This window comes from Martes martes (assembly GCF_963455335.1).
Source record: "Martes martes genome assembly, chromosome: 3".
Taxonomy (NCBI): domain Eukaryota; kingdom Metazoa; phylum Chordata; class Mammalia; order Carnivora; family Mustelidae; genus Martes; species Martes martes.
In genome coordinates, this window is record NC_137890.1 from 61,048,265 (window position 1) to 61,289,484 (window position 241,220).

At 39.6% G+C, this 241,220-nt stretch overlaps 2 protein-coding genes across 3 annotated transcripts; one reads left to right on the forward strand and one right to left on the reverse strand.

The window, feature by feature from the left end:
- Positions 1 to 81,832: 81,832 nt before the first annotated feature.
- On the forward strand, positions 81,833 to 112,557 carry SERPINE3 (serpin family E member 3; the record flags this gene model as incomplete). Its single annotated transcript, XM_080797932.1, has 8 exons — positions 81,833 to 82,088; positions 87,534 to 87,767; positions 89,412 to 89,612; positions 91,132 to 91,330; positions 98,652 to 98,752; positions 109,412 to 109,498; positions 110,040 to 110,123; positions 112,514 to 112,557. 8 exons carry the CDS (start codon positions 81,833 to 81,835, stop codon positions 112,555 to 112,557), a joined length of 1,206 nt encoding a protein of 401 aa, XP_080654058.1.
- Positions 109,194 to 201,622, reverse strand: INTS6 (integrator complex subunit 6). Of its 2 annotated transcripts, XM_080797927.1 has the most exons (18): positions 201,296 to 201,622; positions 200,828 to 200,905; positions 199,860 to 200,009; positions 180,542 to 180,631; positions 145,344 to 145,527; positions 139,366 to 139,491; positions 137,614 to 137,768; positions 132,170 to 132,322; positions 131,910 to 132,042; positions 130,466 to 130,560; positions 127,876 to 127,986; positions 126,635 to 126,850; positions 124,384 to 124,510; positions 123,417 to 123,559; positions 122,991 to 123,222; positions 116,940 to 117,311; positions 115,808 to 115,901; positions 109,194 to 114,160 (listed from the first exon to the last, which is right to left on the reverse strand). In XM_080797927.1, the coding sequence occupies exons 1-18, from the start codon at positions 201,404 to 201,406 to the stop codon at positions 114,067 to 114,069; spliced, it is 2,664 nt and encodes an 887-aa protein (XP_080654053.1). In that variant the 5' UTR covers positions 201,407 to 201,622; the 3' UTR covers positions 109,194 to 114,066. The 2 variants fall into 2 exon arrangements, with proteins under 2 accessions (XP_080654053.1, XP_080654054.1); XM_080797928.1 differs by lacking the exons at positions 180,542 to 180,631; positions 199,860 to 200,009; positions 200,828 to 200,905; positions 201,296 to 201,622 and adding an exon at positions 171,057 to 171,201.
- Positions 201,623 to 241,220: the final 39,598 nt, after the last annotated feature.

Consider the following 241,220-nt stretch of genomic DNA (forward strand, 5'->3'; position numbering starts at 1 on the left):
TGTCCTGGACAGATCCTGTTTCATCATCGGCCTTCCGCAAGTGCGTAGAAGCCTTAATTAAAGCTGGCGCTCTAGCCCAACCTTGACCTTTTCTGCCTGTTTTCTGCTTCTGTCGAAGCACGAATGATATTTAAATAGCACCTCTCTCCCGCTCAGTGAGGGCATGTTTACAACCCCAACCTCAGCAGTGCCGAGCACGGGGCACGGTGACGCCGAGCTGTGCCTGCCTGCTACCTCCCTTTGGGAAACGGGAGCATGGACTTCCTGGCCTTGCTCACTTCCTAGTCTGGTGCTCCTTGCCTCCGTGACTCCTCGCCCAGCTTTCCCCTCTTGGAAAGCACCCACATCAGTCTGCACACAGCCTCAGGATCCGTTTCAACACTGCTCTCCAGTCAGCCGTGAAGCCTTTGCCATTCTTGCAATGAGAACCTTAGATCCTGTCCCCAGCACCCAAAGGATAAGATTCTCCATGTTAAGTAAATGAAAGCATGGTCTCTTCTACTTTTAGGCCAGGAGCAAACATTCTAGAAAGGGCTAGATAACAAACGTGGTAGGTTTTGCCAGCCGTTTGGTTTCTGTTGCAACTACCCCGCTCTGTCGTCTGAGCGTGGAAACAGCCAGGGGAGATGTGTGAGTGAGTGGGAGTGGCTGGGTTCCAATCAAATCTTATTTATGAGAACAGACCAAACCTTGTGCTAGAGAGAGTCTGATCTAGGACCTCGGGCACAGTCAGCAATAAGGGATCTGCGTCCGCAGCACTCTGCTGCCACGGGGTCCTCCTGTCATTCCGGTGACCCCAGAAGCACAGGGCTCAGGGCCCTGAGGGGCTTCTTTGTGCAGAGGTGGTTCTTAGTAAGCCACTAGCCATCCACCTCCCATCCGGAAATGTGACTCAAGGCAGCAGCGGGATGAAAAACAACAGGTTAATGTTAGGAAGGAAAAAAATAACTCCGAGGTGTTCACACCAGCTCGTGAACAGCAAAGGTCAGTGAGGCATAAACAAATGGACCACCGTCAAGTGATGGCTCCTCCTGGCTTGCCCCATCTGTGCCCTTAGTTTAGTTTAATATACTTGCATGCACCCCTAGGATTACTTCGGAATCCAAACCCTGATGCTCTCCGGTCCCACCCCTTCTTAGTAACCCACCCTCAGCACAGTCCAGTCTACCAGCTGAGGGACCCCAGAGGATGTCAGCGACACCATTCAAAAGCAGGAAATGCAAGATGCCCCCAGAACGCAAGGGGAGAATGGAGGAACCCAGCACAGACCACACTCAGGCATTCCCCCGCCTCCCTCCCAGGCTGTGCTCGGGAGTGGCAGTACCCTCTGTGCAGAAGAATGTCACAGAGACATACTGACAAAGGCCTGGCTTCCACTTCTGGCCACTGGCATTTTCCTCATCCAGGAAGGCTCCTGACACCCACTGGGGGATCCTGACTCTTGGACTGCTGTTGTTGTGATGGAGGCTGGCCTACTGTAAATGCTCAATAAATGTGTTCAATTAAAAAACATGAAGCTGTCTCAAATTATTTCTCTCCTGGACTGGACTCTGAGGTGTAGGAAATCTAGATTTTAGCCCTAGGTTTTTGGGGGGTTTTTTGTTGTGGTTTTTGGGTTTTTTTGTTTTTTGTCATTTAATAGAACCCAGTCTCTTGTCTTCTTGACCTTACAACTCCCCCCAGCATGGCCCGGGGCGGGGAGGGGGCTACTAAGTGTCCCAGTCTAGTTCACAACCCATCCCTTGTCTCTTCTCCAAAAAAGACTCCCCAAGTTACTGCTCACATTCCCATCATGGCGCCTAAGCACCACCAAGGAGCCACTATAAAGATGAGATGTTTCTTAGTTCCTAACTGACCTGCCAAGCCCTGCAGAAATCATCTCGGGTCACCCATGGGGGTGGAGTGGTGAGCTACCAAAGATACTTGTATTCTGGGAGCCCGGACATGTGGTTGTACAAAATGGGCTATAGTGCTGGGTGTCCCTTGAGCCCTGTGACCCAACACAAGGGAATAGTCACATGGAAGCCAGTTGGACTACACTGTCTAGTGTGTTCCAGGTGAGACCAAATGTTTACTTTTACCGGGAAGACCTCTGAACCCACGGCTGATATTGTCAGGAGACATGCAGGAGAAATCTATCCTCCTCCTGGGCTCTCTGTAGATGAATGAATTCTCCTATTCATCAGGTAAGAAACACCTAAGTAGACTCAGAATTCCTGGAAGAGATTATTGAGGGTAAATAAAACTAACTGTGAAGAGCTTCTCCCTCCCAAACCCCCAGATGGACATGACCCAGTTATGGTCAATGATCTCATGTCTGCATTTCAAGAGAGCAGTGGGAACAGCCCAATGGTCTTCCTCCCCCTTCCTGCCCACTATATTGCTCCGTGTTCCTGGTCTGAACATAGAGGTCTCCTAGGATTTATAGGATTCTGTTTCTCTTCAATTCTCTGGAAATACAATTGATCAGATCCAGCAGACGTTTGAGAAAATAACATGAGAAATTGACATCACATTATAAAAATGGGTTCATGAAGGGTAAAGAAGCTGAATTTATATATTTTTATATAATCACACTCTTCCAACTTTCACTGAAGGCTTTTCTCTAATCTTTGGGAACAGAAGTCCAAACACAAAATGTCTTTAAATCCCATCATATGAATAACAGAAGCAAACTTTAATGGTAATGTCGGCACACTTGAGTCTTTTTAACAACTTCTGTTTTAGAGAGGTGATAACTATTATCCAGTTATGTGCTCAGAATTAGGATCAATATATCCATACAAACCAAAAGTCACCAGAGTATTTGGTGAAGCTGAAAAGGCCCCTTCTCTGTGCCTTTACGACATGCTCCCTAATCTCTCCATCTGTGATGAGGGTCCCACCTCCTGTTGCCTAGATGGCATAGAAAAAATGTTTCCACATATGGGGCACAGCCCCTAACTGGAGTGGTCTGGGTGAGAATCACCGCAACCACCCCATCTGACACATTTGTAAGTCGAACATCTGAAAGAAGCCATCCAGGCTTCCTTAGGTCAGCCCTGCCCAATTTCCAGAACGAAACCCAGAGCTTTTGGACAGGAACAGCTCTACATGTTCATGGCACTGTCCAAAAAAGGGCCTGATGAATAGAATACTTTGAGGCCAAATCACCGCGCTGGCTGGCAGTAGGGAAGCTTTGGTGCCACCTGGTGGCCGCCCTAGCCAGGAGGGTCAAGCAGCCCCCCTTTTCCCGAAGACGGCTTCACCCAGATGAACAAAAAGGAACCATTTCTCTTTCATTTATTACTCTGCATTTAATTATTTCTACAAGGTACTGAGGCAACTGAAATCACAAGGACTTAAGACAATGCAGATAGAAGTAGAAAATCAGGGCTAGGGAGAAAAGAGTCCATAAATACACCAACGATAAAGAAAAATGTAACTGCTGGGGAAGACGTTCCCAAGAGCCAAAGCAAAAAGGGAAACATGAAAAACGCAGTTTTCCGGTGGGATTTGAAGATCTAGCGACATTGTCTTATCCTCATTGTTAACTTAACGTTGTCTCCAGGTTATTCCTCAATGGGAACCACGTTTTTCTTAGCACGGTTGCTAAAATTACTTTCTCAGAAGGGGATTTCCATGAGGGATTTTGTCTCAAAGGTTACTGGGTTTGGTCCAAGAGGATAGCTTTCTTGATTGAAGGCTGGAATTTATAAGACCTAGAGGAGCGGACACGGCTCAGGCTTCAGGTGAACCTCCCTAGACCTCTCCAGCCACATTGTGGGGAGACGGAAATTTGGACCTCGGTGGAAAGTCTAAAGGCTGGCTTCCTCCAGTCTCTTGAGACCCAATCTGTGGTTTGGCAAGTGGAGGTCGGGGGGGAGGCCGACATCCTCCTGAGAGACCAGAGGCCCCCACCCCCAGTTTCAGCCTGCAAGCCTAGAGTCTCCCCATCTCCTGAACCCCTCTGCAACCTCACCCTTGCCCTGTGGTCCCAAAATCCACTCCATTCCCTAACCTCCCCCTGTTAAGAGAGGCTTCCGGCACAGAGAAGCCCTTCCACATAACTTATAAATCCCCTCAGCACCCCTCCCTGAGCTTCTGGAGAACCCATAGGGATTCAGGTCCCCGCACCTCCTTTGTTGCTCTGCGTGGATTGGCTTATCATGCAGCAAGCACTTACTGAGTTCCTCTGCATGTCAGGCTGGTGCTGGGGACCCAGGACTGAACAGGTTCACTCGCTCTGTGAACCAAGGGCAAGTTATTTCACTTCCCTGAGCCCCCATTAGATCATCTGTAAGACACAGACAAGAATATCTACCTTGGAGAATAATGAGACTTAAATTGTGTCATTTGCATGAAAGCCTCCCAGGCTACCTATGACACAGCCGTTGTGGAACTAAAGCTGAGGTTCTCTCCCTCCCCTCGGGCTGCAAAGGGGCACCTGCTCTGCCCGCCAGGCTCCAGGCTCCCCACAATCCTTGGTGGCAGGGAACACGGACAAGGGCCGCCTTCCAGGTGCTTCTCACAACACAGGTTCTCCTTGTGCTTCTGGACACCGTGTCTCTGGACAGAATTCCACCCGATGGGAAACCATCTTTCTATCATCACATGCTCAGCCTCCTGGCTCTTCTCTTTCCTCCATTTCAAGCCACTGCCACAAAGCCAGACCTTGTGCCTTTGCCGCCCAACTCCTTTCCCTAACCCCCCCATCCCTCAAGCCTGTGAAACCCATTCTGCCTTCCCGCCTCCTCTCTGCTTGGGGTTCCAGACTGGCTGGTCCACAGCTGACCACTGCACCGTGGGCCTGTGTGGCATCTACACGCTCCACGTCCCCTTGCCACAGTCCTGGCCACCCCGTGGTTGCTGCCCACCCCTCCATGGAGGCTCACCCCTTCCACTCCACCATCTTTGCCACTTGGCCAACCTCCGTGCAACTTACGCACCTGCTCTGATTTCCCAAATGCCCTTACCCTGGTGAGTTTGCACTGCTTTCAGCAGCGAGCTCACCAGCCCCCCACCATCCATCTGGGACCAGAGCCACCTGCCACCCCCTCAGCCTCCCTCCCTATCCCATAAGATGTGCCCAACTCCAAGGAGAGAAGACACAAGACGACGCTAACAGGTAGAATGGATTAACGGTCAGGTCCTCTGCCCTTGGAAGTTGTCTGAGGACTTGAAACGCAGCCCAGCACAACGGAGGAAGTTGATCTGTACAGCGGGGACCGTCCTCATCTTATTTCCACTCCAAGAGTTATGTTCCACTTCCTGCAGAATGAGCCTCCTGTGCCCAATACAAGTAAATCACCCCACGCCGGCGGTTCTGGAATCCTCCTTGGCCATAAAGCTTAGCAGCAGTCTGGGCCCTAGGATTATCACCTGAGCTGGCTAGGCAGACCTGCAGGGACCCCTCTGCTCCTTGGGTCCATGTCCGAGCTCACAGCCCTGCCGCAGACCGCCCAGGAATGATTCCCTGTCTAGCTTTGCCTTCGTGCCTCTGCTGGACACAGTGAACTGGCTGTAGCTACGGAGGGGGGCACTCGGGGCACCTGGCAGCAAGCTCAAGAGTGTGACCCAAACACATGCGGTCATCCCCGGGAACCCTGCCTGGTCCCAGTCCTGCTCTGCCAAACCTTGCCTCTCTCGATCATTCAGTCACACACTTCCCTACCGGCCGGACCTAACCTTCAGCTACCTGCATACCCCACACGCACGCATCTGGTTCCCAAATCAGCTTGACCCACGCCAAACTAGCACAACCAATGGACACACCAGGCAAGACCATCTCCCTCCGCCCTGCGGTTCCTCAGTTCTGTGAATGGTTTCTCTCCTCATCATTCACGTTCAAAAACCCAGATGTGAATGTCATCCCTGAGCCTTACTGGCTGTGTGACCCTGATCAAAATACTTCATTTCTCACCCTTGGTTTCTTTATTGGCAAAGTGGAGCAGATCAGAGCTGGCTGCAGGGTGCTCGCCTCAGAGGCAAAATGAAGAGGATATGGAAATAGTCAGCAAGGTTAATAATATTTTAAGAAAGGGGACCTTGTTCATAGGGCCATCCATAAGGAATAAATGACTTCAAGAGGCAAAGTCTGGCACGGCAAGAGGTCATTTCTGCCTTTCACATTAGCAAAGGTCTTAAAATAATACTCGGTTTAAGTTATATGTGGCTCTTAGCAGTCATTGGCACAACCTTTTTAAAGAGAACTGTGGCAATAGATCTATCAAATACTTATACCCTGTCATTCAACTTCCAGGCTCTATCCCTGGAGAGATGAGGAAATTATCCAAAACAGAGGTAAAGCCTTATGCATCTGTTTGTCACAGTACACTTTAGAATAGTAAACCACTAGGAAGCAGCTGGAATACCTGTACATACTGCCCTTGACCACACAAAACAGTGCAGAGAAAAACAGACTGTAAAGGAGTAGGTCAAAATATTACAGCTTTTGCCTCCAGGTAGTGCAATCATGGGTGATATTTTTTTCTACTTCATTTTCCTTTTGGTACTTGACATATTTTCTTTGATAAGCATTTATTAATTATATAATTAAAAAACAAGGACAATAAAACTAGGAAAACCCAGCCATCATTGAATGTTCTCAATGTTCACATCAAATCTGTCCCCATTCCTGCTTACTCATCCTCTCCAGGTCGGACAGACTTCTGTTCCTTTCCCTGCAGCCCCAGCTGCACAGGTGGAGGTAGTCTAGTGACTAGATTAGGGTCTTCTAATGCTGGCCCCTTCCTCACGAGCTGTGAAATCTTGGACAAGTTCTATGATCTTCTGTGACTCCATTTCCTCATCTGTAAAGCGAGGGCATTCAAATACTTCACCTCTCAGGAAATTTGTCTGTGTGATACAGAAATTGGCCAGGGGGTCAGCAAGGATGGCAAGGTTCCTAGTAGGACCACAAGAGACAAGAAGCCCTTCCCCCATTTCACCTACCATGTAACCCTCTTGGACTCTGATATGTCCCCATTTGGGGGGAGGGGAGCCCTCAATTATAACTATAACGGAATTTCCCTAGGACATACAGTATGATGGCTTTAAGTCAGAATAAATTTGGTTTAAGGAAAAAGTAGTATTTCTGCATCCCTGATTTTGTTGTCTGAGAGCCACGCCCACTATCCAGTGTCTTTATAACCATGTTATCCCCTTCCTAGGCTAAGGCCATAGACTCCCAACTTGTTTCTGTGGTTCGAACATCTGCCCGCTCTTACCAATTTTTTTTTTTAAATGCTTTGCACACACTCCTGCTCAAGACCCTGCCATGGCTCCCTTTGCCCACCAAGCAAAATACTATCTCCCCAGATACCCGCTTAAGACTTTCAGCACTCAGCTCCCATCACCTTCTCCATACTAGCACTTGCTATTCTAAGCTCCAGCCAAACAGGCTCTTGAGTCTCCGCCAAATATTTCCTGTGCTTTCCCATCCACATGCCAAAGCTCAGGTTATTCCTCCAACTCCGCCCCTCCAAATCCTACCATCCACCAAAGCCCAGTGCAAAGGGCGCCTCCTTCAGGAAGCCTATCTGGATCTCACTGCCAGAGCACACTGCCAGAGCACACTGCCTGGTGTCAGGATGGGCAAGTGCTCGGTTGTCCCTAACTCGGGACAAATCACAGGGTGTTCTGTCTTGCGGTTGTTGAGCCACAAAGCTGATTACCCAGGCAAATGATATACTAGTCCTTGATCCAAAGCAGTACCTCAGTAAATAAGATTCAACCGAGTGAGCTTGCGAGTGAGGTCTTCACGTTGGGCACAGTTCTGCAGCAGGCCCGGCTGGTGTTCCTTTCATGATAAACCCCCATGCTCACATTCCCAAGTCAAGGCCCCTGACCCTGATCATGATTAGTCAATCCAAATGCCCTACGGGGTCGAGAGGGAGAAACTGTATGCAGCTAGCAAACTCGGGAGGCCATGCTGAGTGGGTCCAGATTTACCCAAACCTCGGCCATTTACTCTGGCTTTTGTTTTTAATCCCATCAGCCTTTATGCCTCCAGACTAAAAACTCCTAAATTGTCTATCTGTTGTACGGAATTCTCTCCGTTTCCCCCTCACCTCTTTTTCTATTTTAATTATTTTTTTCTGGGCCCTTCAATCTCCCCATTACGTATTTCTGAGTCACTCTATGCACACCCACGTTTGGATCCAGACACACCCTGATTTGGACCAAGAGTAAGAGTTGTTACTCTGACCTCTAAAATGTTTCTTGTCTTTACAAACATTGAGGGCTAAACACTGAGGGCACTTGCTCAGAGAACCTTTTTCCAACCTAGAATTTACCCACCATTTCCCTACAGACATCCTATGTGTACATAGTTATTTTTAAACTTTACGCCCACTAAACTCTTGGCAAAAACACAAACTGAACGGATTTCAAACCCAACTGGCTTAAACCCACATGTTTGAAGAAGAACATTGAAATGGCACGAACGCACTTTCTTGCTCTCTTTAATGTTTGTCAGGTTAGAATTAGAGCCTTTCAAGGGAAGGCCGGGGGTTTATGTATTTGACCTGTTTCTTTGCCTCAGACTGAAAATCATTTCCATTGTCACCTTCCAAGATTTCCCTCAGGGTAGACCAACCAAGGCCCCTGGAGGCTTTGCACCTTCAAAGCCACATATATAACATAAAACAGCTCATGGGATACCCTTGGATGGGACAGTGCATCGAGAACCTCATTCAGAGCCACAGCCACTCCCTGGAGCTGCGGGTCCCATTTGCTTTGCATTGTCACCACGCCATCTACTTACTGTGCAATGATTCACTTATTTCTGAAATCCAGCGGACAGCTAGCAGACTCTCCAACCCTAGGTTACTGGGCACTGTGGTACCATAACCCAGCAGTGGGAGACAAACAATGATCGTAGAGAAGGGAGCCACTAATCTCTTTCAAGGGGTGTGGCTCAGAGTGTTGGTCTTCCACACAGTGCGTGAGCAGCTCGGAAGCCACTTCCTCAGAGATGGCTCAGACCTCAGAAGGACTGCCATGTCCCAAACTGTCCTGGGAGAAAAGGCAGCAGAGAACACCTGAGAGCCTGCAGTCAAGAACCTCTCTGCATAAGCCCCTGCAGGAGCTGGTGGTGCATTCGCAGCCCAGGAGGAGAAGAGAGGAGAACGGGATGGAATCTGCGTGCTGGACCACGTCGCTGTCCTATTTCAAGTCCTTCAGTGGCTTTTCCTTGCCTTCGGACTAAAAATCCAAGTGCCTTTCCCCGGGCCACAAAGGCCTACCTGATCTGGCCCCTCATCTCTCTCTCAGTCTTCCCTTCCATCCCCCTTCCTGCCCAGCTCCCACTCTGCCGACCGGACATGCTTCCTACAGTTCATCCAACACTCATATGACCTGCACATGCGGTCTCCTCTGCCCGGGACGCCCCGCCCACTCCACGTTGCTCCCAGATTGCCTTACTCTTTCAGGCTCAGTTTAAATGCCCTCTCTTCTACATGAACAGACATTTCTGCAAAGACCTCCAAATGGCCAACAGACACATGAAAAAGTGCCCATGTCACTCGGCATCAAAGAAATACAAATCAAAACCACAATGAGATACCATCTCATACCAATCAGAATGACTAAATTTAACAAGTCAGGAAACGATAGATATTGATGAGGATGTGGAGAAAGGGGAACCCTCCTGCACTATTGGTGGGAATGCAAGCTGGTGCAACCACTCTGGAAAACAGCATGGAGGTTCCTCAAAAAGTTGAAAATAGAGCTACTCAAGACCCAGCAATCACACTACTGGGTATTTACCCCAAAGATACAAATGTAGTGACCTGAAGGGGCATGTGTACCCTAATGTTTATAGCAGCAATGTCCACAATAGCCAAACTATGGAAAGAATCTAGATGTCCATCAATAGAATGGATAAAGAAGATGTGGTATATATATATACAATGGAATACTATGCAGCCATCCAAAAAAACTTGCCATTTGCAACAACGTGGATGGAACTAGAGGGTATTATGCTAAGCAAAAGAAGTTAATCAGAGAAACAATTATCATATGATCTCTCTGACAGGAGGAATTTGAGAATCAAGGTGAGGGGTTGTGACGGGAAGGGAGGGAAAAAAATGAAACAAGAGGGGACTGGGGAGGGGGACAAACCATAAGAGACTCTTAATCTCAGGAAACAAAGTGAGGGTTGCTGAGGGGTGGGGGAGGAGAGATAGGGTGGTTTGGTTATGGACATTGGGGAGGGTATATGCTATGGTGAGTGCTGTGAAGTGTGTAAGCCTGATGATTCAACAGACCTGTACCCCTGAAGCAAATAATACATTTTATGTTAATAAAAATTAAAAATTAAATAAATAAAATAAAAATAAAAATAATGCCCTCTCCTCTAAAAGGACTTCTTTGACCATTTGTCTCTGTCTCCCTGTCACCTCATTATCAACACATACACAGATTCCCTTCCCTCGGTTCCTTTTCTTCTCCAATCAGCCTCTGGTCTTTTTTTCTGATAAGGATCACAATGTTTAAGTGTCTTTTTCTGTATATGGTATTATTTTTCATTTGGCACCCTGACTAGAATACCGTCCATGACGGCAAAGACGACCCCTAACTTCTATATCATTGTCCTTCGAGGTCTAGCATCGGGCAGGCGCTCAATAAATATTTGTCAAAAGGATAAATGAGTGACTTCCTACGTGAAGGATGAGCATTGCCATGTATTTGCATGATTTTAGTCCACAAGCCTAAAGTACGCGATCTATCAGTTTCCCTTGTTTGTATACATCAAATGTTATCTCCTGAAGCCCTGACCTACTGTCCCCATGTCACCACAGGAAATTTGATCATTGCCTTCACTGGGACTCCCACCCCCTGTCCAGGAATGATGTAATAACGTGGGTTTATCCAGTGCTGGGAAGTCAGGGGAGGGGCTGGGGCTTGTCCATGGCAGTGGCCATCGTGACCACTAGAGTAGCACTCTGGTCTCAAGTATGACAGGAACTTTGCACCAGGCAGGCTATCTCACTGTCTATCTCACTGTCCCCAAACCATCCTGTTATAATGTAGAGATAGAAACAAAACAAACCCATACTTTTTAGGGGTTCATAGTCTACCAGTAGAAGCAAACCTTTAAACACACACTGGCCCTACAATGAGATCATAGCAATGACACAAGAAAGAACCACTGTGCTGCCCAGAGGCAGGATGAATAACTCTTCCTGGGGAACAAGGAATGCTTCCCGGAGGAGGTAAATGTTTGCATTCGGTCTGGGAAGATGAGTGAAAGCCCATGATGCCAGAGAAAAGGCGTGCAGAGTAGCTGTGCTGTAATTGGCAAAGTTGGAGAACATGAAGGAAACGAATGCTGAAAAACAGAACCTTGAAAAACAGAACCGTGTGAAAAACTGCCTCAACCTCATCGTCCAGGGATATTGGCCAAACCTAGCCTGGCTGTTGAGCTGATGGACACAGACTGCAAAGGCCTCTGCTTGCCATAGAAAAATGAATGCAGAGAGAAATAAAGCATTCATTTAACCTTCCTTGGAGAGTCCTGTTAAAAGGGCAGGGGACTCAAAATACCACCAAAGGTGTATGGCATCACAGGAAGACCAGCATTATATGCGCTCACCTGATAATGGACGTGATGCTCTTGGCTGTAGATCAAATTTATGATGAGGTTGAGTTGTATTTTTATGTGCTCAATGTATGCTTGAGGGTACATTGGGCCCTTCTGGAAACCTGCCCATTATTGTATAGAGAACTTGGAGCATCATCTTACCGGTTGAAATTACTCGAGTCTATTACTGTTGCGTTGCTTTTATGAGCTACTGTTGATCATATCTAGCCTTCATTTAGCACTATGCCCTTGGTCAGCAAAGAAACCACCTTATCTCAAGGTGCCCACTGAAGAATACATTCTATGCTAATGTTGCTAAAACAAACAGCTGACACGTATTGAGAATTCAGTGCCTTGTGCTAAGTCCTTTCTACACACGATCTCATTCACTCTTAGATAGATGAGGTCATAGTTTGACCATTTTCCTCATGAGGAAACAAGCACAGAGATGACAGGAAATTGCCTTTGATCACACAACGAGCAAGTAATACATTCTCACCATTCACTCATTCACTCATTCTGCTAAAGAGAGACTCTGAGTGTTGTTAAGTTACACCAGCACACGTAAAGCTGAATGTAATGTGAACTCTCCCCTGGGGAGCGTACTGTACAGCAGGTAAAGGCAAACAACACAGACAACCTAGAAGGAAGAGGGAGGTGCCTGGAAAGTGACAGGAGCATTCTGTTCTCGTAAAGAAGGGAGGAATCACTCCTGCGGAAGTAAGTAGCAACTCCGCTGGGGTTTAAAGAAGGGTAAAATTTTCGGGATAAGATGTGAGAACGTCCTTCAAAGCAGAAGCATTTAAGCTAAGATTCCCCAAAACGAGAGTAATTAAGCCAGAAACATCTAAGATAGCATACGTTATCATTACTTTGTAAACAAAATATCAATGCATTCCATCTGCTTATTCGGGTATTTAATTGTAAGCAGAATTCACAGTGTGGTTCTTAGACACGACACCTGATGGTGAAAACCTGGCAGGAGTAGCACATGGTTGTCCAAGGCTAAATTCAAGGATTCAAAAGTTCTAAGCAGATTCTATTAAAATTCTATCCCCAAGACTTAATGATGATCATTAACAGATTAACTCTAGAGAAAACCATCTCCTTTTAAATGGGAAGGCCATGCTTGTACTGGATAAAAGTAGAGTGTGCCTGGCTTCGAGTCTGACCCTGCCTTTGGAAAGGTCCTCAGGACTATGCAGGTATAATACATGAAAGATCTGGTTCAATGAACGTCGAATATACAAAATTTCAGGCCCATCTACAGTCAGTGCATGGAGGACCACACAGTCACATGTTGAACTGTCTGCAACATTTGTGATTTGACAAGAAGGCCAGCTTTCCCCCTCTGAAATCGGGGGTGGGGGTGCGGCGGGGTGGCCTTCCCTCCACCAAGCAAAGCCAAATCCTTCCCACGACTTTGATGCTTGGTGCAGAAGAGAAGAGAGGGAAGTAACTAGAGAGTAAGAAGAACAAGAAGGATGGAAGAAATGAAAGCTCCCACAGAGCTCCTTACTGCTATGGTCTTGGGGGTCAGGGAGGTGGGGAGGCCTTAGAAGGTGCCCGGGTGTTCCTAGGAGGCCCTGACTTAACACTGTCCACCAGCATCATTAAAGCTGTTGGCACCCTCTTCCCTTCAAAGGGTGGGGAGCAAGAATTTGCATCTCTCCGGTGCCCTGTGGCGGCCATGGAGGAGAGGTGTTTTAAGAGGTTATCCCAAATAAGGACAATCAGGCACAGAAAGGCATAATAATGTATGCAAGATCACATAGTTTATAAAACTCAGATCTGTGACATTTTCAATTAGGTCAATAGAGGCCACAAAATTTTCAAAACAAACTTCATGTTAATTCACTCTACTTTGGGACATTGTGATAATACCTCTAGAATTAGGAGGGGAGTAGAGGGCTGGGAGGGCGCCTTTGGGCCCAGGGGTCATCAGAACAAATGAAGCCACAAGGTGGCGGTGTCTGGAGCAGGTAAATGCATCACAGGATCCCACACCCAGATTTCATTCTTGAATGAGGGCCATTTGCACAGTCAAAGCCTGTCACAGGGTTCCCTCAGATCAGAGTTCATCCTGCTTTTCGCCAGCGAAGGACAATCAATTAGGGATGTATTTGATGTTCATATAACAAATAGAGGGTCTTCAAAGCAACCATCCCGCCTGTCTCGATTTTTGTCTGTTCATTTAATTACACTGTCTAAAATTCCTGCAGCAGAAAGATGGCACCGTAGTTAAGACCATTCTGCTGAATTGCAAATGTCTTCCATTGCATTTGGCAGCTTCCTCCCCTACCACGTATCTTTAGCAAGGCACCATAAATCAGCATGCTCTAAACAGCTGAACCAGAAATAACCGAAGAGGATGTTTGGACCAAATGGAGAGGGAGGCCAGGATGAAAGATTTAAACACTAAGGGGAAAAATGCACGATGAAGGAACAAAGAGATAGGAATTAAGCAGAAGCTGTTTGTACAGTACACGAATAAAATGACATCTTTATAAAAAGCTTGATGAAGTCATGACTGATACTAATTTGCTTGTTCTCCCCCCTCTGACTCACCCAAATTACTATCCTCAGGGTCACTGTAGCATTAGCCTAATTAGAGCCAGTGACAAAACCGGTGTCTAGCGTAGAAAGGCCAGACCACATTCTAGAGACATAGTGCCTGATTCCATTGCTGGCTTCCAGAGAACTCTAAATGTCCCACGGAACAGAACAGGGGGGAAATTGCCTCTGCAGGGGACAAAAGGAAGAGCTCTTACTTCCAGCCATTTCCAACCTTTTGCTTTTCATTGTTATGACTAAAAAAAAATTCTAAAATCATCTAATAGGTTTAAAGAGAAAATATATGCATAGCTCACTGCAACAGCTACCCTTTCATTCACTGAGCATCAACTACCTGCCAGACCCTGGGCTAAAAGCTTTGTAACCATTCTGTTCTTAATCCTCAGAACAACCTGGTGTGGTGGGTTTTATTTTATCTGTGTGAGGACAGGGATTCAGTGGGATCCGGTCAGCTGTCCAATGGCCTACAGCTAGTTAACCGCTGGGTCAAGTCTCAGACCCAGGTCAGTCTGATCCCAAAGACCAGGCTTTTCATCACCACCCTGTGCTTCCTCCTCACCGCGTGGTTAGAGGTAGTTCTTAGCTGTAAACAACAGAATCCAGTCACCTAGTTGAATCTGGAAAGAAATGTCTTGAAGGATGCCCAGCAGACCTGAGAGTCTCTGGAAGGGGCAGAGCCCCAGGTTTGACTGCCACACAGTCAGGAATAATGCAGCCGGGATGGATGCCACACTGCTCTGTGGAATTCTTCCAGCGGAAACACCACTGCTGCTCTGACCCATGACTGACACAGATCATACCTGGGACTGGACACCAGATTCCCAACTAAAACTGACCCAGAAGAGCCAGAGGCCTCTGCCACCAAGCTTGCCAAGAGATCAGTCTCCCTGTGTTGCCTGCCATCACTCACTTTCCATTCATGTCTTCTGTGAGCACTTCTAACTAAGGGACTTTGAATCATGTGGCCACACCAGGGTGGAAAAAGGGAGTCTGAAAGATGTAGTCTCGGGGTGTTTTTCTTGGGAAGGAGAGACTCACAATATGGAAACTAGGAAAATAAGAGGGTAAACAAAAAGATGTAGGCCCACTAAAAATAGTCTTAAATAAACAGTTACTGAGGGCCTACTATGTGTAGAACAGGACACTAGACTCAAGGCTTTCAAGGATAAAGAAATCTGGTCCAAAATCTGGTCCTTGGAGGAACGGAATCTGTTTGGTAAACGTAAGTGACCAACCACCCAAGGCCACCCATGGAAGAGCCATATAGGCAGAAGTTGTGTGCAATTTCTGTGAGCTGCGGCATTAAGATGTAATGGATGAAAAGAAATCTCCAGAGGATTTTCATTTGAAAGGACAGATGTCATCCACAAAGAGAAGGAATGTGTAAAGATATTGGTCCTCTTCTCCATGCTAGGCTCAAGGTGTATGGGGCAGGGAAGAATGACCACATCCCCTGTAAGGATAGGGGGATCTAAGGTCTCAATTTGGTTAGACAGTGGTGGATCCAAGAGTGCAGGAACTCATTTATCATGGCGTAATGTTTCTTTAGGGATCACTGAGCTGGATGATGAAGGGCGAAGGAGGCCACCAATGGGGAGAGAAAACACAGGACACTGTGATCATGCAAGCATGGAAGAGGATAGAGGTCCAAAGGGTCCTGCATTTTGGACAGTCACTTAAGGATGGTAGATTGTAAGTCTACACCAGGCAGGATTATGAATGACAAACAATAGTGCCCACTCCGGCTTGTTTAAATGGCCAGGATTTATGCAAGAAATTAGTTTGCTCACCAAATATCTGGGAGTACGGAAAGGTCAGATTGAAGCTTATGTAGCCAGGAGCCAAGCCCAGACTCCAAACCTGAGACAATTTCAGCAAAGACTCTCTGTTGCTGTTGCTGAGAGACAACCTCACAGCCCCTCAATGTTTACGGTGCTGTCTCCACAGCCAGACCACCTTTCTTTCCAGAAAATGGATTCCACAAGTACCATCTTCCTCACATGCTCTGATATAGGCACATCTCTCTGTGGGTGCCTTTTTCACATTCCTATGCCCTCATTTCCAGGCGGGGGAAAGGAGTTCACCCTTTTCCCTTGGAGAAGAATATTATTCAAGGATATGGGAGGCCACATTCATAACAAATGTTTGTGGCAGAGGCATAGCGTGAGCTGACCTCTTGTGTCAGCTGAGGGCACAGCCTCACTAGACTTGGCTTTGCATCTCCTGACCAGAAGGGAGTATCTCCTGCAGCCACAGAGAGAGTTCAAGGGTCTTGGGCTCTACATGGGGTACTTCTGGGCAAACAGACATTGAGGGAAACTAAAAATCTATGATAAGTTTACTCACCCTGAAATATAAGTGTCCAAGAACGCTTATATGCTACCTTCCCAAGGATTCTGGTTTTGTTTTGTTTTTTAACAGAAAGTAATAATTTAAGTAAAAAGGACAATATAATAATTGGGCCAATTTTTGAGAGCAGGCAGACAGTGGAGCAAATATTTTCTAGTTGGCAAGAGAGGAGGCTATGGCGAACACTTGCATTAGGCGATAGACATTGGATTGTCTATCTAATATCCAATCTCTCATTTTTTTCTTATTAACAGCATTGCAGTTTTGGGAGAAGGAGCTCTTTAAAATTAGTCACCACCACCAACAAATCATCTAACAAGGAAATCAATAAAACAATCCCATGTACAATAGCATCAAAAATAATAAAATGCTTAGGGACAAATTTGACCAAAGAGTTAAAAGATCTCTATACTGAAAACTATTAGATACTGATGAAAAAAATTGAAGACACAAATAAATGGAAAGATATTCCATGTTCATGAATTAAAAGAAATAGTATTGTTAAATGTCCATATGTTCCAAAGCCATCTATAGATTCAATGCAATCCCCAGCAAGATTCCAATGTCATTTTTACAGAAGTAGTATAAACAATCCAAAAAAAGGGGGGGGGGCACAAAAGACCTTGAATAGCCAAAGAAATCCTGAAAAAGAAAAAAAATGGAGGCATCACACATCTGACTTCAAATGTTAAATCCACTGTTACCAAAATAGTATGTCCCTGGCATAAAAACAAACATGCCAACTGAACAGACTCAAGAGCTCAGAAATAAATCCGTGCATATATGGTCAACTAATATTTGACAAGGGAGCCATGCATACACAATGGAGAAAAGATAGTCTCTTCAATAAATGATGCTGGGGAAAAAATGATTATTTAAATGTAAAAAAATAAAGCTAGACCCAGACCCCTATTTTAAACCACTCACAAAAATTAACTTGAAATGGATTAAAGACTTAAATATAAGACCTAAAACCACTAAAACTCCTAGAAGAAAACATAGGGGAAAAGCTTCTTGACATGAGTTTTGGCAGTGACTTTTTTTGGCTAGAACACCTAAATCATGAGCAACAAAATAAAAAATAAGCAAGTGAGACCACATCAAACTAAAGAACTTCTACACAGCAAAAGAAATGATAACAAAATGAAAAGACAACCTTGAATGAAAGAAAATATTTGCAAATCATATATCCAGTAAAGGGTTAATATCTAAAATATATAAGGAAGTTCTACAACTCAATAGCAAACAAAAAATGAAACAAATAACTCAATTTAAAAATGGGCAAAAGATCTGAAAATACACTTTTCCAAAGAAGACATTAAAATGTCCAACAGGTACATGAAAAGGAGCTCAACATTGCTAATCAAGGAAATGCAAATCAAAAATCACAATGAGATCACCTCATACGTGTTAGAGTGACTATTATCAGAAAGACAAGAAATAACAAATACCAGTAAGGATGTAGAAAAGGAACTCTTGTACCCTACTGATGGGAATGTAAATCAGTCCAACCACTATGGAAAACAGAATGGAGGTTCCACAAGAATAAAAAATGAAACTACCATATGATCTAGAAATTCCACTTCTGGGTATATATCCAAAGGAAATGAAATCACTATGCCAAAGAGATATCTGAATCCCCAGGTTTATATAGCCAAGACATGGAAACAACCAAAGTATCCATTACCTTGTGAATGGATAAAGAGATTTTATATATATATACATATATATGTGTATATATATATACATATATATGTATATATATGTTTATATATATACACATATATATGGATAAAGAGATTTTATATATATACATATATATGTTTATATATATACATATATATACATATATGTATATATACACACACACACATACATATATATACATTTATATATATTATATAAAAATCTACAGTGGAATATTAGTCAGCCATTAAAAGGAAGGAAATTCTGCTATTAGCCACAACACTGATAGACCTCAAGGATATTATGATAAGTGAAATAAGTGAGAGAAAGAAATACTGTAGGATCTCACTTATATGTGAAACCTTTTTAAAATTTTTATTTATTTTTGAATCATTTTTAATTTTTTTAATTTTTTTAATTTTTTTTAAATTTTTATTATTAACATTACCATTCATTTCAGGGGTACAGGTCTGTGATTCATCAGCCTTACACAACTCCACACTCACCACAACACATACCCTTCCCAATGTCCATCACCCTGCCTCCCCATCCCCCCACTCACTCCCTTCCCTTCTAGCAACCTTCAGTTTGGTTCCTGAGATTAAGTGAAATCTTAAAAACAAAAACAAAAGGAACTCAGAAAAAGAGGTCAGATTTGTGGTTACCAGAGGTGGTGGGGGAAAGGGTGGGGGTGGAAAGTTGGAAGAAGGTGATCCAAAGGTACAAACTTCTAGTAAATATATACTGGGAATATAATATACAACACGAGGACTATAATTAACACTGCTATATGGCATGTGTGAAAGTTATTAAGAGTGTAAATACCAAAGGTTCTCATCACTAGGAAAAAAAATTACCCCATGAGGAGATGAGTGTTAACTGAACATAATGTAATCATTTATAACATATATATTAAGTCATTATGCAGTATACCTTGAACTCATACAGAATTGTAGGTCAATTACATCTCAATAAAACTGGAAAGAGAAAAAAGTACATTAATCAATTAACTAATCCTAAAATAGTCACTCCCTGGCAACCTGGGATAGTCATGTGACCCAGTCTGGGCCAATGAGAGACAAATAGAAATCTACTAGGTGGGGTTTCTAAAGAAGTTATTACTTTGCTGATGAGAAGGGACAGACTCAACTGGACTTTTTTTTTAAGCAGATTTTTAGAGCAATTTTGGGTTCACAGCAAATTGAGCAGAAAGTACAGAGTTGCCACACCTCCCCGGCCCTTGCTCATGAACGTGTGCCAGGATATGGTACATTTCTTACAACTGATGAAGGTACATGGATACATCATTAGCATCTGAAGTCTGTAGTTTAAATTAGGGTTCATTCTTAGTGATGCACACCCTGTAGATTTTGGCAAATATACAATGACATGTATTCACCATTATCAGATCACACGGCACAGTTTCACTGCCCTAAAAATCCTATCCTCTGCATATTCAGCCTTCTCGCCCCTCTGTCCTCTGGAAACCTCTGACCTTCTTACTGTCTCCATAGTCTTGCCTCTTCCAGAATATCATATAGCAGAATCATACAGTATATGCAGCCTTCTCAGATCGACATCTTTCACTTGGCAATATGCATTTAAAGTTCCTCCATGCCTTTTCATGGCTTGATAGTTCACTTCTTCTTAACACCAAATGGTATTTCATCATCTGGGTGTACCACCGTCTGTTTACCCAATCACCTGCTAAAGGGCATCTTGGTTGCTTCCAGTGGCAACTACGAATAAAGCTGTCACAAAAATCTGGGTGCGGGTTTTTGTGTGAATGTAAATTTGTAACTCATCTGAGTAAATAGCAAGAAACATAAAACCTGGATCATGACCCGTCACTTTTGGACTTTGCCTGTTGCCTTTCTTGTCTGCAACTCGAGGGCAATGCCCAGAGGAAGGGCAGACATTTGGCTACACACGCTCCAAGTAGAGGCAGGCCATGCTAAAGAAGGAGCTGGAAACTAGACAGGATCTGGGTCCACGGTAGCTTTGTTGAGTAGCTACATCAGCCCTGGAATGTCTACACCATAAATTTCTTTACTTGAGGAAAAATAGATCCCATTTGGTTACGCTACTGTGTCAGCCAAACTCAGTCCTCACCAGTACAGAAGGCTTCCCGGTGTTCCTGAAATCACCTGGAATTGGCAGCTTACGGACAACAGGATTGGTTCTTAAAATATTGTCAGCTGGGAAACAAATATGCAGCTTCCTTCCCAGCCAGCCCCCGCCCGATCTAAATTCCATCTAAATCTTGAATCTTTTACCTTTGTTTAAAATAGAGTTTTCTCCTTCCAGTGAATCTCCAAGAACAGAGGAAGTGCATGGCCAGTGTCAGTGGCAGGGAGAGGGGAGGAAAGCTAGACCCCTTTCCTTCTTCATTAAATACCCAGTTGGGAACGTAAAATACCATCTGCAATTCAGTCCCTGCTGGGCAGAAGATGTGCATTCTGAGCAGAGAATCCATTTGCTTTTATGAGAGAGGTTTCTTCTTCTCCTGTGAAAGTCCTATTATAAAAACAATTAGTCTCGTTAAAGGATTCTGTTCTGCAAAAGAACTAATTCTCTGCACAGCTGCTCATCCTTAGAAACGGCCAAGCCTAAGTACTAGAGGGAGGGGGAATCCTGACACTGCGGTAGAATCTGCTTCTGGGGCCAGAACCAGCTTAGTCAAGCAGGAGTCTGCCCCCGGCCCGAGTCCAGCCAAGGCCTCTAAGCCCATCAGCGCTGCTGCGTGGTCGAGAGGCCACAGCAGCTAAATCTAAGGGGGAGAAAAGGACTTGAGGTCAACTAGATCATGCTGGGGAACAATTCTCGAAGACCTTAACACTTTATCATGTTCAACAGCTCTTGATTTAAATGGGTCCTTTTTAAAACCTATCGTTGTGCCGAGATCTACAACTTGATGATGGGGCTTCAATTTATGAAATGCAGACATGACACAGATTGTTCTTCTAATATACCATTATTCTTTGCCAAAATCTACTCTTCAGCTGGGTAGTTGTCTCTCTGAGGACCTTTCAGACCCATTCACAGCTGTTCAATCACTTTCTGTTATTAACATAGTCTCACTTGGGTCAATCAGCCTTAGCCTGGTCCATTTTTAAATCAGAATTTCATTTTTGCCTTACCTGCTTCCCTGCCACCCCATGTGAGGTTCCTGGTCCCAGAGACTTGGAGTTGGTAAGGTGCTGCTTGGTATTAGATACCCTAACACCCATCTCAACTTGGAAGAAAGGGGAGAAGCACCGATTTGTTGCTTTTGCTGTTCTGGTGGGGTAAACAGTTCCACCAGGTAGGCAGATGTGAAACTACCAAGGTGAGATCACTGAACACACAGTCATTACAAGATAAGCAGCCCTGTGTAGAGTTAACAGAGGGATCTGTGCGGCCCCCATGCCATTCTCCTTTGCTGGGCCTGCTTTCTTGATGCTGGAGTAGGAAGGAGGGTAAGAGGGCCTAAGGACATTTCCAACCTTAGCAATTGCTGGTGGTAGGACTGAGGTCACTCTCCACCTTTTATTGGTCATTATCACCCATCTAACTTGTGGTCGCCAAACCTTGCTGGTGGGGACACATCCCCGGGCAGCTCCCCACAACTATACAGAGTGACATGACCTGGGAGACTGGTTGCCCCCAGTTGGTGACTTTACACCATCAGGTGAGCCTCTTTGCCCCATGCTGCAGCCTGGCAAACCTACAGACCCCAGTTTTGTCTGGCTTCCTAGGTCAGAACACCTGGGTAGGTGACATCTTCTATATGTCCAAGAATGGGGACATCAAGAGGGTACCAGTGGCTCCCTCCAAGCCTCCTCCCTCTGTCACATAGACCAGACCTCGTCAGCAGGTGACATGGAAGAGCAGATATCCAGCCAGGGAACAAGGGGATACCTTCTCCCATGCACCTTCCTCACCTCCCCCACCTGCTCCAACCACACTCAGCACCCCCAGAAAAGGTGATCTCTCACTTCCTTCTTCCAGGCTTCTTCTATCCTGGGGTTGTTCTGGGTGGTTCTTAGCAATCCCAGTGGGGGAGCTGGCTTGCCTGATGGTGGGCGGCTTTTGAGACTTAGAACATAAGGTACTCAGAGCCTTTTTTCCTTTGTGGGCTGTAGCCACAATTCTGGAATAACAAAGCATGCAAGAGGGAATATCTTATTATTAATGTCACCTGTAACACTCTTTATAGCACATAAAAGGCTTTCATGTGCATTATCTCACTTGATCTTCCCTATCGGTGGTCTTTAGAGTACATGTATCACTAGGGGATCTCCAAAGACTTTCCAAGAGGAACACTGAGCACAGATGATTTTAAGAGACTCAATTTTTAGCTCTCAACCTTCTCTGCCCTCTTCCAATAACTGATCTGCTGATCACTGATCTCCCTTTTGTGGAGGTGTTAGGAGGAACCCCTTTCCACCTATCTTTCTCCTGCGTGCCTCGCACCCATCTGGAACCTTGTACTTAATTTTTATTATAGATCTCCAGGTGGATTTTTAGCACAGAACTCAGAAAGGTCCAAAGAACCACTTGGGCTTGCAGTTATAAAATGCTTTCCATTTCCATCAACTTATTTAATGAGCGAGGTTACTCAACACCTAAATCCACAAAAACACGAAAATTAGAAAGCAGTTGGATCTAAACTCAATCCCATTCTAGAAATAAAAGACACTCTTCTGCTGTGTGTGTTTTAATAGCATTAAGAAATACATTGCCGATAAAACCAAATCTATTTATCTCACTATTTACCAAACTTTGTACTATATGTTGTTTTGGTCAGTTGTGTTCTGGCCAATAAATCTTAAGATTCAAAAGAAATGTTTGTAACCAAACTTATGCCACAAGAAATAAATTTTTTATATTTCAACTTACAGTCATATTTTTGCTTCAGGAGAGTAAATGAGGCTTTTGGATCAAACATTCAACTGCCTGCCTCCAGTCATGCCTGCTCCCCCCTTAGGTAGCATAAATAGAGTTTCTCTTCCACAACAGAGTCTCATGTTCCCAGGCAACTTACAGCTAAGGCATAGGCATGTAATTCAGTCAGGCCAAAGAGACATGAGGAAGGTCTGCCAAGAGGTTCTAGGAAAGATTTTCCTCCTTGGTTTAAAAAAAAAAAAAAAAAAAAAAAAAAAAAAAAAAAAAAGATCCCCCTTCCCTTCTCTTCCCTTCTCACATTTGGGTAGATGAGAGGGTATGAAGACTATAACTATAGGGGACAAGCCAAGAGAATTAAAGCAAAGGCAAGCCAGAGTCTTGACATTGTTGAACTGCTAAACTAACCTGGAAACACCTTCCTCCAGATTTCCTGTTAGGAGAGAAGACCAAAGGCCTAAATTTACTTTTTTTAATTTTTAAATTCTTTTAAATTATTTTTAGTCAGGAATTCTATTTTCAGCCAAAACAAATACTGATATAGCTTCTACCCTATGCTAAGGGTTTGGGATTTTAGGTGTCTAGGAGCTAGCAGATTTTAAGATTTGAAGCAGCAGAGTGGCCTTTCAATGACAGCCATTTGAAGAATGGATTGGTAAAAAGAATGAAGACAAGGGGCCATTTACAATCACTTGTCACTATAATTTCTACCTTCACACAGAGTACTTTCATGGCAATTTAGCATATTCTGTAATACGGGTGCTCATTTTTAACATTTTTATTAAAGAACAGCCCAAGCTGCCATACCAAACAAACACTACAGTCCACTGGTGAGTGGTCTGGGGGAAATGGGAAGGGGCATATGGGGTAGTTCACAGCCCTTGGTATATGGCTTACAAGGTTACTCCTGTCTTTGCCCTTTCTCGGGTGGTAGGAAGAGGAAAGAGAAGCCAGAGCAGACATTTTTAAATAGAAACCCTGAAGCTGTATACATTATTCCCAGTCATATGCATTCACCCTATGGCCTATCACTGCAAAGAAGCTGACAATTACAGTTTAGAGCTGGAGGGTAGTGTAGGACCTGCGCCAAAATTCACCTAGCTCCATTAGTAAAAGAAGGCAGCAAAATGGATATCAAAGGACATTTTATTTTAAGACTATCCACAAGTATAATTTAAGGTGTTTCTTGAGATTGGGCATCAGATTTCCTTAAAGTTAATCAATCTTTTAAGAACAGATGACATAAGCCTTTAAGTACTTATTTGAAGTAATTCTCAATTCATTGAATAATTACTATTATCACTAATTCAACAACATATAGCTTGAATTGGCCTCTGAATGTAAGGCCAGGAGTCAAGAATAGAAACAAAGTGTGGTTCAGGGTCAGGACCCAAAATAAGGGGCAAGAAACATGAGCAGACCCAGCAACTGATGGTGCTTTCAACCTCTACTAAACCATGAGGACATTTAAAAAAAAAAAAAAAAAAGCCAGAGAAAGATGTAACTTAACAGTAAGGAAAACAGAGTTCCCCAAATGCAATGGAATTCAGAAATGGTGGCTGTGGAAGTCAGATATCCTATGGCAGGCACGTCCCTCCACCAGGCGTCTGACATACTATGTTCTCATGTGTATCTGAAGTGAAAAGCCATTTACCTGAGGCTTCAAAATGAAAAAAGAATAAGAAATTGAGGCAGGAAATCCCAAAGACAGAGAAAGGACAGCTTGTGAAATAGCTATCGCTTTAAGCTCTGCTCTTCTAGCTGCAAGAAATCATGAGCATATCAAGGGAAAACTCTGAAAGAGCCCATGAGTTGTCTTCTATTAGCAAAATAATGCTGTGCTTCCCAGCACGAATCAGTGGTCCTCCTTGAAGCCAAAAGTCTGCTGGTGTCCAGGTTTTAAGTAAAGGATCCAATTTAACAGAGGAAGCAATCCTGGTGCTATTAAACCCAATTTAATATTTATTTATACCCCCCAGGGAGCAGAAGAACTAAGTAGTTTCCTCTCCTTGAGAGGATATATTTGTAAGAGTGTTTTGTAAATTATAAATCATTCAAATGTTATAGAGAAGTATGCATACATACCACATACATATTAATGTGTATTAATACTCCCCAGGAGCACTGAGTAGTTTCCTCTACTTAAAGGGTCTCTTGGAGATATTATATATAATGGTGCTTTGTAAATACTAAAACCCAACACACATGTAACCAACTGGTAGTCTTCTATTTGATTTTTTTTTTTTTAATCAAGAAAGGCAGTATATCCTACATTTGGCCTCTGCACCCAGACCTGCCCATCAGAGGCACCATGCAAGAAAGAGACAAACCAATGGAAACCAATGTCCACATACCAAGGACTCTGAGATCCTGATGAAAACCAGGATCTTTAACTATTTGATAAATAAGACTCTCATATATCCTAAGAAGCTATGATTTGCTCCTTTTTGTGCTCTGATAGGCACAAGGGTAGTAAGGCTTTCTTCTCTGTTTAATGAGGTATTGCATTTACCTCCAAATTTCAGTGAACAATTAAAGCATTTAGCATCTTAGACTCCTGGAGATCAATGGCGAATTAAATAATCCAAGATAATCACACTTGATTAAACTGACTTACTGTTTCTAAGTCCAGGGGCGCCCTACCCTACTACCAAAGCTGTGAAATATAAGAGAAGGAAAAAAGCTAGGAGACACATAATGAAGCACTTAAAGCACACTGTCACTAGACTGTCTCAGAAGTGACAGATACTCCGATGAAAAAAGGAGTATAGGTTCAAAGCATCCTTGTAAACAGTCTTTCCCATAAAAATAATTACAGTGAAAATTTATGAATAGCCAAAAATGTCAACACCAGCCAGCAGTCCACTCATATCAATCAATATTAAATGTAATCTGGTTCAGGTGTAACCAAAAGTACAAACCACCCATTGGAATTTGCTGGGGTAGCCCTTGACCCTGAACTCTATCACACTTCACAGTGGCAGGCCTTATTTGTAAGGGCTGCACAAGGACAGCTCCCCTGGGCGGCTCACTGAAGCCAGCTGACCCTTAGGGTTATCAGACTACATGTGGCCAAGTCACCAAATAAAGTGTCTGACTCCTCAGCCTTCCCTCCGGGATCACTGAGACCCTGCCAGGCCCTCAACTTCTATATGTTTGACTCTTATCCAAGTCAAACTTTTTCACACTCTAACCTGAGACTCCTAAACCCAATTCCTAGGCCTGATTTGGCCTTTGAGTCACTCTTGGAGCTTGTACCAGGAGTTCTAAGCCACAACCATTCAATCCAGCCAAACATCACCTTGGAACTCAAAAGATTGCATAATTATTGGATGTGTTATTGCATTCTGCCTTTATCTTATATAAGTTACTGGAACGTAAGAATTTAAATGTTGATATTGGTGCCATAGGAATGACCTTCACCAATATTGATGTTGGGGACTTTTCCTTCAACACTGCTGCCTCTGCTCCCCCTCCCCATGTCATTTCTTTTGTTGAGGGGTCCTGACAGTATCCTGGGTCATTAGAAAAGCTGTGGCCACATATGGAAGTCAAAATAGAATATGGCTTTCAGGGCCAGAGCAGATGTAACTTAACAGTAAAGGAATCACATCTACCTCATCCCTAATGGGAAGAACAATCAGTACCTCTCCCTCAGCGCAGGAGACATGTAAGTCTCCCTCAAAAGTTGGTGGAGGGCGCCTGGGTGGCTCAGTGGGTTGGGATGCTGCCTTCGGCTCAGGTCATGATCTCAGGGTCCTGGGATCAAGTCCCACATTGGACTCTCTGCTCAGCGGGGAGCCTGCTTCCCTTTCCCTCTCTCTGCCTACCTCTCTGCCTGCTTGTGATCTCTGTCAAATAAATAAATAAAATCTTTTTGGGGATAAATGTGAATTCTCTGTACTTTCTGTCCAGAGTTTTGCTATAAATCTAAGATGCTTCAAGGAAATAAAGTTGGTTAATTTTTTAAAATGTCACCAAAGGGTCTATAGGCATTGGCTTGGCTCATATGGCTTCCCAGGGTGCACAGTGTGCCAAACTGGGATCATCCCCCAATGCTAGCCACATTCTCTACTCCTCACATGACTCCCTCAGTTTTGGTTCTCTCCGTTTAGACTCCATAGACCCCTAAAATTATGCCACTGATGGTAGGCTGAAAAATGATCCCCAAAGATGTCCTAATCTCTGGACCCACTGAATATGCTGGGTTACATGCGAAAGGGAATTAAGGTTGCAGCTGAAGGTAAGGTTGGAAACCAAATGAATTTAATACTGGGATGGGCCCAATGTAGTCATGATGGGCCTTAAAAGTGGAAGAAGGAGGCAGAGAACCAGAGGAAAAGTTGATGGAAGAAGCAAGGTCCGAGATATGCTATGTTACTGGCTTTGAAGATGAAGGAAGGAGACCCATGAGTCAAAAAGGGGACAAAGGGACAGCTGGAAAGAACACAGATTCTCTCCTAGAGCCTCCAGAGAGGAATACAGTCCTGACAACACCTTGACTTTAGCCCAGTGAGATCTATGTCAGACTCCTGAATTACAAAACTGTAAGAAAATAAGTTTATTGTTTCAAGCTGCTAAGTCTGTGGTGTTACAGCAGCAATAGGACACTAATATGCCATCATTCAATCATTCCTTTGCTTTTTTGCAACCATCACTTTCCCTTTGATAATAATCCTTCTGAGTAATATGCATGCTTCTGACCAACTGGTTGGGAGAGGCAGGTGGGTCACAGTGAGTAATACATAAAGGGATTCTCTTGGTTCTCTAGTGATATAAAGTAGAGGCATCATAAGTTTAATACACCTGGAAGGTTTGCCATGCGAAAACTGGTAAATGAAGAATTGATTCAAATCAGACGTCTCAGTCAAATGCTTAGTCACTCTAATACATAGCCAGGCTGTATATTTCATCAGTGCTTACTATTGATATAAAATCTTCATTACTTAAAGAAATAGATATATACTCATTTAAGGTAATAAAAGAAGCCCTTCTTCTCTTTCCCTCTCCGCTTTCTCCCTCCCTCCCTGGGTCTAAAAGCCAGCTTAATTAGGAAATACTAGAAGAATGCTCATAAAGATCAGAAACAAAACAACAAGATTATCCACTATAACCTTAATTATTTATCTAACATTGTTCTGGGGCACTAGCTAATACAGTCAACTAGTAGAAGAAAAATTGGAGGTATAAAAATTGAAATGGAGAAAATAACTATTGGCAGATTATAAGATTGTTCACATGAGAAAAACTAAAAGAACTAAAACTGTTATAAACAAAAAGAATTCAGAGGTTCCAGTCCAAGATGGCAACATAGAAAGCTCCTGAACTCACCTCTTCCCATGGACACATCAAATCTACAGCTACACATTGAACAATCCCATCTGTAAGAAATCCAGAAACTAGCTGAGTGACTCCTACATATTCAGTGAACAAGAAAAACCCAGACTGACAGGAGTAGGGAACACGGAGACACACTCTCACCATAAACCCCACCCCTGGCACAACAACATATAATTAGGAGGGAACCCACAACTCCAAGCTTCTTCCTGAGCAAAGGATTTGGACTCACATTTAGTCCCTTAGTCTTAAAAAGACTTCTATCTGAGGGATGGGGTCCCAAAAACTCTAGTTCTGAAAACCAACACAATTTGCATCCATAGACTGCAGCAAACAAACAGTTAATAAGCTTGAAAGAACTTGTCATGCTTACCCCACACCCCAGGGCTCAGGGCAGTGACAGTAGACAGAAATGCCCCTCTCTCAGTCTTGCCCAGAAATAAGACTACTTTTTTACTTTAAAAGTTGCTGACTGAGGGTCAGGCATATATCCAGTGACAGTCTGCAATTCTCTCTGGAAACTGAGGAGGCTGGCAGAAACCATCTCCATATACTCTCTCTGCCCAGTTCTAGATTGCTAGTGTCATCCTGAAAGGAACTTGTAAACACACTTGCTGCCATTTTGCGGCCACTGCCCAGAAAGTGCATCTCTTTATAGCTTGGCTCTGATGGTCAGTGGGACCGGAGTTCCAGATCCAACAAAATAGGAACACGCAAACAAAGAAATACTTTTTAATCAGCTACACAATGCTCAGTACAGAGGGAACAGACAGATATACCCAAACTGCCTTTCCCTAAAAGAGGTCTATTTGCACACTTTAAAAGTTGCTGCCTGGAGGTCTGGCTTCCAATCAAACTGCCTCTAACTGTTAAATGAGATCCTCCTCTTGGAATACCAGCAAACCTTGGAATAACCTCAACTACTGGGAGCCACTATGAACAAAGATGCAGCTTGGATAATCACAAAATTTTGAGGGGGAAAAAAAAAAAGACAAGACATAAATCCAGTTCATCTCCCACACAAGACACAGTTCATCTTGGTCTTCCCCCTTGGAGGAAGGGAATGAAACTTTTAAGACATCAAGACACCATCAGTTGAAAGCATCCCTAATGTCTTATTTTTCCACTTCCCTTTCTTCCTCATATAACCCAAAGAGCATTGTGTTAATCTGATTTTTAAAGATCTTTTTATGTGTTATGTGTTAAGGGTTTGTTTGGTATCTCACTGAAATGTACAATGCAGACAAAACTCTGCTTATGTCAAGGGGGATGGGACCATTGCATCCTTAGCCATTGTCAAAAAATACGTGGAGTGGTAATTTAAAATGTAAAGTTGTAACATATGTATGTTTAAAACAAATGCAAAGCGAAAAGCTGTGAAATGTCTTGTGTCTTTCGTTCTCTGTATTTATGCAGTTGTTTTATCAATCTGTTACTGAAGTGTGGGTTCAAGGACTCATCTCCAGCCTGTTGGCATCTGTAATCCACCAAGATTCTGGTATCTGCCACCTCCCTCTTCTCTGTATTATCAGTTTGGTTTCAATAAACTATCCAGTAACAATGAAGACCAAAAAAAAAAAAAAAAAAAAAGTCTCAAGACTGAGAAAAGTGACTGTTTTATGTATGCACAGAAACCAAGAGTGAGAGTTAAGAAAAATGAAGAAACAGAAGAATAAGTTACAAACAAACAAAGAAACAAACGAAAAAAAACTCAAGAAACAGACCTTAATGAAATGGAGACAAGTGATTTACCTGATGAAGAATTCAAAATAATGATAAGAGATGAGGTCAAGAGAACAATGAGCAAAGTGAAAATTTCAACAAAGAAATAGAAAAGGTAAGTAATATCAATATCAGTGGAAAATAAGGAGCTGAAGAGTATAATAACTGAACTGAAAAATTCAGTGGAGAGGTTCAACAGCAGATTAGATCAAGTAGAAAAAATCAGTGAACTTGAAGATAGGACAACGTAATCTATCCAATCAGAGGAGCAAAAAGAAAAAAGAATGAAAAAGAATGAAGATATGTTAAAAGACTAGAGACAAGTCAAGCAGACCAATATTCTCATTACAGGGATCCCAAAAGGAGGGAGAGAGGAATGAGCAAAAACATTATCTTAAGAAATAATGGCTACATCATTCCTGACCTGGGCAAAGAAAGAGACACCCAGATATGAGAAAGCTCTAAATAAGAGGAAGCTTAAAACATCCACAAGAAACGTTATAATTCAATTGTCAAAAGTTAAAGACAAAGAATCTTAAAAGGTGTGAGAGAAAAACAATTTATTACCTACAATGGAGCCCCCATAAGATTATCAGCAGCAGATTTTTCAACAGAAACTTTGCATGCCAAAAGAGAGCGGTACAATGTGTTCAAAATGTTGAAAGAAAAACCCTGCCAATCAGCAGCAATACTCCACCCAGCCAAACTGTTCACCAGAATTGAAGGAGAGTTTCAAGACAAGCAAAAGTTGAAGGAGTTTGTCACCACTATACCAGCCTTGCTAGAAATGTTAAGGGGACTTCAAGAAAATACAAAAGAATGCTGATTAGTAACCAAAAAAAAAAAAAAAAATATATGAAAGTATAAATCTCATCAGCAAAGGTAAATGTATAGTTAAATTCATAATACCCTAAGGTTGTAATGGTGGTGGGTAAGTCACTTATAAATCTAGTCTGAAGGATAAATGACAAGAGTAGTTAAAGAAGTATAATTACAATATTTAAAGGATACACAAGGTAACACAATGTAAATTGTGACAACAATAACATAAGACATGAGGGGAGAGTAAATATATACGCTTTAGTGTGCATTTGAACTTAAGTTGTTAATCACCTTAACATACACCATTATAAATATGCTTAATGTAAGCTTTATGACAACCACAAAGCAAAATCCTATGATAGATACACAAAAGAGAAAGAGAAAAGAAGTTAAGCACACCACTACAGAAAATAATAAAATCACAAAAGAAGATACAAAAGAATAGAGGAGAAATGAAGAAATTATAAAATGGCCAGAAAGCAATTAACAAAATGGCAAGAGTAAGTCCATACCTACCAATAATTACTTTAATTGTAAAATAGGCTAAATTCTCCAGCCAAAAGATGCAGATTGGCTGACCTGATTTTTAAGAAAACAAAAACAAAAACAAAAAAAAATCACACAAACAAACAAACAAAAACAAAATAAAACAACAACAACAAAAACCAAACAGGTAACCATACATTGCCTATAAGAGACTCACTTCAGTTTTAAGGCCACATATAGACTGAAAGTGAAGGGATGGAAAAAGATATTCCATGCATATAGAGACCAAAAGAAAGCAGGGTTGGGCATACTTATATCAGACAAAATATACTTTAAGACAGAGTATAATAAGAGACAAAGGTCATTATACAATGATAAAGAGGTCAAAACAATGGGAGGATAACATTAGTAAATATTTAACACTCAAAAGAAGAACACCTAAGTACAAAAAGCCAGTAGTAACAGACCAGAAGGGAGAAATAAACAGCTGTACAATAATAGAGGACTTTGATACCTCATTTTCAACAATAGATAAATCATCCAGACAAAGAAATTAATAAGGAAACATTGGAATTAAACTATACTTTAGACCAGGTGGACCGAACAGATGTTTATGAAACATTCCATCCAATAGGAACAGAATAATTCATTCTTCTCAAGCGCACATGAAATGTTCTCCAGGAGAGATCATATGTTAGGCCACAAAACAAGTCCCAAAAAATTTAGGAAGACTGAAATCTTATCAAGCATTTTTCTCCAACCACAATGGGTATGAAACTAGAAATCAATTACAAGAAGATTGAAAAATTCACAAATTAGTGGAGATTAAAAAGCATGCTATGAACAACCAATAAATCAAAGAATTATTCAAACAGATAATTTTAAAAAAATACCTTGAGACAAATGAAAATGGAAATATAACATATCAAAACTATGGAAGACTGCAAAAGCAGTTCTAAGAGGAAAGTTCATAGCAATAAATACCTACCTTAAGTTAAAAAGAAAAAGCTCAGGACACCTGGGTAGCTCAATCAGTTAAGCATCTGCCTTGGGCTCAGGTCATGATCCCAGAGTTCTGGGATCAAGTCTCCCATCGGGCTCCCTGCTGGGCAGGTAGGCTGCTTCTCCCTCTGCCTGCTACTACTCCTCCTTCTGCACTCTCTCTCTCTGGCAAATAAATAAATAAATAAAATCTTGAAAGAAAAGAAAAGGAAAGAGAAAGAGCAAGCTCAAATAAAAAACTGAATTTTACAACTTTACACCTAACTTTACACCCAGTCACACCTTTACAAGGACAAACTAACAACAAAATTAGAAGGAAGGAAATAACAAAAATCAGAGCACAAATAAATGAGATATAGACTGAAAGACAAAAAAAAAAAATCACTGAAACTAAGAGCTTGTTTTTTAAAAGATAAGAAAAGGGATAAATCTTTAAATTTAAAAAATGAAAAGACTAAAACTCAAATTAGAGAAGAAACATTACAACTGATACACAGATACAAAGGATACAAAGCTACATGAGAGACAAGGAAAAATTATATGCCAACAATTAGTACAACCTAGAAGAAATGGATAAATTCCAAGAAATGTAAAGTCTACCAAGACTGTACCAGAAAGAAACAGAAAATATAAACAGACTGATTACTAGTAAAGTGATTGAATCAGTCATCAAAAACCTCCCAACAAATAAAAGTCCAGGACAAGGTCGTTTTTGTTAAAATGTCAATACTACCAAAAGTCGTCTACAGATTTAATGAAATCTCCCAACAAATAAAAGTCCAGGACAAGGTCATTTTTGTTAAAATGTCAATACTACCAAAAGTCATCTACAGATTTAATGAAATCTCTATTAGGTTTCCAAAGGCATTTTTAATAGAAGTAGAAAAAAAATCATAAAATTTGCTTGGAACCACAAAATAACCCAAACAGCCAAAACAATCCTGAGAAACAAGAACAAACCCAGAGGCACCACACTTCATTTCAAGCTAAACTATAAAGCTACAGTAATCAAAACAGTACCCTCTTGGCATAAAACATATACACACACATACACGTAGACCAGTAGAAGGGAACAGAGAGCCCAGAAATCAGCCCAAGCATATATAGTTAACTAGTATTTGCCAAGGAAGCCAAGAATACTTCATGAAGAAAGGACAGTCTCTTCAATAAATGATGCTGGAAAAAATTGGATATCCCCATATAAAAGAATGATACTAGACTCCTACCTTACACCATTCAAAAAAAAAAAAAAGACTCAAATTGGATTAAATTAAATAACTTAAATGGTAAGACCTAAAATCATGAAACTCCTAAAAGAAAACATAAGGGAAAAAAGTTACTTGACATGGCTGTTTGCACTGATTTTTTTTTTCCAGATATCAAAATTAAACTACAAGCAACTGAAGCAAGAATAAAGGAGTAGGGGGCGCCTGGGTGGCTCAGTTGGTTAAAGGTCTGCCTTTAGCTCAGGTCATGATCACAGGGTTCATGGATTGAGCCCTGCATTGGGAATCCCTGCTCATCAGGGAGTCTGTTTCTCCCTCTGCCTCTCTCCCTGGCTCGTGTTCTCTCCCTCTCTGTCAAATAAATAAATAAAATTTTAAAAAAATAAACAAGTGGGGCCACATCACACTAAAAAGCTTCTGCACAACAAAAGAAATGGCCAATAAAAATGAAAAGACAACCTATAGAATGGGAAAAAAAAATACTTGGAAGCCATTTATCTGATAAGGGGTTAGTATCCAAAGTATACAGAAAACTCCTACAATTCAATGACAAAAAAAAAAAAAAAAAAAAGGACAAAAAACTCAAATAATGCAATTTTAAAATGGGCAAAGGGCCTAAATAGACATCTGTCCAAAGAGGATATATGAATAGCTAACAGGTACATGAAAAGATGCTCAAGATGACCGTTCACACAAATGCAAGTCAAAACCACAATAAGACACCATCTCACACCTGTCAGTATGGCCGTCATCAAAAAAACAAGAGATAACAAATCCTGGTGTGGATGTGGAGGTTGGATTTTAAATTTGTACAGCCACTATGGAAAACCATATTGAGATTACTCAAAAAATTAAAGAAAACTACCATATGATCCAACAATCCCACTTAGAATATATTCAAAGGAAATGAAAGCACTCTATCAGAGATAACTGTATCTCCATGTTCACAGCAGCATTATTTACAATAGCCAAGGCATGTAAGCAAACTAAGGGCTCATCAATGGATGAATGGACCACAAAGTTGTGGTATATATTAATACATACACACAATGGACTATTATTTCGCCATTTCAAAAAAAGGAAATTCTGCCTTTGCGACAACATAGATGGATCCTAAAGGTATTATGCTTAATGAAATAAGTCATACAGAGAAGCCAAAAACTATATAATCCCATTTATACATGGAATATCAATTAAAAATATAACAAAACAAAATCCATAGAGATGAGACTTTTGGTTACCAGAGGCAGAGGGTGTAGGGAGGGAAAAGTGAGTGAAGGTGGTCAAAATTTACGGACTTACAGTTATAAGTACTTGGGATGTAATTATACAACGTGATGGCTATATTAATGCTGTTTGTAGTGTATATGAAAGTTAAGAGAGCGGATCCTAAGAGTTCTCATCATCAGGTATTTTTTTTCTTTTTCTTTAATTCATATCTGAATAAGATAGAGGTTAATTAAACTTACTGTGATAATCATTTCATGATATATGTAAATCAAATCAGTATGCAGTATTCCTGTATTCCTTAAACTTCTGCTATATGTCAATTATATCTCATTAAAACTGGGGCGGGGGAGGGAACCACAGTGAGATATCACCTTATACCTGTTAGAATAACTATCTTCAAAAAGACAATAGATAACAAGTGCCAGCAAGGACATGGAGAAATGGGAACCATTGTGCATTATCAGTGGGAATATAAATTGATGCAGCTACTATGAGAACTATTTGATGGTTGCTCAAAAAATTAAAAATAGGTTCTGGGTTGAGATGGTGAGGTAGGAAGACTGTAAATGCACTAGCTCCACAGACACACCATATCTACAACTATTCATAGAGTAATTCCTTCCGAAGAACTGAAGGCTGACTGAACAGCTTCTATACACCAATAGACTACATAGAGAGCAGTAAGAGAGTCAGAGACACAGTAATGTAAGGAACCTCTGCCCCAAGGCTGGATACTGAGGGACCATAAACAGATTATCTGCTTTGGGGCACAGAATCTGCCATGGGGCACAGAATAAAAGCTACAGTTTAAAAGAGCAAATATAGGGGCACCTGGGTGGCTCAGTGGGTTAAGCCACTGCCTTTGGCTCAGGTCATGACCTCAGGGTCCTGGGATCGAGCCCCATGTCGGGCTCTCTGCCAAGCAGAGAGCCTGCTTCCCCCTCTGTCTCTACCTGCCTCTCTGCCTACTTGTGATCTCTCTCTGTCAAATAAATAAATAAAATCTTTAAAAGAGCAAATATAGGGCACCTGGGTGGCTAAGACAGTTAAGCGTCCAACTCTTGATTTTGGCTCAGGTCATGATCTCAGTGTTGTGAGATCAAGCTCTGGGCTGGGCCCCGCACTCAGCAGGGAATCTGCTTGAGATTCTCTCTCCCCCTCTGCCCCTCCTTTCTCTCATGCACTCATGCACTCTCTCTCTCTCTAATAAATTATATATTATATATATAATATTATTTATTTTATATATATATAGACAATTATATACATATATCATATATATATATATATAATATATATGTATATAGACAATTAGACTATAAAAGATCCAGCCTAAGAACCCAATGCTCTCTCCAGATGTGAGGAGCTAGTAAGTGCCATAATTTATGTCTTCCCTCCACCTTGATAACATTCACAGAAGCAGGGTCTGGGTGCCCTAGAGGGCCGACCACCTCAGTGAGCCCCAGACCCATAGCCCACACCAATTCCAGACATCCTACCAGGGTGGCCCCAGTATAGTGCACACCAGGACACCCTTGGTCAGCACTAACTACAGCTCCAGCCATCTTGCCAACATGATACAGGTGCAAAGCAGCTTGCAACACTCCAAGCCCATACCACTTCAGCTTCAGATGACTTGTCAGGGCACCCCCAGTAGAGAATGCCCAAGACCTCATGGCTCCCATCTTGGCTCCAGTTGCCCCACCAAGGTACCCTCTGCATGGAGTACCCTGGGACCTCCTAGCTTGCACCCACTCCAGCTTCAACTGTCCAGCCAGGGTGTCCTCTGTATGGAGAGTCCTAGGACCTCCTCAGTCTATACCTACTTCATCTTCAGCAGTCCTGCTAGGCCACCCTCTGCATAGAGAGCCTGAGGATTCCCTGGCTTGCAGCTACTTCAGCTTCAGCTGTCCTGCCAGGGTGCCCTCTGTGCAGAGAGCTCTGAGACCACCCTGGCCCACACTCACTTCCCCTCCAGCCATCCCACCAGGGCAGCCCCAGCACACAATGCCCCAAGGCCCCCAGTCCACATCACCCACAGCTCCAACTCCCCAATCAAAGCAACCAGATACACATAGTTTACTCAGGGGATGATTATAGACAAGACTACTCCTTCCAGTTTAGGAGAAGTAGTTGTTCTGCTTAATTCATAGGAACAAACACAAAATCAAGCAAAATGAGACAAAGGAATATAGTCCAAATGAAGGAATAAGAAAAGAACCTCACAAAAAGAACTAAATGAAGCAGATAAGCAATATGTCTGATAAAGAACTCAACATAATGGTCATAAAGATGCTTACCAGACTGTAGAAAACAGTGGATGAATCCCATGAGAATTTTAATAATGAGATAGAATATATAAAAAGGAACAAAATGAAGTTGAAGAATATAATAATTGAAAAGAAAAATACACTAGAAGGAATCATAGTAGATTAGAAGCCACAGAACAGATTAGCAATTTTTAAGATAGGAAAATGGAAAGCACTCGGTCTGAACAACAAAAATAAAAGACTTTCAAAAATTAGGAGGGGAGCCTGGGTGGCTCAGTGGGTTAAGCCTCTCCCTCCGGCTCAGGTCATGATCTCAGGGTCCTGGGACCAACCCCCACATCCGGCTTTCTGCTCAGCAGGGCGCCTGCTTCCCTCACCCCCTCTCTGCCTGCCTCTCTGCCTACTTGTGATTGATCTCTCTCTCTCTCTCTCTCTGTGTCAAATAAATAAATAAAATCTTTTTTAAAAATTAGGAATAAGGGTAAGTTAAGGGATCTTTTGAACAACATCAAGCAGACATTCACATTATAGGGGTCCCCAAAAGGAGAAAAGAGAAAGAAGGGGGCAGAAAACTTATATGAGGAAATAATACCTGGAAACATTCCTAACCTGGGAAAGGAATCAGACATCTAGGTTCAAAACACCGAGTTCCAAACAAGATAAACCCAAGGAGGTCCACACCACAACACACAATAAGTAAAATATCAAAAACTTAAAGATAGAGAATTTTGAAAGCAACAGGAGAGAAGCAATTAGTTACATACAAGGGAAACCCATAAGGCTCTCAGGCACTTTCAGCAGAAAATTTGTAAGCCAGAAGACAGTGGTATGCTACACTCAAAGTGCTGAAAGGAAAAAGCCTACAACCAAGAACACTTTACCCAGCAAGAGCATCATTCAGAATTGAAGATAGAGAATCTCTCAAACAGAAGTTAGTTCATCACCACTAAACAGGCCTTATGAGAAAACTTAAAAGGACTCCTTTAAGTACAAAAGAAACAGCCATACTTAGAAGAAAATTATGAAAAGAAAAAATTACATGAGTAAAAGCAAATAGATAAAAAAACAAAAAGGTAGTAGAGAAATCACTTATTAAGCTAGTATGAAAGTTAAAGACCAAAGTAGTAAAATCAATTATATATAAAAAATGAATTAAGCAACTCACAAAATAAAAGATGTAAAATATGATGGCATACACACCAAATGTAGAGTGGGGACTAAAATGAAGTGGTTTAAAAATGTATTAGAACCTAAGTGACCATCAACTTATTTTAGACAGCTATATACTTAGGATGTTATATATGAATCTCATAGCCATACACATACTACACAAAAAAATGTATAGCAGATACACAAAAATAAAGAGAAAGGCAAGCATAACACTACAGAAATGCAAGCATAAGGAAAGAGACCAAGAAGAAAAAACAAACAAACAAAAAAACAGAGAACCATATAAACAATTAGCAAATTAGCAATAAGTACATACCTTCAATAATCACTTCATATGTAAATGGTCTAAAGGCTCCAATTAAAAAACACAAGGTGGCAGAATGGATTAAAAAAAAACAAGACCCATATATATATTGTCTATATATTGCCTACAACAGACCCACTTCAGACTTAAAGACATACATAGACTGAAAGTGAGAGGATGGAAAAAAATATTCCATGCATATGGAAGTGGGGGGAAAAAAGCCAATACTTATATCAGACAAAAAAAGAGTTTAAAACAAAAACTATAATAAGAGACAAAGTAGGACATTATATAATGATAAAGGAATCAATCCAACAAGAGGATATAACAATTGTAAATATCTATGCACCCAAAGTGGAAACACTTAAATAAATAATGCAAATATTAACAGACATAAATGGAGAAATTTATAGTAGCAGATTAATAGTAAGGGACTTTAACACCCCACTTATATCAATGAATAGATCATCCAGACAGAAAATCCATAACAAAACAACGTGTTTGAATGACACATCAGACCAGATGCACTTAACAGATACACACAGAACATTCCATCCCAAAACAACAAAATATACATTCTTCTCAAGGGCACATGGAACATTCTCTAGGGTCTATCACATGTTAGGCCACAAAATAAGTCTCAATAAATTTAAGAAGACTGAAATTATATAAAACATCTTTTTCAACCACATCAGTATGAAACTAGAAATCAATTACAAGAAATAAAACTGGAAAACACACAAACACGTGGAGGCCAAACAGCACACAATTAAACAACCAGTAGGGTCAACAAAGAAATCAAAGGGAATTTTTTCAAAAATACAAGGAGACAAATGAAAATGAAAACCCAAGGGTACAAAATATTTGGGACACAGCAAAAGCCATTCTAAGAGGGAAGCTTATAGCAATACAGACTTATCTCAAGAAACAAAGAACCCAATCTAAGTTTATACCTAAATGAACTAGAAAAAGAACAAAACCCAAAGTTAGAAAGAAATAAAATCAGAGCACAAATTTTAAAAAGAGACTTAAAAAAGAATAGAAAAGATCAATAAATGTAAGAGCTGGTTCTTTGAAAAGATAAATAAAATTGTTAAACTTTTAACAGACTCTCCAAGAAAAAGAAAGAAAGGACTCAAATATCAGAAATGAAAGACGAGAGGCAACAACAAATACCACAGAAATACAAAGCATATGAACAAATGATATGCCAACAAGTTGGACAACCTAGGAGAAATGAATAAATTCCTAGAAACATATAACCTTCCAAAACTGAATCAGGAAGAAATAGAAAACCTGAACAGACCAATTAGTAACAAAAGGGAACTTGTAATCAAGACTCACCACAAGCAAAAATCCGGGACAGGGTCTATCAAACATTAAAGGAAAAGTAAATACCCATCTTCTCAAACTATTCCAAAAAAATAGAAGAGGAAGAAAAACTTCCAAATACATTCTACAAGGCAGCATTACCCTGATACCAACAGCAAAAACTACAAAAAAGAAAACAAAAGACCAATATCCCTGATGAACAGAATATAAAAATCCTCAACAAAGTATTAGCAAACTGCATTCAGCAATATATTAAAAGGATTATTTGCCATGATCAAGTGGGATTTACTCCAGGGATGCAAGAACAGCTCAATATCCACAAACTCAATTGGCATGATTTACTACATTAACAAAACCAAGGCTAAAAATCATGATTATCTCAACAGATGCAGAAAAAACATTTGACAAAGAACATCCATTCATGACAAAAACTCTCAACACAATAGCTTAGAAAGAATAAACCACAACATAATAAAGGCCATATATGACAAACCCACAGCTAACATCATACTTAATGGTGAAAAACTGTGGGCTTTACCCTGGAGATCAGGAACAAGATAAGGATGTCCACTCTCATCACTTTTATTCAACATAATACTGGAAGTCCTAGCCATAGCAATCAGATTTAAAAAAAAAAAAAATGTATCCACATTGGTAAGGAAGCAGTAAAACTGTCACTATTTATAGATGACCTGATACTATCCATAGAAAACCCTAAAGGTTTCACCAAAAAAAAAAAAAAAGAAAAAAAAAGAAATAACAAATGGGGGTGCCTGTGTGGCTCAATCAGCTAACTGTCTGACTTCAGCTCAGGTCATGGTCTCTGCGTCCTGGGATCAAGCCAGTAGAGGCTCCAGGTCAGCAGGGAGTCTGCTTCTCTCTCTCCCTCTGCCCCTTCCCCCATTCGTGCACACTCTCTCACTCTTGCTCTCTCAAATAAAATCTTCAAAAAAAAAAAAAAAAGAATAAATGTATTCAGTAAAGTTGCAGAATACAAAATTAATATACAGAAGTTGGTTGTGATTCTATACACTAATAACAAAACAGCAGAAAGAGAAATTAAGATGAAACCTGTACCAAAAGGAATAAACTACCTAGGAATAAACTTAACCAAGGAGGTAAAAAAACATTACTCTGAAAACTATAAAATACTGATGAAAGAAATTGAAGAGGACACAAAACAAATAGAAAGTCATTCCATGTTCATGGAATAGAAAGTTAAAATTTCAAAAATGTCCAACTGGGGCACCTGGGTGGCTCAGTCAGTTAAGCTTCTGCCTTCAGCTAGGTCATGATCCCAGGGTCCTGGGATCCCCACATCAGGCTCCCTGCTCAGCCAGGGAGCCTGCTTCTCCCTCTCCCTCTGTTGCTCCCCCTGCTTGTGCTCTCTCATGCTGTCAAATAAATAAATAAAATCTTTTTTTTTATTTATTTAAGAGAGAGAGAATGAGAGAAAGTGAGCATGAGAGGAGGAAGGTCAGAAGGAGAAGCAGACCCCCTGCTGAGCAGGGAACCGGATACGGGACTCAATTCTGGGACTCCAGGACCATGACCTGAGTCAAAGGCAGTCGCTCAACCAACTGAGCTACCCAGGACCCTAAAATCTTTAAAAATAAATAAATAAAATGTCCATACTACCCACTGCAATCTACAGATTCAATGCAATCCTTATCAAAATAACAACAGCATTATTCACAGAACTAGAATCCTAAAATTTGTATGGAATCACAAAAGACCCTGAGTAGCAAAAGCAATCTTGAGAAAGAGCAACAAAGCTAGAGGTATCACACAGATTTCAAGATATATGAGAAAGCTGTGGTAATCAAAACAGTTTGGTTCTGGTGCAAAAACAGACACACAGATCAGTGGAATTGAATAGCCAGCCCAGAAATAAACCCATGCCTATCTGGTCAATTAATCTATGACAAAGAAAAAAAGATTCTATAATGGGGTAAAGACCATCTTTTCAACAAATGATGCTTGGACAGCTACAGGCAAAAGAATGAAACAGAACCACTTCTTACATCATACGCAAAAATAAACTCAAAATGGGTTAAGAACCTAAATGTGAGACCTGAAACCATAAAACTCCTAGAAGAAAATTTAGACAGTAATCTCTTGGACCTGGGCCTTAGCAACATTTTTCTAGAAATGTCTTTTCAGGCAAGGGAAACAAAAGCAAAACAAAACAAAACACACAAACAAACAAAAACTATTGGGACTATACCAAAATACCAAATACAAAACCTTTGCACAAGGAAATCATCAACAAAATGAAGGGGCAACACACCAAATGGGAGAAGACATCTGCAAATGATACATCCAATAAGGGGTTAGTAACCACAATATATAAAAAGAACTGAATACACACACACACACACACACACACACACACACCAAATTATCTGTTTAAAATAGGGGCAGAGGACTTGAATAGACATTTTATCAAAGAAGACATCCAGATGGCCAACAGACACAGGAAAAAATGTTCAACATGACTAGTCGTCAGGGACATGCAAATCAAAGCTACAGGAGATACCACCTCACACCTGACACACAGAATGGCCACTATCAAAAAGGTCAGAAATAACAAGTGTTAGCAAGAATGTGGAGGAAAATGAACCCTTGTGCACTGTTGATAAATGTAAACTTGTGTCGCCACAGTGGAAAACAGTATTGAAGTGCCTCAAAAAATTAAAAATGGAAATAGCACATGATCTAGAATTTGCACTACTGGGTATTTCTCTAAGGAAAACAAAAACACTAATTCGAAAAGATATATGCACCCCTATGTTTATTGTACCACTATTTAGCCAAGGTATGAAAGCAACCTGAATGTTCATCAAAAGATAAATGGATAATAAAGAGGTCTTTCACATGCTCATTCTCCATCCTCTCTTCCTCCCCTCCTCTCTCTCTCTCTCTTTCTTTCTCTCTCTCTCTCTCTCTCACACACACACACACACACACACAAATATTACTCAGCCATAAAAATGAAAGAGATCTTGTCATTTACAACAATAGGGATGGACCTAGCATAAGAAAATTATGCTAAAAATATAGCATAAAAATATTATGCTAAATGAAATAAGACAGAGAAAGACAAATACCATATAATTTCACTTACCTATGGAATCTACAACACAAATGAACACACAGGCCAAAATAAATAAATAAATAAATAAATAAATAAATAGGCAGAAACAGACCCATAACTACAGAGAACAAACTTGCAGTTGTGGGGGTGAGGTGGGGTGATGGGCAAAAGAGGTGAAAGGAAGTGGGAGATACAGGCCTCCAGTTATGGAATGAATAAGTCACGGAGATCAAAGGTAGAACATAGGGAATGTAGTCAATGGTCCTGTAATAGCCTTGTATGATGATAGGAGGTACACCTGTGGTGAGCATAATGTACAGAGATGTCAGATCACTACACTGTACACCTGAAACTAACGTAACACTGTATGTCAACTATACTGCAATAAAATTAAAATTTGAACTACCGTATGATCCAGCCATACCATTTCTAGAGATCCATGTATATATATGGAAGTTAAATTACTATCTCAAAGAGTTATCTATACCCCCAAGTTCAGTAGAGCATTATTTAAAATAGCCAAGACACTAAAAAATCCTCAGCTTCCAAACTCAGAAATTAAGACTAGTTTAGTGGCTGCCAAAGTGGAAGGGCAGGCAGGGGGTTGGGGGGCAACGGGTAGAGGGATATGTGAAGGTGGTCAAAAGGTACAAACTTGGGGCACCTGGGTGGCTCAATTGGTTAAGCATCTGCTGCCTTCAGCCCAGGTCATAATCCCAGAGTCCTGGGATTGAGCTCCATGTGGATCTCCCCACCCAGCAGGTAGCCTGCTTCTCCCTCCCCCTCTGACCCACCCCCTACCTACACCCCCCACCCCCCCACCCCGGCTCTTGCTGTCTCAAATGAATAAATACAAAAAAAAAAAAAAAAACTTTTTAAAAAATAATTAAAAAGGTACAAACTTCTAGTTATTAGAGAAATAATTTCCAGGGACGTTATGTAAAGCATGGTAATAATAGTTAACAATACTATAATGTATATTGAAAGTTGCTAAGAAGAGAAGATCTTAAAAGTTAATACATGAAAAAATTTTAACTATGTGAGACAGATGTGTTAATTAATCTTATTCTGGTGATCATTTCACAATATATACATATATCAAATCATAATGTTGCATACCTTAATGCAATGTTTTATGTCAATCATAGCTCAATAAAACCAGAAAAAAAGAATTCAGTAAAGTGACTGGCTATAATATTTATATGTAGGAATTTCTATCTATAATGTAGATATAGTAATCAGCAATATTTATAGGTAGCCTTCATGTATACAACCAACAATGAGAAGGTAAAAATGGAAGAAAAATCCTATTTCCAACAGCAACAAAAATTCCTAGAAATAAGTTTAACAGAATTGTAAGATATAAAAAAACTTTAAATCACAGAAAAGACTTGAACAGATGGAAAAGCCTAATATGTTCTTGGAGAGGAAATCTCTATATCATAAGGATATCATAAATTCTCCTGGTGTTAGTCCATAAATTTAACATGATTTCAGTTAAATAGCAGTAGTATTTTTTAAGTGAACAGCCAATTCTAAAATTTATATGGAAAAGCAAACAAGAATGACCAGGAAAATAATGAGAGAAGTCACCCCTATTAGATATTTGAACATAAGGCTACTAAGTAGTGTGATATTAGTGCATAAACAACCAACAGATCAAGACACTAAACTGAAATTAACCCAAATACATAGAATTATTATATAACAACAAAAATGAATCTCAAATCAATGTGGAGAAGATAATGGTAAATTGACTGCATGGTCATCTGGGGGAAAAAAGTTGGAGCCATTTATTCATTTTACACCAAAACAAATTCTAGGTGGTTAAAGTACTTAAATGTAAAAATAAAATAAAATAAACTATCATAAAAGCAGAAGAAATCACAGGAGAATTCTTTTGTAACCTCAGAACAAGGACGGACGGACTATGGACAAAAAACAACAACAACAAACCCAGAGCCAAAAAGAAAAAACAAATAAATTCTATCATTTATATTTAAGAGTTTTCAAGACAAGAGTAAGTGAAGTCAAATGACAAGCTATGGGAAGGGCAAGAACCATCAGCAATTCATACCTCAAACAAAGGGCTAATTTTCCTAATACACAAAGAACTCCTACATGTCAATAACAAAAAATCACCAGAGCAAATGTAACAATGTAACATATGAGAAGGAGCCCAAATTACAACAGAATTGAAGTTGCTTATCAGCTGACCTTAAAATTTGGGTGGGCCGGGACACCTGGGTGGCTCAGTGGGTTAAAGCCTCTGCCTTCAGCTCAGGTCATGATCTCAGGGTCTTGGGATCGAGCCCCGCATCAGGCTCTCTGCTCAGCAGGGAGCCTGCTTCCTCCCTCTCTCTCTGCCTGCCTCTCTGCCTACTTGTGATCTCTGTCTGTCAAATAAACAAATACAATCTTAAAAAAAAAAAAAAATTGGGTGGGCCCAACCAATCACAAGGATCTTTAAAGGTGGAAGGAGGAGGCAGAAGACAAAGTGACAATAAAAAACAGGGTCAAAGGATACATTCATAATAAAATAGCTACAGTCATAACAAAAGAAATGCACATGAAAAACCACACTCCAAAACTATTTTTATCAGATTGGTAAAGATCAAAAAGTTTTAAGACAGATTTTTGCTGGCAAGGAAGGGAGCAAAGAGGCATCACCGTATCCAGAAGGCAAGGGGACTAGTACAACTTCTGGGAATGACAGCTTGGGGATGACATTTCATAAAGTCTTTCTGTATTTAATGTTATTAAATAGCAATTCTGATTCAAAGAATTTACCCTATAGGCATTTTTGCACATAGGAGAAATAATGTATGCATTGAAACATTGTTTATAACAGAAAAAAAATGAATCAAGCGTCCATTAATAGGGTAGGAGTTAAATGAATTCTGACAGTGTAATATTCTGCAGCTGTAAGAAGGAATAAGGAAGATTTTACTGATATGGAACAATTTGTGAGATACAGTCTTAAATGAAAAAGCATGGGACAAAATAGGGCCAATGGTAGGTTTGCACTTATTTTTTAAAAGGGGGAAAGGGCACCTGGGTGGCTCAGTCTGTTACACAACTGCCTTTAGCCCAGGTTAAGATCCCGGGGTCCTGGGATCCCTCACCGTGGGCTCCCTGCTCAGTGGGGAATCTGCTTCTCCCTCTTCCTCTGCCCTTCCCCCCACTCATGCTCTTCCAGAAAATAAAATCTTTTTTAAAAGGGGGGGATGACTATAACATACATACATGTAAAGTAAAAAATTGAAAAATATGAGTATGATTACATATACATATAATTGTTGGCTAACTAGAACTAAAACACTAGAGACCAGTACTATCTTGCCTCGGGAAAAATCTACCTCAGGAAAGCAGATCTGGGTGTTGGGGACACAGAAATGGGACTATATTTTGCATATATTAACTTTTGTGATTTTGCAACCTTATAATACCTTTTCTAAAAATACAATATAAAATTAAATACTGTGCCTAAAAAGAGAATATATCACTTGAGATTTTATTATTCTTGAGTCTAAAATCAGAATACCTCCTCTGCCTTTAGATCTCCTAGGACTGCTGTTAATTTTCTCATATTCAATATTTTAGCAAGATTAACAAAGGAACATCTTCTATGAATGGGGCACAGCCCGCGCATTAGTGTCTCAGATTTGAGTCTCATTTCAAAAACACAGGCATCTCCCCTTTGACAGAGAAATTTCCCTAAGCCCTCCCCATAGACAGGTTGATGGAAAAGCACTCCTCATTTATATGGGCCCTTTGCCAACAACATGGGCACCAGTCAAAAACTTGGATATATTTGTCAAAGTAAGATATTTTAACCACAAGTTGTTAATTCATATGAATGTCTCCTTCAACAGCAATTTCCCCTCATTCATTCCCCTCACTGGGCAACTGAAAAGGCTACAAGCATTTCTGGGGATAACTCTACTGGGGAGTTAAACAGAGGGCACATTTCATTGGGGATTCATAGGATGGACCCGGGTGGTATTTCTCTATCCTTTCTGTGTCTAGTTAAGTCCTGGTTGCTGGTACAGTGGGGAGAATGGCTTCTAGGAAGGCCCCTACCAACCCACAGGGTCAGGGGTCATATCGACATTGGAACAGGTTTTCTTTGGCACCCAACACCACAAACATTTGTGGGGGAGGGAGGAAACAAGATTTGAAAGGTTTCCTGGCCAGAAGCTTGTCTGGGGGGAAATTCTTCCAATCCCCAAACATGGAAATTCTCTGGAAGCAGAGAATTCCGTTTGCAGATGCTTCATCAATAGAGAAGTTCTCTCATAAGGCTTATACTCAATAATACTATATATGTGTGTGTGTATGTATATGTATATATATATACATATATATATATATATAATTATGACTATACCACACTCTTCTTACCTACGGGAATTATAGGAAAGAGAATTCATTAGAATGTCTCTGTCTGTAACACACACACACTTATAGAAATAACACAAATACTTCATATTTAATATATGAGGCCACATTTTATACATCCCAACCATCAATTAAAATTGAATTTTATAGGTTGACATCAATAAAACTGGGGGAAAAATGTTTTGATCAAGCATGCTAGAGGAAAGTCTAAATTATCTTTCTTATGTATAAAGGATAATATGATTTAGCAAGATCTTACAAAATCACTGTTACAAGAGGTAGACAAAAGTATGCAACCAAAAAACATGGGATAAATTATTACAGAAAAAAATGTAGAATAAAGTCTTCTAGAGGGTGCGTCAAGTACTTAGCTCATTAAAACATTACTTTTCTGGATTTTGTGATTTGTCCAATATTTCCATTTTAGAACTTGTTGTCATTCCTTTATCCTAAGTATTCATTTGCTCACCTCATTTGTTTCCAATATTTTCTACCCTTTTTCTAAAAGGGGTCCCTACAGATTATGTAAGCTTCGGGCCCCAGAAAACCTGGACTCACACCTGGTATTCACAGTAATTTAAAATTTTAATTTGCCCATCTGCCGCAGGATGGTTAGAATTGCGGGACAGCTCCCGTTTTTATCCCAGAGACTCTCACATGCAGATCAGAAAATTCTGGAAAAAAAGCCCAGGTCTTTAAATCCCCCATTAACTCCTTTCTCCGCCTTTGTCTCTTTGGGGCATAGGAAACAAAATAGGTTTCCCCCCAAATCGGCATCCGCCTCCCTCTGTTAATCCTCGAGTGCGATCACTCTCCCAACATGCCCGAGGCCTCCCTGCACTCCTCACTGCATATCTTAAAAGTGGAGAATTAATTATAAGACTTAATTCTCTCAGTGATAGAACTTCCGCAAAGTGACACACTTTGCAGTCTCAACTGTAGGACTTGACATTAACCCAGCTTCTGCCAGGCAGCCTCCTATTCCCAGGCCACTGTGCTGCCTTAAATGTTCTCACATGAGAGGCTTTTTCTACCTACTGGCTATTATGCAAAATCTAATCTTTCCTAGCAGGACTTCCCACCGGTTTGTACTATTCAGCTACTGAAGGTTTGGTTCTAGCTATAACCTGAAATCTGTGAGAGGCCCTCAACAAATTTGTTTTTTGTTGTTGTTGTTGTTGTTGTTGTTGTTTTTCCTGTGCATTTGGAGGGGATGGGGATTCTCTATATGGCTGACAATGATGGGAATGCACCATTCAGTTCCCCCTTCCAGAGAGCTGCTGCCACAGCAGGCAACATAGTTGGCTGTCAGCTGCTGGTTCAGGATACAAAGCAGTTCACAGGAAGCTAGGCTGCTCTCAGACAAAGCCCAGGCCCCCCTCCCCATCACACGATCTTCTATTGGGCAATCACTGCTCTGGGGCTCCCTGTTGACTGGCAAAGACTTTCTTAGAGCTGCTACAAACTGTAAAGCTCTCATCTCCTCTCTTCTTCTCCCAGGTGTCAGACCAGCATCCCAGTCCCAGGAGAGCTCTCCAAACTCCACTCCCTCTCCCCTTTATCCTTCATGGGTACTTCCCCCAATGAGTCTTCTACAAATCCAACTCATCTTAGCATCTGCTTCTCAAGGATTGACACACTACCCTAGAACACTCACATCTTGTGAGTAAAAAGGAAAGAAATTAATGCCATTTTGCTTTTGCAAACAAAGAAGGAAAATAATATTTATGGGGCATCAACTAAGTATTAGATACTGTGAGGCATTTTAAAATACATTGCCTCATTGGTTTATAAACTAAGTATCATAATTCTCAGGTCTTAAAAAAAATCTAAGTGAAATTCTGGTTGGTAAAGTGCCTGCTGATACGCTCAGTATTTACTGCCAGCTTAGGTTTCTAGAAGAATTCTAGATTTGGAGGATAGATACAGGTCACGTACAGTTTTCATTAGCCTAGGGCAAGGGGTAATAAATGCCTCATGTCCTAGGTTGAATGGGATGAGCACTATTACCTGCAATGGTCTCCCATGCTTCTATCATCTCTGCCCCATCTTCTCCCCCAGTTGGCCTTTTCCTCATTGATACATCCACACTCTTATTCTAAGACCTCTCTGCCAAGGTTCAGACCACATCTGAATCCACATGAGGGAGTTTCAGTCTTCGTATCAGGCAGCAAAAGTCCTATCAAATGGTAACTATAGAATATCATGAATGTCTCTTAAAAATTGTTAAAGCTCCCTAGACTTTTCATTTTAAAAGAATATACAGAAAAAATCTAAAACTCTGAACAAAATCAATTAGAAGGAACATACCTCGACATAAAAAAGACCGTATACAACAAGCCCACAGCTGACATCACTCTCAGTGGTGAAAAGTTGAAAGCTTTTCCTCTAAGATCCAAAACGAGACAACAATTCCCACTATAGCCACTTTATTTTATTAATTAATTTATTTATTTATTTTGAACGGGGGGTGGGGGGGGTGGAGAAGGTGGGAGGAACAGAGAGAGAATCTTAAGCAGGATTCATGCCCAGTGTGGAGCCCAACTTGGGGCTTGATCTCACAACCCTAAGATTATTACCTAAGTGGAAATCAAAAGTCAGATGCTCAAATGACAGCTGCCCAAGCAACCCACGATTCCCACTATTGTCACTTTAATTCAACACAGTACTGGAAGTCCCAGCTAGAGCAATTAAGCAAGAAAAAGATAAAAGTCACCAAATTTGAAAGGGAGAAGTAAAACTGTCACTGTTTACAGAGGACATATTACATGTAGAAAACCTTATTAGGACTTATAAATTCAGTAAATTTGCAGGATACAAAATATGCAAAAAAAATCTGTTGCATTTTTATACACCAATAATGAACTATCAGAAAGAGAAATTAATAGTCTCATTTTGTGATTGCATCAAAAAGAATGAAATACCTAGGAATAAATTTAACCAAGAAGGTGAAAGGCTTGTATATTGGAATCTATAAAACATTAATGAAAGAAATTGAAGACGACACAAATAAATGGAAGATATTCTGTGCTCATGGATTAGAATAATTGTTCAAATGTCCATATCACTCAAAGCAATCTACAGATTCAATATAATCTATGAAAATCCCAGTGGCACTTTTAACAGAAATATAACTCACAATCTTAAAATTTGTAGGGAACCATAAAAGACCCTGAATAGCCAAAGCAATCTTGAAAGAAGAACAAAGCTGATGACAACATGCTCCCTGATTTCAAACCATATTACAAATCTAGAGAAATTAAAACAGTATGGTATTGACATAAAAACAAACACACCAATGGCACAGAACAGAGAGCCCAGAAATAAACCCATGGATATATGATCAATTAATTATCAACAGTGGAGCCAAGAATATACAATGGGGAAAAGACAGTCTCTTTAATAAATTGTGCTGGGAGAGACACAAACCAAGAAACAGACTCTTAACAGAGAGAACTGATGGTTGCCAGAGGGGAGGTTGGTGGAGGGATGGGTGAAACAGGTGAAGGGGATTAAGAGTACACTTGCCATAATGCGCACTGAGAAATATACTGAATTGTTGAATCATCATATTGCACAACTGAAACTAATATAACACTAGGGAATTTAAATAAAATTTAAATAAATACTGAAATTTAAATTAAAACTTAAGAATAATACATTGTATTGGGAGAATTAGACAGCCACACGTAAATGAACGAAACTGGACAACTATCTTTCACCATACACAAAGATAAGCTCAAAATGGATTAAAGACATGCACGTAAGACCTGAAGCCATAAAACCCCTAGAAGAAAGCACAGACTGTAAGCTTCTTGACATAGGTCTAGGCAACGATTTTTTTGAATCTGACACTGAAAGCAATAAGAGCAAAAATAAGTAAATGGGACTACATCAAACCAAAAAACTTCTGCACAGTGAAGGAAACCATCAACAAAATGAAAAGACAACCTACTAAATGAGAGAAAATATTTGCAAATCACCTATCTGATAAGGGTCAAATATCCAAAGTAAATGTAGAACTCATAAAACTCAATAGAAAAAAAAAATCTGATTAAAAAATGGACAGAAGATTTAAAGAGACATTTTTCCAAAGAAGACATCCAAAAGGCCAATAAGCACATGAAAAGATGCTCAACATTAATCATCAGGAAAATGCAAATCAAAACCACCATGAGATATCGCCTCACACCTGTCAGAATGACTATTATCAAAAAGACTAGAAATAACAAGTATTGATGAGGACGTGGAAGAAAGGGAACTCTCACGCAGTGTTGGTAGGATGAAAATTGATGCAGCTACTATGGAAAACAGTATGGAGTTTCCTCAAAAAATTAAAAAATAGAACTACCATATGATCCAGCATTTTCACTTCTAGGTATTTATCCAAAAAAAAACCCCTATGAAACTCAGAAAGGTATATAGAACCCCATGTTTACTGAAGTATTATTTATAGTGGCCAAGATACAGAAACAACCTAAGTGTTCATCAATGAGTGAATGGATAAAGTGTGGTATTAATACATCCAATGGGGGGTGCCTGGGTGGCTCAGTAGTTAAGTGGCTGCCTTTGGCAGGGTCCTGGGATCGAGCCCCACATTGGGTTCCCTGCTTCTCCCTCTCCCACTCCCCCTGCTTGTGTTCCCTCTCTGTGTCTCTATCAAATAAAGATTTTATTTAAAATCTTTAAAAAAAAATACATCCAATGGAATATTATTAAGCCATAAAAGAATGAAATCTTGCCCTTCGTAACAACATGTATGGACCTCAAGGGAATTACACTAACTGAAATAAGTCAAACAGGGAAAGATAAATACTATAAGATCTCACTAATACGTGGAATTGAAATAAATAGCCAAGCTCACTGATAGAGATAACAAGTTGGAGATTGCCAGAGGCAGGAGGTGGGGCATGGGAGAATGGGCAAACTATTTTTTTTTAGTGGGGGAGGGGGTTAAAGTCCTTTATAAAATGAATACATAAGTAAAATGGCTATATATATATATATATATATAACCTTAAAATGTGGGATGAATATATAAATTATGATAGCACCAATGCTGGAACCATGAAACCTCACTGGCTTAACCCAATAGAAGCTTGGGTCCTGCTTATAAAAAGCCCCCCCGCAGGGGTGGCAAAGTGGGTGTGAGGGGTGTTAGCCACATGTAGTCGATCACTAACCCAGGTCCAGTGGCTGTGCCATCTTCAATACATGGCATCTCCAAGGTTGCCTTGGGTATCATCATCCAGGTAATATAAGAAAAGAAGGTAGAGAAGCCCTTGCTTCAGCATCAGTCCTGCTCACATTACAGCCATTGATGAACAGGAATCCTGGGGCTGACCCTGAACGCAAGATGGCTGGGGATGCGTCCCCGGCTGGGCAATAATGTGATACTATGGAAGGAATGTGTGGGAGCAAGCTGGCCATCTCTGCCCCAGCGAGTGTCACTAGCTAGGGTGACTACCATCCATTTGTCTGGGACTCCCAGTTTTAGCACGAAGAGTCCCATGTCCCGGAAAAACTCTCACTCCCACACAACCTGGGACAGCTATCACCCTATTAAAAATTCATTAACCATTTAAAATAGTATCAACTTAGGAAATGGTAAACAATTGTTTTTATATCCAGTCAAGAATTTTATGGATGGAACAGAAACCTGAGCAGGTGATCAGAAGCAGTTTTTAGCTAGTTTTAGCTGTTAGAATTCACTAACAGCAAAAACACAGAATTGTATGAATTCATGACTAGTAATTAAGAGTCATAATTGCCTGAAAAGTTCACTGGAAATAAAATATTACAAAAGCAAAATCCAAAGCAATTAAAAAATCTTTAACATTCTATGAGTGGAATGCTTAATAACACATAAAATATTGCCCCTTTGGTGAAATAAAATTATCAAGGTCTAGGGAGAAAAAAGGGGGGGGGGCAATATTTATTTTTATTAATTCACCATTTTCGCCAATGCGTTGTTCTAAACAAGTTTCAGCCACCGTTGCCACTTGTAGGTCTCACACCACATCAGGAATCTCTGCAGAGAAGCCTTCTCAAACCAACCTGCCACAGGTGATCTGTGCCTTAGCTCGTCCCCAGCTCCTTTTTAACATCTGACCAGGTTTGTTCTGGCCTGCATCACCATTTCCCTCAAGTTCAGAGGCAAGGGGTTTTCCTTCTGCCACACTCAGCTCTCCTGTCCTCCCTAATCTCTCCATCCAAAGGGCAACTCAAAGCAATGAAAGACAACGTCTGCGAAGACCCACTTCCCCATCCTCCCCAGAAGGAAATGCTGCTTCATTTATCACCCCCACGGAGGTATCCCCAGAAGGAAATGATGGGGGATATTACCCCCACGGACGTATCAGTGCATCACTCCCTCCCACACACTTGGGTCCCACTTCATTCAGCTGCTCCTGGGAGAGCCTTTCACGGCCACTCTGACTCCCTTAAAGAACTCCTTAGGAAGTCCACATTGCATCTTACTCTTCTTTAGGAGCACAAAATGTATATAGCGCCAATGTTTGATGTGAAATACTACAGGAAGAGGGGGGCCTGGCTGGCTCAGGTGGTAGAGCGTGCAACTCTTGATCTCGGGGTCATGAGTTGGAGCCCCACGTTGGGTGTAGAGAGTACTTAAAGTTTTTGAAAAAATATTGCAGGAAGAATAGATCTACAAAGTTAGTCTCTTGATAAAGGTGGAATTCTCTAATGAGACTGGAACACAATAGCATTCGCATTTAAACAATTTTGAATAGCCATTTCTGTGAGCAATTTGAGCCCTGGAGGGCTAGACAGACAAAAATCAAGAGATTCTGGCTTCCGGCTTTAGCTTTTGGGAACCATCAACTTTTCAATTTTGTCCGATGCCTGTCAGTTTTCAGAGCACTGACTCCAGCTAAATTTCCTGGGCGTTTGGGGTTAGTTTGTTGAGGTCATTGCTGATTTAAAGAAAGTGAATGGGGCTGAAGCAGCTTTTCACAGCTGTGAATTCCAGCTGTGCATCCCCAGGGGCCTGAGAGAATAGTACTTCGAGCTAATCCAATCTGCGATTTCCCCAGGGTCTGTCATTACTGCAAAATGAGGTGAACTTGGTGGATGAAAGGCACCAAGGCGACTCCAAGGCGGTGGAGTGAGCAGTGATGCAAAAATCACATCCTGGGCATAATGAGGGGTTGTGATCTGACAAGAGGGTGACCACAGGGGCCTGACGGCCATACTAGGTCTACAAACATCCCTCATTCCTGCTCATCTTAGGGCCCCAGCTCAAATGTGACTTCCTTGGAGAAGGCTGACCTCTCAAATTAGGTCAAGTCCCCATCCTAAGCTATACTCTCCCTGCACAGCAGACTTCACTGTTTATTCTGTACTGGGTTATTATTTTGAAATCACATAGGTCCTCCCCAATAGACTGAATTCCGTAAGGAAAGGGACCTTGTCTGATTTGCTCACCTTTGCATCTCTGAAGCCTATCTATGACTAGGTAGGTGAACATACCTAGCCGTACCGAGCCATAGTAAAGGCCCGATTAAGATTGGTTGCATGGTTGCATCTGGGTTTCATAATAAACCCAGGAAGACACGGTGTTGGTGGAGGAAAGGAGCGGACACCTGCAGTGCAGAATTCTTCCAGGTGCCATGGATGGACCTCTTGTCCTCAAGCCTGCAGGAGAGTCCCCTGCAGAACTTGTGACAATGCAAATTGCTGGGTGCCAGCCCCAGAGCTTCTACTTCCATCAGTCTGGACTGGAAATTTCCATTTCCAACAGGTTTCCAGGTGATGCTGAGACTCCTGGTCGTGAGACTGCATTTTAAGAACCACTGTTCTAAGACACTGGGCAGTTATCATATACACAGCCTGCTAGAAGCAACCTGACCACTGCCACGCTCTTCTAGAAGGTGCTCCTGGAGTAACCAGCACACCAGCTCTTGGCAATCTCACTCTTGTTAGATCAGTGGTTCTCAACCTTTAGTGGGCTGCAGAATTACCTGCGGAGATCCCCAAGCTCAAAACTCAAAGATTAAGTGTCCATTGATTTGTGTGGGAGCCCTAGAGTTACACATCTTCCTCAGGTGGTTTTTAAGTCTAGCCAGGACTGAGAACCACTGATTGAGATCATGGCTGGTAAATTCAACCGAAAATTATAATTTTTACAGATGTCTAATAACCACTGAGGCTTTCCCAAGAACTAGATTGTGCCCCCTCACTAGACTAGAGCCTACCACCAGTCAGCATTACTATGAGTAAAAGAGAAGCCTATCTCTTACTCCAAAAACAGTGAAGGAAACTGACGGGAAAGGGTAGGAGATCATTCATTCCTTCAATTCTATACCAGGGGATGACTATGCCAAGTAACATATTAGGTGCTGGGAACATAACGATGGATGGAACTTTTAGTATCAGGTTGAGTTGCTGGAAAATTTCCAGGGAAGGATCCAGAAGACAGAGGCTGAGGACTGTGAACATCAGAAGGACACGGAGATGAATGAGAACAGGAGCCCATTTGGTTCAGAGAGGCAGTCAGAATGGAGAGCATCTGCCTGGTGGTCTCCAGGGCTTGGGGTATCCACTATGGTCCCAGGAAAGCCTAGATGCTGACTACAGGAACAGACACATCGGAGGCCTGAACACAAACCTGGGAACAAAAAACACTCGATTGAGTGTGCCTGAGTGACGGGGCTTGGAAGTCTGAGATACTGCGTTTCTAGGGTTAGAAGTGAAGTTTTGATCTATTACCACTGGACTGCATCTTGGTGGAGAATCACCTACGCCCTGGGATCTGCCCTCAACTAGGGGATTTCATCCATTAGAGAAAATGCACATACGTGAACATCATGCTAGCAAAACTGGAACAAAAATGTCACTAGTGTGTGGACAAGTCGCCATACCTCTAACGTGCAGGGCCCTCCAGAAGGATCTGGTTGATGGACTTCAGGCCAAATTGGAGCCTCCTGCTCCCCTATGAAGTTCTACCTTCGGGCAGCTCTAGATCCTGGACACTTGGAGGTCTGAGAGCAGGCCAGCATTCCCTGGGGAGCTCAGTCCAGCGCTGCTGAGTGGGAATCTGGTGGCCAAGAACAGCCCAGGGGATTTGCAAGCTGCTGAAGTGTGAGGAGCCTGATCTCTCCCACCGCTCCTCAGCCTCACCCCGAGAATTACCCAAGGACTGGGGAAGCCCAGGCCCCACCTGAGACCCCTTTACCCAAAGCTGTCAGGGTGGGGCCATACGTGGGTTTTCTGAGCCTGCAGAATTTTCCCAGGCTGGTGCCTCACCCCTTGGGAGAGGGGGTGCAGGAGAGCCAGCCTTTCCTATTGTCCCGGGAGGCAGGCACGTGTATATCTTGGCTCTTAAAGTCAACTTACTCATTCCTACTCCTGCCGAGTGGAGAAAGACAGGAATGTTGGATCCCCCACCTTGCCTTAGGACGGGCAAAGCCCCTCCCCTCCTCTCCGGTAAATGCTGCCCTTCATATATTCATCCAGCAAACATTTGCGGGAGAACAACGCTAACATTTACTGAGCACTTACCTGGGTCAGGCTGAGATTTGGGGCTGAGACAGCAAGGAACAAGTGGGTGTACCCATAGAAAACGTATTCTAGAGCTGAGAAACAGACACAAATGTATAAACGAATAAATGCACATTTCGGAGGAATGCCCCAGGGAGGCGGGGTGTTACTGTAGTGACTGGAGTCATTTGAAGGGAAGGGTTTCTGCGGGTTGAGTGGTCAGTAAAGGCCTTTTTCCTCACAACATGACATTTGAAGAGAAACCAGAATTGTAAGACACTGGCCACCCTGAAGCCGAGAGTCCCAGGCAGGGGGAATAACAAGACACAGGAAGACGCCAAGGTGGAAATAGCTTGTGTCCATGGAGCACAAAGAGGGCAAGGTCAAGAAGGTAGGGGTCTGATCATCCACCGGTAGTAGGAAACCACAAGGGAATGGACGGCATAGGATTTGTACCTTTTAATGGTCACCCTGGCTGCTGTGCCAAGGACGGAATGCAAAGGACCAAGGGAGGAAGCAAAGGGACCTGCACAACTGCTGATATCCACGTGTGTGGTATCAGCAGCCTGCTGCTGTGTGCACCCACGGAGGCCTTCATCGGACACCATGCAGAGATCTGCGGCCTTATTCCTGGCTCCATACCCAGCCTGGTTCTCTGGCCCTCCTGGGGATTTTGCGAGCTACCAATATCCTTTATATAAATTCTATCTCTGCTCAAAGGAGCCAGGATTCGTTTCCATTGCTTGCAACGAAGGACTCCAATATGGCTAAACATATATTTTTTTCTTTTTTTATCAACATATGATGTATTATTTGCTTCAGAGGTGCAAGTCTGTGAATCAACAGTCTTAGCAATTCACAGCACTCACCACAGCATAGACCCTCCCCAATGTCCATCACCTAGACACCCTATCTGGCTTAGCATATCTTGAGGTCAGTAAAAAATCAGAAGTTCTTGTGTGTAAATGCCAAGCGATATGCAGACATAACTCAGTGCAGAATTTTGGAGAGCAGAAATGTGTGGTAACAGGATTTTTTAATAAGTTTGCGGGACAATACTGGTCTATGCTTGTTGATACCATAAGATTATTAAGCTCTCTCTTTCGAGTCTCAAAGCGGTCTGATTTGGAAGACAAGAATCCTCTTATTTATTAAGTCCTGGGGCATAACTTTGGTTCTACGCCCCCAAGTCAAAGTTTATTGAGAGGCCTCTATCTTAGATCCCACCCATGAGAAACAAGCTCCTTTTACAAGCAAATGTCATGGCGACTGTTGCGGGGGGTTACATCTGTGATAAGCCCTTTTTGGTGACCATTCCAAAGATTTCACTGTTGTGGGGCTGAATTACGTCCCTCCAAAATTCATATGCCAAAGTCCTAACCCCAGGACCTTAGAACATGTTGGAGGTAATGAAGTTAAAATGAAGTCATTAGGGTACTGGTCAAATAAATAAATAAATCTTTAAAAAAAAAATTAAATAAAATAAAATGAGGTCATTAGGGTAGACCCTAATCCAGCCTGACTGGTGCCCTCATTAGAAGAGGAGATCAGGGCACCTGGGTGGCTCAGGCGTTGGGCGTCTGCCTTCGGCTCGGGTCATGGTCTCGGGGTCCTGGGATCGAGTCCCGCATCGGGCTCCCTGCTCGGCGGGGAGCCTGCTTCTCCCACTCCTACTCCCCCTGCTTGTGTTCCCTCTCTCTCTCTCTGTCAAATAAATAAAATCTTAAAAAAAAAAAAAAAAAAAAAAGAAGAGGAGATCAGACACAGAGATACACACAGAGGAGAGACCGTTTGAAGACGCAGGAAGACAACCATCTGCAAGCCAAAGAGAAAGGCCTCAGGAGAAATCAGCCAACACCTTGATCTCAGATCTCAGATCTCAGGCCTCCACAACTGGGGGAAAAGTAAATTGTTGTTGTTCATGCAGTACTTTCATTATGGCTGTCGGGACAGATGAATACGCTCATGTAACGCAACACAGAGCAGAATCCTCTACAGACCTCGACCTTGCACAAGACTTTCCACTGCCCTGACCTACAGTTAGCTCCACTCAGCTGAGGGACCCTCAGCTGCCCCAACTTGGGTCAGCTAATCTGCCCAGGCAGATAATCCAGACCAGTTAATCTTCAGTACCTGGCAGCCCACTTCTGTGCAATGACCAAGTAGGAAGAGTGAGGGGTTAATTGGGCTCCATTAATCCACGCTGACTGCCTGTCTGTGTGTACAGGGCATAGGAAGGTTAAAAAGTATTAAGAACCTTAGCCATGAACTTGACTCATGCTCACTGTTACTGGAAAAGCAGGTTTCCAGGGCTACAGACTTGATGCCCAATCCTGTCCTCAAACATAATACTTGCTTTCATCTCCGTGTCCTGGAGCCAACTCGTGGATATGAAGTTTCTCAAAGAGAAAGGCTGGTCATGAGACCGGTCAGCTGTCTGATATCAATCAACAGTCATTTATCAGTGACTCCTGGCACTGTGGGAATTTCAAAGAAAATTGAATATTACATTTGGTTCCTGCCCTCAAAACAGTGACTGTATCGTTGGGATGGATGTGGCTTAAGAACTTCAAAAGTTAAGTAAACAATAAAAAACCGAGGAAGTAGAGACCAGAACATATTCCTGAGTCTGTCCCCAGCTAGCTGCCGGCCTGAGGCAAACTCTTCAACCAGAATCTCAAGGGTCTTCTTTGCCAAATGGGAAGAAGAGCCCCTTCTTCACAGGGTTCTTGGAGAACTGAACAGGATATGTGGAAAGCTTCCAAGCAAGTACCCAGCACCCAGTAGGAATTCCTTTTTAAAGGGGAAATTGACAAGTGTTGGCCACACTTGCTAGGACAACAAGGAGATGCTCACAGGGAGCTAACATGATAAGACCTATGTTCTTACATTTGCACAGTATTTATTTACTGAGCACTACTAGGTGCCGGAAACCCCACTGTATGTTGGGAACACAAGACCAGGTCACAGGATGCCCCCAGCCGGCTGAACAAGCTATAACCAGACACATGTGAGAAAGGGTATGGGAGGGTAAGCTCACCTGAGCTCCTAGGATGCCGACTGGTCAGACTGTGCACTGAGGAGACCCATCAGGCCACAGGTCCTTTCAACACACACACACACACCCTGCAAAGATCTTTTTGAAGTTCTTGCTTCATTTTGAAATTCACCGTGTTGCCTGTAATGGCACCAAGAGACCCACGTAGATTTATATCCACTTTTCAGTTTCTGTAATGAGATGGGTTTTTTCTATCTCCTCCTCTACCAAAAATGAAAGGAGGGAGGTCAAGGAGGAGTCAACACGTGAAACTGTTACAGATGGGTCGTCTGTCGTTTCCTGAATACCTACCTCCCGAAGCAGCGAGTAAGGGGTCATGCGTCTGTCGAGGTCCCAGTGGCTGGCCAGGGTGGGGGGCGAGGAGGACAGTAGGTCTCAACCAGATCCAGCTGGAGTCTGAGCGGATATCTGCCTGTACTAACCAAAGCAGGGAGAGAATTCAGTTCCATCACCACAGTCCTGCTTCTGAGCCATCCAGTCTGGACAGGTGAAATACCTCAAGTCACATGGGGGTGACACAGTAGCTCTCTGGGGCCTCCCCAAGCTCAGGAAGGGCCCCAGGCAGGTAGGAGGTGAAGGGTCATCACTCAGCCCAGGCAGAGGCAAGATCCAGACTTAGCACTGGTTTCCGGCGGGGGCGGGGGGGGGGGGGGGGGAGGCTGGACCAGAAGTTGTTAGCACAGGGGGGCACATCGCAGGAAGGGGGGGATGTTAAAGGTGACAGTGGCCCTCATTAGTCCGGGCCTTATTTTGTGCCAAGCGCTTGCTGCAAAGCATCTCATGTGAGCCTCGCAGCGACCTCGAGGGGTAGCTCTTCCTTAACCTTTGTTTTGTAGGCGAGACGCTGGAGCCTTGCAGGTCAAGAAGCAGCCCAAGATCTCAGTCAAGGGGTAGAAAACAGCAACCCAGACCAGGACTGACTCCAAGGGTTCACAGTCCACCCCCTAGAAGCCAAGCCCCTGGGCTTTCAGAAAACGAGGGGTCACAGCGGCAACAGCGTCAAGCTCCAGGGAGTAAGCTGAACTCCAGGCCACACCCACTTGGGGGGAGGGGGCGGGAATGAGAGAGAGGGATTCTTCCTATTTATTGGCCCCGCCAACATCCGCTTAACAACCAGGTGGGGCCACTCCACCCGTGCCTCACCTCAATGACTCACTCCAGCTGATGAGGGTTGGGGGAGGCAGGGGGGAGGCGCTAAGAGCAAAATCAGGTAAGAAGTGAAAAATTCAGGGCCTTTACATTTCTTCTACCCCAAATATATAAAATAAACATTAGGATGGCAAGCCAAGTTTTCTACTGTCTCCCTGGGTGTTCCGGCAAACAGATTACAGACGATCTCATTTTTGTGAGGACGGTGTCTGTGAGGGGTGCCGCCTGGTTCAGGCGCGTCCAGAGGTGATTCCAAAGCACCTCCAGCAGTGGGCACCCCCAGACCTAGGGTGCTGCTGCCGTGTCTTAGAGTCCCGGACCGCCGTAACAAAGCAGAAGTGGGTGGATCAGGACAGCGGAAATGCGTGGTCTCACGGTCGTGGAGGCCAGGAGGCCCAGCGTGGGTTCCTCCAGAGAGCCGAGAGGGAGTTGGTCTGCCTCTGTCGGTTTCCCCGAATCCCTGGCATTCTGTGGCTTGTGAAGCATCTCTGCTTCATCTTCATGTGGCATTCTCCCTGGGTGTGCTGTCCCTAAATGCCCCCCCTTTTATAGGGATACCAGTCAGATTAGATTAGGGAGCACCATAATGACCTCGTTTTTGCTTCACGACATCTGACAAGACCTTCACATTCGAGTTCACATTATGAGACAACAGGGGTTAGGACTTCATTGTACGTACCTCTTGGGAGGGACACAGTTCAACCTCTGACACCACTTTTTCCCAGAATTTTGAGAAGTCCATGCTCCTTGGACTCAGCTGCCCATTAGGTATTAAAGAATATCAACTATATCCCTTGGCTAATTGAATTTCAATTTAAAAAATTGAAAAAACAAAACAAAACCAGCATCTGGGGGTGCCTGGGTAGCTCAGTCAGTTGAGCATCCAACTCTTGGTTTCAGCTCAGGTCGTGATCTCAGGATCCCGGGATCCAGCCCCATGTGGGGCTCCCTGCTCAGCGGAGAGTCTGCTTGAGATTCTCTCTCCCTCCCCCTCTGCCCCTCCCCCTGCTCATGTGCTCACCCCTGCTCTCTCTCTCTAAAATAAATAAATAAAATCTTTAAAAAAAAAAAAAATACCCACCCCCTGGACTCTACCCCCAGAGAGTCTGATTCACGCTGGCTGACATGGAGCCCAGGCCTCTACTTTCCACGAGCACTTCCAGGTGGTCTGAAAGCACGACCAGGTTAGAGCACTTCTCTCCTGGGGGTAAAACCAGGCAAGGAACCCAAGACACGAGGGCTCCCCTGAGCCTGGGTGAGGCCTGCAGCTGTCTCTCTGGCGGGAGCACCGTGCCCACGATGGTCGTGCTGGGGAGCGGCTGAGCAGCCCGAGGAGAGCCCTGCGTTGAAAACATCAGCATGCTTTCCAACGACCAGAGAGAAAAGGCATAACTTAATCTTTCTTCTAGTGAGGGCGTATTTGCCTCGGCCTCCCCGAAGGACAGTCCACCACTGGGTATTTACCCAAAGGATGCAAAAATAATGATGATTTTTAGAGCAAGAAGATTGCCTGGCTGGCCAAAAAGCTGGGGGGGTTCAGTGAAACGGAATATGATAGAGAACATTAAGGCTGACTCACCTTTGCTGCAGGGCAAAACGGGAGATCACAGCCACATTTCCGGGACGGAGAAAAGCAATGAAATCTAGATTACCGTGACAAGCTGCTTAAACACCTACAGGCCTGATTGTATGCTAGTCAAAATAATTTTGCTCTATTTTTAAACACTGGTGACATCAAAACTAAATTAATATGGACTCAAATTTGAAGGGGGAAAAGGCACCAACATCCATAATGAACTGACAAGCTAATTAATGTATCCGAATAGAGTAAGGAAACCATAGAAACAGATTGGAAATCATGAGGATTTCATTCATATGAGGGAGAAGGCAGTGAAATATTCTCAGGCAAATTAATTAAATTTATAATGCGTCCAGCATACACGTTGTTCCGGCTTCCTGCTGAGTTCTATGGTAGAGGCTTGCATTGCCTTCTGACCAATACAATTTTCTAAAATGCAGTAAGAATTTCTAAAATGCTGCAAATGTATTTTAGAAGCAAGGCAAGAAGACAAGCGCACAACTGGATCTTTGTTACCTGGCCTGAGTATATACAAGATCTTCAAATTCAGGTCCTGGCAGGGTCTAGGTCACACTCACTGAGAGTTGGTCACCCTGATGAGGAGCAGACCCACCCTGGCTGCTGCTTTCTCCTGTATGCCCGCCACCAACCACTGGCCGTGCAGGCTCACACCGGACCCTGGGAGTAACCAGGCCCCACCGATGCTGAGGCCAGGACACCCGGCCCCTGGCAGAGGAGGGGCCCCCCATCCACTCTGAAAGCTCCCCCATGTCCCAGCTGAGGTTAGCAGGTGATCTTGGAAGAATGGCAGATTTTGTAAGACCAGGGAGTTAGACAGAATTTGGCTAACCCAACTTTTAGACAAAGGTGTCTAAAACTGACTTTTGAAAGTCTATTATTTTTGCTTTGCAAATTCACCTTGGTCGGTGAGTACTAGTTAATGTTATTTTGGTTATAAATAACAAAAACCTGCTTTAGGGGGGAAAAAGGAATTTCTTGGAAGAATAATCTCAGAGAATTCTAAGGGGAGTTGAATAACAGGGATTCAAAAAAGAGAGCCATGACCGCTCCAGGCCCAGAGCAGGACATTGGGGATCTTCACTTCGAAGTTCTGCCCCACATGGGGCTCAGCTCCCACCCCCAGCCTTTGAGTCTCTGGGTCCACATCACAGAGAGACAAATGGACAGGCCAGTGTGGGTCAGATGTGCGCCCTTGGCTCTCACATGGTTCAAACCTGGCTCCCTGGGGCTTGTCCCCGTGAAGCTGGTCAGGCTGTGGAAGGGGCTCCCCGACTATCCCAGCTACTGTCTGCTGGTGGGCAGGGCTGCAGGAAGTCAAAGCAGAGTGCACCATAGGTGTTCACGCGGGGGGGTCATAGGTGACTGCCCCCTGTCTGGTGCGTGCGTGCCCACGCCCCCAAAGCCCAGCCTTCCCAGCAGCTCCGGGTGGGGAGGGGAGCCTGGACCCAATCCTCCAAGGCAGAACCAAGTGCTCCTCCCGCTGGCTCCCCCCAGGGCCTCGCTTCTGTCCCAGTTATCACTGTGTTCAGCCCCCAGCAGGCCTCCTAGGGAGTCACCCTCCACCCAGCTTCACAGCAGCCGGCTCCAGGGCAGGTCTGATCAAGCTGCTCCACCACTCAGAGGCTCTGGGGAAGCTGGAAGGAAACAGGACCTCTGCCCAAAATGTGCCGGGCCTTGTCTACCACCACTTCCCTGCCCAGTGCCCTGGCCACAGCCTGGAAATGGGGCACGGGCACTGCCTCCCTCCCCCTCCAGCTCCCCCAGACGTACCAGATTTGCATTCCTCTCCAACACCTAACCTGGTGCCTTAGCCTCAAACTGATGCTCAAAAGATCGTATCCGGAGAATAGGTAAGTGAGTGGAAGCTTTGTTACAGTCAACTGATTCCAGGTCTTTCTTTTGCACAAAATGCTAGGCTTTTGTGATAGGAGAGGGTGTCCTGGTCAACTCATTTTCAGCGTACGGGCGCAGAGGAGTGTGGTGTGGAGGCCTGGGGCTCTCAGGACACACTGAGAGAAAGGACACACTCGCCACCTGCCAGACCCCAACAGGCCTGGTGCGGGGATCACACGGGGAAGGGAACAGCCTATGTCCCAGGGAGGCACATGGGTTAAGGGGAGACAGACGTGCAAATAAATACGCATGGTTAAGTTCTAGAATAGGACTGTGTACAAAAACCACTGGAAGACAAAGGAGAGAACAAAGTTACTGATCCCTGCAACAAGGTTGGGAGATAGGAATTGTTGGCCCATTTTTACAGATGAGGAGACAGAAGTTAGAGAAATTTCCTTCCTCTCTACCTTCCTCCCTTCTAACCTGCTTTCTGTCTCTGTCTCTCCCCTCCCCCCACCCCATGGGCCTTTCTTTCTTTCCTTCCTCTTTTTAGTTCTCACAGTAAACAAATATTTACTGAGCACCAAGCCAGGCACCCTACTGGGTGCTGGCAGTTAGCAGTCAGCCCTTGTCACAGAGGGATTTACAGCCCAGTCAGGGGACACTCAGAACACAAACAGCATCAAAACTAATATAATTACTAATTATGGTAGATAAAGTAAAGGGTACAATGAGAGCATTAACTGGGGGGGGCTCTCGCCCAGGATGGGGTATTGACCAAGGTCACCCAGCTGGAGAGGATCAAGGCCCTTGTTGCCTGAATCTTGAGTCTTGGGGTCTTGCCTGCTAGGCAGGGAGAAAGGAGACAGTAACTACCCCTCCCACCCCGTCCCCAGTTGTAACCAGGTACTTGCGGAGATACTTGATCCCCTCACAGACATGGGTTAAGATCTGGACGTTTCAGAAATTGAGATTTGTTGCCTGTGCCATTTCCTGCAGGGGTGTTGATTTTGTGTATCAACGTGACTGGGCTGTGGGATACCCAGGTATTTGGTCAAACTTTCCAGGTGTCTGTTTTGGATGAGATTAGCATGTGAATGGGTAGACTGAGTAAGGCCATTTGCCCTCCCCAACGTGGGTGGGCCTCGTCCAAACAGTTGAAGGGCTGAATAGAAGAAAAAGGCTGAGGAAGCAGCATCTCCTCCTGCCTGGCTGCTTGAGGTGGTCTTTCCTAGCCTTTGGACTAACCCTGAAGCATCAGGAGTTTTGGGGTCTAGGGCCTGCCAGCCTTCAGACAGGAATCTACCTTATCAACTCTCCTTGTTCTCAGGCCTCCAGACTCAGACTAGAACCACACATTGGCCCTCCTGGGCCTCCCGCTTGCCAATTGCAGATCTGGGGACTTGCCAGCCCCCATAAGTGTGTGAGCCAATTTCTTAGAATGATTTTACACACACAGACACACATCCTGTCGGTTCTGTTTCTCTGGGAACCCAGGCTAGTGCACCTGCCTAGGACAACAGAGTGGAGACTGTAGACAGCAGACTCAAGCCCTCCATCCTGCCTTTCTGCAGGACAGTCTCCCCTCCTCACCCAACCTGCTCTCTGGAAACAGCCTCATACGCTCTAATTTTGCAGATTTCCTCCTGCCTCTTCTCACTCCAGATGTGCACATTTTACCATCCTCTGCCATGCCGGGCACCATGCCAGGAATGCCCTTCTCTGTCCCTCTGAGCCTTGCAGAAGCGGCCTTTTTCAGGCCACCCTTCATTCCCCCAGCAGGGTATTCCTCCCATGGGGACCTTTGGCCTCTCTGGTCTCCCAGCTCCCTGCACAGGCCATGCGGTATCACAGTATTTAAAATCTGATTTTTCAGGGGCGCCGGGGGGGCTCGATCAATTAAGCATCTGCCTTCGGCTCGGGTCATGATCTCAGGGTCCTGAGATCGAGTTCTACATCTGGCTCCCTGCTCAGCGGGGGTCTGCTTCTCCCTCTCCCTCTGTGCTCGCTCTCCTCTCTCTCTCTCTCAAATAAATTAACAAAATATTTTAAAAAATAAAGTCTAGGTCTTCACCTGGCTCTCTGCCACCAGGCCCAGCTGTGAGGCAAGGATGGGCCTTATTTAACTCTGTATCCCATGTCCCACCATGGTGTCTTGCACAGAGTAGACTTCAATGTCTACACAGTCATTGAATCAATGACTGAACTCTTTAACAATGAAGTGAGAACCACGGATAAGACAGCACACCCCTTCTACCTGGAACATTTCTATCTTGACTGAAGATAAAGCAGTATAGCCAAAGAAATTAACTCACCTGAGCTTTTGGGGGATTCTGTAACCAACTCTTAGAAAATAATGGCAAAAAAGAATGAACTGAAAAATGCAGGTTCTCCAGCATAAGTGAGGTACATGGATATTGTGTGTTGAACTGCAGGCCCCCAAGAGATATGTTGGAGCTCTAATCCCCAGTGCCTGTTGAGTGTGACCTTGCTTGGAAGTAGGGTCATTGCAGATGTAATCAAGGTCAAATGAGATTATACTTGATCAGGGTGGGCCCTAAATCCAATATGACTGGTGTCTTTATAAGAAGACCATGTGATGACAGAGGCAGAAATTGGAGTGATGTGTCTGTAAGCATAGGGATGACAAGGGAGGCCGCCAACCACCAGAACTGAGGAGAGAGGGTGTGGGGCAGATTCTCCCCCAGAGACTTTACAAGGAACCAAGCTTGCCAAATGCTTGATTTCTGACTTCCAGCCTCCAAAACTGTGAGACAATAAATTTCTGTTATTCTAAGCCACAGGATGTGTGGCATTTTCTTACACCAGACCTAGGAAGTGAATACTGTGTGGGTGGTAATTTTTTGAGTGTGTACATGGAGGGAAGGTGGGTCAATGATTTGTCCACATCTCAAAATAATAGTAATTATTATTACAACTAACCCTTATTGAGCACATTCTGTGTATTAAGCACTAGATGTACCTGACCTCATATAATGCTTCTATTAATTCTTCCCACCCGTCTGGGAGGTGGACACCATCATTAGCTCCATCTTCCAGACTGGGGAAACTAAGGCCTAGCAAGGTGAGTAATTCACCCGAGCCTGGAGATCAGGTTTGCTGACTCCAGCACCTATTTCCCCCACCCCCTCTTCCCAATTTTCCAAAATATCCACGCAGTTGGCGACTGCCTTCCCCAGCAGCCAGCCCCGGAAGGCATCCTGTGGGACTGTTATGTTTTGGCTGGAAAGAAATGGAAGGAAGACAGAGCAGTTGCTGGCTGCCACCGGCCACATCGCCCAGGGCCCTGGAGGTCCATCCATTCAGCACTCAAAGGAGCTGACTTCTAAAATGTACCCTCTTTGGACAAAAGTATTGGAGACCGCACAACCCAACATAAGGCCCTGCTGGCAAGTAGCAAATGTATATGATTTCTCATTTCTGTGTACAGGGGCCTCTGGCTGCCCAGGAAACAGTGATCTACCAGTGGTGTTAGACACACCTTTTCCTTTTGGCTGCGGACAATCCCCTCCAGGCAGAGACCCCTCGTGAAGAGAGAGATCCCAGTAGACTGGTGGCAAAAGCAGATTTTAATGAGACACTCTTCTTGGGAGACAGAAAGGTTGTCAGAGCCAGGATGCTAGTCTGGTGAGGTTTAAACCTGGGTACTGATACTTCACAGAAGGCTCTGAGGGCAAATAACCTCTCTACGCCTCCATCTCTGGTCTGCAAAGTGGGCATCAGAGCTGACATCTGCCTTCTAGGTATTGTGAGGATTCATGAGATACAGGCAAGGCTCTCCCCCAGAGCCTGGAACATGGTAGGAGCTAATTCTTGCTTGACCTTTTTCCTGTTTTGATTGCCAGAGTCTGGCAAACCTCAGGGTAGAGGGCATGATAGCTCCTTGCCCTTGCCACCCCCCCTCAATTGCCACTAGAGTCCGTGGCCAGTGTGCAGAACTGGGCACGCCCCTTGCGCACACAGGCCTTTCCCAAGCCCTTCTTCCTGACCTCCCCAGCACCAGCATTCCAGAGGAAGAAAGGAAAATTGAAACATCACTGGGTCAGGGGAATCACAGGTACTTTTAGTTCCCTTCTTGACATTTTTCTGTTTTATTAAAATATTCCACCATGACCAAGCAGCTGACAAGATGATCATAAAGATTAGATGAGATGATGCTTGTAAAAGGCTCAGCACAGCACCTGTCTATAAAAGTTGGTTCTCATTTTTTAAAAGTCTTAACTAAAAGCAATAGTATATTTGTATAGAACTTCATGATTTGCAGTCTCCTTTGATAAACTTTATTTCACTTAGATAATCACACCTCACTTGATTTATTACTTCTGCCTTACAGATTGGGAAACTGAGGCTCAACCACATTAGAAAGCCGGGCCCCAAGTGACCTACTGAGTAGCAGCATGGCAGAGTCATGGCATGCTGCCATGCTGTGGGACCACGGCAGTTATCCTGCTCATGGACTCAGTATGGTGGGCCATAGTGCAAAACTCCTGCTCATGGGGTCGTGGCTCCTGTCCCTTTGGCTCACAGATAGCTCCCTGGGTCTCTCGGAGAAAGAAGTCCGGCATTGCCTGGCCCTGATTCCTGATGCTGGGCTCCCTGTTTGTTCCCGAGTCTATAAACCAGACGTCAGTTCCTGATCCCAGCAAGCCCCTCTCCACCTGCAGAATCAGGACGAGCCACAGGCCTGAGGAGAACAGGAGGACCTGGTTTCCCCTACGTGGTTGGCAGAACGCTGAACCCTAGAGCTGGCGTGGTGGGAGAAACTGCCTCTGGCAGGCAGGCTACAGCTCACAGCTTCCCTCCCTGGCTGTGTGGGCCAGAGCCGTGGAGCCTGGGAGGAGAAGCCAGGAGATCCCACATGACCCCTGATCCACCTGGGAAACCAAAGGCAAATTTTTAAAATATTTCTTTCTTCTTATTTGTATAATGCCTAAAGCACTTGTTCTTCCTATCTCATGAAAAAGAAGTTTTTGAGTAAAAGGTGAGATTTATGTAGTATTTGGAACTCCTGAACAGTGGGGGGTGGGAGTGGACAAGGTGTCTGTTCAAAGAGTCGTTCTCCCAGCCAGCCAGCCAGCCAGCCATCCATTCATTCACTCATTCAACAAATATGTACTGAGCACTTTCAAGATGCCGGAGGCTATTCTCCGAATCAGGAATATAGTCATGGGAAAAAAAAAAAAGAACTTCTCCCATCCCCATGGAGCACAGAAAACCCACACCCAAACCACTAGTACCCAAAACAATCAGGTCACCATTATTCTCTTAAGTATTTTTGGTACCATGTCCCATGACATGTTCCCAAATGAAAGTGGCATCGTGTCTCTTCTAGGATGAGAAGGTAGGTGTACTGGAAAATGCAAATGAATACATATAAAGGCAAATAATAGGCGGTGAGGATAATCCACTGCCTGGTCTGGGAAATGGGAAAGGATGTCTCATCCTATATTTTAGCAGGCCTAGACAAAAACCTGTTTGCTGTGTTTAATACTGATAAACAAGCTTTTCTACCAAAACATGATTCCTTTGCTTATAAACATATTTATCTCAAAAGCAGTTAGAGTTGTAAACATCCCTACTCCATTACAAATAAGCATATGGCTGGCTACCTCCTTCCAGGGAGATAAACATCTGTTGTACCCCAAAGTCATAAATGTGGGTCAGATAGTACAGAAAAGTTATGGAATACACTAGGAAGTTGAATCAACTTGGAAAGAACGTATAGAGCCAACGATGTCCTGGCTTATGTCATTTGGGGTACGACCAATACAGCCGACGTAACTGCAAACTAACAGACCACGAAGGGAGCCCAGTGTCCCCAGTCTCCCCAGCTGGCATACAGTCCCAGCCACCAAACCATATGAGTGCCGACAACCCCCTGCCTCTCCTTGGTGTGATCTGAGATGGTGGACCGTAGGGGACCATGAAGGACTTCTGCTTCAGGGGAAGATGGAGACCAAAACCTCTGACGGAGACCACCAGCTGTGCTGGCTGAGATTCAATGGTGGCCAAAGCAGAGAGTAAGACGGGCCAATACAGGACGTGCCCTCTACCCCAACCTCTCTTGCCGGTCCACAGGGGCCGCTGAGCTTATGGAAGAAAATCAATGCAGGAGCCCTGTTGAGGCTAGGTGGTGTATGTTTAGGATGGCTCCTTGTCCTTGACCTCCAGAATTTAAGTTCTTGTTTCGACTTGAGGTGTAACTCCTCAGAATAAATCACCAGCCACATTACTGTATATATCGTCAAACCCAACAAAGAAGTTGTAGGGAGCCTACTGTGTGTGAAATTCCCCCCTTCCTCATCAACAACCAGCTTTGAGTGCTGATGAGGTAAGGGCATTCCCAGGGACGATGCACTGGGCCTTTAAGGAGTTTTATTGTACCCAAGGTGTGTGACCTTCTGATCCACTTGACTTGGCCACTGACACCCCGACGCCTCACACCCTCAGCTAAGGGACCATCTTCCAAAAGACTAGTCCATCAGTCCCCCACAAGGCCACCGCCGGGTCTGCCTTGTGTCCAAAGCCCACCACTGCTGCCAGCCCCGTGTGCTGACCATAAGGCTTCCCTGCCAGTTGGCTGGCTGGCATCAGAGCACTGGGGGCTGAATCTGCGCTTTTTTGGTCATCGCTATTCATACAAACATTACGTCTCTGGCTTGTGTGTCCAGAAACATTCCAGAACTGTGCCAGCATTTGAAGTTTCTTCGTTCTGCCTCCCCACCTCGCCCCCGCAGCACTCACAGGCTCTCCCGTCCTCTGCTCTGCTGCCAACCAAACCACCACCGCTACCGCCGTGATCACTGTTGTGTTGGAAATAGAAATAATGCTTTCAAATCTCACTCCCACATCCCCACCTCTTCTCACCTCCTGATCCCCTGAAGGGGCGCATTAACTGAATGTGTGTGCTGGGAATTCTGCCTCTGCTTTTAAAATCCCCTCCTCACACTGCCCCTTCAGGGCCTCCGCAGCATCTCGGCAGCAGGCTGGAAGAAGGAGGGTGGCCTCCTGGGTACCCACAGTGGGGGCGGTTCTGAGAGCTGAACCCCACATGCCACCGTTGCCAAGGGCTGCTTTTGATGGTAGAGTTTTCACAAAATGCTTGAAAACTGGTTTCATAGTTGTTCTCTCCACCCTTCACTCCTACCTCTTCTTTCTCTCCCCACCCCCCCAGCTGATAATTTGCTTTAATGTGCAATTTGAACATAAAATGATAATTGATTATATTGATGTATCCCTGTGGCATCCTGATCCCAGGCTCTTCCCTGGAATCCTCAGGGTCTGCCCAGGAACCCCACCGCCCTTTCCTTCAGCCCCAACCCCTGGCCCCCACTTCAGGCAGAATTTGTCTAAAGGCACAACTTAGAAGATTTACACAACTCTCCCAGCCTGGCCATTCTCACTCTTCACACAACGTCTCAGTGGCTCCTGATTTTTTTTCTCTGATGGCAGCTTCCGTGTGAGCAGCAGGGGACATTTCTGCTGTGCTTGGCTCGGGCCTCGAGGTCAATGTGCAGGGAACAAAGAGATCACGACTGCGCAGCCTCCCCAGGAATCCCAGCCCCTGCAGCGACTGGCCAGGGCCAGGGCTCCCTCTCCGGAGCTCCCTCTCCTGGTCACGGGTTTCAGGGCCACCCGAGGGTGCCTGCGACCCATCGGAGTGTCTCAGGTGTATAGTGATTGTGCGTAGGCAGCTTGCCCACACGCCTGTCTGGCCACGTCATCCAGTGGCCAGCAGAGTCCCTGAGCTGCGTGGGCAGGTTGACAGGAGGTCATCGGGTTCTCAGAGCCAAGCCAAAGGGTCCTTTTGAGACCCTTCAGAAGTGACCAATACATTTTTCCTCGTCCTCTACCATGGACTGAATGTTTATCCCGCTCAAACACATACGCCGCAGCCTCGATTCCCACTCTGATGATACTGGAGGTGGCGCTCTGGGGAGGTAATTAGGTCACAAGGGGGGTGCCTTCGAGAATGGGCTGTAAGAAAAGAAACTACAGAGATGATCTCTCTCCACCGTGTGAGAGTCCAAAAAGAAGGTGGCCACCTGCAAACTAGAATATAACCTCTCACCAGACACCGGATCTGCTGGTACCTTGATCTGGAACTTCACAGCCTCCAGAACTATGAGAAATAGACGTCTGCTGTTTGTTTAAGCCACTCGGTGTGTGGTATTCTGTCACAGCGGCCCACGCTGACTAAGACATGGACCAACTACAATAAATTAGAAGTGGCTCCATCAAGTCCTACTCTGAGAAGCCTTGTAGGTCAAGGCCAAGTGCATGGAAGACTGCTGTAATAAGTCAGTGACGCCCACGGCTCCCTGGGTGAAGGAGGAGAGGTTAATTTTTCCTACTCACTACACCTACCAATTCCCGAGCAGTCAATCAAGCTGACTCCATGAGAAACAGCTTCACCTGTCTAGTGATCCTAGCCTGAGTGCTAGAAAGGAAAACATGCACGGATCCCAGCTCTCCCTTCTTTCCCCTATTTTCTAAATCCAACCATACAAAAATTGCCAAAATTTTAATTATACTGAAATGTATGAGAAAGTAACACTGAAAGCAAGATATAAAGAACCAGAACAGCCACAGTTTGATGTTTTTTTTTTTCTATTCTCAACCTTAGTTACTCTCTGCTTAATTTACTCTGTTTCTAGGGTTTTTCTCCAAGCTAAGTAATAATTGCTCTTAGCTCATCCTAAAATCTTATTTGGAACCAGTTTTTGAAGCAGAATTACTATTCACTCTGGTTCTGCTATCAAACTGAACTACACAGCAGCTGGGCTGGGCATTCGTGCTCGTCGGTATGCACAAATCCACAACAGGCTCTGAACATATAGCCCCAGCATCCCTTATGTCCCCAAACCCCTGCCACACCCTTGTCCTATCACTTAGTCCCTTACTTCCAGTATACAGCCCATGGCTTCCTGCACGATATCTACACTTTGAACTTCTTATACCCACAAATGTCATTCTTTCCAATCAGAACCAAAGTTCTGGTTCTGGTAAGAAAAAACATCCACCAGGAATCCCTCCAACACATGCCCGGCCCAGTGCTGCCTCTCATTCAGTGACATCCTTCCTCCATTACAATGGGCAAGACCGTGCCAACCACGCATTGATCACATCATCTGCTTCTTTTTGACCCTTGAACACATTTACCATTTGCATTCTATAGATTTTTTCAAGGAGAAAAAGTTGGAAAACAAACCACAAATGGGGAGAAAATATTTGAAGAATATAGCCAAGTAAAGGACTTGTACACAAAAGATACAAAGAAAGCTTAACACTCAACAGTAAGAAAACAAACAGACACACCGACAACACCAAATGCTGGGAAGGTTGTGGAGCAACCAGAACGCTCATGCATTGCTGGGAGGGAGACTGGGGGTTCAAATGGTACAGTCACTTTGGAAGACAGTTTGGTGGTTTATTACAAAACCAAATAGGCTCTTTCCATATAGTCCAGTGTTCATGCTCTCAAGCATTTACTCAGCTGAGTTGAAAAATTATGTCCACACCAATACCCACACATGAATGTTTATAGTAAATTTGACACAACTGTCAAAAATTGGGAGCAATGAATACATAAGTGAATGGATACATAACTGTGGTACAACCATACAGTGGGAGATTATTCATCAATAAAAAGAAAAGAGCTATGAAGCCTCAAAAAGACATGGAGGAATCTTAAATGCATACTGCTAAGTGAAAGAAGTAGTCTGAAAAGGATATGAACTATCTGATTCTACCTCCATGACCTTCTGGAAAAGGCAAAACAATAGAGATGGTGAAAAGATCAGTTGCTATCAGGGGTTGGAGGTGGGAGATGCAGAGGAAAGGACACATAGGCAGAGTGCAGGGGGGGTTTAGGGCAATGAAACCATTCTGGGGGCAGGTGGCTGGCTAGTCAGTACAGCATGCCACTCTTGATCTCCAGGTTGTGAACTGGAGACCTAGCATAAAGTTTAGTTTAAAAAAAAAAAAAAAAAAAGGAAAATTATTCTGCATGTTACTATAATAGCAGACACACAACATTATACATTTGACAAAAGTCCTAGAATTATACAACACAAAGAGGAAATCTTGACATAAACCATGGACTTTAGTTAATATATCACACCTATGTAGTATATTAGTAAGTAAAGAAGCTGGGACAGGGGGCAGGAAGTCAGTAGTGGTGGGGAAGCGAGAGGGGAAGAGTGGTGTGTGTAGGGGGAAGGCTGTGGAGGCGGGGAGCTGTTTGGTAAAGGACTTTATGAGAACTCTTTTGTACTTTCCACTCAATTTTTCTGGAAACCTAAACCTGATTTAAAAATAGCCTTTTATTTTTTTTTTAATGGCAGTAAAGTATAACCTGGGAATTTAATCAAGAATATATACAAGATCTTTATTTTTGAAACTTTAAGGTTTTGTTAAAACAGGCTATTATAGAAGATAATTTTAATAAATGGAAAGACCACAGTCTTGGATGGGATGATTTAATATTGTTAAGACACTTATTCTTTCCAGATTAATCTATAGATTCAGTGCCATCATGATCAAATTTTAGTTGGGTTTTTTGAGGTAGTTAATAAACATACTTTAATATTGATTTGGAGGAATAAATATGGAAAGTTGGCTCAACCCTTAAAAAGAATAATGAGAAGAAGGACCTTTCCCTATCACATAATAAGATGCATTTTAAAGCCATAGCATTGAAAACAGTTTGATAAAGGCAAATATACCAAAAAGAAAGGAATAGGGAGCTCAGAGATACACCCATGTATATATGGGGATCTAATATACAAGAAAAGGGGCACAAAAAGCCAGTGGGGGAAATGATTTGAACACATCAAAATTAAGGATTTTGTTTCAACAAAAGACATCCAGGAGATAGTTAATAGATGCTCAGCAGAAAGGGAGAAGGTATTTATAATACTAATATTAACAAGGGATTTATACTATCTATGTAAACTGCAAATCAACAAGAAAAAAAAACCACAATATAGAAAAAAAAATGGATAAAGGTTACAAGTAGATAATTCTGGAAGAGAAAACAGATAAAAGTAACAAGCATACAGCGAGCTCGAATCATCGGTGATCACCCTAATGCAAATTAACAAAATGAGATACAATTTTGCACCTATTACCCTAGGAAATAAGGAGAGCTGGGAAGTATCAAGGTATTGGCAGGGATGTAGGGTGGTGGGGTATGCAGGGGTGTTACCTCCCAGAGCTTGGCTGGGAACTGTGTAGCCAAAGGAGAGGCATGCGCATCTTAAGGCGCGGAAATTCGCTTCCCGTGCAGTCCACAAGAGCGCCTGCGCAAGCCGTCTAGGGCTGTCGGTGCGGAGGAGGGCTGGAGATGGCCTGAACCTCATCTCCAAGAGATGGGTAAAGCAAATGCAGTAGTTGCACATGGGGTGCTACCAGCAGCTGGAAGCAAGGGTCAGATCTATGCATAGAACCACGTAGATCTTAAAAAGATAGTGTCTGTTGAAATACATTAGGGAACATGAAATATGGAAAGTATAACCATGTGTGTAAATCTAAAATGCATGTACACAAAACAACAATACATAATTTTCAAGAGCACATTTCTAAAAGGAAACAAAATAACAAAGGGAGGCCTTACATGGACAGGCGTGATGATATGGCAGGAAGGAAGGACTAGCTCAGCCTTCCCCCTCTGAGGTCACGACCCCGAACGACTTCGTTTTTATAAGTTAGATAAAAATGAGCTTGGAATTTAAGTTCATTGTCCCTTGTTAAAGTCTCCAAGCTTTTTCTTACAAGACATCAAAAAAGATATTTTGGGATTAAACAGCGTAGATTCACCCCTAGCCAATTACATGGTGATTCTCAAAGCCCCTTCCTGTGTGAGCATGAATGTCACTTCAATGATCCTTTCTTTAGATAAGGGGGGGGGGGTTGGGCACATAATCCAACGAACCTGGTTTTTTCTGCTTATCAGGGACCATGCTGGGTGCTTTATAGACTCTCTCATTTAATGTTCACAGCGAGAGGTTGGTATTATAATGCCATTTTGCAGAATCAGTAACTAAAGTTCAGGGCAGTTCAGTAACATGCTGAATGTCTATAGTTAGTAAGAAGCAATTCTTTTTTTTTTTTTTTTTTAAGTAGGCTCCACACCCAGTGTGGGGTTTGAACTCACAACCCCAAGATCAAGAGTCACAGGCTCTGCTGGCTGAGCCAGCCAGGTGCGTCAGGGAGCAATTACTTGCAGTCAGGCCTTTGTGCTGTCCACACCACTCCCATACTGAAAGGTGCTGGAAGGTGGGAAGGTCCAGTGGCTCATTTTGAATCCATGCACTGGGTACCTGTGAAGAACTTGAGGGCTGGGTGTCCGCTGTCACCTGTGATTGGGGGAGCCCACGCAGCCCCCTGCACCGTCTCCTTCCTGGAGGGGACAGGCAGGGCCACCTGCCCGGTTTCCCAGGAAAGACTTGCCGGTTTTGTCCAAGTCTGTGGCAGCGGGTGCTGGGTTCCCTCGAGTTCCCCGGTTTGACTCTAGCAGAGTCTGGGATTTCATTATTGTGCCCCCGGGTCTCAATTTGGTCACAGTGCTCTCTTGCCTTGGCAAACTCCTCAAGGACAGAGATAAATGGGGACTGTCTCTGTACAACCCCAGACAAGCAGCCCAACCACCAGGAGGAGATGTCCTTGTATCATGTTCTCACAGGATTAAAATGCAGTGCTCCTCTCCATCACATTAGTTTGGTAGACCCCTGGGTTCAAAAGCAATTTGTTGATGTCTGTAAGAAATCAGGTTGGGAAAATATAAAAATTATAATTAAAGACGTTGCCCCTCATGCAGTCTCTCTACAGGCAATTCACCGTAGCCTTCCCAGTGAATGTGGGCAGAGTGCATGAGCCATCGGAGTCTGGGCTGGTCACCCAATGTCCCGGAACCCCCTAGCCAAGAGGGATTTCAAGAGCCCTGGCAGAAACCAACGAGTCTGTGGCAAAGAGCACGAGCCTTGGAGTCAAGGATCCCTGGTTCAAACCCAGCTTGGCCTCTGACTGCAGGAACTTGGGCAAGTGTCTAGAATTCTTGAAGCCTTACTTTTGCTATCTGCAGAAGGGTATAATAATACATTCCTCCTAGGAGTGTTATAAGGACTCACTGCAACTGTAGATGTAAGGCATATAAGAAAATATCTGGAACACAGCAAGTGTTCAACAATGCTCACTATTTTTACTGTTATAATGAATAAATATCTCCAAGGATGGAGGCTCCCTTAGCAGGGTCATCAACATCCTGCAAGGTAGAAATGAGCGTGATTACCTCTGCTACAGTGGGTAGGAAACACAGCGGCTGACCCAGGTGCACAGCTGAGCCCACAAAAGAAAAATCAGTTGCAGTTCAACTTTGTTCATCCACACTTTAAAATGTTTAACCCATATACGAAATATTCTTGTATGCTAAGTTTCCCTAGCATTTTCCTTGAGAACGTTTTTTAAAAGCAATTTAGAATGATACATTGTTAGAGTTAGGAGGGGAAATGTTCATAGAAGTCATGCAGCCGGACCTTTTTGCAATTTGGGAAATCTTATAAGCATTCCCCTAAGCCCACTAATGGTGAATAGTGAATCAGTTTATGCTCAGATAACTCAGCTACAGGGAACTCACGTCATGGGGGGACAGCCCTTGCCAGTGACCATCAGCCTCCTTATCATCAGCTCTGTTCTCCTTAATTCTTTTTAACTCTTAACTTCTTCTTAATTTAGCCTAGGGACAAGCATCTAGGTCCCATGAGAGCTGAGCCCAGGTTGCTGGTTCACTGCTTCATCCACAGGACCTAACACAGTGCCTTGGAACCTAGCAGGTAAGCAAGAGAAAGTTGTTGGATGTATGGAGGGAAGGAAGGGAGGAAGCAAGCAAGCAAGCCAGCCAGCCAGCCCTCTCTGAGTGCTATAGAATGAGATATATATACGTATTCCACTATTGTTCTGTGGCTTAGAATCCAAAACATGCAAACAATACACTTCATCTCAATTAGAAATTTGGGAAGATTTCTAGTAAAACAATTATAGAACTGTAACTACCCTAAGACCTAAAAGTTACCCCAGGCTTGAGTGTCAGCAATAAAACTGCTTTAAAGTGAATTGCCAACTACGGCACCAGAGTGGCTCAGTTGGTTAAGCGTCTGACTCATAATTTCAGCTCAGGTCCTGATCTCAGGGTTGTGGGATTGAGCCCCAATCGGCCTCTGCACTGGACATGGAACCTGCTTGGAATCCTCTCTCTCCCTCTTCCTCTGCCCCTACCACCCCCCTAAAAAAAGAAAGAAAAGAAAAAAATCATTTAAAAAATTAAAGTGAATTGCCCACTAAAATAAATATACAAATAATAAATAAATTGGCCACTGATTATGAGGGTATGAGTAGTGGTCAGATGGAAAACAGCCTCATGGGTTTTCAAATAGGAATGCTTAATACATGCCTGAGAGATAATTACAAAGAATTTCATTCATTTCCAAAGGTCTTTTTCTTTCCTTTACATTGAGATAATTTATAGCCTATCATCCATTTTGAACTTAATACAATGCTGAAGACCTTAATAGAAATGTATGGAATTCTGAATTGGTCACAAGGACAGAGTTCTGACAGAATCTGCTTACACTTTCCCCAAAGGAGCATTTACTCATGGGCAACATAGTCTCTTTCTCAAATTAAGTCATCGGATTTATTAACTATTGTATCTAAGAAAAACAAGAGTGCCTGTAGTACATATAAATACATGCATTCACTTTTATTAGTAATAAACAAGGCAAGTGACCCTGTCTCAATCTTATTATGCTGTATCTTGGATTGTTTTTCCTTTCTCTTCTGCAGAATCTCATTTGCTACAAGTTTCAAGTGCCCAATGACTGATTTATTGTTTTCTTCACAGGAGGAGGGGAGTAGCATTAGGTACCTGGTACCCAGCAGAAGCCGGGTCGGCAGAGTTATCAGTGGAATTCCTCAAAGTGACAAAGGGCTGGATGAGGGGTTCCTTGCTGGTACAACCAGGTCACAAGCCTAAGAAGGCTTGACGGGTGTGGCTGGCTCCCTCCCCAGGGCCTGCTCTGTTTCGGATCTGGGCTTTGCTGCCCCGGGCAGTGCTCCTGCCCCTGGCTCTCTGCAGGACCTCAGGCTCCAGGAATTTGGACCGAGTGGTAGAGACATCGCCGGCAGAGACGGCCACTGCCAGTTTCCTCCCTTCGCTGTCTTGTGATTCAAAGCAGACTCTGCTCCACTTTTTAAAAAGGGGAGCACATTAATGCTGGAGACACACAAGAACAGAATCAAGCAAGGAGACACCACAGTCTGAGGCAAGAGTCCGTGAGTAAGCAGCTCATCCGTGGTGAACCGTGGTGGGGACGTGGTCACGGGGAGCCCAGGGGCACAGGAGACTGATTATTGAGGGTCCTTGTGGGAGGTCACAGGAGCTGCGAGAACACTGGGACTTGGTCATTGCACAGATGACCCGGGGCTGGGACCTGCTCCCTCCAAACACACAGAAAGACCCCCCCCACACACACACACACCATCCACCCCTCCAGTACAAAGCCATCCAGACCCCACATTTGCATCCAGCTGCAGAAAAGGTGCTTTTCCATCTCGCACCTTCATCTGAAGTAAACACTGTTGAGCCCGGCGGTGTCATTTGCCAACTCCTCATAGGACCTGACTTTGGACGGGACCTCTCTTACGGCCATCCTGTCGGACACCAAAGTTAGATAAGGGAGCAGAGACTGCTGCGGGCCATATGTGAGGCAGAGTCATCGACTACACCTTGACCTTTCTCTTTTAGCATTAATTTCCAGCTGGATCTCTCTCTTCCTTGGAGGGCTACCATTCTTTTGTAGAAGCGGTACTGGTCTAAGTCCACTGTCTGTGACAGCCCTTTTTTTATGAGAATAGTTCACATCACAAGAATTCTGGTATTCTAGGTACAGTTAGCTCATGTGTCAATATTCTCAGGTGCATTTCTATCTTTAGTGTTTTATATTCCACTCATGGGAGACCAGGGCTTGCGTCACATGTCTTCTTTCTTTTATCTACATGTATATTGATTCAGCACTTCCATCCTTCACCCGGTGCCCGTCACAAGTGCCCTCCTTAATCCCCATCACCTGTTTCACTCCTTCCCCCAACCACCTCCCCCCGCCCCCGTAACCGTCAGTTGTCTGTTAAAAAAAGCCTGTTTCTTGATTTGTCTTTCTCTCTCTTCTTTTCCCCTTTTTGTTTTGTTTCTGAAATTCCACATATGAGTGAACTTGTATGATATTTGTCTTTCTCTGACTTATTTTGCTTAGCATAATAGCCTCTAGGTCCATCCTCATCATTGCCAATGGCAAAATCTCCTGCTTTTTATTGCTGAATAATGTTCCATTGTATAAATACACCACCTCTTCCTTATCCACTCATCAATTGATGGACACTAGCACCTGTATTTTCTTTTTTTTTTAAAGATTATTTATCTATTTATTTGAGAGAGATAGTACACACGAGCAGTGGGACAGGCAGAGGGAGAGAGAGAATCAACTTCCCACTGGAAAGAGAGGCTGCCCAATCAACCATGGGGTTTGATCTCAGGACCCTGGGATCATGATCTGAGCCGAAGGCAGACACTTAACCAACTGATCCACTCAGGTGCCCCCAGCCCATGTATTTTCTTAAATGATTCACCAACTACCCTAAATCTCATTCTCTTTGTATTGGAAATACAGCTATCTTGTAAGACTATTGCAATGATTAACTGAGAAAATACAAAGTCTTTTGTAATGTACTATGTAATGTATTATTATTATTATTATTATTACTATTATTATTCATGGCAGACATAGCATAGCTACAAGCTGGCTAAATACCAAGAAATATGAGTAGAAGGTACTTCTTACATTTCTTTTCCAACCCTATGGTTTACTTCTGACCAGACCAGAGCCTTGGCCAAGGTCATACATTTAGTAAGTGACAAAGCAGCCTAAAAGCCTTCCAGCTCACAGTGTGGCTTCATGGTACGCATTTCTAATGCAGAGACAACAGGGTGCGCAGAGCAGCGGGTGTGGGATGGGTTTGGGGACAGGGGAAGAGCAGGAGCCCGGGAACACCTCCCTCGGCCATTGTCAGCCCTGAACACAGACCCGTTCTCTGCAGAAGGGAACTGTCTGCCTTACCCTGCATCTCCTCCCTCCCAGCTGCAGGAAGCCTCCCAGCCTCCATGTGGCCGGCCCTGGTTATGCTCCTCCTGCTTCACTCCTGCCTCCATGGAGGACAGGGCGACCTCCGCGAGGACCTGACCTTGCTGAAGACCGAGCTTGCGCTTCGCCTCTACCAGGACGCGGCAGCCCCTAGAAATGGAACCAACGTTGTCATTTCTCCTGCCGGCGTGTCCCTCCCTCTGGAGATCCTGCAGTTTGGAGCCCAAGGGAACACTGGCCGGCAGCTGGCACAGGTGCTGGGCTATACCGTCCATGGTAAGAGGCTGCTCACGCTCCCGTTCACTCTGCTGCTCCTACTCCCCCTCCCGCTCAGGCTGCCTCAGGAGGTGGGGTGTCTCTGAATCCAGCGGCTGGCACCAGATGACCGCCAGTAGACAAGGGTGACCACAGGCAGCCTTCAAACTTTGGATCATGATCCCCTTGATGATCTTTGAGTTTCCCTTCTAACCTCAGGTTTCATGGCGATTTTTCAATTTCATTTCACTGGCCCTTCTGCAGAGCCTACCAGGTGCCAGGAAGTGTCCAAGCACCTTGTAGTTTAATGTAATTTAATTAATTGTCACAACAACATAATTGTCGTCATGGGTTCTGATGCTCAGAGAAACCATACACAATTGCTAAGCCTTGAGAGAAATTATAAATCATCCCTATTTGAGGGTTGAGCAAACAGACACCAAGAGCTTCCGCCACTTGCCCAAGGTCACACATCTCGTAAGTAGCACACTTGAGACTCAAGCCCAAGTTGTCTGGTTCCAGAGCCCCTGCCCTTGACCCAGCTGCTTTCATAAACCTGTGATTTCTAGCCAGTGCCACCGCTGCCAACATACCTTTGTGATTACACAGTCTGGAGCAGCTCTGTCGGCAGTGGCCCAAGGCTTGTGAACGCCTGGTCGACCACAGCTAGCCTACACTCAGCACCTCTGGCTACATGGCTGGCCCCAGGGCCCAGCCAGCAGCCCCATGCTAAACACAGACACTCATGCACATAGCTTTGGCTTCCCCATCTTTCAATAAGGTAGCAATAAAAAAGGATGGGTGTTGCAACTGCATAAATTAATACGTTCCAGAGAGTATAAGAACTAATACCCACAAAGCCTGGGTGAGAGTGTCCCTGGAGCTCGAATCTCAAGGTGGCAAGTGAAGGTTAACCCTGAAGATGTCAGCCCACAAGGCACCACCTGTACATCCCGTCCCCCTCCATCCATGCCCTGTCCCCTGCCAAAAGATGCTGCCGGCCAGCTTCATTTTTCTCGAGAGTATTGCAGAAATGTACATCCCCACGGACCATTCTTCAGCCACATTAGATTCAGTACAAGGCAATCCATCAAGTCCCCATGAGCCCCTGTTGCAGGTGCTGTGCTAGGATCTCAGCATCCAGAAACACAAGGAAAACTCTGAACACAAGTGGCTCAGTCTCATAGGAAGGACGCACACAGAAACACCGCTCTATGCGGTGCAGTGAGTGTATTTATCTGAAGTAAGTTAGTACAGGGGAGGGAAGCATTTATCCCACTGGCAGGTCAGGAAGGCCCCTCAGAAGATATGGGGTCTGAGCAGAGTTATGCAGAATAAATAGGCATATGAAAGAGAGACAGGCATTTCAGCCTTAAAACAGAGCCTCACGGCACGCCTGGGTGGCTCAGTGGGTTAAGCCTCTGCTTTCAGCTCAGATCATGATCTCAGGGTCCTGGGATTGAGTCCCACATCGGGCTCTCTGCTCAGCGGGGAACCTGCTTCCCCCCTCTCTCTGTCTGCCTCTCAGCCTACTTGTGATCTCTGTCAAATAAATAAATAAAAAATCTAAAAAAAAAAAAAACAGAGCCTCACGAAAGTCAGGATTCGGGGACAGAGAGAATGCAAGTGTAGGTCTTCTGCAGGGAAAGGGAACAATTACAGTTCTTTCTCCGTTATCAGGTACAGTCAGTGTCCCTGGCTAATCAAATATGATGATTAACAGGGTTTCCATAGACCCCATTCAAGAATTATCAAATGTCAGGAACACTTAATGGTCAAACCCTGTGGACCATAATCGCACCCTTTTTCTTACTCATAAACTGCTTTATTATCTTCCAGATTCATGGTTAATTATGAACACGGATGTGCCACTTCTAGGGTTGCAGTTAATCGAATACCCCTGTGCTTTGGTTTGTCCCAATCTAGCTCAGAGAAACATGTGCACTGTTTAAAATAACCTGTCAGCGCCCGGACCCAGGTTTCCTTTTAAAAGTCAAGACAGATCCAAAAAAATGTAGAAAAAGCAGCATCAAGCACATTCCAGGGTCTTGGGGCATTGTTCCTGTTTAATCAACAGAAAGACCTCTCCACGTTTGCAGTGGGGCACGTCAGCATTGTCTTGTTCTCACTGCGTTTCCAGCCAATACGTGACCACTGGGAGCTTTGCTAGGATTCCCACCTGCTGGTCTGACAGCACAGCGTGAGACTCAGAATGGACACCAGCGGTATCCCTAAAGACCGCCTTTGTTTCCGCCACACAAAACACACAATTTCCTGATGTTCCAAGTTCGAGGGAGTTCTGGTGCTTTTCTAGGTAAATTGATAAAGGATACTTTACAGCTTTCTATTAAGCACAAGAATAATGCCCAGAACAGAAGCCTCAGAAATGAAGGCGGCCTGGCTCTTAGGAAAAAATTCTGTGTGATGATGGTATGGATTTCACTTTTCCAGTCATTATACCGTTCGATCCCCATAGAAACCGCATAGATTAATAATCCCCATCTTACAAATGAAACAGGGGTTAATGATTTGGCAAGCCTCGGCAGGCGGCAGAGCCAGAATTCAACTCCCAGCATCTCGGACCCCAAATCCTATGTTCTTGCCACAGATGCACGAAGACATATTTTTAACAAGAGATAGCCCCATTATTCTCTCAACCCAACCAAACCTTTTGACTCCGTTCTCAACTTAGGCCTCTTGTAATTCTCTAGCAAGTAAAACATTAGCATCACTAAGTTTGTAGTTTGAGAATTTTATGTTCATTAACCTTACAGAGTCAGGTGCCACCAGATTCCGTGTCACCTTCGGGAAGTTCAGTTCAGCAAACTGACTCAAAAGGAAGGCATTCTGCACCCTGGTCTCACAAATGAGCTAAAATGCTCATCCGTAGCAAGAGAAATTCATGAGAATATACCATGTCTTCTTCTAGCATGTTCCTCCCACTCTGTGGCCGTCTGATAGCCCCTCTCTTCAATCGCACTACCCTCACTCCATTCCTGATCTAAGGCTGTGCCCAAAGCTTTCCTTCCTTCAGCCCGCTCCCCTCCCGCCTCCTTCTGTGAGATCTACCTAGCCTGCCCTCCAGCAAGAAGGATGCTCTCTGGAGGGGGAGGGAAAGGGAGGAAGCCAGCAGTAACGCAATCCTCTCTCCAAGGCTGCCAGGGAGGAGCAGTTCCCCCGGCTCACATCATCAGTCCTTCTGGCCCCGTCACGGCCAAAGGCCTGGGAAACTCACAGTAACACAGCCAACCAGGAGGCTCTGGGCTGCAGAGCGCCATAGAGAAAGGGGCTCTCTGGAGCAGATCGGAGGGTCCTGTCCCTCACCAATGGGCAGTGGGGTGGTGAAGAGCCCCCTCCCACCACACGGTGACATTGAGCAAGCTTATCCGTTTGTCTGGGCCCAGCTCCTTCGTCTAGAAATGGGGGTCACAATAGCAGTGAAGTCACAGGCTCGCTGAGAGGATTCAGTGGGATGGTGAACGTAGCCCCGAGTCTGTGAACACTGTCAGCAGTTCTCACACTGGAGACGTATATTCCAGCAGCATCTAGAAAAGCCCTTCTCTTGTGCAAACGGGCAGGCTCAGGTGGAGAAAAGCTTTCTCCAGCCAATTTACACTGCTCCTTTAACGTTTCCCGATAAAAGAACAGCTGGTCCCCGGGCCCGGATTGGGTGAGAGGACAGAGAAGAGGTCACACTACACTGTGGACCAGTGAAGTGTCTCACATTGTCTCACATTGTCCCTGCAGAACAACGTTTTACAGGGACACAGTTTTATAAATACACGTGACCTCCTTCTGTGAGGAAAATCTGGCAAGAAGTATTTTTTCCATTCATTTCTTTTTTCATTAAAATAAGGACCCTGTGGGGCTCCTGGGTGGCTCAGTTGGTTAAGCAACTGCCTTCAGCTCAGGTCATGATCCTGGAGTCCCAGGATCAAGCCCTGCATCGGGCTCCCTGCTCGGCGGGGAGTCTGCTTCTCCCTCCGACCCTCCCCCTTCTCATGCCCTCTCTCTCTCTCGCTCTCTCTCATTCTCTGTCTCTCAAATAAATAAATAAAACATTTTAAAAAATAAAATAAAATAAGAGCCCTGGAGTTAGGCTGCAATTCACAAGATATATAAGCCAAGTCACAGTTGCGGATTCTAAGAAGTAGTTTTGCTCATGAAAGTTTTCTGGGTAAGTGAGATCTGTCCCCAGCAGTGATCTGTAGGCCTGTGGCAGAGGCCCTGGCCAGGGTGTATTCTGGGTACCCCTCCAGAGAACTTTGGCCAAGCAACTTGAGGAGTTTGCTGCCCTCCCCTGGCCTGGCCTCTGACACGAGCAAGTGTTGGAGTGGAGGGACCCCAAGCCACGTCAAAGACTCCTTCCAACATGTGCCCTAGGGGAGCCAGGACAGGGCAGTGCAGGAGGAAGGGGCAAAGCGTGTGTCTCCCAGGGCCAGTTCGTGGATAGCCACAGGGCTGTGCCTAAGAAGAAGAGGAGGCAAATGGGACAAGGAAAGGGCTTTATTCCAGAAGCAGCCTCAGGACGGGGACCTGACTGCTGGCAAAGCCCAGCTTCCCTGTGTCTGGGACAGCCCCAGATACTCAGCTGTGCCCTGACTCACCAGTGGGTGCGATGCCCTGCTCCAGCTCCGGAGTATCTCCTAGGGGAGACTGAAAGCCACAGCCTGGGAATAATATCGTGAAAAAGAAATCCGCTATTGGTTATGGAGAGAAGGAAGCAATCTCCTGTGTAAATCATAAATACATAGAAGTCCAGCCACCATCCAAGAAGGTGGAAACTATCGACTCTCGCAAACGCTTATTATTTCCTAAATGTTCTTGCAGGTTCTTGCTGACATTAATAGCTCCAGCTGTCCGCTGGATCTTAGGGAGATGGGGGATGGGAGGCGTTCTTACCTTTCCGCTGTGTTTCTCACATCGAAAGCATCGTTCTAAAAGAGGCCACATCTAAACATGACGTGCAGTCGTGAGAATGGATGTAAGGCCCTGTACAAGGTACATGAACAATTCGACACCGTGGCCACCATCTGTCATTGTTATTTATGACACTCCCCGTTAATCGACTGACTTCTTAAATATTTGAAGCCCCGTCGCCCTGCACATCAGACCAGCAGCTTTCCCAGCCCTCTGTACTCTCATGATGTCTGCTCAACATGTCTGACTCAAAAAGTTAGGGAGGGAGAGTCTCTGGGGTATTGGTAGTGATTTTCTATTTGACTTAATCCCAGTTTGATTTCTCACACATCTTGCATGGCTTCCCCCCAAGCTTTTCTTCTACAGATCCAGGCCAATTCCTGGGCAATTTAGTCATGACTTATGCAAATAGACTGTAATTGGTAGATGAGCCTGTGAGACCAGAGTGGGGTTGCTGAGGCTCCACTTCCGTGCACTGCATAAAGAGAGATGGTGTAACCTACCTACACTCACCGCTGTCCATTTATCCCAACACCTTTTTCCAAGACCGAAGGGTGAAAGAGATCTTACGCACTGCTTACACCACGCTGCCCAACTCCGGCCAAGGCACCAGGATGGAGCTGGCCTGCACCCTTTTTGTGCAAGCCGGAATGCCACTTTCCCCGTGCTTCGTGGAGCAGATCTCCCAGTGGGCCAACAGCAGCGTGGAGCCAGCCCACCTCAGTGAACCCAGTGGCACCAGCATGCAGGCCAAGGAATGGGCCTCCAGGAAGATCACAGGTAAAAGAAACCATTCACCTCGGTGAGGCTGATGTCGGAGGGCTATGAACACAGGTACCAGGCCTTGCTGGTCAGAAGCCACATGGATGGATACTCAGGTCACCCTCAATTGCAACAGAAGTTTGTTCTCCTGGGAGACCCTACCCTTAAATGACATGCTCTATGAAGCAAGCAAGCTGACCATCCTTCTGCCCATCTCCCCACATGCACATGCAGAAGGGAGCTCTTTAGAGCCTCCTACCTCCAGGGCAGCCCTGCAGGCTTTGCTGTATGCACCTGTTCCCCTAAGGTGAATCCTTGACCATCCCCCCCGCCCAGCTCTGCTGTCATCTACAATTAATTTCTGTGACAGCAAAATAAAGTAGGAGCCAAAAAAGTTCTTGGAATTCAAGCGAAGAAAAAGTTACATGTAATAAGACATGGGGCCCCAATGTCTTCGATAAATGTTATCGAAGAAAAACACTTAGAAATAACCTAACTGCCCAGAAGTTGGGGATAATTCCATGAATTATAGGACCTACATATCATACAATTGGAATTAGTAAAGATGGTGAAAATTAGTACACTTACTGAGGATCCGTTTACTGATTTAACGCTTTTCTAAGTGCACTGTGTTCATTATCTCTGTTTATCCTCATAGCAATCCCAGGAGATAGCTGCTGTTCTTGCCCCTAGTTTACAGGTAGAGGAACTGAGGCACAGAGCCAGGATCCCAGCTCAGGCCATCTGCCTCTAGCATTCCTGATAATTACAAGGGTTACACAGAAATAGGGAGAATGTTCAAGATATATCAATTTATCAATAACTCCCCCTCTGTCAGTTTTCTTCAGTGCTTCCCAACGTCTTTTCGGTGTACTTAAAAGTGTTTAATTCACTATGCTATGGGGTGGGGGTGGGACAAGACCACATAGCTGCAGTCAGCCCCCCGGTAATTGTCCTCCATGGAAGAGGGGCGGCCAGGGAAGAGCCTGGAGTCTGGGGCCGGGCTGCTTGGGTTCAAATCCAAGGTCTCTGTCTTGAGCAGCTGGGTGGTTTGTGGCTTGGCCACTCACACATATGTGACCTGGGACAACTTCTCCAGGCTTTGGTGCCCCCACTGTAAAACTGGGAATAACAATTAAATTGATGGGAGGTGTCGGTGAGAGTTTGTTAAAGCATTTCAAACAGAGCACAAAATTTGTTTTTATTAATAAAGGGCCAAGGCAACAACCATCGCGGAGCCTGCTGTCTTCTCTCCAGTAATGCATGGAGTTTGAAGACTGTGCCCTGGATGTTACTGTCTAAGCAAAGACTCTGCCAGGGATGAGTCCCAGCAGCAGGGGGGGGGGGGGTGAGGTGGGCGGGAAGAGGAGGGGGGTACACCATGTAGCAGCCCAGCCACAACACCCAGTGCGCCTCCCAGGCCCACTGGGCAGTACGTACCTAAGGCCCCTGGGAAACACCCAGCCAGGACCAACGGCAGCTTCCCAACCTGCTTTGCAAAGGATAAAAGCATGGTCTTCAGCAACAGCTAGTTACAACTCCTATAATTCCCCCAACTAATGATACTGACAAGCAGGCCACAAACCCAAGCTCAGGGATGCCCTGGAACCCGCCAGGACAGGTGCGCCGGTCTCAGCAACGCTGTCGCTCTCTCGCTTGCAGGTGACGACCCAGGTGGTCCAACGTGGGAGCATGGTCGCGGGGCAGGCCTGGCCCAGCTGGCACTAGTGAGCACCATGTCCTTCCAAAGCACTTGGCGGCAGAGATTCTCCTCTAGGGACACCCAGCTCCTGCCTTTCACCGGCGCCCAGGGCCTCGTCCTCCAGGTCCCCATGATGTACCAAATGGCAGAGGTCAACTACGGTGAGCTCCTTCCCCACCAGCGGGGCCGACTTCCATGAGAGGAACATGGGAGTACTACGGGCGGGGAGAGGAGGGCAGTGGGCGATCTAGAAGGAGCCGCAGTGTTTCTCTGCATTCCCTCCACTGTGAGGTGTGTGCAGAGTGAGGAGAGCCCAGGGGGCCGGAAAACCCAGAGAGGACAGCGAGGAAGGGGGGCAGCGGTAGAAACCTAATTTCACGCTTGACATTTCTCTCTGCACCTAGTAAGAGGCGTTAGTGTAAAACCAAAAATGTTTGGACCAAACCACCCCCACCCCGGCAGGCAACCCCATAAAATGAAGACCCGCTTCACAGTTTGGTGCTGACATAGTGCAGAAGATTGAGAGTTCAGTCTAGAAAGCTCTCGAGAGCGCTCCCCCCCCTTGGACCTGACATCCGTCATCCCGCCCTGCCAGGATGGTCACTCATCCCAGTCCACTGGGGTGCAGGTGCAGAGTCAGTGCCAGGAGCCCCCACCCTGCAGGCTGGCTTGAGGTGTGGGTGCCTCCGTGGAGTCCCAGCAAGGCAAGAGCAGAAGAGTAGGGACCCAGCTGCCTGTCCCCACACACCTCTCTCCCAGCCCTCATTTGCAGACTCAGGCCTTCCAGCTCTGGGACTAATTTTGTTCCCATTCAGGGAAAAGCCAGTGAGACAGTGTTTTAGGAACTCTGGCGCTTAGAAAACTTGCTGTCGTCCTGCTTCGATTCCATGCAGGATGCATTGGGAGTGCTCGTCACAGTTTAATCATTTGTTTATTCATCCAGTAATTATTAACTGAGGTCAAGTAAGGTGAGAGCAGGAAGAACATCAACCAGATAAGTAAATATGTATTTATGACTATTATCGTTCTTGTTCCCAAAGTTTTCCCCATTGCTGCTGTGACCCATGCTGGTTGATCTGATTGTCTGCTGCATAAAATTTCCCAGTTTTATGGGTTTAGAGCTTTTGTTGAAAGAACGATCTAGCATGAAGAGCCTGGGTCCCCACATGGCCACAAATGGCCAGGATTGGAATGGCTTCCGCTTTAAGATGGGGCACCTGGGTGGCTCAGTTGGTTAAGCATCTGCCTTCAACTCAGGTCATGATCCCAGGGTTCTGGGATCAACCCCCACATCCAGCTCTCTGCTGGGGAGTGTTTCTCCCTCTCCCTTCTCCCGTTCATGCTCTCTCTCATTTGTTCTCTCCCTCAAATAAATAAAGTCTTAAAAAAAAAAAAAAAAGAATTTAAAAAACAAACAAACAAAAAAGACAGTAGATGGCTCTCCCATGTGCCATCATCCCCACCGTACCCAGACACTGCAGACCCTGTGACTCAAGACCTACAAGGGTATCTTAGAAATTCTAGGTCTTAAGATCAGAAAAGGTGACAGTCTTTGGCCTCAACGGCTTCCGGAGGGTGAGACAGACGCCTGTTAGTAAAATGTATTGTTTTCTGTTCTGTGAGATGGCTCTTCCCCAGCTCCTGGGACAAAACTAACACCGCCTTCTACTGAACCCCCAGGTCAGTTTCAGGACCCTGCAGGCCATCAGGTGAGGGTGCTAGAGCTGCCTTACCTGGGAAGTACAGTGAGTCTGCTCCTGGTTCTGCCACGTGACAAAGATACCCCACTGAGCCTCATCGAGCCACACCTCACAGCCAGCATTCTCCACATCTGGACCTCCAGCCTCAGGAGAGCCAGAATGGATGTGTTCCTGCCCAGGTGAGTGGCCGCCTCGTCCTTACAGGGTGCTCTGCATTAGAGAACCCAGGTGGTCTGATTCTGGAGTCTGTCCTTAACCACTGGGCCCACTTGTCTAATGTACCCCTAGAGGTTAGGAACAAGGAGGAGAGACCCTAGAGTTGGGGTCCAGGTCAGAGTTTCTGCTGACTAGCTCATGATGCGGATAGAACAGACTTAATTTCCTGGGGTCTTCTCAAGAGAAGATACTCGGCCTTCACTGGGCCAGACTGGAGGCCCCAGGCTTCATGCTACAACCAGTTCTCTGAGCAGGGAAAGAAGAACAGTACAGTTAGCTTGGAGGAATGTGCCCCAAATCTTACCACGTCCTAAGAGTATACAACTGTCATTTTTCCAAAACCAAAGATGCAAGATAATTTATGTCATTGAGCAAATGCCAATATAATTCTGATCAGAAGGCAAATTAAGGTGTAAAAAATTCAAGACTTGTAGTCTCTGTGCTGAAGGTTCTCCTTCTCTCTCAATAGAGTTGAGCCTTTCTTTAAGAAAACCCAATAGGTACAAATACAAATTGTTAAAAAGATAAATGATGGTTCTAGATTTTGCTTTTCCAAAGTGAAATTTATTTGCAAAGCTCATTACTTGACAAAGAATTCTGTATTGAAATTCTTTAAATGATAAGCTTCTCTGGTACATTTGAAATCAAAGTGAACTCGTAATTACTTTGTAGACCAGCATCAAACAAGGACTGTTGTCCGAGGGCTTGGGATACGGATTCTTCATGCTCCTTCCCACTGGCCACTTTGGCCTTCTCTGCTGTCCAGGCCCTCAGCACCACTGGGCCAGTGGTCTTGGCAGTGTTCCTTCGAGGAGTTAAAAATAAGCCCAGACTCTGAAATAAAAACACACAAAGAGAGACCCAGTGAGTTAAGGCCAAGGTCTAAAGTGGAATCTGGCATAACCAGGGCAGAAGGTGAACATAAATCTAAGAGAAAGCCTGTGTCTCTCCAAACCAAATATCTGGACCCCAAATGAAAGCAGAAAGACAGGATGCCAGCAGATCTCTAGCAGGGAACAGAAGCAAACCTATCTTTCTGTTCTGTTTGAGAGAAGTTCGGAGAAGGAAGAGGCGCTTTTGATGTGAAGAGTAGACAGAGAGCGCAACCCGGTGCAGGAATCTGTCAGTCTCTTCAGAATGAGGGGACAGATGGCTGCCCTCATCCTGGAGCGGCTGCTGTGAGGAATAAGCCCCAGCAAGATTCCCAGCTCCTTAGAGAGGCCTCCACTGTCTGATTCCACCTTCAGAATTATCTGAAACACCCCAAAGACAGGGACAGGATGGGGCTGCAGAGATCATAACAACACACAGTATGAATCAACACTTGACCTTGTCCTGATAGATTTCTTTTTTATCTCCCTTAGACTATGGAGTCTGCCATCCAGAAGGCTTTAGGAAAATGAGGCTATTTCACAAGCAAAATTCACCAAGTAAAGAAACAGCTTCAAACCCTTGAGGGAATACATAGAGAAAGAATTAAAACGAGGTTTTAGGTCTAAATTTGGGTACAAAACGTTGGACCATGGTAGACACAAGTCATGTTTTGGACAAGAACTTATCTAGTTCTGCAGATCATTGATTCATCATTTAACATGATCTGCTTTATAGCCAGCCTGCATTTTTCATGTAGCAAGAGCAAAAACTTCTGCACCCTGTGGGTAGCAATACAAAAATCGTGTGGCATTGAGGTGTGCCTTGGGGTTAGACATCCCCAAACAGTGTATTAGTAGATTCTGGATGAATGATGATGTCTAGCTTCCAAAGTAATATTTTATTTATGAAGAAATAAAATAAAATATATAGGGACAATTAGTCTTCATTAGGGATATTAGTTAACCAAAAGAATAATCAAGAAAGCCAACAAGTGCTAACAAAGGTCATTTATATCCATAATAATGTAATGCCCCACAAAAAAGACTAATAATGTCAAATATATATTTGTTTAATGAGTAAGACATTTGGCTGTTAGATCGACATAGTAGGAAGCTAAACATGAGCATTTCTTTTCTGACAATAGAAGTGACATAGTGTTTTTTTACTGAATATAATTAACATACGGTGTTACAGTTTCAGGTGTACAGTGCAATGAATCACAAATTCTATACATTATTCAGTGTTCATCATGATAAATGTACTTTTAATCCCCATCACCTATTTCACCCACCCTCCACCCACCTCCCCTCTGGCAACCACCACTTTTTTCCTCTGTATTTAAGAGTCTGAGTTTTTTTGTATGTGTCTCTTTTTCTCTTTGTTTCTTGTAAGTATTTTAAAAATCCACCAGATCTTATATATTCAGAAGTTTTGCCTTCCTTTCAAAGGGCTACTAATCATCGTCATGTGTGGATTATGCTTTTCTATGGGCATTTTCTTTTTTTTTCTTTTAAGGTTTATTTATTTATTTATTTGACAGAGAGAGAGATCACAAGCAGGCAGAGAGGCAACAGAAGGGGAAAGGGAGAACCATGCTCCCTGCTGAGCAGAGAGCTGGAAGAGGTGCTCGATCCCAGGACCCTGAGATCATGACCTGAGCCGAAGGCAGAGGCTTAACCCACTGAGCCACGCAGGCACCCTCTTTCTTTTTTAACAAATTAAGATATAATTCACCTAACCATAAAATTCATTCTTTTAAAGCATACAATTCAGAGGTTTTTAGTATACTGGCAAAGTTGTGCAACCATCAGCACTATTTAATTTCAGAACATTTTCATCACCTCTAAAGGAAACTCTGTGCCCATTAGTAGTCCCTCCACATTCCTTCTCCTCACTAGTGTCCTAGGCAACCACTAATCTACTTCCGTTCTCAATGGACTTGTCTGTACCATACATTTCATATAAATGAAATTGCACAACATGTAGCCTTCTACATCTGGCTGCTCTCACTGAGCATAAAGTTTTCAAGGTTCATCCTTGTCACAGTGATACATCAGTACTTCATTCTTTTTTATGGTGGAATAATTTCCTATCATATGGATATTCTACATTTTGCTTTATCCATTCATTGGTCTATAGACATGTAAATGCCAGGAAACTTTTTGGCATGTTTTTACTTTTTGGCTTCTGAAATACATTGATGTGTACATTTTTGTGTGGGTATAGGTTTTCAGGTTTCTTGGTTATATACCTAGGAATGGAAATACTGAGTCTTGTGTTAACTCTACATTTTACACCTTGAGGACCTACCAGTTTTCCAAGGGGCTATACCACTTTACATTCCCACCAGCAATCTATGAGGTTCCAGTTTCTCCATACCCTTGTCAACACTTGTTATCGTCCATCTTTTTTGATAAGTCCCTCTTCATGTGGGATGTGTGGTGGTACAGAGTTTCAGTTTGGTTTGATGAAAGTTTCCAGAGTGGATAGTGGTGGTTGGAGAGCAATGTGAATATACTTCATGCTACTGAATAACGTCCTTAAAATGGTAAAATTCTATGTGGTGTATATTTTACTACCTTTTTTTTTTTTAAGTCCCTCTGAATGGAGGGAAGGATTAAAAAGTAGAGATGTTATAGTGTTTACATTCAGAAACTACATAGTTATTCTTAGTTACATTAGTTACATTGGTAGGATTCACCAACCCCCTTGCCCTCCAGCAATGTCCTTCTCTGTGTTTTTTGGCTTCTCGCTCAGGTTGGAGGCAAGATGGCTGCAACCTGTCTAACCTCACAACAGTGTGTAACAACAGCTATAGGAGAAGAAAACCCCCATTTTTTCTTGTAGCCATCCTGGTTGGTGTGAGGTGGTTTCCATGGTGACTTTCATTTGCATTTCCCTAATAACCGATGATGTTAAGCATATTTTCATGTACTTTCTGGCCATTTACACATCTTTTTTGAAGAAATAGCTATTTGAATTTCTTCTCCACTTCTAAATTGGTTGTCATTACTGCTGACTTGTTATAGTGCTTTATATATTCTGGATGCTAGTCCCTCATTATATTTATAATTTGCAAATATTTTCTCCCATTTTGTGGGTTGTCTTTTCACTTTCTTGATGGTGTCCTTTGAAGCAGAAGAGTTTTTCATTTTAATGAGGTTCAGTTAATTTATTTTTTCTTTTATTTCTTGTGCTTGTTTGATGTCATTTCTAAGAAACCATTGCCTAACCCAGGTTACAAAGATCTATGTCTATGTTTTTCTAGGAATTTTTAGTTTTAGCTCTTGTATTTTAAATTAATTTTTGTATGTATTATGAGGTAGAGGTCCAGTTTCATTCTTACCATGTGGTTATCCAGTTGTCCCAGCACCATTAATTGAGAAGACTATTCTTTCTCCCATTGAATTTTTGGGGTACCTTTGTTTAAATTAATTGACTGTAAGTTAATGGGTTTATTTCAATGGATTTAGTTTCAGTTCTATTCTATAGGCACAAATGTCTATACTTTAGCCAGTATGACACCATCTTGATTACTATAATGTTTAGAATTCAGGAAGTGTTAGCCCTTCGACTTAGTTCTTCTTTTTTCAAGATTGTTTTGGCTAGTCTGAGTCCCATACATTTTCATATGAATTTTAGGATCAGCTCATCAGTTTCTGCAAAAAAGGCAGCTGAGATTTTGATGATGATTGTGTTTAATGTGTACATCAATTTGGGAATACTGCTAACAATATTAACTATTCCAATCTGTGAACACAGGACTCTTTTCATTTTATTTATGTGCTCCTTAGGTTCCTTCAATTATGTTTTTTTTTACTTTTCAGTTTACAAGTTTTGTATTTCTTTTGTTAAAAGTATTTCTAAGTATTTTATTCCTTTTGATGCTATTATAAATGGAATTTTATTTGCAGATTATTCATTGATAGTATAAAAAAAGGTTGACTTTTGTACCCTGGTCTCATATCCTGCCACCCTGATTAACTCATTTATTCTAAGAATTTTTTCACTCTGTGTATGTATTCCTTAAGATTATATATATACAAGATCAAGTCATTTGTGAGTAGAGATAGGTGTACTTCTTTTTTTCTAATCTGGATGCATTTTATTTCTTTTTCTTGCATAATTGCCCTCCATGCCCTTCAGGACAATGTTAAATAGAAATAGTGGACATCTTTCTCTTATATCTGATCTTAGGCAGAAAGCATTCAGTCTTCACCATTAAGTATGATGTTAGCTGTAGGTTTTCTGTAGAGGCCCTTTTGCAGACAGAAAATTTTCCCTTCTGTCTCAAGTTTATTGAGTAATTTTTGTTTTCATGAAAGGGTATTGGATTTTTTTTCCACATGGTTTTCTACATTTATTGAGATGATCATGTGGCCTTTGTCCTTTATTTTGTTAATCTGGTGTTTTACACTGATTTTCATATGTTGAACACACCTTGCATTCCTGGGATAAATCCCACTTGGTCATGGTGGGATTTATATTTTGCTGGATTCAATTCACAATTCACTAATATTTGGTTGAGGATTTTGTGTCTATATTCATAAGGGGTATTAGTGTGTAGTTTTCTTTTCTCATGGTATCATTGTCTGGATTTGGTAAAGGGCAATTTTTTTTACTCAAGATATTTTTGTAGCATTTCTTCTGGGCTGACCTTCATAGCCATACAAGAAAAAAAAAAATCACTCTCACCTTTTATGGTCATACCTCACTTTTACTATAATCTTTAGTTACTAAAAATGATACTACCCAGTTTTATCACCTACCATAATCACTGTATTTGGCTTCAAACATCCCCGAGCTTTTTCTCAAAATCCCTGAGAAACACTAAAACCACAGTGAGAACAAAAAAGTGCATGAGCTATGTTGGGCATTGTTGAACACTTTACAAGAATTACTTCACTTAATCTTCACAAATCTAATAACTAAACACTACTATTATGCTCATTTCACAAATAAGGAAATGGAGGCAAAGAGAAGTAAAGTAACTTGCCCCAGTTCCCTCAGCCAGTAAGAGGCTGTGCCAAGATTCAAACCCTGGCATTGGACTCCCAAATTCATGCTCTTAACCAATATGTTTCAGCATTGAGAGTTTTCAAAATGGATGTATTTTAAGTATTTAAGAAAATTTCAGAAGAGGTGATCAAAATTTTTTTGAGAATGTTAGCATAGTTGGAGGAAACATGTGTACCATTTTGGGAAACTATTCTAAAGATCCAAAACATATATTTATGAGAAAATACGATACTTCCGTTTAAAATATTGGTCACCTTGTCTTGTATGGCAATGAAGATCTTTGATATTAAATGGTCTTGTCCAGTATTTTTACTTTCCTACAAGTTCTGCATAGTTTGTAGAAAAAGATCATCTAAATTCTATTTCAATGTTTTTTTATTTTCAAAGAAAAATAACATGAGCAATCCTTTAAAAGGATCCTTCAACAGTAAAATTTTAAATGCTTTGCCCTTGGAGAAATATTACAAAGTTGGTGTGTTGATTCTTCCTGCTCTCAGGACTTATTAGGAAAACCAAAATTTTTACTTGCATTTCTTCCCTCCTGTGCATCAAAGACACACAGCAAACAGAGCAAACACAAAAATATGACTTATCAAATATGAACTTATTCAATGACATACTCTATTAATTGTTAATCAACAGCTTCTTTTCTGCACCTACTATGTGAGATGCCTCACGACATGGGAGATAGCAAAGGGTAGATGCCAAGAGCACAGGCTCTGCATGCAGACAGCCTTGCTTTGAGTTGAGTTCCACCACGTATTCATTACATCATCTTGGGCAAGTGTCTTAATCTCTTTAGGCTTCAGTTTTCTCATCTGTAAAATGAGGATAATAATAACATAGTTACGTGAAGATGAAATTAGATAATCTACATAAAACACTTGTCATAGTATCTAGTACATTGTAAGCACTCATTAATTAGTTACTATTAGGAAATAAAGAATTGACTGGGATATCCTCTCTTTCAAGTAGTTCATAATATCATAAATAACAGTAATAGGAAGGAGAATAGTCCATACACCAAAAGAGCAGAACAAACAAAGTGTTAATGGGGACTTAGCAACCAAAGGACACAAAACAGCTGGAGAAGAGAGGAGGGGGTAACAACTGAATGGAGTTTAGAGGAAATGGAGGTAACTCAAAGGCCATCAAAGGAGATGGGGTGGAAGGAACAGCAAAAGCAAAGGTATAGAGGTGGAAGAGAGCCCCGTGTGGTCAGAGTGGTCAGCGGGTAGGGTTTATGAGAAGGAACAGTGAAAAATAAAGCTGAAAATGAGGCTGGACATCCCTGACTTCCAAGTTAGGGAGTTTGGCAGTCATGCGGTGTGTATGAAAATATTTTGAATGAGATTTTTAAATGAAAGTTGATGGTTTGTTTTTGTTTTTTAGATTCAGGATCCAAAACCATTTCAATTTAAAAAGCATTTTAAATTCTTGGGGAGTCACTGATCTTTTTGATCCACTCAAAGCTAACTTGAAAGGAATTTCAGGTAACATTTCTTCTTTCAAAATTTTTGGCATTGTGCTTGGGGGCAGCTTTGTCATACTTTGATTAAGGGATTTTCATCTACCAAGGCTTCAATGGTACAGTCAGAGTTAACATTATTTAAAAGAGGAAAGAAAGTTTTGCTTTATATAAATTCTTATATAAACATATAAGACATATAAACATATTCTATTGCTCCAGATAACAGCCAAATTTGGGTTGGACTTTGTGGGAGAGGAGTGTTTCTTGAGACCTCTAAGCCCTGTTTTTGGAGACCACCTTCAGAGTGAGGTCAATGGCCATAGAACACAATACAACTCACCCTCCTTCTGCCTGTCATGACTCGGAGCATGCCAGAGACAGCGGTGCAGTAACAGAACTCTTCATTCTGGCCTCCCACTGTCATGCTAGCCTCACAGTTGCCCTTTGTTTCTACCTCTTCCCTCTCCTGCCCTCCTTGTGCCATTTCTGCCCTCTTCTCATAAACTAATCTTGAAACTCCCTCATCCATCCAACTTCCTTTCTTCAAATTACTCACGTCCCTGTAATCTTGCCCTAAAGTGTTCTCCTTTCCCAAGTTCCTATTAAATTTCTTTGCCCCTAGTAGATGTGCTGCTACTAATCAATAGGAGCTGTATTTGCTTATGATGTGACAGGGAACTTACATCAAATATTAAAAAAGAATGGAATGCCAAAACCTCATGTTCCAGAATCTTCTCAGAAGCCATTAGGTAAACTAATTGCTAACTCCAAAGGCTCTGGTTTGTTTCCGCTCTGGATAGTAATAAATTATTTGTATGAAGATGATGCTGTAGCAGGTATTTTCATTGGCCTTAATACTTTCTTTGCCTGATGAGCTTCAGAATCTCCATTTTAAATGCTAGAACCTCATCACACAGAGTTTTCTAAAGCTTGCTCAAAATCTTATTAAGTGATCACACACATAAACACACACAAACACACACAGGAATTTGGTCCATAAAAGCAGTCTTGGCTTGTGTGTTAGATGTAACTAGACAAACTAAATGGCAGTTACTTATCAAATAAAGCACAGGAGGAAGGATCTATTCTAGAATTTTTAAAACCCACCAGCACTGTACTCATTACCTAAACATGCAAAGAGATAAGCAAAGCAATAGTCAAGTTTGGGCATAGTGCCCCCAACAATGCTTGGTGCACAATGGATAGCCAATAAATATTGTTGACTTAGTTGAATGACACAACCAGGAATTTTCCCTGGTGACACAGGCATAATCTGACACTGTAGGGAAAAGAGAAAGCCTAGAGTGAAAGGATCAGAGGTCAAGGGAAGGGGAAGGGGAAGGGATAATGAACTTGAGTGTACTCTATCTTTAATAATGTGCAAAATCCAATCACAGTTCTTTTTGTGACTCCAAAACTAGTTAGGGCATTCCTTTTGTTGATGATGATACCATTCTTCCTTTGATCGTTCTAGTTCAAAACTTTGGGACCATTCTTAACCTTTTCTTCCACACCAATACATTCAATTGATCACTGTGACTCACTGATTTTTTTCTTCATAGTTCTTAATCTCTCTGCCTTTATGTCCTAGAAGTACATCTCAAAGTACCATTAATCCTATGTCCTCAAATAGGGCTGTGCTTAACCCACCCACATCATCATGCAGCTCCCCTACTGATAAAGACTTCCAAGGCCCATAAGCTCTCTTGACAAGATATAACAAGCAATCTAGTTTAGAAAGAACAATTTTTCATGCTTTTTTTATGATGCAGTTAAAGTCTATGTAGATTTGTTCAAACCAGCAGAAATACAGGCCCATGGATCTAACTTGTTAAATAATTACCAAGCAGTTAGCATGTGCCAAGTGTGAAGCTTAAATTAATGTCTCTTACTAATAAAACACATCAGCCTTATCTTCTCCCATAAAGTTTTGTTCCTCTAACACGGGCTCACCAAACAATGATCCAATCCCTGTTTTTATAAATAAAGTTTTAATGAAACAGCCGCTCCCATTTATTTACAGACCATCTATGGCTGCTTTCCTGCTACAATGGCAGAATTAGGCAGTTGCAACAGACAGCATATGGTCTGAAACTGCTAAAATATTTAATATCTTGGCCTTTACAGATAAAGTTTGCCAACTACAGTATTGCTTTCCAATACCCTTCTTTAAACATAATCAAGAGACTAGTCACTTCATTGCTTAAGTGAGCTATTGACTTAGTTATAAAGACACGCTGACTGAATCTTTCTAACAAATAGTTTCGTCATTCCTAAAATGAGATGGCTACCACCCACTTCACGTCTTACTTATGGAAATAAAATTCTTTAACATATAGCAAAGCATCAGCAGAGAGTTTGCCAGAAAGTAAGTCATCAGAAAATGCTGGTCTCCCTTCTTATAATTAATGAGGTTATGAAGCAGTTTTGTGCTATTGGTAGAAGCTCAAACCACAGGGAATATTTGGCCTTTTCTTTCTATTTGGTTCCAGTGCCCAGAATCATTTTACTTAAATTCTCCTTCCCCATTTAAGTTCTCCTTCCCCATTTAAATGTGACTTGTCTCTTCCTTCATGGCATCAAATCCTTTCCTGTTGCCTGCAAAAAAACTTGTTCAGTATCATCTCAAGGCCCAGCTGAGCCCAGGTTATAATTTTTCTCCCTAGACGTCCTTGACACTACATGTTATAAAGCTTTTAAGAGTAATTCCAGTTTCACTTACACAAAAGGTACCAGCTGGATATATACTTCTTAAGCAATCAAAAGGATCAGCAGGCTTTGATACAAACCCATGCTTTCTAATCCAAGAAATACTACTTTTGCATAAATTTAAAACTTCAAAGAAACATTTTTCTTGACTTTTATAAGTGAATAATTAGTTTCCAATCTCTGCTCAGTGAGAACTACAAGCTCCATGTTACTACAACTTAAATGAGAAACCACTCATAGTTGTTTGGTTACATACTGAAGTTAACTTCTGCCATGCCAGATGACTGATCAGAACTGCAATAGGGCATCAAGATGATGAGATAGATCATTTCCAACTTCAGTCCCCCTCCTAAGAAGACCAACTAGCTGCCGTCCATAGACAAGTCACCACTGTGGAAATCCCAGAACCCAGATGTGAAGCTGAAGCACCACTCTGAACCACAGAGACTGAGAAGACCACATTATAATGGTAAAAGGAGCAGCTACACTTGGTCTGTATCACTCCTCCTCCAGGCGGGCACAGCACTCACCAAGAGTGCCCTCTCAGGCCCACTATAATTTCTCCAATGAGAAAAGAAAACCAAGGTGGACATCCAACTCTTCCAGTGTTGCAGGACACTTTCTGGAAAATCCATTCAAGTCTTGCCTCCTGGGGAAGACTTAGGAATCAGATAGAGAAGGAGAATGTGGGAGGCAAGGCTTACACTAGCCAGCATTCAAACTTTGGCAGACCATATTCCTGCCTGTAGCAGTACCCAAGCAAAGACTCCAGCCATCAGGAATGCCCATCTGCAAGGCCAGGCTGGTAGTCCCAACTGGCCAGAAAGCACGGTTGGCAATTCTGCCTGATTTGACTCCCTAGTCAATGGACCATACTACCACTCTACCTTGCAGGAAAGCAAATTCACAGCCCTACTCAACTGCTATGCAGTTTCAAGTCCCATCCATCAAGGAAGCCTGACAAGAGAACCAGCTAGTTGAGAAGCCCATCCTACAGCTCTGCTTGGGCAGAGAGCCTGGCCAGCAGTCCTTCCCAACTGTTGAGCATATCCCCTACCTCCACATAACCAGGGAGTCTGAAGAATGACCTTGGGGAGCCTTGTAGCCCAACCCACAGTGCTACTAAGTCACAGAGCCCAGCTTGTAGCCCACCCAACTTCAGGGCACAGTTGGAAGCCCCACCTGAACATGGAGCCCAACCAGCAGCACCATCCAGTTGGGAAGCAAAGCATAAGACCACCTGACCAGGAAAGATTGTAGAGTCCCTCTCACAGTTACCCAATTATGGTGTCCAACCAGTGGCACGACACTGTCAGGAAACACAGCTACAACTTCATTGACCAAGAGTTGATTGTAGACTTAGGGACTCAACCTGACTGTGAAAGGATTGAGCCACTAACTCTGACATAGCCAGAAGTGCCACCTGAACAGCAAGCCCACCCAGCAGCACTGCTTGAATACAAACCCAACCAGCAGTCCCACCCAGCCACAGAACTCAGGCAGCAGCAGCCCCCTGCAAACTCAAAGCATATGTAGATGTTTTGCCCACACAGAGATGATGACAGTAAGCCCCAACCTGCCCACAAATTCTACCAGCTGATTGGTAAATATCTTTCCTTACCAAAGCAAACCTGTAAAGCCTGGAAAAGGAGACCCCTTACTGAAATGCACAGATACCAATACAAAGAAGCAAGGACCATGAAAAATGAGAAAAATATACCATTCAAAGAAATTAATAAAGCTCCAATAGCTACCCTAAAAATGTGGAGATGTTTGAACTGTCTGACAAAAAATTCAGAACAATCCTCTTGAAGAAATTCAGCAGACTACAAGAGCACAGAGACAACTAACAATATTAGGAAAACCATGCACAAAATAAAAAGTTCAAGAAAGAAATAGAAACCTCAAACAAAACAAAACCAAGAAACCCAAACAAACAGAGATCCTAAAGCTAAAGAATAAAATTACTGCACAGAAGAATTCAGTAGAGAGCTTCAACAAGACTCAGCCAAACAGAGTAAACCATCAACCAGAAGATAAATCATTTGAAATTATCTAGTCAGAGGAACAAAAAGAAAAAAAGAATGAAAGGGTAAAGAAAGCCCATGGAAATTGGGGACTTCACAAAAGAAAAAATATACTCGTTATGGGAATCCCAAAAGATGAAAGAGAAAAAAGGGAAAGTCTACTTAAAGCAATAATGTCCAAAAACATCCCAAAAATGGGTAGAGAAAAGGGCTTGCAGATTGACGAGGCCCAATGAATCCTAATAGGTTGAACCCAAAAAGGGCTACACCAAGACACATTACAATTAAATTGTCAGAAGTCAAAGACAAAGAATTTTAAAAGCAGCAAGAAAGTAGAAACAAGCTACCTAACAAGGGAACCCACATAAGATGATCAATGGATTTCTCAACAGAAACTGCAGGCCAGGATAGAGTGGAATGACATATACAAAATTTTGAAAGAAAAAAAATTGTCAATCAGGAATACTATACCTGGCAAAGTTGTTCCTCAAGTGAAGCAGAGATAAATCTTTTCCAAACCAAAAAAAGCTAAGGAAATTTATCACCACTAAACCTGCCTTACAAGATATGCTAAAGGACAGTTTTAAAGCTGAAATAAGGATGCTAATTAACACTATAAAAATTTATGAAAATGTAAAAATCACTAATAATGGTAAGTATATAGTCAAAATTAGATTCTCTAATATTGTAATAGTGGTACATAATTACAACTAATCAACGAATTCAGTAAAGTTGTAGGATAAAAAATGAAATACAAATATGCATTGTATTTCTTTACACTAACAACAAACTACCTGAAAAAGAAATAAAGAAAACAATTCCACTTACAGTTGCATCAGAAACAATAAAATACTTGGGAATAAATTCAACCAAGTGAGGTGAAATATCTCTACATTGAAAACTATTAACACACTCGTGAAAGAAATTGAAAAGGACACACATAAATGGGAAAACATCCTCTGTTCGTGGATTGGGAGAATTATTATTGTTAAAGTGTCTGTACTACCGAAACCAATCTTCAGATTCAATGCACTCCCTATCAAAATTCCAACAGCATTTTCCACAGAAATAGAAAAAAAAAATTCTAAAATTAGTGTGGAACCACAAAAGATCCCAAATAGCCAAAGCAATCCTGAGAAAGAACAAAGCTGGAGGCATCACACTTCCTGAGCTCAAACTCTATTATAAATCTATAGTAATCAAAACAGTATGGTACTGGCATAAAAAGAGACATGAAGACAAATGGGGTAGAATCAAGACCCCAGAGCTAAATCTGTGCATATAGTCAACTAATATTCAACAAAGAAGCCAATAATACTCCATAGGGAAAAGATAGTCTTTTCAATGAATGGTGCTAGGAAAACTGGATATTCACATGCAAAAGAATGAAACTGGACCCATATCTTACAATACTCACAAAAATTAACTCAAAATGGATTAAAGACTTAAAATAGCTGAAGCCATAAAACTCTTAGAAGAAACCATTGGAGAAAAACTCCTTGAAATTGGTCTTGGCAATGATTTTTTGGATCTGACACCAAAAGTGTTAGCAACAAAAGTAAAAAGAAACAAGTGGGACTACATCAAACTAAATGTGTATTCATATCAAAAGAAATAACAAAATGGAAAGGAAACCTGCAGAATGGGAGAAAATTTCTGTAAAACCACATACCTAAGGGATTAATATCCAAAATATATAAGGAACTCATACAACCTAATTGCAAATAATAATAACAATCTGATTTTTAAATGGAAAAGGGATCTGAATAAACATTTTTCCAAAAAAGATATTCAAATAACTAACAGGTACATGAGAATGTGCTGATTATCACTAATCATCAGGGAAATGCAAATCAAAACCACAGTGAGCTATTACCTCATACCTCTTAGAATGGCTATTATCAAAAAGACAAGAGATAACAAATGCTGGCAAGGATGTGGAGAAAAGGAACTTTGTACAATGTTCACAGGAATTTAAATCAGTCCAACCATTATGGAAAGTCTTATGGAGGTTTCTCAAAAAATAAAAGTAGAACTACCACATTATCCAGCAATTCTACTTCTGAATATGTGCCCAATGGAACTTAAATCACTATCAAAGAAATAACTCCACCCCATGTTGATAGCAGCATTATGTACAATAGCCAAGATAAGGGGAAAAATCTAAGTGTCCATCAGCAGATGAATGGATAGAGAAGCTTTGGTATATATATTTTGATGGAATATTATTAGCCATAAAAAAGAAGGAAATTCTGCTATTTGCAACAACCTAGAAAAACCTTGAGGGCATTATGCTAAGTGAAATAAATCAGAGAGAAAGACACTGTATGATCTCACATGTGGATTCTAAAAAAAATCAAAGTCACAGAAACACAGAGTTTCCCATCCCTGCGGCAGGGATGGGTAGGAGTTGGGGGGTTGGGTGAAGGTGGTCAAAGGGTACAAACTTCCAGTTATAATTCTAGGGATGTAATATAGAGCATGGTGACTATAGTTAACAATGCTGTATTATATATTTGAAAGTTGTGAAGACAATAGATTTTACAATACTCACAAAAATTGTAATTATGTGAGGTGATGGAGGTGTTAACTAACTTTACTGTGATGATCATTTTGCAATATATACATATATGAAATCATCACATTATATACCTTAAACTTATACAATGTTATATCAATTATATCTCAAAAAGCTGGGTGGCAGGGAGAAGTGGGTTTGAGAAGAATAGAGAAAGCAACTGACTTCAGAGCCTGGCTTCAGAGGCCATTTCAAATTCTTTTTAGCACTCTCTCTATGTATCCGGGGCTGGGTGTTATATGACACATTCCACCTGTTACAACTAAGTGATAAGAAGATGAGAAAGATAAACTAGAAGCAAATTCTGGCAATAAATGTTTTAATGCCACTAAATTTGCCAATAGTAAATAGTAATAATTGGAAGGACAAATGACACAGAAAATGATGTTTATCCTACATTTTGAAAATCTGAGGTTCCAATGTTGGGACATCGATTTACATTTTGCAATTCTTGTGTTTACACAGTGTCGTTATGAAGACTCTTAAATCCTTTGAGAGTATGATCAACCACACACAAAAAAATGATGGTCTCCACTAACAAAGGGGAAAGAGGCACTGAAACAATCATTTGGATGAAACTTGCCTAAGACCCATTCTGTGGTTTACCCCTATGATTCTATAGATACCAACCAACACTTCCTTACAAGTGACATCCGATTAGAGAACATTAAGGCAGCTGTTTTTATGGGGAAATGAAACAAATGTACGTGAGGAGTGTCTATCATTCATTCATCCAACAATTACTGAACACAGTTATGTACCAAGCATTATTAGGTTAGTTAGGTGAAGTAAAAAATATTTAAAATTAATAAAACAGCTTCTGCCTTCTAGGAGCTAATAATCTAAAAAGAAAGGTTGACATGAATACTTGTAGATAGTATAGAAGAGTGGAGAGTATGCCAGGAAGGAGAGTAAGAAGAATCTTAAAACACTTGGCTTTGGATATTGAAATGTAATATAGGAGTAAATGGGTTTAGGATGGGCTACAGTTTTCCAGAACACTAATCTGGTAAATCTAGAGACAGGAGATGATGCAGGTCATTCCGTGGCTAAACATTACATATTATAGTTCTCCTGCAGAGATTCACTACAAACATCAGCAAATAAGCAGCTCTAAGAAGTTCACTGCTAAAAATAAAAACACAAAACTATTCAACCTGCATTCCCTGTTTTAATTAATCATGGATCCCTTTTAATAGCATAGCATCTATAAAAAATCTTGGGAACAAATTTGGGGAAAACATGTTGCATGACCCTCAATGGCACTAAATAGCCATGAGCACTCAAGAAGATGAATGCAAAGCGGGAGAATGCCTTTGTGTCTGGATTCTTTTGCATTGCTTTCATTAGTTGCATAACATTTCAATAGCTACTTGACAAAAGTAAGCAAATAGAGATCTGTCATACAAGATCATGCAAGAAGAGAAACACAAACCTACAATGACTCCTGAATTCTTATTTTGATCACAAATGTTTATGATCTGAAATGTTTAACGCTTCCTAGAGATAAAATTTAAGAGAGGTGTGGATGCTGGGGCAAGACAGGCCGTGGGTCTTGGCTCAGTGTCTGTGCAAACATGTAACTGTCAACTATTGGACCACTCCTAGTGTGATGGAGAAAAGCTATGCTATTTAATAGAAACTCAAGAAATTGTAATAGCCAAGCCTATCTAACTAAAGACTCATTCATACCAATTGGTCCTATTTTTCACATTGTGTCAAGGGGCCTGGACTCTATCACAACCACATTTACTGTATCTTAGTTGGTAGAGTCTCATAGTGAACCTCTGTTGACTTCACGGACACTGATTTGAAATGTTCAGGTACCACAACACTATAATGAGGTCACAGGTAAGTAAAACCTCATGAGCATCAAAGAATCATTATTTAGCCACAAAATTCTAATTTTGACACTGCATTTGTTTGCTCAATGAGCTAGTGAAAGAAACTATGAATTAGAGAGAAATTTCTTTTCTGAAAGATCCTACAGAAGAAGACCAACTGCTAAAATCAATCAGATTCTTCACTGGTTTTAGGACAAATGATACCAGGTGAATGCTTCCATTGATTTTTCCCTTCCTCTGGCCTTTGTCTGGTCCCCTTCAATGATGCTGGAAAATAACTGTTTCTTACAACAAATATAGTCAACTCACAATTTCCTGTGTATACCTTATTTAGAAGATGGATGAATTGCTGCATATCCTATACTCGGCTGGTTTTATTCTCTCACGACATTCATTTGCATCTCCTTGTATGTGCATGAAAAATGCAAAACAATTTAATTAGTCTAAGATGAAACAAAGAAGCTGTCTCAAAATACAACATGTAGATTGAAATGATTATTTTAAGACTCATGCCACAGATCCCTTTCCAGTGGCACGCTGGAGTTGACTAGAATATTTCTTGCAAGGTGGTATTTTTTTGTGGCGGGGTGGAGTGGAAATGGGTGCTGCACTGTCAGAAAACCTGCAAATGCCCAATTTCTACTTCTTATCACGTGTGTGACCTCAGATCACTTAACAGCGCATTCTCAAATGAAAGGGTAGGTAATAACCAAAGTTTCTGCTAGTTCTAAACATTCTTATATACCTTCATTATGTCAAATACAACATCACTGTGGGGAGTTGTTTAAAAATGCTTAATGGTTAACTTACAAAAAGCTATCAATTTCTCTAACTTAATCATTCATATCCCTGTTTGCGAAGCTTCTTCAAAACTGTTAGCACACAACTATTACAGTCCTAGCCTATTATCTTTGCAGATTCTAGACCATGGGGCAAATTACTGCATGACTACATTCAGTATACTGAGTGTATTCTGTACACTCAGTATACTGAATGTAGTCATGCAGCTTTTAGACACATTTTTAATATATTGAGTTATGACTTTTAAGATCCATTGTACAAACCTGTGACTGTCATTTAAAGGTGGCTCTTAAAACACAGTCCAAGAAAACATTGAAGGGAAATCATCTCAGAGGCTGGCTGAAAATGCAGATTCTTGGACGCCAGGATCCACTTTAACACATACTCTGGCAATTCTTATACAAAGTTTAAAAAGTACTAGCTGAAGGAAAGATTTCAATATTAACTAGAAATTATTTTCGAAAACTATTTTAAAAACAGGGCACAGCTCTATATATTAATTTGGGAGGGATTATTTATTAAATTCACCAAATCTGAGGTCTTAAAAGTCACATAAAATATTGCAGCTTAAGAATTTTCCAGACAAATCTCTCCCTAGCTATAGTAAGCAGCATGACACTGTAATTAAGTTAAGTACATTCTTTAAAAATACACTCAAATCCTTAAGCTAAATGCATTAAAGATGGAAATAAGCAATTCACATTTTTATTTCCCGGGATTAGGCCAAGATGACTTTTATGTTTCTGAAGCAGTCCACAAAGCCAAGATTGAGGTTTCAGAGGAAGGCACCGAGGCATCAACAGCCGCAGGTATGTTCAGAAAGGGGGCAGCAGCACTCAGTCACACTGCTTGCCCTTATCTGCCTTAGTCACATTTATCCAGTTCAATCTTCACATTTCTAAACCTTCCCACTGAAAAACCCCAAGTCCAGATGTGGCATAGCATTTAAAAAAAAAAAAAAGAAATGTTAATACAGAGCAAGGGTTTGAAAAATGATGGGAGAAGAGAAATCCATTTTGAAAAGGATTTGTCCCATCATCCCCATCAATAAGGACTGAAGTCATTCTGAAAATTACCTTTAGTAAGGAATTTATTCCATGGAGTACTTTGAAAATGGGACACAGGATTGGCTAAATGTCTTCTTAATTTTCCCATTAATTTCCCTTAATTTTCTGACATCATCTTAATTTGCCCATTTGTACCCCCAGCATAATGAAATGTTATCATTAGGATGTTTTTATTTCTTCAAAAATCAAGGGATATAACTGACTTCATATCCAATTTTCAGTGACTTTCCTCAAATGAATAGAAAATGCAATGGGATTCTTCTATTCTTTCTCTCTCCTGCAGCTCTGTTGTTACTGAAAAGGTCTCGGATTCCTTTTTTTAAAGCAGATCGGCCATTCTTCTTTTTCCTGAGAGAACCCGACACAGGTAGGGCAGTATTTTTTGACAGAATTCAGATAAATATATATCGGCATCTCTCTAGCAACAAGCGCCCATTTGTCCGCTGTGGCCTAGAACAAGCATTCTTTCTAGCTAGTTTCTATGGTTTCACAATCTTCCCAGTTTCTTGTCGCGTATCCTGAGAAAGGGGAGTGTTCCATACTACAAACGGAAATTAATATCCTCCATGTTGTTTTTTACTTCTCCTTCAGCTCATTTTTAGTTGACGTGGGTTTTTTAAAAATTCAGGCTTCTGCTTCTGGGGAGACTTAGAAAGATCATCAAAGTAAAATAAATGTAAATCTTGATTTTTCCCCCAGTTGTTGCCTCGCTTTCTCATCTCTGTAGGACAAAATAGTTCCTTCAGGGGACTAGCATCTCCAAGTAGCCTTCTGACTCAGCAACCCCAGTATTCTAGTGAATGCTAGTTTTTGTTCATCTTTCTCATGCTTGCTGAAATGCCACAAAAATCAAGTGTTTGCCCCAGTACTTCTAAGTCCCACTATACAATCTTGTCTTAAGCCAAAGATGGTATGGTACCGGCAAAGCCTTAGCACATCAGAAGGACAAGCAGAGGTCCTTTCAGCTTCAACAATGAACAAAGTACTCAAATTATTCCTCTCAATGTTCCCCCTCCCCCGACAATTATTTATCAGCCTGGGAAGGAAAAGAGATTCTCAGTAAAGAGTTGTTGGCAAGTTAAAACAATGTGTTAAAAAGAAATAGGATGGAACAAGACTAACAAAATCAAGCAAAAGTGGATCTACTTTAACTAAACATCAGGCATTATTTTTATTTATGGAGAGAAAAAAAGTCAAAAGTTAGAATGAGAATTACGCATAGGTTTTACACAAATTGTTAAGGAAATACTGTCAACATCATTTTATCTGAGAATCATTTGCATACTGCTGTAACTTGTGCTAGAAATCAAAGGAACACTTTTGTGACAAAAAGGATGAAGATAATCATTCACTAGGAAATAATCTATTTGGGGAGAAAAAGTCCATCAACAGAATATAATCCTCCTAGGATTTCACCATGATCATTCCAACCCCATATTTATTAGATGAAATTGTCTCATCACTCAGAACAGGCAACAGAGAGCCCTCTCTTAGAAAGGATACATGTCAAAAAAAAAATGAAAGATGAAAAAAATGACAGGTTCTACTTCCTCAAGAAACAGAGACAGGGCTAAACGTGAACAGAAAGATCATTGTCAAAAGCTGATCGCCAATAAAAGTTGATGACAGTTAAAAGAGAACAATTTCTCTTGGAATTCAACTGCATAAAAATGATGTAAAACCTTTGAACTAGTAAAGGACACACCACTATTTCAATGATAGGAGTTTTCAGATCTGCCTCAATAAACAATGAAAATAAAAGCCTAATCCAAAACCAATTCCATAATCCGTCGCACATCTACATATAGTCCTTGTGAGTTTATTTACTCTTTCTGGGAGGTATCTGCCCACATGATTCAAGGCAAAGTGACTATTCTTCTGGTGAGAGGGGGTATTAAAGAGATAGGAATCAGTCTCAATCTTCAGTACACCAAACTGATAAATCTTACTCATTAGAGCAAATAATGAATCCATTGACAATGGGACACATATGGGAACATTAAGAAGAATGATCTTAATCTCAAGATTAAACTGTTGGAGAATATCCTTTGTCCAGCCTAAAGCCAACTGGTGATCTACAGGGCCTAAGAGGCATGATATTCCCCTGAAATATACTCCCTCCCTCCCCTTTGCTTGCAATTCTATAGTAGTTTACTAATTTAACTAATATGCCCCGTTTCTTAAAATTTAAAAAACCTTCAAGATGGGATATTAAGCTTGAGTTTCTTGAATGGCTTCAAATCTTGTGACTAGGTTTTGGATGAGGCAGGCTATACAGTATGATGGCAGAGAGATTAAGGACAGAAAGAGGAGACTGAAGAAACTTTCTCTTCCCAACTCCCTCTAGGGTTCATCCCAAAAAATGTATTAAGGTGAAGGGTTTAGAGGATTATTACTTCATGAGCAATCTCTAAAATGGAAATAAGAACTTCCTGATAAGGAAAGCTGCTAAACATTGGGAAAGACTGAATCCCTTTCCTAAATATTCTCAAGTATGAACTTTTATCTGAATGACTTGTAATCCCTTCTATTAATCACAGAATCAAAATATACATAAAGACAATTTAAGACCACACAGTGTATTCTGGATTTTGTGTAGCTCTTGAATTTAGCAGTGACTGCAGGTAATCACCTTAACAATTCCATCTATTAAATGATATCCTGCTTTAAAGGTATTTGTAGAGGTAAAAAAGGTTTAAAGAATTGCATATGAAAATACTATGTAACGTTACATTAAATGCCTCTTTTTCTTGACAGGATTTGTCTTCAGCATTGGGAGAGTTTCAAATCCCCTAAATTAAGAGATCTCAAGCATATTCTCCACTTTCATCTATGCTTTTCTTCATAAAAAGTTACAACTGCATTCTGCTATACCCTTGAAATTTTAAAAATGTTCTGCTAAAGTGTAAAAAGATAAGGGTATGTGATTTTCAAATATTATGAAACTAAAATTCCATCAATTTTACTATAATTTTATAAATTTATTTTGCCCTCTTTTAATCTAAATGCATTTTAACCTTCCTTTCTATTGGTTACCCCAAAAGCACTACAAGGCACAGCAGTGATCTATGAAAGGTGAATGAGTGAGTCTGGTCATAGGGTCACGTCCTCAGTGAAGACACGTGAGGTCATGTTGGACTGAGAGTGGACAGTGAACAGTGTTGGTTTTTCCTTATCTTGGGTAATTCAGGGGGAATGCACAATGAGCAAAGTCATCTGAAATGTTTGCTTTCCGTTTAGCCTCTAAACAAAATGGAGAGTTTATATGTAAGAATAGCAGAGGAGAACAAAGAGATCCTCTTTGACCCCCCAATTTGTTGTGGGACTTTTGTAAGCATGGCATCAAGCTGCTAAAGACTAGACATTTCAGAGTATGTGATGTACCTCCAACTTACAACTCCCTAACTAACAGCTTCAACTTAGTGCCATTCATAATCCTAGTGAGAAAGGAAAAAGGTGTTGGGACTAAAGAAACCAATATTAAAGATGTCTGCTTTTAAACAGCTTTTAAAGTGTCTGCCTATTTGCCCCAGATACCGTCATTTCTATTATCTAGGCAGAAATGGGAGTATGTTGGTGTGGCCAACAAAATCTAAGAACACAGAGTAAAAAGACAATGCAGGTTATGTAACAGGTAATTACAGTTAGCTTTAACAAATATGAACTTCAAGTGGTGTATTTTTCCAATGCTTAAAAAGCAAGGCCTTTAAAATTCCATTATCCTTAAGATGGTTTTAAATGATTACTTTAAATGTGATTATTTCCTAAACCACACAAGAGTAAAATAGAGCATTTATTGATGGAATAACAAAAGTGCTTTTCTTAAATATTCTTCAAAATACATTTGTACAACTTACAATAATATATCCAAAATAACTGTATATACAAAACATTACCTAGTTTTAATGTATGTGCTTTTTTCCCCAAAAATTACAAAGTAACTTCTTTTTTATTTTTTTTTGGCAAAGTTCAACCTTAACAGAGGTGACAATTTTAAAGGTTGGTTTAAGAAAATAGAACCTGAGGGAAATTGACACGCAAGAGTCAATGACAAGCAAGAGATTTGGAGGAATATTTTTAGTTTGTTAAATAAAAATGTGTTTTAGAGTGATATTTTTCACATTACAAAAATAAACCAAAATGAAGAAAAGGTCACTGTAAAATGATGGAAAAAGGATCTGTAGACTTGCTCTTAGTATTTCAAATAGCCAACAATGCATGTCAAAAAATGAATGCAAGATCACAACAGTCTTGTATTTACTTTGTATTTGGAGAAGATAGTGAAACAAGTGGCCACATTCTGTTTTCTTTTAATTGCTATTAATATGGTTGATCTGATTGGCTCTTCGATGAATTTCATCCAAGAAGTTCTCCAGTTGTTCTATTAGCATTCGTTTTTTAAACCTGTATAAAAAAAATAAGTAATAGCACTCTCAATTTCTTGTTAATGGATATAGATCAGTATAATTTGTTTTGTTTTGTTTTTAAGACAGGAACTGTCTTGGGAAGATCTTTCAAAGGAAAATGAAAATGGAAAAAAACAACTTAATGATATATAAAATTCACTTGAAGATAAACAAATTATTTTATCAGTGCAGAACTACAGTTTGTTCCTGAAACAAATAATCTAGGCCCAGGTATAATGGAAGCAGGTTATTTGTTCTACATCCAAAAAGAGAAACAAAAAAACCCTAACATTTACAAGGGTTATAAATATTCCAACAAAATTTGGACTCCCAAAGCAATGACTCCCATATCTTCTGATGCTCTTTAAAGTTGAATGTCTTGAAAGGAATGTGAAAAAAGTATGAGTATAACCCCCCACAAAACCAAAGAAGAAAGGAATAGTTGGGTGGTAACATTAAAAAACCCTTGGGTTCCACTATTAAATTTGAGAGCTAGCAAATCAAGGATAATTAGGTATCTGTGGCTACAGGATATAGCAAACATTTAACATTCAAGGGGCAATTTGAAATTTTTTTCACTAATACAGTAGACTAAAATTGCATTTGCCCATATAAGTACTAATACTGCTGCTGCTCCCTGTCCAATCTATACGCACTTCCTTTCTATTTGTAAATTCATATGCATAGCCACCATAATATTACCAATCTCCCTAAAAGGGGGCAGAAGTAGAGGGCAAGCACCAGGAATGAAGCTAGATCCATGATGAAGTCTGAGTTGATAAAATGTTACATAAAGAAAAGAATAGGTTAAATATTCAAAATAAATAACATGAAAAGTTATGTCCTTATCTTGAACCTTCAAAGTGGCCTATGCTCTAGCCACTCCAAAAAAAGAAAAAAATTAACTGCTCTATCTAAAAATACCTTTATGTGTACCATGGAAGAATCTGGGCAACCATTAAAGGGTGGGTATATTTAGAAGGTCAGATAACACTAAGTTTTCTTAAAATACTAAAGAAGTATTAAAAGAAAAATAAATGTTTTTTGTACTCCCTAAACTCACAACTACGATTTCCAGTTAATTGCACTTTATAGTTACCATTTATAATCTTGATCCACATTCTTTGTATTAAAGTACATAATCCTGGGCTACTGAAGCAATCAGAATAAGGCCCATTTGTCCAACTCTGCTCCCCTTAATTACACATTTTCCCATGTACAAATGAACTGCATCCAAATATTGTCTTTCAAGGTTATTTCTAATCACTGATTAATATCAACTATAATCCAAATGTGCAAAGGAGAAAATTTAAAGGCTAAAAAATACAAAGACCCCAAAAAGTCAGAGTAGGATAAATGAGAATTATGCAAGTATCTGTAATCTATAGGGAGAAAAGGTCCAAAATTGGCAAAGAATTTTGTGGCTGTGTTTAGTTTACTGAACTTCTTTCAATAAACTAAAAAAGGAATTTTTAGTTTATTGAACTTCTTTCAATAAAGTAAAAAAGAAGAAGAACTTCTATACACATGGGTGTGTCATATATATGCATAATACCACAAGTACAGAATAGGTATTATTAAAATATTGACTGTATGCTGGGGACTCATTTCATAATCATTTCAAAATGTGCAATAAATTCTTTACCTTGATGCTTCTTTAATGACATTTTGTAAAAATATTAGTCTTGTTTGTAAACTGCCTTGCACATGCTTCAGTAACGTGAAGATTCTTTCATATTCTTAAAATGAGAAGCAAAAAGAAAAATTTAAGTGGCTTTTCTACACACTCTTATTCAATATTTTTCTACTGCAGTTTCTATATCAAAATATACTACACAAAACCAAGACATTCCACATAAAATTTTCACCACTAAAAATCTTATAATACATATATTTCCATCATATATCAGCAAAGATAAAATAACTTGTTAAGCTGTGTTCTTGGTAAAAGTTCCCATGAAGATATCAAATGCAAAGCTTAGAAAAATAAGTGAAGAGCTTCCTGATAGTGCCACTGAAAAAGAAGCAAAGTGCCTCCATCCTTGTAATTCAAATTCTAAACTACAGTTCCATGGTAGGGAGGGGCAAATGGAGGGGTGGGAGAAACAGGTAAAAGTGCTATTTCAGTTTCAAATTTTCAAAATTTCAAAAACTGCCAAGGACTATAAGCAAGGGTTGTCTTACCCACTTCTGAACCACCCGTGGGTCACTGTATCATCATAGCAGGTGATCTGTCAACATCTTTTGAATGAATGCCAATAATATTGAAATTTTATCCCACAAAGTTCTTTAGTATTCATGTAACAGACAGCTTTTATAACTTCTGGGTTTTTTTGCTTAAACATATCCCTGGCCACTCTCATAGTTTAAACCTTAAAGGCAGTAGTAGATACTATGCCAGGAACTTCACAGACCTGAAGTCATCTAATATTCACTCCATCTTTTGGGGTTTGCTGTTACATTTAATTGCAGCTGCTATGTAGAAAAATACTCAGGACTCCAGGTCCCTGTCATGGTAGGAACTGTGTGCAATTTATCTGTGTGTTCTTTAAGCTCTGCTCTCAGTCCCTCCTGCTTACCGTATCTACACCATAACACTTTGGATATAGCAAATATTTAGTGTTTGTAGGCTGAATAAAGAACCAAATCTTTTATATATCTGTATCTCATACGTTGTTCGTCACTGATCTAGAATCAATCTATGTTTTTAGTTAATCTGACTCTTCTCTGAGCACAAACAGAAATCAAATATAAGGTTTGCCTCTAATTATACATACTTCTTCCTGGCTTTCGGATCTCTTTCATTATTTGTGCTTTTAGTTCAGTGTTGACCTCTTCATGGCTTCTGCAATGCATCAATTTCTTTCCTTTGTTGAGTGAAGATGCTGGTATATTCTCTTCAGGACACTGTTCTTTATCTCTTGGTTCCTCATGATTTTCTAAAAATCCACCAACAGTGAGGTCATTAGTTCCTAAATGGTCATGACCAAGAGCCTCTGTATGATTGGTTGGTCGTTCCAGTAAATTGGCTGGAGAAGAAGGTGAAAATTCAGCATCCATAGCATTTGGTGTAATATCTGATGAAAGTTGGTCTGCAACATGATTTTCAACCACATCATCTATTGTCGAATCATTAGTGGCCTCTGAAACTAAAAACAAAGATAAGAAAAAAAAAAATGATGTGAGCCAATTGCAAAGAACACAGTAAAATAAGCTACAAATAATATTACGACAAATCACAACTAGTCTCCTTGATGGATGCAAATTAACAAATACTACATGTTCTTAATAAGCTCTGCCAAAGAGATGGCGGATTTCAACATGAAACATTTACGGTAGTTACAAATTCTGTACAACTTTTGCCCTTAGGAAAAAAAAATAAAAGACAATTTCAAGCCAACTTTTAGTTTTCTGCTTTATTCTATGGCGATTTTACTGAACAAGTAGATTTCTAATGCTTTAGAGAAATATACAGAGAGCCTTAGCTCATTCCAACCGACCTCTGCCTTATACACATACTATTATTCTGAGGCAAAAGTAAACACAGGAAGTCCAAACTGTTCAATACTCTGCAGGGAACACACCACCAAACAGGTCACTTTACAGTACACTCTTCTTATAACCACCCATCCAGTCTCTGTTACTCGAGCAACACAGAACAGCCTGGTGCCCAAAGCAGCCCATCAGATTACTAGACTTAAAAAGCTTGCAAATTCTGCTCCCCCCTCCAGAAAGCTGCTGAATTAGAAGTTCTCTGACTACTTACCAAATTTCCAGGACACTAGCTAAAGTCACCTCTACTTCCCTCATTTACTGTCCAAAGATAAACTCATTCCCACAAAAATCCCTTAAGACTTCTGACTTCCTCTCTAAATCCTCTCCCATGATTTGCATATTTTCCTGAATATTCTCTACAACTCCTGCTTTAACCGAGACCTAGCTCTCTGGCCAAGACACTGCTCTTCTTTTCAGACCTGAAGTAGAAATTACTTTCTCTCAAATACTCTCCACAGACTTAAAATAAGGATGTGGAGTCACCTACTCCTTCACCTTCTAGTGCCACTTCAAGATCCTTTCTCCACGCACTCTTAATAACACTCTGGCTCTTTCGAGGCTCAACTATGCCACTCTGCTCATCCTCTCTCTCCTTATCACTAGCTTCATTGACCTCCAAGGCACACCTCTGTGGTCAACTTGGTTCAGACTTCCTTCTACCCCCCTGTCCCTTGGGCATTCTCCTAGGTCATTACTACACAAAGTATGGCCTAATACAAGCAGTATTAGCACCAGAGAGTTTATTAGAAATGTTCATCTTGAGCCCCACTCTAAACAAGGAATTTGAATATGCAGTTTAACTAGATCCCCCTGGTGATTCAATTACACACTAAAGTTTGGGAAGTACTACAATATATGACTTCAGTGTCTATGCAGATCACCTGCCAAGGACATGGCCTCTCAATTCTTTAATTTCTCATCTCATTTGCCTCACAAATCAATGGATAGAGGAGTATATGCCATCTCTTTGCAGGACTCCTGCTGTTTTTCTGTAACTCAGACAGACTCTTACTCCAACTACTCCTCCACTTTCTCCCTCCTATTCATCAGATCCTACCTTCTAAATGTCTTTTTCTTATCTATTCAACTTACAACTTATACCCCATAATGTATTACTTTTTATCAGCATCCTAAATTCTCTCATTCTGTTGTCCTCCCATGATACCTGCCAGGCAAAACTCCAAACCTGATGCCTCTATCTGCTTGTCCTAGACCTGCATTTGGAATGATGAGTACCACTGGAGAAATACGATCCAGCTCTGCAGAGTGATCACCACATCCAGCCAAGTGTCCCTGGATTTTAGCACTACCTAGCAGTCTTATTACAACCTTTTCTCCCTCTCCCACAAAAGACCATTCTAACCTTCTCCACTCTCTTAAGATCTCTGACTTTCCCAATCTCTCCTTTCCTCTCCATAGTATATGTCACCTTCAACTTCACAGAGAAAAGAAAAGGAGAGCCATGAAATAGGAACTTCTCTACTTCCCACTTGTGCCCACACTCATCTGCTTCAGTGGAAGCAACATTCTTTCATCTGGGCTTTGGACCATTCCCTTCTGCCTTCCCAATGATTTTGTGCCATTTCTCTCGTCTTCATTTTCAACCCCTACCTCCTCGTTCCATCATACCAGCATTTAAACAAGCTCAACTCTGTCATCTTTAAGACAAAGCAAAGTCACCATTTTTAACCCCATGACTTCTTCCAGCTATCATTCTTTTCCCATCTCCCCCATGCTGCTAAACTTCTTTGTTTTTTTGCAACTATATATACATAAAAATTTTATTTATTTTTTTATGTTATGTTAGTCACCATACAGTACATCATTAGTTTCTGATGTAGTGTTCCATGATTCATTATTTGCGTATGACACCCAGTGCTCATTACAACACCTGCCCTCCTTAACACTCATCACCAGCCTAACCCATCCCCCAATTCCTCTCCCTTCTGAAACCCTCAGATTGTTTCCTGGAGTCTCTAGTTTCTCATGGTTCGTCTCTCCCTCTGATTCCTTCCCTTCAGTTTCCCCTTCCTTCTCCTAATGTCATATAATGTCACTGATCTACAATCAGATGGTTTCATCTGATTCATCTCATATGTGGAATATAAGGAACATATGAGTGAAACCATACGAGAACTTTATTTCTTTGACTTATTTCACTTAGCATAATCCCCTCCATGCTGAGGCACATGGTGGGTATTCATCCTTTCTGATGGCTGAGTAATATTCCATTGTATATATGAACCATATCTTCTTTATCCATTCATCTGTTGAAGGGCATCTGGCTCCTTTCACAGTTTGGCTATTGTGGACATTGCTACTATGAACACTGGGGTGCATATTCCCCTTCTTTTCACTACATCTGTATCTTTGGGGTAAATACCCAGTTGTGCTATTGCTGGGTCTTGGGTAGCTCTATTTCACAACTTTTTGAGGAACCTCCATACTGTTTTCCAGAGTGGCTGCACCAACTTGCATTCCCACCAACAGTGTTAAGAGGATTCCCTTTCTCTGTATCCTCACCAACAACATTTGTTGTTTCCTGTCTTGTTAATCTTTGCCATGCTAACTGGTGGTATCTCAATGTGATTTTGATTTGCATTTCCCTGATGGCTAATGATGAACATTTTTTCATGTGTCTGTTAGCCATTTGTATGTCTTCTTTGGAGAAGTGTCTGTTCGTATCTTCTGCCCATTTGTTGACTCAACTGTTTTTTGGATGTTGAGTTTGAGAATTCTTTATAGATCTTGGATACCAGTCCTTTATTTGTAATGTCATTTGCAAATATCTTCTCCCATTCTGTGGGTTGCCTCTTAGTTTTGTTGACTGTTTCCTTTGCTGTGCAGAAGTTTTTTATCTTGATAAAGTCCCAAAAGTTCATTTTTGCTTTTGTTTCCCTTGCCCTTGGAGACATGTCATGAAAGAAGTTGCTGTGGCCGATGCCAAAGAGGTTACTGCCTTTATTCTCCTCTAGGGTTTTGATAGATTCCTCCCTCACATTGAGATCTTTCATCCATTTAGAGTTTATCTTTGTATATGGTGTTAAGAGAATGGTCAAGTTTCCTTCTTCTATATATATAGCTGTCCAATTTTCCCCAGAGCTAAACTTCTTAAATGGGTTGTCTTACATTCATTGTCTCCATTTTCTCATCTTTCATTCCTCAAACCACTTTGTCAGTGTTTTGTCCCCTTTACTCCATCAGAATTGCTCTTGCTAAGGTGGCCAAAGGCCATCAGAACCTTTCCAATCCTCTGGACCAATCCATGTAAGTATTTGAGACTGCTAACCACTCAATTCTCTTTCCCTTTAGCTTTCATGATGCCAAATTCTTCTCATCTCCTATTTCTTGGATTCTTCCTTCTTAATCTCCTTTTTTGAACCTTATATCTCTTAACTTTGGCACTTTCAAAGTTCTGCTCTAGGCTGCTGCTTCTCATTGTTTCCCTTGGTGTGATTTAATTCACTCCAAGGAGGTTAAGACTGCCTCCTGCACCTCTCTCTTTTTCCCTGTCTCTTCTTCCGAGGTCTAAACTAAAATACCCATCTTCTACCTAAGGATCTCCACATGGCTATTTAGTGGGTGCCTCTAAACTCACTCATCCTCTCTCCTTCCATTCCACTCTTTCATCCTTATCTACCCAGCATCTCTTAACTCCTCTCTTGCCCTGGCTCCAATACCTGGTCCGTCATCACAAAGTCTTTACTGGTACATCCAAATATTTCTCAAATACATGTTCTTCTTGAAACTCCACTGCCAAGTCATTAGCTCTTCCCTGGGTTTCCTAACTAGTTTCTGTTTATCCATAATAATTATTTAACAACATCAAATATCCTATCAATGTCCCTAATCTAATTACCTTACACATTTTCTATTTGTATGGAAACTTTGATTTTATTTGTTTCAGGGTCCAAATCAGGCCCTGTACATTGTAATTAGTTTATATGTCTTCTAACTACCATTTACACTGTAAGATCCTTCTGTAACCTCTCTTTTTTCTATGCATTTTTTTCTGGAAACATACAGACCCCATATTCTTTGTCCTATAGTTTTCCACAATCCGGATTATGCTAATTATATCCCTGTTTTGTCATCTGTTTCTCTATCCTTTGTATTTTCTATAAATTGGTAGTTAGATCTAGAGGCTTGATCAGATTAATAAGGTTCAGTGTCTTTCTCCTTTTTTTTTTTTTTTTGGTAAGAGTACTTCAAAAGTAGTACTGTATAATTCCATCAGGAGGTATAGAATATTTGGTTTCTCTCCAGTTAAGATGTTATAAACTACAAACGATCACTACCAATAATTAATGCAATCATTAATTCACTAAGGGTTCCCCTAAATCTACTCTTGTTCTTCCCTAACAATATTTCACACAGTACAGTTGGCCTGGTCTTTATAAAATGCTAATCAGTACAGGTCACTAGCTCTTCAAAACCTTTCAAAGATTCTCATTGTCCTTAAAGTCTACAATCTTTACAATGGCTTCCAAGGCCCCCCATGTTCTGGCCTCAGCCTATCTTTAATTTCTTACCTTATCCCATTCCCAATACCTTTGCTATACTAAGATTTTTTCAGTTCCCTTAATCCCTTCTCTTTAGTGTATACGTTTGCACAAATTCTTCTTACACTACTACTGTAGCATATAGTAGCACGTAGCAAAACTGCTTAGCACTACTACTAAATGCACAGCTTTTGCGAAACAATTCCCATTCACCCTTCAAATGTTGGCTTAAACACAACTTCTTCAGTAAAGGGTCTTGACCCCACAAACTAAGATAAATCCTTTTACCATATGCTTCCAAAACATATCTGACTTCCCTTTTATAACATGCATCACACTTCTAATGAAACATTCAATGACTGTCTTTCCTTACTCATTATCAATGAAGGCAGTGATCACTACTGTCTCATTCACTGCTATACCTCAATGCCTAGCACGGTTTACAAGTGTATATATATATAATTATTAGTGGCTGAATTAACCTGAAACTGAAAACCATCTTTCTGTGGGTATTGATAATCTCCCTTTAATACTGTTATTCTGAAATACTTCAGACTTATAAATGACATTTAGATCATGCTAGCTATAATCAAGCATAATAAATATACGAAATATCCAACAACTATTCTTTAAAAAGACATAAAATGATTACATGCCAATTTAGAAGAAACAAGTATCTTTTCTAGACACTCAATATTTTCAATAATTAAAAAATCTCTTCCCCAAGAAGAGAGAAAAAGCAGCACTAATGTTTTTTGTAAAAACTCTTACTTTTATGAAGAGGAAGGGGTTTAATAAGATCTGGCTGTGCTTGAGTCATAGGTACAGGTGGTCCTTTCCCTCCAATATGATTATTCACAACTGGATTCTGTTGTCTGCCTCTTAGTAGTGGAGACATACAGCGACGTCTTTTAGGGATCCCTTGCATATTTGGTTCTCCAGGTCGTTTATGTTTATTTTGAGGTCCAGCCACAAATTCATCTGCTTCATCTATCATCATACCCTATAACAAAAAAGAATATAATTTCCCTCGGTTTACATACAGTCTTTAAATGGTATAACTAATTCCAATCCCCATTAGAGCAACTATAATTATGTTGATATTTATTAGTCTACCAAGAAAAGTAGCTTACTTTAGTTAAATTAAGAACTGTTAAATCCACAAATGAATTATACAGTGGAACATTTCAAGTTTACCTTTTTATCTAGCTTAAAGGGGTTGCCAAATGTATGCAACCTTCGAGGCTGATCAGGATCAAGTTCTCTTAGTGGAGAAGGTACTTGCTTGAGGTATTCCTGGTAATTCCCCATTTGTGCTATAGGAACACTGTGCACTTGATCTTTTCAAATAGAAGAGAGCAACGAAAGTTAGCCTCACTAAATCAACACTGTTTAATTATCAAATAATATCCTCTTATATATGAATGCTACCTGGTGTTATTCTAGGAAGTATTCCCTTACCATATATGTTAAATTAATGTGTTGTCACTATAAATATTGTGAGAAAAATGAGGTCTTTTTAAAATTTTTAAAATAAAATTTAAAAGAATTGATTTTATCTTCTAAACAAAGCAAAAACATTGCAGTTAACTTGAGTGTGCAAAATAAGCAATATGTGTTAACATTGCCATGAAAAGGCATTCTTCTTCTCTATTCCAATTAAGCAGAATTTAAATATAGGAAAATTTCCAATAAAGATGGATCACACATAACCTTTTTATATAAAGCTATAGGTGGAATGCTTACATCAGAGATGGCCAAGAGTTAAATTCTCATCTGACTTGATTTGTAGTACATGCCATGGATACAGCTGAAGGAACAGGACGTGTACGGACCAACCGAGTCAAACCACCAGATACCAGTGTATCACAAGAAAATGATTTTGTGTGTGTGTTAATGCATGAACAAAAAGTCTTTAAAGAGAAACTAAGCTGCTAACAAAGGTTGTCACCTCCGGGAGAAAGAATCTAGGACAACAATAATGATAGAAAAAAATGTCGAGAATCAGGGATGACTTAGTTCTTATTTCATTTGTTTGAATTTACAAAGAAAATGTAATACTACTATAGTAATTCTTTAAAAGCTAGATTAATATACCATGTTTTTTCAACATAAAGAAAGAAATTCACAAAAGAAATACCATTATTTAAAACCATGATCTAACCTTCATCCTGTCCTTTAAGAAATCTGCGGGTGCTCTTCAAAAGATTAGATCTCATTCTTGTTAAGTGATCCAAAAGATTCCGCCTTGGTATGTCATATGCATTTCTAAATGTCTGCGGTTTCAAATCCTATTGAAAAAGATTCAAAGACAAATTTATTTTTATTTTTAAATATAAAATTAAAAGAGACTAAAGTCTCTAGCCTGCAGTATAGGTTTGGAAATAAGATATACAAGTCTCATTAGTTTTAAAAATATAATATATAATATATAATAAAGAATTACGATGCAATCTTAATGTATTATTTTGGGAACCAGAAGATCAGAAAACTGGTAGTTAAGTTCAATCAAATAAATTTACATCTTTCAAGATTTTGCTATATATTCTGGCTAAGGGAAGTAAATATAAAACGAATTTCCAAGAAACACAGCTTTGATGTATAATTCACATACAATAAATTAACCCATTTTAGGTATACAGTTTGACAAGTGTCAGTAAATTTACAATTGTGAAACCATCACCACAATCCAGTTTAAGAACACTTCCATCACCCCAGAAAAGTTGTTCATGTCCATTTATTGTCAATCAATTTTCCTATCTCTAGGCATCCACTGATCTGCTTCCTGTCACCCTACATTCCATTTTATAAATGGATTTGCTGTATCAAATCTTTTCTATCTGGCTTTTTTAACTAAGGATGATGCTTTGAGATTCATCTATGGTTATTAATGTATAAGTAGTCTCTTCTTTTTTACTGCAGAGTAGTAGTCCATTCTGTGGATATAGTCTATCTTTATCCATTTTCCTGTGGATGAACAGTTTTCTTCTCAGTTTTTGGTGATTATGAATAATGCTGTTATGAACATTTGCATACAAAGCCTTTATATGGACAAATATCTTTACTTCTTCCATGCAGATAGATACCTCTGAGTAGAACTGTTGGTTATATATCAAATATAGCCATTCTAGTGGGTGGGAAGTGGGATCTCATTATAGTTTTAATTTGCATTTCCCTAATGGCCATTAAGATACAGCAACTTTTTACGTGTGTTTGAATTCATGTATCTTATTTGGTGAAGTATCTGCTCAAAGATTTTGCCCACTTTTTATCAGATGCTTATTTTTTTATCACTAAGTTGTAGTTCTTTACATATTTTGCTACAAATACTTTGTTCTATATATACTCTTCTCCCAGGCTGTAGCTTGCCTGTTCATTTTACAAAGTTTCTTTTATAGACAAAAATTTAAATTTTAATGAACTTTATCAAGTTTTTTTGTGTGCTTTTTGTGCTGTATTTGAGAAATCTTCGATGACTCCTGACCCAATGTCATAAAGATTTTCTCCTTTTTTCTTCTAGAAGTTTATAGTTTTAGTTCTTACATTTAAGACCATAAGCACTTCAAGTAATATGAGATAATGGTCAAGTTTACTATTTTGAATATGGGTATCCAACTGTTCCAGCACTATGTCTGAAGAGATTATCTTCTTACCCACTGAATTGTTTTGGCACCTCTGTTAAAAATTAATTGACTACATGTGTGAGTATCTACTTCTAGACTCTCTTCTGTTCTACTGATCTATATGTTTACCCATATACCAACAATACAACATGCTGATGATTACTACAACTTTACAGTAAGTTTCAAAATTAGACTGTACAAGTATTCTAAATTCATTATTTTGCAAAACTGTTTTAAGCTATTCTAGGAGCTTTAAAATTTCCATATAAATTTTAGATCAGTTTATCTCTTTCTACCAAAAAGGCTACTGGGATGAAGATCTTTTTAATAATGAATATTCATGGAGCATTTTAGGACCATGCTATGTACCCAAGGTCATCAGTATAAGTACCAAACTTTAGCGAACTGTAAGACTAGCTAAGTAACTTCGGGCAATCTTTAAGCCTCTGTTTTCTTTCTTGCCTTTTTTTTTTTCCTTAAGTAATCTTTATACTCAAAATGGGGCAGGCTCTACCAACTGAGTGAGCCAGGCACCCCATTTGTTTTCTCATCTATAAAATGAATGGGTTGGTTTACTCATCAGTCCACCTATTCATCCATTCAGCATGCACAATGTTTTAATTCTAAAACTCTATGATTCAAAAATAGTATTAATGATCATTATTCTTCAGAGGTATAGAAGTACTTCTGAAGTTTGGACAAACTAAGTTATCAATTAATGGAAAATCTGATTTATTTAACAATACCACAGAATATAACTAGAGCAGTGCTAAAAATTCACATAACTATTACCTTGTTGAGCAAAGCAACTTGGAAGCCAGTGTATTCTTTCATATTAAGGTCTAGCAGTCTGTGAGGAACATCCTCTGAAATCCCCTGGAGCAACTGTTGAAAATCTTTCCTATAAGCCATTGATAAGCCATGTGATCGGCTTCGGACTTTAATTCCAGTTTCCTGTACTACTTTTTTGCCTACAGATCCGATGACTCGATCAGATTCTATTTTGGCCTAAAGTAAAAATAGTAATAAGATTTAGTTTTGACATAATCTAAATTAGTAAATTAAATACTAGTAGTTTTGGTCTTCTATAAATTAAGTATTTATGTTATAAAAAGTATGTATGTAATTGCAAACTCAAGTAGCATAGGTCATGTCAAGTTCTTGGTAAACTAAAGAGAGTTTAAATAAAAATGTCTTATACAGTTTTAAATCATAACAATTATAACCTTTCGGAGAAGGGCAAACAAAAACAACTTCAATTTATTTTTATGTACTAGTACCCACTACATTTAAACCATGAAATGTATGTGAACCCTAAATAAAAATATGGATTTCCAATTCAGAGGTCATATAAAATCAGAAAAAATAACTCATCAGTATTTATTTAAAGACACTATTATTAGCACATAACTAAATGTTCATAGGTATAACAAAAATGATGTAGCTTTTCACTGGAAAGCAAGTAGCAATATTTTGACTCTATCCAACCTACATCTCCATGAGCAGTTAAAGTACAGGTGGTAGAAGTACTAGAAAAATAATGTATTTTATACGGTTAATATCTTGGCAGTCTAACTGTATACTGCTTGACTGACTACCAGAGTATCTATTAATGTGATTTATATTCAAAATGACTATAAAATACAATGTTTTTTACAAATACTTCAAAAGAAACTTCCATTTTTGAAAGAAAAAGAACTATAGGTTTTAAAACATAAAGCAAAAGAAACTGATTTTTGTCTAAGAAAAACAACTTTCTAACACAAATTTCTCAAAAGAAAACATGAATTTTCAGTGGTAGAAAATCTAGGACCACAATAATAAAGCCATTTCCATAAACTAGAAATTATTATTTCAAATTAACCTTCCAAAACATAGCACACCATGTACTTGAGACTGAATTATGTTAATATATGATGTATGTGGCTTTAAAACATAATATATTAGTACAACCTAATTCCATTAGGGCCGCCTGTTAAGCATCTTAGCCAAAACCATTCAAAATACTTAATGGCTCTATTTCTTAACATTACCTGTTGACTCAATTTTTTGAGGTATGAAATGACACTGTAACTAAGTCCATATTCCATACTGTCTGCTATTAGGTTAGGTGCTCCCATCATTCTAACAGCTTTCTTCAAAGGCTATAGGAAAAGAGAAAACATCACTCAATCCTAAACTTGTCAAAAAGGTTAAGACTACATGTATTATCAGTTTTGAAGATTTCTTCAAAAAAAATTCTTTTTTTTCAATAAGAGAGTAACATAATCATATTTGTATTTTAGTAAAATGTTTGCCAGTGGTACAAAAGGTAGCTTGAAATACTTAAAAAGGATTAGAGGCTACATTTTAACAAAACCTGGGACAGGAAAAGTAAAGTCCTAGACTCCTTAGTATCACTGGAGATACTAAGTTTGGAAGAAATGGGCAGGAGACTCATCACAGAGGGAGATTTGATAGAAACTAAGACGTGAAAAGGCCACAAGAAAAATGGAAGATTTCTACCTTGGGTAACTGTGTGGGTTATGGCTCAACCATTCACTAGCTCTGTGACCCCGGACCAGGTTATATAGCCTCTCTGGGTCTAAAGTTTCTCATTTGAAAAGGACAATAGTATCTACTTCATAGGGTGGTCATGGGATTAAATGAATTAATACATGTAAAGCAACATACAGAAAAATCTGGTACACAGCAGGCATTCAGTAAGTGTTAATCATTATTAGCTGAAATGAAAAAATAGAAACAAGCCCTGAAGGAAAAAAAGTCTAATACTTACTGTGGATGTGGTATAGTAAAATAATTTTCAACTGTAAGGACAGCCTATCACTTTTGCTAAGAAAAATGTCACTAGCAGGACAGTCTAGTATGTGTGAGTGGGATGCAGTCAGAAAAGGATGATAGCCGGGTCGCTTGGGTGGTTCAGTCGTTAAACATCTGTTTTCGGCTCAGGTCATGATCCCAGGGTCCTAGGATGGAGCCCTGCATCAGGCTGCCTGCTTAGCGGGAAACCTGCTTCTGCCTCTCCCACTACCCCCTGCTTGTATTCCCTCTCTCACTATGTCTCTCTCTGTCAAATAAATAAATAAATAAATTTTTAATAAAAAAAGTAATTTTTTTTATTTTAAAATTTAAAAAAAATTTTTTTAATTAAAAAGAAGAAAAAGAAGAGGATGAGAGCCATTCACTGACATCAGAAAGTTTATAAGCACTGGTGTCAAACTGCAATCAAATCCCAGCTCTGATATTTAAAATCCATGTAGCTTTGCCTAAATCCTGCAGGTTGCTATGAAACGTAAATGAGTCAACATATGTAAGAGGAGTTCATATTCCGTGTTCCTTCCTTTTCACTCTTACATAGCAGGCACTATGTGCTAGACACACAACTTATCTCTTACAACTCTAAAATATGATTTTCAAAGCTCAAGAAATTAATGCTTTTAGTAGAGACCATTTAGAAAGATTAGTTACTGTCAAATGCTATAGTATTCCCGCACTAAAAGTAAAATTAATGGTTAAAAGTGCTTTTAACATTGGTCTCCTTAAGAAGTTACTTTTTATACAATAGATAATGCATTTAATAATACATACATTATTGGTCTTACCTACTATGATACATGAGGTGTTAAGTACAGGTGACCTCTGAACCACATGAGGGCTAGAAGTGCCGACCCCACACAATCAAACATCTGTGTACAACTTTTGACTCCCCCAAAACTTAACAATTAATAGCCTGCTATTGCCTGGAAGACTAGTAACATCATTAATTTTTGTATGTAATATGTATTATATATACAATATTCTCACAATAACCTAGGTTTTTCTTGGTAATTTTTTTTTTTTTAGTATTTATAGGCTATATGGTTCATCTGCGACTTTTCCAAATTGCCAAAAATCTCAAAAAAAATCTTCCTTTATATCTATCGGAAAAAAATTCACATATAAGTGAACCCGTGCACTTCAAACCTGTGTTGTTCAAGGGTCAACTGTAATCACAAAGTTATGGTTCTAAAAATGTATGATTCTCTGAAAATATATACTTATCTACCTAAAAACACGTTTCTGGAGACGCAGGGAATAAAGCAACAAAAATTATTCTGTATCCTTAAAGAAAAATAGTTATAAAACTGCAATTTAACAAGAGAATACAATTGGAGCTATTCTAAAAGCTAAACTGCCTGGGATTAAATTCTAGTCTCCCACACATTAGCTATGTAGCCTTGGACAAATTATTTAATCGGTTAGTACCTTTGTTTCCTCATCTGTGAAACAGAAATGAGGATTTCTACCTCATAGGGTTACTATATAAATTAAATGAGGTTAATAGAACATTGTATCAAAAACTAATGAGGTTAATAAATGTAAAATGCTTAGCATAATATCAGGCCTAATGTATGCATTATATATATGTTATCGTGATCATTATCATTGTCATTATTATGCAAATCACTGAAACCTTTCTTTTCCATTACATCTGCATTGGTCATTTGAACACTCAATGTTCACAACATTTGTATATTCTGTACATTCTATAATAGCAACAAGTAAGTTTTAATACCTACAGTAAACCATAACCATAATGTAAAATTTTATAACAAGTTCTATTTTTAACAATAACATTCTTACCCCAAGATAGTAGGGAGGCATTGTCTTCAAATAACTTTCAAACGACTGTCTCCATTTCAATGTTGGTTTTGCTTTATGTACTTTAAACAAGTCATCTATAAATGTATAATGTGAACAAACTATCACCATCAATTGTTTTCACACATGAAAATTAAGTCAAATACATTTCATTTTTAAAGTCCGCTTTCTTGGGGCGCCTGGGTGGCTCAGTTGGTTAAGCCGCTGCCTTCGGCTCAGGTCATGATCCCAGGTTCCTGGGATCGAGTCCCGCATCGGGCTCCTTGCTCGGCAGGGAGCCTGCTTCTCTCTCTGCCTCTGCCTACCTCTCTGCCTGCTTGTGTGTACTCTCTCTCTCTCTCTCTGGCAAACAAATAAAAATCTTAAAAAAAAAAAAATTTAAAGTCCGCTTTCTTATTTGTAAGACAGTAACATCAGACATCAAGTTTTTAACAAAATTAAAAGGGGCACAATTTTTAGTTCTGCCATTTTAAGTAGTAATACCATTTTAAACATAAAAAGATGCCCATCCGGCGCCTGGGTGGCTCAGTGGGTTAAAGCCTCTGCCTTCAGCTCAAGTCATGATCCCAGGGTCCCGGGATCAAGCCCCACATCGGGCTCTCTGCTCAGCAGCGAGCCTGCTTCCCCCCTCTCACTCTGCCTCTCTGCCTACTTGTGATCTCTCTGTGTCAAATAAATAAATAAAATCTTAAAAAAAAAAAGATGCCAATCATGTATTTCATGTAACAATATTTCACGTAACAATAAAGGCAGAATCAGAAAATACACAAGAAAATCTATACACTATCTACACTTAGACATAAAATAGATTTGAGGACCGAAGCAAAGTATGCACAATATTTTCTATAAAATATACCTAATATTTTGACTGTAACTTAAATCTGATGTGGTTCCATGGAGGGAAAGAAGTCTTCTCCAATAGTACTGCTCAAAAATTATAGCCAGAGGGTCCCCAGAAACTAACTTTAGGCTTTTATTACAATGTTTTAGAATAAATTCATTCATTTAGAAAAATATTTGCCAAATGAAAATTAAAGTACAGGTAAATTCTTGGAAAGAAAATACACTCAGATTTATAAATATATGCTTCTACAAAATGTCTTGTTCACCAAATACAAAGCCTGTATTACCAATTCTAACCATGTAAGAAATTAACTTGCAGAAAACTTAGACTATTTAAAATTTAAAACACAGTATCTTCAACAATTTATAGAACCAAAGGTGTTTTGACAATGACTTTTAATTTACCACAGACATACACAGGTTGCTTTAAAACCACCTTGGATAGTAGGGTCAATATTTCAGAGTTAAAAATTCCATTAATTTTCACAAGACATGAGAACTTACAAAGAGATGTTCCCAAACTCTGTTTTGAGGAAAATTTGTATGTATGCTGAGCCACAGAAAACAGAACAAGAATACTTACCTAAGAGAGGAAGAAGGACTGGGTAATTGTAAGGCATCACAAATAAGTTGACACAGTTCAGTGCTGTACTGGCTTTCAAGTAACCAAAGGGATGACCAAGTTCACTATATTTTGCACTATTGCTCACATATACCTGTTAAAAGGGAGTGGTAAAGACAACATATTTAACGACCTTTACAAAATGTTTTATAAATCACTGATTCAATTTAACTTTTTAAAAGAACATTCAACTTTTAAGTCACTATAGTTTTTTGGCTCACCTGCCAACATGTTTGAGGAGATTTCCTTTCCAAGATAAATTGAGTCAGTGGTGAAGGTTCCAACTCGTATTTGTCAAAAGGCAATTTGTCAATAACCATCGGTTCACAGTCCGTACAGGAAAACTTCACTACCGGGTGAGACGTGCGAGGTGGCTGGAGGGGAAAGTCTTATTACTATTCACACAAAATGCAAGAAACAAACTAATTTTCAGTATCCCTCACTATCAGAATTTACTCATTTCCTCGATTTTGCTAGTTAAAGAGTTTACTACTGAAAGCACTATTAAAGCTGAAAGAAAATACTTAAAAATGTAATGCTTAAATTTTACATTCACAAGAAAAAGCCAAAGCATTTTTAAAATGTACACAGAATAAAAATCTTTTTAGATCTTAAAATTTATCAGAAAAGTGCAAAATTTTGGAATTAAGTAAGTAATCATTAATTGTTACATCTAAGAAATAACTAATACAGAAATCTTCCTAAGTTCTCAGTTGTGGCAATTTAATTTCTTGTAATGGAGTAGTAGCTTCCAAATTGATTACATACCTTGTTTAGTAAAAGTTTTTGAATACACAATATATTAGGACATAAATACATTTATTTATAAATTATTTGTAAGTTAATTTATAGGTATATAATAAAATACATAACAAAATAATATTAAAAATAGGAGAAAAAGATAAACATAAATAGAAATTCTAATGTTTTCCTTCGGTTATTTCTGTGGTATATACATACTACTTTGGACAACCTGATCTAAAGATACAAAAAACACAGTAACGTAAGGCGGAGAAAAAAGGCATGTTAATTATTCCCAGCTCTCCCCTCCCAATAGCCTCCTTCCTAAAAATCTCACTGACTGAAGACTGATGAAGGAAATAAGAGCTATGAAGAAATAATTTGAAATTTTGCTGCTAAAAAAGGCTCTTATTACTTCATTACTACCTATACCCTAGTGGCTCTCAAATCCAGTGTTGAGACCAAATCTCCCTCACTTCTTTTATGTTTCAACTGTCTACTAGATAGAACCAGAATCTTCTATAAATCCCTCCAACACGTTATTATGCAATTCATTATTTCTCACCCAAACTACAAAACCTGTTTTAAAAACCTAGGTGTTGGGGCACCTGGGTGGCTCTGTTAAGCATCTGCCTTAGGCTCAGGTCATGATCTCAGAGTCCTGGAATGGAGCCCCGCATCAAGCCCTCTGCTCAGGGAGTCTGCTTCTCCCTCTGCCCTTCACCCTGCTCATTCACGCTCTCTCTCTCTCCCTCTCTCTCTCTCTCAAATAAATAAAATCTTTAAAAATAGAAACAACCTACATGTTATCCTTAATATCTCCTCCTTATCCTCATTATTGAACTGTCACAAAAAGCCAGATAAAATCCCACAGATTCTAAGCTAGTAGGCAGAACACGTAAACTTGGCAGGTGCTCAGTATTTAGTTACTGCCTTCTGTCAATAAATTCTCATCTCTCTAAAAATTTCTATCTTCTATTTCTTAGTACTCTAATTTGTGCCTTCATCATTTCTCAGACTAGACTAGTACAACTGCTTATTTTTAATTAACCTCTCTAATTAGCTCCCTCCAATCAATCCCATAGCCACAAAATATAAATATGATCATGTAATTTCCCTATCTAAAATTATTTGGTAAAAGTAGCAACCAATCACCTAAAAATAGGACCCAGACTCTTTTCTTTAAGTATATACAAAGATCCTTGACGATCTGGTCCCTATCTCTTTCAACCACCACACCATGTATACCCTGGGCTCCAGACATGCCAAACCACTTGCAGTTACCCAAGTAGAACAGCAGCTTTTCATGCCCCTGGTTTTGCGTTATCCCTGGCTGCTCTATTATTTTCTCCCTTCCATATTACAAACAAACAAAGTTTTAAAGTCTGAACTGGCAAGTAAGACATCTAAGAGATTTCCTCCCTGGCACCCTTTCTTGCCCTGTACTCCAAATACATACAGGCAGTAGTTAGAGATCCAAGGGGGAAAATGTGTACTAGCAGGAGAGAATGTCTTCTAGAACTTGGCAAAGAAAATTTTGCATTTATGACTTCATTTAATCCCCCAAACAATCTCATGAGATAGCGGTTATCTCCATTTAACTGATGGGAAATTGAGTGGAGAAGATAGCTGACCAAAACACAGCTAATAACTGGTGGAGCCATGATCTAATAAATTCAGAACCAGTCTCTTAACAAATCACATTTCATTTCAGTATCAATACATCTTATTTGAATACTACTATTTATAAAAACTTCATTTCCCCTCTAATATCCTTCAGTTAACTTTGCCAGTTCTTTCCAATATTGTCTCTTTCTTATGATTCTCTCTTCGATCATCTTAATTCATTCTCTTAAAATCTCTTACATGAATCCTAGCAATAGCTGTCTAGATCACCTGCTTACCATCCAACTCATCTCCTAATTCTGCTGCAGATGAAAACAACCGGATTAAATTTCCTAAAGCAGCACTCTTTTAAAAACGTCTTCACTTATTCTGTGAACCCCACTGCAGTGAGAAAAGTTCAAATCCCCTAACCTTGCATTTAAAGTCATGAGCCAATTGGTTTATGTAATACTTTCAATGTCCCATACACGTTATGATCCACCTATACTCAGCTATTTCTCATTCCTCTAAATACACTTTACTCTTTTTGACTTCCATACTTGTTTTTTTAGGATTTATTTATTTACTTGACAGAGAAACAGAGAGAGAGCACAAGCAGGGAGAGCAGCAGGGAGAGGAAGAAGCAGGTTTCTCACTAAGCAGGAAGCCGTGTGCGGGGCTCGATGCCAGGATCCTGGGACCACCACCCAAGCCAAAAGCTGACACCTAACTGACTGAGCCACCCTGAAGCCCTCATACTCTTTCCTCTCCCAACTGAAATCCCACACTTCAAAATCTAACAATCTGCAATAGACCACTAGACCAATATTAACAGATAATGCTTGTGACACTGGTTTTAGATTTCTTTCTATTAGGACTCAACAAGTACTACACATCCTCCTATAGGTGTTAAAATACAACAGAATGAACAACCAACAAGACAGTATTTCATATAAATAAGGTATCTGTTCTATAAAAGGTGAAAGGGCTCCAGAAAAGAAAGTAAAATGACAAGAAATTAAGAGCTTCTCTATAAAGGCCAGATTTTAAAACTATGATGATTCAATCATAAAAAAAGAAAAGGAATAAAAGAACACTTCTTGGGGCGCCTGGGTGGCTCAGTGGGTTAAGGCCTCCGCCTTCGGCTCAGGTCATGATCCCGGCGTCCTGGGATCGAGCCCCGCTTCGGGCTCTCTGCTCAACGGGGAGCCTGCTTCCTCCTCTCTCTCTGCCTGCCTCTCTGCCTACTTGTGATCTCTGTCAAATAAATAAAAAATCTTAAAAAAAAAAAAAAGAACATTTCTTATAAAGCCTTAATTTCACGTACCACTTCACTAAATCCCTAATAAATAGAGGAAATATGTATAGAATACAAATAAATAAATATTGCCCTGAAGAGTTAATATAGGTTTATAGGTTTCAACTCATGCACTACAGGTGGGAATGCAAACAGGTGCAGCCACTATGGAAAACGGTATGGAGGTTCCTCAAAAAGTTAAAGATAGAACTCCTCTACCATGCAGCAATCACATGGGTATTTATCCAAAGAACACAAAAACACTAATTCTAAGGGATACATGCACTCCTATGTTTACAGCGCATTATTTATAATAGCCAAGATACAGACGTAGCCCCAGTGCCCACCGATTAATGAATGGATAAAGAAGATTTGGTATATGTATATTATAATGGAATATTATTCAGTCATAAAGAAAATGAAATCTTGCCATGTGAATAACATGGATGTAGCTAGAGTGAATGCTGAGCAAAGTCACTCAGAGAAAGACAAATACCACATGATTTCACCCGTATGTGGAATTTAAGAAACAAAACAAATGAACAAAGGGGAAAATGAGAGAGAGAATACAAGAAACACTCTTTAACTACAGAGAACACACTGATGGCCAGAGGGGAGGTAGGTGAGGGGATGGGTGAAATAGGTGATGGGGATTAAGAGTGCAGTTTTGTGATCAGCACTGGGTGTTGTATGGATGTGTTAAATCACTATATCCTATACCTGAAATATAATACCATATGTTTACTGGAATTAAAATTAAAACTTAACAAAAATAATAATGAAAAAAAGTTTCAGAAAGGTTTCAGTTTAATTTAAAAATCGTATCTGCATGAAACTTTATTAAAACTGCTTCATGGGGGGGCGCCTGGGTGGCTCAGTGGGTTAAAAGCCTCTGCCTTCGGCTCGGGTCATGGTCCCAGGGTCCTGGGATTGAGCCCCGCATCGGCCTCTCTGCTCAGCAGGGAACCTGCTTCCCTTCCTCTCTCTGCCTGCCTCTCTGCCTACTTGTAATCTCTATCAAATAAATAAATAAAATCTTAAAAAAAAAAAAAAAACTGCTTCATGGATCTCTGAAGTGATTATTATCTTCTAAGGGTAATAGCAAAAGAACTACTAACATGTTCTCCCACAAAGTATCCCTAGATACTAGAAACTAGAAAAAAAGCTCAGATACTACGAAAAAAGCTATTCTGAAAAAAGTATATTAATATCATTGGCTAGATATTAATTTATATGAATTTACCCTTTACTGTAAGAACCATAGAATGAATACTGTTAATTCACAATGATCATTCAATAAGCCTCACAATTTCTAAAAATAATTCATATAAACAAGACCATTAAGTCATTTCTATTTAAAAACTTCCAGAATGAAAACACTAGATATAACCTAAAACCATGAAAGTCAACATAAATTTCTAAGACTACATCCTAAAATATTATAAACAATTGGAATTATTTTCTAAACTTTCATTTAAATTCTAAATTGTATCCTAGAGACAAATCCTTATGTTACATTAATATTTAGAGACCAAAGAGAAACTCTTCTTACATTATGATTCTGCACCCAAATGCCAATAATAAAAACATAAACCTAACAGATTCTAAAGGAGGGGGCACCTGGGTGGCTCAGTGGGTTAAGCCTCTGCCTTCAGCTCAGGTCATGATCCCAGCGTCCTGGGATCGAGCCCTGCATGGGGCTCTCTGCTCAGCAGGGAACCTGCTTATCCCTCTCTCTCTCTCTGCCTGCCTCTCTGCCTACTTGTGATCTCTCTCTCTGTCAGATAAAGAAATAAATTCTTAAAAAAAAAAAAACAGATTCTACAGGAAACCAACACCTTTTTTCTATTACTTCATAATGAATGATACAGTATACTAAATCATGTAATAGCTTACCAGAGCACTTTGAACATCTCTCTAATTCCTGTAAATTAGCCACATCCTTAGTAACAGTACTTAAAACTACTATGAAAAGCAGTTAAACGGTGACTAATACAAAGTCACGGTCATTTTGGTACTTACTAGTGTTGGAGAATTCTGATCTGGCCAAAAAGATTCTGGAACAGGCCAATGACCTATAGGAACCCCAGTTTTAGGATTTGGTCTGACATATATGAGTTTGTGACAGCTATGCCAAGGCTGCGATCCAAAAGGTCTTGATATATCTGGCTGCCCATCTGTAGCAAAGAAATTAAGACAAAGAAAGTATGTATCATTAAGGAAAAAAACCCATAAAAAGTTAAATTATATCCATTGTTACTTAACCTAGTAAAAATGTATGAATCTTGCTCAATTCTGAATTTTCCTGTTTCTTTTGAATGGTTCTACTATCATGACTACTTAACACCTAGATTAAAATTCACGAAACAGTAAAGGCTATAAATTCCAACAATGAATTCAACAGCTGAAAGGGGGTCCCACAGTATCCTTTACTTGCCAGTTCAGAATAAGTAAAACCTACTTTATGGTAGATACTTGTTTAATGAATGATATGTTTTCCCTATTATTAGATGATAGGGGCAAAAACCCAATCTCTTCATCATCCATTGGCTAAGTAAATACTACGTAAGTATTGCTAAATTAAGATTTCTTTAAAATCATTTTTAACTAGGGACGCCTGGGTGGCTCAGTTGGTTGGACAACTGCCTTCGGCTCGGGTCATGATCCCGGAGTCCCGGGATCGAGTCCCGCATTGGGCTCCCAGCTCCACGGGGAGTCTGCTTCTCTCTCTGACCTTCTCCTCGCTCATGCTCTCTCTCACTGTCTCTCTCAAATAAATAAATAAAATCTTTAAAAAAAAATCATTTTTAACTAAAGCCTAAATAACAAAAAAATTTAATATGCAAATCAAACTCGAGGTATTTACCTTCAATCTAAAATAATTCTAGCAAAACAGGAACTGTCTTTAACAGTTTATTAAACATTTACTTGGTGCCTAACTCTAAGCCAAATATTAAAATAATTTAAAAATAAATACATTCTGTGTCAAAGAGTCAATTAAAGAAACTTATTTTTTTTAAAGACACAGTGACCAATTTATATAACTTTGCCATTTTCTGTTCCTTCCCTATTATACCCCTCTGAGAGTAACCAGTTTTTTTTCCCTTATGACCTTCCTGTTCTCCCAATTTACCCACTCAATGGATCACCTCTGCCAAGTGTCATTAATGACTCTGTAATTTTGTTATAAGCTATGCCATACTACACAGAGGATCACAGATGTAAGCTGTCCATTGGTTCTAGCGTAACTCCTCTAGCTAATATAAATAGTTGATGATCACAGAATATTAAAATAAAGTCAGGTGGAACTTAACTAGAATAGAATCCAGCTTAATGGCAAAGGCTGGTTCCTTTTTTTTGTAACCACACAAATCATATGTTTTTGACCAGACTGATCCTTAGAAAAAATGTAGCTAAGGAATTAAACACCTAGGATTGAACATTCTTGTTCAATTAAGGGACACAGGATAAGCACATATACTGAAGAGAGGCAAAGTGGCCTTTTTAAAAAGGAAGTATGAGGCTGCTAATCCGTAAATGCCTAATAAGGTTTTTGACTCCTATATGATTATGAACAATCAGTATAAAAAAGTGATGCTAGTGAACCACTATCAGTTTATCTTCACTTTCCTGTTTAATCTTCCCTCTTTACCAATAGCCATTTTGTCATCTTAATAATTTGACCTTGTTAATCTTAAAGCCAAATCACAGTAATTTTTCAGTTCTAGTTCAACAATAAAGTTTAGAATGTCTATAAGAAAAGTATAATAATACCTTCTACAGGTGAAGGATCTGGTCCTGCTTTTTCAAAGTTTATCACCACCCCACTTTGCACTTTCTGCACCAAAGACTCCAGACACTGATTAAGCATTCTTGGAGAACATACAGAGTATGAGCGGCCTGAGACAAAAAGAATAAAGTTAGTTGCAGAAATTTCTACCTTTAGCAAGCCAGAACCCAAGCCAGTTGGGTTTCTGACACTATCAACAAAAGTTCAATGGCAAAGTTTGACTTTATTTCATTATCTTATGGAAAAATGAATAAAAATAGTCATTTTCAATCAACTAACAATTCCATTTTATGACAGTATATACAATTTTTCTTTTAAATGTAGATACACAGAAAAGAGAAATTTGGTCTGAAAAAACAATAATGAAAAAATCGCATTATATATATATTTATATATATATGTTATATAAAATATAACTTAAAATAAATACATAAAATTATCTTCAACTATTACCCAGTATAGTTTATCTTTAACACATATACCTAACATCTAATAACTAACCTTCAAGATCTTACTCCTAATAAATGAAAGTATTATCACTATGAGTAATGCTAAGCACATGGCAGATACTCAATTATTTAATTGGCCTGCTGTAAATTACTGCATATCTGACATATTTGCACTTTTAGATGGTAGCATGTGCTTTTCCGGAATTTCCTTTGGCTTACGTATTTGGGAATTAAACCTATCTTAAATGAATTTTCCTTTTGTATATTTTAACCTATAGAATTTTTAGTACAGAGCAATAAAACACTAGTGGTTAAAAAAACATACTAGTGAAAAGATCTCTTGAACAGGGATTTTCCATAAATATATCTAGACCTGTGCTGTCATATTACTGCAATCACTGACCACATATGGCTACTGAGATGGCTAGTCCATCTAATGGTTAGTCCAAACTGATATGTATAATAAATATAAAATATATAACTTATTTTGTAACATTAATACAAAAATATAAACTATTTCAATAATTTTTAAATGTCAGTTTCAGGTTGAAATACTTTGTACTTACTGACTTAAAAGATACTGAGGTTAATTTCACCTTTTTAATGTGACTACTATGATAATTATAATTATGTATGTAACTTGTATCATATTTCTATCACATGTGCTGATCCAAACCAATGCTGAGAACTTTCACAACTAAAACAGTCTAATCAAACATCTTAATGTTTTTTGCAATAAGCTCAGTATGGAAAAGTCCTACATTTTTTTTCTGATTTCACCAATTATTTCCAAACATAGCTATGTATCATTATATTTGACATATCAAATTACTCATATCAGTTTATACCTGACATGTGATTTGTTAAAGGCTACTCAGAATAGAAAACATTAGGCAGTAGTGTGATTCAAATCGACCATCAGCTATACTTAGAAAAACAAGTATCAGATAACAAACAACCTATCTGTATATAATAACAGTAGTCATAATCATAAAAATACCTACCAATTATCGAATGTCTACATGCCTGGCACTATTCCAACCACTTTATCATATTAATTTATTTAATCCTAGCAACAACTGTAGGGGTTACTTTCTCCAGGTTATAAACAAGAAAACTAAAGCATGGAGAGGTTAATTTATCCAAGTTAATAAGCCCAAGATTCAAACCTTTACAGGACATTAGAAACTTTAATCTGGGGGCGCCTGGGTGGCTCAGTGGGTTAAAGCCTCTGCCTTCGGCTCGGGTCATGATCCCAGGGTCCTGGGATCGAGCCCCACATTGGGCTCTCTGCTCAGCAGGGAGCCTGCTTCCTCCCTTCTCTCTCTCTGCCTGCCTCTCTGCCTACTTGTGATCTGTCTGTCAAATAAATAAATAAAATCTTTAAAAAAAAAAAAAAAAGAAACTTTAATCTGGGTATACTTTGTTCCCTGGAAATCATGATGCTGATTTGAAATCAGTATTTAAAACAGAATGCCTATATGGAATCATACTTATTTGAAAGAATTGATAAATTAAAATATTTTTTTCTGAGTCACAATACATATAAAGATTGATCATCTTGATACACAAAGTTATCTAGAAGATTATATAAAGATTGAATTTTCTTATTTCTTGAAATTTAAGCATATTTCCAAGAAGTCATTAAAAACCAAAAAATTTGAAAGTATAAAATTGTAGCAATTCTCTCTGCTCCTCTATCCTGTGTCATCATCAATGATTAGGAAATCAATCATCAATTGATTAGGAAAATAGGAGTATAGGAGTTATAATCTTAGTATAAAAAAGAATTACAAAGATGCTTTATAAAAACTAAAGAAAAAGTTAATAAACTTGAGTCACTTAAATAATAAATATCCATTCTTTTGAAGGTAACGAGGAAATAGCAAATTTTGCCATCTTTACAAAGTAAACCTATACCCTATGTAATATTTCTTTTATTCTCTCAATCAAAACTCATCCCTTGTATTGTACAACTCTCTGTATTGAAGCACAGTTTCTACAATCATGGCTTACAAGCACACACTTTCAAGTCAAGGAGCTGGCTTACTTACTATTATGTAGAGTCCACAAAAAAATCAAACTAAATTATAGTGAATCTAAAGGCAGAAGTGGGAAAAAAAAAAAAATTTCCCACAGAAGTTTACTACACCAGCATTTTAGTAAAATAGAGAAGCAAAAAGAATATTTGTAATAAATTGGGCAACAATCCTTATAGAGGCTAAGAAAGTTAAATTTATTTACTCTAGATGTCTTACAATTCTTATAAAGTGCTTTTTATCTTCAGCACTTCCACCATCATCTCAATTAGTCATTTTTTGCTTTGATATCCCTGCACCTCCTTCAAACCTGCTTCTCCCCAGTGTCCCCATCTCAGTTCATGTCACAGCCATTCATCTCCAGTATTCAGGCCAAGTGAGTCATCTAAGAATCATCCTTGATTCATTCTGCTCTCATTGCCCTCATCCTCAAGTTCCCCCCTGCATCAGACCACCTCTCACCATCCCCCCAAATTCAACACTTTAAACCAAAGTGCTATCATCGCTTACTAGCTTTTCTGCCTCTATTCTTGCTACTTTACAGTATAGTCTATCTAGCACTTGAAGTGATCATTCAGAAAAAGAAACAGATGTCACCCCCTAGAAAAAGCCCTCCAATGGTTCCTCATCGCACTTAGAAAATAAAAAATATTTATTACAGCCTAAAAGGCTATTCAATATTCAACCTTCGCCTACTGTTTTAAACCTATTACCTTCTACTCCTCCCTTATGTAAGCTCCAGCCGTATCAGCCTTCCTGTTGCTCACAAAAATATATAGTGTGTTCCTTCCCTTACTATTTTCTTTGCATAGATCTTCCTATAGTTTACTCCATTATTCAGATCTCTGCTTGTATGTTAAGAAGACTTACTGTGGTGATCATGTCACAATATGCACAAATACCAAATCATTATGATTACACCTGCAACTAATGTGTTTTAGGTCAGTTCCACCACAATAAAGACTCAGTAAACACAATGTAACAATGATTTTAGAGGGATTAATATTTTTAAGACACAACTAAAAATGATTAAGCCCTATTAAAACAAGAGGCCTTAACTTCAATATTAGAGGTATAGAATTTATAAAAGAATAAATGTTTTATTTCTTTAAACAAATATGATAATCTCCAAGGATAAGGAATGCATTGATTCAAACCAGTATAGTTCAAACTTTTAGGTTCATGGTTTTTAAAAAAAGTCACCTCCTCAAAGACCTTCCAAGAATATTCATTCTCTGCCTCAAGTTACTCTCTATATCCTTACCCTGCTTCTTCTTTGGAGTAAGTAACACTCTCTAAAATACTACTACTTATTCATTTTATGATTTTATCTGTCACATAGTCCAAAAAGTGATCTTTTGTTTATTGTTCCTGCTGTATTTCCAGCATTAAAAACAGTTACATAGAATGGATACTCACTAATTACCTAATAAAAGAAAAATGCTTACAATGACAATTTTACAATATTTTTAGAGTATACCTAGAAAATATAACAACTTATTAATGATTCTGACAACACAGGCACATCTCTTTCCAACTTTTCCTTAGTGACATAAATTATTCTATAATGGGAAAAATAAATGTACACACACTACTCTTATCATTAAGTTAAAAAATGCACATGAATTGTTAGTAGAGATTACTTATTTGGAAAGTGCAATGCCAGTGGATATTAGCTTTCCTGTTTTTTTCTATTTTTCTAGTGTTTTATCCTCAAAACTTTCTTTAGGAAACAGTCTTAAAATAATAAAAAAGAACATACTATTCAGATCTATGAAAAGGTGAGTGGCATTTGAACAGCTTCTCAATATTCTTACAGCAAGAGCAAGAAAGAGTCAAATAAACCACTACATCAAGGAGAGATTCAGGATGTGTATTCGGGGGAGCTTCCTAATTTCTTGACCAAAGTTTCTGGGTGATTGAAAGATATTACCAAGGGTCACTTCAGAATCTTCTCCTCTGGAGATGTTCCTTTCCAAGAATAAACAAAATAGCTTTAGTACATTCCTGCCCAGAGACAAGGATATTAACCACTACATGATGTCTCAGGTTCACTGCAGACCCTCTCTGATTATACCACTCACTTCATTTCCCACTCGGAATATTCTTGATCCTAGAAGCAAAAGCTATAGCACATATAGTCCCATAACTTTATCATAATTCAGAGTTCAAACTAAGCATGTATAATAAAAAAATTTCCAAGGCAAGAGTGTAAATAAATTACAACTTCAAGGCCATCCATCTGTTAATAAAAACCCTAGAGCTTTAAAAAAAAAAAAAAAAATCAGGATTTTAGCAATTGGGTCCGTCCAAGGCTAAAAACTAAAATTTTCTGAATACAAATGTGAATCTACCCACAGAAACAATGAGGACTGTCACTGAAAAATACCACCCATGCACAAGGAAACAAGGATTTGTTAACAGTGGATTTTCAAATTTAGATAGATAGCTTTTCCCTTTAAAAATATATGTATATACCTTTTTTAAGTAAACTGTGAAGGAATTAGAGGAGTTCACCAGAAAGTACTTCTATAAATACGAACATTTAATAATGTGAAAAATAACCTCTTAACTTATTTACTTCATATACCTGTGCAGGGTACCCTTTCTGTCTGAGAATTTTAGAAGAAAGGCACCTAAAATATCAATTGAACCTTAGATTCTCCTTTAACTTATGAGGCTGTCTATCATGGAGTGTCAATAGGGAGCAATGCCTGTGTCTAGAGACTAAGGCCACCGGCCCCTGACACAGGTGAAATAGTGGTATGTCAGATCTGGACACTGAGTGCGTACTAAATTAAATTCATTAGGTGAAAACTAAAATGCTCCGTGAAAGCAAGAATACCACTGCCTGTCATATCCACTACTGCAGTCTTAAAGCATAGAACAGTGCTTGGTACACACAGACACTCAATACATAACCGTATGAATTTAACCCATCTGCTGACCAATTCCACATTAAAGAAGTTCTGAGTCTACTCACATATTCTTTTTCCAGAGTATCCTTATTGTTCACTTAACATAGTGACTACCTGAACTAGCTGCATAAGACCTCACTACCTGTTCCTCTAACCTACTACCTAGCTTCCTCTTTGCCTCTAGGGAAAATTGTACTTAACCAAGGAATCAATCATTAAATGGTTAATGGGATGATTTTCAAAATTCTGTTCATTTTTCAGAGAAAATAATTTTACTGCATTCATGAACCATTGGTAATCTTTATAGGTAAGGCAGAAGTTTAACAACTTCAAATACCAGCATTTTCTATATGGGTAGAAAGAAATACCATTCATTTCAGATCCAATAGTATTAAATCCCATTCAAATCAGATCACAGAAGTTCATTGATGTAGTTGTAATTCCTAACATTAACTCGTTGAACAAAAACAAACATGGAGTTTTTGAAATGTACATTTAAAACATTCAGATAAACTCTGCCTTAAGTCACTGAATTACTGCCAGCAAAGAAACTTACCGCCTGTTACTTCACACATTGGTGTGATCGCAGAATCATCTAAAGGCACACCTGTCAACTGTTCTGTTTCTACTGACATGGTGCCAGGCAACCGCAACACTAGTGCAAAGAGTCTCTGATCCCAACGAAAAGGTTCCTTGGTCAATTCACTTCCAGGCAAAGGAGAATTAAGAGGTAAATGGAGCTGAAAATAAGGGGGGAAAAAATAAGATTCCACAGGCTGTTTTTCCCAAAAGGCCACATTAATTATACATATATTAAAACTAAATATCATCAGTCTCCTATCACTCAAAAAAACAAATGCTTGTAAAGAAAAGATACGGCTAAAATAAGCACCTGAGAGGCTGTTATGTCAATTTTCTTAAGCTTTTACTCCAAAGACCTCAATTGAAAAACATCTATTATTGTAATGCTTTTTAGGTTTCCATTCAACTAACCACCAGGTGCTGGACTGCTTCCAAATAAATCATTTCATTTAATCATTAAAACAAGCCTCTAATAAATATCTTATTATTCCTATTTTCTAGATTAAAAAAATGTCTCAGAAAGAGTAAGTGATTTGGCCTCCTGGGATCAAGTCAGTACTTTTTCTAGTATACCACGGCAGCCACAAACGTTTCCAGTTAATAATTTTAATTAGGCTTAATTTTTTGACAAAACATATATTCCCAAAGCATCTGCATAAAAGAAAATTTTGTCACTCTAATTACATATTAAGTGTATTAAAGATAATGATTCTTGCCACATGAATAAAGGTAGAGGGCTTTTATTTTTCCATGTGTTTTTTAACAGCTATCTTTCCCCAATCCCAACAGACCTGCTAAATTAGGATCTTGGATTCTTAAGAATCTTAGAAGAGATTGAAGTGATTCTAATGGGTAGCTCTGCACCAAGTAAGTAACAGAGGACCAAGAGAATCCACACACAAATCTTAGCGTAACTAAATGGGAATGACCAGAAAGATTGTGTATCAAGAAGTGATGCAACAGCAGATGCGGAGCACTGAAAGGAGAAAAGGGGAAAGGGAAGTAAAGGTTGAACTAAACCTCACCAAGCCTTTTATTCTAGCTGCCAGTTTACAGGGACTGCTAGGGACACGGGATCAAGTTAAATACCACCACAAGAAGCAACAAGTCAAATCCAGCAAGTGGGACATCCTATAGGACAGATGATCTGCTTTCTCCAATAAATCAATGGCATGAAAAAGCAAAGACTGGGGAGTGAGGAGGGTTGGTGGAACATTACAGAAGAAAAGACAAAGAAATCAAAAGCAGAGATTTTTTGAGAAAATATGGAATATACATTATTGTAATTATTAATATTTTATGTGTGGTAATGACATGGTGCCCAGGAAAACAAAAAACTTCATCACATATATAATTCTTAAAAATTAAAATAAAACCCAGGATTACCATACTTGGGGATTTATTTAGAGTTTTCTCTAAAATACAGAAAATACTTTAAAACATCACTTCCAGGGGCGCCTGGGTGGCTCAGTGAGTTAAAGCCACTGCCTTCAGCTCAGGTCATGATCCCAGCGTCCTGGGATCGAGCCCCGCGTCGGGCTTCTCTGCTCAGCAGGGAGCCTGCTTCCTCCCTTCTCTCTCTGCCTGCCTCTCTGCCTGCTTGTGATCTGTCAAATAAATAAATAAAATCTTTAAAAAAAAATAAAATAAAACATCACTTCCAAATTAATTGCCAAAGTTTAGACTGCTTTGGTCATACAGCGAACATAACTATTGCTTATGGCCTTTCTATTTCTCACCTCAAAGATTTCTGCACTTGATAAATTAGGGATTAAAGTCATTCTACACTGACTTAAGACTCAATTTTTTTTATGAGTTACCTTAAATCATTAAAAAAAAAAATCAAATTCTGTTCTCAGAAGAGAATTCCTAGTGAAGCTCTTGCTAAGCTGGCACCTCTCCGAAAGCTTCATGCCAAGAGAATACGCTGCAAGATCCAAATCAGCCAAGGTTTTGTGACCATGGCCAGGAGTCATGAGCCTTTCCTCTGGCACTGATCCTACTTAAGGCAGAAGTCAAAGGCAGTAGGACGGAATGTTGAAGAAATCTGGGCCAGGATGTTCTGTGAGGAAGGTTCTCTAACCTCTCTCTGTGACACTTGGAAAACAGCTGAGGAACTCCAAGCCCTTGCTAATATTACCACACCCTGCCAGAAGAGAAAGAGGAAAACACTGTTTCCATCATCTCCTTTACTCCAGACCAGTCACCTCTGTACCTGGGAAGCACAACCACCAAGTGTTCAGTCATTTTCTAAGATCACAAAAACATCAAAGCACAAGTAGCAATGGAGGAAGGAGGAGGAATAGTTACTCTGGGATATAATCAATACATGGAACTGTCTCAAGAATCCACAGGATAACAGCACTGCAAAGACCTCAGATATAAGCAGTGCATAGGACAATGACAGTTCCTAAACTGTATACACATACACACACAGCTAATCAGATAATTCTCTCTCTCTTCCTTCTCCACACTCACTCCATACATACACATGCACACACACAAATCAAATAATTTAATGATAAGCATCTACAAGGGAGACAATATAAAACAATATAACTGGCCTTTGTGGAATGCCAGATCTGGAAAATATTTCAAGCAAAATAAACGAAACAACCAAGAATGGTCACAAGCATATTTCATACATAGTTATATCACTTTTATAAAACTTGTCAAATTTTTATTTAGTTTTCTATTTATCATTTCCCCTTCCCCATATCCCCTCTCACCAACATCTCCCCTATAGTTGAAATGTGCCAGTAATATTGGAAGGAGCAATGGTAGGCAAACAGGGACAGGAAAAATACAAAGAGCCTGAAAGAAAAATATTTTTAAGAAGGTTCAATTATTCCAAATCTAAAGTCTACAACTGAAATTTCTAGCAGCATGTTAAAATCAGAAATGGAGGCCTTTCCGAATATATGGACTCTGAGAATCAAGGCAAATTGCACATAAATCAAGAAATAAATATAAAATTAACCATAAGAAAAATGTACAAAAATACAAATGGGTAATTCTCAATAGTGAAAAATGGGAGAAAAAAATACCTAAGGAAGTCTATATGGCCAGACAATACAAATTAAAAATATGAGGGAGGGCATCTGGGTGGCTCAGTCGTTAAGCATCTGCCTTTGGCTCAGGTCATGATCCCAGGGTCCTGGGATTAAGCCCCGCATTCAGCTCCCTGCTCAGCAGGAAGCCTGCTTCTCCCTCTCCCACTCCCCCTGCTTGTGTTCCCTCGCTCGCTGTGTCTCTACCAAATAATTAAATAAAATCTTAAAAAAATATATGAGGGATATATCATTTTGCACCCATCACATGAGCAAAATTTTAAGGGTTGACAAAAGTGATTATAAGTGTGTATGTGTATCTCAATGGAAACTTTCCATCACTCATATATAACCATTTTAGAAAACAATTTGATAATATCTGATAAGCTGAAGATTAGCATACACCAGGAACCAGCAATGCCATCTCTAGTTATACACCTTAAAGAAACTCATATATGTTTACAGGAAGCCAGGTAAAATACTGGCTACAGCATTATTTGAAACAGGAACACAGGAAACAACCTAGAAGTCCAATAAGGGAATCAATAAACCAACTGTGGTCTGTTTATAAATCAGAGTTGAAATGAATAAACTCAACCTCTAAGATCCAACATGGATACATCTCAAAACAGTATTTTTTGAATATAACATACATATAATTCATGCATCCATACATAAAAGAACATAAATCGGGGCGCCTGGATGGCTCGATGGGTTAAAGCCTCTGCCTTCGGCTCAGGTTATGATCCTAGGGTCCTGGGATTGAGCCCCGCATCTGGCTCTCTGCTCGGCAGGGAGCCTGCTTCCTCCTCCCTCTCTCTCTGCGTGCCTCTCTGCCTACTTGTGATCTCTGTCAAATAAATAAATAAAATGTTTAAAAAAAAAAAAAAAGAACATAAATCATGAATGTACAGCTTGATGAACTTTCACAAGTTGAATGTCCTTGTGTAATGAGTATTTTTTATCAAGAAACAGAAACTTACTAATTTATGCCCCTCCAGTCATTCTCTCTCTCCAACTGACGTTTTTCCTGATTTTGAACTTTATATAAATGGAATTACAGAATATGGTCTCTTTGGCTTATGCCTTCTTCAATTTAATATTATGGGGTTGAGATTCATACTGTTGCATATTTAAGTGTAGGTCATTCATTCCTATTGCCACATAGCATGTGAGTATAAAAGACAGAGGGAAAGAGAGAGAGAGACAACAAAGGAATAGAGAGAGAACATGTACTGGAGTTTATCTATTTTTTTTGTTGATAAGCATCTGGGTTGTTTCTAGTTTCTAGTATGAATAGTACAACTATGAAATTACAGCATGTCTTTTTATGAAAAACCCAGACACACGCGCTTCTGTTGGTATACACCAAGGAGCAAAAATGCTCGTGTCAAGCGCGTGCTAAAGGCTTCTGCCTGCTTTTTAAAAAATTGAGTTAACTTTTTTATTGATTTGAAAAATTACTAATATATTCTGGATGAGTCCCTTGTTAGATATACATACTGTAAATATCTTCTCCCATTTTGCGACCTCTTTTACTATTTTAGTGGTAACTTTTGATAAACTGAATTTCTTATCTTAATACATTTTTTCTTCCATGGTTAGTACTTTCTGTGCCCTCAAAGGTCATGACAATTTCTTCTATATTCTTCTAAAAGTTTTACTATTTTACCACTTACATTTAAATCTGAAATTGAGTTTGTTCTATGAGCTAGAAGTAGACATAGATTTTTTTCTCAAACACTCAACTGATATACTATTAAAAAAAATCCTTTCTCCACTGTTCTAGAATATCACCTTTTTTCTTATATTGGGGGACAACTATAAGTGTGAGTCTATTTGTGAATCAAAACAGTATCAGATGAAAAGAAAGCAAGATGAAAAATGACACTCACAGATAAGCATCTGTGTACACTGTTAAACTATTACTTAATCTAGTTTTATATATGTATAACATGTACATGTAGTAGAAGTGAGAAAGGTGAACTAAAAAGCTACATACCAAATTCATGATGGGGTGGGCTGGGGAAGAGGGAAGAAAGTTAACACTGAGTAGGGAACAAAGGAAACTACAGCTTAACAATCTGCAGTGTTCTGTTTCATTTACTAAATTTTTAAAAATCTACAACAAAAAAGAACAAAATTTGGCAAATATGTTGAAATGTTGTATCATTTATCCTTATCTATCCAGAACATCTGAATAGGTTACTATGAAGATAAGTGTCAAAAGCAGATAAAGTGTTCATTCAAGTAGTCAACTATTATGTTTTATACAAAATCAAAGACAAGAAAAACTTCATACATGCCTCAACTTAAAGTAGATTAGATTATAATCACAAACCCAAAGGTCCCACATTTTTAAGGACTTCAACAAAGAGTTCTCCTTGATCAGTTATTAAAGTATACTGCAAGAGGGCAAACACTCCCTGAAAATTATGCATGCTTCTTTCAATCATCATTTTTTATTCACCTACCAAATATTAAGCATCTTTTAGGTTTTGGGTATTTAAAGATGCATAATAAAATGTGGTCCCATCACTCAAAGAGTTCAGAGGAAAGGGATCATGTTCCTACAGGAATTTTTTTTAGAGGTGTGTTGGGGGGATAAGCTAACCAGAAAACTACAATACTGTTAGGAAGATATTCATTAGCTTATTTCTGAACACTTGGCAGGAAGAGAGTTTTATAAAACTTAATTGCAAGAAACTTTAGTGTAAGAGTATTTAAAGTTAAGTGTCTACACTGGTGATGCTAAAAAAAAATTGGTCATTAACAACACTTATACAGTAGTTATTACTATACGGCAAACATTGTTCTAAACCATACATATATATGGCTCATATATATATATAAAATATATATATACATATATTAATTCATTATATATTAACATCTATATACATTAATTCATTGAACCCACAAAAATAAACAAATAAGATAAGTGCCATACAATTCCTATTTACAAATGACAAAAACGCCTGTTTTTGCACAAAGAATTCCAATAACTTTCTGGAAAGTACACAGTAAATAGTAAGGAGACAGAGTTCAAACCCAGCTGGTCTGGCCCTTGATTCTGTGCTCTTAACCACTTCATTATACTGCCTAACCACTAGTGAAATCATTACCTACATTTTTTCAAAAATCAAGTGTTGAGATAACCACATACAAAAAAACAATTTATTAAATAGAAAAAAGGAAAGTTTCGGCTCAGGTCATGATCCCAGGGTCCTGGGATCGAGCCCCGCATCGGCACTCTGCTCCACAGGGAGCCTGCTTCCTCCTCTCTCTGCCTGCCTCTCTGCCTACTTGTGATCTTTGTCTGTCGAATAAATAAATAAATAAATCTTAAAAAAAAAAAAAAAGGAAAGTTTAATTATGGAAAATAACTACTTTTAGAAGCAAATTTTAAATCATCTCTTTAAAAATCTAGTGATTTTAAGCCACTAATTAGTAATATTTTATAAATAATTTAGATTGTTTTATGAAACGTCCTATGCTTTCCCGAGTTACTCCTTTATCCAATGTAAAGATGCAGTAATGTATTTTCTCCTTCCTGCTGTTCTCTCCCAATTCCTAAGTACATGACTAATAACAATAATAAAAGTAAGCAAGAATAATAGCTAGGATATTGAGCACTTACTATGGGCCAAGCAAAATTCTATGAGCTTTTCATATATTTAATAACAAACCAGTACAGGTACTATTATTATCCCCATTTTAGAGATAAGTTGTAATATAAGATTCCATGTCAGAAGATACGTATTTGGAGGATACATACTCAAATAATCCCTGCTATATAATCAAGTTTAGACCACATAAGGACTGCAAATTTTAAGAACTGGCTAAATCATATGCAATTCAAGAACAGAGTAATCTCCCCATAATCATGAAATTACTGGTCTTTATTAGGTTCTTCACAAGACTGTACTTGGCAAAACCTCAGTCTAACAGACTTATTAATAAACAAAGAAAATTACTGTTTATAATAACAAAGTTTTATTTTTACTTATATACAATTGAAGTTTTCTATATTATTTAATTTTTTTTTAAGATTTTATTTATTTTAGAGAGATGAGTGCAAACACGGGGAGGAACAAAGGGAGAGAATCTCCAGCAGACTCCACACTGAGCACAAAGTCTGACTCGGGGCTCGGCTCAATCCCACCACCCCAAGATTCATGACCTAAGCTGAAACCAAGAGTTGGACGCTCAACAACCTGAGCCACCCAGGCGCCCCTCTATATTATTTTAAATGATTCATTTCATTGATACCACCATTCCAGACAACTTATGTAATTATCCTGGTAGTTGACAGAAAAGGAAATGTAACTCCAGCTTAAATTTAGGAAAACTGTCTTATTTTTCCTTCTTTCCTTTGGAGATCTATCTTACTGACTTTTCACCTTTGAGTCTTTCCTGAACTTATTAGAAAGGAATAAAATTTATTTCTCCACAGGTATCAAAAGTAAAGGGCAGATTAGGTAGGTCTAATGATAGTGTATCATTAGGCTTGCTCAATCTTTGTTATAAAAGTGCAATCTCTCCTTCATTCAACCTTTTTGGTTTTGATTATGATTCAAATCCTAATTATTTGTGACTATGCTAAGAACAGACTAAGGCTCAACTTAAATTTTAATTATTCTGTTATTCATTGAGCACCTACTAAAGCATGGCATTATGTTAAGATTTAATAAGGACTATACCAAGCCAAATAATATGAGATGTTTTAGCTAGCTCACTTTAAGAAAAACTATTATAAAACCTTAGATAACCAGAATTCTTACACATTAACTACTTATTTTTTAGACCTGCAGAATGTAAAAAATAAAAGTCAGCAAATAGTAAAAAAAAGACAAAAGAAATTTATTTTTAAAACATCTTTAATTCAGGGGCACCTGGGTGGCTCAGTGGGTTAAAGCCGCTGCCTTCGGCTCAGGTCATGATCCCAGGGTCTTGGGATCGAGCCCCGCATCAGGCTCTCTGCTCAGCAGGGAGCCTGCTTCCCTTCTCTCTCTCTCTGCTGCCTCTCTGCCTACCTGTGATCTCTGTCAAATAAATAAATAAAATCTTTAAAAAAAAAAAAAAAAAAAAAAAAATAAAACATCTTTAATTCAGAAACCAAGCAGATTTCTCCTCGTATACAACCACCTAACTGGCTCCTGGATGATGTCCACATCAGAGCCAACCATGAGAGTCAAGACTGACTGATCTGTACCAACACTTAGGAGGTTTCCCTTGCACTTAGATGTTCTGCCAACTGGTTCTATTACAGAAGTAATTCAAATAGTAAGTCCTTTAATAATCATACTTCCTACCTTATGTTTTAATGACCCATTTACCTGGCACCTATTTACCTATCCCACCAGTTTGAGAGAGGGCAAGGAGAAGGATCTTACTCTTTTCTATGCCCCACCCCCCTTCACAGTATTTGTCAAATTGAAATAAATGAGGTCTTCCCCATTCCCACCGCAGAAGAAAAGTACAAGAGTAAGAGGGGTAGAGTGAGAGCTGCAGTCAGAACACAAGCACCTCTCAGTCCTGCCAATAAGACCTGTGCTCCCCCCACCCCAAAACACACACAGATGTGGATGCAAACACACAAAACGGAATCTGTGGTAATGTTTATGGTAGGTCACAAAACCAGGTAGTCTTATCTTCAAGAGCTGGGAGGATTACTCTCTTACTATGTATGTACTTGATCTCTATGCCCCTTGTATGTACCCACATAGAGGACACAAAAACATGAGCTGCAAAACCTGACACCTAGAGCAGGGGGTGGAGAAACAATCATTCCGAATGTTGAAGCCATAACAAGTACTTGGCCTTGTATATGAAAATTTCAATTTTACTTTGATCTATGTGATGTTTTTATTAATGTTTGTCTTCTCCACTAGACCAATGGTGGTAGAGCTCCTGTTTGTTTTTACTCACCATTTGAGACTCAGAGCCTAGCACAGTGTCTGATTCACAGAAGAAACTCAATAAATATGGCTGAATGAATAAATGATGTATGGATAAATAAGGTGACTGGCTAAGTTGTGAAGGCTGCTAAGGAACCTAGTGAACAATGGAAAGCAATCAAACATTTTTAACAGCAGAATAACACTCAAGTGGTGTGCTTTAGAATTATTATTGCCATGATATGACAGGCTGAAAGTACTTGATGATGTAACATGTGTGAGTACAGGAGTAAGTGATTATCTGGTGGATGAACCAGGAAAGGCTCACAGAAAAGCAGCATCTGAGTAAGTTAGGAAAATGAAAAGTTGACTAGGAATCTAGAACCTTTTGCAGATTGGGCGATGGCATGTGCAGGGTGAAGATCATCATCAAAAATATAGGAGGCAAGAAATAAAAAAAATACTAGGATGAAAAAACAAATTAAAATTCAAAGCTGCTGGACAGTAAAGTAGAAAGGAGAAACTGAAGATTTTAAGAAGGCCTTTAAGTATGGTAACATTTTAAGGGCGCCTGGGCGGCTCAGTCGGTTAAGCACTGGACTCTTCGTTTTGGCTCAGGTCATGATCTCAGGGTCATGAGAGAGACTGAGCCCCACTCTAGACTCTGCGCTCAGCGGGGAGTCTGATTCTCCTCTCCTTTTCCCTCTGCCCCCTGTTCATGTACTCTCTCACACAAATAAATAAATCTTTAAAAAAAAAAAAAAAGAATGGATAAGGTTTTAATATGGGGGAGATAGAGGAACAACATTCAGAGAAAGGGAATATATGAAGGAAAAAACCAGAAGTATTCAGGCAGTTAGTAGCCTATTGGGTCAAGTTTAGAGAAAATAAAAAAGAATGACAAGGAATTTTTTTCTTCATCTACTAGTCATTCCCTAGTCTTTTCAGTCCACTAAAACAATTCCCACACAAAGTCACCCATGATTTATTTTTTGGTCATTGTGATAAATGACAAGTATGGAAAGTGTTCCAGGCCTAAGTCTTAACAGGCCTCACAACTTCATTATCACCCCCTTGGGAGCCAGCTTCCTCATAAGGAAGACTGAACTTGACCAATGACTGATCAGACATCATATGGAGACAGAAGCCACAGGGACAAGCAGCAAAGTGCCCAGGCAACAACGAGTACCAAAGCCCCAGATTATAAAAAAGGCCATCTTCAATGTGCCAGCCCCAGGTTATAAAAAAGGCCATCTTCAATGTTTCAGCCCCAGTTAAGCAGCCAGCTGAATGAGCTCAACCCACAGAATCCTGAGAAATAATACACTGGTTTCAAGCCTCTAAGATTTATGATGATGTATTACACAGAAATAGATAATGGTGCCATTAAATCTAGTGGAGATTTTTCATAGTTAGCGTCCCAGCAGTATTCAAACTACCACTCTTTAGACTCTCCTCCTTTAGCTTTCATACTGGAATATTCTCATGGTTTTCCCTCCTCTTCTCTGGCTGTTCTGTCTTCTACCCTCAACACACAACCCAGACTCAACCTTCAATACCATTAACTGCTACAGATCCTCAAGGCTTAGTTTTAAGTCTTGGCCAATCTACATTTTAAACCCTCAACCCCTGCCCACAGATTCATTTACTATCTATATTTAGATAATATTAAACATTTTTATATATCCAGCCTAGATCTTTCTTGAGTATTCTTCTGCCTACTTGACATTTCCCTTGAATGGCTCAAAGGTATCTTAAACTCAACCTTTAAAACTGAAGTCATGATTTTCCTCCACCCAAAATGATACTCTTTCAACATTTCCTAGCTCAGTGAATGGTATCATAATCTCTCCAGCATTGCAAGAAGCCATCTCCCTCTTCCTTATTATACCCCAAATGTAATATAATGTATGTCTCCAAATTTGGTTGATTTAACCTTACAAATATCTCTTAAAATGACTACTTCTCTACCATCACGAAGCTCCTCAGCCAATCCATTAGCAGAACTAATGCAACAATGCCTAACTGGTCTTCCAACATCCATTTGTCTTCCCTCCTCCACCCAGTATCTCCAAATAAAACCCTTGGATGGCCTCCTATTGCTTTTATTTAATAACAACATGACATGGCATTGCTTCGAGTCCCTTAAGTGGTCAAGCCAACCTTCCTTTTCCATTTTATACAAGATTCCTTTTCTTTTATGCACTAAGTCACATGAGCTTGTTTCTAGTCTTGTTCTCAAAACATACTCCCTTTGGTAGGGGTAGGGGCACCTGGATGGCTTAGTCAATTAAGTGTCTGCTTTCTGCTCAGGTCATAATCTCAGGGTCCTGGGACTGAGCCCCACATGGGGCTCCCCGCTCAGCAGGAAGCCTGCTTCTCCCTCTCCCCCTGCTTGTGCACTTTCTCTGTGTCAAATAAATAAATAAATACATCTTTTAAAAAAATACTCCCATTGGGAATATTCTTTGCACAGTCTGATATGATCATATTTCCCACCTTCTGTGTAGTAAATCTTACTCATTTCTTCAGATCTTAGCTTTCTCTGAGCTCCCCGATTAGATCTAGTGTGCCCTTATAGTAAGCTCTTATAGCACATATTCCTCCTTCTGCAGGATATATGATAACTGCAATTTTACTTTGATCTAATGTGACGTTTTTATTTTTTTATTTTTTTAAAAGATTTTATTTGTTTATTTGACAGAGAGAGAGATCACAAATAGACAGAGAGGCAGACAGAGATGGGGGGGAAGCAGGCTCCCCGCGGAGCAGAGAGCCCAATGTGGGGCTCGATCCCAGGACCCTGAGATCATGACCCAAGCCAAAGGCAGAGGCTTAACCCACTGAGCCACCCAGGCGCCCTATGTGACGTTTTTATTAATGTTTGTCTTCTCAACTAGACCAATGGTGGTAGAGCTGCTGTTTATTTTTACTCACCATTTGAGACTCAGAGCCTAGCACAGTGTCTGATTCACAGAAGAAACTCAATAAATATGGCTGAATGAATAAATGATGTATGGATGATGTATGGATAAATAAGGTGACTGGCTAAGTTGCGAAGGCTGCTAAGGAATCTAGTGAACGATGGAAAGCAATCAAACATTTTTAACAGCAGAATAACACTCAAGTGGTGTGTTTTAGAATCATTATTGCCATGATATGACAGGCTGAAAAAAAAACAAGGCAAGTTAAGGAGTTAATGTAATAGTTAAGAAAAGCAGCAGGGTGACTGATGGCAAAAGGAATAGGAATGAGAGGAAGAAACAGGTTAATGAAAGCAAAAAGCAAAGGACTAATATCAAAAACAATTATAGACAAAAAAATATAGAATATGCTATGTCCAAGGCCCTGACACTTTCTCTACCTCTACTATTAAAGTGATGATATAACATGCTCAAAATGGTAACAGAGTACTTTATATATGAAGCATAATTTTTTGTAAAAGCTACAAAACTAAGTTTTAAATATGCACACACAACCAAAAAAGAGTATTTTTCTCAAAAGATGTACAATAACATATAACTACTCACAATTATTAATATTAAAAAATCTCAAAAAAATAAATAAATAAAATAAAAAATCTCAAAGTGTAAAGAATACAACATTAAAACTATAATAAATTAGAAAGTATTAGGTCAAAAGTTTAGTTTAAAGCATGTTGATTAAAAACTTTAGAAATGAATAGCAGGATGCCTGGGTGGCTCAGTTGGTTAACCGTCTGCGTTTGGCTCATGTCATGATCTCAGGGTCCTGGGATCAAGTTCCACATTAGGCTCCTCACTCAGTAGGGAGTCTGCTTCTCCCTCTGCCTGCAGCTTCCCCTGCTTATGCTCTCTTTCTGACAAATAAATAAATAAAAACAAAACAAAATAAAAACTAAAAAATAGTAAGAGCTTTCTGAGTCATTTTGAGAGCTACTATTTTCTAGGTAACTGACAACACGTAATACTTCAAGTATGAAAACTTACCAAAAAACTTCCCACAGTATGTTTTTTATGTCCCTATCCTCTAGAAACAGATTGTACCCCCTAAAAATAATAAGCTTTTCTTGGTAATTCCAAGAAGCAGAGAAAGACAAAGCTTAAAGACCTCTTCTTCATACCAAATATTGCCCCAAATTACAAAGCAAGTTAACAAGTTGACAATTCATTACTTGCTGAACTTTGTACTAGGGTTTCAATTAAACATCCTGCTTGAATCATCATTTAATCTTCCTACATACCTATTACTTCTAACTTATGGTTCTAAAGCATATTATCAATTTAACATATTTCTTTGGTTCCCCAAAATTTAACATTAAATGTATATAAAAAGTTCTCCAACAAGAGCACACAATTATCCATGCAGCTTCATATCCTTCTTTCTTTCCTACCACCAAGTTTGAATTTGAGTATCATAGACTTTTAAGTGTTCTCCACACTGGGTCTAGCTAGAGGTTCCTCTGAATCCCTTTTGGCCTTCAGAAGTTAAGAACATCAGAGTTATATTTTATAGCTTGTGCTTATGAACTTTACCTCACTAGCACCTTCAGTTTGAAAAGTGTAATTTCAAGGTATATTAAAGACTAGCAGTGTTGCATTTGCATTTCCAATTAATTAACCTTAGAATATTTTAGTATTATTTTTACTTCAATTACAAATTACTAGATGATACAATGCTTCACTTTCAAAGGTTGACTTTGGCCAGATGTTTGATTCCTCAGTAACAATTCTTCATAATCACAGAGAGTTTTACTTCTCAGAAATTTGGCAATTTCTCAACTGCCTTTATTTGTACTGCCTATCGTTCAGAAGGTAATCTACTGTATTATCATATTATTAAAATTTCATTATTAATTCACTATACAGTAATAAGTTCTTTAAAAATTTTCAAGCAAGAATTAGGAATCCAAATTTCTGTTAAACTTCTATGAAACTTCTAGTTAAAAATACATAGCAATTGGATGATCAGATGTAATGTATGAACCATGTTTAGATTCTGGTTCAAATAACTGTTGACATTTCTGAGACGATTAGGGAGACTGGAATAAAGATCAGATATTAGACCATTACTTATTAGAGCCCTTAAAAATTCTGTGAAGCTATAACAATAAATTAAAAATAAAATTAACTTATTTAAAAATTAAATGTAGCGGCAGCTGGCTGGCCCAGTAGATAAAGCATGTGACTATTGTTCTCAGGGTTGTTGAGTTCAAGCAAAGAATTTATTTTTAAAAAATTAAATTTAGGGGTGCCTGGGTGGCTCTGTCATTTAGCGTCTGCCTTTGGCTCAGATCATGATCCCAGAGTCCTGGAATTGAGCCCCACATTGGGCTCCCTGCTCAGCAGGAAGCCTGCTTCTCCCTCTACCGCTCCCTCTGCTTGTGTTCCCTCTCTCTTGCTATCTCTGTCAAATAAATAAATAATAATCTTTTTAAAATTTTTTAATTTAAATTTAACAAAATGTTAAAATATATTAAAGTTTCATTAGGCTATAGAACACTGCTGATGTAGACAGATAGATATAGATGTCCTTAAATGTCAAAGACACATACGGAAGTATTTATGAGTGAAATGATACAGTGTTTGTAATTTGCTTTTAAAATATTCCCAGGGCACCTGGGCGGCTCAGTCATTTAAGCGTCCGAATCTTGGTTTCAGCTCAGGTCATGATCTCAGGGTTGTGAGATTAAGCACCATGTGCATGCAACTCTGTACTCCATGAGGGGTCTACTTGAGATTCTTTTCTCCTCCTTCTCCCTCCTGTTATGCTCCTTCGTCTGCTCACACATGTGGGGTCTCTTTCTCTCTCTGTAGGATAAATAAAATCCTTCAAAATAAATAAATATAATAAAATGTTCCTGCTAAAAATGGCAGTAGGGGCAGAACAGATAAAAAACAAGACCAACAAAATGTGTGTAACAGTTGAAGCTGGATAAGGGTTCTTGAGGTTTATTAATTTACTTTCCCTACTTCTGTATGTATTTGAAAGCTCCACAATATATGTTTTTAAAAACTGGATATATGTGAGTAGACACCATTAAAAATGCAAGTAATTAAAAGCCTTTGTGAAAAGAAAATGAGAATGGGAAGGAAATCTTGCCTTTATTACTAGCTTTTCTGTAAATGCAGTTATTAGCCAAATGTTCACATTAAACTGAAACATTTTAGCTCTATAAAATAGAATATAAAAATTTCACCTGACATGAGGTGCTAGCAAAGCAAACAGTTCAGCCTGAGTGAGAGCTTAATGACTCAGGCCCCTGCCTAAAATCTGCACTGACATAGACACTACCAGATACAAGTCCATCACAGGTTACCTCCCTGCTGAGAGCTAATACATCTCTCCTGATTTCAGAAAAGCTGAGAAGGGTAGAGAATGGGCACACTTTCTTAGAATCAAATAAACAAAATCATTTGGGTGTAGGAGGAGGGTAAAGAAACCTTTACACAAAGAATTGATACATTTGTCCAAATTACTGCAGGTTTAGGAAAAAACAAGATTTAAACCCATCTCGTCCCATTTTGCTACATCCTGTTACTTATCTGGATTCCCGTCTCATGTTTACACTGTGCCATATAAAGTCACCTTACTAAAATCTGTTTTTCTGCTTGACTTTATAGCAAATAATTCAGACTACTGCTTTCTGGGTTCCTATTGTTTGCTTTCTTACATCACAACTTTTGTGTATCAGCTTCCTCATCTACAGAATATGTAACAAGGATACACACACAACGATATATATATGCGCGCGCGCGCGTGTGTGTGTTGGTCTACATCAAAATTAATCAATGTAATTCACTATATCAACAAGATTAAAAAAGAAAAGTCATGATGATCTGAACATATGCATTAAAAACACCTGACATTTCACTAGCCATTCATGATTTAAAAAAAAAAAAAAAAAGCCTCAGCAAACTGGGAACAAAAGAGAATTTCTACAATCCAATAAAAAGAGTATACAAAAAACCTACGGTTAACATCACACTTACATGGTTAAAGTTTTCACTCCCAATGCCATCCCCCAAGATTAGGAACAAGGCAAAGATGTCCATTCTCACCACTTTTCCAAGCACATTAAGGCAAGAAAAGGAGGGGCACCTGGGTGGCTCAGTCATTAAGGGTCTGCCTTTGGCTCAGATCAGGATCCCAGGGTCCTGGGATCAAGCCCCACATTGGGCTCCCTGCTCAGCAGGGAGCTTGCTTCTCCCTCTCCCACTCCCCCTGCTTGTGTTCCCTATCTTGCTGTCTCTGTCAAATAAATAAATAAAACCTTAAAAAAAAAAAAAAGGCAAGAAAAGGAAATAAAAAGCGGACAGATACTGAAAATGTGTAAGTGAAACTCTCTACATTTACAAACACGATCCTGTATGCAAAAAATTCCCAAAAATCTACAAAAAGCTACAGGATAAGTGAATTTAAGAAAATCAGAGATTATGAGGTCAAAATACAGAAATCAACTCTATTTCTATGTGCAAGCAAAAATCAGAAATTGAAAGTAAAAAGACCAATTTATGATAGCATCAAAATACATGGGCAAAACATACAGTAAAAACTACAAACACCACTGAAAAAAGTTAGACTTAAAAAATCTGAGATTACCATCTCCATGGGATTAGAATAAGTAATAATGTGAGGTGTTGACTTTTCCCAAATTAAGTTATAGATTCAATGTAATTCCAATTAAAATTGCAGTAGGTAGGGCGCCTTGGCTAGCTCAGTCAGGAGAACATGCCAATCTTGATCTTGGGGTCATATATTCAAGCCCCTTGTGGGCTTAGAGCTTACTTAAACAAAATTGCAGTGGGCTCTCTAGCAAAAAATTATCAAGCTAATTCTAAAATATTATGGCTAAACAAACTCAAAAGACCTAGGAGAGACAAAACAATTTTGGAGAAGAACAAGTTGGAAACTTAAACTAACTGACTTCAAGACATATTAGGACATATTAATAGGACATATTAATAGGACTAGATATTGCTGTCTTGGCAAAAGACAGCCATAGAAATCAACAAAACAGAATAAAAAGCCCAGAAATAGACACAAGTGGCCAACTGACTTTCAACAAAGATGCCACAGCAATGCAATGGGGGAAAGGATTATCTTTTTAACAATAGCACTGATAAGATTAGTTAATGATGTTTCAAAAAATGAATCTCAATACTTTCCTCCCATGAGACATAAAAATTCTAACGAATCATGATCCCAAGAGAGCTCACACTATATAAAACTCCTTGAAGAAAATATAGGAGAAAAATCTTAGTAACATTAGGCTAGGCAAAAAATTCTGAAATAGGATACAGAAAGCACAAACCATAAAAGAAAAAAAATTAATTTAAAGCATTTGCTCTTCAAAAGACACTGTAAAGAAGGAAAAGGCAAATCATAGACTGAGAGAAAATATTTGAAAAACATGTATCCGATAAAGGACTTGTATCCAGAATATGTAAAAGATTCTTAAAACCCAGTAATAAGACAATCCAATAAAAAATGGGCAACAGATAAGAACACTCACTTCACCAAAGGAGACATATAGATGGCATATAAATACATGAAAAGATGTTCAACACTATTAGTAATTAGGAATGTAAACTAAAACCAAAAGATACCACCACACCCACTATGTTGTCTAAAATTTAAGACTGAAAAAACTCAAGTGTTGGAAGGATATAGAGCAACTAGAACTCTCACATATACCTGGTGGGAATGCAAAACTAGTAGAACCACCCTAGTGAACAGTTTGGCAGTTTCTTATGAAGTTAGATACACACTTACCATATCACCCACCAACTGCGCTCCTATGCATATGCTGCCCAAGAGAAATGAAAACTTAGGTCCACAAAAGGACCTGTTTGCCAATGTACACAGTGACTTTATTCATAATGGTTGAAAAAAGAAAAAAAAAAAAAAAAGAGGAGGGGCACCTGGGTGGCTCAGTCGTTAAGCCTCTGCCTTCAGCTCAGGTCATGATCTCAGGGTCATGGGATCAAGCCCTGCATCGGGCTCTCTGCTCAGCGGGAAGCCTGCTTCCCCCTCTCTCTCTCTCTGCCTGCCTCTCTGGCTGCCTCTCTGCCTACTTGTGATCCCTGTCTGTCAAGTAAATAAAATCTTTTAAAATAAATAAAACTTATTGGTTTTAAAGAAATTAGGTCAGTTGGTAATTCCTAAGCTATAGCAGAACTAGGGATAAGGTAACACTTAGGAAGTAACTTCAGAAAAATAATATATGTATATAAACAAATGCTAAATTTTTTGTTATTTATAAATGCTGTAAAAATTCATTCATAGTATGAGTATCAACTGAGCGACTATTCTCTGCCAGGCACTGGGGTTACAGTGGTAAGCAAAAGAACACAGGATAGTCTTTGCCCTTGTGGGGCAGGAAAGCTGGTTGACATAAACCAGATAGGTACACAGATTACTATGCAATAGACATTATGCTAAATGCTATGAAGGAAAAGGGTTTTTTTTCTTTTCTTTCTTTTTTTAAAGGTCAAAACAAAATCCTATGCTCCAGTTTTAACCAATGGAGATCACACTCCCTGGCTAGTCTCTGGTTGTCCTGATACTTCCACAAAAAGTTATATATCTCACTAAAATCCTATCTTTCCTGAAAGCATCATTGTTGCCTTCATGAGCAAGTCTTCTCTGATCCCTACAAGAATTAGAATTTTCTCCTTTCTGTAATGTGATAGAGAATAATAAAAACAGCAAAATCTCTTAAGCCTTTATTATTTCACTTAGTCGTTACAACCACGAGATATAGCTATTGCTATCCCCATTTTAGAGTTGAGGAAACTAAGGCTTCAAACAAGAATTAGGTTACACCTCTAATTAGCTGCAAAGCCAGGAATCAAACTTGGATCTTTATAACATAATCATATTCTAACAAATACCTACCTTAAATTTTAATCGGAAATACTAGTGTGAATTCAGGACACACTTTCTCTTTCGGGAAAAAAAAATGTATTTCCTAACTGTCCACTGAAAAGGCCTCAAAACAATGACTAAACTCAACAGCCCACTTTGAAAACCCAGGTTATGATCTCCATATACATATACCATTTCTTAATACACAGAACTTGATATGTTCCAGGTCTGGGGCAGAAATGCACAAGATAAACTTAGAACAAGTAGTCAGTCATATCAGAAAGAGGTTTCCAAAGCTTTTAAAATAAAATTAATTTTTTTACATTTTATTTCAGAAACTGCTCACTGCTTCTTAAAATCTAATGTCTCTTCTCGCTAATCAAAAGCCCCAAATTTTAGCTAGACACATGGCCACCCAAGCAGACTTTACATTTCCCCCTCTGCCTCACAGTAAGTGTGGTCAAATTCTGGTTGATGGACTCCCACTGGAGCTGCCATATTAGGTCATGCTCACATCAGGTGGCTGCCTGCCCTCCACATTCTTTACTCTTTCCCACAAGCTGAAATTCAGTTATAGTGTTGAACTAGGTAGAGTGTATTGTAAAACCAGTATCAACCATTCAAATAAAGGCAGACAAAGCGACAAAGTAGAAGGAAGCTGGGGCGCAAGTAAGCAACAGTTCGGAGCAGAACCACCCTACCTCCAGACCACTAACCAATTCAGTCTCTGATGTAAGAGAAAAACCTTTCCATCTTTTTAAGCCACTATTACTTTTGTCCAATTACAGCAGCAGAACCAATACCCTAAAAAATAAACTTGCCAGAAGATTTTCAGAATCCTTGGAAGTTCAACTAGATGCTTGTCAATTTGTTTTGCTCTGTTGCATTAAATCTGCATTCAAAGAGGCACTATATGTGCACTAAAGGCAGGGAAGCACACATTCTAAATCAAACTAATTCTAAATGCCTTTGTAATTTAAGAAATAGAAAGCTGGCACCTCCAGGATCAAATCCCCACTCTAGTCCCAATTACTCAATTTGCTTAGATAATGTAGATGGGACAAAATCTTCAAATAAAATGTTAACATTTTTAGTGAAACTGAGTATTTCTTAAATCTCCTTTCTCAAATGTAACAGAAGCTCTTCCTCAGAACAAACAACAACAAACCCACATAACTAGGATCAAGCCCTTAGATTCATTTTTATTTCCTCCTTTCTGGTAAATATAAGAATAGTTCTAAGACTCAAGATTTAGGGGCGCCTGCGTGGCTCAGTGGGTTAAAGCCTCTGCCTTCCGCTCAGGTCATGATCCCAGGGTCCTGGGATCGAGCCCTACATCGGGCTCGCTGTTCCGTGGAGAGCCTGCTTTCTCCTCTCTCTCTGCCTGCCTCTCTGCCTACTTGTGATCTCTGTCTGTCAAAGAAATAAATACAATCTTAAAAAAAAAAAAAAAAAAAAAGGACTCAAGATTTAGTCCTTCAACTTCCTTTCTCTCCCTAAGGTTTTATCCTTCAACAATCATAATCCTCAGTTATTTTCCTGATTACTTCCCAGAACAGTTTAAAATCCCAAAATACCAAAACTGAAATTATCTGGTTGAAAGAAAGTGTATGAAAGAAAGCTACCTATCCTAGCATTTGCTAGGATAAAGAACCAATGCAGTCTGTTAGAACATCTTTAGATTTCTTTCTGAAATGAGTTTTGTTAAAAAGGAAAGGTTTACTAAATGCCACTAAATTGGTCATTTTAAAATGTTTAATTTTATGTTTATTAAAAAATTTAAAAATTAAAATAAAAAATGATTAATTTTTATGTTATGTGAATTTCACCTCAATAAAACAATATACAATAAAACCTTAGCAAAAGCCAGGCCCTTTACCAATCCAGTAAAGGAAAACTCCAAGAAAGAATAACAAAGACAAAGATGGAAGTAGGACAGAAAGATAAATGATTAAGAATGACAATAATGATGGTAATAGTAACGGATACATTCAGAAGTCAGAATAGAGACACAGATGGGGGAAAAAATTGCTGAAGAAGTAACTTAAAGGGTGGGAGTTTCCAAACTGAAGGGCCTGCCAGAGGCCACCACAATATCTAGAGGAAGTGAGAAAATTTAACAAATAAAAGAATGAATATAAACCAGGATAAGAGTGGTAAGAATTAAGCCCTAAAAATACAGAGAAGAAAATATAACTAAATGCCTAAAAGCAAATTTTAGAAATCTGTTTACAGATGGAAATCTGTATTTACTGATGGATGAAACTGGGAATAAATGAAATTGCCTAAAAGGAGCATAGCAAATATAAAGGCAAAATAAAATAAAATCTAAGATTAAGGCACGTTAAAGAAAGATCAAGGATTAAAAGAAACCAAACGCCAAATGAAAACCAGGAGAGTGTAAGCCCAGAAGCCACTTTTAAGAAAGTGTTCAATAATGTTGGCAAAGGCTCAAAGAAGAGAAAAATTAAAAACCAATGACTGAATCTGATGATTAAGTCATTAGTGACCTTATTAACAATGACACAATCAGAAGCTAGACTGTAATAGATTAAGGAACAAAAAAAAGAGTAGGGAAGTCAAGGAGAATCAGAAATAATTTCTAAATTTGCCAAGAAAGGGATAAGGAAATTTAAGAAAGTCAGTAGAGAGGGAAATAAGGTATGTGAGGGTAAAGATATGAGCTTCTCCATTTCATTTTTTTGGAATGGCTGAACCAGGGAGGCAGAGTTACACAACCACCACCGCTAATTTCAGAACATTTCCATCACCCAAAAGAGAAACCCCATTCGCATTAGCATCAACTCTTACCCTCAAGCCCTAGCAACCACTTTATTTTTCTGTTTCCATGGATTTGCCTATTCTGAGGATTTCCTATGAAGGGAATCATGCAGTGACTGGCCTTTTGTATCTGGCTTATTTCATTTAGCGTGTTTTTCAAGCTTCAGCCATGTTGTAGTGTCAGAATTTCATTCCCTTTTAAGCTGAGTAACATTCCACTGTGTGATATACCACATTTTCTTTATCCATTCACCAGTTTCTACTTTTAGTTATTATAAATAATGCTGATAAAGACATTTTATATGGATATATTATAATTTCTGTTGGGTACATACCAAGAAGTAGAATTTGGGTGTCATTGGATAACTCTTGTGTTCAACTTCTTGAGGAACTGCCAAACTATCTCCATAGTTGCTGCATCACTTTACATTACCACTGGTAATGTAGCAGGGTTCTAGTTTCCCTGCATTCTCACCAACATTTGTTATTAACCATCTTTTTTATTATAACCATTACAATAGGTATAAAGTGGTATCCCATTATGGTTTTGATTTGCATTTCCCTAATGACTCACGATGGTAAACATCTTTTCATGTGCTTACAGGTCATCTGCATGTCTTTAGAGAAATATTTCAAATCCACTGCATATATTTTAATTGGGCTGTCTTTTTATCTTTGTGTTTTAACAGTTCTTTTTATAATCTGGATAGTAGGCCCTTATGAGATATATGATTTACAAATATTTTCTCCTATTCTGTTACAATCTTTTCTTGATATCACAAATGATATCTTGAATAACAAATGTTTTTAATTTTGATGAAGTCAAATTTTTCTAGTTTTTTTTGGATGTGCTTCTGTCAAATCTAAGAAACCACTGCCTAATCCAAAGCCATGAGGATTTAGTCTGTATGTTTTCTTCCAAAAGTTTCAGCTCTCACGTTTACATTGCCCATCCATTTTTATTTCATTTTTGTATATGGTGTCAGGTAAGAGTCCAACTTCACTCTCCTGCATAAGGATATTTAGTTGTCCAGTACCACTTGTTGAAAACATTATTCTTTTCCCATTAAATTCTTGGTTCTCTTGTTGAAGAGCAAATGACCATAAATGTATAAATGACCATAAATTTCTGAACTCTCAATTTATCCATTGATCTAGATGTCTATCCTTATGCAGTACTGTATGGTTTTCTGTTGTTTTTAAATTCCACATTACAGCGTGAGAAGCAATAAACTTGAAGTAAAAAGAAAAAACCAACAGACTAGTCCTAGCCATGCCTCTCAATTGAGAATCAGCTATCTCAGGACTCATTTTCCTCCCTCTCACAGAACTGGGAATTAAGTGATATGTGAAATTAAGCAATAAAAAGTAAGAAAATTAAGTCTTATTTATTACTTATCTTTTAAATGCTTACTTTCAACCTCATAAATTATTTTGGCAGCCAAGAATAAAAGAAACACAGAAAAAATCTGCTTCTAAGAAACAGTGCCTAGCATATAGTAAGGCCTCAATAAATTACTGTAATTAATCATTTTCCAATTGCTTTGTATTCTTTTCATTCATTCTCAATGACTGTTAATATGGAAAAGCAACTGATTTTTAGAATCATCATACTTCAAGTTCTTTTTTTAGCAATTATTTCCTTGAAAAAAAAATCAAGTACATATCCCATAAGCTATTTCTAGTTTTTTAATATTATTATCCAGTACAAGCAGCATTTAAGATGGTTCTCTTCATGATACCGAATAAGGAATGGAAAATTAAAATATTATTAAACTCGAAGCGAATTCTCTAAAATTTGGTAATAATCTGCTTTATTTAGTTGGTAGTTCTTACAGTTCCGTAGTTACAGTGTATATCCTTTAAATTTAAAAAAAAAAAAAAAGTTTTTGGTTCTAGTAGTTTAACAGCAAAATCTGTTCAGAGAAAAGAGCAACTAAATTACTTAGCAGTCAATGATACGAAAATAATTTCTTTCACAAAGTTTTACTCCAATAAATTTCAATGGTGAGGTCTAATTTTTTAACAACTATATTGAAAAATACACCCATTTTAAAAGTGCCCAATTTAATTATTTTTAGTAAATTTACAGAGTTGCACAACAATCACCACCATTCAGTTTTAGAACATTTTCAAATCTCAGAAAGATCCCTTCTGCCCATCTGTAGTCAGTCCCCCGTCGACCCCAGGCAACTACTAATCTACTTTATGGACGATGCATAAAAATGGAACCAAACAATATGTGGTCTTTTGCACCTGGCATAATGTTTTGAAGACTCATTCATGTTATAGCATGTCGGTAGTCCATTTCCTTTTCTTGCTAAATAGTATTCCAAGTTTCTTTATTTTGTATCTGGTGTTAAACGACCCACAAACAATTTTATCCTCTTTTACGAGGTTAAAAAAAAAAAAGTTGCCAAAATTACCTAACTTCTCGTATATTCCACACTGTCACTACTATCTTTCTAAAATCCAAATTTGATCACTTTCTCCCATACTAAAATCTCTTCAATGGTTATTACCATCAACCTCTAAGACATCTACATCCCCTGGCAGGGCATACACAGGGGTCCAGGTCGTCCTCCCAGTCTTATTTCCTCCTCCTTTACTAAACATTGCCAACTATAAGTACTGAGGTATATATAGTTCCCCCACTCTCTCTTCTATGACTTTTATGCCTTTGCACTCATCTACTTCCCAAACTAAATTAATCTTTCAAAGCCCAACTTCTATCTGAACATCACTGGTTTTCAGTATTTGTTCAATTAAACTGAATACATGCTGACCACTAGCATTCTTCTGCTCACTTCATTAAGGAAGACCAACTGCATCTAAAATTCATGGCAAAAAGGACCTGAAAACAGTCTAATACAATTCAAGGTCTAGGGTACTGGTCTCAAAATAGGGTATACTTCAGAGGTCACAAACTATGGCCCAGCAGCCAAATCCAGCCTCTGGCTTGTTTTGATAAATAAAATTTTATTGACAACAGCCACACTCATTCATTTAACACATTGTCCATGGCTGCTTCTGCCCTACAGCAGTGGAACGGAACAGTTCTTATCTGACCAGGTGAGCTAAAAAGCCTACAATATTTACTACCTGGTCCTTTAAGTCTGCATACTCCTGGTATACATCATGATGCGAGGGAAGAAAGTTAACAGACTTTCCTTTAAGTTTTTCATCTCATCTTTTAAAATTTCTATTTTTGTAGATGTTTTCTAATATTAATATACAGGTATGTGCATGCACATAATTATATATACATAATATCTAAACATAAAAATGGACAAAAATTGGGGATAGTGCATGCCCATATTATATATTTTTTTCTAACACAGGAGACTCAACAACAGCAACAAAAAAAAATAAAACCTATATTGTTTTCAAGTAAATTTTAGGATTTACTTGAAAATTTGGCAACCAAAATTATATGAACAACAGTTCTGTAAATGCTTCAAAGCACAGAGAAAGAAGCCTAGAATTAAGCTTTTTCCGAAACAGAATTCTCAAAACATCTCTAAAAAGTCTTTTTATGGAGCTAAAAATGTTATTCAAATAATGAAACAGTCCTAATATTCTTTAAGTTGAATGTAATAAAATATGAGCTACATAAATAAACTGCTTCACAGGTGGTTATGTTTTTTAAAAAATTACTATAACTGACAAATCAAATGCAAATTTGTCCTTCAGAATCCTGAAGCCCAATTGCCTGATAATCAATACATGATAAATATATAAACTAAGAGAATACCTCACTAGTTAATTTTTTTTTAATCCATCTGTACTTATAATGCAATTCTATAACCAAAATGTTCCTTGGCTATGAAAGTAGGTTGTTTCCCTTTAAGACAACAGATCCTAGTCTAAGGTTTGAAGGGCCCAGGAAATACCAAATTCCTCCCCTTACACATCTTAAGGTTAAGAGGTTATTAGTTTCTAATAACTCAAAAGTTGGGGTCTGATCATCATCATCAACAAATTTATGAACTAATTTACCAAACTGAACCTGGAATTTGTCAGGTTAGGGTTATCATTCTATGTTGAATCATATTCTCCAACAAATAGTCACAGCCCCCAGAGAGAACTACACTCTACTCTGCTCACCTTTAAGGCTTTTTCTGAGGCCTTCCGAGATGACTAGCATCAGACTTTTGAGGAAGGCTAGCCATTAGACAAGGCTTTTCCCCACGATCTGACTGCTTGAAGTGACATCCAGGATCAGGTCGATCCTGTATCCAGGAATCATGACCCTCCCTGAGGCACCAGTCATCATGAGACAGTCAGTGCACTTTGGCACTTCTTGAAAACCACTGGGCTGCTCCTTTAGCTGAAAGGAAAAAAAACATCAAAACCACAACAAACAAAACAAAGGGGGAAAAATCAGTAATTCAACCTGAAAAGACAGAGCGTGGGGAAAAATAAACCAAAACAGCCTTGTCTAGAACAAAATGTAGCCTTGCCTTGATGTAAAGATCATAGTTCCAGTCACTGCACAAAGTTTATTCCTATTACACAAATCTAAAAATTTTTAAATCTATTTTATTACATCAAGAGAACAACTGAGAATGGAAGTTTATATTAAAAAACCTATTTATGGGATACAGCTAACTAAGTATAATGAAGGTATTTGTGAAAGACTAGCCACCTACAGCTTACGTGAGTGCACCTCACCAGGAGTGCAAGCACCCCACTTTCCATGCTCTCAAACTATAATCTGACCTAGAGAGACATAAAATACATCTGATGGGCTGACTTTCACTGAGTTTAACTGGCAGAAAACTGCTAGTGCAGTTAAAGCTGATCTACAACTGTTCTTAAATTACATACAGATGAACAGAAAAGAAACTGGGCTGGCATCCTCCTTAACTGACTTATCGCTAGCACAAAGTGTCCCCCCACACACAATGCTTTTGTCCCAGCATTCTGAATTTCAATGTTCATGCTTACTTGAGAGGAACAATTTTAAATGTTCACATCACTATGGCTTTAAATTTAAAAGCTTAAAGACCTGACAAATAAGTAATAAGATGATTTAAGGCTTATTTATTTAATCTGCTTCAAAATAAACACTTTAACTATCAATATCCAGAGATAAAATTCTGCTTATTTGCTTTTAAGTACAAAATACTTTTCCTATGACATAATGCTAAAAGGCAAGAAAAAGTCTTTGAGCTATTGTTTTAAAAATTTGGCTCATAATTCCTTTAAAACACTGGTACCCTAAAGATGATACTTTATCAAAGAATTATTTTATATTTCTTTCTACTATGTATCCAATATCCCCATTTCAGTTCAGACTACCAACATCTACACAGATCTCAGGTTGGAATCTTCAAAATATTACTAATCTGTCCTTCTCTTTTTTACTTGTTTGAAAATATGATTAAAGCGACAGACCTCCGTCCCCCAGAAGAATGTGCATAATTGCACAAATGGGCAATGTCTAGATTAAATTTTCAGGGAATTCACAAAACCCTCTGAAACTCAAGCCTGGACCCTGGTTCAGAACCCCAAACACTGCCTTTTTTTTTTCCCCCTCCCACCTTACCATCTCTAAAGACCTGATTAGTTAGCATACCTATCAAATCTCTCACATTTCTGCATCTCCGTCCAGCACTGGCTGTTTTAGACATCCCCTGTTTTTCCTGGATTATTCCATGTTGTTTGTGAATTCTTCCCAGTTAACCATCCTTCAACCTGTTTTCTTTCACCCTTGGTTGCAAAGTAAGCTTACTAACGCATATCTGATCATGTGACTTGCCTGATTACCAAGCACCTTCAATATCTCCTTTGCAAAGGTTAACAGAATGATGTCCATTCTGTTTAGGGTGATTATCTTCTGGCTTCTACCTACATTTCAAGCACTCACTCCCCCTGCCTATGCTTTCTATACTCCACTCATAAAATTTATAGTCTCCCCATACACTGCTTTTATGACTTCATACTTTTGTACGCTATTCCCTTCTCTCTGAAATGTCATGGCTCAATTTCTTATTCATCTCTCAAAACTTATCTCCCCTGGTTATGCTCTCTCAAGAGCTTCTATTTGTTTCTGGCATGAGATTTATCTCATGTATAGAAATGCTTATTAAAACTTGCCTTTCTTCGAGTACATTTTCTAGGGGCAAGAGCCTTACTTGATTTCACCATTGGTGTCCCTGGCACCTAGAACACAGTAGTACTAATATAAATGTATGGTGTGCCATTATTCTTGTACACAACCAAAATTACTATGCCTCACCAAAAAAAAAAAAAAAGACTGATGAATTAATCTAAAATATACATTAAGAATTCAAAATCAAAACAATTCATTATAGAGGAGTATTTCAGCAGGAACTCTCTAGAAAGCGAAAATTAAGTATAACCATCACCAATTCTTTATAAATTGCCATCATCTGAGTCAAGTATGTTGTGTATATGTACATGAGTGTGTGTATATATATAAATATATATAAAAAATTTTTCTTAAGTAAGACTAGTTATGGACATCCAAACCAGGAATTAAGCACAATAAGGGGGTGCCTGGGTGGCTCAGTCAGTTAAACGTTCGACTTTTTATTTCAGCTCAGGTCGTGATCTCAGGCTTGTGAGATCCAGCCCCACATCTCAGGCTCCATGCTGGGTATGGAGCCTGCTTAGATTCTCTCTCTCCCTCCCTCTACCCTCCCCTCCACCCACGCTCTCAATCCCTCTCTCTCTTTAAAAAAAAAAAAAGGCACAATAAGGATAACAGAATATTATGCCATCCTTTGGATAAAAACTCCTTAAGCCAAGGACAGCAAGCACATGACAAATAATATGAATTAATTACTCCCCTTTTCTTACCCTCTCCTCTACCTCATCTCATACTCAGGGCCAAAGAGTCCTCCTAATTCAGCATACCATAAAAGCAATAAATACAGACTAACTGCAGTAGGCACAGAAGTTAGTATTTCAGGGCTATCCAATAATCTCAATCCTAAACCAAATCAAACACAATATTCACAGAAAACTTACTCCATGTTCCTTGGAAACCCATTCCCAAGTTTAACAATTCCAAAGATTGTTTTATCTTATATAAAATATTTTGCTAGCATTGAAAGTCAAAATGGTTGTTTTGCTACAGTTGTTCATTTTCAAATGCATATTTTATTGTTTAAAAATACATATATTTACAGTTACATTGTATTCAAATCTGTGTATCAGAATCAACTGGGACATTTTCAAAAATACAGATTCCTAGGTCCCTGTCCAGATGAACTGAATTTCAGAATTAGAACTGAATTCCAGAATTAGAACCAGGCCATATATATTTTATAAAATACCCAAGATGATTTTGATGCAACCATCTGAATTTTTTTTTTTTAAGATTTTATTTATTTGCCAGAGAGAGAGAGAGAGAGAGTGTGTACACACAAGCAGGCAGAGAGGCAGGCAGAGGCAGCGAGAGAAGCAGGCTCCCTGCCAAGCAAGGAGCCCGATGCGGGACTCGATCCCAGGACCCTGGGATCATGACCTGAGCCGAAGGCAGCGGCTTAACCAACTGAGTCACCCAGGTGTCCCTGATGCAACCATTTGAAAACTAACGTTCTAAACATCATAGTAGTCTATATATGGAAGAGCTACAATCAGAAGATAAAAGAAACAACTCTAAATAAAATTTTCCTTACATGTATAGTGTCTCTGATTACTTATTGGTTTTGACAGGCTAATAAAGGCAGGGTGAAATTCCTTCAGCCTCTGAATAAAAACTGCTTCAATATCTCTTACCACAGAATTCTAGATAATAGATTAGTTATTGTAGCCATACAGCTTCACTAAAGAGTGGTCACCTAGCATTTTTAAAAAATTATTCTATTGCAGTGCTTGGCTAGAGGCAATCCTTAAAGAGTTTTTCTTTCCACATGACCTCGAAAAAAGATATATTCAATAAGAGTATTGCAAATGTGTTCCTGAAATTCACTATAGTTATTAAATTTGAAACATTTATCATCATCTTCTTTATTATAATTTACATATTTTCAATATACTAATAATTGTAGATGTATACATTTCTATAGCACACCAGGAATAAAAAATCCAGGTGTTGAGAGAACAGGGTCCATCAGAATGGGTATAAAATAGAAAATGCAACCAACAAATTCTTACTAAGTGTTCTGGAAAGCTGAACAGACAGAAACTGACATATACAGTAATGCTGTACATACATATAGAACATTTTAACCACAAATTAGTAAGACAGGAACTATTGTTACTGAGCCCCTAGTAATATCAATATGAAAAGGCACCAGTGCTAAGGGATAAACATGACAACTCAAAAATGCATTTACACACATATCTGTTTGATACATTCCACCATACTACGATGACATTCCTCAAGATCTCTCAGAGGTCTTTTTAAAAAAGAGAAAAAGATGCTCCAAAATTCTAAGTGTACTGGGAAAAAAAACTATTTTAAACATGTATTTAAAAGACTTGAGTGTCATACACATATTTTTTGTGACTTTACTAAAACAAAAACATTTTCTGGAGGGAGAGATGAGGTTCTGAATTATTTCAGGTACTGGAAACCCAACTCAAAAAAACCTGGATTGCATGATCATACAGATCACAAAGATTAAATATAAACTATAATTATAGGTCCTACAGATTATCCTTATAAAAGGTAAAACCATTTACATTGCAAAGAATGATCCAGAAAAATCACTAATACCAATCCACATCTCAAAGACTGATGGGACTTCTACATCAACTTTAAGAGCTCACAAAATGAAATAGAAGACCCTAATCTGTAGCCACTTGAACACATAGCTGAGATTACTCTGACATTTTGTTTCTACAAACACATGCTCTTTCTGAACATTTGCCAAGGTATAAACGCAGTTGTCCTAATTTGTCTTAAAAGGCTGGGAAAGTTCATAGGAAGGCAAAACTTTTAATGTCAAAAGCCAACATTTTATTTTTTATTGAAAATATCTTCTCTAAAATGTTAGCCTCCAGGGCAATCATAACATTGAGAGAGAGACACAGAAACATTCTTCAGCATATAGAAATCTCAATATTTGAAAGATAATACTACTATTAGCACTTTCAAGGAAGAGAAAAATAACTGCTACACTATCCTGGAATGTCATTCATAGCCAAGAAGGTACTGGCAGGATATCTTCTGGCTACTTTATTGAGTAATATAGTTAGCTATGTGTTCCTGGAATCACATTAAGATAGTTTTCCATTGCAAAACAGTGCTAGAAAGGAACTATGCAGAGAATTAAAACCAGAAAATTTTTTTTCAGTAACTCTAATTACAATTTTGTGATTCTACCAAAACATCTGATACGTCAGTACAATAACATGACGAATGGTACTGTCAATAATTGGCCATAGCGTGCTTATCAACATCAAGGACTACTACTATGAGGGTAAGCAATATAATTTTCTAGTGTATCAGAATTCAAAGTCCCATCTAACTCACTCCTCAAATATGAAAATATTTCAAGCAACCGGTGTTATCAAGTAGCTACATTAAAAAAAAAAAAAAGAGGCAAAAAATACACACATACTCTTCCAACACAGCAGTTACCAAAAGTCCTAGAGAGTTGTCCAAAAATACAACACTAGAAACAAACTCATGACATCTCAGACAGTTGCCTTGACTTTCATTAAATGAAGCCAAAAAAGATAATTAAAGTCATGAAATAAGGTAAAAAGATGATATACAGCTCAAGATTTTTGCCTGTAATACAAAGCTATTACTCTCCTACCTCCTAACACACTGCTAAGTGATGAGCTGTCAGGGAGGAAATGGTATCCCCATCTTATTTTGACAAGTAAGTTATAAGAAACTGGGTCATTCTGTCCTGAAGAGACTTAGCCAGGTCAAGAGACAATATGGCAAAGTTTTTCCATGAATTATTTTCTAGGCTCAAAACAATTTTACACCAGGCTTCTTTATAAATTTCACAGATACAGGCTAAGAGCCACATCCCAATACTAAATCATCCACAAGTCCTTGAATGTAATCAAAATTAAAATGACCATAAAAATTCACATTACACAGGATCTCACACATACAGAGAACAGGTAATAGCCCCTCCCTCTTCAGTGCTCCCATACACTTAGTATATATCTCTATTTTATCATTTATAAAACCATTTAATAGGCAATCTCCCCATAAAGACTGTGAACTTAAGAACAAGAAATCTACTCTATTCATCTTTGTTACCCTCATTGACTAGAGATGAATGCCCTGGTCTTAACAGTCATTCAATGAATACTGAGTGAACAAGAACGGAACACCTACATCATAATTGTATAGAAAGCTGAAGCAGATAAACAGGGAATCAGAGGATAAACTTAAGACAACAAAAAAACCAGAATCTAATATAGAGGCACGAGATACAACAGGAAAAAAAAAACCAGGTCTGGAGGTGCTGGATGTCTTTTGGATTTTACATCAATTCTAATCCAGATTTTGGCAATAAAAAATGCTATAACCTTGAGCAAATCACTTTCCTCCCGGAGGGTCTCAATATCCTCATTTGTAAAAATACAAAGTAAGACTACATGAGTTCTATGTTGCCTTATGCGCCATAAGGATGATTTTAAAGCAGCAGAAACACATATTCCTGAAAAACAGCACTAACAGATCAGATACAATACCCCATGTGAAACAGTGTAACTCTTAAGCAAAGGTTATCATTCAGGTAGGATGCACAATTCCATAAATATTAGTAATAGGTCACATCAATAGCAGCCAGGGCCAATGAAAAATTATATACATACAAACCTAATGTGGAAATTACTGATACATTCACTCATTCAATAAATCTAAAAAAGAATAAAGTTTTGCCAAAGGCAGGGTTAAGAGATCTGAAGAGAAAGAGACAAAATGCAAAATTCTGTTATTCCCTAGAAATTATGACAACATAGATCATATGTAGCATGCATGAGCACACACACACATACATACAAGAGCAAAACGAAAAGCATCTTTACATTTGTTATGATTTGAAAGACTCCTTAAAATGAATCACATAACTTAATTATTTGGGCTAGAACAGTCCAACATTTCCCAGTATTTTAGCAAAAAGTTAAGCTTCCAACTATATGTACATCTGGGGTGCATTCTCTACCCTACAAGAGAAGTCCGGTTGGGACATTAAGAACCAAATATTCAAAGGATCAAAGACATTCTTAACCTTGAAAAACAAAACAACTCACAGACCTTCCAACTACATTACCATATCAAAGCTTTACCTTAAATCAATCTTCTACCACAGATAAGTAACAGTAATCAATTTTCATCTTGATGACTACCAAACTCAATACAATAGTATCTATAATCAAGACATTTTATTATAAGCTCTGTTCTCAGTACTAGGCTAACTATCACAGAAGACAAAAGAGAACTAAAAGGTAAAGATGCTTTCCCCAAGAAAATCCCAATCTTACTTGCAAGGTAGTTATAGATTACTGTTAGCACACAGTCCCACTTCTCCAATATCCCTCCCAAAAACCTGGGAAGAAAGGTGAACAACTCCAATATCCATTTATATTTCAAAATATGTTTAAAAGTTAAAGGAGTTCCTACAAGCCAAATATTACAAACAAAACAGATCCAGATATATGGGAACAAAATACACTGTACCCCAAAGGGAATTTCTATAAAGGCAGTAAGACAAAGCACCCTGAATAATCTCACAAGCAGGAATACTTTACAACAAAAAATAGAATACTTTTTCAGTCATCATAACTACAAATCAGAATCATTAAGGATAAAAAAAATCAAAAAGACTTCATTTATATAAAAAAAGGTTAAAGTAATTAATGTGTTCTATTAATAATACTTTATCAATACCCCAATTTTCCAGTCAAATTTTTCAAAAAGGAAGGTAAAGTGGGAAAAATCAACTTCAAAGCTTCAAATTTAAACTGAAGCAACATTTCTACTGCTTGTTCATGTATATAATTAATGTCTATCTGTTCCTAATAGTGGCAGGACATAACTGGCTATACATGCCAACCTAGTTCAAGAAAGCCCAGAAATCCCTCAGGTTCAGCTATGTAGCATTCCAATGCTACTAATTACATATAGACCATAAATTAATTATGAATTTTAATCTACCTAAATTTTTCAGTTCTATCTCCATGAACCAAACTCTAAATTCCCTTTAATAACAATTGATCAAATAAAAACAATTCTGGTTCTCTTCCAACAAATCAAGATCAGGTAATGACAACTCTACTGGTTCCACTGCTTCGTGATAGAACAATACTATGCTCATTTCTTTACAGCCTAGCAAGCACTTTGACACACATTACTTCTTTTCAGTCTTCCAACAACCCTATGAGGAAAGGCCAGAATTACCATTTTATCTCAAGGATAAGGAAAGAAATTTGGAGAAGTTAGGTAACTGGTACAAAGTTCACTGCTGGAAAAGAGGTGAACAAAAACCAGAACCCATATGTCCTGACTCTACGTCCAAGTGACTTTCCACAACATCATACAAATGAAAATCTTTCTAAAAATCACTGAACTTAGAAACTATACTTCTCCTACTTAATCAAACCCTTTGTAAATATAAGAATTAAGATTCTAAAGCAAATGGGAACAGTAAAAAGGGTAGTCTAAACCACCTCCTATCTATATAAACACATTTTGAAAAACAAATTTAGTTGATCCTTCAACGCCCTGAGTTTGAACTGCACAGGTCCACTTACATGAAAATTATTTTCAATAAATAGAATATAGTACTATAAATCGTTATTTTTCCTTTCCTTATGATTTTCCCAACGGCTTTTCTCTAGCTTACTTTCCTGTTTATATAATGCATGTAACATACGAATATGTATTAATTGACTGTTTATGCTATTGGTAAAGCTTCCCATCAACAGCAGACTATTGAGTAGCTAAGTCTGGGGACAGTCAAAAGTTATACACAAAGTTTCAACTGCAACAGCACCCCTACCCCCATGGAGTTCAAGGGTCAACTGTATAAGGCTCAAGAGCAGTTCAACTATTACAGTACAAAGAGCTTAAAGTTAAAATAAATCTACTATATTTACCCTATCACACCACACACAACAAACTCTGCAACTGCATGCTAGCAGAGAATAGGTGAGGTTAGCTAGATATTATTTACTATAAAGACTTACATAAAAATGTCTAAAAACCTTCACTTTTCCTGTTAACCTTCTCTTGGCTTTGCTCTAGTCTAGTCCAGTCGTCTCCACAGCAGACTGACAATCCACTGAAATATGGGAATTATTAAGAGCACTGTGCCCATTTTTTCAACCTGAAAATAAATTTCCTTTTCACTAAATAATGTACTATATGAACTGACGCTATCACCCTCACATAAACTCAAAAATACACATACAACTGGAAACTGGAGGTAGGCTCAAGAGTTTTTCACAGAAGGGATTCCTAATCAAGAAAATCTGGTGATCAGTGCTACAAACAGAGAAGTAGGTAAGTCCTGGGAGACAGGTGACTCTCAACTGCATCAAATAATCAAATCTATTGAAGGTGTTCAATATCCTACAATATATACAAATAACAATTTTTCACCTGCAACTGCATAATCTATGCTGATAGGAATATAACTTACCTCATCCTGGACTCCACTCGTAGTAGTCAGCTTGCTTCCATCAGTAATTGTAATAATTATTGCTGGCTCCAAGAAAAAAGGGTTTCGTCCCTAAAGTCAAAAAACACATCAATTATATTAAGGTCTGGACATCAGCTCAATTTTTGAGTAAAAAACCAATTCTTAGAACACTGTATAAATTTACCTTTCTTGTCAAGTTTTATGCATAGTATATACTTTTGTACATTAAAAAATATTCCAAGAGAAACATACACATAACAGAAGTTAACCTTAAAGGAATGGGATTAGGTAGAGGAAAAGACGGTATTTTTATACTTGTTTATACACTTTTGTATTGTTTTAATTTTTACAGTGAGCATTTACATTTATGTAACTAAAAGTACTTAATTTGTTAATAGGGACCCTACATTCAATTCTAATAATTTGACAAACTGAGATATTAAAAATTAAAATAGTATTTTTACAAGAAATTTTTTAGAAAGGCCAAAATAGTAGGTGAACATTACAAGGAAATATAATTTATGCTTGTAATCAAAGTGTCTAACCAAGTGACTAGATATATGGATGAAGAGCTCTAAAATCAGTTTCATGGGAACAGTATTGAGAGGCCAACTTGAAAAATTTAAAAGGATGGTTACTTAAACTGCTCAGCAAGAGAAGGTACAAAAACAATAGCAGAGGCAATGGAAGGCAGTGGCACAAAACTCTAACCGCTCTATACGCAGGGTGAAATAGCTTCAGTAACTCCCATTCAAATCTCTGGCCACATTACTCTGAGTACTATGGTCAATTCTAGGGGATGCATTTTGTGAGAGAATCAAATAAACATAAGCTTATCTCTTACATACAAATGGCTCTCATTTATGATATGAAGCATTAAGCTACGGCACCCCTACCCCATGGAATTCAAGGGTCAACTGTATAAACAAGCACATTTAAGACAAACAAGGAGCAAAACAATACCCCATTTAAGCACATTTAAGACAAAATTATGACCAAAGGAAAGAAGTTCAAGAGGGTCGACTTTGTGTTTGAAATCCAAGGTATCAAAAACTCTTTTCTACTAACACTGTTCAAGAAAGGAAAGAATGAAGTTTTGCTGGATACGACGTAGAACAGCATATGACAAATTTTAATGTGCACACAGATCACTTGGAAATCTTGATAAAATGAAGGTTCTGATTCAGCAGATCTGGGATGAACACTAAGGTTCCACATTTCTAACACGATTGCAGCCTAGGAGATGCTAATGTCCACAGACCATTTTTGGAATAGCAAGGATATGGAAGGGTTATATGCATGTAATACTCTATGGTTCAATAAACTTCCCTTACATTTATACAACTCTCAATCACTAGCATATCACAGCACATACCTTTCTCATGGACCTAGAGATAGGCAATGTTCATTCTCACCTCTGAGCTTTGACTGGCTCCCTCAAATAGAATGTCTTTCCTTTTCTCTGCCCACAACCCATCCAATTCCTAAGCATTGAAGGCCCAATTTAAGTCCCTTTCCATGAAGCCTTCCCTGATTAGCCTGCCCTTAATTAGTTCTTCCTCATCAAATTCTAATAGTGACAATTTTCAGACTCAGTAAAAATACAGATACAATAGAATATTTCTTCAAATAAAGTTGGATTTGAAGTGGTTTCATGGAGTACATTTTTTTTGGTAAAGATTTTATTTATTTATTTGACAGAGAGAGATCACAAGTAGGCACAGAGGCAGGCAGAGAGAGAGGGGAAGCAGGCTCCCTGCTGAGCAGAGAGCCCGATGAGGGGCCCGGTCCCAGGACCCTGAGACCATGACTCGAGCTGAAGGCCAGAGGCTCAACCCACTGAGCCACCCAGGTGCCCCACATGGAGTACATTTTGAATATTACTCCCTATCGCATTTATCTTCTCTCCTTTCCAAATTACTTTTAATATATAACACCTTGCACAACAATGTGAATATACTCAACACTACTGAATACTCTCAAAAGTGGTTAAGATGGTTAAACTGCTATGTGTTTTTTACCACCATTCTTTAAAAATACACTATCTTGTATTATTTGCTATGGTTTCATGTGTTTGTATCAACTGAAGGCAAGGATCATGTTATACTTCTTCCTCAACACTGAGCATAAAATATTTGCACACTGAGCACTTAAATAATCACCGATTCACCAACCGTAGTTTAATACAAACCTACTCAAGTTCGCAGAACCATTTAGAATTACTCAAACTACAACAAGCTTCAAAAAAATATATAGATATGTTACTTTACCTCAATATAAATACCTTCTCTGACTTGTGAATTTGCTGGGAATTTGCTAGGATGCCTTCTATATGTCCTGTCATCCACTGTCCATTTATTCATGTTGGTCATTCAAATATTTACTGAGTGGCAGTCATATATCAGGCATTGTGTTAGGTGTATGATACATAACCTCAAGTCTCACAAATGGTAAGTGTACATTTAACAAAAACTCTCTTCTGATCTCTACAAATATGACTGTAGATCAAAAATAGACAAAGGGAGATAAAAAAGATCAAGACGTCCTCCTACCTTCAGTATTATTGTATCTTGCTTCCACCCTTAAGCTAAAACTAGTTTGTATGACTTGCTGCCTTTCAAAAACAAATCAGTAAATCTCTTAAAGCCACCACAACATGGACCAAATACTTGCAACAGTGATTCTGTATCACCTCTACATTTTAACCTAACTCAAAATTTTCTTCCACATTTTCTGAATAAAAGTATAACATCCATCAATTCTTATTCCTATGTAAGTACATTGAGAATTATTCTCCAGAGGCCAGAAAGTTAGTCATATCTATAACTAAAGAACAATGATCTATGATGTATTAAGAACTTTATGGATGCGGGCGTCTGGCTGGCTTAGTAGGTTAAGCGTCTGCCTTCGGCTCTGGTCATGATCCCAGGGCCCTGGGATGGAGCCCAGCTTTGGGCTCCCTGCTCAGTGGGGAGTCTACTTCTCCCTCTCTCTTCCTGCCACTTTCCCTGCCTGTGTGCAGATGCACTCTCTTCTGTCAAATAAATTAATTAAATTAAATTAGGAGGAAAAAAAAAAGAGAACTTTATGGATGATGATGTCCATCCAAAAACTAATACACACTTTCTTAAGGACCGTAATACCTAAAAATCAAGTTAAAATGAATTAAAATTTAGCCAAGTCTTTGAGGTATTAAAATTTAAGCTAAATTCAAACATCAAAATAAAAGTCATTTTCTTGACAGTAAGCTTTTAGCTGTTAACTTTACTGGAGTCATCCACATAATACTTTCCACAGAGGCTATGCCTGAAATTACTAGAATAATCAAGTACTTGATAACAACAATAAAACAGCTGTATTATCTCATTTAACCCTAAAAACTTGGTGAGGTAAAATACTCACTGAGATTAAATAACATAATCCAAAAGTCACCCAGCTGGTAATTGGCACGGCCAAAACCTTAATCCAACTCTAAATACGATCATCTGAAAGTCCTGTTGGTGACATAAATTCCCTTGAATACAATTCTATACCAAGCTGGATTGTGGCATATTTACCCAGCAACGAATGGTGTTACAATCAGTTTGCTTTTATTTAATATATTCTATCTGCAGCAAAATTAACTACAGAATTATTCCTTTCCTTAGTTTCCTGTTGTTCTGTGATTTCTTACCCAATTTTTCTATATATAAATCAATACACCGCCCCTCCAAAAAAAACACACTGAAACAGAACATAATATATATAAACAACTACTTTTGAAAACTTAATAATTTCAGCCTATTTTCAAAGAGCATACACAAAAGCAAGATAAAACAACATTCAGTTCTTTAATGGCTTTAAATTTTGAAAAATTCAGATAGAGATCAAAAGTAGAGAAAAGTAAAGAAAAATATGACCACCCTTATTTCACCCATTATTTAACCCTACCATGTTTAAGGTCTCTTCCTCTCTGAAATGAGTTTAGTCAAGAACCACACAAAGAAAAGCAACAGGATTAGTCACGATAAAAATTAGAATAATGACTTAATGAATATATATACAAGGGGACTTTTTTTATTTCTTCAGGAATAAATTATCCCTACCTCTATATATAAGTGTTAGAATTAATCAATTTAAGCATAAGTTTCTAAATCAACTGCAGAAAATGATCAGATGATGTTGCTGCAGCAAAGTTTTCTTAGATTCAGTTTTAGGCTAGTCCTCCCCTGCCTTTGGTAGTGCACTTACTCTTGGCAGAAGCACAAGAAGTAATTGGCATCTTTCTCTCACAACAGTTTTACCCAACAAGTTAAAACACATTTCTGGTTGTCTACCAGTATCACAAGATTGGGGTTTTTTTCATGTTTTATAAGAAATTATTTAACATTTCAGAGGTCTGAAAGTTGTGCTTTAATCATTGCAATATAATGTCATTAGTCATTTGGTACCAAATCAACACAGTTTAATGATTCCCAAATCTTTATATTTAAGAATAACTACTTTACATTTTATTCCCAGCAAGTATGTTTATGAAGTCACTCAATTTGGGGATGACTGTCCATATTAGAATATCCTCAAAATTCACCTTGATCATAAAGTTATAAACAGCCTCTTAGTTATAAAATCTCCCCCCAAAAATAATATTAAGCTCTGCTACGACAAAGGCAACCAGTAGAGGGACTAAAAGTTTACTTTTGCCATTAGCAGAATTAAAATTAGATAGTTCTCTCAGAGCTGTGGCTCTTCGGCATAAAGAAATCTAAACATGTCCCTTGAGAATATAGTGCAAGGTATAGTATTCTACCTCTAGAGCTATTTACTAATGGAAATCTTGTCATTTAGAAAAATGAATTAAAAAAAAGAAAACTGATCTTAATATGGGCCAAAAATCTCACATAAAATTTTTGCTAAAGATAACATAAAGCAAAATACGTTCTCTCAATAATTTAGTATTATCATGGTGTTAGAACAATTAAGGTAAAAAATATCAATAAGAAAATTTAAAGAATTAAAGTAAGTAGATCTTATCTACTGGAATCTATGATTGCATTCTTGCAAAAAAGAATAGTTTTTGAAAATTTTTACATTTTCCAAAAAGTTTTGAAAATATAAAAATAATGTTAATTTTCCCCCAAATACAAACCTGGTTCTCAGAATCAGTATTTTTACTTTTGCCCAATTAATTTAAAATGTAGTAGGGGATGGGGTATAGCAATTTTACTGTACCCTTAAACAGGTCTTAACTATTATCTTCTGAAGCAAAAGCAAGGCATCCCTGAGCATTCAGTAAAACCTTCCGTGTCTATCTCTGCTGTAGTACCAATGGGCTCATCTTCTTTTGGTGCCACCATGTTACCAGTCCTTTGAACAACCTCATAAAGATAGCCAAGGGCCAGTCAAAGCTACTTTTCCAATGAGCTAAAGGGTCTACTGAAGGGAAAATGTGTACCCACGGTCAGCCCTCCAGCTCTCCTCCTGTCTAGTTACTTTGCCATATTCCAGGAAAGGTACAGGCAAAGAAATCAACAAAAATGTTAAAATGTATAGTATAACATCTTATGCAACTAGGCTAAAAGCTATCACCTAGCAAGAAAATAAAAAACTTCCAGAAATAGCCTGTGCTTTTTTTTTACAACCTAAAACTTCCTTTCAAGTAAAGTAATAGCAACAACAAGCAAATATTTTAAAAGGAAAGAGTTCCCTTGAGAAATAATTACCACATTAGTAAAAGTTCTCATGCATACACTGGACAAATACTAACTAGGACTGCTGTTAAAAATTTTGTAATGATACTTAAAAAGTTGCTAAACTAGATCTTTAGGTCTCCTATTTACATCTTTGTAAAATCTATATAAATAAAAACATGTTGGGACGCCTGGGTGGCTCAGTTGGTTGAGCAGCTGCCTTCGGCTCGGGTCATGATCCCGGCGTCCTGGGATCGAATCCCGCATCGGGCTCCTTGCTTGGCAGGGAGCCTGCTTCTCCCTCTGCCTCTGCCTGTGCTCGCTCACTCTCTCTTCCTCTCTCTCTCTCTGACAAATAAATAAATAAAATATTTAAAAAAAAAAAAAAAAACCATGAGCTGGCACCATCTATCCTATTTTCCTCTGTTAACATATCTAATAAAGAGGCAACAATGCATGTACCTCTGAAATATATAACAAACCACTTCACTTTCATTTAGAAACTTTGAAACTCCCTATATAATGTCAAAATTCAGATTCTGTAGAGAAAATACAAAATACAGAAACAATTTAAGGATAATATTCACCTACTTTAAGCTTCTTTCTAAAAGAAAAGTAGCTTAGGATGCAATTCACATCCAAAGACTTCTTAGTCATAAGACTGATAAACTGATAATAAACACAATTACAACTATATACAACTGAGAAAAACTTTTAATACATACTTCATAACACACGTCAACTACTATAAATTACATTCTTTAGTTCAACTTCAGACAACTGCATAACACAATCAGAATTTTTTCAGTATCTGCTTATTACCTGTACTAATATTTATATATTTAATATTTTTCCTTAAGTCAATTCCATTTTTTTTACTTTTGCCTCAAACTATAGCAATAAGATCTATGAAATCAGTTTTGATATGCTAATGGTATCTTCTATTCAATAATTTATTGTCATTAATATGATTTAGCTTTTTTTAAAGGGTGGGGAGGTTCATTACAGGGATGAATACTCAACTGGTTATTTAAACATTCCAAACAAAATATAATAATTATTTGAGTCAATAAAGGCCTGACAGGCTTACATTTAAATCAATATTCCAAGGCCAGAATTATAAGTTTTATGTTTGTTTTAGAATTCATTAAGATTATTACTTTTATAGTTACTATCTCAAGTGGAATGGCATAAATGAATCTTTGATGAAAAAAGTCTAAAATATTCATCTTAGGAAATTAGTGCTTGTAAAATAGTACCTTTGAATATATAGGAAAGACCTCTGAAAGATTCAAAATAACTGATTAACCATGGTTGCCTCTGAAGAATGGAAGTGAGCAACTGTATAACCTCTAATACTTGAACTTTTTAACCATGTGCATTTATTACATATTCAAAACAAGTACTCTTCAAAATTAAAATGTGTATATCCAAAAATAAAACTTTAAAAATCTGCGAGTATATAAAAACCTAGCATTCAAGAATACATTAAGGTCTAGAACTATAGAAAAACATGTTAAAATTCCACATTAAAAGATATATATTTTTAGTTTCAAGTAATTCTATTATTCAATTGTGGACAGATATAGTTCTTTTATCTAACCATATAATTCCTTCTGTTAAAAATATTAGCAGCACTAAAAATAGATGGAATAAGACTTAAGCAAAAGCAGAGGGGAATTCCATATATTTATTTTAATAAAACAACTAAGGAGCAATATCCTATTATTTGATTTAATAAGCCAAACAGTAATCATGTAAGAAATACTGTAAGAACTGAAGAATAACATGACTTAATGAAAAAAATTAATGTTAAGGAAACTCAGTAACATATATGGCTGAGAATTATTGCATCAAAAGTAACAGAAATTCAATATATTCAAAATAGTAAATATTTAATAATTTCACAGATTTTGAGTTTTACATTTGAACAGGAGCCTAAGTTTGAATAGAGTATCCTAACAAATAAATAGTTTTGGCAATATTTAAAAAGTAATAGCAGTAGTGTTTATACTGGCATAAACAGAGTAATGACAGTATATCAGAAATACCATCTTACTTAAGAAATACTAACATTCAGGATAAAGACCCTAACATACCCATTATTGAAATGGACTGGATAATAATAATTTGGGAAAAATTATTCCAGCAAAGCATGTAATAGTAAACATGCTGCAAACATGGCAGAAAAAGTAAAAAATAAAGGCCAAGATGAAAACATATTTTCAAAGACAGATGAAGTTTTGATCTCATTAAATCACACAAATCTACCTATACCATTTAAACTAATCATCTCCTTAGGGTATTGATTACCACCAAATCCATAGATATTACCTTTGCAAAAGTCTGGTTAAATCGTATCTTTGACCATTAGGGCTAATTCCTTCTAAACAGCTACAAATATGGTCTCAAAGGAATCATTCACACATACAATAGCCCTCCTACAAACCAGATGTACTCCAACCATAGTGTTGCACGTATCTTCACAACTACAACTGAAAATGAAGAGGAATAGCCTAATAAATGTTTCATGTCAGTAAAGTTAGCAACACAGCATTAAAGTTAATAAGGGAAAAAAATATTGTGATAAGCACTAGGAAAAACTGACTATTTTCCCCATGTGCTATAGCTGAAGGGCAACTTGAAAATAATTTAGTTGGATAAATCATAATTCAAGATTAGTTTTAAGGGGTCCTGCTTTGTAAAAAATATGATTTTTCATTTTCTATGAAAGAATTGGTGGTACCCCAATTTCAGGTTTTTTAGAAGGAAATATTAAAATTTCTCCAAATCCATTACATAGGTATTTGTACTTGAGTAAAAACAGTTTCTAGAAATCTATTCTTCCTAGATTGTGACTCAAACACTTATTGATGCTTATGCTAAGTCCCTTCCCAAATGTTTACACGTTTTAAATTATCAAAATAAATGACATTTTTAGGAAACAAAAAACTAACCCCATAATATTTGGGCCTCCTGCCAAAGTTTTTTATAAGCCCCTCTAACTATACATACAAACCCACCAAGCTTTTCTTAGCAATGAACCTCATAAAAAAGCAGATGTCATATATGGATGACTGACAGTTGTTACATATTTTTGATAGTTGCTATAAGCTCACTAAAATGGAAGCTCTATGAATAACTCTTCTTTTATTATATTAAAGATTTACATTCAGGGCGCCTGGGTGGCTCAGTCATTAAGCGTCTGCTTAGGTCATGACCCCAGCGTCCTAGGATAGAGCCCCACATCAGGCTCCCTGCTCATCGGGAAGCATACTTCTCCCACTCCCTCTGCTTGTGTTTCCTCTCTCTCTGTGTCAAATAGATCAATAAAATCTTAAAAAAAAAAAAAAATTTACATTCAGTATAATGTTGTGTGGGATTAGACACTGTCCATTCTGGGTTAACAATAAAGTTTACATATAAAGACCTTCTACTCTTTCTATTACCTGATTTAGGCCCTCTTTTCTGGAGGCAGTCTGTTGGTTGTTCTTTCTAACTTACTGCTTTGAGAAACAGACTGACAACTAAAACTGTGCAACAAAAATTCAAAATTTTACATTAGTTGTTACCTGCTGAAGTACATAAATGACCAGGAACTATTACAACTCAGACACTATCAGAGGCCACAAAGACATTGTTTTGCTTATTCCTGGTAATCCAAAAGTACTGTATTGCCTATCATCATCTTATAGATGGAGCCTTTGTAACATCACTCACTGGGGTCTGCAGCCTAACCTTTCACAGAACACTGCATACTCAATCATCTTCAATTTCTATGACTAAAAATAATCTATTGTTTTTTATAATAATATAATCATCTATTTCAGAATTGTTGGGATGCTCCTAGTGTTCAAATTCCAAAATAACTGGAAGACTTTGTTGATCTTTCCTAATATCTAACTAGGTTCACTAGCTTTAAGACAAAGGAAAGGTTTTCCTTTGACATGCCAGCATCAACACTGCCATTTACTAGTTACAAAGTACATTACTAATAGCTAATGCTACAATTTCTTTTTCTCACATACTCAGAACTGTTTTCATTTCTGTAATGGGTTTTAGATGACATAAACCTTCCAAGGACCTTTACCATGAGTCCCTCAGCTTATCTAGGCAAAACTAAGGGTAGGAAAATGTTAAAATGCCATACCCGTTTTTTTTTTTTCAAGATTTTATTTATTTATTTGAGAGAGAAAGGGAATGAGAGCGAGCAAGCAAGACAGGGGGAAGGTCAGAGGGAGAAGCAGACCTCCTGCGATGCAGGGAGCCCGTTCCCAGGACTCCAGGATCATGACCTGAACCGAAGGCAGTCACTCAACCAACTGAGCCACCCAGGCGCCCATGCCATACCCTTTTAAGGCACAGATTAAAAAAACAAGAGTGTGTAGGGACTAAAATAAATCTTGATAAAAAATTATTAGGCTGATATAAATTTGTCCTTTGGTTACAACTAATCCTCTTAATTTTAAGATTAAGTTAAATTATTTTTTTATGTGCAACTATCTCTCACTATACCAATAACTGAATTTCAAATTGCATATGCGCTAAAAAAGAACTATTATCACATTAAAAAAAAAAACCCTTCCTAAGCTTTTCCTGTTTTTCCCCACATAAATCTACATTACAAATAATAAAAGGGATCATACATTTCACACTTGACCTTTCTTCTGCACAAGAACATCCTCCAACCTCTATCCCAACCATCACCAACTTGAACACTAACATATACAAAGCCCTAGAAATGGACTCAGATCTATATGTCCTTAAAGATTAAAAACTTGCTTTGAAAATCAAAACATGTCTGGTTTATTAAATTATTCATGTTACCATACTGCTTTTGAATAACAGACAGAGATTTTGGGGGGCCCCTGGGTGGCGCAGTTGGTAAAGCGTCCAACTCTTGGTTTCAGCTCAGGTCCTATCTCAGGGTCATGAGATCGAGCCCCACATCAGCTTGAAGTCTGCTGGAGAGTCTCTCCCTCTCCCTCTGGCCTTCCCCCTCATGCTCTCCCTCTAAATAAACAAATGTTAAGAAAGAAAGAAAGATAGACAGACAGACACATAGATAGATTTTGGAGAAAAGACTTTTTAACACCAGGTGGAAATATTTCTGGAGCCATCTATAGAGCTTCAATTCAAAGTCAAAAAACCATTATGTTCCTTGTGGCACAAAATTTTACTTTCACTAGAACAACTAGATAGCTAATTCTAGTTTCTTATATTGGATATATGTTGGCTTACAGAACTTTTCTCAAAGGTTTCAGATTAGAAAGCTTTTATCCTGTTATGTGTTTAACATAACATTGGGGATGACAATAATCATCATCACCTGAGTTTTTACCATGAGCCAAACAGGCATTTTGCTAGCTGATTAACAAATATTTCTAGTTCTTATAAAAATTCTCTAGATTGCTACTATATCATTTTGTGGATAAGAAATCTGAAGCTCAGTGAGATTAAGGGGACTTGTCAATACAACCTAAGCTAGTAAGCAGCAGAGGCAGGCACAGCCAGTTCTAATAAAGCGGTTCTTTCCATATCACGACACTGCTTGTTCTGAAAAAAGCTAGATAAAATACTCTTATGGGCCCACAATTCCCATTTTTAAAATTCAAAACAAGGAAATTCACAAAAATGGTAACAGGGGTTATAGTAAATTACGTTGTATGTCACTTAATCTGCACCATAATCCTGCAGCACAGATCCTTTCATCTCATTTTCTTAATGGGGAAACTGAGGCAGAGACATTCCATGGAACTCACAGGTAGAGTGGGAACCGATAGAACCAAAGAGTTTTCTGAATCTTGAAACACAAAGCTTAGAGGTTTTCAAAATTATCTTACATCAAAGGAAACATGATGGTTAACTAATTACAAATCTTACAAACCAGATAAAAAATTGTAATTGTAACACTCATACTGGCTGGCATACTACACTGGAAAAGCCAACTAATCAACTAACTAGGTTTTAACTCTATATGAGCAAACTATATCAGAAACTTAATAAACTAGGAAATACAAAATCAAGAAGCACCATTAAATATATACATCTATTAGTATCTAGGCCTTAAAATAATAGTGGTGTAAAATCCTGTCAACTAATCCCCCACATTCATATTCTTACTTTTTTCCAAACAAGGGAGTAGGAAGAAAATCCAACTGCATGTAACAGTATTTCCATACAGTGTGACAAGAAAGGCTAAACATCACACACTGATAAAATGAAATGCCTGGTTTTCACACAGGAATTGAAAGAAACTATATTCCATTAGAGAACTACAGACATACCCCCAAAAGTGATTCAGATATACTATTACAGATATACTTTTTCAGATATACTTTTACAGATATACTTTTAAATAAAAACTTGTTCTTAAACAACATACAAGTTACTAATAAAATACACATAATTGTTCCACAACCAATTTCAATCTTTTAAAATACTTTGTAAGTGTGAAGAAATTAAACATTTTAAACTTTTCTGGCCTTTATGTATAAAATGAGGAGGATGGAGTAACTTCTAACATGACTTTCAATTCTAAAGTCCCATAAAATAAGTCACAGTAAAAGATATATAAAGGCTCAATGAAAACTTCTGTCAGCAGATGCAAAAGTTCAATTTTGTTCTCAAGAATGTATATAAAACTTCACTAAGCTTCACATTTAGAATTTATGCATATAAGTTATACCTCAATAATAAGGCTGGAGGACAAAGAACCAGGTAATAAAGACAAATTTAAAAAGATACAAACAAAAGAAAAAAATGAAAAGATGGGATTGGGAGGGAGACAAACCATAAAAGACTCAATCTCAAGAAACAGACTGAGGGTTGCTGGGGGGCGGGGGGACGGGAGAGGGTGGTGGGGAAATAGACATTGGGGAGGGTATGTGCTAATGATGAGTGCTGTGAAATGTGTAAACCTGGCGAGTAATAGACCTGTACCCCTGGGGATAAAAATACATTATATGTTTATTAAAATAAAAAAATTTAAAAAAAATACAAACAAACAAAAAAACTTCAGTATTTTGTTTATGGTCTGGGGACCATGCTTAAATTAAGAAAATTAATAATACGGCTAAACAAAAATTAAGTTTATATAAGGACAATACTTTTTTTAAATGAAAGAAAACAGGATTGGTATATGTAGGCACTGATCAACCAACCAAACAAAAAAAGCCCACCAATATGATTTTATATAGATTAAAAACTTGAGCGAAGGGTTAATACTGGCTAAAAATAATTTTTAAATATCTAAGAAAATTTCAACTTATAAAACTATTGCACAGTATCTCCATAGAATCCATGAAATGAACATGGCTAAACAATCCTTTCACCAATTTAACCACAAACAACCTTAAATCAACTTAAAATACTTGAATAAGTGAAATTCTTTCATTCAAATATTACATTTGTTCCTGGCCTTTTAATTTTCAGTTGTACATAATTTAATATATAGTTGTTACCATTCTCTTGCATGAAGGCAAAATAAAATTCTCTTTGAAGAAGTAAAACCTATTATTTTTTGCCTTACATACTTATGACTTCTTTTCAATAATTTGTAATTAAGAATGCAATAATGGCCTTTGGATATTCTTTTTCATTTTCTTTTGAAAGATCATGGCAGAGTAGCTTTTTGATCCTTTAGAAAACAGAGACTTAGAGTATAAAATTATGAAGAAAAAATGACAGCAAGTGTTTTCAAAGAAAATAAAATGTGGGTCTTCAAATTTTTCATTTACACTACCACCTTTAAAACTAATGCTCAATAGGAAATAAATCATATCCATCTTTATATCGGTCAAATCTTATTAAAATATCCCTTGATATACCCAACAGATGCACTCCTCAAAGGTCCCTTGCAAACAAACTTGTGTAAATCTCATCTTAAACACACTAGGGGGAGCTCCCCATTTGAAAGAATCCTAAAACATGTGCTTTTTGTCCTCTGTGAAGGTTCCTTCTCTAACTTGTACTCCTGCAAAAAAAAATGACTTTCTGACTTATCTGAAACTTACATCTAGTTTTCATTTAATGCATTTTTAAAAAACACCATCCCTATGCTTTGTCATATTTACCGACTGCCATTAAGACAACTCTGGCCAAGTTACAGTATTTACTTTTCACACTGCATCCTCAGGAAGCAATATAAAGCCCAAGGGAAAAAAATATACACTGAATATGCTGTAAGATTTCAAAGCCTGTGATAAAAATCTGCTTTAAGAATCTCTAAATTCTTATAATTTCACATTTAAAGCTGAAAAATAATAAACTAGAGGTAAATAAAAACTAATCTATTGAGAGGGAAAAGTATGCTTTGTGCTTCCTGGGCACATCACAATTTTGAAAATAATTTTAATATATCATCCCGTTTAAAACTCCAATCAATTCTATAATAAGAGAACAATGGCTCCATTATTAGCAATCCAGAATATGAAGAAGCAGAGGCACAGGATGGTCAAGTGACTACACTACATTACATAGTAATTTAATATCAAAGTTAGGACTGGGATTCTAATTTTCACATTTCTGGCTATTGCACTGCTTTTACACAGTTAAAGATGGAAAAAAAAAAAAACTCTTCATCAAGTTTGACTATAGAGTCTTCTATCTACCAATAAGAATTATTGGCCAATAAAAATTACTGAAGATAATTTTAACAGGTTTTTAAGTTCAAGGACTGGCCAAGGCCTTGCAACGGGGAAAAGACAGTCTCTTCAACAAATGGTGTTAGGAATACTAAATGTTCACAGGCAAAAGAATGAAGGTGGATCCTTACTATACACCACATACAAAAATTAATTCAAAATGGATTAAAGACTTAAATGCAAGACTAAATAAACTAAAACTCTTAAAAAAATGTATAGGGGGAAGGCTTCAGAGACATTGGGTATGGCAATCTCTTGCATATGACACCAAAAGCACAGGCAACAAAAGAAAAAAAAATAAAACTGGACTACATCAGTAATTAAAACTTGTCATCAAAGGACATTAAGAGTGAAAAGGCAACCCAAGAACTGGGAGAAAATTGGCAAATCATGTATCTGGTAAGGAGTTAATACCCAAAATACTTAAACCAAGTAACTCAATTAAAAAATGAGCAAAGAACTTAAACAGACATTTTGCCAAAGCCAATATATAAAAGGGCAACCAGCATATAAAAGGATGCTCAATGCAAATAACTAGGCAAATGTAAATAAACCAGTGAGGTATCACCTCACACCTATTATGATGGCCAAAATCAGAAAAACAGAAAATAGCACTGACAAGGATGCAGAGAAATTGGAATTCTTGTTCACTGTTAGTGGGAGTATAAAACAGTACAACCACTATGGGAAACAGGAATTTTTCAAAAATTTAAAAATAAAATTACGTGATCCAGCAATCCCACTCTAGGGTATATAGTCAAAAGAAATGAGAGCAGGATCTCTAAGAGACACTGCACACCATGTACATAGCAGTGTTATGCATTCACAATAGCCAAGAGGTAGAGGCAACCCAAGTGTCCATTATGGATGAATGGATATGCAAAATGTGGTATATACACAGAAGGGAGTATTATTCAGTCTTAAAAAGGAATGAAATCCTGGCATAAGCTAACATAGGAATGAAAAGTGAGGACATTTACGTTACATGAAATAAACCAGTCACAAAAAGACAAACACTATATGATTTCATTTATGTGTATCTCTAGAGCATTCAAATTCACAGATAAAAAATACAATGGTGGTTGTCAAGGGCTGGGGAAAGGAAAAATGAGTTATGCTTAACAGGTTAAAGTTGCAGATATGAAAAAGTTCTGGTGATTGGTTGCAAAAAAAATGTGAATATACTTAATACTATCAAATCATACACTTAAAAATGGCTAAAATGGAGATCATGTGACTGGCTCAGTCAGAAGACCAGGCAACTCTTGATCACTCTGAGCTGTGAGTTCAAGCCCCACGCTCTGTGTAGAGATTACTTAAATAAATTTTTTTTTTAAAACAATTAGGTGGTAAATTTGGTATTATGTATTCTTTAGCACAATTTAAAAATCCGAAAAAAAAGTTCAGGGACTTCAAAAATTTACAAAATACCATTCACCACTGTTTCCAGTTAATACTCAGCACAGTAGTATGTTCAAGTATAAAAATCTACTTTCTTCTGAAAAGATGTCCGTAGGTCAATAAATATAAAACTACTGTTAATACATTTGTTGATAGCCTAAGGGATACAAAAAACCCAAACAGGAGTCAAGTTTTCATTACTTCAGCTACCAACATTAAAAGAAAGCCTGTATTCTGTACTACCTGAGTATTAAATAGATACTGCTTGGGTAAAAGGAACAAACTAGCTCTATTAAAACTCTACCTGAGTTTGCTAAATTCACAAATACTTCTTTATACTGAAGAATAAAGTTGGTTAAAAGTATTCTTCCTAAGATTCATTCAACTTGATCCCGTCTTAAAAGCCACTATTTTTAAATCAAGTAAAACTTGGCATTGAAAATTCTTAAAAAATTAAACACAAAATGTATCTCCATTTAGGTACTGCTCAAAGATTATCTTCATCAAGGGCTCGGGGTAGTAGGCTAGGTACAGTTCTAAGTCCTATACAATTTAATCAGTGGTATATTGGGTAGTAGGAGTACAGAAATCAGCCAGTGACAAAAAAACAAAGAATTGTAGGCCAGAGTAATACTTAGCAGCTACATCTAACCAGAACCTAACTTAAAAAGAAAAAAAAAAAAAAGATGATGTTGAAAACATCGACAGAAATAAAACAATTTGGAAAAATAAGAAAAAAATAAATCAAACTACATATATAACTTTAATCAGACCTCCAGAACTTTATATATGTCCTAACTTTAGATATTAAGGCTGGTTCAGATTTTCAGTGGTTCTCAAAAGATCAGCATTATTTGAAACCCTGTTGAACACATGTGAAAAATACATGTGTCACATTTTGATGCAATGATATGCAATTTAATGAGGTGTTGCTATGATTTCTAAGGAAAAAATTAACTAGAAGCTACATGTTGTTCCATGATTGTAGAAATACCAGCAAACGGTACTGATTATCAAAATTAAATATTTAGAAGGATTTCTATATGCAAGGGCAACGAAGTTTTTACTGGGATGTCCAAAGTGCTTGAAGAAAATGTTCACCAAGAGTCATCTTTTCTCAGCTACTTTCACCTTAAAGATGCCCTGCAAATTCTGATAGTAACCTAATTACTAATACCTCAAAGATGTTTTATTTGTAGGTATACTAACTAAATTAACACATGCAACATAGACATTAAAAATACTCGGTATTAGTTATGGAAAATCACACATGTATGTACATGCAAAGAGTAGGTATGGGGGTATCTAAACAAATATATATGTACCCACATTTAGAGATTTAAGAAAATTATTTGGAAACTTACATGTTTTTAGATGCTCTATAAAAATATGCTGTCCCTTTCATCTAGCTCACCTTATCTCATTTCCATCAGTAATAAGATTAAAATACAAGTATTTAGTACTCTGAGCTCTACAGGTCCTTGTATAGAGAATGAAAGGAGAAACATTTATGTAAAAACACTGATGTTACAGAATAAAGCTATTTCACAGAAAACAGGCAAACACAAAGTACTCTCAGAAAGAAAATACATGAACTACATTTAGTATTAAATATTTCAGGCATTCAAAATCCTTAATAATCTATCCTTTTTTGTGAACAGGAAACATATTTAAATAAGCAAGATAAAGTCCTATGATGAAAAATATCTGTGGGCAAATGTTTTGTTCTAATTAAACACTTTACTCAATTATTTTCATTTGAAAATAGTGGCTTCCTCAATTATTTTAATGCTAGTGTCATTTTTATGTGCCAATTCAGGACATAAACATGCATCCTTGCTTATTCATCAAAAAAACTGAGAAGTATTATCCCTCCCCCTTCTTGAATTAATAAATCCTAACATGCAAAACAGCCTAATCCCCAGGCTCTTCTCTTGGTCAAAGTGGTAACAGCACAGCAGGACCACCTTCAACTTCAACCATTTTATAAAAAAACTTAAGTATTCTCTGGTGGAAGATGGCAACTGGGAAAAGGGAAATACAGGTTTAAATTACAAATGTCCTTAGCCTCTCCATGAAAATCAGCTTTTCTAAGGAAGCATTCTAAGAAATATTTTTGTTAGGTGGTAAGACGTAAATGTGTGTAAATGCCTCACCCACTCATGAAATGTGATGCAGAGAAACAGGAAATTAGTTCTTCTATACACTGACAACCTGGCAACCAAATAATAACCAAATAATGCAAGTTTCAAATTTGTCTTGGAACTCAAAGATGATTAGATCAAAACCTTACCAATAAGCATGTATAGCACTACATATAACAAAGGAACATAAAAGGAAAAGAAATCCATTTTATAGGAACAAACTGAAAGTTCCCGGCAAACCTACCTAAATAACCAATGTTGCAAAATTAAACAGAGAAAACAAAAATTTATGTGGTAAGGAAATACATACTTACTGAATTAAGCAATGGAGGTACAATTCAGTAGAAACAGAACAAAGTGAATCTGAATTGCACGTATACTTTAAGAGCCACGGGATTATATTTAACAACTTTCAAAAATGTGTAGGTGCCAAATAGTTAGCACTAAGTAAAGCATAAACATTTCTAAAAGGGAACAATTCTTCTTCTTTCTATATAGTGCAACCGAAAGTTGTAGACACAGGAAGAATTTCCCTGAAATTTGTCAAAACTCATGAAAATTGTGACTCACGGAGCTTGGGAAAAGCACAAAATGTATTCCTAAATGTATCCTTATGGCAATAATGTTTCTGAACTACAACCTTAAAATTGAACTTGGGTTTAATATCCCTTTGTTATGTGTAACATTACACATTTATCAGTATCTTTTATTTCCCTGGCCAGCAATCTCAAAAGTTATAATGGACTACCTTGCATTATTTCATAGTGAACCATCATGGGGCGGGGGGCGGGGGGGGGGGGGACACAAAAGGATAAAGAGAATTCTTTTCCAAAAGTCTGGAGTTCAAAAATAACCTCTGGACCTTCAATTTAATTCAGAAATGAATTCAGAATTCTTTCTGCATAGTTGCTTTCTGTAGATGCTTCAACAGCTGAGAAGTCTTAATGTACTCAGTTATTTGCACTCCAGTGAAAATCTTACCTTTCAGAATAGCTATAAAATATGGTTAAAATAAACCCTGATAAAACAAATGGAAAAATTTCTTCTGACGTTTTTAGTAATATAGGAATGAAGATCCCTAATCAACTAGTGTCTGTAAGTCACTGCAGTAGTTGCACAATTGCCTGTGGGTAGAGTATCACAGAAACTGAGTGTGGTGAAGCAGGATGTTTTCCCCTTTTATAACATGAGTGAACTTCAAGGGATTAAAACCAAATTCATGTCAATCCTATAGCACAAAATTCAGACTCTTAATTCTGAGTACATATATATTTTAAGGAGGAAAAAAAAGGGCTTAAAACCATATACCGTATGGTCAGTTTCACTTTTGTATTACGTGCATATTGTACTTGAATCTGAAATGTTTCATACTTGTATTTCATGTTATATAGCTTTTGGCCTTGATTGTGTTTTTCCACAGAAAGAAAAATCAACTGTTTTTCCACCTTAATATTCAACCTACCTGCCCATAGTTGTCTATGCCAGTTACTAATCTATTTAAATTTAATAAATCAAAAGCTGTCCTTAAGGATTGGCCAAGAGTCGTAAGTCCTTCAGCCTGAAGGTTTTTCAGTTCATTCATAAACGTCGCATGGTTTTCTTTCCATCCGGCCTGAAAAGAAAAACGTGAGAGTTTTTCATCCTTTAAAGCCATGTACACACGGACAGCCGTTACAATCTGCTGTTCACCAAGGAGCTGCTTCACTTTACAGTATGGTTTGCTTAACGTGTTAATACCGTATCACTGCCAAGAAAAACTCTCTTCAAAGGTGGCCAAGAAAAAAACCTGCTTGCTTACAGCTTTTGGTGGCTAACAGCCTTAATACTTTATAACTTCCCCGGGAAATGTACTCCCTAACTTACTACCCAAAATTCGGGCATGCAAAGGTACTAGTGGAAAGCAGAAGTGAGCAGACTTCTGAAGTTAACCTACGGCTGTCCCACTGCCCCCGGCCCAGTGAGGAAGAATCCCGAGCGCCTAACGCACCCCGCAGCCGCCCACCCGGCTCACTCGCCACCCCGGGCGAGCGCGGCCAAGCCCCGGGCCGAGTCCCCTTTAATGCAAACCCGGGCTCGGCGCGGCCGGGCCCGGCTGTCACTCGGGCTAACTTGAATAAATATCCCCCACAGTTCATTGCTGCCGCTCACGCCGCGGAGGGGAAATGTCGGCCATGTTGATCGCAGCGCCGCCGCCGCCGCCGCCGCCGCCGCCGGGCCGGGCTGGGGAGGGGACGGCGGTGACCCAGCGACTCCGCGCCGCGCCAGGACGCTCCGGAGCGGGGGAGGGGGTGGGAGCCCGCAGGGGAAAAGACCTCAGCGCCTGGAGCACAGCGGGTGGGGGAGGGGAGCATAATGAAGGGTGAATGGGGGGGCGGGGAGGGCGAGCGAGGAAGGAACAGGGAAGGGAAGGGGGAGGGCGAGGGCTGTTACCTTGATAGCATAGGGTGGCTCTTCGAAAGTGACCAGCATATACCTGTCTCCTCTGCTGGCAGGGTCCCGGGCACGGAGCTGTGGGAGAGCGGGTGGGGGACGGGAGGAGGAACAGGGCGGGCGAAAGGGAAGCACAGAGGCGAGGTTACCAGGCGAAGGGGCGCCCAGCAGACCCGCCGCCCCCCCCCCACAGTACCGCACACGCAGCGGCCACCCCCCACACCGCCCCCCACACACAGATCGGCCCCCACACACCGCCCGGAGCCCGGGCCCGGGCCGAGCCCGGCTTGCAGCGCCTGCCCGCCCGCCCGCCCGCGCGGTGGGGGAGGGGGTCCCCGAGCCCGGCAGCTCCCGCAGTCAGGTCCCCGACACCTCCGCCTCGCCGCCCCCGGCCGCCCTCCCCCCCCCACCCCTGCCGCCCGCGGGCCGCCGGGCCCCGGTCTCCGCCCGGGCTCGGTCAGTCGGTACCTTCATGAAGGTCTCTACCGCGCCTTTGGCCGTGTCCAGGTAGGTGGTGCCCAGATGGCTGCGCTGGTTCATAGAGGCAGACGTGTCTATCAGGAACAGTAAGATGGGCATAGTGCTGGCCGGGGACACCGGGGCCCGAGGTGGTGGAGAAAGAGGAGATGGTAGAGGTGGAGGCGCCGGTGGCGGCGGCGGCTACCGCCGCTACGCGGGGCGGGGGAGCGCGGCCCCCGGGAGGAAAACACCGTCTGGGTCTTTCCTCCGGCTGCGGGGAGTTTCTCCCCCGATAGTTGAGAGGAAACTCCCCAGACCCAGTCCTCCCCGTCGTACCCCCGCCTCCGCCTCCTCCTGCCTGCCTGCCCGCTGGGGCGGGCGCCCGGCCGTCTGTCTGTCGGTCGGTCCGTCCCCCCCGCCTCGGGGGTCCCGTCCCCGCTCCCGGCCCCTGTGTGTGTCCCAGCGGGAGACGGGCCCGGCTCCCCACCCCACCCCCGGTGCAGGGAGTGGGGACCTGGGAGCTGGCGAAGAGGGGAGTGGGCTGAGGGGAGATTGGCCCTGGGGCTGTTGAGAGAAGTTTCAGGGACTCCCTCCGCACCCCGACGGTGTCACCACTTTCTCAGCCCCTCTCGCTACTGAAGCGCTTTTCTCTCTCACACTCCGGTTTTAACTCGGGCAGGGTCTGCAGAGGCTCCGCCCCCTGACACGTCCTCGAGCCACGTGACGCACCGCCCTGCTGTTCTATTGGCTAAACCCAAGCCTCTTATTAGCATATTCAAACAGCTCAGGGGAGGGGGAAGCTTGTAGGCCAGCTCCCGGAACAGTTATTGAGCACGCGCGGAGGCGGGGCGTCGGGTGCGCGCGCGAGCGAGCGCCAGGGACGAGCAGGCGGGCCAGCAGACGCGGAGGCGGGCTCCGGGAAGGGGCGGGGACCGACCGCGGAAAGACCGCGGGGGTGGGGGCGGGGGACGCGGCGGCGCGCGCAGGACGGCCGCGGCTGTGAGTCTGCGCGTCAGTGCCGCTGGCCTCTCCTTGGCTGTTGGAGGTGATAGGGGTCGGGGGAAGGGAAATGGAGGCTGGCCTCGGCACCCCTCGTGAGGTCGCTTTCTCGAACCGCCTCCCCGATGGACGAGTGAGGAGGGGATGAGTAATCAAATACCCGATCAGAAGGGGTCAGGCCCCGCGGTCTGGTTTCCGCGGAGAGCTCCGGGCCCGCGGTCGCCGGAGGAGGTTCCTTGGGCCTGGGAGGACCGGTCCCACCACGGGCGGGCCCGGGGCGGGGGGAGGGGAAGTGAGAGGTTGTTTATGACCAGGAACTAATCTCCGCCAGTCCCACCGCTCCCGGTGGGGAGTGAGGCCGGGCCAGAGCTTCGCCTGCAGTCTCGCTCGGCCTTGGGGAGCAACCTAGGGTGAAGGCTGGACCCAGAGCCGACCAAGAGTTCTCCGGGTGGAAGACCCAACAAAAACTAACCCTGTTTTCCTAACTCAGCCCTAAGAGCGCATGGGGGAAGACTCCCAATATGGATAACAGTTTGTTGTCCTTTTTATTCTCAGGGAAAAAGAACCGATCATATCCAAAGAAATACCTCTCTTAAGCCTTGTTTTTTCTTAGGGCCAAAGAATGTCAATTTCAGAGCTAAAAGGGATCTTAGAAAACGGTAGAACACTAACTTGTTTTTATATGGAAAAACTGATCTGCTTGCCCAGGTGAGACACACGGTGGGGTTCCCCATAAAACCTGCCAGTGCTTTTTCTTTCACTATATGCTGTCTCCAAATACTGTATGAGAGAAGACGTTCTTGGTAAAAGAAGTCCCTGTCACCATGCCCGAAGTAATGAATCCTCTCCTAAAGGTCCAAGGAAAACTGTCCACTCAACTATACTAGTTGAAACACTGAAGACAGTACCTGAACTACAAGTTGTGTTAAGAGACATAGAACCCTTATAAAGATTATGGAGATATCTGTAGGGCCTCTCCTGCTAGCCTTGCATTTCGATTTTATTTTTTTATCCTGAAATTCTTAATTATTTACTGCCTGATCATTTAATGAAATTGTTCTACTAACCTTAACACCAAAGCGACATGTTTTGTGGCACTTTTTTTAAAATCTTGAGTTTATATTTCATAACATGTACGTTTCCTAATACTTAGGACAACCTCTGAACTTCTTGTTAATTTATAGTGGGGCTATTTCAGTAATATGCTGTTCTGTTAGTATGAACCATAGAAGAAAGATAATTTTTAAGAGAGCTGGACTACAAAATAAGATGGAATACAGGTCTTATATCCAATATTTGCTGAGAACTGGTGGAATTAAATGATTAAAATGTGTACCCTGCCTTCAAAGAGCTTATGGTTTTTCTAGAAGAATATTACATACATATTATTAGCTACTACAAGGCAGAGAGTGATTAGATACTAAATAATTCAGAAAAGAGAAAAATGTATTACCCTTGGGTTATGGACATTCTCCAGGGACAGTATATTCATATGTTCCTTAAAGCTGAGTTTCTGAAACTGAGCTTCTAGATCTGGAGATAAGATCAGAGTTCTTTGATATTTGAAAATTTGTGTTTTCATTTTAATGACTATTCCAGTTATCATAGACAAAGACAAAATTTTTCTTTCAAAGTTATGATTTGCAACTGAAAGATTTTCATGGAATTGGTCTTCAGTTTTCTGTATCCGTGCTTTTCAGACCGGTTCACAGACCCCTGCCTATCCAAACATGTATTCTCTAGAATGACAAGAATTTCCTTTGCATTACTCAGGTTTGAGAAACACTGCTTCAAAGGACTAGTAGGATTTGAATATGTGGGTAAAGGAAGAGGAAGCTGCTGGTGAAAAAGTCCTTTAAATACATTGAAAATATAGTGAAGAAAGGAGGGTAGCACAGCATTGCCAATGGCTTCCTGGGGAACAGTGAAGTTCAGCTAGGCTGGAGCACTAGGAACATGAAGAATAGAGTAAGATCCTTCAGAAAGGTAAATCAGATCTAGACAGTAGAGGGCCTTTATTCTGGACTTAAGAATTTTTTCCTGTATAAATTACAGTTTTTAGCTAGGGTTTTAAGTACAAAGCAGTGTTTGAAGGAATCACACTTGACTACTGAAGTAGAGGACCATGCATTAATTATGACCTTCCTTGTTACAGTTATTTGAAATAATTTCCAGTGGAGATGACATGGCTCTTCCCTGACTCAGTGGAGTTCGCAGATTGTCATAAGTGGAGGTGTATGGTAGAGACAGGGCTAGATGCAAAAATCAGGGGAGCCAAGTCCAGTGAGCCAACCTGGAGTATATAACCAGAACCTGTGCTTATTACGGCACCTGAGATCAAAGGCCAGGTTTCCAGTTCAGAAGCCCGGAAATACTGGAAGGCATCGCCCTGAGGCAGAAGAGGAAAGAATCAGGGCATACAAAGGCAGCAAATCAAGAGGCAATCAGAAACCAGGAAGAATTGACGAGTGGTCCCTAGACAAAATTGTGAAATAGGCCAAGTTTATTCTTAGTGACTCTGGTTGACAATGAAGCTATTGGTTGATGATGGCTTAAAGCAGTAGTTCTGGACCAGGAGATGCACATCAGCATTGCCCACAGAGTTTGAAAAATAAAAGTAAATGTACCAAGTTCTCATACCCAGAGGAAAGGGATTCGGTAGAATTGGGATGGGCCCTGGTCATCTCATTCTTTAAAAAAGCTCTTCAGGTGAATCTTAGAAATTTATAAGAGTGATTAAGAACTATATGCGTAAAGTATAAAACTAATGTATACATCTGCATCTAGTAGTACTCAATAAATACCTTTAAAAATTCACATAGCCTAAGAGATACTACATTTCTTAAAAGAACTTCTAAAATAAATCTGCAAACTAAAGCGGAAGAAAACTATAAATGTGACACCAGTATAGATAACAGTGGATTTGTATCATATGCTTATTTAAATTGCTTGAATTCAACCATGTTTGACAAAAAGAAAACTAAAGAGGGTGAGAGATTTCCACTGTTCTTCAGTGAGTTTAGTCCTCAGAATAAGCATGAGATGGGAAATAAGAATCTCCATTCAATCTCTGTTGATTCTAGAAAGATTCTGGTGATAGGCAGGCTTATTTTTCTGAAACATGGCCCCTAAATGCGGGCCAACTATTTCATCAGACTCAACTGAAAAAACAGCGAGCACTTGCAGTGCTAGAGGGAAAATGAGTTGAAGTAGTGTGGGCTAAACCCTGAGCTGCTGCAGTCCAGGGGATTAGGGAAGATTTCACTGGGAGGACATTGGTCAGAAGAGGTATGTGGGAGAAAATTTGCTCTTTGTTGCTGGTTTTAAAGGAGCTCTGCCTTAATGCTATGACTCCAATCTAAAAGGGAATGAATAAATTCTATGAAAGCCTCTGAAGGAGTAGTAACTCTGGCTTAAACAATAGCCTAAATTGTGGAAATGGGGCTATTTTAACAATTAAGAACTGATGAATTAGATTCATTTGTAGGAACCAACCAGAGCCCTTTTAAATTATTTTAAGCCAATTAAGCAGGATAACACGGTTTAAAAATAATTATGTGCCGAGGACTTGGCTTATGGTATCTGGATGTGCCATCTGAACAGAGTAATCAGATGAACCCAATGTTCCTCATATGTAACCTAACAAAGTTTTTTTGGCTGTCGTACTATTTCCTCAGCTCTCTGCTTTACTCTGTCTGAGATCACAGTAGCCAATGATGCTGACAGGTTGCCAACATTAAAAAAAAAAAAAAAAAAAAAAAGACAAAAAAAAAAACAGCAGCATAAAAATTTAGATGTGAAATTATGTAGCAGAATGTATTTGGATATAACATATATAAAGAGATTGAATTTGGTCATCATATTGTATCTCATCAATCCTCAGAAAAAAATGCTACTAAGAGAGTACTATTAGAAGGATATTAGACCTCTCTCCAACAAGCATTATTTCACAGTAATAGTGGAAGTCTCAGATGATTCAAGATCAGTCCTGAAAATGGACGCATACAAATTGAGAATTAGAATCACAGTGGAACAGTTTCTCCAGCTAAAGAACATGAACATTAACATTGCAGTAATTCGATAAATGTTAATTGCATACCTACTACGTGACAGGCACTAATGTAGGTCATAGAGAGTTTGTAATCTAATGGAAAGACAGAAGACAGATAAACATGATGAGACTGCGTAATTACGATAAGTCAGCAAACACCAGGCATGATAAGACCAGTCTTAGAGGATCAGTTTGAAAATGCAAGGTTATATACGTTATTTCATCAATTCTGAGACACCAGGGGTTCTAAGAAATGCCATTATTTCCGGGCCACTGAAAGGAAAAAAGTGCTAATTAAACATGACAATGATTTTTTTATCAATTAGAATTTTTCCACAATGTATTAAATTCTACTAACCAGGGGATTTAATAATGGAACACGTTTTAAAAGAATATTCCACTATTAGAAAAGTAATGTCAAATGTAAATAAGTTATTGAAACAGTTAAAAAAAAAAAAGTACTCCACTACAGTATTTTCTTCCAAACTACCAGCTTTTAATCTACAAGTCATTTTTTTCAGGGGCGGAGGGGCTAAGAGAGAGGGAGTGAATCCCAAGCAAGCTCCAAGCCCAGCGATTGTTCAGTCTCACAACCCTTATATCAAGACCTGAGCCAAACATTTAACCAACTGAGCCACCCAGGCATCCTAATATACAAGTTTCCATGCTCGTGCTTTCTTGATCCAACTAGAAGATATCAGGGAAAAAGTTTTCAGACCACAACCAGGATTTACATCCTCTCTTTAAATGGTTGGTTGCCTGAAATGTCTAGGGTTTGCAATTTTCTAGGCATGCTACCAGGAATAACCATGAAGTTTGCACAAGTACAGCTACATCACAACTGCCTTCTGGTGACAGCATTGTAAGATCCCATTATTGCAAGTTGAATTCCAATTTTAGAGATGTTAAAGTGGAAAGAAATGTACATTTTAGAATCAGGAAGATGCCCATTTAGTGCTGGTAGCTCTTAAAATAAGTATCATTAGAATATACAAAGAGCTCTGTGAGCACGGAAGATAGACCAGCTAATCTCACAAAGTGATACTTGAGCAGACAGAACTCAAGGGGTTAGGATGTGTGTGTGGAAGAGTGGTGGAACTGAGGCTGGGCCACATCAGGGAGGGTTTCACATCTCCAACTAAGAAATTTTGAATTTTATCTTTGGGTGATAGGGAAACAGTTTTGGGATAAGGGAGCAATATACTCAAATTCTCATTTCAGGAAGACAATTCCAGTAACAATTGGAAAGAACGATTAGAATGGGAAGACAGTGGGGAAGGAGACCAATTAGGCAATTTCTGCATTAACTGAGGGAAGAAGTAGGAAGTACTATGGAAGTGGTGCCAGGAAAGTAAGGAGAGGGTCCAAAAGACACTGAGGTGCTATTACTAGGTATTTACCCCAAAGATACAAATGTAGTGATCTGAAGGGGAACCTGCACCCCAATGTTTATAGCAGCAATATCCACAATAGTCAAACTATGGAAAGAGCCCAGATGTCCATCAACAGATGAATAGATAAAGATGTGGTGTGTGTGTATATATATATATATATATATATATATATATATATATACACACACACACACACAAGGGAACTACTCGGCCATCAAAAAAATGAAATCTTGCCATTTGCAATGACATGGATGGAACTAGAGGGTATTACGCTAAGTGAAATAATCAGAGAAAGTCAATTAGTGTATGGTCTCACTCATACATGGAATTTAAGAAAACAGAGGATCGGGGCGCCTGGGTGGCTCAGTGGGCTAAGCCTCTGCCTTCGGCTCAGGTCATGATCTCAGGGTCCTGGGATCGAGCCCCGCATCGGGCTCTCTGCTCAGCGGGGAGCCTGCTTCCCCTTCTCTCTCTGCCTGCCTCTCTGTCTACTTGTGATCTTTGTCTGTCAAATAAATAAATAAATAAAATCTTTAAAAAAAAGAAAACAGAGGATCATCAGGGAAGGAGGGGGGAAATAAAACAAGACAAAATCAGGGAGACAAACCACAGGAGACTCTTAACCGTAGAAAACAAACTAAGGGTTGCTGGAGTGGAGAGGGTTGCTGGAGGGGAGAGGAATGGAGTGATGGGGTAACTGGGTGATGGACATTAAGAAGGGCTCGTGATGTAATGAGCACTGGGTGTTATATAAGACTGATGAATCACTGAACTCAACCTCTGAAACTAATAATATACTATATGTTAATTAATTGAATTTAAATTTTAAAAAAAAAGACATTGAGGTGCTAGAATTGACAGAACTTGGTGAACTGGAGTTGATAGAGGCAGGAACATCCTTTGTGAGATTAAATCCACCTTGTGTCATGGAAACTGAATATTCTCAAACTACTGGTAACTATAGATTCCAATAAGAACCAACAGAGCTTTTTCAGTCATTTGTCCAGCAAATATTTCTTGACTCTCTAAGATGTGCAGGAGCTGGGAATTTAGCAGTAAATAAGCAGGGGGAAATGCTTGTCCTTATGAAGTTCACATTCTAGTGGGAGAGGTAGATAATAAACAAGGTAAATAACTAATCATATGCTATGTTCACTGCAAGTGCTAAGGAGGAAGAATAAAGCAGAGAAAGGAACAAAGTGTTACAGAGGGAAGAGGGTTGCAGTTTTAGATATGGACTGCAGAAAAGACTTCATTGAGGGAATGACCTTTGAGTAGAAACCTGAAAGGAAAGGGAGACAGCGCTGATTGGATCTCTAGGGGATGACAGATTTTCCCATTTACTGAAGTCTAGGGAAACATTCGTGGTTTGAAATGCTGATACATACTAAAGTCTTACCTGTTCATAAGTATTCTTTGCTGATGCTTAGTACTGTTATTCATAACAAGTGTTAAAACAATTTGCTGACTTAATATATATTCTTATTAATAGCAGTATTCTAGTAAGTATTCTTTACCAATATAGGTTCAGTTATTCATGAAATATTATGAAGAGACCTATTTATCTTTTTTTTTTAAAGATTTTATTTATTTATTTGAGAGAGAGAGAGAGAGCATGAGAAGGGGGAGGGTCAGAGGGAGAAGCAGACTCCCTGCAGAGCAGGGAGCCCGATGTGGGACTTGATTCTGGGACTCCAGGATCATGACCTGAGCCGAAGGCAGTCACTTAACCAACTGAGCCACCCAGGCACCCAAGACTTATTTATCTTAAAGTCAATAGGTACTGTTTTAGATTCTTGGGATTCAGTGTTAAATGAGATAGACCTAATCCCTATCCTCATAGTTTTGCCAGATAATATATAGGACTCACAATTAGTTCAGAATCACAGATAATGCATAACTGTTTAATAATATCACAAATATTATTACAAATTAGATGGATCGTGTAATTACAAATATTACATGGAACATATATTGAAAAATTATGTGTTATCTACCTGAAGTTCAAATTGAACTGGTATCCTCTATTTTTATTTGCTGAATCTGGCAATTCTGTGACCTCACTGAACTTAAAACCTAAGTACCAGAGGCAGAGATTAGTAAATACAATTAGCATCCAGTGGACATGTGGAACCTAGGATGCCATAAAATGGAAGACACTGTGACTCTAAATGTGTGGAAAAACCTGCCTGTGAACCGATTGCCCACCCTTAAGAGCAAGAAATAAACTTGTATTTGAACCATGTGTTTGGATCCTTTTGTATCATTCTGTCTTTGTTATACCAACCTAGCCTAACTGAATTAATGTGGCAGTCTCTGATATCTATGATCATGCCCACATTTACTGCAGAATCAAAAGTTTTCATGTAAAGTACAACAACAACAAAGAATATGTAAATAAAGGCAGGGCGCTTGGATGGCTCAGTTGTTAAGCATCTGCCTTCAGCTCAGGTCATGATCCCAGGTCCTGGGATCAGGCCTCCTGCTTAGCAGGAAGCCTGCTTCTCCCTCTCCCACTCCCCTTGTTTGTGTTCCCTCTCTCTCTGTCAAATAAATAAAATCTTTTAAAAAATAGATCAATAAAAGCAACAGAGAGAAAGACCAAACCCTAAAATTGCTTATACTATATATAGTCCTCATTCTAACATAGATTTAAACCTGAGTGTTTCGGGGCACCTGGGTGGCTCAGTCGGTTAAGTGTCTGCCTTCAGCTCAGGTCATGATCTCAGGGTTCTGGGATCCAGCCCAGCATCGGGCTCCCTGCTTGGCAGGGAGCCTGCTTCTCCCTCTCTCTGCCTGCTGCTCCCCCTGCTTGTGCGCTCGCTCTCTCTCTCTCTCTCTGTCAGATAAGTAAATAAAATTTTTAAAAAGAAAAAAAAAGGTGAGTGTTTTGAAGGCAGACATGAAGGACATCAGAGCAATATTTTAAAATTATGTAATTTGATGGTTTCCCTAAGCAACTAACACTACATATTATTTCTGGCTATTAAAACATTTTAAATTATTTTCTTCTTTCAGTTATTGAATGTAGACAGGTGTTGTAGGCATTGAAAATTATAAGTAAGACATGTTTTTGACTTTAGAAAGTTTAGGGCCTAGTAGAGGACATAAAGATATATAATAGTAGGGAAAATATAATCAGTGCCAAAAGATAAGTGCAAGTTGTATCTCTAATTGAAATGAGAAGTTCAGACTAGAGAAGAATAGAATTTAACAACTGAATGAGGAAGCATTTTTTTCTTCAAAGCTTTCCTGCCTTCTATCTTCAAATTTTATTTAAAAGAATGTGTCAAAAATGTATGAAATACAAAAATAACAGAGAAAAATATCACTTTAATCTCACTGCCTAGACATAGTCACTGATAACACTTTAGTATCTATCTCCTCCTTTATATTATATTTTATTTTTTAAAGATTTTATTTATTTATTTGACAGAGCGAGAGAGCACCAGCAGGCAGAACAGCAGAGGGAGAGGGAGAAGCAGGCTTCCTACTGAGCAGGGAGCCCGATGCTGGGCTCGATCCCAGGACCTCGGGATCATGACCTGAGCTGAAGGCAACTGCTTAACCAACTGAGCCACCCAGGTGCCCCCTTCCTTTATTTTTTTTTTTAAATAAAATTGAGGTCTTTTTATACATGCTTTTCTGTCCTTTTTTTCTACTTAATATAATGTGAGCATTTTTCATTAAATTTTAAATATGACCTTTAACAAATGTACGATATTGATGCCATGGATGGACTTGTCTTGACTTATTTTCCTCTTATTAGTAGATACTTTATTTCCAGGATCTTTTACTTTTATCAGTAATGATGCATTGAACATTCTCATATCTGAATTTTTATAATAATTCAACAACAATTGTTCAAATACTCTCTACTTCTCTGGATGTTGGGAGATACATTAGTGAACAAATAGTCCCAAATCCCTGCCCTCATGGGGAAGGAGAGAGAAATGATAAATGTGTAAATATGTAAACTTTAGATTATATCAGATAGTGATAAATGCTCTGAAGAGAAATAAAGCAGGGAAGAGGAGTAAGTGGTAGGACTAGATGTTTCCCTTTTAAACCTGTGCTATAGAAAATAATTAAAACAGGGAGTGGAATTCGATAAATGCCCAAAATAGAAGTTCAGAGTGCTACGAGGGGCACTTGGGGTGGCTCAGTCCGTTGAGTCCCAAGATCAAGTCCTACATCGGGCTCCCAGCTCAGTGGGGAGTCGGTTTCTCCCTCTGGCCCTCCCTGCTCTCGTGCTTTCTCTCTCTCACATAAAATGTTTTTTTAAAAAAATGCTATGAGGAGCATTTACCTAAGAGGACAGGTCAAGAAAGAGAAACAAACACTTAGCAGGAAAGAAGGTAGACAACCAGGAACTCGACTTGGCCAAAGTAAAGAGAACAGAGAATTTCAGAAAGGAGAATACGTTTCTTCAAAAGTTACTGAAACATCAGATAAAGTGGAGACTGAACAGAAACCATTAGACTTGAGAAAGTCATTGTTGACTTTTATAGGTTCTTATTAAAGAAATATTAGAGACAGAGAAATAAGGTAAATTAGATCACCAGAGATTTTAGTCAATTGAAGGCAGAAAATATAAACTTCACTTTTTGCACTAAAAAAGGGGATGGGATGGTAGCTCAAAGGACCAAAAAGAACCTTTATTTTAAGGTAAAGGAAAAACCCAGAATGTTTTTAAGTAAAGAGCAGAAGAAAACTGAAGGCGTGAGAGATATAGGGTGGGTCTTAGGATCAGGACAGACGGGGTCAAGAGCATAGCTGGAACATTGGGATGTATAAGAAAGGGCACTGACTTCTTTAAGAAATAATGACAAGAATATGAACAATGCCTAGCACAGTGCCCAATGCAATTATTAATTTTATGTGTCAACTTGACTGGGTCCTGGGGTGCCCAGATACTTGGTCAAAGGTTATTCTGGGTATGTTTGTGAGGGTGTTTTTGGATGATACTAACATTCAAATGGGGAGACCAAGTAAAGAAGATGGCCCTCCCTAAAGTAGGTGGGCCTCATCCAGTGGAAGACATGACTAGAACAGAGACTTACCCTCCTATGACTAAAAGGGCACTCTTCCTGCCTGACTGTCCAACTGAGACTTTGGTCTTTTCCCGCCTTCTGTCAGATTTCACACTGAAACACTGGCTCTTCTTGGGTCTTGAGTTTGCCATCTTCTGGACTAGAACTATACCAGCAGCTCTCTCAGGTCTCCAGTTTGCTGGCTGAAGATCTCAGGACTTCTCAGCCTCCATAATTATGTGAGCCAATTCTTATTCTGTCTCTGTCTCTGTCTCTCTGTTTCCCTCTCTCTCTCTCTCTCTCTCTCTCTCTCTCTCTCTCTTCTGCTTTTGTTGGTCCTTTTTCTCTGGAGGACCCTAACATGCCAGGACATAGTACTAAATGTTTAGTGTGTATATGCTGGAAGACAGAATCAATTATAGAGAAATTTAGAGGTGAAGAGGATGGATGGTGAGGGAGTTATGGGAAGCGGATGGTCACCAAATCTGACCAGTGAGACCCAGAGCTTAGCTGAATGCCCCAGGGAAATCCCTTTAGTGCTAATAGGGAACAGTATGGACAAGCAAGCAGGTCATCTGGGAACAGTATGGACAAGCAAGCAGGTCATCTGGGCTCTTAATGGGCAAAGATCCTGGCTGGCAGGTGATAGACCTCTTACAGATTCAAGAAGCATTCCTGTACGTGGTCAGAGCTCACAGTCAGGAAGGTGATGCGAATAGAACAAAGAACAAATGTTCTTGGCATCAAGGAAATGGGAAAAAAACAAAAGTTTCATTGCCTACCTACACCAGGCACTCTGCTAGAGCTCCCCATGATCATTTAACCTCCAAACCAACCTGCCAAACAAACCTGCCAGCTAAGTGTTCTTACTTTTTCAGAGAAGGAATTGGGAGACGAAGAAATATTAATGAACCAAGTTCAAAGTCACAAAGCAGGAGAAAACGAGAACCTGGATCTGAATTTGGAGGCATAATTTTGGGCAAGTCTGGTAGGAGATATCGTTGACCCATCCGTGGGAAATGGTACTTAGGGACAGAGCTCCAATCCCTGTGAAGACCAGAGGAACTGGGTTAACCAGCAGGAAACCAGGATGGAGACTCAGGCACAGGGGAAAATGACAAGGAGACAATCAACCAAATCTCTTATGAGGGAGGAATTTGCTCATAAGAACAAGGTGGAGGGGTGCCTCGGGGGCTCAGTCAGTTAAGTGTCTGCCTTCGGCTTAGGTCATGATCCCAGAATTGGGCTCCCTGATCAGTGGGGAGTCTGCTTCTCCCTCTGCCTCTGCTCTTCCTACCACTTGTGCTCTCTCTTTATCTCTCTCAAATAAATAAAATCTTAAAAAAAAAAAGGGGGGGGGGCGCCTGGGTGGCTCAGTGGGTTAAAGCCTCTGCCTTCGGCTCGGGTCATGATCCCAGGGTCCTGGGATCGAGCCCCGCATCGGGCTCTCTGCTCAGCGGGGAGCCTGCTTCCTCCTCTCTCTCTGTCTGCCTCTCTGCCTACTTGTGATCTCTCTCTCTCTGTCAAATAAAATAAAATCTTTAAAAAAAAAAAAAAGAACAGGATGGAAAGGGTAAAGGGGTGAGAGCTTCTAGGATATTAGTGAGAATGTCATTTTAATATTCAGTTCACTGGTCTCCAAAGACCCATGTTCTAAAACAGTGAATAGAATATCTTAACATCTTATTATGCAATATCTATCATTGATGATGGGCACATAGGAGCTCTCATGACATCCACTTAATTTGCAGATTAAATGATGCTCCTTGTTCCGTCTTTAAAACATGCCCACAGCATGGTATATGCTCAGAAGTAGTAGAATTCCCTTTAATATAATTGTGAACTTCTGCTCTCCCTGCAAGTTCCACACTTGTGTAGTTGCCTTCTTCCCTCAAGCCCCTCTACAGCAGTTGAACTTGTCATCGTAGTCACGTTAATTAATTAAATATTATGTAAGCCAGGGGAATGTAAACAAGTCACCGACGAAATGGCCGTCAAATTAGATGTAAGCAAGAAAACTTGCAAAAGCACAGAAAAAGTAAAAATTTACAAGTATTTTCACTTCAAAAGATCAACAAAGGAAATGTAGTTCAGGTTAAAATAAAAAGGTTAAGGTATGTAGCATCGTTTCTTCTTTTCTGTGCTTTCATTGACTCTTGCAATGCACCAACACTACCCGTGTTGGATGAGAACACTTTTACTCTACTCTGTATTGTACTTGTATAGCACCTTTGTTCATTTTTTCTAAAAAAGCACAATCTGTCTAGAAAAGTAAAATAACTCTGTTCTTTCAGTGACCATTCAGCACTTTGACGTGAAACCTCAGTACAAAGTATAATACTACCTACGATGACGCTAGTCCTCTAAGTCTTGGTGATTATATGACTCCTACATGTTCTATTTTGCACTGTGAACCCTTATGCCTCACTACTATTCAGAAGATTACTGGGAATTATGCATTTGGGGGCCAGATCGTTGTTGTTGCTTTATTATAGGCCAACATGTACAGCATCTTAATAGTTCTGCCCATAAGGAATCTTAGAAATAATCTAGCACAATTCTGTTGTACTAAAGATGAGTAAACCAAGGACTAGGGTTAAAGACACTTGCCCAATGTAAAACAATTATTAAAATAAAATTACAGGACATGTTTAAATAGCCTCTTACTTTGTATCTTCCCCATGATATACAGCACTTTTAATCCGAAGCTCTCAAAGCACCTTCAGAAGAGATCATTAATGATTCTGATACCTATGTATCCAATTATTATCCTATTTTCCACCAGCTGGGTTACCTCCTCTCAGACACTGAAAGGTCAACATTTTCTTTGCAGATGAAATCAGTTGAGGGTTGCATTCATCCATAAATAAGAAACCTGAAACACAGAGGTTATTTTTACCACATATACCACTGGTAGACTGCTCAGGCCGGCCTCACTTGTCCACTCTAAGGTTTATAATGTCATTAAGAACATGAGGCTTTCTCTGTGTTCTTGTTCAGCCAATCTTAATGTGTGCTTGTCAACTGGTAATTAGCTATTTCACCTCAGGTATTGTAGGTTTGCATTGGCAGAAGTAATGGGAAGAAGAAAAGAAAGCACATCAGCTGAGCTGGACTTGCTTTAAAAAGAGATTTTCTGGCACTGCTCCTAATAATTTCCTCTTAGATCTGATTGGTCAGCTGTGTTACTTGGCCCCTCTTATCTGCATAGTGGCTGCCCTTTGTGTTGGGAGGGCAACCAGCAGTCCTATCACTGCAGGACCGTTGCCAAGATTAAGAAGAAGGTATGTGTGGTACTTAGCATGTGCCTGGCGTCTAGTACATGCTGGAAAACTGGTGGTTCTTATTTTGTTAGAAAAAAATGAAACTAGTGGGGACATCTCCAAATTTCCTCCATTGTAATTATGAAGAAGTGCTTTTAGACTTGTAAAGAATCTAGTGTGGTAATAAAATAATTTTTAGTAGAAAAACAAGTTTTTTACTAAGCTTCCATTGGACACTAAAATATTGGTAAAATAAATAAATAAATAAATAAATAAATAAATAAGAGAAATATTGGTACGGCAACTTTTAAAAACTCATTTGATTGGGGCTCCTGGGTGGCTCAGTGGGTTAAGCCTCTGCCTTGGGCTCAGGACATGATCTCAGGGTCATGGGCTCAAGCCCCACATCAGGCTCTCTGCTCAGCAGGGAGCCTGCTTCCCCCCACCCCCCTGCCTGCCTCTCTGCCTCTTGTGACACCTTTCTCTCATTCTCTCTCTCTCTCTCTGTTAAATAAATAAATAAAATCTTAAAAAAAAAAATCTCATTTGATTAACCAGATCATCATTTTAGACAGGGTCAACAGTTTTTAATGTTCAATGTGGTCTCAAAAATTTAAATATAAATGACACTATTTCTCTTTGCATTTTATGAGTTAGAAAATATTACTATGCTTAATTATCATTAAAAGTAGTTTTTATCACAACTGAAGCGTGCTCAAATTAGTGACATGTTGAGAAAATCTCTGTGAAACCATTAAAACTTGACGACGAATACCCATTTGTCTTTTTCATGTACTGGTTAGTAAAGACATTGACCTTCAAAAGATGCATCTGTGGGGATCACTGGGTTTCTGATTTCAGTTGCAAAATTTCTAGTTTGCAATGAATATTGCCATTAGAATGGTAACACCAGAAGTTTTAAGTGAGGTACTTGGTTGTGAAGCAACAATAAGAAAAAAAAAAAGACAAATACATAGTTTATAAGAAAATTAACCATTTTAACATAAAAAATAAAAAATATTAGCAGACTTTCATAGATATAAAAATACCTAGAGCTAACATCTGCCTCACACATGTGATATATCATGTAGGCACCAGTCAATCCCATGCATGATAAAACAAAAAGCTCAAACACAATCCATTATTGTGTTATACCGAACTATGACTATTACGATGTAAATTGTTTTGAAATGACTAGGCAAAAAAAAAATATATAGTTCATATAAACCTCTGCCTAAATATTTTTTTTTTAATGAACTAAATATACAAAGAGTGTGGGGGGGTGTATAATAAAAGGAAGGCAATCTACCCTTTTTAAAAGTCTATATAGGGATCATTATGCTTAGGGCTTTCCAAATACTTGTATTTCACAATCTTTACAACAACTTTGAGTAGTTAATACTCCAGGAAGGGGAATCCTGTGGAAAGGAGGCATCAGAGAGACCCTTAGTGTCCCAAACAGGGACTGAAGAGCTACAGTTCAAAGGTGGAGCCAACTCCACAGCTATATTGATTCCTCTACTCCGTGCCCTGACCACTCAGTTGTCCCCTGCATATGACTTAGCCTCTTTGTCATCCATGGAGCAATTTTGTGACTCTTGATGTCAATAGACATATGGTGGTTTTAATTTTCAAACCTGTGAAATGTAATTTTGGTTAAGGGTTCTTCCTCAAAATATAACCCAAGACAATACAAAAATGTAGTATAAAGAAATGAATAATGAAATGAATTCAGCCAATTTATGCAGTTTAAGCCCAAACTGCCCCTAGATTATAAGGTTTGTCTTTTTTCCTCTATTATTACCCAAATACTTGACTCGGTTATCCAGTTAACTTTATGTACACGTTCATGTACATATATCTGCAAATTGCAGTTTTTAACTACCATAATTCTCCCAGGGAGCATGTTACCTGCTTCAAAAGAAATTTTGACCTTTTTCTTGCATATTTTCCCCTTTGCTTGGATCTATCCATCATCTGTAGTTAAGCCTGTAGTATACAAGTTTTTCTCTTTCCTTATTTCATGTAACCTAACTCCCCCTCTCCCAACTCCATGCCAGAACCCTCATCCCCAGTCTAAGCTAACACATATCCTACTCTTACCTGTAGTGCTGACTACAGCATCCTCCTTTCATTAGCAATATTCTCACTGTTGGAAGTCAGTCTCAGCTGCGAAAGAGAATTTGCTTAGGCATAACGGCATCAATATTGAAAAGATATTTTCAATATCTTTTGAAAAGAACCAAAATCAAATGCAAGTCTCTCTTTAATCCATCGGATCTTTAAAGATTAAAAAATGAAGTTCAAGTGCACTTCGTTTTTCTCACTAATGCATCCAACAAGATCCTTTTATGCTTTAAGGAGTACCATTTTCCCTTTCATAAAGAATTCTCAAATCTGTTAGCTGCTCAGATCTGATAGTTTGCTCCTTTCTGCAGATCAGGCTAAGCAAACTCCCATGGCAGCAAGCCACCAGGAATTCCAGTTACACAAGATTGCCATATTGCTTCACAAAAAGGGCCTATTCCTTTTAACCATCCCTAACCCTCATTCGAGGAAAGGGCAAAAGTTAAGTAAAAACATCTAGCATGGTAGATTTTTTAAAAAACCATTTTTATTTATTTCTGTATTTGACAGAGATCACAAGTAGGCAGAGAGGCAGGCAGAGAGAGAGGAGGAAGCAGGCTCCCTGCTGAGCAGGGAGCCCCATGCGGGCTAGATCCCAGGACTCTGGGATCTTAACCTGAGCTGAAAGCAGAGGCTTTAACCCACTAAGCCAACCAGGCACCCCTGGCATGGTAGATTTTTTTAATGAAATAAAAAATGTATACTCATATTATGTATAAGCTACATTTTAAAGTATGTCCTTCTTTTCTTGGGTATAAAACTATTTCAAGGCAGTTTCAATAAACCAGATTTCAAGAAACTCCTAAAACATTTTTTGTGAGTTGCTTTCATTTTGTCTGAATTTTAATGTGTATTTCAACCACATTGCTATACCAGAGAATATAGGTTTGGCTGTCATTTCATTGCTGTCAAAGAGAAATTCTTATTTTAAACCTCTACATCATCATTAAATAGTTCTAATAATAAAAGGCCTAAATTTTAAGTCCTGGGGGACATCAAAGTATCCCATTTACTATGTTGTTGAAGCTCAGGCAGCATGTTGCAAAACTGATATGTAATAGACAAGGAGGGGAAAAACAAAACTGGACACAGTTACCTGGTTGTTGACAGTACAGGATTATAAAATATTTTGTTTAAAACTAGTGGACTATTTTAATAAGTGAATCAAGAAAGGGTGGGGGAGCTCCTGGATGTATCTATTTTAGGACACATCTTATCATTGACCCCTTTTCCTCCTTAAATAAATGCATTCCTCCTCATACATAGCTCAGAGCATTGTTACAACACCTTGGGAAAGCAGTCATCTTAAAATGGAGTTAAAAGTCCACATTGCAGCCTTGAAATGTGGTTCAGTTGTGTGATGACCTTGGAGACTTAGCACCAATTGTGCGAAGTGTCATAAAGTAGACCTAGGGTAGCTTAGAAAATACAAAACCCCAGAATTCTTTTTTATTCTGCTAAGTATTTTTACTTGTTATGGTCTCCTTGAGCAAGTGCTGGCATTGGTAAAAGGGCAATGGGCATTTGCCTAATGGTCTGAAGTTTGATAGCCAAAAATAAACATAAGGGGGAAAAAAAATCATGACTTTCAGATGCATGACCTTGAGACTTGGCCCAGGCTGAATTTAAGTTTACCTTTGCACTATAAAAAAAAAGTTTGCTAGGCAAATGAGTAAACGGTAGAGCTTATCTTACTTAATAATGAATGTCAAAGTAGCCAAGATCATTGGGGCTCAAACTTGTTTATTCACAAATAATGAGAACATTGCAAACACGTATAAAAATTACCTAATTTTCATAACCTGATGCTTTTCTTTTACCTATGAGTTGTGTCGGTGTATTTTCAAGGTTACAAAAGCTTTTAAAAGTTACAAACTTACAAAAAAGTTGTGAAACTTTCAGAAAAGTTGTGATTAGATAAATGAAAGAGAGAGAGGAGGTATGTGTCTATTTATTTTGATAATTAAAATTAGTTGACAATTCTCAACTGGGGATTGTTAACTGGGAAATATTAGGAAATGTATGAGGGCACTTTTGGTTTCTCAGTGACAGAAGGGCGATGCCCAGCAGAGAGTTACTGGCATTCAGTGCCAGGAGCTAATACGAAACATCCTGCTAAGTGTGGGACTGCCTGAACCACCAAGAAATGTCAGTAGCGCTGTCACCCTTGAGAAACACAAGAGAGCAAGCCATTACAAGTAAATGAAGTGTTTGTTGTGAGGAAGTTCAGAGACAGAGGAGTCTAGGGGGCTCTGTGTGTACTGTGGAACCTCATATCTAGGGCTCAAATCCAATTTCCAGCTGTATGACCATGGCCATGTTAATTAAGTGGTGAAGACTCAGTTGCCCCACCTGTAAAATGGGCATACTAGTAATAACTGCCTCACAGAATTTCTTTGTAAGGATTAAGCAAGTAAAAATATATAAAGTGCTTGGCATATGGTAAATTCTCAATATTGGCTACTGCTATTGCAAATTTTACATTAACTGGAGTGGATGAGAGGATGCATAAATATATTCTTTAAAACTTGAGGCTTCTAAATTTATAAATCCCAGTCCGGAATCCATTATGTGTCCGAAGATATTTCTTGATGATGATAGCCATCATGTAAGCAGGCTCTAAGTCATTAAATGTATTCAGCTGAAGCAGGAGAAGAAGGTTGAGTGGGAGCAGGAAACTTTCCTTGGTTAAAGAAAATTTGTGTGGGCTGCAAAAAAGGAAAATGTAACATGGACCCTTTATAGGGTGAAGGGATGCAGAGGAGATCGGAGCAAATTATAATAGCAAGTTTGCACAGTGGTGAGCACAGCCGACGGGATGCAACCGAGGAGAGATTATTGCTAACTTAAGACGGTGAGGAAAACCCAAGTCCAGATGACAATCAAGTTGGAGAACATTTGCGGAACACTCTGCACTTGCATGGGGTCTGTAAGCCTTGAGCCTATCAGTGCCTACTGGGAACATTCTGAATAGTTAAATGCTTCTTTCTCTAAGAGAGGAGGCTCCCCGCTCTGCAGTGAAATCGTGGATTTGTTGTTTGCACACAGAGGGCCTTGTTTGTGTAACACTTGTTTCTAACTATAATTCAGTCTTTGGAAACCCGTAAGGGAAAAGCCAATGAAAACCAGTTTTACTTCTATTAAGAATTTAAAAACCCAAAAGTGAATCTTGAATTAATCTTAGTGTTTTATATATTTAAAAAAACAACAACTGAATCCAAACAAGAATGAGGTTAGTGCCTGTGGGAAGAATTGGATTGCTCATCACAGGTGGCTGGGACGCATTTTTCATAAGTACAAAGTAAGCAGCCTGAAGCAAAGGAACGGAAAAGACAAAAGCCTACCAGTCACCCTTTCAATTTTTTAAAGTTCTATCAACTGTCAGATGTCTTACGTGATGATTCAAACGATCAAATGCTTTCATCACAAATAGATTTTAGTAATATCACCATTAGTAGACTTCCAAAGATAGCAGTGAGAGTACTATGTTGATTCACTCTCTTTCAAAGACTGAGTCACAAAGGACAAAATCTAGTGAATTGAACATGACAACAGCTATCCTATTCCGCCATCTGTCTCTCTTGGCCCCTCTCACCCACCAAACCTTTGCATCGCTCAAGATTCAGTAACTTCCATTATATTCTTTAGCTATACACTTGCATTGGGCACACACAATCTCTAGACACGTTCTTAAAGTCATCTTACTGGCTCTGTGGTGAATGTTTCTCAAACCTCTGTCTCCAGCATTGGCCTCTTTTTTACACACCAGTCATCCTGTTTCCAAGAACTCTTAGAAATACCACTTAAGTACAAAAACTCTATCCTAACACATACATGTTTCCTTCTTACACCCCACATCCAATCAACAAATCTGGTCTATTTTCAAAATATATCCAGAGATATATTTTCAAAATATATCTCTTTGCTTCTGACCTGGCCCACACTGCCATCAACTCTTCCCTGATTATTGTAGGTAGCCTCCTCTCCGGTATCCAGGCTTCCACCCGTCCCCCTGACACATCTTACTGTTCTGAACATAGCAGCCACAGTGGTGCTTTTATTTATTTATTTTTTCCTTAAGATTTTATTTATTTATTTGTCAGAGAGAGTGAGCACAGGCAGACATAGTGGCAGGCAGAGGCAAAGGGAGAAGCAGGCTCCCCGCCGAGCAAGGAGCCCGATGTGGGACTCGATCCCAGTACCTTGGGATCATGACCTGAGCTGAAGGCAGCCGCTCAACCAACTGAGCCACCCAGGCGTCCCCACAGTGGTGCTTTTAAAATGAAAGCCACATCCTAACTCAACTCTGCACAAAACCCTCCAGGGGCATCCCATTTCCTGCAGCATAAAGCCATAAATTTCTTAGAGGGGTGATGGAGGGAGGTGGGCAGGGGATGGGCTAGATGGGGGATGGGAATTAAGGAGGGTACTTGTCATGATGAGCCCTGGTGATGTACGTAAGTGATGAATCATTGACTTCTACTCATGAAACCAATATTACACTATATGTTAACTGACTAGAATCTAAATAAAAATTTGGCCGAAAGAAAGAAAGCAAGCATATATTTGTGCCTGACCCATAGTAAGGGATTAATCTATTCCCTCGTGCCTGATCCACGGCAATAGACTTCTAACTCATATCCCTTCTCCTTGTCTGATTCCTTTTTAATACTTCGTATCATTACTACCAAAAATATTTCCCATAAGTATTGCTTTGATCATGCTACTCAACAGGTTACTCGACAACTTTCAGAATCTTCTTGCGGATAAAGGAAATTATAATTTGAGTGCCTACTGTGCCTCAGATACTATTATACATGTTTCATAATTTGATAATTTAATAAAGCCAAAGCAATTCATCCACCGTTCAAAGCTTACCCACATCTGCCTCTCTTCTTAGCCATTGCTGTTAATTTTATGTGTCAGCTTAGCTAGCACAGTACCCAGATATTTGTAAGTACTGGTCTAGATGTCTCTCCCTGCCTCTTCCACCTCCTCCCTCCCTCCCTGCCTCCCTCCCTCCACACACACATCCTATTGGTTCTGTTCTCTGGGAAATCTCAATACACTAGCCATATGAAGACCTATCAAAACTTGTCCTATATGGTCCATTTCCTCCCTAATCGGTCACGACTCTAGCCAGAAGTAGCTAATTTTTTAACTATAGATTCCTTGAATTTTTCAAAAACCCTTCTTATTGCAGCAATCTTTTTTTGTAATAATTTCCTTACAAGGAAGCATGCTAGTTCACTTCTGCCACTGGGTTACCTAGTGAAAGTTACTTAACATCTCTGAGCCTCTATTACTTCATGGTAAAATGAGGATAGTAATGTTCTTACTGAATTGCTGTATAGGAAACATAGTGCTCATTGTGAAATACATAGCATAGAGTGAAAATTGTATTTAATTCCACTAATTTCCAGAAGCTTGTGTGGAAATGAGCCATATTATGTCCTGGCAGGCTCAGGAATGAAGACAGAACTGATCATCTCAGAGTATAACCAGTCTGTGGTTCTAAGATTGAGCACACAAGGTGGTAAGTGTGTAATGCAGACCTACAACCAAAAGATCAATCCAAGACAAAGATGACTGATGACACTGAGTACTCAAGTTCTGGGGCACCCACCCACTCTGGAAAGTGTAAGCAATCACCAATATTTCAAATAGAGAAATGCTCAGCTCAGGGAGTTCTATTTTCCTTTAGCAAGTAAACCCCAGAATTTTAGCAGGGCCTTATACAGGCACTTGGAATTGCTTCCATCACGTAGATTCCCTTGTGTGTAAGTGTTCTGGGGTCTTGGGGTGGGGACAGAGCAATGTATGCAACTTGAGGATTGTAACTTTAAAGGGAAAGAGCATGTTTTGCTCCCCTTTTTTTCTATGTTGCTGCTGAGTGTAGTTCAACATCTTGGGTCATAATGACAAGGACCACATCCTAGGATAGCAGAGTGATAAGAGTAAAAATCTGGGGGGTCTTGGGTGGCTCAGTTGGTTAAGCATCTGACTTCCACTCAGGTCATAATCCCAGGGTCCTGGGATCCAACCCCATGTCAGGCTCCCTGCTTAGCAGGGCATCTGCTTTCTCTCTCTGCCTACCACCCCCCCACACACAACCCGGCTCGTGCTCTTGCTCTCTCTCTCTCTAAAATAAATAAAATCTTTTAAAAAAAAAAAAGAGTAAAATCCTGGGTCTTCGTCATTGTAAAGCTACCACAGTGACCTTGAACTGCCTAAACTTATACTTTAATATTGTTTGGTGTTGGGACAGCCAAACTAATATATAGCAGATTATAGGAAATTCTGTTAATCAAACAGTAAGATTTTTCAGATATAGCTTAGGTACAAAGGACATACTAAACCTATACACCCTATCTGTGCTTTCCCTGGGAGCTGCCAGTCTTGGCTCCAAGTTGTGGCCTGAACACTACTCCCTTACCTGATGGCCATAATTGCTGAGCACTGCCGCAGTCCGAGCTGTCGGGACTGAACACCCTTCTGTGGTTTGCTACAGGGCTGTGAGAGCCACTTCTGGACTTCTTGACCCTCTCCTAGGTAAACTTGATTATGTGCTGGCCTGTAGTCACAGTCCTTAGCTTCGTTCCTAAAATTCCCTCATGGATTCCAATGGAAAATAAGAACTGGAGACTTAGATTTCAGACACCAGTGTAATGAACGAGGAACAACCTGTCTAGCCCTAGAAGCCATTAAGATCATCACTGAGCACTTTGCAGGTCTTTGTCCAGTGAGTATGACCTTTAGCCTGAGACCAGCACTAAAGAAATTCACTATACAAAAATGGAGAACTCCTTAATCCTTATATATCTTCAAACTCATTCTGGGTTCTATATACACTTTGCAGATTTTCTCCATACTGTAATAACTCCAAAACTGATAAATATATTCTATTTTTGAATCTCGTTTTTTGAATTTTTTCCTATGATAAAATATCCACACCATAAATATACTATTTTGACCATTTTAAAGTGTACAGTTCAGTGGCATTAACTACGTTGTCACCACTGTGCCACTATCACCACTCTCCTTCATCACAAACTCATCTGCTGTCAGTAGTAGACACTAATTTCCCATTACTCCCTCCTCCCAGCCCTTGGTAGCCACTCTTCCACTTTCTGTCTCTATGAATTTGCCTATTCCAGGTACTACATATAAATATGAAGCACAGAGGCATACAATACTTGTCCTTTAGTGACTGGCTTATTTCACTTAGTGTAATGTCTTCTAGGTTTATCCGTACTGTAGCATGTGCCAGAATTTCATTTCCTTGTAATGCTGAATAATAGTCCATTGCACGTATATACCACATTTTGTCCATTCATTCATCCATTGATGGATACTTGGATTCCTTCCATATTTTGGCTGCATAGAAACCTTGTAGCCATGAACATGGGTGTATGAACATCTATTCAAGTCTCTACTTTCAATTTTTCTAGGTATATACCCAAAAGTGGATTATATAATAATTCTATATTTGATTTTTTGGAAGAACACTGTACTATTTTTCACAGTGTCTACACCATTTACCTTCCCAACAACAATAAATAAAGATTTTAATATCTCTACAACCATGCCAATATTTATTATTTTCTGCTTTTTTTCCCTTTATGATAGCTCTCCTAACAGGTGTGAAGTGGCATCTGTCTCTCATTTTTAATGTCCTCAGTTAATTAGAATTTTAGAAGCTCCTACCAGTCAGTGCTAGTGTGAATCTTCTACCATTGACTGTATTCTTTGCTAAAGTGCTTAATGGAGGATTTAGATATGGAATGGACTTGTCTGCTAGTTGTCACACCTCATTCCTCAAAAGCTCCTTCCCCAATTTTCAACCCAAGTACTTCTGCCTCTCATTTCTTCAGTTTTACATAGTGCATGTCTGAGTAAGACTTTGCTTAATAAGGGTTCCTCGGCTTAAAAGGAAAGTTTGAAAACTTTTGGCCTGCTCCATATTTTCTAGGGTTCAAAGAGCTTAAGTGACTTTTCCAAGGTCTTTCAGCCAGGTATTGGCAGAGGGGAGATTTGAACAGAAATGTATCCAATGAGACAGAGTGTATGCCTGGTAACCATTGTGGCAGATAGGCATCCTTTTTTTTTTTTTTTTCAAATTAGCATATAATGTATTATTTGTTTCAGGGGTACAGATCTGTGAATCATAAGTCCTACACAATTCACAGCACTCACCATAGCACATAACCTCCCCGATGTCCATAACCCAGCCGCCCCACCCCCCAGCAACCCTCAGTTTTTTTCCTAAGAATAAGAGTCTCTTATGGTTTTTCTCCCTCCCCAGTCCCATCTTGTTTCATTTTTTCCTTCCCTTCCCCCCACAACCCCCCACTCTGCCTTTCAAATTCCCCATATCAGATAGATCATATGATAATTGTCTTTCTCTGATTGACTGACTTCACTCAGCATAATACCCTCTAGTTCCATCCACGTCGTTGAAAATGGCAGGATTTTGTGGGGGTTTTTATGGCTGCATAGTATCCCATTGTATATATACACACCACATCTTCTTTATCCATTCATCTGTTGATGGACATCTAGGTTCTTTCCATGGTTTGGCTATTGTGGACATCGCTGCTAAAAACATTCGGGTGCACATGCCTCTTCAAATCACTACATTTGTATCTTTAGGATAAATACCCAGTAGTGTGATTGCTGGATCATAGGGTAGCTCTAGGGTAGCTTTTCAACTTTTTGAGGAACCTCCATACTGTTTTCCAGAGTGGCTGCACCGGCTTGCATTCCCACCAACAGTGTAGAAGGGTTCCTCTTTCTCCGCATCCTTGCCAACATCTCTCGTTTGTAGGCATCCTTTCAATTATGCATTCACTTCTTCAACATACATTACACACACAATTTAACTGCAAAACAGAATTCACTTACAAAATAGACCAGCCTTTGTTTTTCTCTCCCATGCATCTGACAAGAAGAGTGGTAGGGGAGCAGGGGAATGAAACATGCTCTGCTGAATACCATCTTCTTAGTAGACAAGAGACCAGTGACAGCAGCAAAACTTCATCCCTTCTAAGAGGATGACATGTGAGACACAGTTATGTTGGAGAAGTAGGGGCATAGTCACCTGTTTCTAAAGAAGAAATGGATCACAGTTAAAATTTAAAAATAGTTACAGAATTAAAAATATTTCTGTGAAATATACTGCATTAACACCATAGAGATATAAAGTGAAAGAAGGGGGCGCCTGGGTGGCTCAGTGGGTTAAAGCCTCTGCCTTCGGCTCAGGTCATGATCCCAGGGTCCTGGGATCGAGCCCCGCATCGGGCTCTCTGCTCGGCAGGGAGCCTGCTTCTCCCTCTCTCTCTGCCTGCCTCTCTGCCTACTCGTGATCTCTGTCTGTCAAATAAATAAATAAAATCTTTTAAAAAAAAAAAAGTGAAAGAAGGTGGCATTGCCCATGCTTAGAAGAAGCTCATGATAAAATAAGGGGCTAAGATAAGTGTCCACATTCCACAAGCAGGGTAATACAAATACTTGAAAGACCTGGGTCAGATAACAGTGCTGAAAGTTTTTTTCAGAGATTTACAAAACAGAAAGATCACATTTGGCTAGGGACAATCCAGAACGGCTTTGTATAGAACTTTGTAAAGAAGTAAAGGATGCAAAGGAAGAAGACCGTGGCATGTGTTCTGAAAGGTGGGGAGGTATTCAGCAGGTAGAAGGGGGCTCGACGGAGGGAAGGTCAATTCAAGCAGGAGAAAGGATGTGCAAGGACACTAATGAGTACAATCGCAAATCATATTCCAGGACGTTGACTTTAGGTGGAGCATGGGCTACCTACAGGGTAGTTGCAGGTAGCGCCATCTAAAAAGATGTGTTGGGAACATGTTGAAGAAATCACCTGGTATAGCAGGCTGCGGAACTTATGGTCTACTAACCAGAAAGGTAAGAAGTCATCAAAGACTTATCAGAACACTGGGATTTAGCGACAAGTTATACAGACTAGCAGTTTCTCCGCTCAGGCTGTCACAAGCAAAATGAAGGGGATGTGCTACAGGCACCCCTTTTGGAAGATTTCCCTCCCTTCAAATGTCCTATTTCAGAAAGGATAAGGGCAAAAATTATGGCTGAATCAATGAGGCAACTTGGAGCAAGAAGCTTCAATATTTGTGCATTGGAATGGGTACAGAATGGGTTGGAGCTAGGGTTGCATTTAGGAATTTATTACAACAGCTTAGGTAAAAAGTAAAGGCCCAGGACTGGGACAATCATGAGACTGCACACACACTAGAAAAGCACACTGGCAGAAGGTATAGGACTTTGCAACCAATGGAAGGGAGGAAGAAGGAGGAGGGGGAGGAGCTGGAGGAGGAAAAGGAAGAGGCAAAGAAGAAGAGGAAGAAGGAGAAGGAGGAGGAGAAGAAGAAGAAGAAGAAGGAAGAGGAGAAGGAGAAGAGGAAGAAGAAAGAGGAGGAGGAGGAGGAAGAGGAAGAGGAGAAGAAGAGGAAGAAGTAGAAAGGGAAGAAGAAGGAGGAGGAGGAGGAGGAAGAGGAGGAGAAGAGGAAGAAGAAGGAGGAGGAGGAGGAGAAGGAGGAGGGGGAGGAGGAGGAGGAGAGGAAGAAGTAGAAAGGGAAGAAGAAGAAGAAGAGAAAGAAGCAGAGAAGGGGGAAGATGAGGAAGGCAGTGAGGAGGAGGAGACAGAGGAGGAGGACGAGGACGAGGAAGAGAGGGGCGAAGGGAGAGGGAAGAGGGAGAAAAGGACAGCACAGAAAAGCATGACTGAGGTTAAGATAAATAAGCACAACTGAGCTTGGAGTAGTTGGAAATTGGGAGAATGATGGTCCTATTAACAGAAATACTATAAGTTAGGAGGAGGAGCCAGTTTGGAGCTGTGTAGTGAGCCTATTGATTTTATAGCATCAGTGGCCATCTGGGTCAAGTTATCCTGCAGGCAGTTGAATTAGCTTGAAGCTGGGTCTACATTCCTAGGAACTATGTGCAGTGGTGAGAATTAAATTCATAGGTAAAAGACAGAGGCAGCAGGGACTCCAGCGGGAGTCCTTAGGGCAAAGCCTTGGGAGACAGTCATGCTTCAGAAAAACCTAGAGAAGAGGAGGCATGATTAGGTTGATTAGAAGGGTCAGCAGAAGAAGATCCTATAGTGCTTTGGAAATCCAGGGGTGCAGATAATATATATTGGCTCCTCCAGGTACACTCCCCACCCCTCTCCATTCTGCTTTCAGCCCCAGGCTGTCCCTGTATGGCTCCATGTCTTCGGCTTCAGGATGAGTTTCGTCAAAGGGGAGTCTGGGAGGAGAGCCAATGGAGGGGGAACAGGGAGAAGTTGCGTTGGGGTGGCTCTGACCCTTATCCAAAGGTCACTCATGGCTCCTTTCAAGCACCTGCTAGGCATGATTCTCTCTCCTTACAGGTTCCATAACTTTCCCTTGCCTTGCCCCTTTAGGACCAAGAATGGTAACAGCCCAGCTTCTGCCATATTTGAATTAATACTATCCATATGATTCTCTTAACTCTGCCTGCACGTTTATAATAGTTCCTTATAAATTTTCCTAAGTTATCTTAATTTGAGTGTTCTGTTTTTCCCTTGTTGGGACCCTGATTGATGTATCTGCTGAACCCTAATACGAACAGTAAGTATTGACTAGCAGTATGCCTGGGAACACCAAGGTTGTCCTAGCCCCAGTCAATAGCTCTTTTTATTTATACTGGAATCAACAGCAAAACTTAATTTCAGCCATAATTCTACATCGTTCTTGGACTCCTACCCACACCCTGCTTGCAATTGAGTAAAAGGAACCTTTGGTAATCAAACTAAGCTAAGCCTAAAACCAACACCACACTTTTTGACAAAGATGCTGACCTATTCATTGAAGAAATTGAGCACACCCATAGATAAGAGAGTAGCATGCCTGATTCTCGATCCTCTCCAGATGGGCACAACCAGCAGTCTTGGCCGAATGCTGTAAGTTACAGAAGAATCCCTTCTCCTTGGCCATGTGAAAGAAATCCTTAGTGCTGCTGCCCAGAGGTCAGTGGACATCCACGGTTGGTGGTCCAACTTCTTGGGTGCCTCTCAACTTTCAGAACCATACCTTACCCCGGTTTGCTAGCTTAAGGAAGACTTCCAGGACAAAAATATCCAACCCCAGATATCTAACCAAACCAAGCCTGGGAGCCCATGGAGCCAAAGACAAGATGAGTGGTCTTTTTCAGTGAAAATACTTTAATGATGGGAATTATGGAGAGAAACTCCTGTAATCCTGGGACAAGGAGGGGCATGGTGAGATTGCTTATGTTTCTGATCCTTGGCCCGCCCCTACAGAATCTCTAAGGACAGGGTTCTGTGGCCTTGGCAGGGATAAGCTTTAGGTTTCAGGAGAGAAAGAGGTAGTCTTTGATAGTCAAGGAAGCATGTCTAAGTGGTGAGTAAGTACAGGGGCTGAGGTTTCAAGAGCAGCTGGGCTGGGAATATGGAGCTGTTCCTCATCTTATTATCACATAGAGACAGACTTCTGAGTATTTCTTTGGTCACTGGTCAGACCTGTAGTACGGCTTTCCGGATGGCGAGAAAACACTGAGAATGAGCCATCTCAGAGACGGCCAAGCTCTTGAACATCGCAGGGCCTGGGGGGGAGGGGGAGCAGATTTCTGATGAGTGACAGGTCCTGCTGTCAGGATTCTGCAGCTAGAGTCATAAGGCTGGCAGATGCTGCTAAAAAAGCAAGTACCTTCCATTCAAGGCAGTGCTCCTAGCATTTCACAGCCAAAGGAGGGATATACTCTGGGGAGAGCCGTGGCTTAGTGCTGGAGATGAGAGCGGCTTGGCACGTAAACCTTGACCCCTCAGCTTAAAGAGGAAGCTACGGGGAAGGAATTCTGCACTGTGAAATAGATTTCTGGGGTTGCTTATATTATCTTTAGGCTTGGGGTTCCCATAATTATTGGTAATCCAAGTCTCACCTTGAGGCTTTAGGAGTGAGAATGTTATCCTAGCCATTGGCAGTTTGATGGTGATGTTTTAAGTTATTTCTTCTATGTATTTAGTACCTTCAACAGAAATTTATGCCAAGACTTGCTATAAATAATCCTGATCAGGATAATCAAAAGCTGTAGCCACGTGACTTCCTATTTCCCTTTCGCTTTGATGTATATCTACTATGTACTCTGAGATACAGCTACTCCTATTTTTTGCTCCTAATTCCTTGACACTGAATCCTCCTGAACCATATGCATCATTTTCCCTTTTTCCTGAACGTACACCCATGTTAAAAATCTTTCTTGTAAGTGGAGAAATTTAGAACAAACAACAAATGCTGCATCCGTTCAAGTTATCGGAGAAATCCTGAAGGAATCGAAGCAAGTGCATTTAGCTACATTGAGCAGCAACACAATGATAATCCCGGGGAAGAAGAGGGAAAAGCATGACTGGGAAAATATAGAGTGCAATAACAGGACAGTCTCGAAGTGATAGCTCTGTGATATGAATGCGATATAAAATTCATTCTTAATAATCAAAGGTCTCATTTGCATAAGTACTCATTAAGTATCAGACACTGTTCTGAGCACATCGCATACACCATCTGATTTAATTCTCCCATCAGCACTCCGAAGTAGGCACGGCCATTATTCAGATTTGCTGCACGGTGACACCGTGCCCAAGTCAAGCAGATCAAGTATTCAAGTTTAGGGGCCAACTTGGAGGCTGATTACTCTTACGCCCACATGAAAAAGATGGCACTTTCAAATTAGAGAAGGTGTGTGTGTGTGTGTGTGTGTGTGTAGTTGGCTTTCTTAGAAACGGACACTTTACAAAGATGTGTGTAGAGATTCAGGAAAATGCCCAGAGCTAGAAGCAGGGGAGTGATCACCCCTACACCCAAATGACAGGAGGAGAAGTTGGTGAAACTCTAAAGCAGAGAGAATCATGTTATTCTGTAGGGAGACATCGCCAGCCACGTGCTAGGACATGCAGGAGCTAACTGTTAGCATCTCTTCCCCACTCTTTATTAATGGTATCACATTGGCAGCCATCGAGGTTGTGGTGATAATCTTACACCACAGAAATCAGCAAATACTAGGAACAAGAACTTTCCCTCCTCCTCCTTCTCCTTCTTTTCAGAGAGCCGGTTGTTAAACATTTATAAGCACACTGTTGGATACAGAGAACCTGAGGCAATCTCTTAATGTGGGAGCTGAGAAAACTCACACATAGACCTTGCTTTCAAGGTGGAAAGAAGACCCAACTCAGTAGGAAGCCAAAGAACACTGGAGCCTCTTGATGCATCCTGTTCAAAGTAACCTCTGGGGGAGACAGCAGGTGGAGGAGGGGGGAGACTTCCTGTCCATCCTTATCACCCCTGATTTCCCACAGCAATGGAGGTAACACTGGCTGACGACTGAAAAGAGTGAGTTTTCCAGTACGGCTAGCGAATTCGCTCATTTTTCGGTTTGTTTTTATCTCTTATTCCTTTAAACAATAGAAACTGAATAAGTTGTTTTTTATGTATCTTTATTTTTATTTATGTATCACATACATTATATGATATATAATATATATAATGATAAATATGATCTTCATTATTATCTTATTTAATTTATTAGAAAGTTATAAGATTGCTCAGAAAACCAAGAAAGAACCTAAAGAACGAGGCTCACAAAGGGCAGAACCAGGCAGGTCTGGATTATCTAAGTGGTAGGAAGTAATCAATGATCCCTTCAAAGCATCTCTGTTTAAATAAATCCCATTCCATTTAACAGTCCTTAAGTGACCCTGCTCAAAATGAACTGTCTCAGAATAAAATTTGATTGGCCAACTTCAGTCCATGATTACTCTTGGCAAAAAGAAGACAGGGTTCCTTGACTGACGGTCTCACAGAGACTCTCAAAATAAGGAGCCAGTAATCTCCAACAAGGAATTCAGAGTGCTCTTGAGAACAGGAGGGTGAATGGGTGCTGGGAAGCCAAGAAACAGCAAATGTCCACTACCATCTGGGACATGACCTTGCTGCAGGGCCCCTCCTGAGTTGGGGGGGTGGGGCAGGGACCATTAATATGGAAGTAATTGAGAATCAATTGTTCTTTAAAAATCTCCAGGCATAATGTCAATAGTTCAGAAGGTAATGCTATTTGACATTAACAGAGCTCACACTGAAAAAATCACAGGTATGTAAATAAATGTTGGAATGAAAATAAATAGGAAACTGAAAGAAAAGCTGAGATGTGCTGATGCTTAAGGAAGATCACATGTTACTGTTTTGCCAAACCTGATGAACAGATAAGTATGTTCCAGCAGCATTCAGAGTAAGTGGAAATTTACATTACAGCTAAACATGGAGCCAGGCGGTGAGAAGAATGGGTCTGTAGGGGACTTTGTGGTCCACTTCAGCTATAAATGAGTGAAGAGAAAATGCTTGACCTTCCTGGCTGTGGCCCCTGACCTACATGGTCCTTTCACTCTTCTCTCTACTTCTCTAAACTCCGAGGCCCTTCAGGACCCAATATACATGTCCTTTCTCTCAGAGCCCTTCCTGGACCAGCTCAATCCAGCCCAATCCATAAAGAAATACTGCTTCTTGTCCCATGCACGTGGCACTTCCCAAATGTCCCCTTAGGTTGTCACACAGCTCCTGACATGTGCACCCTGACCTTCACCTGGGGTCCAGGATTAATGAAGGCAGGATCTGTGTGATGACAAGAAGTTGGCTGTTGGAGGTTTAATGTGACCTTTATAAAACTCAGTCTTTCTTCCCTTTTCTAGTTCCTCATCCACCTAAACCTTGAAAATAGGGACTGTAACCAGGATTTGTCCCTCCTCTCTTTTTTTTTTTTCTATACTACAATGTTCTGGAGAGAATTAATGAAAGGATACATGTAAAAGCCAACACAAGACTAACACCTGGATGTTTTCATTTTGTCTGATGTTCATTGCCCTATCAGTCAAGATGTCCCAAGCACATAGGAAGATTCTTTCAATGGTTACTAATGTTGGTAGTATTGTCTCATCCTGCCTGTTCTCCCTCAATGATCTCATCTATTTGGGCAGTTTCAGCTGTGGTCTTTAAAGGGATGACTCTCCATCTGCCTTGGGCCAGCTCACCTCCCAAACCCTAGGCCCATATTTCCAACTGGATATTCTATAGGCATGAGACTCAATAGTTCCTGAATTGAACCCTAACCTCCCATACAGACCTCTTGTTACTGAAGCCATTGACCACAGTCCGAACTGGGCGAGATGCCTCTTATGCCTGAAATCCCAGAAACTTTTCAGTTCCAGCATCTCCCTGTCACTGTCTCCCACCCAGGATTCTGTCTGAGTCTACCAGTGTGTTCGTAAGGTTCCATTTTTTTCTGAAGCCCCATGTCCGACCTTCATTAAGTCTCAACTCAAATCTTGCAAGGACATCCCGACTAGTCCCTCTATCTCTACCCACCACCTCATCCCATGCTCTATGCTGTCACTAGAGTTCTGTCCTTAAAGACGCTGGTAAGATTGTATCAAACCCCAGCACCCTCTACACACACCAAAGCTTCTAATCCCTTGCTCTTGCATATGAACAATTCAAACTGCCCACAATATATAGCCTCATCTCCTCTACAATCCCCAAACCTGAAGCCTCCCCCTCACGCATTTTCCATTCCCAGAATATGTCCTCCACTGCCACACAATGAACCTTGTTAAGCTGTTTCCTTTGTCTCAAATAGTCTTGCTACTCAGCCCAGGGTCTTCTTAATCTGGCATCTTCCAAGACACTAAACCAATTTTAATAGTTAAAATTAATCGTTTCTTCAAGTAATAGCTACTGTTATAGAGAGCTGAGTATGTGCTGGGGATTTACGTACATTATCACATTTAATCCTCACCACTCTCAAGCAAGTTAGGGATTATGGGCCCATGATTCCTTATCCAAAGCCTTGAGGCCCACTGTGCTTCCAAGTTCAGAATGTCTTGTTTTTTGGAAAGGTGGTGGTGGTTGGGTCTATTTACTTGTCTGTTATAAATAATATATAATAACTTATGAACAAGACCTTACTAGGAAAATAAATGGCTCAAACTAATTAAATCAGGAAAGTAATTTGGATGAGGATAAGAGCCCTCATTTTGCTGGATGTTGTGCTTTCTTTCTTTCTTTACTTTCACTTCCTTCTGCAACTTACCACAACCTTTACTCAGCATTTCCTATCAAAATCACAGGCCTCCTGCTACTGCAGTGAAAAGCCTTTCTTCATTTTTCCAGCCTATTTTACAATTAATTCATCATTTTCTCCAGCAAAACAAAAATTATCTGGCATATAGATGCTAGATAATTATTCCCTTCTTCTCTCACAAAAATAGTTTATGACAATTAATCCTAGTTTTTAGAAATTCAATGTAAACATCACAAATTCATTTGCTTTACTCTTTTAGGGGTCTGGATGCAGAAGAGACCAAGAACGTAGGGCCTGGCAGGGACCCCGAAGACCAGCCAGTATGTATGCCCTGGCTCTACCCAGTTATCTGTTGTCCTTGAAGAGACTAAGGAGAAGGGAGCTCCTGCTCAAGTTCACACAGCTAGTTAGTGACACAATACTAGCTAGATGCCAACTGTCCCTACTCTCACCTCTCCACCTCCATCCCCAAGCAACCACGGATCCACTTTCTGTCACTACAGATTATTTTCCTAGAATTTGATAAAAATGGAATCACATGGTATTTTTTGAATCTGGTTTCTTCCACTCAACATACTGTTTTTGAGATTCATGAATCTACATTGTTGCATGTACTGGAAGAGTGTTCTTTCTTATTGTTGAGTAGTATTTTATTTTAAAGATATATTGCAATATATTTATCCGTTCTTCTGCGGATGGATGTTTGGATTATTTCCAGGTTTTGACTATTATGAATAAAAGTGCTATGAACATCCTTGTGTATGGCTGTTTGGGAATATATATTTTCATTTCCCTTGGGCAGATACTTATGAGTAGGTTTGATGGGTCATAGGATAGGTATATATTTCATTTTGTGAGAAATTACATTTGCCTCACATCTCCACCTAAAATTGGGGTTGTCAGCTGTATTACCCAGGGTTCTTCAGAGAAACAGAACCAATAGGCTATAAAAAGAGATTTATTATAAGGAATTGGCTTATGTGATTATGGAAGCTGAGAAGTCCCATGATCTGCCATCTGCAAGCGGGAGACCCAGGAAAGCTGATGGTGTAATTCAATCTGAGTCTGAAGGCCTGAGAATCAAGAAAGCTGATGACGTAAATACTAGTACGGGGGCGGGGGCGGGAGAAGAAGAGATGAGATGGCCCAGCAGGGAAAAAGAGGCAGAAAAATGGGGGAGGGTATTCCTCCTTCCCCCACCTTTTGTTCTACTTAAGCCTTTAACAGATTAGATGATGCCCACCCACTCTGAGGAGAGCCTTGTACTTCACAGAATCCATCAGTTTCAAATATTAATCTCATCTGGAAACATCCTTACAATCATACTCGGAAATAATGGCTAGTCAAATACCTGGTGAATCCCCTGATCCAGTCAAGTTGCCATATAAAATTAATTCTCCCATTAGGCTTTTGAATTTTAGTCTTTCTAGTGAGTGTGAAGTTGTATTTATTGTGGTGTGAATTTGCATTTTCCTGATGACTAATCTGTATTTCCCTGATGAATTTTCATGTGATTATCGGCCATTCCTTATAGCTTCTTTTATGAGGGGTCTATTCAAATCTTTTGCCCATTTTTAATTGAATTATGTTTGTCCTTTTAATATTGAGTTATAAAAGCTTTTTTTTAAAGATTTTATTTATTTGTTCATGAGAGACAGATAGAGAAAGAAGCATAGCCAGAGGGAGAAGCAGGCTCCCAATGGAGCACGAATGCCAATGCAAGTCTGGATCCCAGGACCCTGGGATCATGACCTGAGCTGAAGGCACATGCTTAACTGACTGAGCCACCCAGGTGTTCTGAGTTATAGAAGTTCTTTATGTATTCTGAATACAAGTCCTTTGTCAGATATGCGTGTTACAAATAAATACTTCCAATAGGTGGCTTGCATTTTCATATTATTAAAGATGTCATTAGGGGAGCTCATTTCAAAAATTGAAATGAGCTCTAAATCTAGTAAGTTCTTTCATGGGTTGTATCCCATCAAAAACATCTTTTTTTTTTTTTTTTTTTTAATGTACTCCAGTGTCACAGAGGTTTTTCTCTTTTTTTCTCCTGGAATATTTATTGTTTTAAATTTTGTATTTATGTCTATGACCCATTTCGATTTATTTTTGTGTATGGTGTAAGGTGAATTGAGGTTTGTTTTTTTCCCGTATAGATTTCTAGTTGTTTTAGCACTGTTTGTTGAAAAGATTATACGTTCTCGCTGAATTATCTTTGTACAATTGTTGAAAATCAATGGACCACGAATGTCTATCTCTATTTCTGTACTCTGTTCTACTTTATTGAGCTATATATCTATTGTTAGGACAAGTCACACTGTCTTGATTACTGTAGCTTTATAGTAAGGCTTTAAATAGGGTAATTTCTCCATCCTTTTTTTTTTTTCCAAATTACTTTGGCCATTCTTGGTCATTTTGCCAATTTTTACAAAAAAGCCTGTTGGAATTTTTATTGGATTTGCATTGAATCTACAGATTAATTTTGGGAGAACTGACAGACATTCATACTGATAATATGAAGTCTTCTAATCTACGAATGTGGCATATTTCACCATTAATTTGAATCTTTAAATTCTCTTGGTAGTATTTTGTATTCTTCAGTGATTAGGCTTTGCATGTGCTTAATTTCCATAATATTACATTTTTACATTATAAGCAGAATTTTAATTTATTTTTTCTAATTTTATTTTTTAATTGTTCCACTATATAGAAATACAATTGATTTGTATATATTAACCTTATATCTTGAGCACTTACGAGTGCTAAGAGCTTTTTTTTTGGTTCTTCAAAACTTTCTATGAATAAAATATCTTCATTTGTGAATAAAGCCAACTTTATGTCTTCATTTTCAGTTTGTATGCCTTCTGCTTCTCCCTTTCTTTTCTTTTTTGTTTTGTTTGTTTGTTTTATTGTCCTGCCAGAATCTCTAGCACAATGTTGAACAGAAATGGTAAGAATGGACAAGCTTGCCATATTGTCAATTCTATGACAAAAACATCCAGTCTTTCAACACAAAGGATGACCTTAGTCTTAAGATTTTTTTGTTTTGTTTCATAGATGTTCTTTATTAGGTTGAGAAAGTTACTTCCTATTCCAAGTTTATTGAGAGACTTTATTAAAATTCCCTCTCAATGTGGTGAGTTACATTGATCGATGTTCAAGGGCTAACCAAGTTTGTATTCCTGGAATAAATGTGTTATTATTTTTCTATCTTGTTTGTGATGTATTATCCTTGTTTTATCTTGCTGAATTGGATCTGCCAAACTTTTGTTAAAGTTTTTGCATCCATGCTCATGAGGAATATTGGCCTATAGTTTTCTTCTCTGTAACATTTATGCTTAGTTTTGGTGTCAGGTTAATCTTGGCCTTATACAATAATTTGGAAACTATTCCTTCCTCCTGTGCTTTTTGAAATGGTTTTTGAAGGATTTGTATTATTTCTTCCTTAAACATCTGATAGAATTTACAGGGAAGCCATCTGGGCAAGGTTTTAAATTGCTAATTTAATTTCTTTAGTAGGTATGAGATTATTTGAATTTTCTATTTCTTCTTGTGTCATTTTCATAAATTCTGTCTTCCAAAGAAGTTGTCTATTTCATCTAAGTTGTCCAATTCATTTACATAACTTGTTCATGTCTCTTTATTAGCCTTTAATGCCAATAGGCTCTATATATTCTTTTATTCTTGATATTATTAGTTTGTACCTTCTCTGTTTTTTCATTGATCTTTTCAAAGATCTGGGTTTGGTTCCATTAATCTTCTCTGTTTTTATTTGCTTTTTGTTTAATTGACTCCTACTCTTTATTTCTAACTGGTTACTTTGAGTTTAATAGGCTTTTCTTTTTCTAATTTCTTAGGGTCAAAACTTATATCATTGACATTAGACCTTTTCTCCTTTCCTAATATAAACATTTAAAACTGTAAGTTTCTCTCTAAGCACTGCTTCAGCAAAACAAATGTTGAAATACTGTGTTTTCATTATCATTCATTTCAAAATATTTTATTTTCCTTGCAATTTCTTTGACTCATGGGTTATTCAGATGCATGCTATTTCATTTCCAAGTATTTGGCACTTTCATTTTTTATTGTTTTATTTCTCATTTAAATCTATTGCAAACAATATGCTATATAAGATCTCAGTCTTTTGAAAGAGACTTATTTTATGGCCCAGGATATGGTCTGTTTTGATGAACATTTCATATGTGTTTGAAAGAATGTGTAGTCTGAAATTGTTGGGGGTATTGTTCTATTAATGTCAATTATGTTACAGCAGTTGATAATGCTGCTCAGATCTTCTTATATTCTTACTGATTTGTTGGCTTTTTGTTCTATTAATTATTGAGAGAAACATATTAAAATCTCTAACTATGTTTATGCATTTGTCTATTTTTCTTTAGTGCTACCAGTTTTTGCTTCATGGATTTTGAAGCTCTACATTTATTTTGTGTTATGATAATAGATACAACTGTAATGTATTATAACCATAGAAAATATATCATCATAAAATGTCCCTCTCTGCTGCTTATTAAACTTTTCTTAAATTCTATTTATCTTTTATTAATATAGACACTCTAACTTTCTTATGTTTACAGTTTGCCATATATATCTTTTTTGATACTTTGACCCTATTTATGTCTCCAGAGTTAAAGTAAGGCTTTTATAGACAGCAAATGATTGGGTCTTGCTTTTTTATTTTTATTTTGTAAGATTTTTATTTATCTGACAGACAGAGATTACAAGTAGACAGAGAGGCAGGTAGAGAGAGGGTAGGGAAGCAGGCTCCTTGCTGAGCAGAGAGCCCGATGCAGGGCTTGATCCCAGGACCCTGAGATCATGACCTGAGCTGAAGGCAGAGGCTTAACCCACTGAGCCACCCAGGCGCCCCTGGGTCTTGCTTTTTTGTCCAGTCTTTTTTGTCCACAGTCTCACAATCTCTGCTTTTGGATTGGAGTGCTTTGTCAAGGACTGCCTGGGTGGCTCAGCTGGTTAAGTGCCTACCTTGGGCTCAGGTCATGATCTCAGGGTCCTGGGATCCACTCCCACATGGACCTCCTTACTCAACAGGGAGTCTTCTTCTCCCTCTCACTCTCCCTCTGTGCTCTCCCTCCCTCTCTGTCTCAAATAAATAAATAAATAAAATCTTTTTTAAAAAATGGAGTGCTTAGTCAACTTAACATAATTTTTTATCTAATTGGATTTTGGTCTACCATTTTGTTATTTACTTTCTATTTGTCTTATCCATTTTTGTTCCTCTGTTCCTCTTTTCTTACCTTCTTTTTTTGTGTTAATCAATTATTGGTAGATTGAATTTTAATTCCTGAATTTTATTTTATTTTTTTTTTTTAAAGATTTTATTTATTTATTTGACAGACAGAGATCACAAGTAGGCAGAGAGGCAGCAGAGAGGGAGAGAGGAGGAAGCAGGCTCCCCACCAAGCAGAGAGCCCGATGCGGGGCTCGATCCCAGGACCCTGAGATCATGACCTGAGCCGAAGGCAGAGGCTTTAACCCACTGAGCCACCCAGGCGCCCCTTAATTCCTGAATTTTAATTCCTCTTTTCTTACCTTCTTTTTTGTGTGTGTTAATCAGTTATTGGTAGATTGAATTTTAATTCCTATATTTACTTTGTAGCTGTATCTTGGTATTATTTATTTAGTGATTGTTCTAGGGATTACAGTCTTTATCACAATTTACTTAAAGTTAATGTTGAATTAATGGTAAATTTGAAATACAGGAACTCTGTGACAATATGGTTCCGCTTAACATTCACTCATTGTGCTAGTGTTATATATATGCTACATCTGTATGTATTATAAACCAACTAATACTAGATTCCAAGTTTCTGGTCTTTTATGCCTGATTCATGATGAGATTTTGAATTTCAAACAACACTCTCAACAGTTATAACCTGACCCAACAAG

Excerpts from the sequence above, each read along its gene's own strand:
- INTS6 (XM_080797927.1), bottom strand. The coding sequence starts at position 201,406 with ATGCCCATCTTACTGTTCCTGATAGACACGTCTGCCTCTATGAACCAG. Across the intron at positions 137,769-139,365 it reads AGATCCTTCACCTGTAGAAG|ATGGGCAGCCAGATATATCA; the intron begins GTATTATTATAC and ends TCTTTGCTACAG. Across the intron at positions 132,323-137,613 it reads ATCAGAATTCTCCAACACTA|CCACCTCGCACGTCTCACCC; the intron begins GTAAGTACCAAA and ends TTTCCCCTCCAG.